The following is a 267,411-nucleotide window of genomic DNA, read 5'->3' on the forward strand; positions in this document are numbered from 1 at the left end:
GGTCCTGCAGGTTAAGCCTTTCTGGTCACATGTTAGCAGGCGTCATTCAAACTGTATCTGAGATCCTTCTAAATGTGTCCTCGAATCTGCCCGGAGGACTTCAACATCTCAACACGACATTTAACAGGCTTGTAATGGGCAAGCAAGCTCAGTCAGTCACAGAAATACTATCGCAAATAACTCACACTTTTCATCTTAGACAGTGCAGCTAAGAAGGAGAGACCTCCTTACTAATCAGGAATGAAAGCCACTCATCTAAAACTCTATTCTTTAAAATTATCTTTTGAAAATAAATTATATTTTCTCAGTACAGAAATAAATACATATCTTCTCTCAAACATAGGAATGGATCATCATCACAGATCTAAATGCTACACTGAATACATTACTCACCATCTCATCGGTGAAGAAACAAGAATATAGGTGACTAACTGATGCCATCTGCCACGAACAGACACTCATCCAGATATATAAATGCAAATATACAGTTAGCTGACAGTGGAGTCAAATCACACCTCTGGCAAACAGCTTTGAGAAAGTAAAATATTCCTCAGCATTGGCATAACAAACATCCCCTCACTGCTCGGCTCATTGGACGTCTTCACACTGCGAAATCAAACAAACTCAAGTGTGCTTTCTTTGTACAGTGCAGGTCTGTACTAAACTGTGAGAATCACCAGGGTTACAGATATGACATAAAACCTAGAATAGAGCCAAAACACCTCCACATGTCATTGTTTGCTGCGCATGGACTTAATCAGTGGTGATAAAGCTGACTTGGATTTAATCAAACCTTCTGATAAAGGACTTTCCTCACAGCTGTGATCAAAGTTTACTACGTAGACCACCAGGTCAATCATGATTACATCAGAATGGAAATGTTAAAGTTGCAATCTCAAAGATCTGTGTTTCATCCAATTTGGCGGCACCTATGGTGATTAGCTGTGATTGCAGTGTGTTTGCTGGCAGATTAAAGGTCCAGTGTGAAGGATTTAGTGGTGAGGCTGCAGACCTGAAACTTTTCCTGTGTGCCAGGCGTATAAACCCAGTTCAGACCAAAGATTTGCAATAAGATGAAACAGTTTTAGAACGCTGCAGAGAAAAGTTGAAGCAGTGTGAACTGGCTGCCGTTGAAGATGATGGTAGCACCTTGTCACCTGTTTCTACAGCCAATCGGCTTGTAGTAAAGTCCACTGGTCAAGTCAAAATGACTGCAAATGGCATGTTTGCTTGCTACGGCAGGTGCTATGTCCCTCCCGAGCCCTCTGTTTACCTCTTCATGGTGTTCTGGTGTCGGACGGTGGGTCTCTGCTGCTGCTCACTGTATGTGCTTATGTCTCCCCCACACATTCTCTTTGACTGATTAACTGGCACTGCTTACTTTTACTATTGTGGCGTAGTTATTATGAATAAAGTCCATCTGATGCTCTTTTTGTTTATGTTTCCTTACTACTATCCTTACTCATATTTTAAGAAGCTACAAATTATATTCAGCCACAAAATAAGCCTGAAAAGCTGGAAATCAGAACAAAAGTACAGAGAGTTGTTGCATAGAGATGATACACCATCTCACCTAGATGCACTGGCACAAGTAGTTGCCTCAACTTGTCTTTGGTCTGAACTGGGCTTAAGGGAACTATGATGTCTGACACAAAAATGTGAATGGCCCTATCTAGAGCCAGTGTTTGGTTTATCCATTCTGGGCTACTGCAGAAGTACATGGCAGACTCCTCGGAAGAGGACCTGCTCTGTGTATATATAAACGACTCATTCTAAGGAAACAAAAACATAACGATTCTTATTTCCAGGTGATTATATACTAATGAAAACATAGCTACGACTACAATAAACCATTTCTGCGAAGAGATGCCTCTGAATTCTACACACTGGACCTTTAAAGGCCTAGTCCACATGTACATGATGTATTGAAAATGTGGCTTTTTTCAAAGTATGTTTGTGTGCACACATGTATTTTTATTTTGGTGTGTGAGACCAGATTATGAATGACTGTGCACTGCTTGTGATTTTTCTTGGTAATGTCACCCTCAACATGCAGTTCATAATACTGTAAATGCGAGGGCTTCGTCAGTGGGTCATAGGCTCAATCACTACTGTGTTACTAGTTCAGATATAGATAGTGACTTATCAGACATAAATGAAAATCTTCGAGATTATTAATTTACATGATAGAACGGTAAAACAATTGGTAAAGCTAATTTGCTTTCTTGTCAAGAGTTATATGAGAATATTACTCTCGTGTTTGTCCGGGAAATGTGTAGCTGGAGCCAGCAGCCAGTTAGCCTAGCTTTGCTTAGCACAAAGACTGGAAACAGGAGGAAACAGCTAGCCTCGCTCTGTCCATAGTCAGGCTAGCTGTTTTCCTGTTTCCAGTATTCATGCTAAGCTAACAATGGATGTTTAAAGACAACTGGATACAGTGTTGGGGGCCGTTTCTTCCTATAAAAGTTGCTCAGTGGTGCATGAAGCCAAAACAGTTTAACTTTTGTGTGTAAAATTACCGGAATGTCCAACATCATTGGGCCCATAGAGCAAGTGCACTAGAGACTATGAGTGGCAAAGCGGCTAAAGTGGGACTTAAACTTATGCATCGAATCAACGCTTTACCTACAATGTAGCCTACGCCGTAGCCTGACGTGCACCTCCCCAAAAATGTAACCACATATTGCTGCGACGCAGACCTCCTGTCTATTTTTGTAAGCTGACACCATTTCCCTCAGTGAAAACTAAGCTTTTTTGTTAAGACAATAAAGCGTGTGATTTATCCTGGCTTCATATGAGCAGAGGAAATCTCAGCTAGTTGCTAGGTTAATTTATATAATGTAAAATGCTAAAGAATTGTGCTAATAATGTTAGAATTTTATATTTGTTTGGAAGACGTGTTCAGTATAAGACGGTTGTTTTGTTGGTGAACCTTGTGAGTTGTAATGGAGAAGAATTTAGTAATGTTACCTTTGTTAAATGTTGCTGTTGTCGCTATTTTTTATGAGTAGAGGAAATGTCTGCTAGACGCTAGGCTAATTTATACAATGTAAATTGCCGTAGGCTTGTGCTTATAATGTTAGCATGCTGTATTCGGGGGGAATGTGTTTGTCTGTGAAAGCTGCAAGTTACAGCGAAGCTGCTTTGTGTACTTGTGTTTGAGCTTGTCGCTACTTAAGCCATGTTTAATGTGCGTTTTGAATCAATTAAACTTTATAGCACTTCACAGAAACCCCAGCACCGACTAGTGTTTTGGAGGTGTAACTGCAGAGTGACACAGACAGACCACTGCACAAGTATAAATGCTCCCAATGGCGTAGGCTACGGCACAGGCTCTGCATGGAGCTGACGCACAAGTATAAATCAGCCTTAACTTCCAGTTTAGCGTTATGCTAACTTGAATGGGGATAAAATGATTTAATCGTGCAGCTCTTCTACACTTTCAAAATGTTACCGGAATGAATAGATCAAATCCTGATAGTGAAACGGGTCATGTCACAGTAGTTATGACGCTCAAAAAAAGGTATTCACTAATTTATAGTTGTCTCTTTCACATTGTAAGTCTATGAGAAAAACTCTTTTGGGCCCAACTGCATCCCGTGACAAACCCAGAAGTTGTAATTCCACTGTTCCTGGTGTCTTGAAGCCAACTGGCTGCAGGCATTAGGTTCATATTTACAGTACAGACATGAGAGCGGTATCGATCATCTCATCTAACTTTTGGAAAGACAGCAAATTTCCTCAAAACTATTCCTTAAGCACATCTTGAACACAGATGTTCACTCTGGAGCTTCTCTGTAAGACTGCAGTGCGTAACAGAGAAATCTGATGACAAATGTGATTAAACCTTCAGCCACTCTGTTTCTTCTCATGGGCCGATCTAAAACTGTATGCCTCCAATTTTCTTTAGATATGGCGTATCATTGAGATACACTGAGTGTCTGATATCTGTCAGGCAGACAGTAACATAATTCACATGTAACATCAACCTGTCTTCATATTTATCAAATGTCACATTTCTAAGAGCTACAGTAGCATTTTCTACAGCAGAGTACGTTCCAGGTTCTTCACACAGCTGCTACGACACCACAGAGCCATGTATGATAAAGACCATTACACTGCCATATTAACTCTTATACAATATGTCAAGCCATTACTCTCACTAAATAAATGTGTGGCATGTTAAGTATGAACAAGAGGTTTCAAAACAAAAGAAGCTCATGTCTCAGTCCTTCATCCTAAACTTCCAGTTCCTGTCACGCAGGCAGCAGGTAGGTATGGAGCTAATTAAAGTTGTGGAGGATGTACAGCGTTATCTCACGTCCCATATAGCATTATGTGTCATGCCCCGTCAGATGCTACTGCAGATTCTTGAGGAGGCGTCCGTAGCGGAAGTCATAGACGTGTCGACAGAAAAACACCAGCTCTGGGTCGACGTCATCGGGCACACAGTGGTGGGTGGGCATGGTGTTGCCGACAACAGGTGGCACCATGAGGGAGGCGGCACAGTCGCGCACACCCTCCCTACGGCGTTTTACCAAGGCACAAAATCTGGACGGAGCACAAATACAGGACATCAAACTCAATCGCCTTCAAAAAAGCAGTCAGAAAAACAATAACAGTGTTTCTTTGTAGCTTCAAACTCTCTGAGAACTGAGAAAAATTCGCCTGCTTTTTATGTTAAACATCGTGCACTGGTTTAAGCTTCAAAAACACAACACTGCAGGATTTTCTCAGCAGGTAATCTTTCCAATGTTTATAGCAAAAAATATACTTCAAAGACATACGCTGAAGCCACCAGAAAATGTTCTTTCTTACCGACAATACTGTGCCAATGTTAGGACATAGCATTTGTCTTCAATACAGGCCACACTGTTCACATCCTGGTGACGAGACGCAAAGATCTCATTCTGGGGAAAGAAAGTTTCAGTCATGGGTTAGTAGCCCCAAATAAAAATAAAAAGTAAATCATCTACCAAGACTGAGAATTAAACAAGTGATCCCTTAAATCTTCACAGTCTACACATGCACACAGGGACCTTAAAAGACAACTTCTCTCTCCTTCGTTGTTCATGAGCACGTCACCTTCACTTTCAGACGTAAAGACAGACTCACAGGAGAAAGATGTTTCTTCCTCTGAGCCAGAGCCCTGCTACTGTTCTCACACTGCCGCTCTGATGTGTTTGTTGTTTGTTAGTGCAGCCGAGAAATGACAGACTTCATGCGGTTTATTGTTTCCAGAGATTTAATAAAGTGCAGCTTGTTCCTCTGGGAGATTACTGACAACACGGAGCAAGCACAGCAGAAGCTGCTTTTCAACATGTGTGTCTGCTGGCGTTGTGTGTGTTTGTTCACTCACTCTCATCTCTTTTAGACACATTTTCAGGTGCTGAGTTGAGCCAAAATCTCTGAAGTCTTCCCTTGAATTGTAATGTTTTCATTTTGATGCAAATTCATAGTGTACAAACAGGAAGAAATGAAGGGAAAGAGTAATTGCTGAAAACATCAGTGTGGCAAACTAATCCTAAAATCCTACAGAAAAGTATTTTACTAGAAGCAGAATTAAGCAAGCAAAAACACCCTGGACATTTAAGTTAAAGAAAATAAATTCTATGTTTAAAATATAATGTTGGTGTCGCTGTATATTTGTCTAGTTGTCTACAAATCTCATGCAAAGTCCAAAACCAACAACACCTTAATGAGTTTACAGTACTTTCCAATTTCTCCAAATGCGTTTGTTTCTACTGAAGACGTAGAGCAGGGGTGCCAAACTCATTTAAGTCCACTTGATCTCAAGTGGGCCGAACCAGTAAAACCATTACATAATAACCTATAAATAACAGCACCTCCAAATTTCCCCCGTTCTCTTAGTGTAAAGACGCACATACTGAAAACACTCATCCATTTACAAAACAGATGATAAACAACTGGAGGCGTCGGAAGAAAAATAAGTACAATTTCAACAACATGTCTCAGTTTTTCCACATTCAGTCAGTCTACTACTCACTGGCGTTACATGTGCATTTTTCCATACATTTCCACTCCTGTGCAGTACTGCTGGCATCACCACACCAAACTAAAGTGGAGACTATTGAGGAAGCAGGTGAAGTTTTCCCCTGTCTTACAAACCATTTACAAATCTGAAGTTTTGGCAGTGCCTTGGCAATATGGTTCCACTAATACTGTTTTAACCCCAGTGAACTCTGCAGTGGAAATGGTCCAGCAGTGCTTACATGGGATTTTTGCTTATTGTGATGTCATTTTCTGGAGTGTCTTAAAATGCTTTGTATATCTAAAATCTGTACAACCAAAACTTAAAGGTTATGTAAGTCAATAAACTTAAGGAAATTGTGTCATGAATAAAACTACAATTGCTGCCTTGTGGTTGTATGGCTCCACACACCAGTTGAGTTGTGCAGTTAACGTCCAAATCTGTGAAACCACAAATGCTTGACACACATCATCACCCCGGCAGCACAGAAGATCGACACAATTGGCACAGTTTCAAGGTGGACACCCAAGATTAGTGTCACCAATTCAGTATCTGTCCAAATGTCTCCCCTTCTGTTCCTGAGATACGATGTTTAATGATGGACAGAAAAGTGTTTTTGCAGAACATTATGATACCACAGTTCAGGATATATAATTTCATCACTTCACCATTTTATCCTATTAGACATTTGTGTGAAATTTTGTTATAATTAGTATAGGAATGTTTTGTGAGGCCACAGTGACCTTGACCAAACCCCAAGAAATTCCCTCAGGGTGTTCTTGAGTTACCGCATTCACATAAATGCAATGGATGCAAGGTCACAGTGACCTTACCCTTTGAACTTTAGCCACCAAATTCTGTTCAGTTCACCCTTGACTCGAGGATGTTTGTGCCAAATTTAAAGAAATTCCCTCAAGATGTTCTTTAGATATCGTGTTCACAAGAATGAGACAGATGCAAGGGCACAGTGACCTTAACCTTTGACCAGCAAATCTTAATCAGTACATTGTTGAGTCCACGTGGACATTTGTGCCAAATCTGGAGAGATTCCCTCAAGGCATTCTTGAGATATCGTGTTCACGAGAATGGAGATTGACAAACGGTCAGACAACACGAAAACATAATGCCTACAGCTCCAGCTGTAACCCAGGCGGAGGCATAAAAATACAAAAATCATCATGTTTAAACATTGAATTTTACAAAATTAACACAAAACCTACTGATCCAACAGATTTCTAAATGTAGAAACATGAACGAAATATCTCTAAACACTCCGTAAGTTATTTGAACTATGTGCATGATTTAGTTTTTGAGATATGCTCATTTTTATGAGCAGAGTGCAAAGGCTTTTTTATACTGTAGTTCCAACAGTGGCACCTAAGCCATTGAATGTTTTCACACAGTTTTGCACCGCACATAACATAATGACATCATCTCCAGCGTACAACGTGATGACATGGAAGACAGAAGCTTTAGATTTCTGCTGCATAAAGAAGGAATGTTCAAGCTATTATGGTTTTTGTTGTAGACCGAAATATACAGGATTATGCATACAACGACCTCCTGTGGCCGTCTGCGGGACGTCTGTTTTTAAAGAGTAAAGATTGAAGTCTGATACAGATTCTTTTGCACAATATTCAATATCTTTAAATATGACCACAGTAAGTACTTATTGTTTCTTCAGAGGACTGTATTCTAGTCAGGGTGGGAAAACCTCTGAAGCAACATTTTATATGAAGTACACTACTCACTGTTTAACTTTGCTCCTGAAACCTGACACCTCTTGGCCTTTGCAAGTGCATCAATATTAGCTGTGCAAAGTAAACCAGCAGACCGGATTGGACTCTTTGGCGTTCTGGCCCGTTTGACACCCCTGATGTGGATCTTTAAAACCTGATCTTAAATATATAGTTTTTGAAAAAGAGATGAGTCATTTAGGAAGCTGGGGGCTTTTGAGTAAATACAGCACTTGTTGGGGACTATTTTCTACTGTGGATGAATATGTATAATAAAGAGCACTTATCACAGCAGGGCGGTTTGTGTAGGATTGACTCAAAATAAACTACAGGGGCAGAGTTTCTGATAATGAAGGGACGTGTGGCTCATTGTTGTGTTTTAAATAGTTTATCAAGCGACATCAGGCTTTGAATACACAGATAAAACTTGTGAGTCGGATCAATTCATTTTCAGTTTTGTTTCTTTTTTGTGAGCTTTATAAAGAATATAGAATATTATCAACCTTATCATTAAATTAAATATAAGTTTTAAACATCAGTTAAAATGGTAGCTAAGTTAATTCCACCTGAGAGACTTAAAAGCTAACACGGCCCAAAGCATAAATATTCTACCCATGCTTACATGCAGTTTAATATACACTGCATGCACACTGGTTTACAAGCTACTGCACAGAATGAACTGGAGCGTATATGATTTTAACAAACACCTGCCGACCACTCAGAAAACAGTATTTTAAAAAGGTATAAAAGGATTATCTTCTCACCTCACAATGTATACTAGGGTTGCGTCCCCCCTGTGTGTGTTCTGGACGGTAGTACCAAAACAAACTCATCATCAGCTCTCCTGTAGAAACACAAAACACACACAGTTCACGTCAGTGCTGGAGCCAGTTATTACCGCATTAATTCAGCTCCTCTTGTGCTGGAGTTAAACACTGTGTACAGTATGTGTCCTACCTGACTCCGGCTCTTCCCACAGAGATGAGATCTTGGCCACGTAAGGCAGAGACTTCTTTCTAGGTCCAGATTTCAGCAGAACAGTGTCTCTGACCCGAATCAGCTCCCCGTCCCTCTGGACTCCCTCGAAACACTTCCTCAGCACCAGCGTCTCCTCTCCCTGGAACACAGGCAGCAGCACACACTGATAAGCTGAGAGAGGTTGTGGAGTAAAAAGCTCCAGGATGTGATTTGTATTGAATGACTTGTGTATCTCGACAGAAATGTGGACGGTCAGGTGTTTGGACGAAACTCAGAAATCAGTGAATAAGCTCTAACGTGACAATATGTGATAAATCATCCTGTCTTAGAGCAGAAAGTAAAGTGACACCATCTTTAATTACAAGCGGCACCGCTATGGCTGCGTCAGAAACCACCAGCATGACTTCTTCTACGTACCACAGAGAAAACCTCCTTCTGAAAGGGCAGGCCAACTGGCCGCCAGCCGTTGGTGGATTTCTGGCGGCCGTTCTTCGGCTGCTTGGCAACCGTTCGCCCTGCATCACTGGCAGAGCCCAGCTTCTGCTTCTTGTCCCTGTTGAGAGGGCAGACAGCCGAGCTGATGCTGCCGGTGCCGCGTGCGCCAGACCTCGACCCGCTGGGCGACTTGGCACTCTGCGGGCACTCCTTCGCCACCTGCAGCGGAGGCTGCGGTTGGCTGGGGTCGGACAGCGGAGTCTGAACGTGGGGCACTGATTGGCCGGCTGGAGGCACAGTGGGAACGGGGCAGCCAGTGAGGGTTCTGGGGCTGGGACAGATGGGGATGGAGGAGGGACTGTGATGGTCATTGAGGGTGGATGAGTAGTCGTCTGAGGAAGTAACGGAAAAGGAAACATAATGAGTGACGGGCAGTCTTTTAAGGAGCGGCAACAGTGATCAACAACCTTTAACAAGGTTACATAATAGAGACCTGAATGATACTCAGTTGTTATTAGTTCCGCTGAAGCAGCAGAAATAACAAACAGAGCCTCAATTAAGGTCAATTACAGCCTTTAACAGAGCAGCCCCTCACACACACACACACACACACACACATACATACACACACACACACAGCTAAATAACACTAACACTAGCACTGACTGTGTGAAACAACAAGAGCAGCTTGTGCACACTCCCATGACAGTTGTGGTGAGGACATTAAGGTGGGTTAATGGTCAATTTATTTCAACGTGATCTCTCTACTCCCTCCATCTAAACTTCATCAGCAGTGTTCATTTCCTCCATGGAGAATACATTAAGATACTTTAACCAACTCAACCATTAGCAAACATATTTATTATTAGATATAGATCCACCATAGATCCATACATCTATGTCATGTAACGCTGTTATGTTTTATACATCCTGCATTACAGAGGCAAACACTGTACTTTTTACTCCCCTACGTTTATTTGACAGCCAGTGAATAGTGGCTGCAAATTAAGATTTTATGTGCAAAACCTTTGCTGTCTGACCATATAAATTCTGATGTATTGTTATAGATTCAATTATCCAACAGTGTGTACTCTCAAGTGGCTCAAAATAGCTCAACCACTAGCTACAACATTAAAAGTGCTGCTTACACAGTAGTGACTGCCCGGCAGGTAGTATCATTCCAAATGGTTTAAGACAGGAGTGTCAAACTTTTTTGAATGGAGGCCAGTATAGATAATATAAAAATACCTGGGGTCAGCTGCTTCTCCCATCATATGGGTTAGTGATAGCAAAAAATTACATGAAAATGAGACAAACGCAACTGTTTCATCTTCCATTGAAAAAGTTTTCAATTTTTTACTGCTCCAGTTTATGAAAACACACTAGTTCCACCTGCTTGGTTCCTACTTGGTCAGTGTCTTCAAACTATGATAGTCTTGATTTAATGAGTTGTATAGAAAAAGGCAAAGTGATCTTGCTTGATTAACCAATATTGGGTGAAGGGTGTTCAAAAAAGTCAGTGGGCTACAATTGGCCCCTGCACCGGACTTTGGACACACCTGCTTTAGGTATATTTAGCAACTAACTTTTTTACTTATGTAAAGGTTTATTGCCATTCCATACCTAGTGAGAATGTAACAGTGAAGCTCCTGGTTGTATTGACTTAACAAGGGTGCGTTTGATTGCTTCTGAACATTTGTTTTGTAAAAGGAAGACTGTGCTATCTGCTTTGTCAAAAGTTACACGGTCACTTTAGGATTTGAATATTTTTGCCAACACAATTACTATTTACTTTATCATCTTATTACAGCTGTAACTTAAAGGCCCTGCACACCCACACAGAGGTGTTATTACTTGGCTAATTAGACCACAGTTCAGGGGCACATTCAGCCCCGACAAAAAATGTCACAAAACATTAATAAAAGGTGCACTGCGCAGGTTTTAGTGGCATCTAGCAATAAGATTGAAGGACTGTTTGGTTTGTCTGTTCTGGGCTACTGAAGAAACATCATGGCAGACTCCATAGACGAGGACCCACTCCATACGTGGATATAAACAGCTCATTCTAAGGAAACGAAAACACAGCGATTCTTATTTTCAGGTGATCATAAAATTATGAAAACATAATTATGAATACTATCTGGCATTTCTGCCAACGGATGCCCCTAAATCCTACACGCTGGCAACCTCCGAAACTTAAAAGTGAAGCCAACACAAAATGCCAAAACCTGCAGTTCTTTGAACGGCCACTTGAGGCTGGCTCCAGTCAATCCCCAAAGACCCCCATGTTAAAATGCCCAACGTTACAGCAGAAATAAACATGTTAACAGCCTGGTACAAAAACAGCTTTGGTCTCTATAGCTAATTTCCCCTTTCACAACAATTGTGCGGGGGTGAATTATTACACAACTCACCAGTTTACATTTTCTTAAGGCTTAAGGCTCCACAGCTCCAGCCTCTCAACCAAATGTGGTCACTTCTGGCTCCAAAAATCCAAGATGGCTATGGCCTAAAAGCTGAATTTATGGCTTCAGAACAGGAGTCCACAAACTGATGGGTGACATCATGGTAGCTACGTCCATTATTTTTACAGTCGATGTCTGTTACACAAGGTGCTGTCTTTTAGTACTGCAGGTTTATACACCCATCACTGCTGATAGGGTAACACCTCTGACACACCCACTAAAGGAGATAAATACCTCAAAGCCTGTTTTACACCAATTTGGGGAAACATGTTGTTCAGACTATAAGCGGTGTACACCATTTTCAGACAGAACATGCCCCAGGTTGATGTTGGTCATGAGGTTACCACATGACGGGCCCACATGAGCGTAATTAACAAAGGCAAATATTTACCTCCCGTTCACTTCATTCTCTCCCGGTGGCAAAGCAAAATTGCATATTCCGATCGCACGGAGTTCAACTTTGGTAAACTTTGACAGGGAGGCTCGACCAATGGCAAGGAAGAATGTGTGAAAGGGGACATTGATTGCTACTGTGCTAAACCAAACTCTGCTCAGTCTTTACTTAGTGTACATACAGTTTTTGTTTTTATTTAATGCTGGCTTTGGCAGTATAAACGTATGCTTCCCATGCCAATAAAGGCCTTCTGAATTGAAATTAGTGAAATCCTGGTGTATTAAAAAGCAGTGCACCTGAGTAACACAACAGGGTGTTCAACGCACCACCATTTACGTTTAAATAAATGTTTTGCTGAATTTTGTCGCAGCTGAACGCAGCCCTGATCTGTACACATTCAGTACAGAGAGAAAGTCTAATCAGGCAGAGAAGTGGCAACACCTGTGTGGGCAGACCATCGGTCTCCTCACAGCAGACATTTTGACTTGTCATGGCAGGAAACCCACAGCTGTTACTAATAACATAAACGATGGCTCCATTCTATTCAAGTGTCCCAGTAAGCCATGACAGTGTGACAGCAGGCCAACGTGCACAATACCAGGAAAAGCAGCTGAGCGGAATTCAGCCATCATTAATTCTATTATTTACACCTGTGCTTTTCCTACTGTGACATGTCAAAATGTCCTCCATGAAATCTATGAGTAAGAAGAGACTTCGGCGCTCTTGTAGAGTCTCAACCCTCATAGCCTGACCTGCTTTCGGCTGCTGGAGACCACAGAGAGAGAGATAGAGCGCGAGCAGCTAAGGCGCAGCAGTACACTGGTGTGTGTTCACGTGTAATTAGTGTTGTTTTGAGGTCACACTCAGGTGTTTTTAACCATACACCCACACATTCAGCCAGTCACACAGCGTTTGTGTGTCACACCGCAGATATCACAGAGAGTTTTCCTGTTCTGGTTCACATCTCTGACTTGAGCACAGTAACTAACTGCTGACACTCGAGCTCGTACAATCAGCTCATTAGGTTTCAGCTGCACAGGCCTTGTATTCACTGTCCGGCTGCTTGTATTCAATCGGAGACAAAAGAGGTCTTGCCCTTTATCTGATATTTTTTTGTTACCTCCCACTCAAGTGACATTCCAAAATAGGAGATTAAAAATGCCTGACATAATAGCTATTCTCAGCGCATTGTACTGCTTTGGCAGCCGGATTAGGGGGGGCACTGCATACAAAATAACCTAATAACCGTAGTGTGCTCATGAACGTTTAATACTTAAACTACTGTCTTATTTAAAGGGTTCAATGATTTTACAAATGAAGCTTTGTTTCCTTGTCATTTGGAGCCTGTAAAAATTGTTTCATATCTTTTGTGGCTCTGCAGGGAGCTCTGTAAAGTCTAAGAACACACAAACTACAAATTTATAACAGAAAGTCTCAGTTACAAAGTGGGGGTGAAGAGTTTGAAAGATGTGGGCATTTATCGGGAAGGATTCAACTTTTTTTGGAACATGACAGGGACTAAAAAAAAAAAGGATATCTCAGCCTCTGCTGCTTCAATTCTGACCTTTCTCTTTTTTTAATCTGTCTTTTGCAAACCTCTTGACTTTGTGAAAGTGCAACACTAAATCGTTTGAGTAACCTTTCAAACAGCGCTCCATGATCACTGGTCTGCACCAACTTACATAGCTAGGCTTTAAAAAAAAAAATCAAACTGCTATTTCAAAGAACAGGAACGTACCTTCAAGCTTGAGATTTATGTTGTACTAATATGGTATTTTATTTATACTTTTTTCTTTCCTTTTTACTTATTATTATCATTGTGGCCTATTTTACTCAGGTTAACCACTACATTAGGCCACATTTGTTTAGTTCCATTTACTTTGTTATCTGAGGGGTTCAATATGGATCAAGTTTGACAGAGTCAGGCTTTCTTTGCGTAAGCCGGCTTGACAAAGCTTAAGATCCCAGTCGGAGATAATAGGTAACATAAACGTGATCGCCAACTTGCTTTGCTAGTCTTTCTTCTTCAGGCTCTGTGCATGTTCCCATAAGGAGGGGGCGTTTGTGTATAGCCTACTTCTGCCCATGAAGGATATGAAAAAACTATTACAGCAAAAAGCGACATTGTTGCTTCCATTAAAGCTACAGTTGTTAACTTAAATAACTAATAACTAACAAATAGTTTGTAAAAAAAAAAAAAAAAATATGAATCAACATTTTGTTACTGCATTGCATACTTCACCTCAGTTGTTTTAGAAACATATTTTCGTGTACTGTTTAGCTGCAAAATGAGAAAACTGGTCAGGCTGGTGGGTGATGCTTGGTACTCAAATGAATTGTACCCAACATAGCAGCTGGGTCACAAACTTTCTCATTTTACAGCTAAACAATTTGACTGCAGTTCATGAGCAGCGACAAGACATAATTTACAGCTGAAACTCCTCGGTTCTGATTGGTTGTTTTCGTTGTGCTGCGGTACATCTAGAAAATGCCTTTAGAGGCAGCAGGAAGTGGAGGGACATCATTTTATCGGTCTAATGTTTTTGTTTTTTAGACTATAGAAACAGTTGCGGCAAATATATATACCTCATAAAAGTTACCAGCTGTAGCTTGAAAGCGAGAGCAGGATACCGGCAGACAATGACCAATTGTGTAAATTCAGACGTTAATATATTTATTTTAGCAGTCTGTTTGTTTTCTACCATTACATCTGCCCATTCTACAGCTCTTAATCTTTAAACATGATGCAATGGATTTTAGTGTGATACTTACGAACTGTATGCACATGTACTGACACTGTCCCATAACAAAGGATTAGTGTTAATCTCTTATTGGCAAAATCAAAGTGATAAGAATTTTCTAGTATTGATTTAATATTATCTGCAATAAATATCAATAGATTAATTAATTCTTTAATCAGCACTCTGTTAGCAGACGTCATCCTGATTGATAATATAGTGAACAATTAATGTATAGTGCTACCTGGGTTTTTTTTTATACGGCTTATTTTAGAGACAGCATGGACAAACACATTAGGTAGTTCAGTGAGAGCAAGTTGTGAATAAAATAAAACAGCATCCTTGCTTAGATTTTCTTCAACACTGATATACTATGAGTTCTTATGGCTAAAATATGCAGCCCAAAGCATACAGCTTGTGCTACTGCACTTGCACTATTTTATTTGGCAGGAAGAGATTAACTATTGACTACAGGGTGATGCTATTTCAAAAGGAACTGATTAGTGAAAGGTGCTTTTTAGCCAATTTTAATGCAAAACTCTGAAGACAACCTGGTCTGGACCATTTTTGGCCTGCAGTAAAGTTACCATGGTGATCTAGCCAGAGTCACCTTTGTAACACTGAAAACTCAACATACCTCACTAACTGACTGATCTGGCTCCGTGGTACACCCCTCTGTTCTTTATTAATTTACTGTAAAATACTGGTTTGTGTTGTTTATCAGCTACAAAACTTAGTAAAAGAAAACTGAATTACAAAAAACATTTAAAGTAAGCTCATCTTCCTACACTGCCACACTTCACTTTGCAGCAGCGATAAATACACACATCCTATGAGGATTCAAAAATGAAAGAGATAATGGACACTCTGCTGTCCTTCTGCCTTTTATCTGAGGCACTTGGAGAAGTTGTCGGTGTCGTTACATAAGTGCCATCAAGACAGATACCAGTGCATTAACTCAGCTTGTTCAGTTCTGACACACTGCTGGGGGTTGATAAAAAGTAAACCTAATGTCAATCCTGTGTGTGCTCACCTCTTTTGATGCTGTGGTTACATTTGGTGCAGTCTGTGGTGCTGAAGGAGCACCCTCCTCTGGCGATGGCTGGAATCACACTGGTGTAGGAGGAGTAGCCGTTGATCCTGCAGGGCTCTCCATAGCACGCCTCCACTGAGGTGCAGCAGTACACTGGATGGGTAATCCCTGAGGGCTGCGGACCAGTGCTGGGGAGCAGCTTGGGTCTCTTGCCGCTCTTTGGGCACAAAGCGAGGGGCGGTATGGGGGAGGGGGAGGTGTCCGGGTGACTGAAGTGGACGTAGTAGCCGGGGAAACAGGTGTACGTGTGCGGGCTGATGGTTATGGATGCTGGGTGGGTTACGGAGTGAGGTGGCTGAAGATGATGGTGGTGATGGTGATGGTGGTGATGATGATGGTGGAACACCTCAGACAGTGAGCCGTCCTCTGGTTCCTTCAAGGTCTTGTCCTCCAGGAAGAGGGCCAGTCTGTGACAGTACTCGACACACCTCTCCTGGGAGCAGCAGTAGCAGGAAGACACCTCGGCCTCCACCTGCTCCTCTTTGATTGTTTTCAAGGAGAATCCGAGCGAAGAGCCGCGGTGAAGCTCCCGTTTGAGACACTCCTGTCCCCCTGCAGGGCCCGCCCACTCCGGATCCAAAGCCTCGCTTTTACACAAGCTACAGCAACCCTGGATGGTGGAGTCCAGCTGGGAATGAACCGGATCCTCTGTACCCTGTTTTATGTGCTTCAGTTGGTCCTCGTGTTTGGGATGTGTTGTTCTTTTGGTCAGCGTTGTTTCTCCCAACAGTTGCTTACCACTAATCTCATCCTGAGTCGTAGCTGCTGCTTCACACCCACTCCCCGCCTTGGACTCCGCCTTCTTTTGTCGTTTGCTTCCGTACTGGGCGCTGGTGAGTTTGAGCAGCGTTGCAGCAGTGAGGCCTGCCTGACGCCGAGGCGTAGGCGCAAACAAAGCCAACCAGTCAATGTTCTGAGCCTCCGCTGTTGACCGCCTCTGTTTTTTAGGTCTTTCTTTTGGGTCCGCTTTCCCTCCCGGAGGAACCTTTTTGGTTTTATGACCTTTATGTTCAGTTTTAGTGAGACTTTCTTTAGCTTTGTCTTCGTTAGAAGGCTGCCGTTTCTTTGCGAGATTTGACGCGACAGACTCATCTCTGAAGAGCAGCAAGCTGTTGACGGCCTCAGCATTGAGAGAGGCCATCCTCCGCCTGCGGGGCTCAAAGACATGTGCGGGAAACATGAGTAAGGCGTCAGATTGGTTGATTTTTGGTTCCAGTGCTTGCTGATTGGCTGCGTAAGTTTTCTTAAGTCCAGATTTGGTCCTTCTGTGACTGGAGCTGGAGTGCAGCTTCTTCTTGACTTTCCCCGCCTTTTGTTTCCCATTTTTTAGTGCATCCTTTGCTTTACCCACAACTCCTTTCTCCTCCAGACGGGTGAGCAGGACGCAACAGTCCAGCGCGTCTCCATCACCCACTGCCAGTGTCTTCTTTCTGTGTCGATGTAGCTCTTTCTTATCCTTCTTTTTCCTCCCTCTCAACTCGTTCTTTCTCTTTTTCACTTTTTTCACGCCACCTCCTTTCTCCTTGCTTCCTTTCTCCTTCCGCGGCTTCCCGCATTTCACAGGCTGGCTCCGCTGAGCTTTCACCATGGTCTCAGCGTCCGGGAGCAGATCCACCACGTCGTCTTCATCAATGGGATGCTACGATGGTGGGCTTCAGCTCAGACAGACCCTTCAGCGAGCATCGTCATGGATCATCACCTGGGTCCATACACTCTCTGGGGAGACACAGATCAGACATTTAACTGTAAAGTGTGTGCTACACACAGACAGAGAAGCTGAGAGTGACTTAATGTAACAGACAGGATCTTTTGATGCATTATTTAACAACCGGTTTTACTTAGTTTGCTGTCAATATCCAAGTCCCCAGAGAACATGACCACTTAGACAACCTTTCTGCCTGAAATGCAAATACAATGCACACACAAGATGGAGGAGAAACTGAGATAAAGAGCACATTATGTTCTGTTTAAGCCTCAGGCCAAATGTGCTCCAACCTCTTTCCCATTTGTCAGCACTGTTTAAGTTTAAAATGTGCTCTTTTTACACTTAGATTATGCCACATTAGGAATGGGCGATGTGGAGAAAATCTAATATCACAATATTTTTGACCAAATACCTTGATATAAATATTGCGACTAGGGCTGAGCGATATGGCCTAAAAAAAAAAAAATCCGATTCACGATTTAAATCAATTTTTTCCCCTCCTAGTTAAAAAATAAATAAATAAATAAATATTTGCGGCCTGGTAGCACATACCTGGGGTCCAACACTTTCAGCATGTGAATAAACCCTGGCTTTTCCACGGTAGCCTATATATGGGCACCACATCTCTTGCAATATACACGTCGACTGCATCTGTGATCGCTTTCCACTGGACCCCTTTCTGATCATACAGCAGTGTTTCCCCTACCATTATATTAGATCACAACAGAAGTCATTTAAGGTTACCTTTCCTATAGAACAGGTCTATACCTTGTCCTTTTATTAAACAAACTAAATAGCCTTATGTTACAGGCTGAGCCTGATGTGTGTGTGTGTGTGTGTGGAGCTGTGTATGTGTGTAGTTGATGTAGGAGGTATGAGACATTAGCGCGCCGGGTGTGGTGTGTGACATCAGACGGATGCGCCCCAGGAAGAAAGTGAGGCATGTGCTATGTTGTTTACATAGAGCAGCCACAGTGAAGAAGCCTACGCAGTTCTGCATGCTGTTTATGAGTTATTTCCCTCTATGTAAAAGTCAGACACTGATGACAGAGGCTGTGCATCATCCCTGCAGTGCTGAAAATAAAGTGCTGTTCTTTAACGCAGACGAAGTCCCGTTGTTTATGTGTTGTTGCCACAACAAGCTAACACAAGCTAAAGGAGCTAATGGTCTTCAGAGGTCCCTTTACTACGGTTCGGGGGTCTGCCAGCTTGGCGTTGGTAACACTTATGCATCTTATTTACACAACGGCATGGCATTTATGTCCCTACACGGTGCGCGTCGAAAATCCTCCTCTGCTCTCTGTGTCATGCACGGCAGAGTTCGGCCCTGATGAGCACACACACACACACACACACACACACGCACAGGTGAGCACACAAAAGCGCTTACGAACTCGTTCCCTTTCTTGAACGAGTTCTTCCCCACTCGCTGCCATGTTGTTTGTGTATTAAGCGCGGGGGGAGAATCGGCCATAATCTGTAATCACGTTCATTTCTCCCACTGAAGTCAATGGACTCAGGACCTGCTGTTAGTCTCCCAAACGGGCGTGGTGGTCGCGAACCCCACGTGACACTGATACAGGAAACTGACTCACAGTGGACCGTCTTGGTTTATCCACCGTCTTTGCTGTTAGTATCACAAGGCTAACTCTACCTAGCGATTATTAATGGGTTTAACATCAGAGTCAAGTCATTTATGCCGGGTCAAGACTAGATGCTTACAATATTACAATATCCAAAATCTAAGACAATATCTAGTTTCATAACATGTATGGATATTATATCGATATACTCCTCAGCCCTATGATACATTAATTGTTTTGTAGCTGTTACATGTTTTGATTTAGAATTCCTGCCGAATGAAAAAATAAAATAAAAAATTGCCTTTCCATCCTTTGTACCAATAAAGACCATTCTCAGCTCCTTGAACCCATGTTGAAGCACATTAATGACTCACACAATCCACCAGGAGCTCAGTATTACAAGCATTCACCCACTCAGAGCTACAACACACAAGCACAGCGCAGAAACAGATGAGGCGTTTAGGTGATGTATTTAGTGTTTGATATGATGGATGCTTTTAGTAGTGATCCGTAATTCACAATGCTGCACCGATTTAATTTTAGCCATGGCTACTGTCTGTAGCTGTTATCTCTGAGTGGCACTGTGGCTTACCAAAGAGGAGGTCATTAAATTAAACAAGAAAAGACTGCAAAGACTGTTTCACATCGAGACAGTGCATGTTTCAATTCCTGCAAGGTAAAAGGGACAGCGCATGCTTTTAAATCGCTGTGAGGGATGAAATAAAGGCATCACTCGCCAACATTGTCGAGCCACAAAAACAAACAGTATGATCAAATGACTCATGAATTGATCTTTATTTCATCAAAACTGGTGGCGGGAATACTCGTCGCACAATAGCCTCTTCAGTTTCCATGTCAACAGGCTGGTACAGAGTACATCAAAGCACCTCCAGCAACTTTATAGTAGAAGACGCATAATAAGCTTTACGATCCTCTGAAGCTCACACAAGTCTTACTGCTCTCTCAACACAGAAACACTTCACTTACTGTGGGAGAAAAACCTCTAAAGTTCCTGATGATTCAACTGCCAGTGACCTTTATGCAATGACACTCCTGCGTGCAGCATAAAGAGATGGATCAGCCCTCTTGCTGCAGCCCTGAAACACAATTATGCCACTTGACCTCCAGGAACCAAGTCAGCATGGGTCTCTCTTTTTATATTAAGTGACTCTTCAGCCAGAAAACCATTCAGCTTTCACAATCACACACTACTCTCGGAAATGATTAAGTCTAAATCTCAGCTTCCATTATCACCCGACACATATACGATCAATTAAGTTATTTCACAAGCTGCTACTTAGGATCGCACATCTGTCATTTGTTGGCTAGCATGTGATTGGCTGTCAGGCTCATTTGTCATGTCTCAAATCTTTCTACACATGCCAAAAAAGTGCTTAAAGGGACAGTTCACCCCCAAATCATAAGTACATATTTTTCCTGTTACCTGTAGTTCTATTTATTAATCTAGATTGTTTTGGTGGGAGTATCGGCCGTATCTGCCTTCTCTTGAATATAGTGCTAGATGGCACTTGGCTTGTAGTGCTCAAAGTGCCAAACAACAAATCATGACCCAGTTACTCAAAATAATCAACAGACCTTGTTGTGAGCAGTTTCATATAGGAACTATATCACTCAGAAGAAAGTATGCATCTGCTCATGGATGAGAGGCTAAAACACATGATTCCTTTCTATGCAACCAGTTGACAAATCTCATTCAGGGTGCCCTGATTAAACTGCTCTGGCCTGCCTACTGTTGCTGCTTCCTCTGCAAGCTGCTTTGCAACCAGCCTCCACCCCAGCTCCTCCTTTTCACGCTGTGTCTGACGTCTTAAGGTCATTGCTGTTCGTCATTGATACTGCTCTGTTCTGACCCCAGGGAGGTCTCTGCCGTTGCTCTCCCTGCCTTAGGCTTTCCATGTAGGCGCATGGAAGGGCAGGGAGGTGTGCTCTCTCTCTGCCTTAGGCTTTCCTCATCTGCACGTGGAAGGGGCAGAGAGATTTGCTCTCTCGGCCTTAGGCTTTCCATGTTGGCGCATGGAAGGGCAGAGAGGTGTGCTCTCTCTGCCTTAAGGCATTCCATGTCAGCGCCTGGAAGAGGCTTACTGCGTAGGCCTAGGAAAGGCAGAAAGGCCCCAGAACAGAGCCATACCACCAAATATAATACTGCAAATGGAATTAAAGTTTTCTTTGACTGAAGTGGTCCTGACTGAAATTTACTGTTTAAACATTTGCAGTCCAGTAACATGCGTCAAAAAGAGAACGATGATGGGATATGATTCCAAAATGCATGCAAATCCCACTAAAACCTGTTCCTGCACTGCATAATAACAACAGCTTCATTTAACCAGCAGGTTATTTATGCACTCGAGTCTTCAACACGACTTCATCTCATCACTAAGTGTCTGAAAAATCGTCGATTCTTTTACAACTTGCTATCATGTAACACCTAATGAGGGGTAGGGAAACCAAAACCAAGTGCTGAGTGGGGTAGGGTTGAGGAATTTGGGGAGGTTGGGGGGCTAAAAGTCTTGTTCTGTCCAACTAATGGTCCACAACCCAAAGACATTTAGCTTAAAGCACTATTAAACAGAGAAAAGCTGCAAACACTCACACTGAGCTGGAACTAGAGATTTTTTGCTTGAAAAATTACTTCCAAAAATGGATTTTAAATGTTAAAGTGTTGCTGATTAATTTTCTGCCGTTCAAATTACCCAATAATCTACTAACTGTTCCGACACTAACTAATTATTAAAGCATATGCATGCAAATTAATATGTGAGAAAAAGTTGGGATTTTCCGCTGATCCACATGTGCAGAGATGTCACGCTTGCTGTAAGAGAGCACAGAGACCTTGTCAACAAGTGTCTTTATTTTATTTTGAAAGAAAATGCATCGCCTCACAAATAAAATCCCAACTTCATGTTAAAGCAGGGTGTATCAGTAGTCATCCTCAGCACCTTTGGGCAGAAATGGGTCCCTGCTGTACCTCTATTATTGACAGTGACTAACTGGAGCTGATCGCAATGCGAGATGCTCTTACATGCCCATTAGTATATCATGTTTTTACCCTGATTTTTCTTTCTATGGATTAAAGTGCATCACATCATGTTTAAATGTCATTTTTGTGTCCTGTCTTTTTTTAAGTGAGCCATTTAAAGCCTAGTTGCTACAACTAGGCTTTAAACGACAGCACAAGTTGCCTTCGCTCAGAATACATTCAACACAGCTGATTCCTTCTGCTGCTGCTTCTCCACACACCCGTTCACCATATGCCATTTCCTGCTCCATCCCTACAGTATGATATTGGTAACAGTCATAAAAAATTAATTCTTCAACCATTTCCAGTCCAGTACCGTGCGTCAAAAAGAGAACGATGATGGGATATGACTCGAAAATGCATGCAAATCCCACTAAAACCTGTTTCTGCGCTGCATAATAACAACAGATTCATTTAACCAGCGGCTTATTGATGCACTCGAGTATTTAACACGACTTCATCTCATCACCAAGCGTGCGACAAATCGTCTATTCTTTTACAACTTGCTATCATGTAACACCTAATGAGAGGGTAGGGAAACCAAAACCAAGTGCGGTTCTTGTTGAAGTGCTTTAATTACAAGGAGCAGACAGCATGAGGAGTTCTATTCTGTTTTTTTTCTTCTCTTCTACACTAAAACCAGAACACACCTTGAGACTGATGCACGCTGGGATCTGTTGCATCACTTTGCGTCATCTTAAAATTATAGAGAACATACCCAGGGTTGAGTTGAACCACAATTGTAAACCCACTTTAACTCTGGAGTGGACACAACTCTCTGGACATGTTCAAAACCATCTCATAGCTCTGTCTGCCCTTATTGCTGAACGACTCGGTGAACCGTGAAATGCAATCCATGAGAGAGAAATTTAATTTCCAGATAACAAGAAGGCAGAAGGAGCCTCACATTGAGTTTCTGTCTGCGGATATCAAATCAAGTTGCTTCATTTGAATAAGACAAGCATGCACAATGGAAGGACAGAAGCTCTTTGAAGAGCATTGTTATTATTCCCTGCAAGACCTTCACCGCACGGACCACAGCAAATAAAACAACAGGTTCAAATTAATACTGAGGTCTGATATTTACCTGCTTTAACATACTGTTAAGAAAACCAACAACCGATAGCTGCACACACACACACACACACACACACACACACACACACACTGCACAGGCACTTAAAAACCTCAACATTTGTTCAGGACATTTTGTTTCTGATTAAATCTATAGTTGGTACCTTGAAAATATAAAATAACTTTATGTCATATTTGCTGAAACTCTCATCATAGTCTAAAAGAAGTACGAGACAAATAGTCTGTGAAAAAAAAATCATGCCCATCCTCTTCTTCTTGCAGTGCCTCTAATGGTATTTGCTAGAACTGACCACGGTGCACCATAAACTACCACTCAGAGTTGACGAGTCTCTAACGCAGCTGTCAATCATGTCAATCAAGGCTTGTGAACTGCAGTCAAACTCAGAAGTGCTGATCAAAGATGACTCAAGACTGTGGTACTGCAATTGTCTGTTTTTCATCTCAAATGTATTCTGAAACATTTTAGTGTACTGTTTAGCTGTAAAATGAGAAAGTTTGTGACCTAGCTGCCATATTGGGTACAGTCCAAGCAACCAGTGGACCAATTTGAGTACACAGTACACTAAAATATGTTTCTGGAAACATTTTAGGTGCCTATTTCTCACCTCAATGTTTTCATAAACATATTTTTGTAGGGCTGCCCCTGATAGTTGACCAATCGTTAGTGGACCAGAAAGGTCATTAGTTGGCAAGATTTCACTGGTCACTTAGTCGCAGAAAAAAAAAAAAAACGCAAACAAACCTGAAACTCCATTAGGAGCTGCACCTTGTCAAAATACATCAAAACCTATATGACCGGACCATGTGGGAATTTAATTTGAAAGGACACATACAGGAAGTGGCCATGCTCAGCATACAGACAGGAGTGAAGTTAATTTCCAGGGCTGGTACCTGCGGTTATTCCACAGGCTAGTTAATGACATGCTGGGCAGGAAATGCAAAGTGTGGAATCATTTTGAGAAGGTGAAGGATGAACCCAAGGGGCTATGTAAACTCATTTTCATTGGTCGACTACAAACATGACGTATCATCTGAAACATGGAAGTAGCTACATGCCCATTAGCCACATAGCACAATCATTACTGCTTTGCCCACAGCGTCATTAACAGGTGGCTCGCTCAGTGTGTGACGTGTACTTGTAGATAAAATATAGGTCTATATTAATGAAGGTTCATTAGTACGGTTTTGTACTTCTCTGTAATGTAGCACAGTGTTAACAATGTTACTGATACTATTCTTTCTCCCACCTTCAACTCAAACCATTGTGTTGCCCCGCCCAAAATAAATAATTTAACAATTAAATTAATATTGTAAACATGCGGGAGACTAGTCGACTAATGGCCCTAAATGACGACTGTTGGTTGACAAGGAAAATTCTTAGTCTGGGGCAGCCCGATATTTTAGTGGACTGTTCAGCTGTAAAATGAGAAAGGTTGTCACCCAGTTGCCATGTTGGAAACAGTACCAATGTACCGAGCAATGACCACCAGCCGAGTTTGACAGTTTGATCACAGTTCACAAGCAGTGATCGACATGATTGACAGCTGCATTAGAGACTCCTTGGCTCTGATTTGTTGTTTTTGTTCAGGTGAGGTAAGGCTATTATAAGTGCTGCAAAGCAACAGAGTGGGCAGAGGAATATGATTTTTTTTCACAGGTTATTTGTCTCATTACTCTCATTACTTCTGAAAACAAGTGGATTATTTCTACATTTTCCTTCTCTTTTTTTTTTTCTTTTTAAATCTAAAGTCCACCTACAGGTGTACCAAAATTACATTTCTTCAGCTTCATTTTGATATTTAGAGGGACCAGTGATGCTCAACTTGCAGCGTGTGGGCCAAATCAGGCCCGCAATAGGGTGCAGGGTGACCCACCACACAATGAAAATAAATTGATTCACACTGGGATTCGCTTTTTGTATCTTAAAACGTAAATAAGATATCAGCATGCACTAAAAAACATCAAACAGAGCTTGTTTATTAAAAAAAAGTGCCACAGGAGTAGACCCCAGATCCTGTGGCAGAGGTCTAAGCTAAGCTACAAATGTCCTAAAATCTCTTAACCGTCCCTGCATACACCTGACCTGCATGATTGTATTTGCCTCATTTCTTTATTTGTTCATCTGATAAATATTATTGATGTTTGTTTATTAACTGGCCCTTGGCCTCCTCTCATTTTGTTAAAATGGCCTCAGGCAAAGCTTAAATATCCCTGGTTCATGAGATGATTAACTGAAGAAGACAGAATCAAACAGACATAATATTTATCTTTAGTGTCAGACTTTTCTCTAACATGTCCCCTTTTCTTGCGGAAACACTGGACAGTTTCACCTTTTCAGGCGACACAAGCCACAAAGGTTGGACACCAGTTGTTTAGATCAGCGTTTTACCAACCTTTTTAGCTTGTAAATGTCAGTTTGTGACATTAGTGTGGATATGAGCTGTGAGCAGGTTCACTAAAGAGCGATTTTTTTTCCATTTGAAGGGCATTAAAGGAATACTGCCCCCAGGAAATTACCATTTGTATATCAGTTAGTTGTGCCAAGTTACCTTTAATGCATGAAGAAACCTCCTTTTTTTCCTTGCATGCCTTAACAAAAAAACAGCTGACATATTGATTTATTAATAATTGGGGACCATGTTTAACAACAGCAAATCAGAACACCCGTTTACAAACTCTCACACAACTTGTGCAGGATAATCCAAGCAATTTATCCAGTTGCTCAATATTTCCCAAACACATGAAGTTTTGGTAAAAAACAAAAAAAAAAAAAAACACATTTGGATTGGAGTATCAGTTTGAAGACAGCATAGATAACTTTAACTTTTAGTCCAATTTTAAATAGTGACATCTGGACAAAAATGCATGTGTTTAGGAAGTACTGAGCATATGACTGGATAAATGAGACTTGGACTACAATTACACTTAAATTAGTAGCCTGGGCTATCATTTGCTTAGATCACTTAAATCAACAGGCCTATATTTGGGACAGGCCTTTAATTCCTGTCAGACAAAACGGTTGCTCAGCAAAAATTGGGAAATACAATCAAATTGTTTATTTAAACCAGTATGAATATTACTTGTTTAAAATTAAGACTTCAGATAATATATCAACTATGAATCATTCATTTGATCTAGCTCCAAGTAACAACACATCAGAGAGAGAGTGAGTAACAGCACTCGAGGATTACGGCCCCCGGCATACCGGCACAACACCACTTTATCCTGTTAAAACAATACTCACAACTTGGATTACTTTTTATGAAAAACCCTTTTGATTCTTTTGACCTGAGGACCCTTACGGACTAAAGGAATATGAATAACTGACAGGGTAATCGAGGAATAGACACATAATTTGAGGTAGACAACAACCTGCTTTTACACATCCAAAGAACTTCTATAAAAAACAAACTGCTTGGCAACCAGACATCTAACTGAGACATTCAAAAAGTGTAGGATAGTAAATGGGACTATGCTTTTAATTTAAGTTTACAGTATACTGCGCGAGTTGTGTGAGAGTTTGTAAATGAATGCTGTTGCTGTTTAACGGTGGTCCCCAATCAATCAATTAATCAATATGTCCGCCATTTTCTGTGGAAGCATGCAAGAAGGAGAGGTTCCTGACTGGTCAAACCACTGGACCCAGATTTCTATCTAGTCATTAGTTCAAGATCCACACAATTCCACACATACTTGGCCATGTCGTCAAGCTAGTTTGCTGCCTCTGACAGGTAGATGTCCTTTATTCACTCACTCTACAGCAGGAAATAGCACTTTTAAAATAAAAACTCTGCCGGAAATTCACTGTACCTAAAAGTAAAGTGTGTTTTTAACAAACCTGACATGTTTGTGAGTCACTTGTGGTCAATTCAGAATGGATCCACAAGCCACCAGTTGAGAACCACATTTTTATGGGTGAAATATTCCTTTAAAAGCCTTCACAAGAAGATTTAACATGACTTTGTACAAGGAATGTGTGTGATCATCTTCCATCACCTTGTGACTTCTCAGATTCACCATTTGCAGTGTTTTAGAAGAAAAACAAGCCAAAATTAGAGAAAATTTTAAAAGAATTTTATCTTGTAACCCTTGATTTCTATCTAGCGACCCAGTCTGTGGGCTGTGAACTCCAGATTTAGCAGATCAAATGGAAAGACAGAAGTCTACCTCTGAAAATTACAGATATTAAACCCTTCCTTAAACATTACGCCGCTTCAAAGTAAATGGAGCATAATTGGCACCTAAAACCCAGTTAATCACAATTCCGTCTCTCCCGGTGATGGCATGTTAACTGGCTGTATAGTTTCATGTGTATGTGAAGACAGAGGAGGAGGTGGCGGAGCTGCCTGGCTGTCACACAGACTCATTCAGAGGACGGACATGGTGTAGAGCTGTCATCATGAGAGAAAAAGCCCCGAGGCAGGAGCTCTCAGGAATCTAAGCCGGCTGTGCTGTGCAGCTTCAGATAGTGCCGTATCACCACCAAGTCCACTTTCCTGGAGCAAATCCTACACCAACACTATAACCATCCTCCACCACCAACACCAACACCTCCCTTCACCTCCATGCAGGTTCAGGCACCAGCAGTTACAAACACACCCACATCCACTCGTGGATCTGGATCATATCAAGCAGAGAAATGCAATTAAGAGCAATGTAAATGCATGTATTGTGATCAGGCTGTGCACCACATAAAACACAGACTCGCCTAGTGGAGCTGGTAGTTGGCCATAGTGGTGGACGGTGTTAATCTGACAGCATGCCGTAGCAGGAGTGCAGGCTGTGATAGGAGAAGTGAAAAAAGCTCCTCAGCGGGGAAACCAGTCTAAAACACCCAAACATCCTCGATCAATCTGCGCTTTGAAGCGCTGCTAGTTAATATCAATATCATTAGGAGCTCGTGTTAGAAGCGAGCGACCCACCGATCCTATCATCTCCAACTGTGACGGGGAATTACAGCCGCGATTCATCATTACCTTGCGTGTCCCGTCGGGAAATGGAAAATCTCCCCCTAAAAACAATCCGGTCCGTCCTGCTTCTGCTGGTCAGTTTCTACCCGCTCGGGCTGTCGACCTGGGGAGCGATCCGCGGACCGAGCAGCCCACAGTAGCTGGAGACATGGTGAACAAATCGGTGAGCGGTGACCTACTTCCGAAGTGGCATGCTGGAGATAATATTCATGCGCTGCCTGCATTCACATTCGCCGTTGCACCGGGACATCCCTCTATAACGCTCATGTTGCTGTAATATTCCTGCAGGGACTAAACTGTGTCCGCAATCAGCGCTGGGGATTTTTTTCCTCCACCACTTCACGGTGTTTCTGATCCCTAAAGGAAATATGCACGTGGATTTTCCCCCGTCATTTTATTATAGCTCTATTTTAGTGTCTAGAGCAAAAAAAAAAATCCCACTGGAAATGACCAAACTTCCACCAAATCTAACATCACTTCTCAAAAATGATGCCAGCAAGATCAGAAATGGAGAAGTTTGCCACTAAAATGAGCTTTAACATGAGGGAGATAAGTAGAAATAAAGAAAAAACAGTAATAATACACAGACAGCTGACTACAAACTATAAACTAAAAGAAAAATAGGTCCTTATGGTGCTAAGCAACACCTTAACACATGTTTACAAAGTCAAGATACTAATAAAAATGTAGAAGTATAGCCTGTAAATTCTGGTTATATAGCCTATTAAAACTATAAACTGTCAGTATACACCCATACTAACTTAACACACCAGCCACCTTAAAAATAATGCCAGCAAGAGCAGAAATAGAGAAGTTTGCCACTAAAATGAGCTTTAACATGCAGGAAATACTACTACTATACTACTACTATACTAAAAACTAATACTAAAATATATAATATTAATAATACACAGACAGCTGACTACAAACTAAGAAAAATAGGTCCTTATAGTGCCAAACAAGTTAACACTACATGTTCACAAAGCCATGACACTAACAAAAATGTAGAAATAAAGACTGTAAATTATGGTTATATAGCCTATAAAAACTAGTATACACTCATGCTAACTTCACACAATAGCCACATAAACATCATTAAGAGTATTCCGGTCAATTTTCTCTTAATTAGGCTCATTTCCTGTATCATCTTATCTTAATAAGGAACATAAGAATTGGCCTTAATTAGCTGGAACATAATGAGTAAACTATCATACTAATGTCCACTTATAAAACACAGATATCAAAATTACCACTTTATATTGACAGCCCTAACAGACATATAAAGTAAAATACAGGCTATAACATCACTTTAAACTCACTGATGAATGCATTTTGAATTTTTACAGAAATCATATGAAACACTATTAGACAGCTACAAACTCACTGTATGTAAAACAGACCACATCCCTGTTTCCCCCATCATTTTATTATAGCTCTATTTTAGTGTCTAGGGCAAAAAAATCCCACTGGAAATGACCAAACTTCCACCAAATCTAATATCACTTCTTAAAAATGATGCAAGCAAGATCAGAAATGGAGAAGTGTGACAGACAGATGACCACAAACTGTAAGACAAATAGGTCCTTACAGTGCCAAACAAGTTAACACTACATTTTCACAAAGTCAAATCACTAATAAAAAAGCATAGACTGTAAATTATGGTTATATAGCCTATAAAAACTATAAACTATTAGTATACACTCATGCTGACTTCACACACCAGCCACATAAACATCATTATGATCTAATGAACGTCACATCCATAATATACAGTTAATCTTTAAAGGAGTATTCCAGTCATTTTTCTCTTAATTAGGCTCATTTCTTGTATCATCTTATCTTAATAAGGAACATGAGAATAGGCCTTAATTAGCTGGAACATAATGAGTAAACTATCATACTAATGTCTACTAATAATACACTGATACCTGACTATATCTGTCACATGCAAGCCCTACAGAAATACACTCATATGTAAAGTTAAGAATATAATATAATATATATATATATATATATATATATATATATATATATATATATATATATATACACATTAGTGTATAAACATCCCATTGGAAATGACCAAACTTCCACCAAATCAAACATCACTTCTTAAAAATGATGCCAGCATGATCAGACATACAGAGGTTTGCCACCAGAATGAGCTTAAACATGCAGGAAATACTTAGAAATTAAGAAAAATATATAACAGTAATAATATACAGTCAGCTGACTACAAACTACAAGAAAAATAGGTCCTTATAGTGCCACACAAGACTGTTAACACATGTTTACAAAGTCAAGATACTGATAAAAGTATATAAGTATGCACTGTAAATTATGGTTATATAGCCTATAAAAACGATAAACTATTAGTATAAACTCATGTTAACTTCATACACCAGCTACATAAAAATCATTAAGATCATTGTCACTAATGAACATTACATTCATACAGTTAATCCTTGTTTTCTGATGAATGTATTTTGAATTATTACAGAAATCATATAAATCACTATAAGACAACTACAACCTCACTGTACGTAAAACACACCACATCAGCAACATCAGACATAGAGAAGTTTGCCACTAAAATGAGCTTAAACATCCGGGAAATAAGTAGAAATTAAGAAAAAAAAATATAATAGTAATAATACACAGACAGCTGACTTCAAACTATAAGAAAAATAGGTCCTTATAGTGCCAAACAAAGTCAAATCACAATAATACACTAATGCCTGACTATATCTGTCACATGCGAGGAAACTATACATCCTACAGAAATACACTCATATGTAAAGCAAAGGATATAACATCACTGAAAACATTTTTGTTACAGCTCTATTTTAGTGTATAGAGCCAAAAATCCCAGTGGAAATGACCAAACTTCCACCAAAGCTAACATCACTTCTTAGAAATAATGTCAGCAAGATCAGAAATAGAGAAGTGTGCCATTTAAATGAGCTTTAACATGCAGGAAATACTTAGAAATTAAGAAAAATATATATCAGTAATAATACACAGACAACTGACTACAAACTACAAGAAAAATAGGTCCTTATACTGCCACACAAGACTGTTTACTGATACAAATGTATAAGTATAGCCTGTAAATTCTGGTTATATAGCCTATAAAAACTATAAACTATTAGTATAAACTCATGCTAACTTCACACAATAGCTACATAAACATCATTAAGATCATGTCACTAATGAACATTACATCAAAAACAGGGATGTGGTGTATTTAACATACAGTGTCTTGTGTTTCATGATTTCTGTAACAATTCAATATACATTCAGCAGTCAGTCTGAAGTGATGGTATAGCCTATATTTTACGTTATATAGTTTTCTTGCATGTGACAGATATAATCAGGTATCTGTGTTTTATAAGTAGACATCAGTATTATAGTTAACTCATTATGTTCCAGCTAATTAAGGCCTATTCTCATGTTCCTTATAAGATGATACAGGAAATGAGCCTAATTAAGAGACATGACTGGAATACTCCTTTAAAGATTAACTGTATATTATGGATGTGACGTTCATTAGATCTTAATGATGTTTGTGTGGCTGATGTGTGAAGTCAGCATGAGTGTATACTAATAGTTTATAGTTTTTATAGGCTATATAACCATAATTTACAGTCTATGCTTTTTTGTTAGTGATTTGACTTTGTGAAAATGTAGTGTTAACTTGTTTGGCACTGTAAGGACCTATTTGTCTTACAGTTTGTGGTCATCTGTCTGTCACACTTCTCCATTTCTGATCTTGCTGACACCATTTTTAAGAGGTTAGATTTGATGGAAGTTTGGTCATTTCCAGAGCCAAATTACCTGAAACATAAAAAGTAAACTATCACACATACATCTACTAATAATACACAGATACCTGAATATAACTGTGACATGCAAGAAAACTACAACTCCTAGAGAAATATAGTCATATATATAGTAAAGTATATAACACCATTTTAAACTCAGTGATTAGAACATATAGAATACTATAAGACAACTATTAACTCAGTGTATGTAAAATACACTGTATCCCTGTAGCTATAGTAACATTAACATTTACTGTCAACTCACTAATCAACCAGTTAAATTTTTCTCAGATTACCTCGGCCTCTTCTCTTTAGCTCATCTCTTAATAAGAAGAAATTAAGAAAAAAATAATCAGTAATCAATCGATCAGTAATACAGAGATACCTGACTACACACCTCACATGCAAGAAAGCTACAGACCCTCCAGCAGGGATACTTGGCTTGCTTTGCCTGGGGCCACTTCTGCAAGTTTCCAGGAACTGAGGAAAAGTCAGGGTTTAGTACAGACCTCTGTCAGGGTGAGGGGACGCTCCCCTGGCACTGGTTTTGATAAACAAGCTCCATTTTGATGCTTTTTTATGCACTCTGGCACCTTATTTACATTCAAGGTACAAAAAAATCCCAGTGTGAATTTCTATTGTGAGTTTGAAAATGGTTGGTGGGCCACCTGGCACCTGAATTGGCCCATGGGTTGTTAGCTGAGTATCACTGCCCTGTAGGAATATCAAAGTGAGGTTTAAGTATAAGGTCACTTTAAACAACCAGTGTCAAACTCATTTTGGTTCAGGGGCCACATACAGCAGGACCAGTAAAACCATACTATAACCTATATGTAACAACACCTCCATTTAAAAAAATAATAATAATAATAATACATATTTCTTATAGGGTGAAGACGTACTGGTACATTCTGAATATAAGTGCAATTCAATAATATGTCTCAGTTTTTCCACAGTCAGTCTATCATTACATGTCCACCCTCCCATACATTCCCACTCCTGTGCAGTAAGACTGTCATCACCACAGCAAGCCAAAGTGGAAGGTATTGAGGAAGCAGGCTAAGTTATCTCCTCCCTTACAAACCATTTACAAATCAAAAGTTTTGGTAGCACCTTAGCAGTAGTGTTCCACCAACACTGTTTGAAGATAGAAGTCTGATTCAGATTATTTTGTATTAAAGCACAATGTTCTTGTTTTCTTTTCCAGAGAACTGTATTGTGGTTAGGGTGGAAAAGTCTTTGAAGCAGCATGTTACATAAAGTAGGCTATTCACTGTTTAACTTGCTCCTGAAACCTGAAACCTCTTAGCCTTCACAAGTGCATCAATATTAGGTGTACAAAGTCATCCTGTGGGCCGGATTAGACCCTTAAACAGGCCGGTTCTGGCCCAGGGGCCCTAATGTGTGACACCCCTGCTTTAAACTGTATTGAACTCCATATATTGGAGCCTATCTCAGCTGACATTGGGCGAGAGGCAGGGTTCACCCTGAACAGGTCGCCAGACTATCGCAGGGCTGACACATAGAGACAGACGACCATTCACACTCACATTCACACCTACGGACAATTTAGAGTCACCAGTTAACCTGCATATCTTTGGATGGTGGGGGGAAGCCAGACTACCCTGAAAAAACCCATGTAGACATGGGGAGAACATGCAAACTCCCCCATCCCCCGCCATCTTCTATCATATTAAACTAAATATTTGGGGGTTTTGGTCTGTTAGGTTTGACAAAAAAAGACATTTGAAGACATCTTATTGGACTCTGAGACGCTGTGATGTGCATTTAGTTACTATTTGCTCATATTTCATAGACAATTAGAAGATAAATCAATACTTAAAACACTTGTTAGTTGGAGCTCTATAGAATAAACACCATACATATAATTATTATATAAGAAGATAATTGTAAGCTCCTTGTATATGGAGCACATTAAGTCTCTATACATCAACAAAAGCATCATTAAGAGCAACCCTCTAATGAGTGTTACATCCATAATATAAATCCCTAAAGGAGTATTCCAGGGATTTTATATCCGTCAGATTAATGATGGCAGAAAAGCACGCATTCCTCTTAATTAGTCTCATTGACTGTATGCTCTGCTCTTAATGATACATGGAATCTAATAATGATGATGAGTGATCAGCCGCCGCTTGTCATTTATTACCCTACTTCTTGAGAATACACAGATAACATCGGCCTATTACGGCGCAACACACACAATACACACACTCACAGACCGTCAATGATGATCACTCGGCTGCTGCACTCACTCAGTGGCTGTTCAATTACAGGAGAACTTCAATACCTGCACTGAACAGCAGGTTTAGTCTCTTAACAACAACCTGATTGGAAAGTCACTATGTTATCAAGTTAGCATGTAGTCAGAATTGAGCTTAATTGGGATAAATGCTGATTGTCCTCATCAATATCAGCTTTGCAGTGTGTAATTAACAGCTGTAAACAAGCTGAGTGTGTTGAGTTAATGAGGCGTGAGCACCGGGGGAAGCTGAGGGAGTATAGACTGCTGAGAGCTGACCTGCACTGCAATAAACACACTGCAACACACTGCAGAGAGATGCACGACACCGACCGGGACGACTAAATGCTTCCTACATGCAGGAAGCACTCACTCACTCACTCACTCACTGTGGTGATGATGCAGACAGAAAGGGGACGTCTAACTTATTGCTCAGAAGCATTTGTGATTTTAAATCCTCGGAAAATGAAATAAGATCAACTGAGATCAGCTCGTAGAACGTTTGGCCTAAATTTGGTTTGATGCCCAGATATATACGGGTTGTAATGTTAAGCTCTGTAGCCCTTTTCCAATCTAATAAAATTACAATTTACTACAGAATTCTGGTCCATATTTTAATGACAGTTAGGCCTCTGGAGGAGTACGCAGCCTCCAAGATGTGTAAGACAGAAATGCACTACTTTAATTCCAGAAGCTCAAAGAGTTAACGCTAGAACATCCTCCGCTGTGTGTGTTTGTGTGTCTCGTTTATAATGACTTAATCTATGAAACTGCCAAAACATGAGGAGTGACTGAGTCCTGGAATCGTCCCCCTGAGGGACAGGGCCTTGGACAAGACTGAGACAAAACCCAGCACATCAGCTGATTCACTTTAAGTTTGTGCATAAATTTAGGCAACACAAACAATACAAGAGCGTCAAAATAAAGCTCATAGGCTACATTCACATGACAAGCAAATGTGGCCCTGCTCTGATATAACACAGATCTAAATTTTTCAGAGTATTACAGGCACACAATTTTTTTTTCAATCAGAATTGGGCTACATATGTGGTCCTAAATCCGACATATAACCGATCACTGGCCATGCAACCGCTGTGAGAACAGTCATATCAGAATTCATGTGTGTTTTTCCCATACATCCATGGTTTGTTCGCGTCCATGCTTTCATGCTTAAATGCACAGACGCAGATCATTTACCAAACAGTGTCGGAATGGGCTGACGCTTTCTGAAATGAACAGCTTGCTGACATGCCATGATAGTGTTGTTGTGACGCGCCAATTGAGATATTGTAATGTAACCCTGGACACCCTAAAGTTTGGAAGAACAACTCCTGACTCCTCTCCAGGCCATACCCCCACCTCTCTCCTCACACAACTACAAGCAATGGCTGCTAGTAGAGATAGTGGACCAAAAGCCCATTTGTGCAACATCCTGTTTAGGGCTGCCCCCTAATAGTCGACCAAACGTTAGTTGACCAGAAAGGTCATTAGTCGGCAAGATTTCATTGGTTGCTTAGAACCAGAAAAAAAGTGAAACTCTATTAGGAGCTGCGCCTTGTCAAAATAAATCAAACCCTATATGACTGGACCATGTGGGAATTTAATTTGAAAGGATAGACACAGGAAGTGGCCACACTCAGCATACAGACAGGAGTCATGTTAATTTCCAGGGCTGGTACCTGCGGTTATTCCACAGGCTAGTTAATAACATGTCGGGCAGGAAATCCAAAGTATGGACTCATTTTGAGAAGGTGAAGGACGAACCCTCATCTTCATTGGTCGACTACAAACATGACGTATCATCTGAAACATGGAAGTAGCTACATGCCCATTAGCCACTTAACACAATCATTACTGCTTTGCCCACAGCGTCATTAACAGGCAGCTCGCTCAGTGTGTGACGTGCACTTGTAGATAAAATATAGGCCTATATTAATGAAGGTTCATTAGTATGGTTTTGTATTTCTCTGTAATGTAGCACAGTGTTAACAATATTACTGATACTATTCTTTCTCACACCTTCAACTCAAACCATTGTGTTGCTCCACCCAAAATATATAATTTATTAGTTAAATTAATATCGGAAACATGTGGGCAACTAATCAAATAATGGTTCTAAATGGCAACTACTGGCTGACTAAGAAAATTCATACTCGGGGGCAGCCCGAATCCTGTTATCCCGAAAACAAACGCCCATTGCTGCAAAAGGCCAGTCCTCCGTAAATAAGCTACATACTCCCAAACAGAAGCACATGGCTAATTATTCTGAAAAATGACGTGATCAGACCTTCCTACTATGGCGCTCATTCAGGAGATGAAGCACACACTGCTATGTAATTAATTTTTTCCCCAAATGTCTGTTTCCAAAATGTAATGTTACATTTGTTCTAACATGCATGTGGTTGACGTTATTGGCTGCATGTGAGACATGTAGGGGCAGATATCCATTCACACTAATGTCAAATATGGATCACTTCAAACATGAATGTGAACAGTCTGGCAGGAAGATGGGATCTTGTGAAATATGAGCATTGAGCCCAGAAATGTGAATGCAGCCAGAACACTGTTGGTACACACTTTCATGTGTTCTGGGATTATATCATTTACTGTAAAACTCCAATTTAAAGCATAGTCCCAATTAAACACCCAGTCCCTTTTACTAGCCCGGTGTGTCTACACATTTTGACAAATAAAGGCCTGTCTCAATTAGACATCTGGTCTGGTTGCCAAGCAGTTCATTTTTCAATAGAAGTTATAGATGTGTAACACCAGGTTGCTGGCTACCTTAAATGATGTGTTTATTCCTCTATTACCCTGTAAGTTATACATATGTCTTTAGTCTCTAAGGGTCCTCAGGTCAAAAGAATCAAAAGGGTTTTTCATAAAAAATAATCTAAGTTGTGAGAATTGTTTTAACAGGATAAAGTGGTGTTGAGTGGGTTTACTGGGTGCTGTAATCCTTGACTGCAGTAAATTACTCTCTATGATGCACTGTCTGTCAGAGCGAGATCAAATGAATGATTCATAATTGATATATTATCTGAAGCCTAATTTTTTAACAAGCGATATTCATACTGATTTAAATGAACAGTTTGACTGTATTACCCGATCTTGATTCAAACAGCTGACATCATTTCTAAGAACACCATAATACACTCATGGCTCTCCCCTGAGACTCCATCAATAACAGAATGAATGAATTATTACAGGGATATTGCTCTCATAGAAAGACCATTAGCTGTAATTCATAAAGCGTGGGTATCCATGGTAAAGGTTTAAGATATCCTCACTCGTTCTCTATTGAACACACATTTTATTTTCTTGCACAGATATAATGTGTAACCTTGACAGAACGTAAGAAGACCTACACACACAATTTATTTTTATGTATCTACTTATTTTAATCATTTTTTCTTTTTCTACACACAGCAAAGGTGATATGTAGTCTACACAGTTTGTGTAAAATGCTGTTTGTATGTGCAAGGATCGCTATCTTTTTTACCTCATGTGACAAACTCAATAACAGAACATTTATCTGACACAGTGGGCCAAGAGGCCAAAACAAGGAGCTGAATGACGCTTTGAAGATCCAAAGAGCTGAGGGGTGATAATTATCTGTAGGTTCATCGCTCAGAGCGACTCCTTTCATATTACACACACTCCGCCATTTGATCCATTGTTACTATACAAACATTGACTAGAGCTGCTTTAAAGACTCGTTTAAAGGCACAGTTCCCTTTGGTGTAACACGTATGGTTCTCAGTACTTTGATCACTACAGGAGTTTTGATCATGTCCCACTGACAGGTATTCAGTGTGACCCTGAAAATATGAATTTCAACATGTCAACTACTGTATGTTTCTGTGCTCTGGGCTGATTTTCAAAAAGAATTTCATTCAAGCAAATCCCAATAAAGACGTCTGTAAAGATCATCAATGACCATGGAAAGAATCAATACTGTGGGAGGCAGAATATATGGGAAATAATCAATAAAATAAAAATAGTCAGAGCAGTTACTGCAGCTCTCACAGACATATCACAGGTAAACATGTGAACATGATGTCTCTTTCACAAGCAAGTGAATAAGGTCATGGGACCCACTGGTCATGTCAGGAAAACATACACCGAGCTGTCCTTGAGAGAGACATGCAATAAATGTAAACTTAACAGTATCTCTTAAGAGTCGCACAGTCCTTTGTATTGTCTTAGTGCATCTCTGGGCAATTTTCTCCTCACATATCACCAAACTGATCTACATTTGGCCTTGTACCCCCGTTCAACAAGATCTTGCCCCAGAAACTCTCATCTCAGGAGATATTTACTGAAGATGATGTATCTTTCATTCTGAAGGTGGAGATACAGCATCGGGGGGAGAGAATGAAATAACACTGTAATACTTTATTGATCCATTTCTCCGCTTGCCCCTGCCTGAGCAGTCAGAGCTCAGATTCTGCACAGCCTCAGTGCACTGTAAACAAAAAGTTTAGAAAAATATCTACTGTGTTTTCTCGGACCGAGAGATTCTTCACACAAAGGCACAAGTTTTCAAAGCCTTCCTTTCACCTGTAAGAATTTCAATGTGAAGTTTCCCCTTCTGTTCGTCAGTTATGATGTTTAATAATGGACAAGAAAGTGTTTTCAGGGGCCGTACACATGCTGCGTTTTTTGCACCCTCAAAAATCCATTGTTTTCATTGCAGACATGCGGCAGGCATGCTCAAATGCCAGAGTGACACCGTTTACAGTGCTTCACGGCTGCGCCCTGAGATAAACAGAGTTCAACTTTTAGAACACAGCAGCACGCACCACATGTCATGTGACGAGGAACAACCAATCACAGCCGAAAGATATCGTTCCCTTTTTCCGTAAATATCAGTCTGTGGTTAACATCGGGGAGAAGTTGATCATTTTAGCACAGGGCTGTCAGAGCTTTACATCCGTCTCCTGGACAATATGTTAGGCCTACACATTTAAAAAACAGTGCCTGGGAGAAGATCAGCTCTGCACTCAGGATTCCTTGTGAGTAGGCTGGTGCTTGTTATGGTTGCTTAGCAACTTCAGATGCAACCTGCCTTCTCGCTCTCAAAAGTTCGCACACAATAGGAACAAGAGTCGCACACAGCGCCCGACCTCGCATTTTCCAGGCTGTCAAAGATGCGGCATGTGTATGGCCCCTTACAGAACATGATGATGTCACAGTGAAGTTGATCTTTGACCTTTTGGATATAAAATGTCATCATATCATCATTTTATTCAGTTAGACATTTGTGTGAAATTTTGTCATAAATAGAGTATGAATGCTTGAATTGTGGTCGAAAATGTGTTTTATGAGGTCACAGTGACCTTGACCTCCGACCACCAAAATCAACTCAGTTTATTCTTGAGTCCAAGTGAACGTTTGTGCCAAATTCGAAGAAATTCCCTCAAGGCCCTCCTGAGATATCGTGCTCATGACAATGGGACAAACTAACATCCCTCTGAATGTCTGAGCTCCTCACCCTCTCTAAGACTGAGCTCAGCCACCCTTTGGAGGAAACTCATTTTGGCCGCTTGTATTCATGACCTCATTCTTTCCATCACTACCCAGAGCTCATGACCACAGGTGAGGGTTGGGACGTAGATGGACCAATAAATCGAAAGCTTTGCCATCTGGCTCAGCTCTCTCTTCACCACAACAGTCCGGCACAGCGCCCGCATCACTGTAGACGTCGCGCCAAACCACCAATCCATCCCATGCTAATATCTGCAATATTAATAATTTATATAATAAAAAACGATACTTGGTGTCTGTGTATTGATTACAATACTGCCATGAAAAATATTGTGATACTATGCTGTATCGATTGCCTGCCTGGTCCGTAACTTTACTGCTTTAGTTCACTCTCACAGCTCTCATCGTCATTTTCAGCAGTAGTCAGCGGCTGTTTTAATTTTTCAAAAAGCTCTAAAAACCCACTGTACCACTCTACCTGCAAAGAGACACAGACAGCGACTAGGTGGTGAACACAGTGTAGCATTTAGAAACTAACGAGACAGAAATCGTCCTCAGGAGATGGTGGAGAACAAAACTGAGCTGACAGAGAGTAAATATTGGACTTATATTCATCAGGTGTTGAAAGCATGACTCCAAATAAATGCTAATGTTGGTGTGTAACTGCTGGATGTGTAACAGAACATGTCACTGCCACTCTGTCGCTAGGGCAACAGCTTTGGTTCCTGTTTACTTCCTGTCAGCTACCACAAACATTCCAACAGGAAATACACCTGGATCTGTTTATAATGTTGAGCAACTGTTTGCTAACAAGTTCACCAAATCAACTGATGATATGTCAATGTTGTGTTTACAACTTGCGCTGACCCAAAGTGCCCCAAAAAATCACTTATTGCTATATACTTGGCTGAACAGCATGAGTTGTGGGCAGTGGGGTGGTGTTGAAGAGGTTAATACTCATGCTGGTGATGTGACTGTGGTTACACACAGCGACGATGTGTGACTGCACCAAAGATGTAATCAACGTCCAATCCCTAAACCACCTGTGAGTGTGGTCTGTGTAGTCATATAAAGAAAAGCAGTTAGAAGCGGGGCAGCACCACACTTGCTGAAAATGTCCTGGCACTGCTTCTAAATGTGAGGCAACATGTTTACTGTCCTTTTCAAAGAGGACATGAGGCGTACAGCTATCTGCCATTAAAGCAAAACATGTTTGCAATGTGATGATTCATACAGCACACAAGTGTAATCAAGTGAAGTCATTCAGGAGGACTTATCCTTTCCAACTGCTGCAGCGACCGGCCATTGTTTGTCAACTGGCTGAATACTGTGTATGGTAACCAAGGTTTTCTAAAGAATGTGTCCATGAATGAGAGGTATTTGTGTTATGCATGGCTGGCAGCAACAATGTGACACACGAATGGTTTGTTGGTGTGATAACTTATTCACCAAGATATTGTTTGTGTGAGTTATTTCTGTTAGAATAATAATAATAAACAATAACAATTTTATTTACATAGAACCTTTAAAACAAGGTTCTAAAGTGCTTTACAGGTTACAAAATAGAATACATTGTCAACCCCCCACCATCCTCGTTAAAAAACAAAGAAACAAACAAAAAAACATGTCAAATAAAGCCCTCTCTACACTGCTTGCTTTAAGGTAGTAATGTCCATTACTCCAACTTTCTGTTCTGTATAAACGGTATGATCATGAAATGCAGGGGCACAGTTGTCTGGCCTTTAAGCCAGCAGCAGAGGTACAACACCAAATCAACATCTGTGTAAAATGGGTGGGATGGGTGTAGCATTTTGATGACATGTTAAATGTGCCACCCACTGACGAGAGATTTAAGAGCAGCTAGCAGCATTTAGCAGCTAAATCTGAGAGGAAGAACAGCGGCTGCAAATTAGAGAGACAAGGAGATCCAGGAGCTCCTTACTCTCCAAGCACAGGACAAGATCGACCACGACATAACGGGGACGGAAAAATGATTGTTACTTCCATGTTAATACAAATAATAGCTCTTTTTAAAACAAAGTTACAAAGTGATTTACAAAAATAAAAAACAGAGACAACAATAATTAAAAAAAACAAAAAAACAATAAAAGTGTTTTAAAGTCTGGGACAGGGGACAACAGAAGCTGCACATGAGAAAAACCAAAATAGATAAAATAAAATGAAATAAAATAAATGAAATGATCAGTAAAATAATAGTTAAGAGAATGTCCTTATATATAAAACGATTTTAAGATGCGTCTTACAGATAAAAGTGAGTTCAGGTCATTAACCCTGTGAAAGCACATCTATAAAAGTGTGTTTTTAAGAGGGATTTAAAAAAAGGATAAGGAACATGTCTGATCTCCTCAGAGAGGTTGTTCCACAGAGTGGGGGCCCAAACAGAAAAAACGCCCTCTCACCATTGGTTGGTTTTTAGCCTCGATTGCGGGATGGTCAGCAGAACCTTACGTTGGGCACATATAGAGTCAGAAGATCTGAGATGAAATTATTGTCTTCAAAGTGCTGCCGATGTGTATGTTATATGTCACACCGGAGGCCAAGGCTGTTGCTTTACACCTCATCCCTCTTTTATTCCAAATTGTCAGCATGCTTTCTTTAATTACGAGGGCTGACCTGAAAGCTTTAAAGCTTCGATCATTGCCATGGTAATCAACGTCCAAATCAGTATTTGAATGTTAACATTATAAATATATATTATTAGTTATTCTCAGACAAGGACATTTAAACTAGGTGATAGTTTGTGACTCTTCTGATTTCTGATCTCATCCAACATCAGTCACCAGCAGTTCAACACAACTGAAACTGACAGTTTGACCACAATCAACAGGCTTACAGACATGCTAGCCAAAAACATCAAGGAGTATTTTCAAAATTTGTGTAGGTGACCTCCCAAAAAGTGCCAGAAATTCCAAAAGAAATTCCAAACAAGCTCACTTGGAGACTGTAAAAGCTTACCTGTCTTGCAAATTATTCATTTTTTATTCGCTAATGCAACCCAGACCTGCGTGCTAAAAAGGCCTACCCTCTCAAAGCTTCAATTAAACGCAGATATTTCTCACTGGAGCTTCAATGTCCAAAAACTGACAATAGGGACAGCCCTATAAGGGTGTGCCATATCATCTTGTTCACGATAATATCGGTATACTTTTTAATATCATTGGAAAAATTCATCATGATCGTGATATTCGCGATATTTCAACTTGTTGACATATGACGTCATACCATTACACACGGCAACGACAAGTATGGCTGAAACTGAAAAGCAGCTTATAGTGTGGAATAAGCTGTGGTGTCGTTAGGCCTGGGCATCCTGAATGTTTCATGATCAGCCCTGGACTTCTCAGACTCTTTTAGTGCACAGTCTCTCCCTCTCCTCTCTCACCATGCGCACATGGTAGTCGGTGTCTTCAAGTGATTTTGTCACAAACCTTTGGTAACCTAAACCTATGTGACACTTCGGGCTCGACAAAAAACTACATATATGTAAGTAGCAAATTTAAAAAAGAAATGAGAAAATACAGGAATATATTATCTGTGGAAATTTAGAGACAACATGAATGAATAAATGATAAAAAACATGTGAGAAATGATGGGATGTAATGAGGAAGCATAGATTACACTTGACATGATGTGTTATAGTGTTTAAGATTTGACACAGCTGAGACATTGATGGTGCAGAAGTAGGTGAGAGTCTATGTTCTGAAGATGATTACTGTTAGCATACATCTATATGTAGCTGTTGGAAAGCATACGTTAGCTCCACATCAGAACAGGTAGTAAGCTGTTATTTCTCTGCCTCAGCGTGTAGCCTACAGATGTAAAGATGACAGTTCAGCACTACAGAGCAGATACGGGACGGGAAGTGTAATTATCTGCTTCTACTGTTCCTCTTCAAAGAGACGGGGCAAGATGCCAGACAGCCTGACTGGCAAAGAGGGAGAGGAGGAGAAAAAAAAAGTGAGACATAGAGAGAGAGGGAGAGATAGTGATGAAGACTGAATTCAAAAAGATCGAAGCAAAGCACCGGAGAGGAGTGGAGCAAGTGAAGAGGGAATCTCACACCTCACATCTCATCGAGCAGGAGAAAAGTCAAACTTAGTTGAAATCAGAAGGGCAATTTTTCACATCCACCCTGCTTTTCTTTGGCTGACAGCTCCTCGGAGACACATAGTTTGACACAGAGTTTCTGAGAGAACAAGGGAGAAGAAAAATTAAGAGAATGTGTGAGAGACAGCGACCGGGGGGGAGGGAGGGGAGGCAAAGACAAGAGAGTGATGGATTGAGATAGCACAGAGAATGGAGACAGAGAGAGATTGTCATCATCATCATCATGAACAATGACTCTCTGATAGAGGAGGCCTGTCGCTGGATTTTCAACCCAGCGGAGGAAGGAGCAAGGAGGGGGCGGCCGCCCGCCGGCCCACCTGCCAGGGCCTCAGTCATGCTTTTAGCATCTGCCAAACTGAAGGACGCTTGGTGCCATGTGCTTTTCACTGAAGGAGCCTGACGTTTGTCAGTCACAGTGAGGGCTTCTGTTCTGTTCGGCCTCAGCCAAACAGGGTTTAATATCTCCCCTCCACACACACACACATACATACACACACACACACACTCCCACCCCATGTAAACAATCCCAGTCTGTGGTGTGTGTGTGTGTGTGTGTGTGTGTGTGTGTGAGAAGTGAGCAAGACCCCGGCTCTGATAGCTCCACATCCACTGCAGCTGTGTGCCGGCCAACAGCTGACGCCGGGCTCTGGGTCTCTGCTCTGTTTCTGCTTCCCTCCCCACCAACCCTGCCTCCTCTTCTTCTATGTTTTCATGAAACAGACCTGTAATTTTCACAGCTGTGTCTCGGGCATCGTGCCAGGGTGAGTCAGGGAAAGAGAGGCTGGGAGAGAGGGAGAGAGAGACAGAGGGGCTGGCTAATGGCTTTTAGAGGAGCGCAGGCTACACGACAGCTCTGCTAATCCTGAGACACTCAAGATTCAGACCAGAGGAACACTCACACAACTCAACAAGATTAAAATCCAACTGCAAGACTCATTAGCATTTTAACATTACAGTATAAACTTGTGTGAATCATATTGTGGCCACAAAGCATAATTTTAACTTACAATTGAGTCTTTTTTCCACACCTATAGATCAGGATAACACCGAGCTGTGGCAAAGTAACTGCTGGAACATGGAAACACTTCACAACAACAGAGTCGGACTACCAGGTGGTAAAAAGGTCAACAGTTAGACTAGCGAGTGCACCCAAAATTACGGTAATAATCCCAAATTACAGGAAATCTTTTAGCACACACAGCCAGTGTTGGGAGAAGTACTCAGGTCCTTTACCTCAGTAAAAGAATAAATACTATAGTTTTTAAGGGCAACCACACCCATTTAAAAACTCATATGTTAAGGTCTAAGAAAGTCCAAAAATATTAGTAAACATGAACAGCTCCCTCCCAAATCCAAAAACTAGAGTGCAAAAACTCAAATTTGTGATGTCACAGAGTGTAAAGGCTGGAGCTGCTCCATAGACAGTCAATGGTAAAAGATGTTTCACCACCCCCAGCACCCAGGGGAATGTTCTGAGTATGTGGGCACATTTTCTGTTTTAGCTCTGAGAACACTACAACAGCATAAAGCTCATCTGGGTATGAAAAAGAAAACAAACATTCTGTGGGTCTACTAAATCAGGCTCCCATTCATTGTCTATGGAGCAGCTCCAGACTTTATACACTATGGCATCACAAGTCTGAGACTTACTCCTCTGATTTCTGGCATTAAAGGATAATGTTGGCATTTTTCAACCTAGACCCTATTTGCCTGAGCCAAATTTGAAATCAGGTAAATAATCATTCATGATGCTGAAAAGATAAAGTGGTGTTGTGTCGGTATGCTGGGTGCTGTAATCCTTGAGTGCAGTAACTCACTCTCTGATGCACTGTCTGTCAGAGCTGGATCAAATTAATGATTTGTAATTAACATGTCATTTGAAGCCTAATTTTCATACAAGTAATATTCATACTGGTTTAAAGGAATAATTTCATTGTATTTCCCATCTTTGGTGAGCAACAGTTTTGTGTGAAGGGAATTAAAGGCCTGTCCCAAATACAGGCCTGTTGATTTCAGTGATTTAAACAAATAATAGCCTGGGCTACTAATAGAAGTTTTACGGTAGTTCTGCATCATATCATGAAACCATAGCTTTTTTTAAACTGTAAAAAGTATCAAAAGCAATGCTTGAATAAATGTACTTAGTTACATTCCATTCGTTATAGCTCATTATAATGAACATCTGTATGAGAGGAGAATTCCAAGACAAAATTTTGGTCCTTGGACTGATGAAGGTCTACAGACTGAAACTTTCTGTACTTAAATAAAGTTTATTGCAAGTATTAGGACAGTGCGCAGATATTCTCCTCTCTTACCTATGGACACATTCCTCTTATGCACCTGTCTACAAGTTATTAAAGGTGTGTATGAGCCTCCACATTTGAATTAACAAATCATACCCAATAAATGACGTTAAGGGCCTTAAGAAGGGTCCTGGTTCATTACCTGGTTTTGAAAGGGCAAGAGTTTGGTCTAAGAAGTGAGAGGAACACTACATAAATAAATAGATTTCAGGGGAACATTAACTGTGAAAAGGAAAAGAGCTTTTTTAAGCACCAGTAGGTCTCCTCTTTAGGCTGTTTAAATCCCACTGTGTGCAGCCTGAGAGCCATTATTTCAGCTTTGTGCTTGTATGTTGCATATTCCTACATCAGTGTGGGTTTATTAAGGGCCCAGATGTTCATTTTTGCCTCTGGGCCCCCTTGCTGGTTAATCCGGCTATGATCTCAGCAAACAGCTTATTTGTATGGCACTTATTAGAAAAGCAAGATCCAAGTTGTCATAAAGGTGGATTATCCTTTGAGATTTCAGACCTGAACATTTAAGCACTTCATCTTTTCATCATGCTATGACTTATTTTTACCGAGTTCGCTTGGACATTTGAATCCTCTGCATTAAAAATAACCAAATGTCCCAGTGATCTGCAGCCCAGCAGCCACATGGTCATGCAAATCTCGCCCAAATGAAGAAATATTCAATGACTTGCAGCTGAACCAGCTAATAAACGCAGGGAGTAAAGTATCAGCAACTGGCAGCAATAGGTTAAGTTATTTTGTTTTCAACCCGCTTGTACTGAATGGCATCCAAAGAAATCATGCCCAACGAGCTGAGTTCCTGTTAGATAATATTTAACATCCCTCTGTGGGGCACAACAGTGTGACCATGACAAGTGTTTTGGAAAAAAAGGGGACGTGTCAGTGTACTTTTCCAATGCTACTTGAACAATAAAGGCATTCAGACTGGGTGGGATGTTGTTTTCACTTCCTAAAAATAGATTTTTATGCATCTGATTTGCAAGATGAACCACACATAATGTGGACAATGACAGTCTATTAAATTCTCCTCTGTCCTCTCCTCTTCTTCACGTAGGCTGTATCTGAGCAGGAAGTATCTGTCTCCTTTGGGACAGCAGGGAGAAAAGTGTGTTTGGGTAACAGGAGGCACGTTACCCTCCTCCTCCTCCTCCTCCTCCTCCGCTGCTCTCTCTCTCTCTCTCTCTGTGGCCACAACAGGACACTTCTTCAGAAATAATGGGATTATGTCCAGGATTGATATCCAGCTTTATGGCTCACGTGTGGGCACTGCACCTCTATTCAACATGCCGCTATGACAGGCCTGTCAAAGTAGGCTGCGGAGAACTGACTAGACACAAATCTACCACGACCTCCGGAACTGAAGCTCTATTGTCAGGCCTTTCTGTCCACAGGAGGCTTTACAAACACCATTATACCGAAGAACTCACTGGGCAACTTGCGCGTCATGCATTATAACCCCGGTGTCATGTCAGAGCATGTACTCTTCAGCGGCCTTTTGCAGCAGGAGGTGATCGGCTTTCCACAAATTAGATGGTTTTAAATCCAAACAGGGCCCCAGCTCACATAGCATTAGTGATTAATCTGCTAATTATTTCCAGGATTAAACACTTCATCGTGTAATCTATAAAATGTCACTAAACCTGAAAAATGTCCATAAAAAGGTCCAAGAGCCCAAACTGAAGTATTCATACTGCTTAGTTTGTTCATCCAACAGTGGTGGAAGAAGCATCTAGATGCTTTGCTAACATGTAAGTAAAGACACCAAGGTGTAAAACTACTTCTTTACAAGGAAAAGTACAGACAAATTGTTGAAAGAGGTGCATTCTCCAGCTGTATGTAGCTGAATCAGGTGGTTCTCAAACTAGAACAGGTGTAAAACTGAGAAGAGCTGACTTTCTGAAGTATATAAATTCCTCTATGATCTTTCAATAGAGACAGATAGATAGATAGATAGAAGGGGTGGGAATCACCAGAATGATCCTCGATACGATATTATCACGATACTTATTATTGCAATTTTAAATATGTTGCGTTGCGATATGCTGACTACTCTGATAAAATATATTGCGATATATTAACTTATTTTAACTGTAAACTATATCCCCAAAGGAAAATTTTGTCAACAAGTTTAATTTGTATTTGTAAAATTACTAAATTTTGTAATAAAAAAAAAAACAATACTTGGCACTGTGTGACGATCCAATATAGCCACACAAAAATATCGCGATACTATGCTGTATCAATTGTTTCCCTCAGATATAGATAGATAGATAGTAGGCATGGGAATCACCAGAATGATCCTCGATACGATATTATCACAATACTTAACCCTATGGGCCCGAACAACGCATAGTGCGTCCAAATTCACACCTGTTCTTCTCTATTGATTTTCTCCGCGACTGTGCGTCATAGCGAGAAGCCACACATATCACGTGAAACAGCGGAATCGTAGCTTTCCGACAAGGCCAAGCACTTGTCGGTAGTCCAGTGTTTTCACAGCAAAAAAAAAAAAAAGATAAATTTACACTAAAATCATGAATAACAGAGCTTTCATGCAGCTTTGCACACACATTACTGTTAGATGGATTACTCACGAACGCAGGCTCCCACAGAAATGCCACGCATATCACATGAAAGCGCAGGACTAGAGCTTTCCAGTGATACCACACACATCATTGTGCTGTCATCCCATCACGCTATAAATCCAGATTGATTGTCTACAAAATAAAAACCTGACAAATTTCTTTACAATCCATCTTGTTATCAGTCACTTCATATAGTGAGGAATATCGTATCTTACCACGTCTTAGGCTTGCGTGTGTTTCTCCCTTGTAGTCCACACTTGTAGTCCAGCTTTCAAGATGCAAATATCTCCATATTGTCCAGTTGACACTCCATCAAACTTTGTATGACCACTTCACAAAGTGGCAAATATTATCTTGGAGGACATCATTGCACTTGGTTGACTATTTTTCTATTATCTTGGATGTAAATATTGCATGTTTTTTCCAGATAAAACACATTTTTGACTTGTGAATGAGTCAATGTAATTTCTTGCAATAATGAAAAAATGCTGGCAATTATATCCGCCTGGCACAAACCACATGTTTTGGACAGCTGTGAAGTGACAGAATGTCCCAGCATCATGGTTCTTATATTGCCAGATTCCAGAGAGTCTCCCCTCTTCATATATGCCAGAATATGTCAACTTCCAACTTGCTATGGTGAGATACATGTAAAAATGTAAGAATTTAGTCACACGGATTTGTTTTTTTCATTGATATAAAAATTAATATAAAATACAGGCACATAGAAGGACATGAAATGATGGCAAATCTGGTTAGCCCAGATTGTCCTGAAAAAAGATATAGCATGTGTATGTAGCCTTTACAATGACTGTGATATGAGCTTAAAAGTAAAGGCAGTAAAAAATACCCCAAAAATGCCTAGGGCCCATAGGGTTAAGTCACGATACATTATTGCAATTTTAAATATGTTGCGATATGCTGAATACTGTGGGAAAATATATTGCGATACATTAGGATTTATTACCTTTTTTCATCTATAAATTTTGTCTCCAGAGGAAAACTTTGTCAACATCTGTTTTAATTTATAAGATTAAGTCTGTTCTATACTTGGCACTGTTTGACAATACAATATTTCCACACAAGAATATCACAATACGACGCTGTATTGATTTTCCCCCAAGATAGAGAGATAGATATATAGATAGTAGGGGTAGGAATCACCAGAGGATATGATATTATCACGATACAATATTTTTGCTATTCTAAATATGTTGCAATATGCTGAGTATTACAAGAAAATACATTGCAATTTATTACCTTTATTTTAACTGTAAATTGTGTCCCAAAGGAAAACTTTGTCAACATCTGTTTTATCTAATGAGATAATTTTTTCAGTCTGTTCATCAAACTTCAGCCATTTTTTAGTAGCAGCAAAATGCATCTAGTGGACTGAAAAAGCAAATGATTATATTATTGTAGTAGGCTACCTACAGTTTAATTTGTATTTGTTGAAATTACTAAAGTTTGTAATAAAAAAAAAATTGATACTTGGCACATATTGCCACACAAAAATATTGCTATACTATGCTGTATCGATTTATTTCCCCCACCCCTAGTAGGTAGGTAGGTAGGTAGGTAGGTACTTAGGTATGTAGGTATGTCGATAGACAGACAGGTAGACAGTATCGGTGGGAATCACCAGAATTATCCTCGATACGATATTATCACGATACTTAAGTCACAATACAATATCACTGCGATTTTTTAAATATGTTGCGATATTCTGAGTATTGCGGTAAAATATACTGGGATATATTGCGATTTATTACCTTCTGCCATCTATAAATTTTGTCCCCAGAGGGAAACTTTGTCAACATCTGTTTTATCTTATAAGATAAAGTCTGTTCTCTACTCGGCACTGTTTAGTGATACAATATTGCCACACAAAAATATCGCAATACTATGCTGTATCGATTTTCCTCCAAGATAGATAGATAGATAGACAGATACTTTATTAATCCTGAGGGAAATTTAGACATCCGGTAGCTTATATGACGCATTCAAAAAATCAGAAACACACTCCTAAAAGCTGAGATTAATCACCCAAAATGGAGTGTTTCCAGCCAAGGGGCAGCCCCACAGCATCCATCTTTCTGGCCTATCAGAGGGCCCTACACACAGATAGGGAATCCCCATTAGGAAAAACAACAGCTACTACAGACTACTTCCTCTATTGAGTATCCTCACTGTCTCCCCATTGTCTAATCAACACAAAGGCTTTTAACTCATCAGACACCAAACACGTCACACATTCACACACTGGAATAAAATACACCATGAAATCCTTCATAAATCACCTACAGTCTCAAGAATCATCTTTCCTGTCTGGTATGATAAAAGTATATGTAACACCGGGGACTTGTATATTGGGGACTGCCAGCTCTGAACAACTGTCCAAATAATTCAGGCTGACTAATACTCATTTTTTTCCATTATTTACAAATCAAGGACTTTGCACACAAAACATTTGCTAACTTTCCAACTACTCCCCCATCATCTCGCCTGGATTCTTTGCTAAAGGTCAATATGCTAAATAAAAGTCTCAATGATTTATACTCTGATCATGAATAGATACAATCCTTCTAAATCTCATATTTGACAACTACGGGAAAGTGATAGAGGGGTGCCCACTGTCACATGAGGAACAGGACTTGGCTCTTTGTAGGGTTAATTCATCTTCTACATGCTCCAGACATGCCTTGATACAGTTTGAAGTGCCACATCGGCAACACCTCTCTAAAGCTAAACTTGCAAGAATGGTCTCAAATGAAAGACCCTGTGTGTGACAGGTGTGTTTGTTGTTTAAAACTTGCCTTTTTCTGACAGATTACAGCTGTAATATAATGCATCTCCTACAACTGGTACTTTTTGGTGTATTCTCAGTTCCAGATGACTCCTATATCCTTGCTCACTTTCTGAAGGTCATTGCCTTTTCCTCTCTTTTAGCTTAACGCTCAGTTCTGTTTAAATGGAAGAATGTAACACCTCCACATCACACAGCCACTGGATTATAGATGTGATGCAGAACATAAAGCTTGAAAAAATCAGATACACCCTCTAGGGCTCCATTAAGACATTTTACAAAACCTGGGAGCCATTAATAAAATATGTGAACAGTCTAACTGACCTGGAACAATGAACTTTTACTTCTACAGGTGGTCTGTCCTTTAAGTAAGTAAATACACTACGATGCACTTTTTTCTGTTTCTCCTCCTTTTCTTTCCATTTCTCTCTTTTTTCTGTACATGTATGCACTTTGAGATTTTAGCTTATGTTAATGTCCTGTCTGATAAACAGAAAAATCTCTACAAATAAAGTGTTTAAAACCCCACACAGGTTGTCCACATGCTGAAATTACTTTAAAAAGTAATTACACCTGATGGATGCAGTAAATTTAGTTTTCTATCTTTGTGACTGTTGTTTTGCTCCTGGTATGATTTAAGTGTATAGGGTGTGGATAACTGTACACCAGTTTGCGGCCAGCTAAATACCATTTCTACCTTCTGTCTTTGTCCATTCTGACTATGATGAAGACACAGTAGTGTCCAAACCTTCTGTGCTAGCAAGTCAACCAGTTTGCTCCAGTCAAGGGTGTTTATACACTCTAAAACAGAGTCAACCGGTTAAACTTTTAACACAGGTAACAATATGCATGTGTCTTTTAAGTAGTCTCAACTCTGACATTATTAAATAAATCATTTTATAATCTAACAAACTCAGTTAGTTCAGTACAACCAATATGATTTGCTTTGACCTTGAAAAACTTAATTGAGTTGAACCAACTTAATATTTATCCAGAAGTTACGTTGATATTTAGTGGTCAAACTATTTAAATCTATTTATTTTAATTCCATCTTACTCAATCCTACATCTTGGTTGCCTCATCTATTTTCTGATGAAGGTCTAGTGGACTGAAAGCTCAACAATAAAGTGAAACACTGCATAGAGGTAAGTGTGCGGACATGCTGACATGTCCAGCACCTTGCCAAGACCAAGCCAGGTGGAGCGATGGTTGTTCTGCATTAGACTCACAAGTCAGTCTTTAGACGCTTTGCTTAACTAAAGACTGATGACTTTCTCCCTGATTTTGTGTTTAGATGGGCGGATACAATTTTAGAGTTTAAAAAAACTCCCTACATTGCAGAACCAATAGTAAATCCGCAGGGCGGTCCTTCGGTGGCTCGCTGAACTCTTGTGCTCGTAAACATAGTCCGACAGCATTAAAAGTTTCAAACAAAGTCGCTGTAAGTCCTTCATTTCCACAATCTCGTGGACTGAGCACACGTTTGATGAAATGGAGTTAAATCTCTCGGCATCCATTTTCAAGCTCTCTGTGTGTTTGTTTCCTTGCGGATGAGAAAAGGGGGAGTGCACATTTCTGGATATTTTTAACTTTGACCAACTTCTTAAAAGAAGTTTTCAGATTATTTAAACACTTAAATGACACAAACGTAATTTTTAATTCTGAAAAGCTTCTTTATTTTAAGAGTTATCTACTCACCCCATGAATCATTTTTTAGAGTGGGTTCAGTTTCAGTATTGGAGGGGTCCCATGAAATGGAGTTGTTGGGGTCCATCGCCAGAACATTTTGAGCATTTTACACTTAATTTCCTGAATTCTGGTGATTTTTTTTTGCATCATTTCATGGTGTAAATGTCATTACAAGTCTTCTGCTACGTTCTTATTCAGAGAGGCAAATGTACATTTTCTAAATATTGATGGGGACATATCCCCTTTTTCCCAGCTTAAGTATTATCTGAAAAATCTAAGCTACTTTAAGTGTCAAAAGTGCCCATTATGCAAGCATATCTTCCAACACTGTCCCTTACATTGTCATAGCCTACATTTTAGATTATGACTAAAGTATGACTTAAGTATTTATATGTAAGGAGCATTTTAATGTTGTATCTAGTTGACGAGGAGCGTATTCAATTTATTTAAAGCACTTTTAAGTGGTTAAATGTGCTGTATGTTAAATGGAGTTAGTGGACAATATTTCCCTCAGAGAAGTAGAAGTATTAAGAGGTATAAAATGGATAAACTAAAGTACAAGTATGTCAAACTTGTACTTAAGTAAACTACTTAAGTAAATGTACTCACAGTCCAAAAGCCAAAGCTATTCACTTGATTATAATAGAAAATTAGCAAATATCCACATTTGAATAACTGGCAGCAGTGAATTTTTGGTATTGATGACGACTCTGGCTCCAAAAGAAACAACTATTTAAACACCACCAGGACCTTTAAATGTCTCCATCACATTTCCTTGTGTTACTGGCAAGTTTAAAACACATTTCACCCACATTTAAGTAGGCTAAATTAAATGTGCCAGTGACCCCACCAGCAGCCTCGGCAGCAGGGTCGAGCCTCAGACATGACTCCAACAGGAGCTGCACGAGTGACATTTTCTGCGATCACGAGCTGCAGGAGTGTGTACTCACCGTTTGGGCGATAAAAGACGACTCAAGTGGAGGAAGAAGTCCCAGAGATCCCCGAAAGTTTCCTCTCAGGTTCACAGATCACCGCCACACAGAGGAAGGATCTGTTTGTGTGTCTATAGCTGACACATTACTTCAGCTCGCAGCTCGATCCCGTCCTGACACTTTCAGTTTAGCCCCAGAAGCGATCCGAGCTGAGGGCTATGGTGTCCTGTCGCCTAGCAGGCTGCAAAATAAACCCGATTGAAAAAGAGGGACGATCTATCACTTCCACAGGGCGAGAGGGTGATGCGTCAGGTGTACGCTTCCCGCAAGTGAAGGAGGAAAACAGAGTGGAGGGCGACTCATGTTGAGTTGATCGGGCTGAAGCCTTTTTCTTCTCCGCCTCCTCTCCAAACTGCACCGCTCCGTGCGCTACGCGTAAAAACCCCCACACTTGAAACCGCAATCCTGCTTTAGAAGACGAAGTGTGGCGTGCGAAGCTTTCACCGAGCTCCCTGCAAACTACGGCTCACTTCAGCGTGTTTTTACATAACAGCATCATCCGCTTTTTTTATGTTGACGCATCATGTAGCGAAAACATGGAGTTTCTTAAAGGGCCACGGACGTCCACATGTCACCGTCCCCCCGGCAGCAGCCCCGCTGTGGCTGACAGATGGCTTTCACCTAGTTAATGTCTTTAAGCCCTGTTCTTTTGACACTTGTATTAACCCTGGCAGCGGTGGCTGAGGGAGCTGGGCTCTCAATGAAGGATCTGTGGTGTGTCAGATCTGGCTCATGACCAAAACCTGCTCTGACATGTGACTGCACGGTGCCTCCTGGAGCACTGCTGGGAAGACTTTGTTGTCTCTTTATGTGACTTTAGGTTTTAATTTCATGCTGTGTTGTTTTATGAAATGCAACTGCACCATGAGGAAAATGTAACATGCAGTAAGGTTGCTGAATATTGTAAAACTATATTACTTGCGACAAATAAACAAATATTAAAGGGACAGTTTAGTTTTTTTGAAGTGGGGTTGTTTGGAGTACTTACACTATAGCCCTACTTGGACAGCATTAGTTTAACGTGGAGACGTGGGGTAAAGTAATTATTACTGATTTTAGTCCTGTCTGAATGCGTCATGTCTGTAATCATTACGTAAAAATTACGGTGACTTTTACCTTCTGTAAAACGGTCCAGAGAAAATAATCCCATGCAAACGCGATCCTCTGTATTTAATATTTCGTCACGTCCTGTTTACAACAATTTTTCCATGTTTACAACTAGTTTTCTACGTTTTTTCAATGATGGAGGCGCTTAAAGAAGCATTCGGTGTTGTCAACAGTCGTGATAGTGGACATTCTTCCAATGATCGCACAGCCCTACGTGGGAGATCAAACAAAAAGGTCGAGAAGAAAGCACTTTTCAGAGCCACAAGACTTTTGGTTGTGTTAGGTAGGCCTAATATAAATCCATATTGCTAATTGTTGTGTACACACAATCCTGATTATGGGCAATATTTCATATTGGGCTAATAAACGTAACACATACAGGAAGCAACACAGCACGCACATGCTGACAGGGAGGTGACACCAGGGCGCAAACAAAGTTACCACTCCCATCTTTGGTAGAATTAGGGAGATTTCTTGTCCCGTGCGAATCGGACATTTATATTACAGACACCCTGTGGTAAACTGACATTAGTCCACATCCCTATGTAAAACCAATCCCGTCCGAATAGTACTTAAGACAGTATATTACATACAGTAGATGGCGATCAGAGCACCCCCAGTTTGGAGAAGCAGGAGTCCAACATGGAAGCAAAGCAATCGACTGCTGTGGAGGGGGTCAGCAACAAAATGGCACAGTAGTGCAGTGGTTAGTGGTTCAAGCCCATGGTTGGGGGTTCGAACCCAGGGTGGGGGAGCCCTTCTGTGCAGAGTTTGCATGTTCTCCCTGTGTCAACGTGGGTTTTCTCCAGGTACTCCAGCTTCCTCCCACAGTCCAAAGACATGCAAACTTGGTGACAAATTGATGACTCTAAATTGTCTGTAGGTGTGAATGTGAGTGTGAATGGTTGTCTGTCTCTATGTGTCAGCCTTGCAAAAGTCTGGCGACCTGTCCAGGGTGTACCCCGCCTCTCGCCCAGTGACTGCTGGCATAGGCTCCAGCCCCCCTTCCCAACAGGATAAGCAATTATGAAAAATGAATGAATATGTTGAGAGTATTTTAATGGCTTTTTTTTTTTCGTCCAAAATTGACGACTTCACCTTGTCCGAAACTTTCATCCGTCATTACAATTTTCGGAACAGGTTCGACTTTCTACATTTTTCACGTCGCAGAAGCCTTTAGGGAGTTGTTTGACAGGACACAGCCGCGACAAGACAGAGGAACAGGGTGCACAGAATCATTCCCTAACTCAGATAGCTCGCCCTCAACAGGTCAAATAGAAATATTCAGGTAGATGGTGATGAGGAGGAGGAGGAGGATGTAGACCGTACACAGAATGTGGAGACAGAGAAGGAGGACAGCTCCGCCCCTTCATGCAGCTTCAGTAACTCCAGTAGAGAGGCAAAGGAGGAAATGTCTTTCCATTTTGTCAAGTATTGCATTTTTTTTTTACAATGAACAAAACAATAAAATGCATCAGAATCAGTGTGCAAGGTTTCTGGTTGAAACGTTTCATTGCGCTCTTCAAAACCAGACTCCATTGAGAGAAACAGTAATTTAACATTGCAGAACACAGGAGCTGTTGGTCTACTGCTGCTTTAAACCTTCATTTTAATTGTGTTTTTGTGTGACTTTGGTGTTTAAAATAGTTAGTTCATATTCACCAAAGTCACACAATAACATAAACTAGCTAACTGATGGAAGCAGCAGTAGACCAGCAGCTCTCATGTTCAACAAGGTAAAATTACTGTTTTTCTCAATGGAGTCTGGTGGCTTTGACGAGAGCACAGAGGGGGAACTGAAGCTGTTAACAGCTGCCCCGTTGGAATAGGCTGTCGCTGCAATGTCTCATTATAGCGTACATTAAAACTGATATTGATTTTTTTAGGTGGGACTTTTTTTTAGGTGGTTAAAAATCATTTTGTTGCTGACCCCCATCCACAGTATTAGATTGCTTAGCCTCTGTACTGGACTCCAGCCTGCTTCCCAAAACTGAGGGCATAACAACTGACATTTACTATATAGACTACTACCACTACCACTAGCTATGGATAAGTACCCCTTACAACCGCACTTAAAAAAAAACCCTGAACTATCCCTTTAAAGCAGTGGCTCCGAACTGATCCAATGAACTGAATTCACTGTACTTCAAAATGCAGTGTTTTTTTTTTTTAAATAAACTTGACACGTTTGCGAGTCACTTGCGGTCCATTCAGAATGGACCCATGACCGACTTTTGGCCCACGAGCCACCAGTTGGGAACCACTGCTTTAAAGTGTATTCAGCTCTGCCTTTCTGCTGATTTCAGTTTACTAATGAAATACAACAAAACTTGTTGAATTTAAAAAAAAAGAAATACAATTATTTCCAACATTCTTTTATTGAGCAAATTTACACTGAGCTGAACACAAAGGCACAGATAAATAAAAAGAAAGATAGGTACATATTAAAGGTGGGATTTAGTGACATCTAAATGTCACTAAATCCCACATGCAAGACCTACGCACTACCCACTTCCTCATCAGTAACCTACCCATCTACCTTGTGCTTCACCCACCTCATCAATTGCACTACACCACCGCGCACACTGAACGTTTAAAGTGCGGTTTCCTATTGATACTCTCTTTCAGTTAACTAAAAAAATCTCTGAGTGCAATGTCGCAGTCTTTCAGAATGTGTTTATAACACAAGTTGACATTGGGGTGAGTGGAACCTGTGATTCTGACTTTATCAGCCTGCTTTGTACAATGCTGAAGACAATGTATGTGCAGAAACTGGTCCTCAAATTTTGGTTTCTTGTCCTGATTTCTCCACAGTTTAATTCACCAAACTAAACCGGCATATAAACACCAAATGGCAAACATGCATTTCATACTGGAGATCAGTGCAACATATAAATAGTCATCTGACTGACATATTACATGATTGAAACCCACACTAATCTCAGACAGGTGGTGATATAACACATGTTTGCATACATTAACATTTACTCTGCAGACCGAGACACAAGAACTGCTGCGAGTTCCAAGAACCCTTCAACTGGCTGTACTGATAGGATGCATACTTTAAATTAACCATATTTTTAAAAGAGTTTTTAAGTTAAAACAAATTGTTTTAATGATGTTAATAAATGCTTAAATCATGCTTTATAGATCAGTTATGAGCTATCGGGTTGCCAGGTTGTGGAAAATCCTTTTGTCGTGTGTTTAACGTTTCTCTTTGGTAGCAATTGTTGGTGATCCATTATTATATGCATATGTGGTTCTCATCAAGTCTGCATTTATTGTGAAATGTTAAATAAGTTGTTAATAAATGGGTGGATGATCCAAGTGATCAAACACTCTGACAACTCAAAGTGATTTTTACAATTGAGGAACCCAAAAATTATTCCTAACAATAGCTTATGAGATCTGCAAAGCTTCATTAAATTATTTATTAACCATTAATAAAGTTATTGTAGTTACAATATATAAACTCTTTGTAAAGGATGCCTCAGTAGAAATGAGTACTGTGTACAGATATTCAGATTCAATGTGCCTTTTTTCCATTAGTTTTACATACAATGTTAATTTGTCTTTGGCACTGACATATAAAACAACACACAAAGCAAATCACAAAGCACAGCAATACATAACATCTGAATATGAATTTATTAATGGTTAATATTTCCAACAAACAAAGAGCCTCTGAGTTGTCTGATTTTTTAATTTTAGCTGGTTCTTTATTAATCAAGCACCCCTCCCATGGACATTAGTGAAAGAAGGTTACATAGCATCCAGCAAACATCTATCAGTGACTCACTTACATGAGCTCCTGCCTCGGTGCTTATTGCAAAGAGGAAAAACTTCACTTGACAATAAGGCATTCAGTTTGCACCTCTCCCCTGAAGGGAGGAGCCCTTCCTGCTTCATAAAGAGCCACACAGCTAAACAGACAAAGCACGTAGCGCTGACAGACACAAGTTACACAACGGCTCGCTTCTTAAAGATGTGGGCTCACAAACTGCATTACAACCATTTATTATATATCTGCAAAGCATTGCATGAACTATTAACCCTTTAGACAGTAGCCAGTGACAGCTTTATTAACATGCTTCACTCTAAAGTTAAGACCTAAGCTGAGAATAAGCCAGGCTCAGGGCCTGTCCCGGACTTTTGAGGGCCTTCGACAGAGTTTGGTTTGTGGGCCCCCCTCGATGGAACATGTTCACAGTGTGACTTGTAAATATTATTTTAAGCACACATAATGAAAAATAAGCATGTAAAGCAGCACTATCCAGTAACACTCTAAAGAGACTACAGTATGATGCATGAAATTTGATGCATATTTTAGTGTTATGTTTTCACTGGGAACAGCAAGATCTCACCTGTTTTCATGTGTAAGATGTCCGAATAAAGGATATGATATGAATAATATGAATATGAATAAAGGCTACGACTGAAAAGAGTTGGCTAGAAACCAGAGCATGTGTAATCTCTGTAGTGACACGCCTTTGGGGGAAAATGAGTATTATATTTTGTTTGAATGTCAGAATGTGAGCTTAATACATTTTAGAGAAAGGAACTTGCCAAAGTATTATACAAACTGCCTATCTATGTTTAAATTAATTTTGTTGTTACGATCAGATGAGCCAAATGTTTTTTGTAGGGATGTACAATATTGGATTTTTCGCAGATATCTGATATGCCGATATGTAAAAACTCATCTGACCGATAACTGATACTGATATTGATATATCCACTTTTTCCCTATCTAATTTTAATAATCATCAAGTCTCTTCTGTAGTGGAATTAACATCATATTATGCATGTGTACTCTTATCATTATGGCCAAACAGTAGATGGAGACATGAAATACAATACATTCATTCATTCATTTTCCATAACCGCTTATCCTGTTAGGAGTCACTGGAGCCTATCCCAGCTGACATTGGGTGAGAGGCGGGGTACACCCTGGACAGGTCACCAGACTATCACAGGGCTGACACATAGAGACAGACAACCATTCACACTCACATTCACACCTACGGACAATTTAGAGTCACCAGTTAACTTAGCCTGCATGTCTTTGGATTGTGGGAGGAAGCTGGAGTACCCGGAGAATACTCCACATAGAAGGGCTCCCCCATCCCTGAATTCAATCCCCCCACCCCGAGTTCTTGCTGTGAGGCAACAGTGCTAACCACTGCACCACCACACTGCCCACAATACTTTTCAGTGTATGTAATATTCATTCATTGTGCATTCATTCATTTGTTGAACTTAAGCCAGGTCGTGTTATATACAGTATATATATATTTTTGTATCTTGGCCACATAAAATAAATGAAATGTTGGTAAAAATGGCACAAAATGTTATCAGTTTTTGTTAAGGAAGTTCAATATTTTATTTTATTTTGTTAAGCTCCTGAGATGCGAACTTTTATTTGGTATGCATTTTAATTTCTCCTAGCTATTTGGGATTAGTAGGACCCCATAATTTAAAAAAAAAAAAAAGTAAACATGGTCAACTACGACAGAGTCACAGTGTCCTCAGATGAGTACTCCCTAATTAACAGTGTCTTATCTTGTTACTGTTGCTAAAATTGGTCACATTTGTTGCCATATCAAACTACATTGTCAATTACAAATAAACAAGTTTCAACAATAAAATGTGTTCAAGTTTTGGACCTTGTCCACTTTTGTGTCAGGATCAGCTGCAGACTAGTCTGAGTGGGCGGAAGTTCGCTGCATAGATCAGCCTCTCATTGGGCGGAACGAGCCACCCGCTGAAGTCCCGCCCTACCACCTCCGGTTGCAGTTTTCAACACGTCCATTACTAACTTTTGCGGTGTTTGATCTTGCGGGGATGTAGCCATTTTTCTGCCATGGTTCGCGTCCTGTAGGCGATATTTTTGTGGGGGTGTTACACCAAAACCGGTGTCCCCCCGGCAATATTTTTGCAAGTGCACCGTTGCTGTGGCACCGCCAAGAATGATTGTGATTGGTTGAAAGAAATACAAGCAGCCGGGGCGTTTTTTTCTCCAATCTTAAAGTGAGAGTCGGCCCAGCCAGACCTTTCTTTTCTTGAGAAAGGTCTGGTGAGCGAGACTAGCTGCAGACTGACTTGGCAGACATGGCAGCCATCTTGTTTTTACATGGATTAGTGTATTGTGCTCTTACCACCTCTAGATGGCACAAAAAAAGTGTCCACGAAAGAGGACAACAGGTCTAAGCTAAGTAGAATGAAGTATAGGGTCAAGTAAACCCGAAATGTGATGTCCTGATATGAGGACCCAGGGTCTCAGGAGGATATTGTCTCATGTTCTTAAAAAAAATCTCTTCTAGGTGGGCTCCAGAGACCAGGGGGGCTTAAACAACTCCTTATATTGCTTCATAGGTAGGGTCAGCTTTGGCCAGGCCCATCATATTTTTCAAAAATCAATAATACTAATATATCAGCAAAGCTATAGTCAGTAATGGATTATTTACTGCATATGTAAATGTGTATAACATTTTGATTAGAGACTTAAAAAACAAACAAATATGATTAGTCGTCTATAAACTGGCTGCTGTGCCACAGATGCACCATCGTCTCTGAAGTAAACCATCATCCTTCATCTTGTCACATTGCTTCTGAGAGGAGAATGGGCCACCTGCCATCTCAGGACAGGACACTGGTGGAAATAGTGTGATTGATTGTCTGTGAGAACAGCCCCAGTCCTCAGACGTGTAAACAGATACGTTTGGTATTTCACTTGAGATCAGTTTCAAAGAGACACCAGGTGAAAATGAGGAAAGTCAGTCTGCGTTGCATAATTTATTACATTTCTATTTTACACACACGGACATGGTTTGAATTCTGCACTCTAACTCTGCTCTTCGAGTACGATTTCGATTTTAAGCTACTTTATACGTCTACTCCAGGAAATTTCACATGAAAATCCTGTACTTTTATTTCAATACATCTCCGAATAGCTGAAGTTGCTTGCTTACTAGTTAGGTGCTCTGCAGATGAAAGATCCAGTGTGTAGGACAGGAATGCTCAACTTGGTTTGTCTGGGTGTCACTTTTGCAGTACGACAGGAGGCCAGGGGCCAGTTAATAAACAGACAAAATTAATAATATTTGTGAGGAAATAAGAGATGAACTGGTTGTTTTTAACCTTTCAGCATTTGGTGTCTTTACTCATCTTTGCCAGGAAGCAAATCCCTACTTAAGTAAGGGACTGTTTGTCACTTATGAGGGGGAGGGGTGGTGCAAAACAGGGGAGGCTTGTCAAATAATTTTTCAAGCACTGGGGAGGGACTTATGTTTTTTATTTTGGCTCAGGGAGGGACATATAACCTTTAAATTGTTGTATTTTTTATTCATTTTAAATAACCTCTGAAGCCCAGAAATCTACAAGTAAGTTTAAGAGGCGTGTTTTCTTTAAATATTGCTAATGATACATCATTTATCATAGACAGAAACTGTGACGACAGAAACTGTTATTTGATTTTCACATTTGTGACAGTCCTTGAACACATTGTGTGTTAAAATGCTCGTCAAAAAATAAATAAAAAATCATAATCAAATCTAAGCCTAAGATACTGATATTTCATCAAAAATAATTATATTCTACACATCTCCTTAAAAAATTGCACTAGTTTGTCAGAATACATGACAAGAGTGAAAAAAACAACTTTTTTTTGTTTGTTTTTCAGACTTCAGGGGCCCGAAGACTCTGAGAACACTCTCAGAGAGCTCCTAACATAGATAAAAAAAAAAATTAATAAGGAGTTCTAGCTTTGGAGTGATTTAGGAAAGTTCTCAGAGCAACTCTGAGCAAGGAAGGAACAGAAACTTTCACCTTAGTGAGGAGGTGTGGTTGACCGGTTGCTGGGTGTGACACACTCTTTTAACAGATGTGATTGGTTGTCACAGACACACTCTTTTGTGAGTCTACATGGTGTGGACACCCAGTGGAGATGAAGTGAACTGCATCACAATATGAGACTGGAAGTGTTGTCATTTCTGTGTGATCACTGCTGCATTGTTGCATTTTTCCTGTTTTCCAAATATCTTAGTGTTGTGATCATTTTGTTTCTGCCGTTACGGCGCTATTTCATTGGGTGGGAAATATGTGCATATCCCTAATGAGTTCGACCACAAACATAATTCCTGCATGATCTAATCTGTAGCATTTCATTTACTCACTGTCATCCAGAGTTTGGAGAATATTTCTCCAGCCTCTTTCTGTTTCCACCATTTTCTCCTCTTATTAAGAAACTCCTAAGCTTCTCAAAAGTCCTCCTCTCTGCTCTTAACAGTTTTCACCTTAGATGCTCTTTTAAGGCCTAAGATGCTCTGTGCATAACTGTTACCATTAATGAAGTTCATTTGTTAACTTAGGTTCGGGACCAGGGCCAAGCCTACTTGGCCCTGGCCCTACTCAACCCATCCTGCTTTCTCGACCCACCCTCCCTTTCCCTTCCCTTCATCCATCATCGTCCCTACCTCATCCCTACCAGCATTCCCTCATCCTCTCTTCCCTTCTCCCTGCATCTTTTCTTATTCAATCTGGTGCACACCTCTCCCATGTCTCATTCTAGGTACCATCTCGGGGGCCTGTAATCATCTCGGGCAGTAAAACGGCTGAGACAGAACCCCCACACTGAGTCTCCCTCTGCCTGATCTCCAGCACATCCTCCCAGATCAACCTAACAGAAGACATCACTCTTTCACCTTCACCCTCACTTAAATGCATTCACCATCCTCAACACCTCCTGAGTTACAATAAACATTTAAATGATATCATCATATTGTTGCGGCATGGTCCCTAAATGATCTCAATACTTCCTCCACCACTGAACATTGTTTCCTTAAATATTAGTCACTTCCTCAGTTGATTCAAGACAGTCTCTGTGCTCACATCACATATGAAAGGTTGTTTTTCACTCTAATATTTCCAACATCCATGTCTCATGGATTTTTAGGATATGTTCTTACAGGATAAATCTTTAATGTGATTTCTTACTAACATCATCTCATTCCAGTCCAGTTACCGCTCTGCGTTAGAGACAATAATGTTGTCTTATTTCCTGTGAAGGGAAAATCCGCCCTGAAACATGTATTATTCAAAAGCACTGGGATAGTTCAATCATTGTCTGACTACTGTCTCCCCTTTGGCTTCTCTGGGAAACAAGGCGCTCTGTGTTCAGCGGGTGCAGAGGGACTACAGAAACATGTATGTGTCCTTTACGGTGTTTTTCTAAATGCGATCCTTTAGTGAACTGACACAACTCAAGTCAAGACATAAAAAAAAGATTTTATTTATTCATGGCAAACAAAACTACATTATTTCATACATTGTCACACTGTACATCTACAATTAGAAGACAAATCTTTCGGAGGGTTTCTACAGTTGGACTGTACAAACAGTTTACAACAGTGGAATATGTTTGCTTTCCAAAGTGGACAAACTGTTTTCTAATGCTACACAACCCTGCCTATAACCCTGAAATACCAACATGGTTTACTGATGGAGAAACAGAAGCAGCAGCACTTTTGGAGTGTTAAAGACACCAAGTGTTCAACCTGCCGAGGGGGCTCAATAAACTATAACACAATGAACATACAACATTTTCACAAGGTTAAATACTTATAATTTTACTGCTTTTATTGGCATTTCAGTGGTTATACGGTCCAGAATCAACATTTTATTTGTCTCTTACCAGCCACCTTCCAACACATCACTGTCAACTCTGACTGATTTCATGTATGTTATACAAATATATCAATTAAAATCTGTTGTGACAACTACTCTGGACCTTGTCATGATCCAATAACATCTCTCAAACAGCAGCAACATGTCATATAGTAAGGCCCTGGGTGGTGTGAGTAACTGTGTTCATCCACGGCAAACCACTCGTACAGTCTTTTAGAGACTGCCATTCCTCACTTGTGTTCATTTGTACATGGCGTTGAAGGCTCGTCCGATAATGAGCCGGCGAACTTCACTTGTGCCTGCGCCGATTTCATACAGCTTAGCGTCACGCAAGTATCGGCCCATGGGGTAGTCGTTGATGTAGCCGTTTCCACCTGTTGACGAGTGGCACGTGAATTAAAGTTAGTGTGTGGTGATGGAGCATGTTGCTTTAGAGTGCAGAAATAAAATGCAAGCTGAACGAGTCCATGTTTAATCAAAGCTCAGCATGAGGTGAAAATGTCAACAGGTAATAGATCACATCAACACAAAGAGGCAGATTCTTTAAAAGCATGCAAATTGGAGGCTGAAAAAATGTAACGTGTCCAGAAAGCGATTCGTGTCTGTCAAACATTTTCATTAAAATAAAACATATAAGGAGTTACATCAGGAAAACTGCTCCATCCTTTCTCCTCTACACCTTAAAACTACAGTTCACCCCCAAATTGGAAATATGTATTGTTCCTCTTACTTGTAGTGATATTTATCAGTCTAGATTGTTTTGGTGTGAGTGTTGGAGATATCAGCTTCTCTCCAATATAATGACGCTAGATGACACTCAGCTTGTGGTGCTCAAAATTTTCTGTCTAACTAAACTACACCCACCAACTGCATCATTGCACAGGAGGATTATTTTACTATCCTCACTAAGCTGCAACTCTTGGCTTCAATCAATTCATACTACATATAGTTTATTACCACTTCTCTATAGAAAATAATAATGTATATGAACCTACAGGTTTATAATTGAAGAGGTAACTCCTTCTATGTTCATACTAAGCAGTCGCGTAACCCTCATCTCTTGTATCTTCACTGCAGCCACTCATAGTCAGTGTGCTATTTATTAAACAAATGAGCTGCACCTGTCAAGCCCTGCTTCCAGCTCCTCAATGTCAACATCAAACCAGCTTCACATCAGCAACAAGACTCCATCCAGAATCAAGTGATGACGGCGAAGCAGGGAGGTCATCACATCAACCACATAAGAGGTCAGTAGTCCTGATACATCTTAATCTGAATCTAATCTCTATATGTTGCATCAGTAATGTTTTTTGTCCATAAAATAAATTCTTGTGACTGAAATGAATAAATTCCTAGCTATACAGCTTTTATTTAAAGGTTTTGGTTTTCATTTGAGTCACTCAGTTTCTTGTCACTTACCCAAACACTGAATGCCATCCAGAGCAACCTGAGTTGCGTTTTCCGCACAATACAGGATCACTCCAGCACAGTCCTGCAATGACAACGCAAGTCAACACAGTCACTGTGTGCAGTGGAAGGAAAAACAACTTTCACAGTACAGTTTAAGAAAAACTTAAATAAGATGCTGACTTATGCTACTCTCACGCTAATATGTTTTCATTGTAAAAACAGGGTTGTAAAATAAAAACAATCTCCGCACACACAAGTGTTATGGCACTGTCTCACAAATTATCTCCGTCCATACTAACACACCTGAGTTTATGGCTTCACATATCGCAAATGATATGTAGTGTACTGTGTTGGCATTAAACCTGTTAAACACACCATTTCAAGATGTCCGGTCTATATGCACTGAATTTAACACCATTCAAGGAGATCCATTTAAATAAATTACAGATTCTAAATCAACAATGCAGTACAGGAAAAATCCTCATCAGAAGGTTTAAAAAAAGAAACATTTCCAGAGATGCATTGATGTCCACTCCAAACATATTTTAAATGTCCCCGATTTAAGTGCAACTTTTGTTGCAAAAAAATACACGTCCTCTTAACAGGGTGCTGCAGCACTACACAAAAACACCCTCTCACCATTCCACTGAAGTGTCCTTTGTCACAGGCCCGGGCGACGTTGTACACATACTGCCTACAGGAGCTCAGCCTGGTGTACATGTCAGCCATCTTGCCTTGCATCAGCTGCACACAGATTAACATAGAGCATTATGTTAATTTCACTCAAGTCACATCACAGTTTTAAATTCTATAGCTGCCGGCTTCACACCAGAGATATCACATTTTACAGAGAATATTTACTGCGATTTATTTATTTATTTATTTTTTAAAAAGTAGAGACTGAACCTGAAAGTGTCCGATCTTCTGTCCGAAAGCTTCTCTGACGTGCAGGTAGGGAATGGCGTAGTCCAAAACTGCCTGCATGATGCTGAAAAGTAATGATGATTTAGTAATGACAATTTGTGGTATGACAGCAAACAAACCAACCACAGGATTTCACAAAAGCAGATATGAGATTTGAGCATGATTTTAAAGCTAAACTACTAAAAAAAATCCATCTGCTGAGTGTGAAATGTGTTCAGGAAGCTAACTTAAAATTGATTTGTATTAAGTAAAGTATATGACCTATTTATGCAATTCATCCAGTGACCGTGGTAACACATGTGCATGTTAGCGTGGGTATTCTCCCTGATTAAAAAGCTGTTAAAACTTCTGTGTCTGTGTCCAACTCTGTTCTTTGTCAGTTCATTAAGTCCATTAAAAAGTGTGTGACAGTGTTCCCACAGTAATGAGCCTTGAATCATTTCCTGTCGCCCTGTCTCTACCTGTTAGTCATTATTCATAACATGCTGCCGGTTTGCAGTCTAATAATACTAATAATGAGCGAGCATAAATATGCACATCAGAAACATTAAGGAGCTGCTTAAACTTCTGTCAGTCACTGGAATTTTTGGAATTGATGTAGGATGACAATCTCAAAAACTGCCCAATCAATGAGTTACCTGTCAGTCTGTATAGCTTTATGTTAACGTTTAATTCTTTATTAATACAGACAAACACAAAGTGCAGTAAACACTGTTTACTTATACTGTGTCTATTAATCACATCACTGTCATTTTTACCTCATAATTTTTGTCTTTAATTGCTCGTGTAGTCACTACTTTTACTTCTATTCTAATTTTTGTTTTATATACCTCTTATTATTTATCTTTAATTTATTTATTATTCATTAATCTGTGTTTATTTGTGTCCTTGTGATGCTGCAAGAACTAAATTTACCCTCTGAGGATCAATATTTTATCTCATCTCATCTTATATTCAAATCCAAAGGTCAGACTGATAAGTGATTCAGGCAAATAACAGACAGCACTGAGCAAAACAGAAGCTTAATGTGTTACAAATATGCTGGAGAACACAAAGATGACGCCCATTTTGCAGTATACAATTACAGTTACATTACATTTCAATACAAGTCGCAAAGAATGACCCAAAAAAGCTGGGGACAGTTTAACTTTTAGTGGCACATTGTGGCCAGAGAATATCTGCAGCCAATCACTTAACAGAGTCCTGTGACATGTGTTACACAGAATTTCTTCCTGCCTGAAACACATGAACATGCACGAGCTGCACTTTGCTGCTGCTTGGTGTGTTTTCAGCATAAGTAACATTCCCGTTTTTCAAACAGTTCATAATATAAGCTTTTTTTTTCCTGGTATGAACTTACCCAATAGGTCCTGATGAAAGCACCAGCCTCTCCAAGTCTAAGCCGCTCATCATCACATAAACACCTTTGTTCAATGGACCAAGGACATTCTCAGCTGCAAACAAAAAAATTCCACAAATCAAAAACCAAATCAAATCAAAAATCTATACGATAAAGAGAGAATCAGACTGAAGGGTAACTCAGCACACACGCAAAAAATAAGCCAATAAAGAGAGGAAAAAAAGAACAGATCTGTAGTTCTCCTGTTTTAGACAGGTGAACATAAGCTTAAACACACACCTGGGATTTTGCAGTCTTCAAAGATCAGCTCGCAGGTGTTGGAGCCCCTCATGCCCAGTTTGTCGAGCTTCTGTGCTGTAGAGAATCCAGGCATGCCCTACAGAATACACACGTGCACAGACTTCTGTTAATTCTTTTACATCATTGTGTCGAATTTATATTATATATATATATATATATATATATATATATATATATATATATATATATATATATATATTCATTTGACAAAATAGAAGAACACAACTTCACTTGAGTAGATTTACCTTTTCGACAATGAAAGCTGTGATGCCTCTCTGATGGGCCTCTGGGTCTGTCTTTGCATAAACTATAAGGACATCTGCGTCTGGCCCGTTTGTGATCCAGAACTTGTTGCCATTCAGAACATAGTGGTCACCTGTGGAAAAAACACACAAACCCAAAATATAAATGAAGTGGAACTAAAACAGAATTTATATTTTACAGCTACTTGAAATCTTTAAATGTTTATAGGTTAACAGGGACGTGTGTGTGCAGCCCTGTGATTATGGTTAGTTAATAGTTACCTTCTCATAAAAACTCATAAGCCACAGCCCAACAATAAATTCTCTCATTATGGAAATATGTCCGTTTAAACCAGTACAAACATGCACAAATACTCCACCATTAAACCTACACTCAACAGTATAACTCAGGTTTTACAAGGCATGAAGGAAGGTGCAGCCACCTAACCATCACATCCTTCAGCTGATGGCACTCTGACAAGTCTCACTCACTCACACACTCACTTAGCGGTGCATCTGTGAAAGCACATAATTATATTTCCACCTCTGTGAACATGTGTAACTTTAAATTTTCTGCTTTTATATAATTGGTTATTTGAGAAACACTGCGTGCCTTCTCTCTTCACACCTTTTTGCCTCTTGAACTGAAGTGCGATAGTGTGAGTTTACACTATGCCGAATAAGCCTACCGCGGCCGGGGAAAGCTCTCTTTATTTTGCAGTATACCGGAGTTGTCTGTGGTGACTTTCCTGTGCTGGCTGGAAGTGACGTGTTTTTTGTGAGCCAGAGGAAAAGGGGAAAGGAAGGGGGAAAAGACCAGAGTATCGGTGCGGCAGCTAGGAGCATGGTGGAAGATTAAAAAAAAAAAAAGACTTAAAGAGAACGCTCCTGGGGGTGAGGGAAATGTGGCAAGCTCCTCTGCAGGCATAAATCATAAGCATGCGTCAATGGTGACTACGTTTACAAGGACAAAATATTCCAGTTTTTGCCCTTATTCCAAATAAGACAATATTCCTACTAAGCTGTTAACATGGCGAATGAAAATGAATTTTCCACTGATATTCCTGCTAACATGCAGCTGTGCATTCTCCAATTAACATGACCTAACATGTTGTTGTTTACAGTGGAACCGCTGGAGCTGCTGGTAATTTTGCTTCTTTGCATCATAACAGGATTTTTGGACATGTTGAACCATGCAAAAACAGCCTCCCTCTTGGGTTACTTTTGAAAAGTCAGTGTTGTGATATTTACACACATCCAAAAACCTGTTAACGTCCAAGTCTTTCATCATGTTTAAAAGTAGGTGTTTTTTCTTCTTCCAATCAGAAATGTGGGCTTGTCTTTTGGGCATGTATCTCTACTCCAGGCTTGCAAATAGCTGGCCAACTGGTTTGTGTAGAACACATCTATGACAACGCACAGAGCTGACAGTTAACAGGAAAGAGGCTGCGTGTTGCAAGCTACAATAAAAACCCCAAATGAGATGCATATTCCAAATGCGCTGTATACATGTATAAAGAATGCTCATAAAACCTGAATAATATCGACACATCCCACGTCTTTATAGGAATGCTAAGGTCAGAAAGAAGCCTAATTCGGAAAATCTACACAGAATAAGATGTTTACATGACCCACATCAGATTCACAATATCGTTCTATTCAGAATAATAGTGGAATATTAGCCTACATGTAAACATAGCCAGTGTCTGTGAAACTACTCTCACTGCCAGAGGGGGTGACTGGCAGTAACAGATTTTTTGGCCACTTGGGGGCAGCAGAAACAAGTCATGAACACAATACTGACATATCATCATCTCTTAAAGGAAATGACCACTTTAGAATGAAAATACAGACAGTACTTACTAACCCTCATGCCGACAAGAAGTCCAGTGTAGTTTCTAGTCCACAAAACTCGTTCAGGGTATCGGAGGATAACAGCTAGCCAGATTTTTCCATATACTTGAAGTGCATGGAACTGCAGGCGTGCTGTGTTTACATGGCAACTCGCGCGAAACTCGAGAAAGTTCAGAGACGTTCTTGTTCTCAAGTCTCGCAAGTTGCAGGCTAACTGACCACGGTGAGAAATGATGCTATAAAAGTGGAGTACATTATGTCTTTTCAAGTCAATTTTGCATGCTGTGGCTTCAGGGCACTTGGATTACGACGGACAAGCCGTTCTGACGTTTTTGAAATGCATTAGCAGAGTTTTATTACATATTCAAAATGATTTTGGACGTGGGTTCCATGCACTTCAAGTGTATGGAAAAATTCGGCTAGCTGTTATCCTCGGATACCCCGAACGAGTTTTGTGGATTAAAAAACTACACTGGACTTCTTGTCGGCATGAGAGTGAGTTAGTACTGTCTGTATTTTCATTCTAAAGTGGCCATTTCCTTTAAGTCAACACTTACTTATTTATACATCCAGTAGTTACAGAGCATTTTAAGCATTCATTTGAAGTTGTATTTTGACCACATGGTGAACATATGACCAATAATACTGACTCTTTCAGCTCTGTTTTAAGTCTCTATCAACTGGAAACATCTGGCTCTATAGCTGATAAATACTCCACTGGGTTCACCAGCGAGTCTCTAACGGTGTGTGTCTGTTGTTTGGTGCCGAGCAAGGAGTGTAAACTGCTGTAAACTGTAAGAGTGAACCAAAACAGTAAAGCTGTGGATCCCACAGATAAACAATGAGCTGTAACTCACTGTAAAGCTCCATAAACCCGAGGAGAGCAGCAGATTCAGATGGTAATTCTCTGTAGGCTCATCAGTGAGTGACCTCTTTCACATTGTCACTTTAATGTGTCTGAAGTGTTTGTTTAGTGGCTTTGATTGTTTTTTTGGGTGCTTTAAGCCATTTTTACCCTTTGCTGGTTTGGCTCATGGTCGGTGTACTCCTAGTACAGCAGTGTGTGGAAATCACTGAACCTTTGGAAAAAATAAAAGTGCTGATCTCTTCTGAGCACAATCAGCCAAAACTACTTCTTATCCTTTTGCCACTGTGCAGTTCAAAAACCTGTAAAATGTTTAAACCCACCACTAGAGATCTTACTGTAGCTGTGTACAGGCACTACACTTTACTACACTGCAGTTTATTAACTGAGAAAATAATGCTCCAAACAACAGAGTAAAAGCCAATGAAAGAAAAAAGAGGAAATAATCAAAATGTGGCAACTCTAAAGGTATTAACTCTATGCATGCTGTGTAAGAGGCGAAGTTTTTCCTCTGTCTCTGAACCCTCTATCAAGCTGCCAAATGAGCACCCTACATAGTTCTCTTATCAGGCTACATAGCTTGATAGAGAAGTGATGTGACATGAGATGGTGTTAAAGGAACAGTGTGTAACAACCAGGGGATTTAGTGGTGTCTAGCAGTAAGGATCGCAACCAGTTGAAACTTCTCAAGTTAGAACTACTTCAATGTTCATTGTTCAGGAGGTTTTTACCAGGACCTGAACTATCTGCAGAGGTTTTAGTGTTTCTCCAATGCTGTTTGGCAATTTGAAGACAGGCAACAGCCCCGGATTAAGACATCCAGGAAGTTTTTTAATGTGAGCAAATTATCCGCAGAACTTTCCTCCTCTCCAAAACAAACTCACACACCAATAAAAACACTGAATAAAGCAGTTTCACGTTACAAATCAGTGTTTCTTCTACACTATTTGGCACATCACAGATGGGCCGTTAGCCCAGCACCTGCTAATGTGTGCTCACCTTTTGTCTCTTAAAACTTAAGATCCAGAAGGTTCAGGAGATTTTTACTGGGAGATGAATTATCCACAGAGGTCTATTCCTCTCCAAAACAAATGGACCAGGTGATTGAAACCAGTAAAAACACAGAATACAGCAGTTTCATGTTAAAAAAAATCTGTGTTTTTCCCATGCTGCTTGTCGCAGAGGAGCTTCGAACTGCTGTGGCTGATGCAAAAACATTAATAGCACAACCTTGAGCCAGTGTTTCGTTTGTATTTTGGGCTACTGTAGTAACATGGTGGTGCAACATGGCAATCTCCATAAACAAGGACTTGCTCATGTAGATATTGACAGCTTAATCAAAGGTAACGAAAACACAATGATTCTTATTTTCAGGTGAATATACACTAAAGAAAACATACTTATTATATTCAATTTCTGCCAACATATCCCCCTGCTTCCTACACACTGGACCTGTAAATTAAATACACACACAACACACAACACTCTATCTGTCAGAGATTAAGTCTGTGGCCTCACAGAACTAAATCATTAACAGGTTGTAACTTTTTTCTTTGCTGCCGTCTTGAAAATTGCAGATCTCTCTCCATATAGTCACTGGCCATCCACCACACACACCACCCTGCTGAGCTGGAGTCACTTTAAGTGTAATATTCAATGTGGAAAGGGCTAAAAACCAACACCGTTTTTGTCAAACCCTGAGTCAGTATAAAGCCCGAGAAATGACTAATTCATGATCTGCAACAAAACAGCATATCTAGCAATATTTGATGGTGATATACTTTAGAAGGTAGTCCTGTAGTGTATCTATGTATGAGTATAAATATATGAACTAAAAGACAAGATAGGCATCAGGTGCTGCAGCTGCACAAAGGCATGAATACGTACTGATAAAAAGGAAAAAAGTATAAACTACTAATATAAACTAGTATAAACTACTAATATCAATAGAAGTAAAGACAACAAGCAAAATACAGGATAACTTAAAACTAATGCAGAGGGTGTCCCACCTTCCTTCTTGGCTCTGAGTTTCATTGATACGACATCAGAGCCAGCATTGGGTTCACTCATGGCCAGGGCTCCTACGTGCTCTCCTGTCATCAACTGGCAACAGGAAAAACCAAGATGAGAATAAAGAATTGAATCTATTTTAGTTTTGTATTTTTCAGACAGTTTATAATGCAGAGCATGAGCTGTTTTGGTCCTGACCTTTGGCAAGTACTTCTCCTTCTGTTTTTCGTTGCCGTGGCGTACCATCTGGTTGACGCATAGGTTAGAGTGGGCGCCGTAACTGAGAGCAATGGCTGCAGACACCCGTGACATTTCCTCCATTACAATGACATGGTCAAGGTAGCCCAATCCTGTGCCCCCATACTCCTCTGGAAAGACATGTACAGAGTAAATCAACTTTAAAACACTAAGAGGACCAGTTTCCTATGAGAAGATGTGATGCAGCTACCAGAGGTGTGAACTTGAGTCACATGACTTGGACTTGTGTCAGACTCAATGCACAGGTTTGATGACTTTAAGTTGGACTTGAGAAAATCAAAAAGGCTTGCAACCCAACTTGTGACTTCAATTGGACTTGAAAAAACTGACCTGGTCTCACCTCTGGCAGCTACTTCTTAACTTTACTCCAGTGGTCTTACCTGGAGCAGTCATCCCAAGGAATCCCATCTCCCCCATTTCTTTCCAAAAAGTCTGATGGAGAGAAAACACAAGAACTTACCAAGGCAGAAATCCTGCACTAGATATGGTGCACCGTTGCATTACGTTCATGACAATACCACAACTTTATGAACTATTCAACTCAAGAAACTACAGGCACTGTGTGCAATGGAGTGTTTTAACTCACCCGCATTCCTGGGAATTCATTTGTCTTGTCAATCTCGTCAGCGTAAGGCGCAAGCTTCTCTGCACAGAACTTACGAATCGTCTGTCTGAGCTGTGCAAAAGAGACAACATGAACAATAAATGTCATTATTTTATCATAACCTTGATTCCAAAGAAGTTTAGGTGCTGTGTGAAACACAAATAAAAACAGAAATCTTTTTCGACACCATAAAATCTGGGTGTTCTTCTGGACAGTAATTTGATCCTGGGGCATCATATAAAGAATGTAGTCCAGTCTTGTTTCTACCAGCTGAGGAATATCTTCAAATGTAGGTCATTTCTGTCCTTCAATAACACAGAGACAATAATACATGCTCTTATGTCCTCCTGTCTTGATTACTGTAATGCCTTGTTGACCTGCCTATGCACTTGAGCTATACATCAGGTCCAAATCGTTCAGAATTCAGCAGCTAGACTTCCCTACATTGGCTTCCTGTCTCTTTCAGAATCCATTTTATAGTTATTTTATCACAAGGCTCTCAATGATCTGGCACTGGAGTATATAACTGAGCTTCTCACACTGATGATTCAGATCATGAAAACACATTGTCATGATCGTTTTCTCACTGTATGTTAAGGCTTATGTGCTTTTGAATGGTACCTTAATGTGCTTTGGTTTTATGGTGATGTCACTGTCTTGCTAATTGTACTCGTGCGCTGTCGTCCTTGCTTATGTGCTTTGCTTTGTGCTCCTGTGTGTTTGTTTGTGGTTTGTGGTTGTGCTTTGGTCTATGTTGTGTTTCATGTAGTACGTTCTTAATGTGTGTGGTTATATGGTTATGGTCATTGTTTTATTAACAGTGCTTATGTCTTGTTTTTGCTCATGTGCCTTGCTATGTGCTTTGTCTATGGTTGCATGCTTGCTCTGTGGTCATGTGCCCTTCTATGGACATGTCATCAATCCACTTTCATCTGTGCTTATGTGCGTCTGTGCTTTTGTATGTTATTTTAAAGTCTCTTATATACACATACCATCAACCTGCCAGAGACTGCAGGTGAAAATTAGCCTGCATGACTAAATCTGGCACAAACATAAACTGTACTGTCCAAACAGGCCCCTCAGGTCTGCTAGTCTGGGTCTTGTAACTGTTCCAGAGTCCAGGTTAAAGACAAAGGGTGATCGAGCCTTTTCAGTTCTTGCTCCTCGGCTTTGGAACAGCCTCCCACTGAGCATTGGATCAGCTGACTCTGTTCACGTTTTTAAAACTCATCTAAAAACTTACTTTTACTGGCTGGCCTTTGCTGACAGTTGATAGACGTATTGTGTGTATGGGAGTGTGTGTATTTGCAGCCATGTGTATATGTATGCATGCTTACAGGTATACATGTGTTTAAGTGTATATGTAGGTGTAGGTGTACACAGATGCTTGTGTTTTATTAGTATCACTTTTGTTTTGTATTTTCTGCCCCTTGGAACGCACTTCAGCTCGGAAAGTGCTCTACAAATAAAGTTATTATCATTATATTCAGTTGAATACAGTACTGATAGAAGATATTCAATGTTGTTTATTGTAAATGCTCACTCATTCTGAATTTGATGCCTGCAACATGTTCCAAAAAAGTTGGGACAGGGGCAATGAAAGACTGAGAAAGTTGTGGGATGCTCAAAAACCCCCGTTTGGCTCGTTCCAGAGGTAAACAGGTTAATGGTAACAGATAAAAGTATCATTATTGGGTGTGAAAGGGACATCCTCGAAAGGCCAGATGTTCACAAGCACGGACGGTCGCTTTATGAAAAACTGTGTAGGGCAAACAGTCCAGGATCTCAAAGTCCAGGAGTTTCGGGATTTCACCATCTACAATCCTTATGATCCTCAAAAGATTCAGAAAATGTGGATAAATCTCTGCACATAAAGGGCAAGATTAACCAACATTAATTGCCTGAGAATCTTCGACCCCCTCAGGCGACACTGCATTAAACTGACATGATTGTATAAAAGGATATCACTACATAGGCTTGAGAACACTCTGGAAAACCATAGTCGGTAAACACAGTACACTATTGCATCTACAAATACAAGTTAAGACTCAACCATGCAAAGTGAAAGCTATATATCAACAACATCCTGAAATGCTGCCGACTTCTCAGGGCCTGAGCTCATCTGAGAAATGTTTGCTTGAATCTTGAGACCTTAGGCTTCAAACTCGTCGGTGGTTTAATGCAAGTAGCCGAGTTTTGAATACAGGATTTTTAGCTCAATTCATGTGCATTCATTCCTGCTCCACACATGAGCGCCTGAAGTTCATTTATATTCTTTCATCTGAGATGGACTGATACAAAGTGGGAAGTGTGCTGTGGTCTGACAGGTCCACATTTCAAATTGTTTTTGGAAATCAAAGACGTCATGTACTCCAAGCTACAGAGGAATACGACCATCTAGACCAGTGGTTCCCAACTGGTGGATCGTGGTCCAAAAGTGACTCACAATTGTGTCAAGTCTGTAAAAAAATACACACTTTATTTTGAAGTACAGTACATTTTCTGCACAGAGGTTTTATTTTGAAGTGCCATTTCCTGCTGTAAAATGAATGACAAACAGACAGGTACTTATCAGAGACAGCAAACTACTTTGACAACATAGACAAATACAAGTATGTTGCGTAATATATTAAACTGTGTGGAACTTGAACTAATGACTAAAGAGAAATCTTGACCCCGTGGCTGGACCAGTTGGGAACCACTGATCTAGACCGTTACCAGCACAAAGTTTAAAAGCCAGCACTTGTGATGGGGGTGTGTCAGTGCCCGTGGCATCATAGGTTGGTGTATTTGTTAAGTCACCATAAACACTTAAGGTACACACAGGTTTTAGAGCAACATATGCTGCCATCCAGACGAGGTCTTTTACAGGGACGTGCCTGCGTAGTCAAGCAAGATAATGCCAAGCAGCGTTCTGCATGTGTTACAACAGTGTGGCTTTGAAGTAAAGGAGTGTGGGTGCTAGACTGGCAGCCTGCAGTCCAAACCTCTCTCCTATTGAAAATGTTTAGTGCACTGTGCAGCACAACATATGGCAATGGAGACCCCAGACTGTTGAGCAACTGCAGTCACATAGCAAAAGCAAAACTTCAACAATTAGTGTCCTCCATTACCAAAGTGTGTAAAAGAAAAGGTGATGTAACACAGTGGTAGACATGCCCCTGTACCAACTTTGAAGGAAGTGTGTTGCAGGCATTAAATTCAGAGCATTTTGACAACATGGCAAGTGAGCCTGACGAACCTGAAGACCCACCCGCAAACCTTAAGTCCTCCGTTTGGGAACACTTTGGTTTCAGGGTAAAATACGAAGATGGAAATAAACAAGTTGACAAGACAAAAGCAGCGTGCCGACACTGCAGAACAGCGGTCGGGTATGTACTTGGAAACACGTCTAACATGCTAACGCATCTAAAGCGACACCACCCGAGTTTGAACGTGATGATATTGTCGTCGTTTAAAAAGAAAGAGCGTTTTCCTGACCATCGCGCTAAAGAAATAACCAACGCCATTGGAGTTGACTAAAACTGTTTAAGCTGCACTTTAGATATAAGCATGTTTTGTTTACTGCACTTTAACAAAGTGGGAAAGCTAAGTAAGTTCCTAGTAAAACTGACTCTGAGCAGGCTTTAAAGCTGACCAGCTGCACTATACTTTTTATTTTAACTGAGTAAAACTGTTAAAGCAGAAATGTATATTTATATTTTTCATTCAAAAAATGTGTTAAAAAAAACAGCAGGATTTTATTTTTCACTTTTATATTTCTATTTTCATTCAAACAATGTGAAAAAGCAGGATTTTATATATATTTGTTTCATTCAAAAATTGTGTAAAAAGAGTTAACTGCTGTGGTGGTATGTTTTAATAAGGTTACCAATAAGTAAAAGATATGTAATAGTTGTCTATTTTTTTTATTACTGTACCGAAAAAAACCGAACCGTGACTTGTGTACCGCGGTACGTACTGAACCGAGTTTTTTGTGTACCGTTACACCCCTAATATATATATATATATATATATATATATATGTATGTATATGTATGCATATCTCGTGTTTCAGCTGAATACAGGTTAAAGGGGATTTGCAAATCACTGCCTTCTGTTTTTATTTACACAACATCCCAACCTTTTTCCCCAGGGTTATAACAGGACTGACAGCTGAACAGGAAAGCTTTAGTTCCCATGTCCCTTCTTCATCTGGCTGCATGGAAGACTGAGTGCTGTTTACGTTACAGGTAAATATGCTAAGATGTATTTCACAGTCATGCAAAAAAACTCACTTTACAGTATTCAGCTTCATAACAACCAGGGCAGGAGGACAGCCACTTTCACCCAATCAAATCCTGTATATGATCTCCACCCTCTGCCCTCCTCCGCCCAGCCAGTGTCCAGTCTCTTTGACTTGGTGCCAAGTATCACTGACTTGGTGTCACCTTGTGTTGAGTTGATAAATCTCGATTCAATGAGCCTTTTTTCAACACTTAATAACTTTTTATTACGATGAATTAGCTGGTAGCAGTAGAGCTAGCTAGCACGGCTAACAGTGCTAAATCAAGCTGTTCAAGCCCAAAACGCTGCTCATTGAGAAGTTATTACTGTTAGTTGCTTTAGTAATTAAATATGTGTAAACTAGATTGTTCTGGACTGACATTATGTAGATGCAGAGTGCGAAACATCTATTAGCAGAGTGGTTAGCTTAGCTTCGTCGGCTAACACCAAGGTCTCCTGTTAGCCGTTATGTCATCACGTCAAGCGCACCTTAAATAACCACACCGCACTTTACCTTTGCTTCATGGGACTGTGAGCCTTTATTTTTTAAATCATTTTCTGCTTATGTGCGCAGATAGGTGAACTTTGAGCTGCTCGTTAGCTAACCTGTATCTGGTCCTCGGTGAGTCCATTCACCACGTCGTCCACTGGGATGGCAGCCCCGGCGCATCCTCTCCTCGCCACCGTGGGGATGGACAGCCTGGAGCCGAGGCGAAGAGCGTTTCTGACGGCAAACATGGTGCTGCTTGCAGACTGACAGGTTATAAGAGGGAAATAAAACAAAAGTTGTCACCCTGTCAGACTCTGGGTTAGCTGCCCCTTAGCAGAAACAAAGTCAGAGGTCTCACTCTGCTACTATTTACCAGGACCATAAACGTCACTCACACAGGCGGTGCTTCCTCTTCTTCTGTCTGCTTATTGGCGCTTTGTAAACTAGTGTATTGGAGCATTACCGCCACCTGCTGGACTGAGAGGGCATGTCAGAAGATCTGCTAACTGGCAGCAAGGCAGTTGAAAATACAACCACACCAGTTAATATTTAAAGTTAATTTCACATTTGATTGAGACATAAAATGTTTTGTGTCTCTTAGTGCATGTGTGGATTATAGACCGGGCCAAGTGGGCACAGGTCCAGGGGCCCAAAGTGTCAGGGGGCCCTGTGGCCCTCACTTGCAAAAAGTCAAATGTCAAATTAACTCATACTGTTGAGGATGGCACTCAATATGACCACAAAAAGACACAAGACAACAAAAAAAGACAAAAATATTAAGTCAAAGAGACACAAACCCACAAAAGAATGCATAACTACAAAGAAATGCAAAACCACCAACAGTCTGTGTGTCTTGCTTCGTTGTGAGAGAGGTGGTGGGGTCACCGCTGTCTTGTAGTCTGCCCATGAGTGCATGGCATGAATAACCTGCCTGGTGTCCCCCAGTGTCCTGCTGGCCCCTCAGTTCTTCCCATTTACTGTGTAAAACTGTACACCTGGCCCCAGACTTGATGTGTGCCAATTTGACCAAATTAATTTCTAAATATGCAACACGTAAGTACAAAACTGAAACAAAAAGGCCTAAACTATTTTTTCTTTTTCATGTTTTTTTTTAAATTAGATTAAAACACACCTGCTAAATCAGTTGTAAATAGTCACAGTCTCTGTTACCTTAAATTTGTAAAGAAAACTTTGGGTTTTTTTTTTTTGCATGCCACCACAAAAAATAGCAAACATTTTAATTTATTGATTAATTGCAGCAACAGCAAAACTTTATCAAAACAAATATTTACAAACTCTAAGTCTCATTTGTCTGCTCATACTTCCCAAACATGTCTTCTCACAAAAAAACCTTAGTATTAGGGTCTGGCTTTGAAGAGAGCATAGAAGAGTTTAACCTTCAGCTGAGTTTTAAATGTGTGAGAATTTGTAAAAGGATGATGTGTTTAAGTTTTGCTGTTGTTAAACGTGGTCCCCCAGTAATCAGTAAATTAAAATGTTTGCCTTTTTTTTTTTTTTTTTGGAGGCGTGCAAAAACAAAAAAATTCCTCACAAAGTCACAGTAACACAGCATGACTAACCAAAACACCAATGATGATTTTGTGGGTGAAGTCTTGCTTTAAGATTAAGCCTGAGCGTTTGTGACCCCTGGAGTTTTGAGGCCCCTAAGGCAGCATTACCTGACTGTTAATTCAGCACACCTTAGAGTTGTTATTACTTGATGTAGCTCATTAATTTACCTCAGTCATTAAAATACATATCCTCTTTCACAGGCTGTATTATCAGTGTTTTTATTCTTCCTTTAATGTGTCAGTCATTGTGCCTCTGTTCTTGATTTATTTGCTCATATTTAAGTATGACAGCAGCAGCTTCAGCTTACAACAGAGAGGAAGAAGAGGCCAGAGGGCAAGGGAAAGGGAAGAAGAACTACGTCACTGATGGAGATAGAGAAGAAAAAAAATGCTCATGCACTCATTATGTACATGTGTGTCTGTGTATGTACAGTATGTGGGCCTGGATGTGTGCATGCAGGTGAGATAAATGTAAAAAAAGAGGATGGAGGTGGAAAAGGTCAGATCATGAATGAAGAGATGAGGAATGATAAGGAAAACTTTTGAGGTGAGACTTGAAGAGAAGACTGCCTTTTGATCCATCAAAGTATCAAAGACTAAATTTCTCTCTGTATCATTTTGAAGAAGAAAGTGTGTGTGTGTGTATTTGGGATGACATATCTGGAACTCTTCCTCCACTGAAAGCGTGTTCGCTTGTTCATATTGGAGAAGACATGAATGATATTCTGTCTTGGCTGCGGATAAATCTTTAGTGAGCTGCTGGTATTTTTGTGATTCTGTGTTTGTGGGCGATTAAGTCTTTTTGTACAAGTGCAGACTGTTCCCGTTTGTTTCCTTGATTTGGGAACTGAAAAGTAAAAAGTAACTATTAGAAACCGAATAAGATTTCCAGCGTGGGTACACATGGAAACTACTGACATGAAGTGAGACTTGAAACACGAGAGAACGGACAGTGAAGACATTATTGTGAGGACACTAAGGACGTTACTTGGACTTTCAAAGATTTAAAACTGCAAAAAAATTATTACTTTATCTTAATGATTTCGTAGATTTGTTTAAGATTAGATACTAAAATCATTCATCTACCAACATTTAACAACACTATCCATGCAGAAGCAGGACATCAGGCAGTCGGCCCCTGCTGAGGGAAGGGCACTGGGGGCCAGTGGCTGAGGGTGGTGCACATCAACAGGGAGAATGTCAGAGACAACTGTATGAAGCCGAGCAGCTTTCTCCTTCCACGCTGAGGGGCTAATTGAGACAAAACCACCAAATCAAAAAAAGGAGAAAAGGAATGATACTGAATGAATATCCTATCATGTACTGCACATAAGCTAGAGCAGTTAAAACTGATGTGATCATATTGCAAAACACACAGATTTGAGTAACATAAAATGACCAGATAAGACAGTTGCACACAGACAGCCTGGCCTCAACAGATTTCACTGTGGTTTTAAACTCATTCAGGGTCACCATGTCTTGAAGCTTAAGAGCAGATTGTCCAAGGCTGTGGGTGCAGACAACCTAAAAGCTTTAACCTTTAATAACGGCAAATTTAACAGAGATAAACCAAAATGATTCAGACACCAAATGTGGTGAAAGAGTTTCGGTCCCAAAAGAAGAAGAATATCTAAATGATCAAAACTTCAGTTTAGTCGATATCCCCACAGTGGTGCATGCCAGGGGAGAACACTGTCTGAAGCATCTTTCCCGAATTATCCTTCGATTTTGAAGCCTAAGTGACCCTCAACCATTACTGAACTATAACAGTGATAATGGGCTGTAAATATGTTGGGGATCTCTTTGTCTTTGGGCCATCTGCAGTCTCTTAGTGGATATATTGAATTGGTTCAGACTGTGAATTTTACAGTCTGTGGTCATCTGATGTTCCCGTATCCAATTCCAACAGTGCAACCCCAAGACTAACCTTCTGTTTCTACTGTAAAGTTTGAAGAACAGCTAAAGCAACACGTCTATTCATTCCAGCTCGTTCTAAGTATTATTGTGCACTTGACCCCGAAACAGGAAGTTCCCACGTTCTTTTACAGTGACTGGTGATTTCTTTAATTCTAGCCATATAGTTTCGTTCTGACCTTTCTGTTGTCGGTCTAGTTGAACCAGTGGTGTTAGGTAGTTACCACGGGCCCCAGCGCACGCTATTGTGATGGACCCTAGTGCATGCAAGTTACTAGTTGTAAGGCGCATACACATACCAATGGCAACTGCTTATAAAAAGCCATAAAATGTGTTCCGCTTGTCGGTCTTGACAGATTTTGCACCTAAACTAGCTCCTGTGTCGTATCGTCTTGTCACATGATCAAATAGAGACTTGATGTTAGACAACATCAACATACATGTCACCCAACAATCATCTTTGCATACCCTGTATATGATAAAAATATCAAGGGAAATGAGAACCCCCCCCCCCACATGGGTTATGCTACAGCTACCTGGGTACCAAGTGGGTGAGCCGAAAATGGTCTCACCCATGTGGGCAATTGGCATGGGGCCATTATGGAACCCACTGACAATCCCTTAAAGGCCCAATTTTCAGCCCATTTACTACCCACATGGGCCCCACAGACAAATGTTGGCTGGGTTACAGATTACAGACTATTTTACCAAAAACAGAAAAGACGAAAGAGACGAGACGAGACGAACGAGACAAGACGAGACGAGACGAGACAAGAAAACCATGTTGAAGATAGGTTTGCATTTTTCGTGGCATCTAGCCTATAGTAAATGGGACCATTTTTTTATTTAGTATGAGTTCTTCTTTGAACACAGTGCAACCACACTGCCCCTGAGTTGAGCCACTGTAGTGTACTGCATTTGGTTCGCACGCTTAAGCCATCTGAGGTGCAGAAGCCTACACACACCAACAAGGAAAAAGTTGAAGTTCGCAAATTTGCACATATCATATTCTTTTATTCAGTCAGGACAAATCTCGTCTCGCACGTGGTTGGTGCTTGAGGTGCTCCCTGGATAGACAAACAGCATGCTGTGCCAAAACACGGGCCCCCCCCCACCAGATATATAAGAGTGAGCCCAAGCAAGACATTAAATCCTTATGACTTCCTGCCTGAACTAAGGCAAAGCTTCATTTGTTTGATATTTGATATTATTGTTTGTTGGCTAAATTGTTTATTTTATAGTGGAGGGTGTCAGGGGAAGCTTGCCAAGGGCGCCAAATGAGCTGGGTCCGTCACTGTCCTTGTGCAAAACACTGCTGCTTATTCTTATTTGTCTAAACCCTTCACACAAACATAACATCTATATTTAAAGAGAACTTTTTACAACCTAATTTTTTATACTAAAAGCACTGAAGACCATTCAAGACTATTGAATCGTCGTCCTCTCAGACATCTGATCAGCGATTCCAAACTTTTGATTGGTTGTGTATCCATAAACATGATACAGATGGTAGTGGAAGTATTAACTTGTAAATGTATTAATTTCATAATGGCTGAGTCACTACGGTGGCTGTTAGTGTGATTCATCATCCAGTTTCACACCATCTGTCCTCTCAGTGCTGATTGTTTCCTCTCACATCAACAGCTGTCAGGTGAAAAATCCGCACAGGAGCGTCCCCTCCTGGATGACAATGGCACGACAATATAACTTCAAATACTCTTAACTTCCTCTTATGCCGCCAGATTTCACAAGTAGTCTTTTGAATATCCAGATTCCGCATTTTATTTTGAAATTCCGCGCACTGTCAGAGTTTATTAGAGATAAAAGTTATTTTAATTAAATGCCAACATATGTGTAATTTCGAAGGCTTGAAGACTGAAGCTTTAAAGGGAGGTTTCTGCAGGTGTGCATGTTTTTCAGTGCAGCAACTAAAACATGTTTTATTTCATGTGTGTTGAGCACATATTGATTTAAAGGTGCAGTCACACTTTATTTTAGGGTTAATGTCGGAGATGAGCGCGAGACAGAGGAGAGTCTATCACAAAACTGAACCCGTCAACTGGTTTAAATTTCAGTCAGGAAGCGAGAGAGGCAATGCGGAAGATGACAAGCCATGTAGGCTACACTTGTGTAAGTGAATGCGCCGGCGCGCGCGTGTAACCGCGTCGAAGCGCGAGCTACGCCACCACCACAGAGGGGTTCCCCTTTCCAACAGTGCGCACAGAGCACAGAGGCTGACAGAGGCTTTTTATGTGTGAAAACTCGGACAACAAACAACGAGGAAGTACCGCAGGGGACCGACTGAACACCTAAACTCACTCTGAACTTTCTGAAAGTGAAATTACCAGATTTGGAAGATTAAAGAGATCCGTCTTTGCGCCTCTCCTCGTGCGCTCTCACGACGGATTCAGCTCTCCAATGCCCAAAGAGTGCAGGAGAAAGACCTCCAAAGACTTCGGACTCTCTGGGACTGGAATAAACGACGGGGCCCGTACAGAGAGGAGAACAGCCGGAGTGAAAGCATCCCAAATCTGCGATGATCTCATTCAGAAAGCCGCTCAAATCGCCCCGTCGTCCGCAACCGGAGCGCCGACTGTGATGGATGCGCGCCGGGTACCGCAGGTCACCATCACCCCCGAGGGAGGCGGCTCCTCCCGGGAGATGCAGCAGGAGGATTGGGATGATGCTGTGGACGGTACCCTGCGCAGGAAACTGTCCAACTCCTCCATCTCTTCCACAGGCTCCTCTGCTGTGGAGTCCGAGGATGATTTACTGAGCGACAACGAGAGCAAAAGCAAAGGCATCATCACTTTGGAGCATCTGGTGGACACTGGAGAGGTGAGTGAACTGCACGGGAATGAAGATCCAGTGAAGAGGGCCATTAAAGTGGTTCCCTTGTTTGAGGTTTCATGAGTCAGAGGCAGGTTTACAAGCAAATTATGCCACTTATGTCTCCGTTACACCGTTATCCGTTATCTGTTGCCTCCCTGTATGAATTACTGTTATATATTATATGACTAAACCAACTACAGCAAAGATTTGCCTGCATGAGGCATCCTAGGACAAGTTTAAATCCTTCAATGCCATGTGCACAAACACAGTGACGCTACAATGCTCACACAAATATGTTTTAAAAGAAAATCACACATGTAAAAATGAGAATCAAAGACAAAAAACACTACAGAGTTTATAATGTAGGAATACAATATAATGTATTTGAAATAAAGTGATATAAATAGGTGTACAGTAAGTTGTCTCTGAGGCTGGTGGTGCAGCACCGGATGTTTACTGACAAAAACCTTTCAAATTATCCTCTGTGACCTCGTGTATCTTTTCTAATCTGCACCCTCTATAATTACCCAGTTACAGTAAAGACCTGATGTTTTGCAAACAAGAAATGGTGAAGCAGAGCCGCACATAAACAGCAGCCAGCAAACTACTTCCTCACAGAGGACCACTGGGATCTGTGGCCGCAGAGAGCAGCTGATAACAGTGTTAGCATTTGTTCTGTTTGGCTGATCTTGAGTCCATGAAATGTTTAAGAAGTGAGTTCTGCAGAAATCAGTCACTTCTACCTTTGCAGAAGTTATTTCTGTATCTGTTCTGGTTTGGAGATCTGGGAAATGTCAGTTGTCAGATGCAGCGGTCAGCCACACTACTTTTCTCTTGCTGTTGCAGATCATGTGAAAAGGAAGATTAAACAAGTTCAAGATCGCTGCCAGAGAGCGCAGGATAATCTCTGAGGAAATTTGATTGTCCCCATTGAAATCACATTATCTTCCCTTATGTTTAATGACTTATCAGAGCCTCTCACATCACTGTAATGATCCCAGGCGCTGCGAGAACTTAAACCAACACGAAGACGCTGCTGAAAGCTTGATAACCTTTATAGTGCAGCAAAATGACACATCATGTTTACTGTGAAGTATCTTAAAGGCCATGCTGTACACATCGATAAAACCACAGGTTGATGATTCAGTGGCTCAAAAACAGTCACACGAGTGGATAACTTGTTAATAATAATGCATCTGTTGCATGTTAAATGTCAGATCATATTTTGGAACGTATGTAAGCCCTGACCTTTATCACTGTGCCTCCCTCCTTCTGCACACAGACTGGTGTTGAGGGATCGGCCTTTAGTTCAATAGACGCTTAGGGTGGAAATTTGTTTGACATTCTTGGCTGATAAAGCTTTGTAGCTGACAAGTCTCGCTCTTATGAGCACGCCTGCATGCAAATAATGCAGTTTAAGATCTTCGAGAAGCTCAAACTCAGCTCATCCACGATGTGTATTTTTGCAGCTTTGGCTCAATCACTGTCCCTTCGTGTGATTCGTTGGGAAGTGTGACCGTTGTGAGTCACGTCCTGGTTTCTGCACAGCATAATCTGCTTTGTGTCTACACTATCACCACATTAGACTCAGACTTTCAATGTGTGTGTGTGTGTGTGTTTTTATGGTGCCACCACTTCTCATCACCTTCTCCATACAAGGCCTGGAGCTGTCACTTTCCTTTAAACAGACTGAATACACATTGCCTGTTAAGCCTCCGAATGTGTGCGAGAGACAGTGTACAGTAACATTCTTCAAACAAGTGAGGCTCAACGTGAAGTCTTTCCCAAATAAAAGTCCATTCTACCTCTTTAGAGGCTTTTAAAGGCATCACAGCGCAGAATGGAAACACACTGGTTGTGTTGTCTCTGAATATAGTCACACTTATGCATCTACCCCTTCAGCCCACACATCAGCCCACGCACACACACACAGCACACACAGCACACACTAACATGTCATTGTGTAATGATGTGTTTCTGTGGTCAGTAATGTAAGCCTTGGCCTTTGACATTTAACAAATAACCACTTCAGGAAGTCAAAAACACCATCTATCAGTCGTCAGCTTTTTCCAGTTCAGTGTGTGTGTACAGATGAATTCCTAAAAGTGAGCAGCAAAGTGTTTTTTAATGGAAACACAGCAGGGTAGAGAACAGACAGACAAACAGGCTCATCATTACAGGATTCACTCGTTCATCTTGCAGCAGTTCACATCCCATTAGCACTTGCAGAAGACAATACAGCGCGACATGGAAGGCATGAGTGATAATGATGGTTGGCTGAGTGAGTCACGTTGTCTGATTGTTGTTCTCCTCGGTGAAATGAATTGTTGGAAAATGGTGAAGCTCGCCGTCGGTGTGTTTGCTGTGTTGCTAACGACTGCTCTGACTGTTCAGATCAGCAGTGGTGTGTCAGTTAGTAGCACACACAACAGACCTGGTCTGACAGAGCAGAAGGCGAGTGTGTAAAGGGCTGGAAAAAGCAAACATGAGGCTAATCCTAGAAACAAGCTCCTTTACATTTGGGAGAGTAAATAAAACATCTTTGTTTTAAGCCGTGGCGGACAGTAACAGTTTACATTTACTCAAGTTATGTACCTAAATGTATATGTAATATTTCTTCATTGAAAGGTCTAAAAATGACCTCAACAGTATTATACATTTTCTTGAGTTGTGTACTGACACTATCTCAAATGTTTCCAACAATCTTCCAACCGTCTCATTTGGTCGCCTGTCAATGGCATCATATCCCCTTTACCCCCTCTAGTTGCTCTAATTTAACTAACTCTAACTAAGGAGTGTGAGGAAAGAATCATACAGTGTGACAGAATAATACCCAGTAATGGTACTACAGCATTTTCTCTGCCACACAGCATCATTTTAAAATGAATTTAAAGCCATTTTCAGCAGAGACCTAATTTACTGATATCGATCTAGCTCACTCTGACAATTACTATGTCACCAAACATGCTAGTTACTAAACTAATGCATGTCGTAACATTCTAATGTTATCAGTGGCGATCTTAGGGGTGGTGGTGGGTGGGTGACAATGTCCATGGTGGTTGTGCTGCCACCTCATAGTAGTGTAACAATACATTAATCCATATTGATATATCGATTCAACGATCAACGTTCCAATATCATCGATGCAACGTGAAAACATTGATGCGGAACATCTGCCTTAGGACACTCCTTTATTTTGAAATTCCCATGGCATGTCTATGTTGCCATATCTGTCTGAGCACACCTCCCTTCTCAACATTCAAACAGTGCTGGTGGCCTTGTGTCGTGCAGACGATGGCAAGCAGCCAAGAAAGTATGAGCGTATTTTCTGATATCGTCTCATATCGATCACAGACCCCTGAATTACATCGAATTGAAATCGTATCATGGCAGACTAGATATCAGCAAATATAGTATTGTTGCCCAAACAATTGATATAATATTGTATCATGATGAAACTCGTGATTTACACCCCTTACACCTAACATATGTACACATAGTTAGCTGACTGTCCTAACAATTGTATCCAGCTGTCATCAGTCGCTAGAAAGGGCCCCACTTTTGTGGTTTTTGGAGCAACAATGGAGCACTGTAGAGTGCCGTTTTGGGGGTTTATAGATGTCATTACAGAGTGTGCCAATAACGTGGCCATCAGTGGCTCCTTTTCCCAAGTTATTTTGTGGCGCCCAAAACATTTGCCTGGTGTGCGTCTCCTGACAGTGTGTCCCTGGACGTTACAGCAATGTAACACGCTCATGAAGCTTTTAGCATGATTGTTTTGACCACAGACCACCACATAACGGTGACCACAGACCACCACATAACGTTAGCTTAGTGATGGCTAAAGTACAGCCCGCGAGCCAATTGTGTTCTGCTGCTGGTTTTTAAATGGCCCGTGACCAATTTTTAGAAATAAACTAGAATATGGCGTGAGCATATTTCTAATAAATTGTAAGCACATTGCACAGCCTAGTTTAAACACAATTTGACTGTCATCTTCAACAACTAGCCTACTGCTAGCAAGCCCTGCCGATGCACTTCTTCACTTGCTTCACCGACAATAATTGATTACCAGTCAATAAGAGCATTTACCTCAGTAAACATGGCGACTGACCTGAAAAGATGGAAGATATAGACATTTTTGTAATATGTGGGCACACTAATTGCAATGTCAAATGTTGAACTTTTTAGTAGTGTTGTGTAGAATTTTCTACAGCAAATGGGCTTTCATGATATAGAAACAGTGATTGATGATAACATTTAGCCTACTACTGTTTGGCCCATGACTCCTTCTAGTTTTCTGTACATAGTCCACGATGAAGAAAGTCTGGCTAACCCTGCATTAGCTACAGTGGCTGTATGGGTGGTAGACTCATGCTAATGCTAATGGAAAGTTAGCAAGTTAATGCTAAGTCAGCTAACATTAGCAGCCATTTCATTAGAATGAAATAACGTAGCGTGACTAAATGAATAAAAGTGAACGTGGTTTCTGCCTGAGTCACGTCAGATAGATTTTAATCTGCAAAGGTGGTTTTTTAAACAGTAAAGACGACTCCCATGATCCCACGCTAATTGACAACCTCTTCAAAGTCTATCTTTTGTTATTGTTTTGATTGAGGGGACCCTAGCGACAAATTATTGCTGTGAGTTTAAGTAAAATTTGGAGGTACTTGTACTTTATTTGGGTATTTCTAGTCTCCAACATTTTTTACTTGTGCATCAGCAGCAGAATTGAATACTGTACTGTACATTTTACTCCTAAACATTTATCCAGCAGGTGCAGTTACTTTTAAAATTAGGATTATGCATAAAAACATAATAAGTTTACACATTTATAAGGATTAAATCTGTTTTCCGACCTCTTTTTCTTGTAATGCCTCATAAAAAACTGTTTATTTTAAGGCTCCATGTCAAATTTCAGCTGTCAATGAGTTGTTAGCAGTTCAGTTTCTTCTCTGTTATTCAGGCAGCTTTTGATGCAGTGTGCAAACCTTTTATTTCAACTTCTAAGAGAGTGAAACCAGCATTATTCTGAGTGTTATCAGTACAAACTCTTGTGGTTTCTGTCATCAAGGCCAGCCGGGACAGCGTGGTGCGAATAACACGTTAACAGCTTCAATGTCAGACTGTGTGTCAAACATAAATATTAGCGATAGAGCTGCAGGGTCGTCGTGTTTACATCAAAACTCGCATCTAAGTTTCCATTCCCTGGCAGTCTGAGGATAACACATTACACCTCATGAATCCAGACGTCTTCAGTACAGTCACAGCCTTGCAGCTTTAAAACACATGCTCACCTTCACAATGCGATATTATCAGTAAACAAGAAGCACTATGGTAAGTCAAGCATATCACCTGACATTTAAGAGACTTGGCTGGCTGCATGCAGGGCTTTGCGTTTCACTAACTCGAGAGTCCCTGTTTCATTTCCTGTTTTCAATCAGAACACACAGAATAAAATGACCTCTCCAGAGCATAAAAACAGGATCCAACAGCATGTACTAGTTTTCCTCTGCAGTGCCGGGGAATTTGTTTATTCAGTGTATTTTCCTTGTAATTAAATTTGAGTTGACTGGATGGAAAAACGAAAAAAACCTCTTGGTGTTTAAGTTTATTTGAGATATGGTCAGTTTTCTAGGAGGGAATGAAACAAGCAGTTCTCCACAAGTGTGAAACACCACCGTGTCTCTGTGAAATTCGCAAGCTGTTGCTGTGTTTTCTTTGTGTGAGTGCGCACGCTTGTGTGTGTGTGTGTGCGTGCGTGTGTGCATAGTGAGAGACAGAGAAAGAGAAAGCGAGGGAGGCATGAAGAGTCCTTAAACAAACAACCATGAAAAACTTACCACCTCTGCCAAGAAAAATTAATTCACCCGTCAGTCATCTTTTTTCTTCTTTGTTCAGGATTCAGTGCACACTTTGATTTGCAAACGCTCGTGTGACACTAAAAAATTCAGACATTGCTAACAAGCGAGTGGGAGCTGAGAGGCCAGCAGCGAGGGCAGTGTCACCCTCTGATATTCGGTGTTCACTTTCCCCTTGAGATACGGCCATTTGACCAAAGATGACAAATTATTCATCCAGTGTGACGTTCTAAATCCTCCTTGAATATAAAGCAGAAAATGTCTTAAGCTGTAAGCTGATATTAGATAGTAGATTTTCCTCTGTCACCACACCAAGCTGGAGGTGCTGAATAAGAGATGCTGAGTACGATATAAGGTTCCACAGATATGGCATTTAGCTGACCTAGATTGGAGGTTTCACACAGTGGAAAACCAAAAGCTTGGCATCAGATTTACTGAGTTGACTCGCTTATTCGATCAGATTTCCAGCGTAGGTCAGACTTCTTTCTGTTCTCAGATTATTTGTGGGAACAAGGGCACACAGACAGACACAAAAACTTGACTCAATGCTTGTTTTCTTGCATGTTTTCTACAGAGTAAGCCATGGTGGAAGTTGAAGACGATTGTCCACTGGCCCTTCAGCGCTACACAGAGGAGAAAACTGAACTGGGTTCAGCTGGCCGGGCATAAAGGTATTACCTGTTCAGATCATTGTTGTGTCTGTGTGCTTGGTCAGGCACTCTCACCTCACTGACAGGCACTGAAACACTACTGTCATGGATGACTGACGTTAGATCTGTTGCTTCCTTTAACACCGTCTCCATGCAACACAAACAAACAATAAATTCAAGAGCATTACAGCTACAGTTGGTAACTTTTAGAAAAATTATTTAGCGTTATATTGCTGAAACTGTCACTGTATACCGGCAGATAATCTGTGATAAAAATCATGTTCCTCCCCTCATAGAGCTGCCATTAGCATTTGCAAGAATCCACCATACATGAATAAAAACAGCCAATCAGAGCTGAGGAGTCTCTAATGCCGTTTAGGCCGGCTGTGGCTCAGTAGGTAGAGTGGGTCATCCACTAATTGGTAGATTGGCAGTTTGATCCCTAACTCTACAGTCAGAATACTGAACCCTAAATCGCGTTTAATGGCTGTTCTGTCAGTGTGTAAGTGAGTGGCAACATGTATGGTAGCCTCTGCCACCAGTGTGTGAATGTCACATGTAGTGTAAAAAGCACTTTGAGTGGTTGGAAGACTGGAAAGGTGCGATGCAAATGCAGTCCATTTACTGTGAGCAAAAGGCTACAGGTCATTTTCAATGAAAGCTGGTGACATGAAGCTGCAAACAATGGCGAAGGTGTGGGGTGGCAGGGGGTGGCTGTGGCCACCTCACGTTGAATCCTGGCCACCCTATTGGCCACCCTGGCCTGACCCCAACCACCACATCACAGCCGACGTGCGGAACTTTTCCTGCACTACCGGACACTTTAGATGCATGCACATCCTACGTTTTGGATATTTGGTGTGAAGGTGCGACCAGACAAAGATGGTACTGCCATTAAACAAAAAGAAGAGAAGACAAAGACGGTGGATAACATGGGATTATTTGCCATATTTATTCGTGTTTGTTTTCCTCGTCTCTCTCCACCAAAGAGACTGGACGACAAGAGCGTTCACTGCCGTGCATCGTCTGGCAGCCAGGTGAGTTGGTTCATTAGCGTAATGAACGGAGGGAAAGCTCTTGTCATCGAGTGTCTTTGTCTCTGTGGGGGAGGCAGGGCTATGGGCTACACACACACACACACACACACACACACACACAGACACACACAGTGCGATCTTCGTGAGGGGGAGACGAGGCGAGGCGAGGGAGCGGAGCGCAGAGTTGAGCGTAAGAGAAAGACAGGGAACTTGTTCCTAAACCAAATGCCACGGCCCCTGTGTGGGAGTGTTTTGGATTTAAACCAAATGACAGAGGGGAGCCCAGTAATTTGGATGAGCTGGTGTGCCGGGTTTGTTCTAAAAAACATCTCAACAAAAAGAGCTAATACGACCAACTTAACTGCACACCTGAGATTGAGAGACTGACATTCTATTTCTTTGTATTTATTTATTTCGATATTTTTACGTGTTATTTTGGATATTTAAATTTTATTTTTTGCAGTCGTAAATATTCTTGTTAAATAAATGTTTATTTCTCTTTAAAAGGGTGTACTTGCATCATTATGCATTTATTATCATTATATAAGTTTAAAAAATGGGCTAAAAACAGCAAAATTACAACCGTAATAAAAATGGTCTTAAAAGCACAATATTACGCAATATTATCGCTTATTGCAATAATTTCTGATGCAATTAATTGCCCAGCAAAATTTGTTATCATGACAGGCCTATCATAATAACAATAGTCAAGTAGTTGAAACTAGCTCCACCTCCAGCAGCTACAACAGTAACATGCTGCTCTAACACTGATGCTTCAGTATTAATAATCTAATGATCTCATATATAATAATATCAGTCAGAGGAACCAAACACTACTTTTACTGCAATACTTTAACTACATTTTTCTCTCTCAGAAATGGTTCTTATGACGTGTTGTCTGACCACATCAGAAATCAAATGTGTTTATCATTCTGAACAGCTTCAAGGTGGAGTGAATGTAAACATAATTAGGCAATAAACATCAAAACACAACATTAGATGTCATATTTGGGTTTATATTCAACTAAGGTAGGCATTGTGTGATCCATGTACTGTTTTTTTTTTTTTTTTTTTTACTGTAACTGAAACACAACATGGGAGCGGGATGGGACAGGAGTCATTCTTGTGGGATTGGGACGGGATGGGATTTTTTTTTTGTTTTCATGGGATTGGGACGGGATGGGATTATTATTGTGGGAGTGGGATGGGACAGGACTGAAAATCCTGTGCTACATTTGTATAGTGTAAGCATTTTTGTTACTTTACTTGCAGGCATAAGAAAAAAAGTTAGATACACTGAATATTATTTGATCTTTTCCACCATTACCTGTAATCCAAATATTGTGGAGGTGTGTGGTTTAGGTGCCCTAAATACCTCTATATTTTCTAGTGAGACATTGCCAAGCCAAAATGATCACATAACCATCCTGGCCACCCCACAGAAAAATTTCTGGCTCCGCCACTGGCTACAAACTGATCTCCAACACTTGCACACATGTGTGACACACTACAAATCAAAGCTGAGCTGACCTTAACTTTTCTAGTGCTCCAATGACATGGTGAAGCTTCAACCAATCGTATGTAGTTGTTTCTAGCTGTGCTGTGCTATGGTGTTATTTAGCTAAGTTAGCTTATGCTACCTTTATGTGCAAAGTGGGGCGGCAGAATATGATGTTAAGATAGTGCTCGGACATTGATCATAAGCAAACTTTAGATGACATTCAGTTGAGTTGCTTCACGAAAAGTACCAGACACACACAAGCCCATGACGATGTTACTAGCTTAACAAAGCTTAAGCAACTTTGAATCAATTTATGAATCAAGATTCTGTCACTGCATTGCCTATTTCTCACTTAAGTGTTCTTAGAAACATATTTTAGTGTACTGTTTAGTTGTAAAATGAGAATGTTTGTGACCCAGCTGCCGTGTTGGGAATATTTGAGCCAAAACTAAGCCCCACCTACAGTGCAGTAACAGAATCTTGATTCATATTTGATCATTGCTGCCTAGTTTACGTGCAGTGATTGACAGCTGAGTTAGAGACTCCTTGGCTCTGATTGGTTGTTTTCATTCAGCCACGGTGGATTGATGCAAATGCCATCAGAAAAACCGGGAGGAGGCAGAGGAACATGATCTTTCTCACAGATCATCTGCCTCATGTACTACTGTCAGGATACAGTGACACTCATCACAAAGTTACCTACTGCTTTAACTTGCGCAAGCTTCATGTCACTAGAAATTAAAATAATTTCCGTCACACAGGCACAGTACAGGACGGTCTAACAAAATCAGGGCATGTTTCTTTAAATGTCTACACATTTTCTTATCTGTCCTGTTTGTGAATGCCTGAAATCCAAAGCCTTGTCTCATCTCAGGTAACTTCAAAGCAGCAGATGAGGGAAACATCCTGAAGAAGTTCTCAGAAAACGAGATGTGGTGCTTTGAGAAGCTGAGGGATGATGCACTGCTCCCATTTGTGCCCGGTTACCACGGCACCGTGGAGAAAGATGGAGAGTCTTTCCTTCATATGACTGACCTGCTGGCGAGCTTTGAACTTCCCAATGTCATGGACTGCAAGATGGGAGTGAGGTAAGGGAGTAAGATATTTATTTATCACTCAGAATAGATATTCAGATATTTATTGATCATTTTTTTTAAAGGGACATTGTGTAACATTTTCAGTTGTTTATTGGCAAAAATTGATGTCTGCATTCATAAATATGTCATCACTGGTGTACTATTACCTCCACCAATAATCTGACTTATTCTCGTAAAAGGAGAATTTGGGATTTGTTTGTACATTGTGCGGGTAAGTCGTCTGTGGGGTTCCATTACTTTTCGCCATCTTGAGAATACACCCGCCAGCAAGGGACATACAGCACCGCCATCGGCGTTTTCGTTGAGAGCCAGGCCAGCACTGCGTGACTGAGGAGCTGAAGGAGAGGAGCAAGAGGCGCTTCGCTACTACCCTGGCAAATTTGAAACAAAGTCCCACTCTTTGAGCATAATGCAGGATCATGGATATGCAGCATCATGGGAGACGGAATCCTTGTCGCCAAGAAAGCGCAAAAGGGAATAGAAAAGGCAGCGTGACAGACGAATTTAAAAAACGAAGGCCCACATCAGGGTAGCCTTTCCTAGGTAGAGAGAGCTGCTGAGGGAGAATGGTAATGCAATCACAGGCCAGCGCCGCTGTTGGCTGTTAGCCGCTGTTAGCGGCCAGTCGCTAACAGCCTCATCCCTCTCCTCGCATCACTGCGCCGCTGTTAGCTGTTAGCCAGGACTCATAGTTTAGGACTCAGAACTCAAAGTTTAGGACTCAGGACTCAAAGTTTAGGACTCAGGACTCATAGTTTAGGACTCGGGACTCAAAGTTTAGGACTCAGGACTCAAAGTTTAGGACTCAGGACTCAAAGTTTAGGACTCAGGACTCATAGTTTAGAACTCAAGACTCATAGTTTAGGACTCGGGACTCAAAGTTTAGACTCGGGACTCATAGTTTAGGACTCGGGACTCAAAGTTTAGGACTCAGAACTCAAATTTTAGGACTCATGACTCATAGTTTAGAACTCAAGACTCATAGTTTAGGACTCGGGACTCAAAGTGTAGGACTCGGGACTCAAAGTTTAGGACTCAGAACTCAAAGTTTAGGACTCAGGACTCATAGTTTAGAACTCAAGACTCATAGTTTAGGACTCGGGACTCAAAGTTTAGACTCAGGACTCATAGTTTAGGACTCAGGACTCATAGTTTAGGACTCGGGACTCATAGTTTAGGACTCAGGACTCATAGTTTAGGACTCGGGACTCAAAGTTTAGGACTCAGAACTCAAATTTTAGGACTCAGGACTCATAGTTTAGAACTCAAGACTCATAGTTTAGGACTCAGAACTCAAAGTTTAGGACTCGGGACTTGTAGGACTCGGGACTCAAAGTTTAGGACTCAGAACTCAAAGTTTAGGACTCAGAACTCAAAGTTTAGGACTCGGGACTTGTAGGACTCGGGACTCAAAGTTTAGACTCAGGACTCATAGTTTAGGACTCAGGACTCATAGTTTAGGACTCGGGACTCATAGTTTAGGACTCGGGACTCAAAGTTTAGGACTCAGAACTCAAATTTTAGGACTCAGGACTCATAGTTTAGAACTCAAGACTCATAGTTTAGGACTCAGAACTCAAAGTTTAGGACTCGGGACTTGTAGGACTCGGGACTCAAAGTTTAGGACTCAGAACTCAAAGTTTAGGACTCGGGACTCAAAGTGTAGGACTCGGGACTCAAAGTTTAGGACTCAGAACTCAAAGTTTAGGACTCAGGACTCATAGTTAAGAACTCAAGGCTCATAGTTTAGGACTCAGGACTCAGAGTTTAGCCATCAGGACCACCTCTTATTTCTGCTACACTTATTTGAAATGCTGTCAGATCATTTCCTTGTTTATCCATGTATTTAACGCTCCTGTTCTGTTGAAGAGGATTAATGAGACGTGTGCAGCCTGGAGACAGTACATGCCGCCTAAAGGGTTTTTTGCTCTACAAGGGAACACCTGTTATAACTGCAGGCTATATGCTTGGCTTCCTGCCACAGCGGGCGGGGTGCCTCACTGCATCATGTGCACACACACACACACACACACACATTCATACAGTATATGCATGAATGCGCACTTGAATGTATACATACAAATGTTGGTGCAGGTCTCTGAGAACTTTGTTTCCGGGCCAACATACAAATGTGCACACACACACACACACACACTTGAACAAAACATTTATTGCTTACTAAGTGTCTGTGCGTGTCTTAATTTGTCAGGCTACACACACACACACACACACACACACACACACACACTCAGGGTGTCCCTGGAGACTCCCCTTTGTCAAAAACACTCACAACCACAAAGTTGCAAAACCACTAACTTGCACTAACACTAACACACACTCAGACTTTCACATAGTTGAGCGCTGGAGTCTCCTCTCAGCTTCCCTCTTCTGCACAGAGGAAGTGTGGCTCACAAACTGAAACTGAAATTCACATCTGTTTCCACGTAACTGTCTCCTACGAACACCACACTTGTGAGTGTGCTGCTGTGCTGTTCACCAGCAGACTTTTAATACTCCTACAGCTGAGCGGTACAGAAATGACTGGTCACCTGTTCTGCACGAGTGAACACTGTTAACGAGGAGCTCTGAGAAGAGGCCTCTGTTATGAAACTTCCCTTCTAAGTAAATAATGTATCTTGCATCTTAATAACTAAGGGTGTGAATGCAGAACAAACCCTGAAAGTAAACAACCATTGCTATTTACCTACATGCTGAGATCATGTTTAAAATTGCAAGGAGTCTGTAAACATGCAGTACCTGAAGGCCTCATTCCTCCTGCTGTTTCAGGACATACCTGGAGGAGGAGCTTGTTCGGGCGCGGGAGAGGCCGAAGCCGAGGGAAGACCTGTACAAGAAAATGGTGGAGGTGGACAGCGAAGGGCCGACTCCCCAGGAGCATTCCCAACGAGGGGTCACCAAGCCTCGCTACATGCAGTGGAGGGAGACCATGAGCTCCACCCACACCCTGGGCTTCAGGATAGAAGGGATCAAGGTAGACAGAGCAAAGTCTGACCATAAAACATGGTTGGAAATAGTGTTGCACGGTATACCGGTACTAAAATAGTACCGCGGTACTAGAGTATTCCAAATGGTACTATACTGCATTTGGAAAATACCGGTACTTTGAAATTGATTCAATTCATTAATTTAGTTAATTTATTTTACTCATTTATGCACTCAAACGCCTTTCTTGTTCCTATTGGAGCACAGATTGCGCAAGTGGTGTGTATGACAACACCTGTATCAACATTCGCAGCTGGCCCAAGAGAAAGTCTGCCTCGCAAAGGGAGACAACACGAGACAACATCAACTTAGTGAAACATTTGAGCAACCAAACCGTGACGTCCGTACCGAGGTACTTACCGAACCATGATTTTTTTGGTACCGTTACACCCTTACTATTTATTGTTCTAAAGGTTTGTATCCAAAAGGACTTTTCCTTAGGAAAAGTAATGAAGAGTATCAAAAAGTATCGAAATTCATATTGGTACTGGTACCGAAACAAAGATTTTGGTATCGTGACAACACCAGTTGGAAATGTAAAAATGCCATTTCAACTATATGACGAGATACCAAGGTATCACCATGATGCTTAACAACCCATGCTTTGATATAGATCACACTCCAACCTTGACAGACAGAAACCTCACATCACAGCACAAATGTTTTCCACGAACAAAAGCAAGAGTGTTTTTGAAGCAAACACTGATTAATTCCACTGATATGCCACAACATAACTCCCACCTTAGTTTAACCACCACTGCCAACTCTAATAAGTTTGCACATAAGACGTTTACAAAAATCTATGTAAGAAACTGTGGCAGCTACACCACTGGACTCACTGTGAGAGGAGCTGCAGGCAATTTCAGTGAGGTATCTCTGGAGGACCCGCTGCTTTCATCCAGCCAGGCATTTGTGTGAGGTCTCTCTCGAAGGCCAGATGCTGCGCATGAACCGACTGTGGTCTGGAGGCTGAAGTCGTGGTCCACTGACAGTCACTCCGGATCACCTCCAGCCTCAGGCCTCATACTAGCTTAGCTCTCTTTTGTGATTTCGTCCCCTCATCCTCCTACAACTTGTTTTCTCTTGAATCCAAGCTGGACATATCTTTATTTTTGCCAGTTTAATTTCTTTTTACACTAAGTCATTCTTTTACGTCCATGATCACCAGCTATATGTTACTATTTGCTAATGTTTACTCCCAGAATTCTTTGTGTGGTTGCAGTTATGTGCAAGATTTGATAGTTGACTGCCTTGTTCCTAAATTAGGCTGCTAAATCCACAATTAATTCATACCCCAAAATAGTTTTTATATAATCTATAGGCAAGAAAAGAAAGAAGTCCTACACGCTGTTCTTTTGCTCATAATAAATCCCACCATGTGATGTGCCCTCTGATTGGCTAAATGCATACAGCCTGTGGGACTGATTGCTTGACAGCTCCTGGTTCCTGATTGGCCTCACCTGAGGAGGTGTTGGCTTTATGTCTAGAACAGTATTTGTCACTAATGCCTATCATAATCTAGGGGACTTTAAAAATACTTTTAAAAGTGATGATGAAGATGTGACTTTTTTGGTTTCACACTATAAGATTTGGCAAAGACTAGGGATTCTGCAGGGTTACTATCTGAAAACTACAACTAGATACTTTTCAAAACATTCCCATCCTGCTCTCAGTGGAGAATAAGGCATATTAACAGTTCCTTTCGTGTCTGCAAAAACACACAGCTGTAGAAACATGAGATAAAAGGTGTGGTATGCCCTCATTACCCCAAACCACATGTTTTTCTGCTGTCGTTCAGTTGCCCCATTTTGGTCATCTATATTTGAAACACTGTACGATGTACGGTCATAATATACCACCGAAACCTGTAGCTGCTGTGTTTGGAGTGGCTCCAGAAGTCCATTTCAAGCAGCAAATCAAACTCCATGGCTTTTGTGTCCCTTCTGGCCGACCATGGAAGGACAGGGCTCCACCTTCACATGCCCGTTGAGTCATAGAGGTGATGGCACACCTAAAGCTAGAAGAGCTGAGATATCACCGTCAAGGCTCTATTAAAAATACTCCAAGGCGGGGCAGCCCTTCCTGGACGACATTAACAACCTTCCATGTGCCAGGTGGACTGAGTAAGGTGTTCAACCCCACAGACATACATACAGTTTTGATTTTGTTGCCTCAACTCACTACCAGCCTCTGTTGGTTAGTTGCGTTATAAGGCTGAGGGAATGAGAGGGGAACCATTCAAAAATTAAGATTTCTCACTAAAATAAGTGCTGGTTGGTGGATCAGATATACGCTGAATTAAACACCAACTCTTGTTCACTCCACGAGTTTCTCCTCCTTTTCCACAGTCCAAGAGAACCGAGACTTGTTCATGTTCTTGCCTCCCCGGAGTCCCCTCCATGTTTACGGTCTACCCAGTTTTCTACTTCCTGTTTGGCGCTGTAGAGAGTGTATATTTTCTTGGCCATTTGCATGAGACAAGACTAAAAACTTATGACAAAATTAAACGTTTGATTTTGTCAGAGCGTCAAGACGTAAAAAGTACTGACTTTAGACAGCTCAGACAGACCAGGGGTGTCCAGACTTTTTTGAATGGGGGGCAGGTAAAACAACGTGATAACACCTGGGGGCCAACTGATTCTCGCATCAGAAGTTTTTTTTTTTTTTTTTTTTTTAAAGTTTTAATGAACTATTACTACTTGATGCCTGTCTCTACAACGTAGTGTATGATAGTCCTATCATTGTGAGGTGAAGGGTAAAAATGCCAAGTAATCTTGCTCGATTAATCATTATTGTGTAAAGGACCACATATGGTATATTTATAGGGCCAATTAAAATTAGTCTGCGGGCCACATTTGAATTGAAAGCTGAACCAAACCCTTCCCCTAACTACTGAGAGGGGTGCTACGCAATAACAGGAGGGAAGTACTGTTTGACCAGGTAACAGTCCTTTGATAGAACACCTGCATTGGTTGTACATGATGGTCCGAGGCCCTAAGGAGCCACAAACACGACTCCAAAGAAGTGCTTATGCTACTTCGTGTCTGCTGGACGTGTAAATAGACAAGTGTTTGCTAACACATTCCCTATGTCATCTTTATCAGGTGATGTTTTGCTTCTGCTGCCTCCGATTGTCCAAAAATAACTGAATTAAATTAGATTATTGCAAAAGAATGCACATAAATTCTGTCCAATCACAGGTCAATAGTCATGTTATCGTGTAATATTTCCTCTCTTTCAGAAATGTGACGGTACGTGTCGGACTGACTTCAAGAAAACCAGGTCGAAGCAGGATGTCATCCAGGTGTTCAAGGACTTTGTCGAAGGGAACGTCAGCATCATAGTACGTGACAATCACTTCACCTCTGCACACAAACAGTATACGTTGTGTGTTCATGCATGTAAGGACAAGCACAAAACATACTTTACCGTGCATGTACTGTACACAAGGCGGTGTTGTAGGCATGACCTAAAAGACGTCGTCAGCTACAAAGCCGGCGGCTGAGTAAGCTCTCACATCCTTGTCCAGTGTTTGGACACATATAAATGATTTTGTATGTTCAGTCTTTACATTTAAAACAGGCTGGGGACAGTCTGATGAAATAAAACAACTTTGAAGTGTTTGATCTGCACAGAGCAAATATTCACCGCAAATAATGCTGTTTGACTTTTTTATTACAGTGGGAGGTTCCCAAACAGACGCTGTGTCAACACCCTTTAATGTTTTTACCGTAGCTGCTAATTTATAGATTCAGATTAAAATATATCTGATGTTAAATCATTGGGCTTCAGGTAGTGTTTGGATTTTATGATACATCTGTTACTGTTTTTTTCTTGAAACGCAGAAGTCCTACCTGAGGAGACTGACGGAGATCCGGCAGGCCCTGAAGATGTCGGAGTTCTTCAAGCAGCACGAGGTGACGAGTGATCGTAACACGTTACAAGAAAAACAAACATACAGCGCTGTAAAATAGTGTCGCAAAAGCAGGAACTTCATCTGAAAGTCTACCTGAGGGGTTGAACACTGTTTTTCTAAAAGATATTCTTGAATTTACTAAGAACACATTGGCCAAAGATTTTTTTTTTGTTTGTTTTTTTAATATTTTTATTGGCTTGTCAGGGTTTCTATAGCTTAGTGTAGGTTAAATTTAAAACTTTTTGAGACTTTTTAATGCCACTTTTTTAAATTAAATTAAAGACCAATTTCACAATAATCCAACTTGGAGAAGAAAAAAAAACCTTGCTGCTCTGTGCATCCCGGCTGGAAGCTAAATATGAGCGTTGATGGTTCAACTATCCTGATTTCTGTAACATTAATGTGAGAGGCATTCTGTAAATAACTTAACGAAAAATAGATTTTAACAAAAAATTTTTTTAGATTTTACCTGGCAACATCAGTAAAAGCAATAAATAAAATTGTACTTTCAGTGTCATATAATTTTTAAGATTGATTTAAGACGTTTTAAAACTGATTAAGGCCTTATTTTTAGATAAAATAATTCAATGCCTTCGTAGGACTTTTAAAGGATTAATGGGAACACTGCTTTTGTATACAGTGCAGCAGCACAACAATGATAAAAAGAAAAACATACACGCAAAAACAGGCAGGCTTATCTCATAGTGATGGGCTACAAAGACAGAAGAAGATACAAGACAGGCTGATAAATGTGACATTGTGTTATCTGTTATAATGTGAGTTACATTTAGAAAGATGGGAGGTTAAATTGTAGCTCTAATTGAATCCATAAATGGTTTCCAGATTATCTTAAAATTATGAAAGGAGCCACCTAAAGTGACTCAATTTCTCAAATTTGAGATGGTGCATCACCTCCCTGAGCCAGTGTGTCCAGCTCGGAGGACGTCCAAAAATTACTTGTAGCTATTTAAACTGTTTATCCTTTGAGCTGTTCCGACTCTGTTTGCTCACTAACCAGTTTGACAAATTCTAACTTTTGTCACCCATCTGTGTCCTGAGACCTGAGTCTATTTCAGTAGGACATGAGTATAAAAAAAACTGAGCATCGTCTTTAAACAGGAAGTAGATTCTGAAGATGTCCTCATGTGGGCACAGTGGACTTATTTATAACAGTCTAGTCACCAGTGTCTTATAAAGTGTACAACTGTTAATTTTGATGCCTGAACATGGCTGTGCAAAAACAAAAGTGCAAACGGTGCAACACATATAAAAGCCTTGTGATTTATGTCTTGTAAGAAATGTCCTTTTTGTCTGTAGGAATAGTCTGTAACACCTAATGGGCCTGTGTGAAACACTGTGATAATACAATACTAAAGTCTAAATGTCCTCAAACGAGTACTTTCTAATTATCAGAGTCTTAGCCAGCTTAGTTACTGTTGCTAAAATGTGTCTACCATATCAAACTAGAAACATTATTAAGCATAAATGAACAAGTTTTAATGATATAATTCGATCAGGTTTTGTGCCTTGTCCACTTTTGTGTCAGGATCAGCTGTTGAATGATTTGGCCGCCATCTTGTTTTTACACTGACCAGTTTATTGTGCTTTATCTCAAATAAGGACAACTGGTCTGAGTTAAGCAGAATAAAGCACGAGTTGCAGCAAACCCAAAGTGTGATGTCCTTAAATAAGGTCGCAGGGATGTAGGCGTGATTGGATGAAGCAGAGGAAGGAAAAGCAAACGCTCATTGGAAACCCTTCTTGTTTCCGTAGGTCATTGGCAGCTCTCTCCTCTTTATCCACGACCACACGAGCAACGCACAGGTCTGGATCATTGACTTTGGCAAGACCACAGCGCTACCAGAGGGCCAGACATTAAAACATGACATTCCCTGGCAGGAAGGCAACCGAGAAGACGGATACCTGTGGGGGCTGGAGAACCTCATCCACACTCTGGAGTCTGTGAGCGATGAAGGGACGAGCGGAGAAACGTTTTGCTCTGTGACCAAAGAAAACAGCCAAACTACAGAAACAGATGGTCAGTGACCTTTGACCTGTAGGTGGGTAAGAGGAAGTCAAACTATTTTTAATGGACACCACAGAGAGAGCCTGAGGGGGGTTTCAGATATGTTGTTTTGGGTGCTGGATGATGATAAATGTTGAAAAGATTGCAGAGATGCGACAATAAAGAACATTTCAAAGATGAGCCTTATAAACGCCACTGACAGAAAATACTCGCTGGACACTGAGCAGAGAGGAGCAGAGGATTTGTCACTAGTTACTGAACGGTTGAGCAAATGAATTGACACTAATTCAACTTCCTGCAAAATGAACAGAAGTGAAAGTGTATGGATTCTGCATTTCAGTTTCAGGGACAGGGTGTTACGCGTGACGGAAATGCTCATGAAACACGAATCAAAACAAAGTGAGCAATCACAAGTCCTCAGTTCTCCTTGTTACCATGTTACCCTCAGCCCTGATGTTACATCTCTGCCCAGCTGCCAGGAGAAAGTGTTGGCAGTGTACGTTCATGCAAACCAAGATATATTACATTTGTATGTTTTATGTGTATCATATTGATGTGGGTGGATTATGAGACAATGGGCCACTGGGCACAGATATGCAAAGGGCCCCACCACCTACCCTAAACAGGAAACACAGACTTTGTGTCTTTTTGAAGTTGTTACGTGTCTTTTTGTGTCTCTTTGTGGTCATTCTGAGTCTTCTTCTGGTTGTTTTGTCTTTTTGTAGTTGTTTGGGCTCTTTGAGGTAATATGGTGTCTTGATGTAATTTTGTGTCTTTTTTGGTCATTTTTTGTCTCTTTGTGGTTGTTTCGTCCATTTCTGTAGTTATTTTGTGTTTCTTTGCATCTGTTTTTGTGCTCATTTTGAGTCTCTTCTTGGTCAGTATGTGTTAATTTGAGTGACATTTTGCAAGTGAAGGTCACAGGGCCCCGGTATGGTACCTTTGGAACCAAAAGTAACCCTTCAGACCTAGACCCTAGCGTTTCCACCGTTAACAGTACTCTTAAATGTGGGCGAGATTGTTGTCACTCACTGCTCCATCCAGCACTCACTGTATTTCCTTATAGATGGAAGTCTGCACCTCCTTTATCGTCCACAGAACGAGGTTGAATGTCAGCATATTCAGAACAAAATACAACCGGCTGCAGTGAGAGTCTCTCTCCATGGGATATTTAAAAATAGTAGGTTTGTGCATTTAGTCCTTCTCAGGCAAGCTCAGCTGGCCGGAGCCCACAGGAACAACGCTCCACGATGCTTTTTTTTCTCCAAGTGAGGATTAGAATATATGTAGTTCACATAATTTGGTTGAAATGAATATATATATTTAAAACATTTGAAGATCCACTCATTACTAAAAGTCTGTGTCAACTAATGGAATGGTCAAAGTTTTCATATTGAAATTTAAGGTGTGTTGATTGATTCCCGTCGTCAACTCATGCATTGAGTAACATTACAAGAAAAGGTTCCACCTTAAAAGTCGCCAGCAGTCGGCCCAGTGAATTAAGTTATTTTTTCTCAGACTACAGCGGCTGTAAGGAGAGCAAAACATCCTTTATTTTTATAGTTATAGTTTACTAATGTAAAACTTGCCATGGTATGAACAGTGGTCACAAAACCAGCCAAAACTCAGCCCTGAGCAGAGTGACCGTTTACTATTGACCAATGCATGCAGTGTTCACAGCTCCACCTTTTAGTACCAGATCTGTGTGCTAGGTACCCCAACAGAGGGGGGACCAAAAATGGGGATCCATTGGTACCATCCACAACATTTCACAGTGGAAACGGAAAAAAAGCGCACCAAAATCAACTGTACCGTAGTTCTGGGCGGAAACGGGGCTCTTGTGATTGTTCTGTCTTTTTGTAGATGTTTGGGCTCTTAGAGGCAATTTTGTGTATTTTTTGGGCCATTTTGTTTTTGCTTTGTAGTCATTTTGTGTATCCTTGTAGTTGTTTTTTGTCTCTTTGTAGTAATTTTCTGTCTCTTTGCAGTTCCTTTTGGTCTTTATGTGCTCATTTTGAGTCTCTTCTTGGTCAGTATGTGTACATTTGAGTAACATTTTGCAAGTGAAGGCCAGGGCCCCCCTGACACTTTGGACCCCTGGGCCTGGGTCCAGTAGGCCTGTTTAGTAATCCATTCATACATATCAATGGCATTTGACCAAGGTGAGATGGCTGCCAAGCTGCAGACCACTGTTTGAGACCGACAAACAACAAAGCTGATTGTTTTTAGAGACACTGCGACACTTCCAGAGGTGATTGTGACACCAAAACCAGACATTTTAAGCCCAAACATGACCACACATTAATAAACCACAAGGCTATTGAAATGTAAACAAACTCGTGGTTTGCAGAAACATACAATGCCAACATTTCCTCTGGCGACCGGGCGTCACATCTGTAAGTGTTATATTAAAGGAGAGATTCTGTGCAGTATGAAACTCACAGTCATATGACTACAACACATAACACACTGTCAATATGTTACTGCATACTGTGTAATGATCAGAGTGCATTACCTGTGTCACTGTTCTGACAAACTCTTGTTTATTGTATATCGATTTATATTTCTTTCACTGATTTTATTCCTGTAATCAAACTTGTAATTATTTTCATTTGTCACAGCACATTTCTTGGTTTTTGGTCAGAGATGTGCAAATGAGTGAAACTGTATATGGAATTAAAAAGGGCAAATACTGTTATTTTTTTTAACAGTAAAAACACTATTGTGGTATCTTAATAATGGGTTAGAGTTCAGGCTGTGTAACTGATCAAACTCACACAAATACGATCAATATATGAGGATTTATTTGGGGCACGGGTAGGTTAGATCAAAGTGTGAAGGACAGTATATTGCATAGAATGTCTTTGCATTTTTGGTTGAGGCATAAACACCCTCAGCTACATAAAGAAAACAAGAAACTTTTTAATGAGTGTGAAATAAAATACACCAGGCCGTAAAAAATATACACTGTGAGCAAGACGAGGATGATTGTTTTTCTTTCTCTGTGAAATAAATCCCACAGTAAATGGCACTAATCTGTTGCTAAAAATCTTTAGAAAACGACATGAGCCGTTTGGTGAAACAGCTTCTCTAAAACATGTTGAGCAACCAAGACGACACTCACTAACATCCGCAGGCCTGAGCATTAAAACAAAATGTCATTCAGCATACTAAAAAATAAACTATCAGCATGTTCAGGCTCAAAATAACAACACACATCAAATACAACTACTGAATCGATTAAATAAGAATAAACTGAAAACATAAATACTGAATAAACATTTGAACTGTATGAACTGAGATACCTGCAGCAGCATGTTTGGTATATCAAAGCTGAATACCTCCCCCTGCTGAGTAAACATGGGTACTACCGGCACCACATCAGCAGATGCAGCGCGGTGGTATTTAATGGCAGTGATCGACTACAAATACAGATCCAACAGTAACATAAATTAATACAAGTAAATGATAAAACCGCTACATATGCTATGGGTTAGTCCAGTGTACAAGGTGAGTACAAAAATATCTTTTTTTTTTTTTTTTACATCTGCATGGTTATCAAATTCATCACGCTTACACATCAATGAGACCTCCTGCAGTTGAAGTAAATATTTGGGAAACGAGGGAAGGTAGTAGTCAAAAATAATCAAGATCTATGTGGTTTGGCAAAAAAATATCTCAGCACAAATTCCACGCATTTAAAGAACATACAGGAAGTGATTTTCACAAGGAGTCGGTGATCACCTCAAACTATTTAACACCTTAAGGGAATCGTTTCTTGCAGAGTTGGATGGGAAAATCGATACCACTCTCACGACTGTACAGTGAATCTGAAGCTACTTCCAGCAGTCAGTTAGCGTAGCTTAGCATAAAGACTGGAAACAGTGGGAAGTAGTTAGCCTGGCTCTGTCCACAGGTAAATCACACAGGTATCTGCCTGCTTGCACCTGTAAACACATTGTATCTTTTTTTTCTTTAACCACACAAAAACTCAATTAATAAACTGGGAATAACTTGAAGGGTAACTTTGGTATTTTTCAACCTTGACCCTATTTTCTCATATTTTTATGTCTAATTGTTGAATGAGAACAATTTTTGAAATTGTTCTAATATTGAGCGTCAGTTTATGTCCACTTGAAGTGCTTGTTTTTGCTGCTGACAGGCCCAGTTTATTTTAAGTGCCTGACATCATTATGGAGAAGGGTCCCTAGAGATAGACTTTTTCGTTAAATATTAACATTCTCTGTATTTAACCAGGAATAGATCCGAAATTGTCGTCGCCAAACTCACTAGACTTCATTTAAATAAACAAGTCATTTCAGCGTGTACAGAGCAGCATGTTTTCACTTTTGACTGATTTATTTAAGGGCGAATTTCAATCAAACCAGAGCTGGCGACTGTTGGAATAGTGGGAGGATTAACCAGGACAGCTTTTGTGAGTTTTATTTAGTGTCTGTCACCTGTCAACAAACAAAGTGTGTTTTACAGAGATAAAATTACTGTTTATTTAAATGTAGTCCGGAGCGTCTGATGTCAGCGATTTCGGGGCTGTTTCTGGTTAAAAAGAATTTTACTTTCAACATACAGGTTGACCTTTGGAGGGATGCTTTCCATGATGTTGTCAGACACTTAAAATACCAATCTGGACCTGTCAGTGGCAAAAACAAGCACTTTTAGTGGACGTAAATTGATGGAGCGGTTATATCACAGCCTGTTTCGTGGTTGCTTGCTGCAGCAATCTCTCAATACTACACCCATTCCGAAAATGAATGTTCCCATTAGTCACTTGGACAGAAAAAAGGGGGAAAAGAGGGTTCAAGGTTAAAAAAATACCAAAGTTATCCTTTACGTTTCCAGGAAACCAGATGTAACTCTGCCAGGCTGTCTGTAAGCACCAGACCGAAACCAGCAGCTTAAATTAGGAAGGGGTCAGAGTCACTGACCAGGAATCAGTGGACGGCAAGAGAAAGCTTCACTACTTGTTATCACAAGACCGAAATCCCACACTTAACTACACCATAGAAATAGAATGAGAGTCGTCTAAATGAGCTACAGCATGTCCATGATCAACTGAGCAAACTCCACCTGCTGGGGAAGTGATGGAAACACACATACTTTTTGTTGGGACAAATCAAAGACGTGTTATTGCAGTATGTTAGGTGTTTGTGTTTTCACATTACTTAGGGTGAAAGCAAATCGGAATCACAGATGTGTATCATGTTGTACTGTAAGTTCCTAAAGTATGTACAGGTATACAATTATAAATGAAATTGTTTTAGTAACATCTGAAATTAAAAATTACAAAAAAAGAAATGGATAAAATGCTTGGAGATTCTCTTGGGGCTCAGTATTTTTTGGTTTGTTATGGTCGTACTGTACACGGAATACTACAAACTCCAGCTACACTATAATGCAACATAAAGAACTACCAAAGCTTTTATGAAAGAACAAAAACAAATCGGTAGAAAAGGAGTCCAGCTACAGCAGTAACTTATGACAGCCGTCACCAGCAGTGTGGACCTTGAGAGAGTGCTGGGCTGCGTGTCGTCCAGTGTTTCAGCTTCAGTGTTTCAGCTTCAGTGTTTCAGCTACCATCGACCCGAGGCCCAGGAAAGAGCTTTGAGTCCAGCGTTGGCTCTCTGTATCACAGGGCAGAGGAGTGTTTGTGTTTTCCAGCATTCCAGGAGCTAAGATAATTTGATGTTATGGCTCTCGGACTGGTGGAGCCCTCACGGTCATGTTTTTTGTTCCAGAAGTTCTCATGTTGTGAGAAAAGGAGCTCCGGGTGACGTTTCACATCAATCCAAATCCCTGTTACAGTAAGCCGTTTCTTAGATGGGGGTAACGCTGAGATCCTCAGACAGAGAAAAGCCTGAGTCTCGGTCACGTGTGGGTTTCTCAGCTTTGGTGTGTCTCCTCACGTCTTCGTGTCCGTAGCTGGCGTGGCGCTTGAGCAGCAGCTTTGGCATACAAGATGAGGAGGTATGGAGGCCTAACACCAGTCCCAGGCTGGTCCCTGAGGAGACACTGGGAGCAGAGCTGGTGTTTGTGATGGCTTCTGGGGCTTTGGGTATAACCAAGGGCAGGCTCTCTGCCTCGTAGCTTTGCTCGTCGTAGGCATAGTTGACGTTGCCACAGGGGAAGCTCTGGAGCTTAGCCAGGTCTATACCAGCTTTTGTGCCGCCACTTGTTGCGGTCTTGTGGGAGGATGTGCTCTGGGCAGCTTGAGCCTGACATGACGGGGATGAGGTTGAGGAAGTGCAGAGGCTGGAAGGGCTGAGATGAGTGCTGGTGGCGCTGTCACACCCAGCCTGGTTGCTGTCTGAGGCTGTGTTGCAGGTCTGAGGAGCCTGTGTGTTGGAAGTGGAGGAAGCGGAGCTTGAGAGCGGCATGGATTGAGTGTGAGCGAGTGTTTTCTTCCCTCGGAAGTTTTCCAAAACCCAAGAACCGTATGTGGGGTTCCACAGGTTCTTTGTCTTGTTCTTCAGCTTCTGGCTCCCTGAGGAGGAGCTGTTTCTGGAGCACGGCTGGTGATGAGGAGGCTCAGGGTGGAGCCAGTGGCCCCCTGCTGACAAACCAGGAACGGGAACAGGCTCGGCCCAGGACGGCTCCAGAGCCTCGCGGCATGATGTCACTTCGTGGTGGACAGGCTGGGTCCTCTGGAGGAGTAGGCGAGGTTTGGTAGGCTGTGGGGGAAGAGGAGTCGGACCCAGGCCCAGAGAGGAGAGACCCAGCTGGGGGGAGGAAGCCTGGGAGACAGCATGGGACACCAGGAGTGGAGTGAGGCTGGTGGAGGTGTGGTCAGAGGGACGGATTATTGTTCCGCCATCATCCTCTGAGGAGGGGGCGTATTCTACAGGTAGGGGTGTGTTGATCACATCTGGGTCCTGATGGAGAGCAGTGGAGCCGAAAAGTTATTAAAAACAGAATGAAGAAAATAAACATCACATTTACTTCACACTGAGGTCATTTTAATGTATGTACAGACAGGTGTGATGTGGAGCGTACCTGAGAGCAGTAGTTGATTCTCTCCAGGATAGTAGAGAAGTTGGGTCGGTGCTCGGGACAGTGCTGCCAACACTGGGTCATAATCCGATAGCTACACACATAGTAACAGACATATTGTTTAAGATGTATGCAGTGTAGAGGTCCTCACGTGTCTACCAGTAACCTGTAACTGAGATCTGCTCTGTGACCCTTATGGATTCAAGTCCACGTTTTAACATAGTCAACAGGGACTGGGTCTGGTCTTATTCTATTACCGCAGGTCCTGGGTCTGTTTATCATTATGTGTAATACCTGAGTGGATCTGTATCAGTGCTTATGAAGATAGAAATCCAGAAGCTGTGTGTGTAATCTGTTAAGGATTAGCCTGATTTAGGATCAAATAACTAGAGTGACAGTAAAGTGAGAGGCAGTGCCAGCAAGTTGGAGTGACGGACAAGGAAACATTGCTTGTGAGTACGACAATATCTATAACTTAGATTCATTTGATAAAAAAAAGTGAAGGACTTGTGCTTTACTTCAGTATTTCCCTTTTATGCGACTTTATATTTCTACTCTACGACATCTCAGGGGCAACTCTTGTACTTTTCACTGCACTACATTTGTCTGACAGCTTCAGTCACTTTGCAAATTACAATTCTTCATACACTTCCTGTCCAGTGGAAATGATGTATCTTAAGATTCTAAATGACTGTGATAAACTAAAGGAGGAAATGTTTCTTTACTTCTTAAGCTAAATAAACTCTTTAAAAACCTCTTGGATCAGCTGGAAAATGCATCGTCACAAAGCTGAAGACAGAGCTGTTTTTCTGACACCATGACAGGCTGACTTTGAGATTTGTAGTTTTGACAGGACAGTGACGCTACAAACATATGATCTTATACAATATGAGGCATTGCTGTAGATTCATCTACGTGACACTTGAGTTAAAAGTGGGCATAACCTTAAACATCTACAGCTGTAAAATGCAACAAAAACACATTAATGCAGCAGTAAAATTAATCTAACACTGACAGGAATATTTTACTGCACAGTGAGTACTTTTACTTTAAGTGCTTTAAGTTTATTTTTGCTAAATACTTAGAAACTTTTACTTGAGTAAGGCTTTGACTGCAAGACTTTTACTTGTAGTGGAGCATTTTCTCAATGGGGTATTGGTACTTTTACTTCAGTTAAGGATCTGAGTACTTCTTCCGCCACTGGCTTTACGTTACATGAGCTATCTTGTGAAATAAGAAAATGTCATAGTATTACAAATGGTAATATCTTAACACTTTATACAGAGCCTCTGAGGGGACATAGGGAGAGATGAGAGAAAAATAGATGGGTGAAAAGAAGATAAATACCTTCTAGTGCAAACGCTGTTGTGCAACACTAATTACAGAACAATCTGACCATGTACGAGGTGAGATACTTTAGAATCAATGCTATCATTCTCCATCTGTCATTGTGTGCAGGTTTGTGATGATGTGTGTTGAGTCGTGATGCTCTAAACCGCTCAGACATTTCCTGAGGTGGGCTGAAGCTTTCTGTTTGCTCGGCTCATTATCATGTTCAGGTGATAACTTAAGCACAGCTGTTTCAGAGCTGTGAAACCAGTGATGTCACTGGCTGAGAGTGTTTAATAATCACACCTGCTGATTTTGGATATATTCACCTTCATGAAGCCCTTTGCTTGTTGCATGAGCTGTGCATTGAGACTCAACACAAAAGTGACACACGCCGAGGCCGTGCCTCATCAGTTCTCTGTGTTTCTTGTGCTTACCACTCCCTCATGTCTCCAGCTTCTTCTTGTCTCTCCCTCGCTGTCCGTCTGTGTTTAATTTTTGGCGTGGGTGTGGTTCTCCTGGCTCTCTTGATCCTGATGCCTGGTTCCTCTTACTTCATAGACTTGTCGCTAATCAACTCATCATCCTCCTCTGCCTACCTTCCTGCCAACCATCAGTCATGAGTTTCTTCAACCTTTGCCAGATTGTTGTTTCTGAAGTTGTGGTAGTGTACCTGTCAGGCTGCTCCTAACTCTTCTAGTGAAGCTTCTGTTGCTGTGTTTCGTGCCTGTCACTCACTTTGTTCTGCTGCGTTGCAGGATTTCTACCGCCCTATACGCCAGTTCACCAGCCTGCCCTCTCCTGCTGCTCTCCAGTGAACCTACATTTTCCTCTTTCCCCTTTCATCATCAGTCTCACCAGAGAAATTCCCTGGACCAACTCTCATCTCCACCATTCATGTTTTCTTAATAAACCTCATCCTCTTTGACAAAGTTACACCTGTGTCCTGCGTCCACTGCGCTTGAGCCAAACTCTCCACTCGCAAGAAAAAGTTTCTGAGGAATAGGCAAAAGTAATCATCTTTTCTCTCCCCATCTATTTTTTCCTCCTTCGTGTCCCCTCTGGGTCTCAGAGAAGAGAAGCAGAGAAAACTTTCAGAAAGTTCAATCACATCCACATCAAAGTTGGTGGACAAAGCAGAACCTGTGCCATTATCTCCAAAGTCATACCAACTGTGTCCTGCCTCTCCCTCACATCCGAGCTCGTCTCTTTTGATGTATCTTGTGTCAGTACTCACACAGGCCCCGGACAGCCCTTGGGGGGATCCATCCTGCCTCCGCTGGTGACAAACTCCAGCACCTCTTGGTTGGTTTTGCAGGGATACGGCATGTAACCCAGAGAGAGGATCTCCCACAGCAGCACTCCAAATGACCTGCAGGGGGAGAGACAGACCAGTAACTGAGCTGACTCTGTCATGAGTATCACATGTTGGAACTTGCCTGTTGTCATGTCCCTCAGACTGAGGACACCAGAATGTAATCATGCACTTTTTATTACTTTATCATTTCTTTGATACCCATTTATTTATTGTATATTTATTTCTTCAAGATTTTTTGGGGGCGGATTTGTTGGCCTTTATTGACACGACAGTTGAAGATGGACAGGAAAGGTTAGAGAGAGAAGGGCAATGACATGCATCAAGGTTCCACAGGTTGAAATCGAACCCGTACCGCTGCAAGGGACTTGGCCTTCATGGTGCGCACACACTACCAGGTGAGTCAGAGGTATGTATTTATTCTTTCACTTTTTTCTTATCTCTTCTGGTTTCCTAATTTCATTGTACTTTGCTTCTGAGTGCGATCTTGGTCTCAAAGAAGGTACAAAGGGGTGGGTACAGTGCAGGGTAATATGTGTACAAGTTCAATATGTTTGTACATGTGTGTATATAGATTAGGGGTGTGCCATATCATCTTGTTCACAATAATACTGGTATAATTTTTAACATCATATGAAAAATTCATTTTGTGATACTCACGATATTTCGGCTTGTTGACACACTGATGTCATACTGTTACCCATGGCGACAACAAGCATGGCTGAAAGTGAAATTATTACAGACTCCACGGTGGTGCCAAAAACAGGAGCAGCTTCAGTAGTGTGGAATAAACTGTGGCATCCTGAATGTTTTATGAACAGCCCCGGACTTCTCAGACTCTTTTAGAGAGTTACCGCTCAGAGGGAACTCATTCAGCGGCTCCTCTGGCAGCAGCACAGCGTCTCTCCTTCTCCTCTCTCACCATGTCTGTGCCTTCAAGTGATTTTGTCATAAACTTTTGGTAATGTAAACCTACGTGACGCTTGCGGCTCGACATGAACTACATATATGTGAATGTGCGATAGTTGTGGTATCATAACAGCCTGTCACAGGTTACAGCGTGATGATTAGAGGAGAAATGGCAGAGCATAAAGGTCCAGGTGGGAAAAACTCAGTCATTCAGGATTTTGCTAAAAGAAGGAAATCACCTGTTGATCTACATATATAGATCCCAGGGGACATTTTTTGCATTTGGGAGCTGTTTAAATATGTAATTTGTGGTAGATTTTATTTTGTTGAACTATTAATATTTTATACAGAATCTGAATCTCACTCTGAGTTACTGTTGTTGTTCACAAACTAAAGAAATGAGAGATAATTTTAGTTTAGTTTTTACTAAATATTTGAAGGCAAATTGTAAAACTATGTCACTTATTTTGTTGCAATTCTATGTTCTTAAATTAATAATAAAACGGACATATGGTGATATTATTGTAGGGCCATATCGCCCACCCCTTATATAAATGCAAAACGACTTAAATATTTTTTTTAAAATCAATCAATCAATCAATTTTATTTATAAAGCCCAATATCACAAATCACAATTTGCCTCACAGGGCTTTACAGCATACAACATCCCTCTGTCCTTTGGACCCTCACAGCAGATAAGGAAAAACTCCCCAAAAAAAACCCTTTAACGGGGGAAAAAAAATGGTAGAAACCTCAGGAAGAGCAACTGAGGAGGGATCCCTCTTCTAGGACGGACAGACGTGCCATAGATGACGTACAGAACAGATCAACATAATAAATTAACAGTAATCCGTATGACACAATGAGACAGAAAGAGAGACAGAGACAGAGAGAGATGCAGGACAAACGGTAGTGACAGTAGCTTACAATAAGAAGGTGTTGAATCAGAAAAAGCTGAAATCTACCTCTATAGCAACCATCTACCTGCTTCTCTAGTGATGATATTTTAGACAAGCTGCCTGGTAAAATGGAGGGTCAGAAGAAAAGGAAAGGTGGAGAAGAGAGGGAGAGAATAATGCTGCAAAATAAGCCACATGTTTGTGAGAGCCAGGTCAGTCATAAACACACTTCCCTTTTTTAAAAACTAGTAGTTAAAGTTGAATTTAAATGACTCAGTGTTTATAGTGTGGGCAATGCTTAATAGACACTGGTGAATAAACAGTTATACTTACGTTGTCGAGCTTAGGTTCTGTTTCACTCAATATGTGTGTAAACATGAAAACCGAACTATGGAAACAGGTAACACAAAGAAAACGAGAAAGCCGTTGCACTGACTGCATCAACAAGTGAGGTTAGCCTATGAAATTAGTGGTTTGTGTGGACAGGGTGGGCTGGGATGGAGTCAAATTCCTGGCCTGAATGATTGTTCCAGTCTGCCCCTGCATTTGTTCACTGAGGTTAAGCTCCGGTAACTGGATGGAAAGCCACACAAGCCACCACTCTTGTTTTCCTGTTTGATCTATGTCACTGTCAATGCTGGTAAATGACTCGTCTTCTTAATGACTTTAAGCTGGAGGGAAAAATGCGCCCCATCAGAGTACTTCTAGTTGTCAAATTGTATCATGAGCATATTCCCACCACCAAGTTGGTGGTGAGTTTTATGGACAGCTGTATAAATCCCCTGCCTCCTCAGTTCATATAAAATTCAGACTTGATCTGCAAATAAATATTTGTCCCAGTCTGCAAAGTGAAATTCTGACCTCTTTTGGCCCACGCTACAAATTCTGCATCGTTTGTCATTCAAAAAGTGGTTTGGACGTTGCTGCTCTCTGTGTTCTTTGTTCACTTGGCTCACTGTCTTGGATATAGACTCTGCTCTGCCTTGTGAAGTTGTTCACTTGATACGCTGCTCTTTAGATGTTGAGTCCCCGTAGAGCTGTGTGGTTTTGTTTACAAGTCATATTACTTGGTTTGGATGCAAATTCGCCTTCCACTTCTGGTCTTAGTTGTTTATTGTCCAGAAAATGTGTACTGATGGGCAATGTCTATTACGATGTATGAATAATGCTTGTGTTGTGACAACAATCAGCGAGAACACATGATGTTCAGCATTTGCCAAAGACTAACATATTAGTGTCAGTTTAAAGTAATGTCCTCTAATAAGATGCCTCAAACTGATTAAAAGCAAACTGTGGTTGAGCAGTTCCTCTCTGTGGATTCATTCTAACTACTGTATATATCAGTGGTTTCACATTTGCTGTGCCCAAGGCACATCAACGGGCACCAAAATCTCTCTCATATCTGTGTACAAAAGCTTCTATAACGTGTGTCTTATCAACACATAAGACAATAAAAATACGGAAAAATAAGACAGGTAGCTTTCATGATACTGTCTACTGTCCTCTTTTCTTTTGGCGTTCGGTCGTCCTCACTGGTGCTTTTTTGTAATTTGCTCTGAAAAATAAAGTGATCCATTGTCACACTCATGTCTTTCTCCTTTTAAATGTTATCATCCCTCACACTGGCTGCCAATCGGGGATTTGGATGTGTCACACACTTGTAATTCCCACATGTGAATGGTGACAAATAGGTTAATTGTCTGTGCTAAACTTAATTGCGGTGCTCTCACTGCTGAGCTGCTGCCACTGCTATTAGGGAATGTGTGCACACAACATACTGATACAGTCAATTAAAAATTCAATCATAACTTTTTGTACAGGTCCAGCTGAATATTGCAATAATAATGCGTGGTTATCACAAAATCCCATGGCACACCTGGATTGACACATCATTTGAGAACCACTGGTATATATAATGTGTTTAGTATTCATACCATGTATCAGTCTTGCAGGTGAAGATTCCCTCCATGAAGGCCTCCGGTGGCATCCATTTCACTGGCAGCATGGCCCGACCTCCTTTCCTGTAATAGCTGGCTCTAAAAACAGAACAAAAAATCTGATTTAGGGAAGTCCATTTATCATCAGTTTAGACGAGGAGGCAAAACACCACAAGGCCATGAACTCTGTAAGTAAGTTTTGAATCTGGCCCCGTCAAGGATAATCAGATCGCTTTTCAACTGGTCCCCCATTTACTGCAGCAACACAATGCTGCCAGAACAGTGCTGCTCCTATGAGAGACATCCTGTGTGCTTCGCTATGTGAACCGCCCAGCAGTGTGTGATGATGCAGTATTACCAGACAAACCTGTATATGTCTCGTGCCATCCCAAAGTCCCCGATTTTGGCCACTCGGTCTGGTCCTGGGCAAGTGAGCAGGCAATTTCTAGCAGCAATGTCTCTGAAAAACAAAAAATCTTTTACTGAATGTAGCAGCAGTACATTCCTGGAATCATGAAAAATAATGAGGCCTAATACTTTAATACACATTCACATGTTTTTGTTGGACTAGAGAGGGCATTCCCCCAGCCCACAACATCTTGTTTTTGTGCTGCTGATCCCCGTATCCAGCTTGTATTTAAACTGAGCTCTCTGCAGTACAGTGGATCTGAACCTGTGTATGAAGTGATTCTCCTCCAGGTAGCGACAGCCGAAGGCGATGTCTCTGGCCATCTGCAGCAGCTCCCGCATGGTGAGAGAAGAGGGCTGGCCCTGGATGCAGCACAGCTCAGGTTAGAGTTCCACACAAAAATAAACAAGCACACACACATGCACACACACACACACACACACACAGAGAAAAGTGTAGTAGAGACGTACAGCTCGTGGCCTGTTCTGTCTCAGGAAGCTCTTCATGTCCCCTCCGGTCATCAGCTCCAGCAGGATGAAACGTGGCAGGATGTTCAGACTGACGCCGATACAGCGCACAATGTTGTCATGGTTGAACTTGCTGCAAAGTTAGACATTAAAAACACTTGGGTTAGTGGACGTGCACTTGTGTTTGTTAGTTATATAAAATGTTCTGTGTGTTTGATACAAGTGGGCAGGAGCGAGAAAAAAGACATGACAAATCAAGTTTGACCTGAATTAAATATTAATTATATTAATATTTGTACTCAATTGAACACAATTCAAAGACAGGACATTTAATGTTCAAACTGATAAATATTATTTGTTGTAAATATACACTTGAATTTGTTGCCTGCAACACATCACAAAAGTTTATTTTATTCGGATTTATGTAGTAAAATGTTACAATAAAATGAACAAATCCTCAGCACCCACTTTGGGAACCACTGCCATAGGAGACTACAAACAGTGTCATATGTGTCCCTGATCTTCTTTAAACTTTCATTTTATTGTATTAATGACAAAACTCTTGAGCCACTACAAAAAAAATTAAAGCTTTAACCAGTCTGCAGTGAAGATTTACGAGTGCACAGGGCCTGAACTGCCAACGCAGACCAAGTTTTGAGTGAAAATCCTGATTGGGTGCATGCTCAGTTTGAAATGTTCTCTCCAATTGCTTCAGCAGATTTGAAGCAGTGTGATAATTTGAAAAGGGACTTATCAACTTTTTTTGCTGACAGGATTTATCAGTATCTCAGTTGTGAGGGCGATATCTTTTTCACGGTTGAAACTTTTGGACCACACATGGAAGTTTAATAGGGTCTGAAAATATGATGCTTCACTTCCAGGTCAGATCTAAGGGGTTTTACTCTGCTCTTACTTCGATGTGAGGGATACACACTACATACATAATGACGCACGGATTTGAAGATAGCAAAAAAAGGAACCTCCCTCAAATCTACAGTCATGACATGTTGAATTTGCTCCTGATTCTACATTTGCGCACTCTCAAAATATCCTGAGCTAACAGATTTGATGTGTGCACTCAAATCCAGACTGATTTTGCTCTGGCTTTGTATTTTTGTTGCTCATTAGTGGCTCTATCTCAGTGTATGATCTCAGCTCTATTATTCAAAGTCTTCTTTGATCTGGATCAAATCTTGTTTTTGTAAAAACATATTTAAAAAAGCAAAAATGCCCAACAGATGTTTGGGAAGAAGACTCACTACTGATATTAACCAATCAGTCCCCACAGGATTTTGCAGGATTTTGTGGGACGGTAAGATGTGGTCTGAAATGCCTGGTTTCAATTTTTCTAAAAAAATTGCAATGTTTTTAGGCATTTTTTGCAATGAAACAGCAGGAGCAAACAGAAATTGCAAAAACCAATAGTGACACTGTCCACACTGTTCTGACTTTGTAAATTATACTACATGAATGTCACCACTAACCATGCGTATTCAATCTGACTTCTTTTTTCTTGCAGCATGTGCAATAGATCTGCATGCAACAGGCTCTGTCATGACAATTTGTCTTGTCTGGTTCTTTCAGCCTGATGTGTTTTGCACTACAAAAGGGTGTGTGTTCCACCACAACGTTACATGCGGTGCAGACAGTTAATCCCCGCTTTTGTGCAGAACATCAGGGAGTTGCCCTGCACTGTCTTTAGCAGTCACTTTTGTTGGTAAATGTAAGATGTGTGTGTCACACATGTGCGCATCTTCACAACCAAAAACAAAGAATTGAGTTTGGTGACATTAAACAGAGGACTGCTATGACTGGTAAAACTATGATGATTGGTCAAATTTGTTAAAAAGAGACAGTAATCGGAGGAAGTTGCAAAGTCGTTCAAAATGCAGAAAGAATGGTTAAGATAATTGTATTATAGTTATTTACCTGAGATCAAAAAATATTCCCAGACAGGGTTGTCTTTGACTAATTGTTCTGTCGAATAAATAGCTGTAACAACCAGCTACTTGCAAAACAGGCCAACATATGGGCTTTATTTCAGTCGCGGCTTGATTTCTAGAGAATAAAGTTTCACATCTGGCTCCAGTAGTTATGTCCTCTAACTCAGAGGCCAGTTGTTGCCTCATGATGTAAGCACGCGGCTGCTTCACACATGTCAAGTGTGCTAGAAGAAGAATGCATCGGGTGAATCAATGTGTGAACTGCAGTATGGTGCACCTCATAATCAGGGCCTCCATCAGGAAATCCATTTCATCCTGTTCGGAGCAGATTTCTGGAAGAGTCTGTGGAGCAGAAAGAATCAGAGAGGCAGTATGAGGTGTGTGTGTGTGTGTGTGTGTGTGTGTGTGTGTGTGTGAGCCATTGTCAAGAGGGAAGATATCATTAGACCTAATCAGCAGACTATTGAAAAGGCAAACCCATGTGGAGCTCACTCAGCTTTTTCTTTTTTAACCTTGTGCAGTTTTGAAGCCAAGTCATCAGGGCGTTGACTTCTTTAATTCACAGCCACCAATCATTCTGTGCAGTCATAATGATTCTGCAATATGGGATTTCATTTTTGCACTATGCAGATTTTTTACATAACAAACCACCTTACTGCATGTTCACAGTATGTACAGTGCTTTAAATAAACACATGGCAACACCCTTGTCTATTCAAATCCCTCATGCATGTGTGACCTTTACATTCAAGAGTAGGAGCACCTCTGTGGGATGTTGTTGAGTTGATCATATGTAGTGAACATAACTGAACCTAACTCCTGGTGAGGACCTTCCATCTGACATTTAGGTGCAACATGTGCCTCACAGAGTGCAAGCTCACCTTTATGGCCACCTGCATCGGGCTGTTATCACTGCTCATACCCAGAACTTGACCTTCATAGACTTCACCAAATGCACCGTGGCCGAGAGCCCTGGGAGAAAGAACACAAGCAAATAAAAAAAACCAACAAGGTGAAAAACACAACAACTGAAGTGACAACTTCTTTAAAAAAGGCACTGTGCACTGCGTCCAAGTGTGTACAAGGGCAAATGCACAACAACTGCCTAAAACATTTCCATTAGGAGAAGCTTTCTACAGCTTTAAAAACACACACGGGAATCCAAAACAAATAAAACAGTGAAAATGTGCCGCTGAGAGCCAAAACAAACACTAACAGCAAACACACTGCAAACAAATAAATAAGCAAAGTCAAAAACACACTAATGAATGAAAACAAATACAAATACAAAAAAAGCTGCATATTAAGTCAACAAAGACAAATCTTCTCCGGGCCTCTAGGGCACCAAATGTTAAAAAAAAAAAAAAGTTGTTGTTGTTAATGTCGCCTCGTCTTACTCCACTTTTCTTCCTGCTTCAAAATACCTATACTACTGTAATATATAGCATGCCAGAAAAAGATTTCATATGTCTCAATACATAGTATGTCAAATGCCAAAAATACCAGGCTGTTCTACTACATCTGGTCCAATTTTGCAGTATGCAAGCCAGCATGCTTTTCTGCCTATTCTGACCCACAATCCTCTGCGCAGCAGACAATATGTCACATTGACTGAGCCGCAAACAGATGACAGCTTGTGAAGCTGCAGCACGTTTCTCCTAATGAAAACATTTTGGATTGTTGTAGCACATTTGCCCTTGTCAGCCACTGTACATCAGAACCTCAAACTGACATTTTAACATCGGGTCCAAGAGTGCTGTACCTGCTGTGGTGGTAGAAGCATTTAGTACTAATACTAAGCAGAAAAAAATACTGTTACTGTTACTAGTCCTGCATTAAAAGTGTTAAAGGGATAGTGCACCCAAAACTGAAAATTTACCCATTATCTACTCACCCATATGCCGTTGGAGGCTCAGGTGAAGTTTTAGAGTCCTCACAACACTTGCGGAGGTCCAAGGGGAGAGGAGGTAGCAACACAACCCAGAGAAGCAGTCAGAGCTACAGACTACAATGAGGCTAAAAACAGAGTTTAAATGACGTTTTTCCAAACAACTTTTTATGTCAGGGCTTCATGACACTTGGATCACTACGGATGAGCAATATGGAGATATTTTGTGGTTTCAATTATGTGTTTTTGGACGTTTGAATCTGGGGCGCTGTAAGCCTCCATTAGGTGGAGTTTTGTTGCTATCTCCTCTCCCCTGGGATCTCCGCAATGATGTGAGGACTCTAAAACTTCACCTGAGCCTCCATCGGCATATGGGTGAGTAGATAATGGCTGAATTTTCATTTTTGGGTGCACTATCCCTTTAAGTAAGTAAAAGTATGTAAGAATAAACAAGAAAGTATATAAGTATTAAAAGTAAACATTCTCAACACAAAAAAACATTCAATTAAAGAAATCAAATAATAAAAATATTTAAAAGGAAAAGCAAGTCCTCATATTTGAGAAGCTGGAAGCATGAAGTGTTTTTGGGTGAAAAATGACTTAAATGATTATCAATCAACAAATCGTTTCAGCTGCACTTGTGTATTTTCATATGGTTTGCATGCAAATATCTTAATTTGTAAAGTAACTGCTAACTTAGGTCATCACATAATTGTAGTGGAGTAAAAATAAAAATATTTCCCTCTGAACTGTAGAGAAGAAGAAGTAAAGAGTGGCATGAGATTAAAATACTCAAGCGAAGTAAAAATACCTCAGTACTTGAGTAAATGCACTTAGTTACAATCCACCACCGTGTACCTGAGAAGTGTTATGTTCTTGCGCGGTACTTCCTTCAGTTCATTCAGCGAGGCGGCCTTCCCTGCAAAGCAGTAGTTGGGGTTGTAGTCCGTCATGATGGTGGAGGAGCGGATCTTGCTCAGCTTGTACTCTGGACTCTGCAGACGCCCCCTGACTGCGTGCAGGTTGTTCTTCCTGCGGTACCACACTAAAGACAAAGACAAGAAGAGACAAGCTCGCTTTACTTCAAAGTCTTAAGTTTTTTTTTAAAAATCACAACACCAACTGGACCCCAACTTCCTGTCTATCTGCTGACTGTAGGAGCAGTAACACAAGGAGGGGTCAAGCTGCATCTCAGAGGTCGATGCTCATCAATGTAAAAACCCAATTCTGTTTCTTCCACACATAAAACACCATGTTGCAGGATGCATGTGGGATGTCCTCTTCTTGGTTACTGCTCCTAGACTGTCTGTGCAAGTGAGTTTGGACTCACCCGCCGTGGAGGCAGCCCACGTCCCCGATGCAGGTTAGTAGTCTGCCAGGGAGGGGGCGTTGCGTGCAGGTAAGAGGTGCCGTCGAGCCATCGCCCGGTGCAGATGCTAGGGACCCGGGGGGGGGGATGGGATGAGGGGTGGGAGAAGGAGGAGGAGGAGGAGGAGGAGGAGGAGGAGGAGGAGGAGGAGGAGGAGGGGAAGGAGGAGCAGATGGGGTGCCCAGGGAACAGACTACCTCCCTGCATGGGGGAGAGCTCAGGTGAAGAGACACTGTTAACCTGAAGGGTGTGTGCAGGTGTGCTTTTTGCAGCGGTAAGCAACATGTATGTAACTGCACAAATGTCACGGTTTTCTTTTAGTATCTGATTTATTCACTTGCAAATTCACACAATTACACACAGTGCAGTTAGTGAGGACGTCACACTAAATAGCTTATCCATTTTCATAAGGAAGTGATTTGCCCGATTATGGTGTGCAGAGAAGTCAGCTCGTGTTGCACTTTGTCTGATAATTATAGGAGGACGATGTCATGCAGTTAGGACTCCGCAGCTGTTTGTTAATGACTGCTTATAATTAGCTTAACAACTATCTCATCTGCAATTAATATTTGTCTGATGACACAGCGTGCATCTATGTTTAGCTTGCACTAACCAAACTCAAACTTTTTAAATGTTTGTTTCACCTGCTGACATTTTCATTTGTTTTCTGTCTTTTCTGTTCAGAGCATGTCATATATCTGATGACTTGTACTTGCCAGCCTGGCTGATTTTAACTCTAACTCCTCTTAATGTATGTCCCATTTTTCGAAAATATTAGTGCCATATACTGCACACGTTGTTGTCCATTTCCTCATATCTCCTGGGAGGACAGCGCACCTATAGCTGTTTTGATTTTCTGCATCACATACCCTCAACACTACTCTGGTATTCCTGTATTCTGTTGTTGTACAGAAACCAATAGTTTTCTCTCATTGTGTATTTCACACATTGACATTAACATCAATCACTGACACAGTGCTCCAAGAATGAGTCCTTGAACCTGGAAATGAGTTAGCATTTTTCCACTCCCTGTGGACAAAGTCATGCAACCCTGGTGTAGTTTGTTTATCGACTAATGTTAGCTTTTTACTTCTGGTGACTACATTTAGGCTAAAATCACGGCTGGATTATCTTGCTAAACAAAACTTCTAAGTTCCCACAGATCTTATTTCTGCAATAATCCAAAATCCAGTGGAAAAATCCCATTAGCCTTTTGATAAGGGAACCAGGGCAAGTCTAACTTTGGTGTCAGCCTACAGAAAAACGTTATCACTGGAGCACTATATACATATTATATAAGGGTATGCTACTAGTACGTATTATCATAAAGTAATGGAGAGCTGATCTATCTGATCTAAAGAAGTTGTTCTGTCTCTTCCTCAAGGGTTCAGTTACAATTTCACTCCACATTACATAAGTGTTTGAGCAAACAGCACTCTGATGATGGTCAATGGTGATCATGACATATCTTTTATGCAAAGTGGAGGAGTATCCTCTGGGGAGCATGAAAGTGGAGTCAGAGGATGTCATGTCTGTCTAATCTGCTGATTTAATTGCCTTTGTACAAGGGGGAATTATGGTCCAACAGTGGTGCTAGATTTAAATGGAAACTTTGGCTGTATTTTCCTTTGTTTTTCTGTCAATTATGCACTGTGAATATACGTCCACTAAAGACTGTGGTTGACTCTGATTGTTATCTGAAAAGATTTTCTATGTCATGGCTGAATGTTTAGCTGATTTAGCTTTCTGTGCTACTGTCAGACGCTTATAATAACATTCTGAGCCTGTCGGTTGTTGTGGATGTAAATTACTGGTGCCTAACTGCTTGCAGGGATTACATTGCAACCTTTTTTTGCCAGTGCTGCTAAAGCAGTCACCCTCAATATAGAGCCAATTTCAAAACTCTATTCATCACTTAGACACAAAAACATGGGAAATAGGGTCCAGGTTCAAAATGACCAAAGTTGCCCTTAAAGTTCATCAGGATGGGTCTTACTTTATTTATTAGTAATGTTTCTCTAATGTCCAAGAAAATAATACAAAATCTTTTCATTGCCCCAAAGTTATCATGATATTTTGTTTTAGGGTTGACTGTAAAACTGACATCATCTTGCTCAGATCACTGCCACAGGGGGAAAAAAAAATCTCAGTATTCTTCTATCTGTCAGAGTTATTTATCACTTTCCTTACAGGAGTTTTATCGTGTGTATTACTTCAGTCAAATCCCCAGGCTGCTGTTGCAACACCTGGTTGTCCTGTCAGGCAGCAAACAAGCCCAGAAAACTGAAAATGTAATTGATATTTTACAGGAAGATAGTGCTGCGCAGATTTCTCCAGAGGCCCTTACACAAAGTTTAGAGTTGTGGGAAAGGACTGTTGAGCTTCACTTAATATTCAGCACATTCACTTGAGGTTACCGCAAGGCCGAGAGATGGAGAATCTGCTATATTTTATACAGCATTGGTGGAGGAATAGTGAGTCTATCAAAATGTCAGGATTCCCTTCCTAATTATCTGCAGCGCATGGTCATCAAAAAGGTGACAAAGGTGCAATAAAAAAGTGTTATTAGCGGTATAATCCCTCACTGTCCTATATTACTGCAGAATGACTGCGTATGTTGTTGTTACAACCACATAGAAACTGTAGTTATATAAAGTGTCTGTTGTTAATAAAGCTAGATTTAGTATATTAGTCAACGTTAGGGCTGGGCGATAAGGAGAAAGCCAAATATCATGATATTTTTGGACGACTAGATGTCAAAAGTGTGACAATATTGTAGGGTTGACTATTGGTGCTTTAACAAAATATTTACAAAACGAGATTTTTGATAAATTAGCAATGTGTATAGAATGACTAGGTGGATAAAGGCAAATAAAAACTGAATCATTTTACTGAAATGCAGCCTTTAAAGTCAGAAAAAGACAACACTTATGCTGTATTACCATTATAAATATCCAAAATCGAAGACAATATAGTCTCATCAGGGCTGTCACCATGAAGGAATTTCTCCTGTGGTGATTAAGGGTGGCGCATAGAGCTATTATTAGGTATACTCTTGCTTTTTAAATGACAAAGATAACAGTTTTAAAACAACTGGAATACTTGCTCACTGTTAAATGCAGAACACAGAAGGGCAATGAGGTCAGCCGAGATGCTTTGGTTGTGTTTGGTTGCTATGATACAGAATATCCGCATTAGAGAAAATGTTGGCACAAGGTAGAGCACTTGCTACAGATGAAGGGAAGGGCTGAATTACATAGGCAGAGAGGACGGACCTGCTGGTCTCTCTGGGTTAAGTATCAACTTTTCAATCATTATTGTTGTAACTGATTTCATGATCTTTTTGGTAACTGTCCCGCACCTCCTCCACTGTGGGTAAAAAGTGATGAGCAGCTGCACATTTAGCTAAATAATTGAATATTTTCCAACTCTTGGCAAACAGCAAACATGCAACTCTCAGAATAGAGGCTCAGAGCCTTGTCATTCTTGTCAATATTATGGTTATCGCAACAGCCCTAAATCTCCTATCATGATATGAATATAATGTCAATATATCGCCCAGCCCTCGTCAACATTAAACAGTATATGTTGCATAGCAGCTTTTGAGACCAAGATAAATACTAATGCACACATTAGGTAATGTTATAATCATAATTCATATGAAATATTAGATTGTGGTTGTCTTTTAATTCCTCAGTTGTTTTTCCTTTCTCCTTCCCAGTGTGTTTTTGTCACTGTGTAGTAGAATTCAAACTGGTTAATTCCCTAATTATTCCTACTTTAAGCAGTTTATGTGTGCAAGAATCATCAGTAAAGCATAAAGCGTTTTACAGCTTGTCTGATTGCCAGATTGTCTCAGATTACAGATATCAAACAAATCTTCATTCAAAACCAAATCACAGTGCTTTGTGTAAATCGCCTTTTGCCGCATCACAGCTCAAGTCTCAATGCCCATGGCTTCAGATAAACTGTGTGCTTCCCAAAGTGACTGAGAGGCTTATCTTTTATCACAGCTCTCTTTTGTCCCCATAATGTTCTAATCTTTATGGCTACGTAATCATGATTGTTTAAGGGTTATTTTTCAGTTACTGAATCATAACGCCTGACATTTACTGCTGTCTAATCTCATTCATCAGCACACAATCTCCGGCTGAGAGAAACTTCCTTGTTAAATGCCAAACCTTCCTTCTTGTCCTTTTCATAGTCAATGATGTATTCTTGCTCACAGTACATCTCTACTGCTTCCATTAGAGCAATCATACTGTATATACAACAGATTGTATAAACAATGTGGTACTTAACCGCAATCACTTCAATCATCTCACCTCTCATTTGCAGGATAATCTTGTTTCACACTCTTTTAGCACAAAAAAAATCGGATCCACGTACAGAAAGCAAAAGGTGAGTCACCTGAAATAAGTGCTTATTATAAGTGTCCATATGTGCTCACTTTATATTGTGTCAGGAACGTTTCATTCAGAGCCCTATCAGCTTTGTTAATCATCCGGCGCACAGCCAGAGGAGGGTATTCAAACCAACACTTATCAAAAGGTGTTCCTGTTTCTGTTCAGCAACATCTTGAAAGCATCTGTATGTCCAGCTGCACTCACAGCCGGGTGAAGGTGGAGGGCACTGACTGCCCACAGAGCTCGAGGAGTCTCTTACTGAGGATGACGCCAGTGCAGATCAGCGCGATGCCGCTCGCGATGGTGGAGACCACGACTGCCAGGATCAAAGATGTCGACATCGGGCCCTGCAGAGCCGGACTCTGAGGAGCTGCTGGGAGACAGGGGAGAAGAGGCTCCAATAAAGGAATACTTCACCCACAAAATGATGATTTGCATATCAATTACCCATCCTGTGTTACAGTAAAGTGGCAAAGAAAACTTTATTTAACCAATGATGAACAAAGGATTAAAAAACAGAGACAAATTATTTATTGTTTATCAATAGAAAAACTATCAAAAACAGCCGTCTTATTTTCCCAGTCATATGCTAAGTTCTTCCCAAACACATGCATTATCACTAAAACAGTCACCTTAAAACACGTGGGCATAAACAGTCTCACGCACAGACAAGTAGTGGCCTGGGCAACTTAACAGAATGCACCAGCAGAGTTCAGTCAAACATGTGCCCATGCCCATGTGTGCTTCTCATGGGCAGAAGTGTTTTAAATAGTAAGGTTTTGGCGAAAATACGACTTGTGTGAGAGTTAATAAAATGGATGTTTTGTTGTAGTGTTGTTGCGAAACACGGCCCCTATAACCTCAATGTATCAAGAATTTGCTCTGTTTTTAGATTCCTTGTTCACCACTGAGGCATGTGAGGAAAAACAAAGTTTTGTAACACTAATGATAATTTTGTGGGTGAATTTTTCCTTTAATAGACTTTAAAAAATAATTAAGTTGAGATGCATTATGTGTTTTGATGGGAAAGAATTTTGAGGGATTTATCATCATTAAAATGAGCTGTTTACACCAACAGAAAAAGGCAGTGTTTGTTGGGGTTAATTACGTACCTATGATGCCGACACATGTGACGTTATCGCTGGCCAGGACTTCATCGTCGTCGCAGAGACAGAGGATGTGGTGAGTGTCTTCATCTCGTTTGCAGCTCTGCGTTTGACAGTGGCTGCAGTTCAGCTGCACCTTGATCTCACACTCGCCGTGACTCTCCATGGCTACAGGGGACAATATCCACACACATAAACACATGGATGCAAAAAAAAAACAACAACCCACAAACACCAGGATTTGTTACAGAGGGAGTTCTTTAACTTTGCAGGATACTCAAACAAGGCCGGGCGATATGTTTTTTGTTTCTTTTTGTCAGCAAATCCAATGAAAGGATCAAACCCAATAATAAATTGATATGATATATATATACACTTTCCATGCTTTAAGTTTCTTTCTCACCGTGCCATTCACTCCTTGCACGTATGCTCACTCACTGTCTCTAGGTGTCATTGCCTGGGTCTGTCAACTGAGTTGAGCTGATTCACACTCAACCAATAGCACAACGACACACCTTCTCTGTCAGCCTATCATCTTACTGCTCCTCATTTTAAATATGGTTCTTTCTCTGCCGTAGTTCTGTCTTGCTGCCGTCTTGTACGCCCTCCACCTACCCATCACCACCTAGTCTTCACGGATTCATCGGCCTCATCAGCCTCAGAGTCATCAGCAGCCACCACCACCATCAGTGTCTGGACTCTATGGGGGATTTATCCTGCTGCCACACAGACAACCCTCAATCACAAAATATCACCCTCTGATGCCCAAGCTCCAAAGACTTCCGTAAAACCTCAATCAGCACAAATTATCTGTTAATCTGTACACTCATGTATTAAACATTATCTTTTGTCTTCACCATTCTTCTTTTTCTCCTGATTGAAATATTGTTTCTGGAGCCAAAGACAGATGGTTTATCGCGTATTCCTCTGTGTCGTAGGGGCTTAAACACACACACACACACACACACACACACAAAAACAAACATGAATGAGCCACACAGTAACCCTAGTTGACATGTTCCTTTCTTACAATGCACCTGGGGGCTGTTCTTTATTTTGAGTCAATTATGCATTCACCATTTTGATGCTGTGAGTACTTTTTGTGCCACATCCGTGGCTGAAAATAGCCCCAAATAAATGACTATATTTATACATGTTGAGTAATGGTGAGTAACTACAAGGTCCAGCTGTTTTAGAAAATTAGTTCGCCTTTTATGAAACATTCAAGTATGTTGTACGTTTTGAGCAGAAGCACATGCTATTACGGCTGAGAGACACACACAGGGTGTGGAAGTCAGGAAGAGATGGACTAACACACTGTTGAATTTGGGTGTTTTCATGAGAGTTGTTGACAGTAAGAAAAATACAGAACATTGTAGCCTTGCTCTGGAGTGTATGTGATCAGTCATGTCTGTATTTGTGTAAACCGCAATATGTGCTTGTAATAAAAATGTCACATTATCAAAATATTCACTCTAATCTGTGACCTTAACAGTGTTCCACTGTTTCTTGTTAGAATTTCTGAATGTTATGTGTCATATTAAACCTCATCCTTCACTTACAAACAATGATTTAACTCAATTACAGAAAAAACTTGTAAAATCTTAATAATGCAATAATAATAATAACCATTTAAGTTAATCTCTTTCTTTGGGTCGCTCTTTGAATGCATGTCATGTTTGAACACTGCAGAGGCAGTCACTGTGACGACTGGCTGCACACACTTTAACAACAGCGTCTTTCACATGAGAATGGAGGGCTGTCTGTTGGCGCCGAGGGCAACAAGCAACATGAGGCTGTGAATTAGCCTGCCTTCCTCTTCCGTCCACTAAATAATGAGAATCAGATGGTAGTCTCGCAAAAAAAACAACAAAAAAACACCACTACATAAACCATGCACATGTATTAGGAAAAATAGTTTGGCACAAACAGGTTCACACACACACAAACACACACACACACACACACACACACACACATACACACTGAAGCTTTGACTGGATCAGTCGCTTGGAGAACTAAGTGCAAAGACACCCAGGAGCTCAGGATTTAATCTTCACAGCAACACTGTGTCTTTGCTTTAATGTTATCTATTCTTGGAGTGACTCTAAGCAGCGACGCAACTATATGTTATATAACTAGAAAGATGTCCTTGTCATATTATAACTGCAAAAATAAAATCCAGGGTGAATATTAACTGGCATTTGAGTCATTTTTCTGCCTTCCTGTATGTTTAAAAGTGTATAGAGCACAGCTCTTCATTGGCGTCACCCTAACATCACTAACAGGACCTTCTTTGTCACTGTTAACAATTCATCCTCTAACCCCATGTATCTCCCATTTGGAGTCCCTCAAGGCACAGTCTTTGGTCCCTTCCTAATTTCCATCTCTATGCTTATGCTAGGCAAAATTATCCAGAACCACAGCATCTCTTTTCACTGCTGCGCAGAGGACAGGCAGCTGTACCTTCCCATTCAACCCAATGAACCGACTAAACTCTCTGAATGTCTGCATGGTATTAAGGGACAGATGACTAATAACTTTCAACAAATAAATGAAAACAAAGCAGAGATCCTATTGTCCTCCTTGGAATAATATTCAACAATACTCTGGAATCTAATAGACAGGTTTACACAGTTTTCAAATCTAGCTTCTTTCAGCTCAGAATCAGGACCTCCTAATTTAAAGATTTATAAAGTAATCCATGCTAAAATTTCCCAAGGACTCAATTATTATAGCTCCCTATATTTTGGTTTCTACTGGGCCTCTTTTAACTGCTTGCAACTAGTACAGAACACCGTGGCCCAACATATTACACCTGTACTAGCATCGCTGCACTTGGTCTCTGTTTGGTATTGAATTCCTTCAAGATTCTGCTGTTTGTGTGTAAAGCATGGTCTCGCCCCGAGCTATATTCCAGGACACAGTACAGCTAAGCCCCTCAGAGCTGTGGCTCAAGGATTGTTAACCACTACGCAACCACGTCAAACACATTTGGGAGTCAGGGCCTTCTCAGTCGCTGGGTCAAGACTCTGAAACAGTCTCCTTGAAAACATAAGAACAGCAGTTTGTCTTGACTCTTTTAAAAGGTGTCTTATGACCCACTTTCACTCTCTTGCCTGACTGGTTTATTCTTGTTCGTCTTCTTCTTATTATTTATATCTGCACTCTTTCTTCTATTCTACTCTAGTTGAATTAAGACATACATCTAAGTGTCGACCAAGGTGGGTTTGTTTCGGGCTTTGAATCACGTCTCACAGTCTTCATTAGAGGATGAGGTTAGCTCTGTTCTTTTCTACTCCACTCAAGTTTGACACCCTTAACTCAATGTACACTTAAAAGCTTTTTCATCCACATCTCACCATCATCATCTGCAAATGGTGTTTTCTTTCTTAACCCTTCCACCCAGAGGTGGAGATTGGGATAAAATCCTTTTACAAAAGGAATGTTTCTGGATTCATTTCCTTGACACTTTAGAGCCAAAGGGACTTAATGAGGAGTTGGTGCTAACTTGTTTCTTGTAAAAATGTTCTTTACCAGCAGGCCTTCAGATTAAAAATTAATTAGAAACAATTAAACACATTCGCCTGTACAGTTAAACTTTAAAAACGTGAAAAAATGTTAAGTGTGGGATTCTTTGGAGACTGGGATGCATTTCATTGTTAAATAACTGTTAGAATTGTTTGTTGATATAAGAAGGGATGTATTGTTTGTGCCCTTCTGTCTTTTTCTTTTTCTCTTGCTATTACCTGCAGCTGCTGCATCAGCCTGATTATTGATTACTGACACCTGTGTGTGATACATTCAGTTTGTTGCCTTTGCAAGCTGAGAAAGGGTTTCACCCGAAACGTTCATGTGGCAATAAATATTGTAATTGGTGTGCTGTCCTGTACCCTTTGTACACATTTGTTTGACATTTTCATTGAGGACTCAGCACCCATTTATACTTCTGAGGGTTGAGCAGGACTTCTGGCTTCTGTCCTTACCCCAATTCTGTTACTGTTTACTTCACTCTATTCTACTATTTCAGCTGCATCTCATGGCCTTCATCAGTGGATAGCATTTGCACTCTTCTCCTCTGCAATACATCTAGTCTGACAAAAAAAAAGTTTCACTTAGTGTCCACTTACTCACCTTTTCCGAAGCTTTCAAATGCATCTTGAAGTTGTCATCAGCAGATTGAGTTTGCTCTCTCCTCTACTCTATCCTGGTCAATTCTATTCTATCTATTCTAGTTTGACCAAAAACATCTTCACTCAATGTCCACTTACTAGCTTTTTTCAGGGCTCTCAATTAGGCCTGTTACGATATGCGATAAGTCAGTTAATTGCACGGTAAATTAAAAGGGAATAATTGCCATATTCATGCGTGTTTGTTTTCCTCGTCTCTCTCCACCAAAGAGACTGGACGACAAGAGAGTTTACTGCCGTGCATCGTCTGGCAGCCAGGTGAGTTGGTTCATTAGCGTATTGAACGGAGGGAAAGCTCTTGTCATCGAGTGTCTTTGTCTCTGTGGGGGAGGCAGGGCTATGGGCTACACACACAGACACAGTGCGATCTTCGTGAGGGGGAGACGGGGCGGAGAAAAAAACAAACAGTTGAGCATAGAGAAAGACATGGAGCTTGTTCCTAAACCAAATGCCACGGCCCCTGTGTGGGAGTGTTTTGGATTTAAACCAAATGACAGAGGGGAGCCCAGTAATTTGGACGAGCCAGTGTGCTGGATTTGTTCTAAAACCATCTCAACAAAAGGAGCGAATACGACCAACTTAACTGCACACCTGAGAGTGAGAGACTGAGAGTCTATTTTTTGTATTTATTTCGATATTTTTACGTGTTATTTTGGATATTTACATTTTCTTTTTTCGCATTCGTAAATATTCTTGTTAAATAAATGTTTATTTCTCTTTAAAAGGGTGTACTTGCATCATTATTATCATTATTTAAGTTTAAAAAATGGTCTAAAAACAGCAAAATTACAATAATAAAAATGGTCTTAAAAGTAAAATATTACGCAATATTATTGCTTATCGCAATGACCAAAAACATCTAAACTTAATGTCCACTTACTCGCTTTTTCAAGGGCTTTCAACTGAACCTCACTTTTTTATCAGCAGCTGGAGTTTCCTCTATTATTTTCCATTCCACTTTATTCCTTTGTACTCAATTTCATTTTACACTATTTTATTAAAGTTTGACCCCCAAATAATCTAAATTCAAAGTCCCCTTACTAGCTTTTTCCCAGGCTTCCAGCTGCATCAAATGGTCATTAGCAGAAGGATTTCACTCTCTTGATTCTGTTCCTTCTTCTCAACTCTGATCTAGTCTACTTTATTCAAGTCTAGTCAATTCTAGTTTGACAAAACCAAAGTTTAATAGCTTAAGAGCACTTAATAGCTTTTTTTTAATGTGTTCACAGCATCTCAGTCTTCATCAGGGGATGATATTTGATCTCTTTGCTCTTCTCTTCTTTATTTTCATATTCCTGCCCTATTTTTACTACTTCGGTCTGGCAGAGTCATAATCAGATTCATCAGCATCGGTATCTTCATAACATTATCATATGATAGCAGTCTCACCTGCCAGAGGCTGAAGGAAAATCTCTCCCATCGGGTGAATAAATGAGATTCCATTCTGGCCGTCGGCAGTGATCTCATCTGTCAGTGCAGCATCTCCTCCTGCCACAAAATGTACATTGCAAACTCTCACATCAGTCAGTATTAAAAAAAAAACGTCAAAACCATTCTGACCCACTTATGACAGCGTATGCTTGTCAGTTTGACACTACTTCTGACCTTCATCTGAATGTGACAGACACTTAAATGTTGCAAAACTTTTTTTTCCCCAGTTGAAATTGTGTCATTTCTATAAAGAGTCAAGTGTCGAGAGCAGCCAGACAAGCATACATTACGCTCAAGAATCAAATCAAGTCTTTTAAAAGAGGCTCCTGTGCCACAGAAATGATAAAAAAAAATTCTTATTGAAGGAGGTTGGTGGCATGTCTCAGAAGAAATGGCAAGAGGGAGCGAGACAGAAGAACAGACATAAAAGTGATATGGGATTTTAGTGCAGGGGTTAGAGACAGCATTTAAGGGTCGGTGACAGAAAATACTGTTACCTCTGTAACCTCCTCCACCCCCTCCAGCTGTGCAGGCCCCACCTCCACCTCCAAATCCCCCAAATGTGGACCAGCTGAGCTTGGACTGGGCCAGGGGACATGAAGACCCCCCCTCAGCACCCTCCACTAGAGACTTTCCAGCCCCTTGGTGAGGACTGGGACTGTCTTTCCAGCCTCCGCCTCCACCTTCAGGAACACAAACAAGCACAAAATTAAACACTACTATATCAAACATATCATGTAACGCCACAAAAACTAAGAGAAAGGAACAGAAATGTTTAGACAGCAGGCACTGCATTACATGTTAATACAGGCCAAGATGTGCTAACTTTTAGCCCCTAGCATGGACTCAAAAACACTTCCCATAATACAACTGGCAGTAGACCCTCCCTCCCTGGTCCTGGTCCTCCCTGTGTCTTTCAAACTCCGTGCTATTAGTCTGGGACCCAGATGGCGTGAAATTAATGTCCTTAGGAAAATAAAAGAGGTTTTCTGGATTTATAACCTCAGATGCTCCAGTCCAAACATGATTAATGAAGATGTTAGAACTAGAGGGCTTTTGGGGTAGTTTTTACAAATCTTTATTGATGGTTTTGTCGTTTTTAACTGTGTTATATGTTTTAAATACTAAACCGGGTTTTAAATTCTATCATTATAACCACAGCTAGGGAGGTTTTTTCAGCATTACTGAAAAACTACTGACCTGATTTTCATAAAACTTGGTTGAAAGGTATAGCATGAATCAAGACAGAACCCAATAAAGTTGAAGTGGATTCAAATCACAGGGCGGATACAGAGGCTATTTTTAACTTTCCTTAACATTGTGAGCTGTGAGGCCTTTGTAGAATAAATAAATACCATATGTTTCATGCCAGGCAGGGGAAAATGCATTATTGTGCTGTGTTTTCTTCCTCCCTGTTTTTCTCTCGCTCTCCCTCGCCTGTTTTCTCTCCATGTGCCAAAAGCTGATTAGTTCCCACCTTGTGCAGTTCTATCAGTCTGCTAATTGGTTACCTCATGCTTTCAGCCTGCCCATCATCATAACAGGTCCTCAATAAAAGGAGCTCGCCTGAGGAGTTCTGCCCATCTCTTTGATCCTCTGCACTGAGACTGCCTGGGCTGCTGCTGCTCTGTTTGATAAAGTTGTTAAAATCAAAGGTATGTGGTGGGAGGTTGAGGACAGTAGGTGAGTGCGTACCGTATACATTTCCCTCATGTGGTTATTTTGTGTTTAGAAATACTAGGTTTATTGGTTGTTGCCACCCTTGTATTTGTTTGGTGAAGCTGCATCCTTTTTCTTTTGGTAAGAAAGTTAGATTTTTGGTTTGCATTTTATCTTAAGAGGTAGAAGTTAGCTGGGGCCTGGTTTTGTTATATTGGTTTCTTTTACTTGGCACAAACACTTTGTCCCTTCCTCCTCCACATTTGGAGAACCTTGTAGTAAGTTTGTAAATAAATAAGTTTTCGTGTCATCTTTAAATACAGTTAGATAGCAGTTATATTCGATAGTGACAAAGCATAGACAATTGTAGGAAAACAATGGCTCCATATAGCAATCCATATTCACGGGTACTGGTAATCTCCTGGGGTAGACTACACAAGGAGTTGCTCAAACTTTACAGAAAGCAGTTGTTATGGAGCACTCGTTTCACATATTTCTAATAGTTTATGGAAAGATATTCAGGCATATAAAGTGGTTGTGCTTGCAGATTTTCATATCATAGAAGACTGGACGATTAGCCTTTGGTCTTTGCCCTCTGAGTGCCTGTAACTGCAACTGTGAGATGGCTTTTGCTGTTTCATTTTGTTGTGTACTTTGATTTGAAACTTTCTACGCTGGAGATTAAGGCTGGCCATCTATGCGTCTAGCTAAGATAAAGCTAGCTGTACATAAGCTGTGCTTTTGACACATTCTCTAAATGACCCTGATGAAGGCCCCGCACATGAACACATTGGTGAAATAAACTCTTCTTGTCTTACTTGAGCACCTGGTTGGCTGGTGAAGTAGAGACAGCACTGTCCTCCAATAAATTTGTAGACGGCAAGAAAAGCCGAAATACCTGGGTGATATCGCCTCAGTAATTTTCTAAGACATTATCTTGCAGAAATGGAAGAAGTCTGTCTGTCTGTCTGTCCTTTGATTTTCTCGACAACTGCTCATCCCATTAACTTCACATTTAGCAGGTGTACTGCTTAAGACTCAAGAACGCGCAGTGTTGAGTGTGAAGCTGTTTGGGTAAGGGGTCCTCGCCAAGGCTGCAAGCAGCAATACAGACGGCCAAGCAACTGGGCTGTTCAAAACAGGCATGTTTTTAACAGGCACCGCACAGCTGTACAGCTAATAGGTAAACTGCCTCTGGAGTAACCCTTCAAGTTACAGAGCGATTCTTGGCAGTCTGGGCAGTAGTGTTCACGGTGGCTTTAGTCAGCTTTTACTGGAGACTGTTGATCTGACTGAGCAAACAGCAGCAGAGGGATTCTGTGAGAGAGAGAGAGCAGTTTGACTGGGTGTCCAATCAGCAAAGTGGGCTCTGCTCGCTGCTTTACAGGCTATCAAGAAGTTTCAAGAAGACAATATTCTTTGAGGAAAGAGGTCGGTCTTGTTAAGTCTAAGTTTGACAAAGTGGGACGATCTCCACCTGGAGATCTGAGTTAAACATTAGCGACGCAAAGCGCAGAAACAAGAGTATAGAGTCGGCAAAAAGCTCTTGTTCTGTCTGCCAGTTTTTGTTGTGTTGTTGTGATTTTATTTCTTTTTGTTTGCAGGCAGCTGGTGGGTGGATATGAGAGGGTCCTCAGCGAGGCTTCTTTGTTTCCCAAAAAAAAAAACCAAAAAGACCAAGAACACAGGACTTTGTGGCTTTTGCCTTTTATCACTTTACACCCATCCACACGGGCATCACTGACAGCCACGTTCTTTTTTTGTATTTATATATAAAGTTGGAGTTTAACTGTTGCCACAGTGCAGTGATGGAGACCCTTGAGTAATGAATAATCATGCAAAGAGTCGACAGGTTCAACCACCAGCCAATCACGGCCTCTAATCTACGCTGATGAACAGAAAGTCACATGTCCAGTTAGAGTCCCTAAGCCTTATCAAATGTTGCTAAATCTTGAAAGCCCACCCTGTCATCCATGATAATGACATACATACTGTATCTATTGCAGCTCTAGTCTCATGTGACAACACCGCCACACACATACACCCACACGCACACAATATCCTTACACATCTCATCTACACACTACTAAGAGCTACATATTTCCCCTGACACTCAGATCTTTATCTAAACAAACGTGCAGAGGTTTCAGTGAGATGAGCCGATAGATGCTCTGTGTTGAGACTCGGTTGGTTGGGGGGATTTACTGTGAACGTTCCAGCAGGCATTTCCAAGAGCAAGGAGAGACCTTTCTCTGCCATATATGTCTTGCTCCGAAGGTCAAGACCTGTCGAGAAACTAAAAATAAAATCCAGATAGATCCCATTATCCACAGGGCAAACACATCCTGCTAAGTGAGAGTGTGCGTGCATGCCAACGTGTGCTGCTTTGTGTGTGTGTTTACAAAACAAATAAATCCTCACATGGCCTTCAACCAACACATCTCTATGGGGAGGTTTTAATGCTACCTTTTGGAGAGATTAACCTGTTGTTGTTGGAAATCGCAGCATGTCAGCAGTTGATGAAAAAAAAAACAGGAGCACATTCTTAACTAGGATTTCTAACCCTTTGCTGTGAAAAGCACACACCTGAGTCTGCAGCCAAACTTTAGTGTCATAAAGAATATTTTTTGTACACATAAGTTATACTACATGTACTGGTAATGTTTTATTCTGTTCTTCCTTTGGTGTTGTCCTTATACCATAATATGTCAGTAAAAGAGTTCAGCTAGTTGGGAAGTTTTTCTATCGTTTTGTAACATAATATAACCTGTCATTCTACTCTTCGCAAGTTTTCATATAAAACTGTCCCTGTCAACCTCGAACCCTTTGTCAAGTCACAGTGATACTGGGGGACTTACACATTTGTCAGAACCTTTGTAAAACATTTTTTAAATAAAATGTCAGATTCTTGCAGATCTCAAGGCATATTCTATTACAAAGCACATTAAAGGAAATGGCCACTTTAGAATAAAAATACAGACAGTACTTACTCACCCTCATGCCGACAAGAAGTGTCCAGTGTAGTTTTTTAATCCCCAAAACTCGGGGTATCGGAGGATAACAGCTAGCCGGAATAACAGCTACACTTGAAGTGCATGGAACCCACATTTTGAAAATGTAATAAAACTCTGCCAATGCATTTCAAAAACATCAGAACCACTCATCCGTCGTAATCCAAGTGCCCTGAAGCTGTGGCATGCAAAATTGACTTGAAAAGACGTAATTTACTCCACTTTTATAGCATCATTTCTCACTGTGGTCAGTTAGCCTGCCTTGCAGGCGTGCTGTGTTTACATGGCAACTCACGCGAGACTAGCTGATGGCTAGTAGTGGTGCTAGTTCTCAAGTCTCGCGCTATAATAATAATACTATAATTAGTATAAATTAGTATGAATTCTTGAGTTGCGGCCAAAAATGTGTTTTGTGAGGTCACAGTGACCTTTGACCACCAAAGTCTGATCAGTTTGTCCTTAAGTCCAAGTTTGTGCCAAATTAAAAAAAAAAAAAAAAACATTTGTAAGGGGTTCCTGACATATCAGGCTCACGAGAATGGGACATACAGACAACCCGAAAACATAATCCCTTCAGCCACGGCTGTCAACAGCACAAAAGCATACAAACAGGAACCACAACATCTCAGGACCTTAACTGCACGTTCACTATCTCTCTGCCTTAATTTTTCTGTCATCTCTCCACTGTTCACATTCTATTTAAGGCATCAAATGCCCCCTTAAGCCAAGAATTGACCCAAACTGTGATCTTGTCACTCTAAATTACTTACAGACCTCACTGCCAAAACTTTTCTGAGAACAGTTTACTGCATGTTTTATTTATCCAGAGTAACAGAAAAATGCTATGACAACCACAAATAAAATTCCATTCACCCTCATTATATCGGGGTGGAGAGAGAAATCTCAAAGTCCAGTATCTCAAAAACATAACTGATAAATCTTTGTAGGTTTAGTTGAGTGAACTCCTTAAACAACAGTACATTTGCATTAGCAGTCGTATGGCCTATTATTTAGTACCTGCAGCACCAGTTTGACCGTTGGTACCAGGAGCTGTGGTGCTGTTTTCATACTGCTCTAGTGGTATCTGGTCCAGACTGGACTCGGGGTCCTCCATGTAGGCATTTCCTCCTCCGCCAGCCGCAATCAGCAAGGGAACCAGCTCAGCTCCCTCCATCTGACAAGACAGCATCACTGTAAATCTCACTTATCTGAGCCATCTTCAACTACGTTTGTGCCACAGTAAGTGTGCATCTCTACATTTCACTGCAAATGAAAAAGGACTTTTGACAAAGCATCAGTCTTAGTGCCAAAGCAAATTGAACGTGACCCAGGAAACTCACATTTTTTTTACAGATGGGAGATCATAATAAAGGGGCCAGTGAATATTTTTCCTGTGCTAATGTTATGATGAAAAAAAACTTTCCAACTTGTAGTGAGTCCAATTTATATCTAAACCCGTGGATTATAGTGTGAGACACTGCTAAATCCTTTCACTATGCCTACAGACATGTTGATGCCTATCAGTATGTGCACTTAATCTGCACAAGGTATCAAACGACCCACAGAAAGAGCCCACGCTGTTGAAACAACACAGAGTATCATCTGTCACCTTAAAGATGTAGGTGGCTCCACCTCCTCCGCCTCCTCCTCCTGCCCACTCTGCACCAGCCTCCCCCCTGAGGTTGTCTTCAATGACTGATGACTCTCCCAGGCAGATCCTCTGGGTATGGGGATTTCTCTACACCACAGGGGAGAAGGAAATTTGATTTTCAGAGAGAGAAGCTGTATTCACTTATGTATGAATCCAGCAGGCAAGAACTTTTTTATCTAGGTCACATTCTTGTCTCTACTTTCCCTGCCAAAAGACATCCCAGCGGGACATCACACACTTCAGGAAATCCTTTCAGCTGGTCCTGAAGTCCACCCAACTCACCCCTGGGCATGCATCCTCTCCCTGGTGTCCCACCAAGATGTAAAGGGTATCTCCTTTCTCCAGAGGAAATATGGCAGATATAAAGACCCCATGGTTGCGCTTGTTGTGGTTTTTGGCTCCTTTCCCTCCTGCAGCCCCGTAAGCAGAGATCCTGAGGGAGATGAATGCACCACAAGGGGTTTAAATACTGTGACTGAAAGAAATTGCTTTCTGGCTCAGGCTCCACAGCATATCACACACTTGATAGATAAGACTGCAGTGCACTTGAGCAAACAGCTACAGATGTCTATCATAACACACAAATTAGGAGACACAGTCACCTGCAGTTCTGTAAAGGGTTCCTCTTACAAACACACGCTTTACGCTGACACTGGCAAGAAGTACAGCTGTGTGTAACTTAGCCGTAGTCATTCAATGCCATGGAAATCCTACGAGTAATCCTGACACTTTTGTGTTGCATCATTTCATGTCGTGAGTGTGATAATGAGGTCCCATGACTGGCTGTGCAAAGACAATCAACTTGCTTTCAAGTCTTGATCTGGCAGGCCAATAATCAGTTACACTGAGTATGGCTAGAACAGTTTACACCCCAAGCACACAGACACACCACTAAATTGCTGCTGAGCCCAGCTTGTCTCTTCAGTGACTAAATGAACTATGGATGACATTCAGAGAAAAAAAAGCAACGGTGAGTCTCTGATCTTACAGGAAGAGACTATTTTTGTTATTGTAGAAACTCCTTCAAAAAACAAAAAGTGACAAAAGATAAGAAAAACATTAAAAAAAAAGACAATTACCAGATTTACACTGGAACAAATAACCGACCAGCCCTGAGAGAAGAGTGTTAAAGCCATCCCCTCCATCACTTACAGGTATCTGTTAGTCGCAGGTACCCTCCACATTTGGACTCCTTTAAAGGGCTCTTCCTTCCTAACAGTAACACTGACATTTTTGTTCCTGTAGGTACTGTCACACTGGGCCTGGGTTGGGCCATGGGGACCACTGGCACCACATGAGTTAAACCACCATGTCATCAAAGAAACCTCTGGAAAAATGGAGATAAAGAGAAAAAAACACTGACATGAGCTGGTGGGAAATTTTAGAAGTGTTGAGTGAGTCTTTAAAATGAAGGTACTGTGTATTCACTTGGATAAAAATAACAAGAAATCTGTGAGACCAAGATAAACAACTAAACACTGAAGAACAGAAGCAAACATATGGCGCAGCATCTCAGAGAATCACTGGATATTGCATTAACCACCTGGTACACGAGCGCTGAATGCAGGACGTATTGAAAGCCCCTGGTCAGCTGCTAGATAAAGCTTCAAGCATCAAGAGAGATTGCGAGTGTACAATCCACCACCTGGTATGTAAATTCTGCACGCAAAATGTATTCAAAATGACATGGTAGGCTTTGCAAAATCCACAAGTACCTGAGGCTGAAGGCTCTGGAAGGGGGCTTAAGAAATCCTCCAAGTCCGCCATGGGCAGGAGAGAGTTCTCATCTGAGCAGAGGCAGCAAGCCAAGGTAGAGGAAGGTGAGGAGAAAGAGGGACATGGAGTCACAGTAACCCATCTGCATATCACTTAAGCATAAATCATATTCAGACAGAAAGCAACACCCGTCAAAGGAAATGAGAACAGTTCAAGGATGAGTATTCTGGATGAACAAGGACACATGTCCTGAGACTGATTCCTAAGTAGAACATCATAAATGTATTTCCTACTAAGCCCTCTTTGTCCATTATGTAGCAAACAGACATGATAAATTTTGTTCATTTCTATGGTTTCACTTGAAGGTCCAGTAAGTTGGATTTTGGGGGCTCTATTGGCAGAAATGGAATACATATTCATAACTATGTTTTCATTAGCGTATAGTCACCTGTAACTAAGAGTTGTGTTTTGTCATCTTAGGGCGCATTCACACCAGGATAGTCCAGGGGATTTGGTTCGATTGTGCGGGGAATGCCGAAAAATGTCACACCTTCATATGGTTCAGTTCACTTTCACACTGCACTTTGTAAAGCGGACCAAACGGTCATGCTCCTGTTCTATCCAGTAAAAATCTCCAAATGGCATGTCTCAAAAACAGTACTCATAAAATGGAGTATATTCATTGTGACATATGTTAAATCCAGATGTCTAGGAAAAAAAAAATTGCAAAGCAGAATGTTTTGAAAAGGAATTTTAATCTTGAAAACTGCATTGTCCATGGAACCTACTCACTCACGTCATCTGTTAAGTTAAAGTCCCACTGATTGTCACACAGTGTGTGAAATTCATTCTCCGCATTTGACCCATCTCCTGAGGGAGTGGTGAGCAGCAGCGGTGCTGCGCTTGGGAATCATGTGGTAATCTAAATCTAAATCTTTCACATAATCTATGTAGGGTCCCCATATAAAACACATGCTGTTTGGCCTTTAATATCTAAGTTATTCTCTCTAATGGGAGACTTGATAACATCTGTCTTGTCCACTGAGTAATACTTGGTCTATAAATCCCTTTCCATAATAATGCAATACATTTTTTTGCATTGAGCAAGCTGAGATCTATAAATGCTCGTTCATATTTACTGTAATTATGTTTCTTTGGATATAAGCCCAAGAGAAAAAGTTTAGGATCCAGTAAAATTTATTTTGAAATTACCTTCTCTATCACAACTCTTACCTCTTACCAGAACATGTTAACCTTTGTACATTGCGAAATACAATGGAACAAGGTCCCTCTGTTTTCTGTACATTTTGTACATATATCCAGTATATTTTGGTCAAACCGGTTTAAGTCCACTGGTGTCAAATAAATCAGCATTAACCATTTATATTGTATTAATTCACAAAGCATATTTATAGATTTGATATGAGTGCCAGTGCAAGCTGCTTCAACTTTTTCTTTTTTTTACCTCTGCTTCTCCCGGGTTGGTGCTGCTGGCTTTGTTTTTTTTCCTACCCAAAATGCACTGCGCTCTACGTCACCTCCTCTCTATGGTACACTTCCTCACTTTGGTTTGCCGGATAGTCTGTTTGCATTTCCCACTGTAAGCGAATCGCACCAGATTACACTTGCATGTGAACCGAGACCTCCAGTTTTAAAGTGGAACAGGGTTCGCTTGTTTGGTCCGCACCAGAGTTAGAATGAGCGAACCAAACCAAACTATCCGTGGAAGCGGACCAGGGTTCGTTTGAAGTGGACCAAATAGCCCCAGGGTGAATGCATCCTTAGAATGAGCCCTTCATATCTACATAGGGAGTGGGTCCTCTTCCACAGAGACCGTCATGTTTCTACAGTAGCCCTGAACGGACAAACCAAACACTGGCACTGAGAGGGCCTTTCACGTTTTTTGAGAGGGCCTTGCGTGCAGGTTCTCTAGATGCATGGAAAGGGGAGGTAGAGGGGAGAGGTATTTGGTTGGTTGCAATCTGCAACCTCACCACTAGATGCACTAAATCTTAGATACCAGACCTCTAATGTGGTTTCTGTTAAAGTTAAAGGTTTTACAGCATAGCAAGGTTTGCATTTACTTCAACCTAAGATGCAAGGTCCACCGAGCTGCCCTTTGCCAGCACGGTATGGCTGAACTTACTTCAAGGTAACAGGCAATGCAACATTTTTGGCTACTATTTGTAAACAGTAACACTGTGGTGCTGTGTCCACAATTTTTGTAGCTCCCTCTTCGATGCGTGTTGCTTACAGTCTGGCACTTGACCGCTACCTTTTTATAAAGTCTCAACCTCACCTGCATGATGTATCCAGGAGTGTCCTTGAACACAGCGGGATAAGAAGAGAATGAGAATATACAGGCAGAAAGCAGAGTCCCTGTAGATAAATACACTGCCACACACTTCTAGTGGGTCATAAGTGATGACTATGAGGGATTATTTTTTTTGTGTGAGTCTACACAGTATTTTTTAGAAAAATCCTGCATAGTACCTTTGAGCATTGAGAGCCTCCATGGTCTAGATTCAACACCAGAAATGCATGCAAGCCACCACAGCACAAAAGAATCCCAGCACAGGGAGGTCAAAAATATCATAGGGACAAACATTAAGTAATGTTATGGCTCACTAAAGCTACTCTGGGATCTTGAATTGATGCCAGTTAGAAATTGCTCAAGTCTTGTCCAGCTGGAACTGAACAACAGCATTATACCACCAACACTGTGTCTCCCTGCAGGTTTTAAACCACCCTTCTCTTAAATCAAACCCAAAGAAAAACAGACGTATCTCGTTAATAAAATATAACAAAGTCAAATTTCACATCTGTGTTTAACTCTATTGTCATGCTTATTAATAAATTCACCCCGGGACATTTGAATAGAGCATGAAGAGGTTTTTAAAGCGTCCTTTTACGTGATTGTGAGAATAAAAAACTGAATCTTATGGCTCAAACACAGGAATGTTGGTACAAATTTTTACTGCCATACTGCAGTTATGCATTTGCAGCAAACCATAAAATGTTGGCTAGCCTCATGTCAAAAACAATCATTGAAACAAGGCTTAAAATAAATGACTGAGGAAAGCTGCAGGACCAAGCGTGATGCCAGTCTCAACAACAGTCTTGGAGTCATATTGTGCACAAACAATTTTAGATGTAATGAGGAGAGACACAGAGTAACCATTGTAAAACAAATGGTCTCACTGGGCATAGTTAGCCTCATGCTGTGTTCACACAGCAACAGGCTACAAGTAATTTTCAATGGAAACTGGTGACATGAAGCCACAAACTGGCGCCTGACACAAATCAAAGTTGAGCTGACCTCAACTTCTTTCAGCACTCAACTAATCATACATTTTTGTTTCTAGCTGTGGTATTGTGTTTTTAGCTAAAACAGCTGATGCTATGCTAGTTCTTTGTGTATTGTAGGGCGCACGGGAATGTGATGTGGCAGCAAAACGCGATGCCAAAATGGGGCTCAGACATTGATAAATATTATAGATCTTTTTTTTTTTTACCAAATACAAACTTTAGAAGACGTTCAGTGGATGAGCAACTGTGTAACACTTCAACAGTGACTCAGCAATAATAGAGCCGGCCATGCTGCTGCATTGTTTCTCCTTGTGTGAACACAGCATTACAGTTTAATAAGATTTAAAGCAAAACATTTGCTGAACAGTGGTCTCTGTGGTCTCAAGTGCTTGTTAAGGATGCCCTGAAAGAAATGTCTTATTAACAAACAAGATTCATATTTTAGATATACATCTAGAGTAAGATACATGTCACACATGACTCAGCAACAACATGGAGAGTAAAATATTCAAACTAAGCACAAAAAGTAAAGAAAATCTGGTAGATTGTAGATTATTTCTTTGTTGTATAACAATGCTTCTTGGCAATAAATCTTATACCGTTAGAAAGCCTGTTTATTTCCCTTTTAAATAATGCCACATTTGTAAGGAACATGCATTTGTGGGATGAGTAGCAGAGCTGAGTATGTGAGTTGCACCCATGAAAAATTTGTCAAATCTTCTCTGCCAATGACAAACAGGTTTTTTTTTTTGCTGTTGACTCTTGTTTGGTGTTGCTTGGTGGATTGGATGACTGACGTCTGAAGAAACAAGACATACTGGCAATTTAACATTTTATTCATTTAACAAATAGGAGCCTCAGTAGCGTGTGGAAGAACCAATACACAGCCACAACAGCCTGGCACCTCCTCCTCACGCTGGTCATCAGTCTGATCACACAGTGCTATGGGATGGCATCCCATTCTTCAACCAGCATTTGTCGGCCAACATGGTTGTGCTGGTCACTCTGGCACGAACAGCACGCCCAAGCTTATCCCACAACTTTTCGATGGGGATGAGGTCAGGACTGCTGGCAGGCCATTCCATCCTCTCCGCCACCAAATTTTGGAGGTAGTCTCTGATAAACCCCGCTCTGTGGGGGCGAGTATTGTCATCTTGGAGGATAGAGTTCGGTCCCAGACTGTGGAGATATGGGATTGCTCTGGTTGCAGAATTTCATCTCGATATCTCTCTGCATTGAGATTGCCTCCAATTATGACAAGCCTCGTTTTTCCAGTGAGGGAGATGCCACCCCACACCATCACCAAAAGATGTTACTCTATCGGTGCAGCAATCAGCAAAGTGTTCTCCACGTCTTCTCCACACTTTGACCCTACGATTTAACTGCGTAGGAATCTGGACTCATCGCTGAACATAACGTTCCTCCACATGTTCCTCCAACCAGGTACCAGGAGCTCAAAACAACTTTTTGTGCTTAGTTTAGATAAAAGTTACCATATACAAGCCAACAAAAAAAACAAAGCCAACACAAAGTGCCAAAAACTGCAGGTCCTTAACTTTATGGAGAAAAAAAAAAAAAAAAGTTTATAGCCTGGTGCAAAAAACAGGCCTGGTTTCTGTCGCTAATTTTCCCCTTCTAGACAAGAATTTTGGGGAGGATGAACTCCGCTGTTTAAATTTTATTAGGGCTTGAAGTTCTGCATAAATATGGGCGTAGTTGCTTTGAGTGACGGGCTGTCCTCAGGTTCTCAGTCAGATCCACCCTTCGCTCCTCCAAAGCCACACTCTTGTCTAAATATGCTCATTTTTTGCTCCAAAAAAATTCAAGATAGCAACAGCCACAATGCCAAACTTGGGAGTCCACATACCAATGGGTGACATTACTGTGGCTTTGTCCATTATTTTTGAACAGTCTTTGGTCATAGACACCAAGTCAGACTGTAGCAGCCAAACTTTTAAACTTTTAAGCATTTTATTCTTCATGAAATCAACCTCCCATTTGCGCAACATGTGAAATGATATTTCTTTATTCAAATGTCACACAGACTCTTTATGAAAGAGAAACTAGTGTGACCAGTAACTTACATGTTTGCTTCCCCTGGTAAAGTCAACTATTGACTCAAATGATACACATTCTTTATTTGCGTTGGTTTTACATATTATTAACACAAATATGTTGAACAATAATTAAATGGTGGCATGTTAGGATGGCTTACCTGTGCCGAAGCAGGCTGCACCAATTGCAATGTCATCAAGAGCAACGTCAGCATTGGAGCCTTGTCCCCACACAGCTGTCACTTTAACGTGGAACCTGGAGCAAAGCGCATGACATTGTTTTATTTACAGAATTAGAGTTTTTGTCTTTATGTGAAAGGCAGCAGGAATTCAACCCCAATATGTGTAAAACACAGCTTGTAGTAAAGAACAAGTCAAACCTTAACAATGATTACAAATTCTTTGGATGAAAGCAGCAATTTTTTCTCCTCGTCACCAGTCTAAAGTACTCATTTTGTTCTGACATGGGACATAAAGTAAATCTTAGTACCACAGAGTCTGGGAAAAGGGTCTGTTTTTCAACGAGAACCATGAAAAAGAGTAGTAATAAAAGGGTACAGTTAAATGATAGAGCTAACATTCATACACATGTCTGATTCTTTTGCTGAAACACGTCAGTGTTACATAATCATCCACTCCTCTACCCTTTTCATTTATACGCACTCATGATGAAGGCCAGTCAGCTGCAGGGCAACATCTTCCCAGTCGTCTGTCCACTGATCATTTCTCTCCCAGACCAGTGGTGCTGTGCTGGTCCCATTCTCCTCTATAGCCACCAGCAATGAACCATTGAAGTGTCCATACAGGTACAGGGAGAAACGCATCTGAATAGAAAAACAGACACAATTTCAGCAAGGAATAAACATATTAATAAAATATTCTGTTGACAAAGAGCAGCCTCATAAGGAGAAAATAACATAAAATATATAAACAAATTGATTTAATAATTGTGTCTGTCTAAATAACTGACCTGACAGGCAGTGGTAGAGACTGGGGGAGGGAAAGAGGAGCTCTGAATGGACGCCTCTCGAACAGAATTACTCTCTCTTACCTGCAGAAACAGGAAGTGCCCTGAGGGCGCACAATAAATATGACACAGCAGTACACCAACCAGCTCATGAAACAATCTGTTATCAAAATAATGGATATGAGAGATGCAGTAATAGTTTGAAAAGTTCATGCTGTACTCTTTAAAGCCACACATTTTGAGGATGTCTTATTCAGAGAACCAGCAGCCGGTAAAACTAAAACTCAGATGATTGAAAGCAGTTGTAAGATTGGGTTAAATATAAAGCTATATTAAACTTTTTTAGGACAAATATGTTCTGCAGCTGGATTTAAACGATCCATATGAACTCTTTATGGTCATGCAGTGTAACTTCATATGGTAGTAATCTAACAAAGCATTCCTACCCCTATCTGGGTCTAGAAAAGCCTGTTTGTGACAGAGTCTAACTTTAAGCACAAACCACAGTAATATACCCATAGAAATTAAACTAGGATACAAGGTGTTAATATGGCCCATTTCAAACATAATGGCACACACTGCTAACCTGGTGTACTCTGCAGAGCGACACCCTGCATGTCCTCCCTCTCCAGAAGTTCATTTCCAGCGACCCTTCTCCAGGCCGAGTGCTGGTTGGACACGGACCAACCGCATGCATCCTGTTCAAATGAACAGTGGGAGCCAAACGGAAGAGTACCTGGGAAGGAGGAAGATTATCATATTTCATTAAAACAGAGATCACAGCTGCTTAAAGGTCCACCTTTCCCAATTGATTCCTCCTCTCTCAAAGCAAGATTTACATTTTTTGGAGAAATCAGTTAAGAACTTCAAGGGGTGCCATAATTTAATGTCTTAAAATGCAAGTTAGAGAACCTTGATGTCTCCCAGACTAGGAAATGTGCTTGTTTGGCAGCTTACAGTCACATGAGATAATAAATAACAATTTCATCTATTTGCATCTGGCACAAGGAAAGCAGGTATGTTTAGCCTGATTACAGCAGGGTAAAGAAATTAGTCAACTTCAAAGTGAAAAGATTCCTTCCCACAAATCCAGAATTGTCTTGTTTACATGCTGAATCACATTAGCTGGCGGCTGGATTCCAATACATCCAAGAGATACTAGGTGAACATATTTTAAGTTCCAACATCACCATAGAGGTAGGACTTTTGAGCCAAAACATGTAGCTGCTGCAGAAATCTAGACGTTAATATTAAAGAAATAGTTTTGGGAACTACTTCCTTACTTTCCAAGAATGAGATGAAAGGACGGACAGTTTTCTTATGTGATAAGTGCAGATGGTGTCAGGATGTGGTTAGCCTAGCTAGCTTAAACACCTGATCTACACCTCTATAGCTCTGTTATTTATATGTTGCATCTTGATTTTTTTAAATCTGAAAACAAAAAAAAATGGACAAATGACAATTTATGTAGGTGGGGATGCAATGCCGGCAATTAGTGCTATCAGCACGCAGTACTGCCTACTGTCAGTGGACCTGCCCATTGCTGCTAACAAGCAATTACAGCACATAACTCCCTTTAAAAATTACAAGCTAAACATGTTAGTGAAACAACATGTTAAATAATGAGCTTTCAAGGGGTTGGTAGGCATATTTTTTAACTTTATTGAGCACCTAGCTGGTTTCCACTGCTAGCTGTTTTTATGCTAAGTCATCTTAACCCTGATTTACAGTAGGATACTTGACACTTTCACACAGTGTCTCTGTCCACAGAAGCAGCCATCTATCAGCAGCAGCTTCTGGGGAGCTGTGTGGACAGTGGCCTGTCAAACTGCCCTCACCAGGGTGAATGACACCAAAATGTTTTCATGTCAGCTCAACAGGAGGAAATCAACAGTGTTTGATTTATTGATTCTGATTTTTTTCGAAGCACATCATAGCGAGTGAGGGGAATCTGCCACTCACAGAGAGACTAGGAGATGATCAATCAATAAATATAGCCTACAGCTCATAAACTAAATTAAACACATATACACCAGGATATTTGTGTGATTTAAACAGCTGTTTGTGCAGATTATGCTTCACTGAATGCAACAAAAATACACTGGGACTGTAAGAAAAAGCAGGGGATCTCTGGTTATCATGGAGACAACTTAAAACCTTTTGAGTGACAGCTATCAAGTGTTGAGCGCCCTACAATAATCAGGCTTTACCCGACTCAAGCTCCATTCTTACTGATGACTGGTATCAATCTCCTTTGCTCACTCTTCGCTAGGCACATTTTCCAAAATGACCATTTCCTTTATTCATACAGTGTACATGTATGACAGATGTTGGGAGGCACATTCTCAGAGCTGAGCCTGTTCCTTCTTCAGCTGAACTAAACACATCATATTTTTTATACTGGAAACAGATATAAAAAACGACATCAATCCTTTAGACCCTTCTTGGATGAGATGACAAAAACAGCCATGTCAAGGGTCCATTTAACAGAGTACTTTATGAACACACATGCAGGATTGATTTTACTGGCGGTCCACTGAAAAAAATTACACCACCACTGTGAACCAGCTCTTCTCCCCCAGCAATCCATGACTCAAGGACTCTAAATAGCCCTGACTACCATTGAGTTCATTAATGACTGAAGCGAGGCCTTTTGATTGAGTGGTGAAGAGGGTTTTTCTTTTCGTGCTGGATGATTGATGTTTTCAAAGATAATGATGAAGCTTGTTATATTTCAGACTGTGAAGTGGGAGGAAGTTAAAGGCATTAACTGACTCTCTGAAAACACTTTTCTGCAGCATTTTTTTTTTTTTTTAAGATTATTTCTTATTTTGGCTCCAAAGAGGTTCTGGCAAACCGTCCGGCGCCTCAGGGGGGGAAGGCGGCAACTTGCTCACACTGTTTACAGTGGGGGCGGGGAGCTGCTGACGTCAACTGGGGACATTGTCGAGTGGTGGAAGGAATACTTTGAGGAGCTCCTCAATCCCACCAACACGTATCCCAGTGAGGAAACAGAGCTGGGGGCCTCGGGGGCGGGTCGTCCAATTTCTGGGGCAGAAATTGCCGAGGTAGCGAAGGAACTACGTGGCGGCAGAGCCCCGGGGGTGGACGAGATTCGCCCTGGATACCTCAAGGCTCTGGATGTTGTAGGGCTGTCCTGGCTGACACGCCTCTGCAACATTGCGTGGACATCGGGGGCAGTGCCTCTGGAGTGGCAGACCGGGGTGATGGTCCCCATCTTCAAGAAAGGGGACCAGAGGGTGTGTTCCAACTACAGGGGGATCACACTCCTCAGCCTACCCGGTAAGGTCTACGCCAGGGTGCTGGAGAAGAGGGTTCGGTCGATAGTTGAACCAATGGATTGAGGAGGAGCAATGTGGTTTTCGTCGCGGATGCGGAACCGTGGACCAGCTCTTTACCCTCGCCAGGGTGCTGGAGGGGGCATGGGAGTTCGCCCAACCAGTCCACATGTGTTTTGTGGATTTGGAGAAGGCTTACGACCGTGTCCCCAGGGGCATCCTGTGGGGGGTGCTCCGGGAGTATGGGGTTGGTGGCCCTTTGCTAGGGGCCATCCAGTCCCTGTACCGAAGGAGCACGAGTCTGGTTCGCGTGGCTGGCAGTAAGTCGGACCTGTTCCCAGTGAGGGTTGGACTCCGCCAGGGCTGCCCTTTGTCACCGGTTCTGTTCATAACTTTTATGGACAGAATTTCTAGGCGCAGCCGAGTGGTGGAGAGTGTCAGGTTTGGTGACGGGAGGATCTCGTCCCTGCTCTTTGCGGATGACGTGGTCCTCCTAGCTCCATCGAACAGTGACCTCCAGCTCTCACTGGGACGGTTGGCAGCCGAGTGTGAAGCAGCTGGGATGAGAATCAGCACCTCCAAGGGTGGATTGCCTACTCCAGGTCGGGGGGGGGGTCCTGCCTCAGGTGGAGGAGTTTAAGTATCTCGGGATCTTGTTCACGAGTGGGGGTAGGATGGAGCGGGAGATTGACAGGCGGATTGGGGCGGCGTCAGCAGTGATGCGGGCGCTTAACCGGTCCGTTGTGGTGAAAAGGGAGCTTAGCCAGAAAGTGAAGCTCTCGATTTACCGGTCGATCTACATTCCAACCCTCACCTATGGTCACGAACTCTGGGTAGTGACCGAAAGAACGAGAGTACAAGCGGCCTCTACATCGAGAGGAGCCAGTTGAGGTGGTTCGGGCATCTGGTAAGGATGCCTTCCGGACACCTCCCTTGGGAGGTGTTTCGGGCATGTCCAACCGGGAGGAAACCTCGGGGCCGCCCCAGGACACGCTGGAGGGATTCCATCGCCCGGCTGGCCTGGGCACGCCTCGGGGTTCCCTTGGAAGAGCTGACGGAGGTGGCTGGGGAGAGGACTGTCTGGGCTTCTTTGCTGAGGCTGCTGCCCCCGCGACCCGGACCCGGATAAGTGGAGGACAATGAGATGAGACGAGACAAGATTATTTTTGTTGGCTTTTTTTGCCTTTTATGACAGGACAGAAGGTGAAATGGGGAGACAGAGAGAGAGAGAGTGGGGACTGGCATGCAGCAAAGGGCCGCGAGCCAGATTCAAACCCACAGCCGCTGCAGCGAAGCAATGCCTCTGCAGCATATTTCTGGATTTATAATGTATCAGTATACTGAATCAGCGTCAGACCTGTCAGTGCCCATTGGTGAGAGAAATCACTATGATTGACAGTTAAACTCAGTGCAGGAGAAGAGAAGTGAAGTAGGCAAACAAACAACTTAAGTCAAGATGGTGTGAGATCGAAATAATATATACGAGGTAAGATTGTTTTTAGCCAGAGCTCTCAAGCAAAAATGGTTTGAGATTGTTTGTGTTATTGTTGGTAAATGGTAAATATCCTTTGTTTTTTCAGCATCAGGTCAGTTGTTAATGCTAACTGGCTAGCAAGCATCCTGAATCCATCCTGTAGGTCTTTCGGTTTCCCTTTTTGAATGGCAAATACAGACAATTGCTGCCTACTGCTATGGAGAGTAATTTCCTCTCACAAAGGCGCTGAACATACGTGCTTGTTCGCAGTTGACTGCGGTGACTTGCGGTGTGTTCAAGTGCAATTTTTTGGCCGAGACACAAGCAATGTAGGGCAACTCAACAGGTGGCATTCGTCGGCAGTATTTCTTGGTTGTCGGTTTGGTGTGTCTGGGCCTTTAAAAAGGCAAAGCGTGTCAAATTCCTGAAAATACAACAAAATGATTTCCAGCTACTAAAAACTTTTAAGCAAATTAACCGAGGACATAAGCTGCACTCAGGCTTCACACTCTAAATGTCCATATAATAGTAATTCTTTAAATGTACTGTGTAAAGGCCCTTGGCATGGAATAATCTGGAACCTTCAGTCAAAAACACTTTTTATGAATTTAAAACTTTAATACAGATGCAAATAGATTACAACCTGTCAGTAGCCCCATATTCAGCTGTAGGAGTCCAGTACTATATGTTGGCCTGACTTATCTGCCCACCCACAATTACACAAACCGAAGCCCTTACACAGACACATCTTTGGCTTTTCATGTTGTTTTCACACTCCCACTCTCAGAATCAGTCCAATGGAGCAGATCAAATCAAATTAATCATGATTCATCATCATACAAGGGAAAACCTCTCAAGCCAACTGCATACAAGCAGTTTCAAGTGTTACTAATAAAAAACAGCATCCTTTCTGCATGTTGTAATCTTATTCAGGAAATATATAAAAGCTCACCACAGATGAAGCCCTCGTCCTCTCCTAAAGCACAGTCGGTGTGGAAGTTGCACACTTGGCTCTGGTCGATGCAGCCTCCTGAGTTTATACAGTAGAAAGATTCTCCACAATCCGCATCCAACGCGATTTCCTCGTGTTCTGCATTCCAGCAACAACACAATAATTATACAATACTACACATCCGCTACATTATGGAGAACTAATCCTGACATACTGTAAAGATTACTACATTTAGAAGTCATTTAACCCTGAAGTTGGGAATGTACTGTATGTTTCTTTAACGGAACAGTAGGACATTTGGGTCAACATGCTTATTTGCTTCATTGCTGAGTGTTCGAAGAGAGGGATGGAGAATGGAGATCAACACCACTTTAATATCCGAACTTTAAATATGAGCTACAGCTGGCTGCCAGTTAGCTTAGTTTAGCACAAAGACTGGGATCAAGAGGAAACAGCTAGCCTGGCTCTGGTCCAGAGGTAACAAAATCTCAGACTACAAGCACCTCTTAAGTTCACTAATTACCTCATTTGTTTATTGGTTCAAAAAAAGTGTAAAAATGACAAAATGTTGTTCAATTCAATTTAACAGAAATTAGGGTTGTCACGATACTAAAATTTCAAACTCGTTATCGATACCCAGGAAAATATTCAACACTCGATACCATTTTCGATACAGCAGCAAAAAATTAAGAGGCATGTCATTTTTTAAATAAAGATCAGAACAGTAACATCAATGATAACAACAAAAAATCCCCCCAAAATAAATAACAACCAGAAACAAGATCTGTCCATACAAATGTATTTATCTACAGCCCTGTTTATTTTCTGTGCTTCTGGTGAATTGGCACCATATTTTCATTGCTGATCAAATAGAAATGGTAGTTTAGGCTCAGGATGCTCCTGTTTCTACCTCATTATATGATCAGAGAACCAGGGCTTACGGGAGAAACCAAGCGTTTTTTCAGCTTCAATCTGTGACTTTACAGTTAACATAACTTTTCAGACACACATAATTGTGTTGTCTTGTTAAACTAACATTGTCTATTAATGATACAGACGGGCATGACTGATGAAGTTTTCTGCTTAGCTCCCACATTAACGTTAGAAGTTATATATTAGTTTGATGCTGGCAACACCAGCTGCTCAGCTGCTAGTGAGGGCAGGGGCTGTACCCGCCGTCTGCAGCGTGCTGTGTTCACTTCACTAAATATTTCCAAAGAACGCTTTTTCCTTTATCATTTTTGACCAAAACTGGCTGCTGGCCGCGCTGGCCATATTACAGCAACAGAAATGTGTGCATGCATGCATAGCGACGACAACATGTTGGGTTGCAGCGAGGGCTCTGTGCCTGCCAGAAGCTGCCTGCACAGCTCGTGTCTGTCGGACCCGTCGTGTGCACCCGACAGGCACTGAGGTGGCGTGCACTGTTAGTATCGATACTTTTGTAAATTAGTATTGAATCCAGATACAGCGTTTGAGTATCGATACTTTTGACAACCCTAATAGAAATCTATTTATCCCAATGTGAATTCTTGTGCCAGAGAATGCTCCAAATTAACATTTACAGGAGGTTATGTGCTAGACTTTCTTGGCCAGGAGCAGGAACGTTCTGGAGTCTACGCTGGTTGCCTGGCAATGTCTCCAAGCCAAGAACCAGTCAGCCAAAAGCATATTTCTATACCTGCCTAATTTATTTACAGGGCCTGGAGTATGAAGGCTTTTACATGCCTAAGTAATTACCAGTGTTCGTATGCTTTCCTCTTAATGCATAAAAAAATGCAATATAAATAATGTGTATTGTATTTCACTTTATATCTTTGTTTGGTTTGTTTAAATTTAGGCATTAAAAATGTTACATTTTCAGAATCTGAAAGTGGAAAGAGACAACTTTCCCCGCCTTGCATTTCAAAGTGGTGTTATTGTTGATGGCATCACTGTCCCAAAGAGAACTAGATCACTGTCGGTTGCCTCAGAGCCTAGCAAGAACCAGCAACACAGAACATACTGGATTTTGTTTTCTAAAGTTATTTTGGTTATTTCACTGTCCTCAATTTCTGCTACTGCGGATACAGTAATGGCAAAAAACATAATGATACTCCTTGGTAACTGGGGTATAGTCTATCCAGAGCTACTGGGGGAAACAAAAGCACCATCCTTCTATCTGTTTAGGTTGTGCAATGGTTGATGCACCACCTTTGTGCTGTACATCAAGCCTTCTTTTTCCCAGGTGATCTTACCCGGTGGAAGAAAGAGAAGCAGAGCGAAAGTGAGACACATAAGGAGCAAATTTTAACACTGATGGTGTCATTATTTTATAGCCATTATAAAAAACTTGTCTATATCCACTTCATAATTAACTTATTAACTTATTGCTGTGTTTGGTCAAGGGTGCTTATCAGAGAAAAAATACTGCCTTAGTGATTGGTTTGAACAGAAATCAGTAAATCACAGCTCTATAGAACATGATGAACTCACCTGATTCAGCGTCTATGAGCTCCAGATTGTCCAGAGCCACAGTGGCTCCATCTTCCCCCAAACAGGAAGTGTAGAGCAGGATCACCTGAAAGGGCTCGTGCACAATACCAATCGCCGTCTCCAGAATTTCCCACTCAGCCCTGCATAAACCAATCAGAGAAATGCCTTTTAACGTCAGCTGTAGGAATTCACAACTTCCTTCTTTAGTTGTTGACTTCTATGGAATAATTCCAAGACACTGCATTTAACACTAACAACAAAAACAATCATTGCAATCAGTAATAAGAAAGGCTTGAAAAGTTAGGGACGCTATCATTTTTGTAAAAGTCTGGGTGGTCAGATGTACTGGCAGCATCCCTTTGATGTCACAAAGCAACCACAGTCACCTGCTGTCAATCACTGAGCTAACATAGTTAAGAAAATTAGCTAATGGCATTAGCAAACTGAAAAAATAGGTTATGATGATCAGCTGCGGTTCTTCAAACCGGATGTTGATATCTTTGGTGAAGCATGCCTTAGCAGAAGCAGCCAATATTAAAATATTTTTCATGTTATAATAGATCTCAAAGAAAAAAACTGAACGTCTGTTTCTAGCTGTTTGGACAACTAACAAAAAGCAGGGTGACTTAGGGCTGTTTCCTTCATATCCATTGAAATAGATTACAAAAGCACACCTCTCGGGCCAAAGCAAAATTAAACCATCATGACAAGAGTCCATAAATAGTTTTTGTTACATTTAAGCCCTCTGTTGTTTTCAAGGTAAAAACTTTTACTTCTTGAGAAACATTTGCAATCTACTTCAACTTAAAGCCTGCATCTTCTATCAGTTGCGACCTTCATATTTTGCTCTTTTACCGGCACATTGTTACCTTTTCTGGCACAGTACTGACACCACTGTCCATATGCAGTCAGCAGAAATGCCTATCACAACACTCCCACAGTTGTGGCATGTACATCATCCACATCATACATACAATACAGCTCATGGAAAAATCTATCTATTGGTCAAAACCCTACAGGGCACCTGTACACAGTATAATCCATCTGTCACCTTGCTATATTATTTTTCTGTCCTATCTGACACATAGCTTGCACAAAGCTGGGCTGCGTTGAGCTGTTATTGCAACAGTCGTACTACAGTGATATCACAGAGCATGGCCCCACATTATTTTCTTTTCATATCAAAGTGCCACCCACAGAAATGCCACTGTGTAATGCCGCCTTTACTGAACTTTACTTCCCCTATTACAAATCCACCTCTCAGAGTCCATTTCTAAAAACACCCATGCTGTCACGGCTCCAAACACACTGTACATTAAATTGAGTGGGTGAGTAATGTTTCACTACCGGGAACATACAGTAAAATGAAGATAATGCACAACATCTAGGGGCAATTTCCAGGGCCATTAAGTCTCTGTTTTGCTTGAAAAATGTCCAATTAGGATAGCTGCTTACTTCTGAAAACACTCAGTGCAGGTAAACGTCGGCACACGCAGCACCACAAAGATGTGTCGCAACGCACGGGAACTGTGGTTTAAATAGAGAACGCATCTAGAGGCTACATGTGCAGGTTAGCATGCGATTAATAGTGGGTTGACTAAATGAAACCACTGTCTGTGTGTGTCTCATAATGGAATTGCTCAGTCCATTACTGTAGAGACACTAACAAAGCCAATGTACAAACTTATTGCATATGCCTATCCATCCCTCTTCTGTCCTAACCAATTATATATAAATTCATTTCCAGAGTCTGCATCTAGACACATGAATGCTTTTAGCTGCTCTGAAGATGAGTGTGCTTCAGCATTAGATCAATAGGAAATACCTGTCCCCTTTCCCCAAACAATACACAGGGGACCGCTGTTCCCACACAGCCACAACTCTACAGTTTGTTCCACATGACAGCTAAGAAACATTTTCTTTATTCAACTTTAGAACCACAGAGGAAAACAGTATTAGTTTCTGTGCCCTTGCTCCGTCTGAGGGCCTGTGTCACATTTCATTGCAGTGTATCTAAACTCCCTTTTATTTATTTCATAGGCTGGACCTCAACTTGACAAGCACTTCAATCAGTAAAGATGCAGGGCTGTGCTTTCTGACACTAATTAAATGGACATGTTGTGCAGCAAAAAAAAAAAAACAACAACAACGAATAACTATCCTGCACAAATCGCAGAGGCATGGAGAGCCTGTTTCTGAGTGTGCTTGCTGACCTGCGGTCATCACGTCTCCTGTGTTTGAGAGCCACAGAGCGAACCGCTGAACCTGAGCGCACTGGTTTAATCAGGAGCATGAGGTTCTCCACTACTGAGCTGGGGTCATACAGAGCCACCTGGAAGATGCAGTTCTCATGGGTTGCTGGTAAGACCGGGCTGGTTAAGTGGTACTCGCATCTCCCAGAGGCCTCGGCAGCAGGAGAGGGGCTTAGGAGAAGGAAGTGCCCTTGGGTAATAAAACAGAGGAGAAATTTCATGCATGACTGTTTCAATGTAACCTCAGAATACTGTCACTTCTGTAAATCACTTGAAGAATGCTTTAACATTAGAACAAATCTAAGACTAGGCATAAGATATACTAAGGACAAAATCAAAATAAAAGTCAAGGCAGATGCACCAATAGATTCAACAGAGTTTTGAGTAAGTCCAAATATCCCCTACTGGGTTTTCTAACCTGTAGATACATTTCAAAGAAGAGAAAGGCATGAGCAGTATCCCGAAGCACTCATTTAGTTTCTCCCCAGTGAGTTTCTGCTCTCTTACCATTAGAGCCTCTCCGTGAGTTGTCGGTCATTGGCATCATCCCCGCCAGAGTGCTCTCTGGTTGCTGTGGTGACACCACTGACCAGTCACTTTGGTCGCTGTGATTTGATAAAGTCCAGAGGCACAGTGATTCAAAATCACAGCTAGCATCTGAAAGACAGGGAGATGAAAGTGTAGCTTGTAATTAGATGGGTAAACATTCAAAGATTGACTAAACACTGGAAGGAAATCAGAAAAAAACACAGTGGTTAATGTAATGTCACAGTGGCATTTCATTATCAGATATGTTGTCCTGGTATAGGGACATGTTAATGCTCTACTTCTCTGTCTGTTTGTTTTTCATATTTTGTGGGTTGAATGTGTTGAGTGCCAAATTTTGAGGACACAGTAAATCATTGGATCTTTCTGTTTCATGCAAACAAGTGTTCAAAAAGAAAAAAAGGAGGACACATCTCATGTCTGCTAAAACAATGCTTATATATTACTTATTTTTTATATTTAGACAAATTCGACATAGTATTTTTGACCTAATATGCGCATTGTATGATTTCTTGCACAAAAACACGATTCAACAGACTAAATATTGAATTTCCAAAAGCCAGCTGATCAACAATAAATTGCAGAGAACAAACAGAATCTGAGATTCCCCCCAGAAATGAGCCAGAGGGGAGATCAAAAAAGATGTTTTTAGTTTGTTTTCTAGGGATCACAAGGAATGTATGCAATGATCTCAACATAAAAAATTGTTTTTCTGAGGGTATGAAATCCTTAAAAAAATAAACACATGACGCCATTCACCAAGACTACTGTACAAAACCAGCTCAATGTTTCATTTAAATACCAAAAAAAAATGTTTACATTTCAAGTTTTCTGGCTCCAGAACTGCCTCAAAATACACACAGTGATACAAGTACCAGATGCTTTCCATTAGAGCAGTCACTGTGGTTCATAAAAAACAGCAAAGTTGTGTTAAATAATGGTGTCCCGGAGACACACCTGGATCATGACCTCCACATGGACTAATTACTTCCTTGGCTCATGGCCCATATTTCCTCTAAATTTGATTGAATTCCCAAATCTGCTTAAAAGCCAAACAGACAGACCCTTTGTGAAATTTTGAGTGATTGTGCGTCTCTGTGCTGGGGGAGTTGGTGGGGGTTGATGAACAGGAAACACAAAGGCGTACAAGGCGTACGAGACATCATGTGATAGTTGGAGAGGAAACTGCCACTACAGCTAATATGGCAAACAACCATAGGAATCCCTCTGGGGACAAAGGACAGAAATATGAGGAGTATTATTAAGTTCTATTTTCATTGAAAGCCACTTTAATTTCTTTCTGTCATACATCGGCCTAAAAATAAGCTTCCTTTGATCAAAAATAATCTAAAAAATGGTTTCCTGGTGTCAGCATGCTGCGTGTGTGGCTTTGTTATTTAAATTTCACCATCTAACAAAGCAGCGTGCTTACACCTCGAGTCACATCATCATGAGTAGTTTCCTATTCCTAAAGTTTCTCCTGGTGAGTAATAGTCTTTGGAAATGTAGGATTTCCACATCTTCACAGAAGTCTCCCAGTGCTGGATGTGAACTAAACACTGTTAAAGTTTCCTCGCTTAACTTTGCTTTCCAGTCAAGCCAATCAGATAACTGTTATCACATTATATTTGTCTGTAACACAGTAATGTAATGTGTTACTATTCCTAATAGTAACACAGTAATGTGTTACTATTCCTAATAGTAATCCTAATCACATTACAGTTACTAATCAAACTATTATATCGTTACTGTGTTTCAGGTTTTTCTTCTTGAAATGCCTGTGTGTCCCTTTGTATTATTCTGTGCCCCGTCTCCAAATTCAAAGGTTTTTGTGGGTCTGTGAACACATCTTTTAATGAGTTCTGATTTTTCTCCTCGACACTTGTGGGCTATGTACAGAACAGCTAAATGTTCCTTTTGTTCAGCTTAGTTGTCCTTGTTTTTTTAGCTGTATTTCTATTTCTGTGTAACTGTGAGAAAAACAAACAAAAAATATTCTTTGTGTATACATACCTGACCAAAAAAACTGATCCAGAAATCTGTCCAAAAGAGCGTGACAGGTACTACTAACTGAGGAGAGACAGACAAACAGAGAGAGTGGTTGGTTACATTTGTTGTTATGCTTCTGTAGGGAAGACATACACACATACAGCACTTCAAGCTGCTATACAATGCATTTCAATCAGTGAAATTAGTTTGAAAATCGCTGAGGAAACAAACAGATGCCTGGCAGCCAGAGCAACTCAGTTCCAGTGTGTATTTGAGGACATGGCTGTAAACCCTGCCCAGAGGACGTTAATAACAACAACAACAACAACAACAACAACAACATCACAGTCTGCAGTTGACAGAGAATTTCCCAAACTTAGAAAATGAAAAGATGTGTCAATGTCATGCATTTTAATTAAGCTGAGACTCTAAATTGCCTGCCGGTGTGGTGGTGAGTGTGGACTCTATGTGTCAGCCCTGTTATGGACTGGCAACCTGTCCAGGATGTACTCTGTCTTCTTAATGAATAAATAAAAACAAATTAAAAAAAAGAAATAAAGTAAATTAAAATACACATTGTTGATTCTATTTCCTTTCAATGCAGGCATTCACTGTCTCTTACATTAAAGCTCCTTTCCCTATAGACAAAAAAAAAATCTATTCACACCCACAACTGGCATTTGATTTTCATGGTAAAGGTCACAATCATTATTCATTCTCAGAGCAAATGACTCTGCATTAGTCATGGGTAATCATCAGCGTAAGCTTTGACCAGCTTCAGTTGTGACTGACGAAAATACAACACCCAGGTGGACACGCTACTTTTTGCCCCTTTGCCAGTGCAATGCAGCGACGCGCTGCCACAAAATCCCATCGGTTTCCGTCCAAACAGCGCTTGAGCATCATTCAAAATTTAGTTGAAACTGAGTTTGAGAGACAGACTGAATAAGTATGAGATATAGAAAAGAAGAAACCATTGAAGCAGTTTTCATTGGCTTCCATGCTGCTTTCTACTGTTTACTAACCTGTTTTCTGGCCCATCTGTGACGACAAACATGACACACAGAAAGGCATACTTGGTCACATGGCTCTGGTCTACTGGCAAGGAGTCTAGCGCCTATTTTTAATGCGTTTTTGCACATTTAAAAACCAGCAAATGTGATAACTCTGGTGCGAATAGGTTATGATCAAGCTAAGTGAGGTTCTGGCACCATTTCACCTACTAGTGAGTTGCATCAAAGGGACGAAATGGCAGCAAAGGAAGATATTGTTGTATAAACCAACACATTTATTTACACTGTGCCTGAAACAACAGTTATTTCTGTTATGCAAGATGCTCAACATGATTAAATTTCCTTTCACATCTTTGCCTGATGGCACTTGAGGGACATTTGTGTGACCAACCTCTCAGTGCATTAGCTGTAGATGAGGCAATATGGAGGCAATTTACCAGTTCTGAACTCTGGATCATTTGACGCCATTCCCCATGAGAGCCCTTTTCTTGCCTTACTCTGTAGCTTGTTACTTACAAATGACCTGATCAGATATGCTGATGGATTTCTGATTACTCTAACTCTCTTGCAGTTTAGAAAACTCACTTGTCATGAACCCATGTGTAGGGAAGCTGTTTTGTTGTGATAACAAAGTATCTTGAGGAAACAAAAGGCCTCATTATAGATAAAGATAATGGAGATGATTTCCAGATAAAGGGATTAACAAAATAGTATTGAAGGTTAGGTGAATTCGCCCTTGGATGTTAATGTACCTCTTATCCTGCAGTTTTATTTACACACTAAAATCTCTCTAAACAACGTCAACCTTCTGCCCAGATGAACGATGCTCTGACTTAATAAAAGTCCTGATACTTCCTCACCTTGGTACAGGTCAGCATCAGTTTGTGATCTCACAGCAATGAGCTTCATGAGCAGTACTTTAGAGACTTTTTTTGCCTGCGGTTTGACTTCTCATGCTGCCCTAATGGAATCAGAATGGTCTAACCAAAGTCAGATGGTTAAACAACATCTGAGACCTCTTACCCCAACACCTACGTCTGACATTTTTATAATGTTACTCGGTCTGACATTCACAACGGTGGGACAGTAAGCAGGGCTTGAACTTTGCTCTCAAGCACGTGAGCCCTTTGGGGGATACATCATGCAAACAAGGGTACCCCCATCGAAACCTTTTATTGGTCCTGGCTGTTTGGGAACTGAGAAGTATTCGCAGACACTGTTCAAGGCTTTAAAAACATCTGGAATGAACAACGGATATTTTTCCAGGGGTAAAAATATCTATATTTTGATTTAAAGTTGACAATGTGTAATTGTGTCCTTCTAAAATAGACCAAAGTTGAACATAGAGAGGACAGTTCTCAATTAGTAAGTCTCTATCTATAAAAGTAAATGTGATTTAAATTCAGGTTAACGTACCTACACCAGTCTTTTCTCAGGCCAGTGCATGCTGGGAACAGCCTCAGTCCCTACAACCCTGAACATGACAAGCTGAGAAAGGGCCGATGAGTTGATCCGAAAATAGGGCCCCTGCAGACTGACCAAACACTCAGAACAAATGACCCACAGACATGGTCTTGTTCTAAAGGATGACTGAGAGGCAGGGGACTTTACACGTGATATGACATTGAACAAACTAACCAGCATGACCAGTGGACAGTGAGAGAGTTGATCATGTCTGAGTGGGTCAATGCAACTTAACTTGTGTAATGGCCTCTGAACAGTGACATTACTGTTCTCTGGAGCCTGAAAGGTCACACATGTCAAGCAGGACAAATTAGAGATAATAAGAAGACAGTTTATAAAAAGCAGTCAGTAATATGAATGATTAAGGGTTAATGGGTCATGTATTTAAAAGGCAGGCTGGCTATTCATCTGTAATTATGGTGTAAAAGCAGCTATGGATAGATGTCCGAGTATGGAAACCGGGAAATTTTAATAGTTCTCAAAACAGGGGGATTCAGTCAAATAACAAACATTAGCATGCTATTATTAACATAAAACAGCAAACGGTTGCTTTGGGAATCCCCCTAGAAGTCAAACCTCAATTCATTTCCGTTCACTTGTTCCCTTTTTACCGTTTCAACTTTGGATTTTAAAAATTAAGGGGAGAAAATGAAATGAACATGATGTTATTCTCTTTTATGAAAAAGAGCATGATTGAACTGCCTCATCTTCAGTCAGCAGAGCAGCTACTTGCTTTGATGACAATCCAGGATGCTGGCTGCTGGTATGGGCTTTGAACAGAGTGTGACTTTGAACTTTGTCAGTTCTTTGGAAAGCAGTGTCAGAGCAGGGGGCCCCGAATGTTTTAGGTTTTTAAAATACCTTCAACTTTGTGTCACTCAAATAATATCATATGCCCATGTTGTGTATTCCATTATGTTATTCCCCATAGAAACCTAATACAATTGAGTAGACCTTGCTTTTGTTGGCCTAAAATTCAATTGAAAGTACTGACGAACACATTTAGCCTCTGTGCATTGTTTGGGATCTAGGGCTGTACCCAAATATTTGGATATTTGAATATTCGTTTCCATGGGTAAGTATTTGTTATGAAAATTTGGTATTCGATGTTCGTTTTTTTTATTTACCTTTTTTTTTAACTTTTTTTTGGCGCTAAATGTAGTCTTTTTGTTGTTGGTAAATGTAGGTTATCAATAAAAATCAACACTTTTAAATTGCATTGTTAAAAATGTGAAAATATAGTATAGCCTAACAACGGAGCTTGTGCGCACGGCACGCTTGAGCGCATCCGTCTGAGGCTGTGGATCAATGCCAAGTTTTACCACTTTATCATTATTCCCTCTAACTTGTAGCTGTTTTTTCGGTATTTTTTGAATTTGACATGAATTATGGAACCGTTTTTGTCAACGTTTGTTTCCCCCGTTTTGTACAATAAATTATTGTTTAAAGTTTCAACAAGTTTCTTTTGGAGTGCGTGACACAAGTGTGTTTTGAAAACGACCGCGGACTGTCACCTGTTCAATGCATCAGTACCTTCGGATGCCATGACAGTAATAGATTATAGATTAATAGATTATAATAATAATGTCAAAATATCATTTACAGACCGATTTAACAGATGATCACTGCTGCCCGACCCACAGGTCCATTTACAGGTCCCGCGGGTTACGGGTTGACCCGCGCATCACTACTCAGTCTATAAATGCTGTACACAACAGTAAGGCTATAGACATTATATTCTATTCAGGTCGGCAGAACCAGCAGCGCATCAGCTCTACAGTGCACAGCACTGCTAATTAATCATTTTATTGCAGCACAGAGTGTCTGCCAGCAACCAATTACTTGCAGAGGCTTCCTACAACTTGTTTCAACGGTTCCGATTTAATCAGAAGACAAATTAAACAAGATGACTAGCCAATGTGAAAATCAAAAGAAAGCACAGAATAATGTACTGAAGGAGACTGTTGTGCCATCACATTTTTTTGTGGTTTGAGAGAAAAGATCCGGTCACCACTGTGCAAAACTCTGCAATACAATTAGGTCCGAAAACCCCCCGGAGTCCCCAGCCCTATTGGGATCATTGATTTGTAATTAGAGCAGAGCCCAATTACAATTTTTTCTTGCAACTATCATGTTTTTCCATAATTATGTACAGATTTTAGGCATTATCTTCAATGGACTGAGATAAGGTGCATACAGCTGCTGTAAATGGGGAAAAACATCTCTGAGGGACCATGCCAGACCCCGCATAGGTCTGGACTGAGCCCTGAAAGCCTGCACTGTCTGGCCCCGCCCCTGGTAGAAAGCACACACTTTCTCAGTTTAAGACTAAAGGCTTTGGACAAAGGCTGTATCAAAGTCTAAACAGCTCCCTGAACTCAAAGCTGCTGGTGGCTGTTGTTTAGTTTAATTTCAAGGTTGGGAAGCTGCAGATCCCGAAAAGTTCAAGACAGTCATCTCATCTAATGTTCTCTGACAGAAATGCCACTTATGGACCTGACCGCCAGTAAAACGCCCATGTTCCAGCTGTCTCCCACAGTCTCATCTTTCATTTCTCCCTCAGAGGATTGAGTTCACCCCACAGTAAAATGTGTGACAATGAAGATATCTGGGCTTGTTTACGGAGCTTTCTGGACAATGTTTGTGTCAGTAGTGGCTGCCTGTCGGGTCAAATAAACCTAAAACACAGCAGCACCAGCAGGTCTCAGATCAATAACCTGATGATAAGGCCGTTCTTGGATGCATGGTGTTTTTCCATCTGTTTCAGCACTTCACACATCCCCTGCATAGCAGGTAGAGTGTTCACCAAGTTCACCATTGTAATTTAGTGTTTTAAAATGCTAACATTTGCTACTTACATGGATGTATTCTAAGATCTGAATGCTGGTCCCTAAGACAGCGCCTATTCAGTTCAATGAGAATTGCTAGCCTGGCACAGACACCAAAAAAGTTTTTAGCTTCCAGGTTTATTTTTGCAATATGGGGCCCACTGAATATGCACAGTAGTGATTAGTAGAGTTCCCGCTCAGTCGCTTTTCTTGGCTGGAGGAAAGATTTGCAAATATAAAACACCACAGATTGAGAATTCACAAAAGAAAGAGTCATAACTGTCCTTGCTTGCCATTTGAGGTCTCCTGTCAACAGTTTTACAGACCTCTCTTTTATAATAGTGGTCTATGGGAAAAATGCCTTTTGGCCACTGGGAAAAATCAAAGCAAGGCCGAGTGGTGTTACTGGGGGCCTGGCTAATGAGCAGTAAACACAAAATAAAGCATAGGCTGTTGGGAATTTCATTAGTTTCACAATTAAAATTAGGACAACTTGGCTATTAAAATAAAATTAATTCCACTTATTCTTCTTTCTTGTCAAACCCCGGTACCTACATTACCCATAATGCAACTTGGGCTACCAACAGCTCATTTCGAGATTCAGGTGTGTTATGCTAGCAGTGTCTAATGTAGACTTGAGCCACCAGCCTCAAATGGAGATGAGGAGTGGGCTATAAAAGTCTAGGAAGCTCACACTCCTTTCTAACTCCGCACACAGATTTTTTTTTTTTTTTGGTTGTCTCAAAACATCAAGTCTTGACCTCAGTTACAGCACTTGCAAGTATATATCAGACTTTAAACAGCTCCTCCTGGAGTCACAAAATACTTTTTGAGGATATTTCACACATGTAATCCTCCCCAAGACCTGCTACAACTCACCACCATTAACAGTTGAGCACGATAAAGAATGCTGCATGAGTTTTTTACCTGGTGAAAGTGCAGAAATGAGACATGTTTCCAAAGAGAACATTTCTAACAAATGGAGGGCTGCCCCCTGAAAGTCAGAAATTTTAATCATCAGAGGCCCCCCAGTTGACTAAGATTATTTCAAGTTGAACAGTCATTTTTTGTTTGTTTTTTTGCTGTGCGGTATACTCCTGGGGATGTTTTGGACCCTGGAATTTGCTGCAGAGTAAGCGCTCCTAAATTTCACAATACCCGTTGGTACAATCAGCTGCGTCCACAATGCAGCGGCACAGAGGGGGAGAGTCTTTGCACTGTACGGCTCCGAAATAACGTTATCATCCCTCTCCTGCTTAGAAGTGGTGAAAATACAGCTCACAGCAACTTAATACAAAACAGTCTCTTGCTTTTTTATGTCTGGTGACAGAAAAATATGTTTTTGTACATTCCCAATCCATTGTTAGCGCAGTTAGCTTGTTTACAAAATCACATGAATAATGCTGTCCCACTGAACATCCCACTGAGCCTCGTTCAAACTTTACAACTTCTTATGAAAAAGAAAAAAATGTATCATTGAATATTTATATTAAAAAAAACAAATCTGATTCAAATGACATTATTCTAAATCGGGTACCGCCTTAGACAAATGTATAAGTGCAATATGGAAGTCTAAAATCCCAAGAATCCATCTCTATATAGTTTGTGCTTAGTCATCATCAGCCGAGACAGAGAAGCTTCATCTCTCTGGAGCCGCCTGCTTAACAAAGTCTTGATCCCCTCAAATCCCTCATCCCTTATTCCCCCTCTGGGGTGACATATGACAGCTCAATTGACTACAGAGCGAGCCGCGATCTCATCATTAAGTGTGAAGACAAATGGAGGCTTACTGTAGAAGAGGAGTCAGTGACATAGCAACAGACACAAACAGCACTGACACACAAACAGAGCGCACGTACATTATACATGTGTACCTGCAAAGGCATGGACACAGACACATAAAAGAAAAAAAATTAATAGTTTCCAACTGTGCACTCATGAGCACATTTAAATCTGTCTCAGCACTCTGACAAAACTCTCACTCACAAACATTTGCTCTCCACTGAGAGGAGTCAACACAGCAAGATCAAAGCGCCCTCCCTCAGACATAAAAGGTGGGTCTTTATGTTGTGTCAGTCACTAAACCAAATCCTCAGCGGAAAAGCTTTCTCAATGAGGTGTCTTAAAACCGGCTGGGGAAGCCTCTAAATGAACAACAACTGGTGGCAAAGGATAAGAGCAGTGCTTTTTTGGGAAACAGATGGTGCAACAGTGATACTGAGGTGACGTAAAACGGACTATAAAATTACAGCATTAGCCAGCGCTCACATTATTGTTGCCATTTACAAGAGCTACTGAGGCCAGAGTGCGCACATGGGTGGATGCTGCACTTTTATATGCAGTGAATCATTCACAAATTGTTTTCAGTGGAGCTCGTGGTAAAGAGAGGAAGACACAGGTTCACACAGTAACAAACAGGTTCACAGAAACCTGTTATGTTTGTACAGAAACAGAGGACGCCCATTAGCCGAGCAGGCCACAGAAAAACACACAATAATTTGTGCACAGTTATCCAGGTGGAATACTTACAGTAGTTCTGACAATGTTCGCAGTATATCAGATTAGCTGTGACTCACGCTGCAGTTATTTGTCTGGTGCTTTGACAGGAAATTACAGAGTCTACAGGAGGGTATCATTAAGGAGTCTGAGAAAAGGCAGTGCCTTTCATAAATCAGTAAAAAGTATGATCAATATCAACCCGCCAAGGAGCAGCACAAAATTCCATTACTTTTACAAACTTTCAAATGTTACTAATTCCATGACTTTTCCAGGTTTTCCTTGACTGCAGTTACATTTTTAAAATAAGGCACAAAAATGATGCAAGCTCGTGTTTTATTTGCTCTGGCAGATGAGCTTGGTCCTTCTCCCGCTAAGAAAGTGTGTGGCCCAGCTAATCTGGTCCTGGTCAGCTCAATCACAACCATTTATCTAACATGGAGTAAGTCTGATATGATATCTGACAACTTGCAGAGCCATCACACTTAATGCAAAGTCTGTGATGACATCATGTTTGTCTCACGCACCCTTACACTGGGGACACTATGGTGAGCATTAAACTATAGCTTATTAAACAGGAGTGCCATTATTTAAAAAAAAAAAAAAAAAGCTCTACGACATGTTTCACTGCTCTGTTTGGCTGCAGGTCTTTGTTAAAATTAGGGGACCCTCATTGTCACGGTTACAATAATAACCACATGGTTAAGGTTAAAGGGAAGGACAGTGTGCTCTGAAAATTAACATCAGCCTCACGTAATAAATCTGACATTTTGCCGACCCATCTATTCACACCAACTTCCTCCCTGTACAGACTTTGTGGCTCTGTAGATACAGTTGGTATTTTTAGAAATGCCTACAAAATGTCACATCTTTTTACACCATGGGAGGAAAACAAAGCATTCTCGACAATGCGGAGGACTTGCTGTGTGGCTCTTTGTACATCAAACAAACTTAAAAATCCAGAGTTAAAGTGTATTTTTCAACCTGGGCCACATTTTCCTGTGTTTTTGTGTCTTACTGACTAAAGGGAACAATGTTTTTTTATACTGGTCCAATATTGAGAGAGAGCAACTGCTGGGCTGCAATATGGGGCCTGTTCGCATCATCTATTTACATCTACTGAAAGTGCTTGTTTTTGCCAATGACAGGCTCAGACTGTTAGTGTCTGACAAGATTATTGTCCTACCTCTACAGAGGTAGGTAGGTTTGGTTTAAGAGTAAGATCCTTTTTGTTTGAGCAGAAACAGCCCCAAAATCACTACCATCAAACCACCAGACAGTGATTTTAAATATCGTAATACACACTTTATTCGAAGTCAACAGAAACACAGTGACACTAATAGACACCATCTTGGTTCGTCTATCAGTTTTTTTTTAACCATCACCAACTCTGGTTTGGTTAAAGGTGCTGTATGTAAGAATGTGGCCAAAACGGTTACTGCACTCAAATCCAAAATACTGCCGCGAGTCGTGTCCGTCCCCCCTCCCCTACAGATTCGAGGTTACTGGACAGCGGCACGCTGGAGACTGATTTGTTTGCCCACGGGCGGCTGCCGTGGCAGGGCAGTGTTGCCGCGTCCTTGATCTTCGGTTTTCCAGCGGACTGTTCGAGCAAGCCCGACTTCTCTGCTGCTAACGCTGCTGCCGGGATACAGCTGAGGAGGAGCCGGCTGCTAATGCTGTGTACCGAGACACTGCTAATGCTGCTTGCCGTGCTGCTGTAGCTAAGTCATAACTGTAACTGATGCTGAGACTCTACTGACTGTGTGACTGGTAGACAGCGGTGGGTGGCGCAACAGGCCAAAACACAAATTCAAAACATAAACATGATTTGCAGACTGTAAAAATGTTTTTTAAATGCGAATATTCTGGCTCTACTATTGTTGTCCTTGAGATCATTATGTTATATTAACATTATTCCTTAGTCTCTGTGACATATTAGGAGGATTTTACGACTATTTGCTGTAGATTTCTTACATATAGCTCCTTTAAAATAAACTCTTAATTCATGTGAAAGCATTCTGGCTCTATACACTGTTTATTCAAATGCAATCTAATGGGTTTGGATTTCATGGTCGTTTCTGGTAAAACAAAAAAAAACTGGATCTGATGCTTTATCCAAACAGCGTTAGATTGTTTAGCCACTGGTGAATACATTGTGGGCCTCCAAGGACCTGTAATTCTTGAGGCTGCAAACCCCTGCGTGATAATGTTTAAGCACATTGTCAAAACATTGGCTAATAGCGTTGAGTCACGTAAGCGCTACTGTATTGTCTCAAATCGTGCATGGAATTTGAGAAAACATGCTGGTCTACTGCATGATGGCCTTAATGGCTGTAGGGTTCTGACATTATGCTAAGTTCAGTTAGTTATAGCTGTAGTGAATCTATTACAGGGCTCAACAATAAGGATTGCCCGATTGCCCGGGGCAAGTAAAACTCACGGTCGGGCATGTAAACTAACAACTCACTTGCCCGATCAGGCAAGTTGCTAAAAATAGTAAAAGTTAATAACTAATTGATAAAATAAATGTATTTTAAAACGTGCTCTTCTGCTCTGATGCAGCGGTCTCTCTGCCTGAAGTCACAGGCACAGCTGTGTAACAATGTCATGCCCACAGCCCCCCATTGATATTATTTTGCGCGACGGACGCTTCATATAATAACATAACAACATACTATTTATGGTGTTATGTCATCGTGTCATTTCTGTCTCTACTTGGTCACACGTTAACAATTCTCCTCTGCTCTCTGTATGGCGCACGGCGGAGTTCCGCCACACACACAGGTGAGCACGCTAGAGCGGCTCGGGCCGCATTTTCCTGACCAAACCTGACCCCGAGCCCGGTGCAGTTTGTCAGCTGACAAAGTTATTGAAATGGACAGTGTGTAAATAACCAGCAGACTGCTGTTACGCACAGACAAACACGCTGCTCGCACAGCAGCGTAGCACGGCACTCATGCTGAGCTTGTGTTACGTTCAGGCGTTGTCACGTAAAAAACAACTTCCAACACTTAAATAGATCATAGCACAAAACAGCAGCATGTCAAGTGACTTTTTACTTTATTATATTCAATACAACTGTATGTTCCTAAATCTTGAGACACCTCATATGTAAGCTAGACAGACATTTCACCTGCTCATTACTGTGCACAAATGTACTGTATGTACTTAGTCCTAAAGAGCCCTTCTGGTGCCAGTAGATACATAGAAACATCCCAGGAGGCTGTGCTTTGCAAGCATACAAAAAAGTTTCACGCATGTGAAAATTATTTTTCATGCGTGTGCTTCACCTCCGCTGCTACAACTCCATCCTAGGGGAAACACTGCTGTGTGCGTTTTGTGCAACAGGTGGATGTGGTAGTCTACTGGTAGAGTAGAGAGAGAGCTAAGTAGCGTTGAAGTAGAGTAGAGCAGGGCAGAAAGATGAAAGCAAAATATATTAAACCCAGTGTTAATACAGCAGAACTGGAGAGAGGGGTGAAAAATAAATAGAGGTGGGCATGGCTCAAGTAGGGCGCAAAATTATAGACGGAGAACAATTGACAAATTTTTCACTTTAAGCCCTGACACTGTCATTTTTGTGTAGGAATTAAGCTACAATGCATGACGTATGTTGTTTTAATTAATAAATACAGTGTGAATAAAGATTACATAACATGAACATAACTGCAGTCTTTGTTATTTGATAGCCGCTTAAATTAAACAATTTTTATAGGGCAAGTAAAAACTGACTTCGGGCAAGTGCAAAAAAAACCTTAGCGTTGAACCCTGTATATACACACACATACACACACATACATATATATATATATATATATATATATATATATATATATATATATATATACACATACACATACACATTTCACCTGACTTCCACCTTTGCTCCCACCTGACTATGAATATGATAGAGAAATGACAAACTATTTCTTTAGGAATCAACCCTGTTTTGAGCATGTCTGCATGCGCTTTTACAGCGTTCTAAATCAGTGCACATGGATCCTGTTAAAAATCAAAGACTATCATCACCCAGATACCATTTAGCAGAGGGAAGAAAATTAATTAAAAAAAAAAAAAAGAAACCCAGCAGATCTCCACAAAGAAAGCTCTGGCAGTGACAGAGCCTGGATAATTGCACCTAACAAATGACTCTGCTGGTCACAAACTGAAGAGCTTCACTTAATCTGTCACTGGAAAAACAATTTCAAATTTATGTCTGTTTCCATGTCCCTTAAACAGGAATGTAATCTTAGGCTTTGAAACAAGGCTCACATGGGATGTTTTTTAAAAACAGCTGGGTTCATTTCATGCTAGCCCAAATGTAACTAATGCTGTTTCAACATCTAAATGCCTGAAGCAGTAGTTTAAGTTTAATGAAAATCAGAGTATAATGTTTCAGTTCTTTGGAAAGAAAGATAAAATAAATACCTTCTGAAAAAATACATTTAAGAAAGAGAGAACGAGGCTTAAAGGAGGTGCAACTTCAGCTCTCTTTAAGTCTTTTTACCCCAAATCTGCTCTTCACCAAACTACTTTCACTGGCTGAGACACAGGTCATACAGACTTTTTTACAGACATTTATTTTCATTATCAATTTATGCGGCAATAATTTCAGCAGTTAATTAATTTATCATATGATAAATAATAATAATATAATTTATCTGGGAATGAAAATAGTGAAAATTAATATAATATAGCCCAGAGCCCAAAGTGATGTCTGACCAACACTCTAAATTCCAAAGATATTCAGATATTATACATAACAAAGAAAAGCATCACTGTTTTTTGATTTGAGAAGCTGTGATCTGAGAAAACTTGATATATGTCCAATAATAAATTCTAAATGCTGATTTACTTTTTGCCGAATGACCAGTCAATTAACTGACTGGTCGTTTCATCTCTGATATTGTTTTAGGTCAAACTGATGGTAAGTCAATGGTTAATACAGGCATCTCTTTCCTTTGTGTATAAATATATTAAATAAGAATGTGAATGCCAGTACTGCAACATCTGGGTCATGATGCTTACGTAACTAACAATAACAAAAAAGCACCCAAACCATGATGGTTCCAAAAAGTGCTTTGGCGCAAATCACATTAACAATTAAGTTAATGGAGAAATAACATATTTCCAGGAACATATTTTTCAGTTACTAGTTGTAAGCTCAATTACATGTCTCTGCTCCCCTGTTTGACCTCAAACCATATGTCTTTTATGACAAAATAATAATATAGTCTAAATTAAATTTCCTCTCTGGGATCGATGTGGTTCAAAATTATCTAATTGAATTCCCGTACATGCTTACTGCAAGTTATTTGTTATAAATGAATTAGGTCTGAGGGTCAATACCGGATGTTACACAAGACAAAAGTATGGAAAATAAGCCAGTCATAATTTTGAGCTGTTTTCCTTTTGTCTATTTCTGTTTTGCTTATGTCACAAAATGTACTGGTTTGAAAATGAGTAACAATTTAGAGGACTTAGTCAAGCGTAGCATTTGGAAAAAGAAAACCTTCATTCAAGTCAGTTTTGTTTGTATAACCGTAAACCCAACCCTGTCTACTTGAAATAATGTTCAGATATTACTCTTCTGTTTTCCCAGTTACACTGTGGTGAAAAACGTAATTGCTGCCTGCCTTAGTTTTGATAAAGTGCTCAGTGTTTCGCACAGAATTAGAAACTACATGTGGTGTTAGTTGGGGGTTGGAGCACCTCCTTGTATATCAGTCTGTGTCCCCTCTCTAAATTTTGAGGTTTTTGTGGGTCTGTGAGTGCAGCACAGGGGGAACTCTTTATGAGTTCATTTCTCCTCAACAGTAGCTTGTGGAGTTTGAGCAATGGGTGGGTATTTGATAAGTCGATCAGATCAAAGCCGATCAGATTAGATAGATGAGAGGAGCAGCTGCTGCAGAGGCAAACTTTTAGATCCAGCGCAATGAATGGTTAAAGGGGAAGTAATGTTTTTTTCAACCTGGGCCCTATTTTCCGATCTACTTTTGTCTAAATGAGTGATAGGATGTTCAATATTTGACATTTCTCCAGTACGAAGCTAGGGCTGACCTGCCTGCAGCCTGTGAGCGTTTGCTATATTAAATAACAGGGCACTCAGACAGCGTCAAACAACGTCAAAATACGTCCACAAAAATGCATTTTTTTTCCACACAGATAGGCTCGGATTGTAGTATAATTATCCGACAACATAACAGAAAGGAGAAATGAACGTCTGTGTTTACCTTTAGCTGGATTTGGACATGTTCCTCTGCCTGTTGCTGCTCCCTCTCTCTCCTTGTCCGCTCTTCAGTTTCAATGAGCTCTGCATCCGTGTACATCTGTGTACTCCGTGTTCAAACAAATACAGGCGGTCATCAAATTTAAATGGTTAATCCAGATCCAGTTGGTCAAAATCGGGTAAAAATTCGGACATGTTTGTTGTGGCAAGTCATAACACTCACTCAGACAGTGAAAGTCTGGCTCTGCAATCTCACATCTCGCGAGATTTGAGTTGTTGCAGGAGTGACCTTACAAACAAACGCAAATTTGATGACCACCCGTATTTATTTAGGCACGGAGTACACGGACATACACGGATACAGAGCTCATTGAAATTGAAGGGCGGATGAGGAGAGAGAGGGAGTAGTGTTACTTATATAGCATATATACTAAAATTGCAACAGGCAGAGGAATCCAGCTAAAGGTAAACACAGACATTCATGTCGCCTTTCCGTTATGTTGTCGGATAATTATACTAACAATCCGAGCCTATCTGTGTGAAAAAAATGCCCTTTAGTGGACGTATTTTAGTGGACGCACCTGTGCTCTCTCATTGGCTGGGGAAATGTCTGCCCAGAAGCGGTCCAAGCTCACAAAAACATCAAAATACAGTTAAGGGGCAGGACCTCTGCAAACAGAGTCACCACCACACATGAGTAGAAGCCCATAGGTGATGATTAAGCAGGATTTCATTTGTATATGTCTATATTTTGTTTTGTTTGAAAATCCTCCAGATCCTACCTTTAAGTTGCACTTTCACTGTGCCTGACGTTCTGCTGCTCCGTCTGTGCCAAGAGTACACTTGCAAGTAACGGAACGGTATATATATTCCAACAGCACTGCTAATGGACAATCCAGCTCCAAAAATAGAAAATCAAAACTTGGCGGCAACTGTTTTTATCATGATGGGCCACCATAAATATATGAATGTGTGAGAAACCTTGGTTTCTGCTGAAAGTATCCATGGAGGTTGCTGTGGGGTGGATGATGGATGTACAAAGCTTCTTGAAACCAATGATTTTTTAGTGTGCACCCTCTGTCCTTGGGTTTCCAGTTCTTGGGGTCTGAACCCCGTGGGGTCACGAATAAGCCAGTGGGGTCCTGGAAGACACCTTATACACTGGTAAAATGGAAAACTGTGAGGCAAATTGTGATTTGTGATATTGGGCTTTATAAATAAAATTGATTGATTGAAAAATATGTATTTCCATTTAACGTGTAACAGCACAGATCTCCCTTCATGTCACAAAATAGTAATGTAAATGATAGTCATGATGCTTTGGGGACCTAAAAATAAGGTTGCAGTTCAGAACATTTGTCAGAAATGATTTATATGAGGAAACTGTAACTGTATATTACAATCATCATTTCAGTTCACAATTCATTTATTCAATTACATCACTCAACCTGTCAAAAACCGCAAAATACGTTTGTGCTCCTGTGTGCGTGTAGAGGCCCGTCCAAAAGAAGCAAACACTGCTCTGACTTCCCAAAATATGATTTGTTAGGCTCCAGATACACACACACACACACATTTGGAAACTGTTTGTACATACCAGCACGACTTGGAACTTACTACTGTACATTTCAGCAGCTTGGGAACAATTGTTGACAGCCTTCATCAGTAATGGAAATTGAAGCAAAATACTCTGCCTTTGCTCAGGGTCATGTTCACAGTTACAGTATTCAATCGTCTGGCTTTCACTGAACCTGTGTGTTTCCTCTAAACTTTTACCGAAGCATGAACAGTGTTAGATGAGAGCTGAATTATTATAGATATAACCAAAGCCTATAATTTATGAGATTAAAAAGTACAGAAAAGAATTAGATTACATTCTCTAAAAGGTGAAAACTGGATGTAGACTGTGACTATAAGTCTTGCATTGGTTGGCTAATTTAGATGTTCTCCCTCCTCTTCACAGTGTTTATGTTACTATTTCCAAACCCCCTGTGCTAGGGGAAACAACTTCCTACAGGCTGAAAATGCCATGTTTTGATGAAGACTCATGCACTAACGTATGCCTGCTTTGTTGTTTGGGTGAATTGTTGTAAGGCTCTACATCAAACAAAAAAACCTTTGCATGCATCTCAAAAAAGCCCAGAGTTTGCCTCACAGGACTCTGCACCCGATGTTGATCCATTTTCTGACAAGGCTAGTTAGAGTTGATATGCCACATCTTTTTACCCTGGCAGCAGCATGCACCAGTAACACTGACTTCACCACACGAGCTTGTGTGAAATTGTCGTAATAATGTCCTGCAAGAGCAACATACAGCCAGCCAATCGTCACACGTCCAGTGAGCTTCTCCAGAGCTTAGCTACAGTCTTCACCTCAAGGGCACCGATTGTCATATCATGTTTTTATCAGTAAAAGTTGAATCACACAGACGTACATCTGTTACAGTTTTTTTTTTGTGGTGAGGTGAGAACCACCATTTTAGTAACAGTGCTCACCTCGCCACATGCAAATGTTCCAACAAAATCAGAGTCTTATCAGTGAAAATGTGAACACCAAAAAATCCAGAGCACCTCTATCTGTCCTCACAAAGAGAAGCTTGTGACAATCAAAGGACTCAAGACATCATTTTAAAAGTTCTGTCAGTTTTTATGTTATAAGTCACGTAATAAAAGCATTTTATGAGCAAAACAACAGCAAAAAGTTTCACTTAGAAACAACTGAGCTTTCTTATTCTGAAGTTTTATGTTCCTTTTGCTCATTTCACACAGGGCTGCTCTTATACAACTCCTACATTTATATCCCGCAGACAGGCTGGTTTAGGAAAGCGCAGAACTTTACATTAAAGTCTGTAAAAATTCTTCAAGTGAAGACAAATGACAATTTTAAGACTCAAAACACTTCAGAGCCATGGTTTTTAAACTAAAAAATGAAGTGGAAAAAATCTGTTTGCACGAACCAAGTCAGCTCCAACATGCAGAAAAAGGTAATGGATTAAACTGGTGATAAATGGAGCAGCTAAAGAAACACAGTAGAAAAGCAAATTACACTATTCAAGGAAAATAAAATTCATCTTCTTTCTGGACATTTCAAAACAGTTTTTTCTCAAAACATTCCCCTGTTCTTAGACAATGACTTTAAATAGAATTTCTGATGGGAATCATTTTTGCACAGTTTTCAGTAGGGTGCCTTCTTACTCTGACATCCAAGAATGAAACTGTGGGGAAAAAAAAACAAAAAACAAAACTAAAGCTACTTCTTCATACGCACTCAGCTCTGTCTAGACAAACTGATCTTCATTTCCCAACAGAGACAAAGGTCCATTATATCAGACCTTTGATTAGAACTACATTACGACTGTGCACGTCCACCTCGCACTATGCGCATCTTTGCAGAGACCCTTGAACGTCTGCCTGCATCACAGACACTCTTCTGATGACCCATTCATGTGCAGTGAATCAGGCTGTTGGTATTTCCAAAAGAATTAAGTCCCATAACTCAATTTATGATTTAATTGGTTACAGCTTGGCTTCAGTTAACTAGTATATCCTATCGGTATGCAGTTTCTTCTCAGACGGTCCTTTATCAAAGATAACCAGACTTTCAGACACACCACGTCTGTTTTCACCGACAACCAGTTACAAATATGAAGATAAAACGCCACATACACATAAGCCAATAAGCATTTTAATTCAAGGTGACTTGGAACGAGGTAGCTGACATGCTAACAGAACATGTGACTGCGATGAGTGCCGCACTGCCTAAAAGCTTGATGGTGATGGTGAAAAGCTTTCACTACATTAATGTGATGTGTTTTGGCATTTGTCATGTTTGTGTGGAACATCCTTGTCATAAATCAAGCTGATACAACTTGAGTCACAAGAATGTGCATGTTACTATCCACGCAGGAACAAGTTCGCCTTTTGCTCCACATAATTTTACAATCCACAAAATAAAATGAACAAATTCAAGCAACAATCAAGACTGTTATCTGGTATCACTGTCAAATTGATTGGCCAGTTATTTAATACCGGAACCAGCACTAGACAGCAACAACTTCAAAGTTATCATTGTTTTCAGATGTTATGTTTTGCTGTCATGAATTCATTTAATGCTAATTTTGGAGTAAAACACTGTTCTGTTGCAGGATGTGGGTTTATTGAGTTATCTGGTGTAACCTGAAACAGCAACAAAAACCTGTTCTGGGTTTGAAACGGCAAAACTGTCCAGAAAACGTACTTAATCATCCTCTTGGAACAGCTACAGTACAGCTGTCTTTATTTATAAAAAATGGTGATTTGTTGAACCACTTAAAAAGTTTTCCTGACAAGAACCTCTAGCCATGCAAGTATTGATGGCTGTCAGGCTGGATCATTGGTGGAAGAAGCATTACCTTATGATAGCTTTAAAAGAAGACGAGAAACCAAAACCAAACATGAAAGAAAAAGGTGGACATTTTTAGATCTACACTTATTTTTTTGCTGTGATTGATATGAGAAGATTAATAGCATTTTCAGGTCTGTTTGTTAAATATGAAACGATAACTCGACTAATCGAAGAAATAATTGACAGATTAGTCGACAATGAAAATAATCGTTAGTTGCAGCCCTACTGCCCCTGCTCTATGGGCCCATTGATGTGGAAGATATGGGTACTTTTAAACGCAGAAATCAAACTTTTTTGGCTTCATGCACCACTGAGCGACTTTCATAGGAATGAACGGGGCCCTGCCTCCAACGCTGTATCAAGCTCGCTATATACATTGATACTCTGTAATTCCCATTCCCTTTAGTGGAAGAAGATCAGAAAAGGATGTATGGCAATATTTGCAACACTATTTGTAATGGCTCTGGGGCCCGAAATTAAAGAAAGCTAGGCTAATGTTTGTCATGTTGGAAGGCAAAGAGAACCAACTTATTTTGTCGTTTGTTATCCACGTAGGGCTAGACGATATCTCTCCTCTCTCAACCTCTCTCGACATTGGTCTATATGCTACACGTGCTACGCTAAATCAGCCTGTGAGATAAAATTACTGCAGTAGCACACGTGCAATCCAGCGCTGTGCTGCATGTGTGGGAGACAGAGCTGCGAGATTGTGTCAGGTGAGCGTTTGTTTGTGTGTAAGGTGGATCATGGTGCCGTGCCATTCTTCTCAGTAGCTGTAGTCTATTTTGTGACATAGAGACAGTGCGTGGATGCAGGCGACAGATCTCTTTTAATAAATGCGGCAACAACATAGATGTTTCATATACAAGACATACATAATTCGGACAAAGTGTCTCTATACTCCTACATAAACAAGAATATTTAAATCCTTTTCTAGTACTAGATTCATTTGAAAGGCCACGGAAAACTACTTTTGAATTCCCCCCACAAAGATTTTTTATTGTTTCAAACTACATGGATTTAGACCTACTTGATACATTTATACTCATGTGATAGTTTTGTGTCTTCAGCCTGAAAATACTGAGATATGAATTTTTGTCCATATCACCCAGCCCTACATCCACGGCTTCAAATTCTCCAGATACTACGTGAATGTAGCCTCAAGTGTACGGTAGATGTTTAAAAAAATACTGACTCTGCCTTCAATGAAAATTAAAATTTATGTGAATTGCATTTACTTGACACAGCGAGACCATACATGAATAAACATTTGTATTACGCAAAGCATTTTTGATGTACAAATTATTGCTGTGCTCTCAAGCACTTAATTAATTCTAACGGTGTCAGTACTCTCGTTAACATACTGACAAGGCGGGGGACTGAAGGGACTGAGGGGACTGAAGGGACTGAGGCAACCCTTCTCATCTGTAACCACAAAGTCCAACTCCCACTCAGTCCAAATGTGCTGGTGTGCTGACCCTCCTTCACAGAGATCAAACAGCAGTGCACACACTTCACTCATAATCTGTCTTTCGCTTCAGCATCAAGGCATAAATTAGGCCAAAAAATTACAGTGACGGACCAGAGTCAGCGCCATCTCCTGCATGACTCACTCGCTGTGTTCTAGCGGACTTGAATGAATATCTGCTGCCTAGCAATTTAAGACAGATTCTCTCTGACAGTGTGCTAGTAGTGTGTTCAAAGCAATATGCAGAGAATTTAAAACACAAGGCCAAATATATTTAAATGCTTCCTAGTAAAATGTTTGTCTGTTGGAGCGAAAATTTGCCAAATGAGCACTAAGAGTGTCACTCTGTTTCTGACTTCCTTGATAAAGTGACACAGAGAATAATAGCTGGTTGGGTTTTTCGCTGTCTCGGTTGCTGCCTGTTAATCATTATCTACCACAGACTTAAAGATACTTTATTATTCTTGCTAAATCTTTACTTTAGCCATGAGTCAGGATGCTGCTGCGTAAGAGTCTAAACCCGGTCACCAAACCGACCAGAATGCAGCAAAACATCAAAGTGTTGTGATAAATTAACATGTGACCTCGAGTCCATGAAGCTCTGATGCTGTTGTTCTGTTTTGTCCTTTTACTTCCTCAGACAGCGGCCTGTTTTCATTCAACAAAGTCGAGTCACTCCAAAGTTATCCGCCACCAACGCTTACAGGGCTTGACGCTAACTTTTTTCCCAAGGAGCACATGTGCTCCTAAGTTGAAAAAGTAAGGAGCGCACAAAGAACTTTAGGGGCACAAAGTAAATTAATCAAATAATGTGTTTTCCGTAATAAACGTGATGCAAATACACATTTACAAGCAAAATTATTTAATGAATTTGTATACAAAATGTACAGAAAGGTAAAATCATCAAGTTTTGAAAAAATATTGCAATTTAATTTTGACTTTAATGTGATCTTATATATATTATCTTTGCAATATGATTATCTTATAGCCTATAATGTTCAGTGTTTCCTCATCCCTCAACTGGGACCCATAGTACAATACCAGTGAAAGTATCATGGTTCTGAGGCAGATGTGCCTTTTGTCATTTATGAAAAGATAAATCACTTTTCTATAATACATCACTGATATTTCAATGGAATAAATTACTTATTGACTTATTCACACTTCAAAAACAGCATCAATAAGTGATTAACATAGGGGGGATCAAAATAAAATAAATAAATGAAATAAAAATCAACCAGCCACCCTCCTCCCCTGACGGTCCCTTCATAAGTAACGAACAGTCCCTAAAGTTTCTCCTCTGATACGCCACATGCCATCATGGCTCAGCTGTTCAGGTACTTTTGGGCAGTCATGACAACAAGTTATTCACCTGGAGCCGGACTTCTTCGCCGGTAAGCCGTTAGACCTCCTCCGCTGACAGATGTCTCAGAGTGGTAGTGCATTTGCAAAAATGTTTTGAAGGAGCAGCAGTGACGGCAATAATTGAATGAATGTAGCGGAAACACTGATGTTATTACTATCCTAAAACATTCTCCAGGTCCTCTGAAACTCTGCAGGACTTATTTCCACCCTGCCCAGCAGCGGTACCGTGGTGAACGGTCCCTAACTGCGGGGAGAACGAAGCAGGCCTCACCGGAGGCCCGCCGCTTTTCCCGGTCCGTCTCCTCCACACTTTGACTTATTTCCACGCTGCCGACAGTGGGACTATAGGCCTATTCACTGTGCCGACAGTGGCTTGGAAAACCGGCCATAACGCCAGGGCCTGCCCTGCCTGCGAAGCGCAGCGCACCAAAATTCTCCAGTGAGCCAGAGCACTTCCGTTCACATTAGACATGCATTTCCGCCGCTGCAGGGCTGGCGGCGGAGCTGTGCGGTGCGGCCGGTGTGGATGACACAATCGGTTAACATGGGTACCAAAAGGAAACTGGCTTCACTTCTCGGCACTTTGAGGCTATTCGCGGCGCTTCCGCGGGCGGTGTGTTTCTTAACCGTGTAACATGGGGAAGAGGGAAGGCAGCTGGAGTTCCTCCAACATTTGCGGTTAGATTATCATATTTTTTTATTGACAAAAATACAGGCTGCTTCGGCTGATTTTTTTTATGCGCACACGTGCCCCTAAATATTTTTTACAGTTCGCACACGTCTATTTTTGGTCGCAAATGCAAGTGAAACGCTCGCACTGTCGAGCCCTGGCTTAGTTTGTGGTCTGTATAATGGACAACATTCCTGTCCCCAGCTGTTTCCGTACGCATAAATAACACATCATTAACTATTGACACTTATGTAATACATACTATCTATCTGAGCATGAGACTGATTTTCTTAACAGGAAATAATTTAACACTTTCCTTTCACCACCCTACTTAACATTTTTAAGCAGTGCATGAACATTTATGACACACTATAATGTGGTTGTGCAGTCAGCACATATAAGTATTTGTTAAAAGATTTATCAGCGACTGTAAACTATGAAAATTGCATAACAGTTATACAAATTAGGCCAATTATTAATTAATAATTTCTTAAAGTCTAAGGTAATGTCTTCAATAGTTGAAGAATAGTTAACTGTTGATAACCCATTTATTTATTATTGAAAAATGACAAAAATTTAGAGCTGATTATAGAAAAAAGGCGGCAGATTTTTGTTTCTGTTAATCAACTAATCGATTAATCAACAATCATTTCAACTCTACTTGACATATTTTTGTTTCTACAAACAGATCCAGGGTCAGAGCAACAGGTCATCCATTAGCATCTGTACAGCTGTCAGCTGGGCTGTGAAGAGGATTGTCATCATCAACCTTCATGTTAAATTATACTGGAAAACACTAAATGTGTTTGACATTAATAGCCACCTGTGGTTACACATTTTTTCCACACGCTAACTGCTTGTTTATAGAAATAAGCACATCATTCTCGAGTACTATCTCACTAAGTGCATCCACAGAGACAGATTCTGGGAGGGAAAATCACTTGCCATCTGATTTTGTCTTTGAATCGCTGTTTACAATTAGGGGGTGTAAGAAAATACCAATACACCTGAGCATCGCATTATTATGTTTTGTGCAACCGTATCCTCAAAAACGATTTTAAATGCTTACAAATTTCATTATTTTTAATTTGTTTATCTAAAGAATCCGGCAAATACTTTTATTTTTTTCAACGTAAATGTTATTTGCTTTGCTCAGATTGCACATAAAGTAGTGCTACGATGCTGGATATTACAAGGAGTGCAAATATGAGATGTACGACTGCAGGTCCCTCTGTTCTTGATGCATAAAAAGATAGTGTTTTCACGTTTACACAGTTTTCCTAAAATGTCAGGGAAAAGAAAATTGCAATATATATCGCCTCGCTACCAGTATCACAATATACAGAATCTTAAACCCTTTATCGTGATATGTTTTGCATCGCCAGATTCTTGCCAATACACAGCCCTATCGCAATACAGTACTGTTTATAAGATAATTGTGATCTGCCCTGTGTCTGAAGCTTATTATCTGTAAGGTGCTTAAGAATCAAAAACACGATCTGTGTTTTTAACCCTGCTGCTTTATGAGCAGATGGAAGTGGGTGTACACAGATCTCCACTAATGGCAGGCGGCTTTTTGTATTTAATGTTGTTTTGTTTTTGGTATTTGAACTAGGGATGACTTTTTATGAGTTAATCACTGAGAATATTTTTGACTGGTTACACATGTAAGTCTATGGGTTTGTTTTGCTACTCTTCAGTTCACTGCAGTGGTCACCACACTGGGTCTGGTGGGAGTTAGCTAGTGGCGCCGCTCATTCGACAAGTGCTGCTAGTAACATTGCCCGGCCCAACGGCATTGTTGTGGAAGCAGTTTGCTCAACCTCGGTCTACAAGGTTTGCTCAATTTTGAGCCACATAATCCATTTAGCATTGTTAATTATGTTATCACTGTTAGCACCGTTATCAGTGTCAGCATTGCTAGTGATGTCAACATAGCTAACAATGCTCAAGGGGTTTTGTAGCTCCACAGGGTGGCAACCATGTTTCTATTGCAACACCATCCAGCCACTGGGACAGCAAAACCAGTGTACTTGCCGGATAAGCTGTGCTGCTATCTAACTCTGTTGGAGAAAAAATCTTTCAGGTCCAATTCTGTGGCTGGTCCAGATGAGTTTTATTCACTGTGCAGTAGAGACAGAAGTTTTCAACGAGGGTGTAGAATTCCATCTGAAGATGAACACTAAGAACAAGGTTTTTATAGTATTACTTTCAAAGGCTTGGCTAAAACACTGGGTTGTGGGTTGGGCTCATCAACAGGTCTGGACAGGATAATTAACAATGCTGTGTGATTCAGTCTGCCCTAATCCTCTCAGCATCTCTGCTATTGTAATATCTCTGTCTGCAGTGGAGGAGGTTTCTGGATAATCAAATTCACATGTGGGGTCAATGAATCTTCTTTGCGATTGTCTTCTTGGATGAGTAGCTCCAACAATTACACAAAGGGATCTTTAATCAATGTTAAATAGTTTGTAACTTAATCAGAAGAACAAGATCAAGCTAAAAATATAAGGTAAAACATTTTCTTACATAACTCCTACCTGAGTGCTGCACTGTGCACATTGGTAAAGGCTACCTATCCAAAGGAGACCGCAGGGTGGGCTGTGGGCACTATGTTTCCACGCATTAATGAAGCATCACAAAATTTCACCACCTCTAAACGGATAGGGACACTAAACCACACAGAGTCAATGGAGCGCTGGATTAAAAAAAGGTCTCGTATTGGATGTCATGTTGTGTTTTTTTCTTAAATTGACCGATAAGTTAGCGGTTAATGGGTGTCGGGCTATTGAAAGCAAAATTAACCAAATCTAATACCCCTAATTTGAACTAACCCTTTAAGAAAGAGAAGCGCAATCATTCGACCGATAAAATCTTCAAATATGCATGACAAAGGAGAATGGATATAGCTTTAATGCCACATGTAATTGTTATATCAATGAACTGTGATAACCTGACACTTTAATTCCTTTACACAAAGCAGAATCAGTGACACCATTGTTCCTTTTCTGCTCCGGTTTCGTCTCAGCATTGCTTCTGGGGGGGGAAGTGCAGCTTTAACATTTCATGCCAACTCTAACATCTCATTCTTGCCAACGGTCAACTTGATGTTGCATTTTATCTCTAAGTGTTACTCCCTGACTTTGCCTCTCTTGCCTATCATTATCTATCTGTTTTTCTTTCCCTGTTGTTTTTGGTGAGTGGATTAAAAAATAATGAAAAGCATCTGACTGGCTTTGCCCCGACCAATGGTCGCCCTTGAACATGAGAGACACACAGCTGGCTGTTGTCTGTTATCCAGGCAGCAGAGTGACGCCCCTAAGGCCCAGCTTTGATCTGCTGTCTCTCTTTTAGTCGACTGCGGATACATGATCATACTGTAACTAACACCTGAGCAACAGACATGAGACTCTAATCCGGCAGCTTTATTACATGGACACAGGAGGAAACAGTACTGTATGTCTCTTTGTGTTATCGACTGTTGCTGGTTTCGAAGGTGAAAAACAATCGCACAAAGAGCTAAAAAGCAAGACAGTCTCAAAAGATGAAGTCTGCCCTGAAAGCCTGCCAAAGAAATCCTGAGACAGACCATGAAAATGAGACGTGTTGCAGGAAAAAGAAAAATGAATGAATGCAAAAGTGATGAAGTTTGCACCTCTGAGGAAAAGCTGAAATGAGGGATCATATTCAAACTAGCACGATATGTGACTGCTGAGATAGCGCCTAATTCCCGACCATGTTGGAGGCTCGGACTAATCAATTTACGTCTTCACCCATCTACTCTTGGGTCAACCTTTAATGTTTCGTTTGATCTCAAAAAAAAGGATCAAGTTGCACACATTACCGTTTATGCTTCTTAACGTCAGGGTGAATTTCATACTTATATTAAACCAACGGTATTACACTGATCTAAACGACATTAAGCAGCACATACATGTTGAGGTGAGTTTATATTAACCCTAAAGGTCCACGCTGGTTTAAATAAAATCGCTAAAGTGGCAAGCTGACTCTGACTGCCTACACTAATGAGATTCAAACTCTGCTGATTAAGTGCAGATCAGACTTTTTTTCCATTTACAGAGCCACATGGGAACTGAGAGGTACAAAATAAACACAAATGATTAGTTTCCATTAACACTGCATGCACATAAACACACACAGTTAATGCTGTTTGAGTCACAGCTGATCAGTCAACAATCAAAACAAAATCATCTGCAGTTATTGCCTGTGCCAGAATGACTTCTAAAGCGTACATTATCATTGCAGTCATACCTCTACAGTCATTAACTAAGAGCCTTGTTGGTTTCAGCATGAATTAGTAATAAAGTACTGAAGTAACCCCAAATCCGTTTATGTAAGTCTCTGTTGCAGTCTGCCAATATCTTCAATAACATTAAAAGCTGAAGTCAAATCACAACAGGGGCCTAAACGGAAATCTAAGGATGTAATTCATCTGTTTTTTGTTACAGACAGGAAGCAGGGTAGTAAAATGTAAACGTATATAGCACAGACAGAATGACAGGGTGGATTTGGTGTCTTTGTACTCTATCCTTTTGCATATTTAAAATTGTTTCATCATATCAAAAGCATTATTTCAAAATCCTTTTTTGAATTAGCAGAGGCGTCTGATTGTGAAAAAAGCACTTTCTCTTGAAGTTAGACGCTCAAAGATCTCAGTTTCCGTGTGTTTGTTGGCAGAGGCCTTTACACACCAGGGGCATTATTTATTTATTTTCATGCAGTTAATGTGAACGTCAATATATTTCTCAAATTTTGTTTTACCATGGATACTTTTTCATTTGGAATTAGTCTTTTTTTTTGCTTTTGGAGTGGAGGAGGGGACAAAAGCTTGGAACAAGGGCTGATTTTCAATAGATCACAGCGAGGGAGCTGCTCTGTTACAAATGAAACCCTGACCTAAAATCAGGTCCGCACGTGATTTAGCACCAGGTTCCTCACAAGCGACATCATTTGTTTTTTTGTTTTTTTTTCTCAGAATAAGGTAGGGGTGCATCAGTTTACTGGCTGAACATTGCTATCAGCCCATATTCGCCTTGTTGACTGCCATCGGCCTATTGCAAATAAGATTTACCGATGGCAACGGCCAATTTTTTTGTTCTATCATATCAATTTTACGCAGGTTAAAAAAGCAGGGCTTGAGATTAACTGCCACAAATTTAAATAAATGAGCCGGTACAAGAAGACTACAGTGACTGTTTGGCAAATGGGCTCTGTGATCTCACTGTGTGACGAGATGGCTGGTAGCAGCCGGCAACACACAATGTTTGTGACGAAAATAGATCTTCCCATTCAAGACGAAAGGATGCGGTAAACTCACTATAGTTGCATCAGAGGACATTCCCTATTGTTTCTCTGGTAATGCTAATTTGTGAACGAATCCATGTTAAAATTGGCATGAGGAGAGCTAGTTCACGATAGCTTTAAGCAGCCAGTGGACGCAACTAAGAGCACACAGAGGTTGCATAGAGTGCCGAAGTTACGCCCCTTCCGGTAGAGCTCATGGGACCTTAGATTGGAAAAAATATGAATGGCAGTGAATGGGGAGAGCAGTATTATCTTTTGTTCCCGTTTGAGTTCCCATTTAAAACATAAATTTTAAGGTCAAGAAAGTCATACTTTGTGGTAAAACTGTTGAGATATAAGCTTTTTAATTAGAAAGACTCAAGAGTACACAAGAGTAGGTCGCGTATATGACGTCATAGCTTTCGCTCGCTTCCTGCAGCTTGGCCTCCCCGCTGAAATTCCACTGTTTTATGATTAATCGATTTCTGATTGAAGATGTCTGTGTGTTTTGTGCCAGGTTGCAGTCACTCCAAGCTGCAGGAAGCGAGCGAAAGCTATGACGTCACATACGCGACCGCCTCCTGCGTAGTTTTTCTAATTACGTTTTTTTTCAAAAGCTTATATCTCAACAGTTTTACCACAAAGTATGACTTTCTTGACCTTAAAATTTATGTTTTAAATTCATTAACGACAGCTGTTTCATACATTTTTGTGATTGAATTTGTGCTCATTCAAAGGTAGTGTAATGAAGGGTTTAATTACTTTAAAACAGTTGTAGTGTCGATTTCTTTGTTTACCTGGCACAAAAGGGGGTATAAATAAAAAATAAACAACATAAAAACATCAGTATCGGTATCAGCTTCCAGATTTTTATTTTAAACATTGTCATTGGCCCAGAATTTCAAAGTTGGTACATCCCTAGAACAAGTTCAATTGTTCTGAGCTGTCACACTACATAGAGGCACTGACCAGCTACATTGTGGAAAATGGATGTCACATCACAACATCATCACAAGGGCAGACCTGTTGCTGCCGGTATGACTAGTTTTGATGCAGGCAAGTATTCTGCATTTTCATGTTGTGTCGTTTGCCCCGCCTCTGTAAATAAAGGTCTTGAGACCTAAAACGAGGCTGGTGAATTTATTCATTTCAACTCCTTTTATAAGCCCTGCAGCTGGCAATATGAAAAGGTTACCACAGCATAGACATTGGGTATGTGTGTATGTATGAGAGCAGAATATTGATGACTGTGCACTGCTTGTTATTTTTCTCGGGAATGTCGCCACGAGACACCCAGTTAATAAAACTGCAAATGCAAGGGCTTCATCAGTGGGCCTTAAGCTCAGTCACCATTGTGTTACCTCATTCTGCTAGAAAATAGTGACCTAACGTACATTTATTCAAATAAAAATCTTTGATATTATTACTTTAATGATTAATAGCATAGCTGTGTTCTGGCTGTGCTCCCATCTGTGCCATTTTGAAAGATGCTATTTGGCATTTGGCAAAGCTGCGAGGGGAGGAGGGACGAAGGGAACAGTTAACAGAGTCTAAAACAGCAATGGTAACACCGCCAGTGTTTCTACCGTACAACATCAGACTCCAAAATGTAAACAACAGGCCAAAGTCTTGCATTGCATTTATGTTTTGTTTTTTTGTACCACGCAAAGAGTGCTATCAGCGAGCAAGCACTAAATAGTGCTGAAAGTGCTTCAGTCCAAAAGGACTGAAATGAACCACAAAAGGAGCCACATGCTCTCTTCTTTCGGAATAAAGCAAAGCTATCCCACTTGCTGCTAAACTAGGCTGCATGCTGAAGACGACTCAGGATCAGAGAGGGAGGGGGGTCTGACATAATACTGTGAGTTTTGGCAAAGCTCACGCTGGGTTTTCTCCTGTCACAGAGATTGACTGCAGTAAGAGCCACTTAAACTGGTGCAGCCTCCGTGGCTGCTGAAGCCAAAGAGGGGACAAGCCAAGATACGCACTGCTCCTTTCTCCTTAATACAAGAAAAGGTGGTGTTGCTGAAGATATGTGAGATAAGGAATTTACTGCCACCTTGTTAGGAAAGCCTCTGGTATGAAGCACATATTCCACAGATACAAGACCATGGGTGCAAAGCAGGTGGTACCACATTAGAAGGGAGAAGCCTGTATGTAACAGCACATACTACATACATTTACCAGGCAGTTTCTTGAAGGAAAAAAAAGCACTGGCATGAGGCATGATCCAAATCAGGCCTTAACATGTAAAAGGTGAACTAATGTGCTCCATGGGAACATTTAAAGCCAGATGAAGTCACAGTGATGCCAATGAGCCAGCTCATTGAGTCCGAGTGAGCTCATCATAATTTTTATGCCCTTGTGCCTCTGCCGGTCATATAAACACTCACTCCGTTCATATAACATTAACCCTGGCAGGATGTGGCAAGCAGGAAGCATAAATAAACATTTTCTTTCGGCAAACGACGTAATATGCATTCAATGGAAAATGTGTGATAACTGTTCATGCATGTGTTTTTCTGTCACAAGCTGACTACAATACATCTGACTATTAAACCTGCTTCACTGCTACATTGACGTATGTAGTGAAAGGTTATGGTTTCCTCTATAAAAACTAAAACAATTGTACAACATTCTTTTCCTGCAAACCCCACTAACTCTTATGAGAACAGTTGCAAAGCCTGTATCTTGCCAAGCCTTGTGGTCGTGCTGCAGTGTAAATGAATGTAAATCAAATTCCATCAAGTGTGCCTCAAGAGAATATGACTGATGCCGTTTTTCAAAGTGGATGTGAAAACACCTCTGGATGTGTGCTTGGGAATGAGAGAGTCGCTGTGTACTCACAGGCACTCAGAGAGATGAAATCAAACTGCAACAGAATCAGAGTAATTAGCTGACTACATACTCAACTAGTGGTCCCTTTTCACTGGAGTGACACAGGGAGCAGTAAGGGAGTTGCAGCAGAGCAGCAGCAGCTCGCCTAATTAATTTGTGTTTGCATCAAGCAAACCATGCTTTCATGCCCATTTCAGTTTGTGCATAGAAAAAAGAGGAGATGCCATAAAAATGAGTAGAAGATATTTCAAAAGAGGATTTTTACACTTGGCTGAGGTTATTGTATCGATAAAAGCAAAATGCCAAAAAGTTAGCCAACCGAAGTAAGTGACTTAACGGCTGACCACATATACAGCAGTAATTTGACAGTTAAAATAAGAACCAAATACCTCTCTTTGTCAATTCCACCAGAGGCTAAAAGACGTTCACTTTAAAATACTGACATTTACACATGCAATGACTTCTGACGCGAAAGGTTTAATTTGGATTTGGGTATTTGTACATTCTGTAACTCACACATTACAGCCTTAGAGCATCTTTTCCTCTCTTGTAATTTAACTAGGACTTTATGGGACTTTTTTCAATACTGGTTGACATATTGTGCTTCTGAATCATGAAAATATAAACTGGAGGAGAAAATAGCAGAGTTTGGGATTAATTATTTAGGCAAAATGTTTTATGCATAAATGTCTCTTTTTGAATACTAGCCCAATATTTCTTGCATTTCTAAATGAGATAATTCCATATGAAAAAATATGTTAAAGTTATTAAATTGGAAAGACCAAATGTCTATGAATATTTGTTCTTTTTTTTTTGTCTTTTATTATGTATTTTGTCATTTGCTCAGTTATATTAATACTGTAGTCTGTATTCCAATGTCATATGTGGTTGCCTTTGTGACTGTGGATAAAATTAATAAATTGAAAAAAATAAATAAATAAATAAACAAATAAAACTTAATGGCTAACTGTCCACGGCAACTTCCGGTTCACTGAAGAGATGAAAAATGGCGGCAGACGAAAACATTAAATATATGTGAAGCGATGAGGAGACATTAACTCTCCTCAAATTAATAATAAAACAAACATAAATGCCACAATTTTTTATTTCCACAATTTAATTTAGCTGGAGCGGTGTCTTCTTCTGCAATTATATAATGGCGTCTGACGGGAGAATCTGCGCCACCTACTGATTATGTTACATCACTGCTACATTAACCAATTCCGACCGTTAGCATACTGTAAGCTAACGGCCGGAAACTAACCCATATTTCTGGGAAGTCGGTTAAATTTTGCGCTGCATTGTAATAGAGACCTGTGTATGGTTGGCAAATTGGTTTAATTAATCGTTTAAAGAGAAAATAAAGTATAAAGGACTGAAAAAGGGAAAAGTTTTAGTGTGGTTTCGCATTTCATCCTGCCTTAGCTACAGAAACAAGTAGGGTAACAATGGTGAAAGTGGATTACAGTACTTACTTATCAACATGAAGATGGAGAGAAAAGTGTTGTAGATTTTTATATAATCCATGGCTCCCCGTTTTTTCGGCAGGTCCACAGAGAGTCCGTGTAGTTTTTGGCACCTTTACCTCCTCATGAATACGGTCACACACAGGCTCGTGAAGCTCACAGTAAACGGACACAGACGCGCGCGCTCCTACGGACAGTGTTGTTGTTTCTCCAAGTTGCGCACTGTTACTCATTCCGGTGATGCTGATGCTGCTGCAGCTCCCAGTGACGACAACCCCACCACACTCTTTCTCCCTCCCTTTACTCTCTCTCTCTCTCTCTCTCTCTCTCTCTCTCTCTCTCTCCTCTCTCTCTCTCTCTCTCTCTCTCTCTCTCTCTCTCTCTCTCTCTCTCTCTCTCTCTCTCTCTCTCTCTCTCTCTCTCTCTCTCTCTCTCTCTCTCTCTCTCTCTCTCTCTCTCTCTCTCTCTCTCTCTCTCTCTCTCTCTCTCTCTCTCTCTCTCTCTCTGTGTTAGTCACTACTCATAAAGGCTCCTGGTCCTAAAGACATTCATTTTCTTAGGTTGCACTCTCCACTTTTTGCTCTCAAAAGAGTTTTGTCTTTATGCTCCGGCTGCACATGCAGACTCCAGCTTGTCCATGAAGATTAAAGTTGAATCATTACAACAAAGAGCAGAGGCCAGAGATAATTATTATACAGTGGTGAAGGGATTATTCAAATCTTTGAGTGAAGTAAAAGTGGCAGGGTGTAGATTTCGAGGGGGATGCAGGGGACATGTTCCCCTCAATAAAAACTTTACAGTTACAGGTTTTAATTTCTACAAAATTTAGTACACTTCAACCATAAACTGACGCAAATTGGTGCAGAAAAAGTAAGTTTGATGCATAAAATATTCTAGTGGAGAAGCCCTAAATTCCCTGGGTGTTTCTCAAGGTCAAGGAACGATCCTAAAATGGCTGAATTTCAAGGACGCTACGTCATCAAATCCTGCCTCCTTCAAATTCTACCAAGGACAGAGCCCTTCCTTCAGAGAATTATCATGGATGCATGTGTGCAGGCATAAAGTTTCCAAAATTGAAGTGAAGGCAGGGCTTCTTCAATGAAATCTGTGCCTCAGCAGAATTTAGATAAATATGTCATTTATTTGGATTAATATCTCCAGGACTTATCATAAAAGCATAAAAAATACTGACAGAAACCTCACATTTTATGCTTTGGTACATTTCTTAACTTCTACCACTCAATACCAACACATTATTATCATTACCAGTCCTCATTTTTGCTGCATTTAATCGTAGGTCACTGTTTATGTTGTTAGGTAGGAGTTAGCTGACATTTTTTCTAGCTAGGAAACGTTACAGGTGGTCAGTACCACTGTCCTCTGTTTGAATTGGAATGAGAGAAGCTAGCTGTTGTGTCATGTGCATGTGTTACTATTAAAGCCAAGGTGCTACTGACTAGCTAACTGACTGGATGCCCATTAACATTATAACTCCTATTGTGTGAATTTATTATTATTTTGTAGATTTCAAGCACTTTTCTTTTTTTGAAGTGTATTTTTATTTATGTATTTGTATTATATAATACAGACAAGGAAAAAGGCAGAGACAAACATTGAAAAAGTCAATTACTGTAAATGTGTTAATGTCACATGTTGTGCATTGCATTTCAAATAAAAGTCCAAAAAATAAGCCCAAGGTCCATTTTTGGTATTTTTGGTACTCACTATAGGGGGCTGGCTTACTCCAGAAACATACATACTGTTTATGTGTATGTTGAGGAGCTGCTGTATCAAAATGAGTTATCCTCCCCCAGAAATTAGGGTTACGATATGTTTCTTTTATGATTCCAATCCATTCCTCTTTTGCTGTGGCTCAGCATTTAAATAACCTTTATCAGATCTGATGGTTTAGTCACAGACTTTCCCAGAAAGTGTTGTGCTTTTCTTTCACAAATGTGGGAATGAAATTGAGTTAAAATGTACAAAACAGTAAAATTTATCTTGCCTCGCCGGGCAGCTCTCTGGGTGCTCAGCACCCCTAAACCTCTGATCCTAGAATCGCCCATGCTGTGATTAAGATAAAACATAAAAGTTTTTAAATGAATCATTTATAGCAGTGATGGAGCTCTAAGTGCCACACTAAGTGCCTACCTGTTTCTTTTTTTATAAGTAAAATCCAGAAATATATTCTTTAAAGTCATGTGACTCTGAAAATACTGCCTACATTTGTTCAAATTGTACAACGAAATTAGAGAGTGCCAAAATTATCACACTAACTGAGACCCCCTCAGTCTGCCGAGAGTTAATGACACTCCTTAGCCTGTTCCAATGTGTGAATGACTCTTGCCTTGCCTGTAGGATTCTTCCACACCCTTGAAAAGCAGCGCACACTGGGGCACCTGGTGGCTCAGTGGATAGAGCAGGCACCCACATGCAGTATGAAGGCAATGTCCCAGCAGCAGCAGCTGCGGGCTTGATTGCAGCATGTGGCCATTTGCTGCATGTCATACATTTCAAATATGTTCTTTTACTTTTAAGTATAAAGGTAAAAGAACATATCATTTTAAAGGGCCTTTTCAGAGTGTTAAATCCTTATTTAATAAGTACTCAGTTGCCATTTTATTAGGTAACTATTAGTTTAATGAGGTAAGCGTTGTTAAAACTAATTCAGTCTGATACAACAGTGCTGCAAGCAATCCCACCTTCTTTTAGGTTTTGATGTTCAGTTTTTGTCCAAAGTGTTTGGGAGATTGATGATTGAACTGTATGATCATTGTTGATTAATCTGTCAATTATTTTCTTGATTAATTGATTAGTTGTTTGGTGTATAAAATGTCAGAAAATCAGTGTTCAAAAACAGTCCTAGACTCTTATCGGAGCACAGATGATAGTCAAGGACTCAAAAGTTTGCTGCTGTTTTTATTAACGGTTTTATTCTTTTTTTGCACATTGAGCGCCCTTCTTTTTTGTGCACAGATGTCCCTGAATAAATTGACTTTTCTTTTGCATTGAACTTTGAGCTTTCTGTGGCTGTCCAGCCCAGCTGTATTGGTGTGTGGGTCTCCTCTCTGCTGTCCTTTCTTGTTTGTCTATTGTACCCACACACCCAAGACAAACTTTTTTGTTGCCATGGGTTGACCCAGTTTCACAGCAGCCCTGAGAAAAATCAATGTTTCCCAAAGCCCAAGATGGCGTCCTCAAATGTCATGTTTGCCCACCATCCAAAGATATTCAGTTTACAGTCACAGAGGAGCAGAGAAACCAGAAAATATTCACATTTAAGAGGCTGAAATCTGAGAATTAAAAAAAAAAAAGACTCAAATTGATTGATTATTAATTTAATAGATGACATCTAATGCTATCATAATGATATTATTATACAGAGATGTGTTTCTGTTAATTTGTCCAAACCTTTCTATCAGTGAGGGTATGCTAAATAACAGATTGCAGGAATGTTATATTAGACTGTATTCATTTTAGCTAGGTGTACCTAATAAACTGGCAACAAAGTGTGTTATTGTTATCATTAATTATGTGTGCATGTAATAAACATTTTAGTGTTTTAGCTGGTCAAGGTAGAGTAGTTTTAAGGACTTTAATGGTTGGTTAGTACAATACATCCTATTTTATATAAAATCTTTGTCCACACACACAGTAACTGTAGCTGTCAAATTCATGTTGTGAAGTAAAAAAAAAAGTGCGATATCTGCATCTAAAATGTAGAGATGTAAAAAAGCATAAAAGGAAAATACTTCAAAGCATAGATTGCAGTCATACTTGGGTTACTTTGCTATGCTGCTCTTTCATATCAACATTTCAATTCATAGGACATAAAACTGTCAATATACAAAAAGAAGTCCAGGTACACATTTTTAATGGTTCAAGGCTGAATTGCCAGAGTGCCAAACTCCAAACATAAAAGACCTGATCTAGATTTCTTTCCCCATTTACTTCTGTATGTACGGCCGTGTGTTTCTGATGAACTGAACTAGATGCACGTAAACACACATCGCCTCTGTGTTGAGATCAAAGTGGACTACTGCAGTGTTATGCTCATGACGACTAAATACATGTGCAAGTAAAAATGTTGCACTTATATTGTTGATGAATCACTGGTGAGTGTGGAAAACTGTGGATTTCTGGGATTACACACAGCACACTGCAGATGTTGATGCGGATACATTGTAATAAAATAAATAATCAGTCTTTATCCTTTTCATTTTGTGGAGTCTAAACACACAGCAGTATTTGTGCTTTCTTACTGATTGAATAATTGAATGTGTGAATGCACATCAAGCGGAATTTCAGAAGCTTTTTCATGACTTTTTCATTTTGTTTTAAGTGTAAGTAAGACATTCAGTCCTGAAACCTGAAAAAAAAGTTAAACTCACAGCCAAAGTTGCCTTAAACACACCAAAGGTCTAAATATAACTTTGGCTCTTTGTGTGTTTTCTTGATTGCATTTCTCTCAACATAAGGATGAACCTTTATGATACTTCAGTCATTCAAGACCAGCTACATCAGCCCACTGGAGAAAGAGTACCTTGTGTTCAGCTGTGAACCACTGAAGCAGTCTGAATAACATGTGTGTCACCCCTCAAAGCGTTTCACACCACTGATTTACAGAGCGACAACAAAAGTGAGTGTGGAGTGGGAGGAAAAGAGCTTCAGGATAAAGAAACAAGGAAGGATCTGAGGAGGATTGTAACTTCTTCTTTCAAGGGTGTAAATTGTCTCTGTGGTTACGCAGCCAGGAGGTATTCTTGATTTTGAAGGGTCATTGTCTCAAGAGCCCGTCCGATTCATCAGGGGAGGTTTAACTTTGATGAACGATGGAGACAGTACTGAAAGAAGAGGCAACAGAAGGTGTGATCTCATCCAAGTACAACAACTCATTAACAGAAACGTGCTAGCGAGTCATGGACGACGATTTTCTCTTGGCTCTTTAATGACTGTTTTAACTTTTGGTTATTAAGAGTCCTTTATGCCGAATTACCTTGTCATACTATGCCTATTTGCATGTGAAGCACTCATGTATGTAATGCCCTGCTGTATTTCTTGTATAAGAGGTGCTTCACAAATCAAGTTTTTTGTTGTTGTCATTAATAAGAGGAATACATTTCCACAATTGACCTATGGCTAAGCCACGCCCCCCTCCACTCACTCGGACAGACTATCAATATTCAGTGACCGGCGCTATGGCAGGTGTCACAGTACACAGCATTTTGCAGGAGGCAATTGATGATTTTTGGGGACATAAGGATCAGATGTCATTGAGAAGTAACCAAAAGGGCCTAAACTACACATTGGAGGGATATATTCGTAATTTTATTGTTGATAAGGTTGATGAAAAGCTTAAATTACAACCCAAAATTTACAGGTCACAGTGTACGCTTGTGAACCGCATCTCGTTGCCGTCGCCATCAAACACAACAAGATAAAGTGTCACTGAAGTTAAGGTTTTTGGCTCAGAATATGAGAAAAGGATAATGGCCTTTTTACCATCTTTACCAACAGTGTCTCTCCGTTAGTTTGGTGCTACAGTATTTACACTGAATCATTCAGCATAACGTTTGCCAACCTTTGTTATCTCTGCAATTACAGATAAGTTAATGAAGTTAATCTACAGATGTTAACGTTAACTTAACTAGAGCCCTTTGGACAACAGCTAACAATGATGCACGATCACCAAAGTACAAAAACTAGAACAAAATAGGCTAACTCCCAGCAAACAAGGTGACATGATGAATAACGCAGCTAGGAGCTAACATTAGGCTAACTTTAGCTAACGTTAGCGAGAAATGTTAAAGAAAACTTTATATTTCTTTCCAGCAAAGTGACAATATGTTGCCTCAAACACAATGTTGACTTACCTTAGAACAGATGTAGACATCATTGTTAATCTTATTCACGTTGAGTTGATGTTGTGGTTTAATGTTACCGCACAACTTTAGCCAAAGGAGACACTTTTCTCGGTTGAGATGTGGTTTAAAGTGTAAAAAATACACCCTGTCACCCAGCCTCTCATACCTTGTGTCGGAGTTGCATGTACCCCATGCACACCGTTTGACCATTTTGAAACTTCAAATTTCCAAAAAAGCTCATAAAACCGAACAAAACTGACTTTCTGTAATGCGTTTGAGGGCGGGACTAAGCCATAGATCAACTGACCTATGGCTTAGTCCCGCCCTCAAACGCGATGAGCCAATCACAGTGCGTATAGCCATTCTCATACACTCAGACATTCTCTGCCTGGACGTTCATTGAAATGCATTACAGAAAGTCAGTTTTGTTTGGTTTTATGAGCTTTTTCTGAGATTTGAAGTTTAAAAATGGTCAAACGGTGTGCATGGAGTACATGCAACTCCGACACAAGGTATCCTGAGAGGCTGGGCGACGAGGTGTAATTTTTACACTTTAAACCACATCTCAACCGAGAAAAGTGTCTCCTGTGAATAAAGTTGTGCAATAACTTTAGACCACAACATCAACTCAACGTGAATAAGATTAACAAGGATGTCTAAGGTAAGTCAACATTATGTTTGAGGCAGCATTATTGTCACTTTGCTGGAAAGAAATATAAAGTTATCTTTAACATCTCTAGCTAACGTTAGCTAAAGTTAGCCTAACGTTAGCTCCTAGCTGCGTTGTTCATCATGTCACCTTGTTTGCTGGGAGTTCATTAGCCTATTTTATTCTATTGTTTGTATTTTGGTGATCGTACATCGGACACTCTTGGTAAAGATGATAAAAAGATTATCCTTTTCTCATATTGTGAGCCAAAAACCTTAACTTTAGTGGCACTTTGATGCACCAAAAATCATTATGGCTGCAAAAATCATCAATTGCCTCCTGCAAAATGCCGTGTACTGTGACACCTGCCATGGCGCCGGTCACTGAATGTTGATATTTTTATGTTGAGTGAGTGGAGGGGGGCGTGGCTTAGCCATAGGTCAATTGAAGCCTCCATGTGGACCTAATCTAATAGTTAAACTACATATATCATGAAGTAACAACAGGAGAGCTCTCTGGGGTGACCTCTGTCTCTGGCGTACTCAGCTAATTATGTTTTGTTTTATCTCCAAGCTAACAGATATATGAGAAAGAGGGTCAGAGTTCAGGGAGTAATGTTACTTTAACATAAAGAAGTATGTCCTGATAGTGTGCATACTGCATGCAACAGTGTGTACTTTTAAGGGCAGCTACAGTTCCTACTATAAGTCAAAAGAAAAAGTATGTGATTCAAAACGCATCATCAGTCCATACCGGGGACCAAAGACAACCTGACATTCAAACTGGCGTTGTCATTATAGTGTCAGTTCAACTTAGACCCCAAATGCATACACAACCAGGAAACTGAATGGTTAGAGGCAGTTCATTGTAGTTTGAAGAAGTGGAGCAGAAGGCTTGAAAGGTGGGCAGGGAACGGGGCAGAAGACAAGAATGAGGCTGGACGTGACGGATTATGGTTCAGGCTGGCGTGGTGAACCTGAGACAAAGTGTAAAAAAAAAACAAAAAAACAAACCTAGAAGTTGTCCTTGATGTCTGTACTGCAGACGAGGCTGAGCGATCTAGCGGAGTCTGGAGGTCTGAGCCGAGGTTTTACTGCAGTGGATTGACTGTTGATGAGACTCACGTGTGCGGGTTCAGCAACTGCTGGCAACCAGAGAACTGGCAGGAGGAGGATAACAGGAGGCCAGGAGGGGAAACGAGAAGCACATGTGAGAGGCAAAGCCGAAACCCTAACAGTGATATGTTTCATATTCCCAGTGAAAAAAACAGTGAAGTGAAAAAATCAAATCACCAGTATTTTCCTCAGAATCAGGCACCAAACCAGATGAGCTCAGTATCCACAGATGTTTCTTCTCATCAACCTTGGAGAGACAAAATGCAGTCGTTTTCGGAAGTCCAAGTCATTGACCCATCTAGTCATCTTCACCTGGATTTATGCACCTGTGATCATGGGCCACCTGTGGCCCACAAATCGGAAGATCGGTGGTTCGAAAGTATCCTCGGACCCCAAATTGCTGCCAATGACTGTGCCATTAATGTGTGAGTGCGTACGATTGGTTAACTGAGTAGCAGGTGGAACCTTGTCTCATAGCCACAGCCACCAGTGTCTGAATGTGAATGTGAATCCAACTTTGACATGTGGTGTAAAAGCCTTCGTCAGCCCCATTGTCTCCAGCCCTGCACGGCAGAGCCTCACTGACCACACAGAGTCACCTGACTGCTGCCGTCTATCCTGCCCTGCTGGGTGCAGGACGCCTTGGGCTACCCAGTGTCCTCTCATCAGAAATCAGTCTTGTGGAAAGGGCAGCAAGAGAAAGCAGGATGAGTTGGATGAGGATGAAGAGGAAGAGGAGAATCAGACCTGGGTGGAGGCGCTCACTCAGGAGCTTGCTGAAGACAATTGCCCAGAGATGGATCCTGACTTTGAGCCCAGCACTACAGAGACTGAGAGTGAAGAGTACCGCTCACACAGCAGCACAGAAAGGGACACTGACGTTCAGGGAAAAGGTGTCGTCATTGAGGATGTGAACATGGAAATTGATCGTTTTAATCCATTTGAAGTCTCTTGCCCTGCTTTGAGCGGTAGGAAGATTAGAAGGGCTCTATACAGCATTATACATCTTATCATATGTCAGCCATGAGATGTTCTTGATAAACATTCTGGTTTAAGTCAGAGACGCTTACCTCAACAAATTAACAGTTCGTAGCAACTGGCACATGCTTATTTCAGGGAGGCCACAAAGAAACCCTCAAGCTTAAAAAACACACATGAACATTAATGCTGCGCTCCGACTTGCATACTTATTTTACCATCAGTACATACTGCAGCTGCCTTCTATGTTGCATGGAGTACGCATATGATTGAGACATTCTACTTCATCATAACACTGTGCCTTGACCCTCTTGCTCATGTCTCCATTGTTGTCTGTAGCGCAAAATTCTAAGTGCAGAGAAGAAGTACGTGATACAGAATGCGTCAAATCTTGGCATTGTCAGTTAATGTTGCCTTTGAGATACAACAAAACAGCTTTTACCGAGCTCGCCAGAGACGGAGGTCGACCCAGACAGCTCTACGATCTTTACTTTGAAATATATGTTAACCTTTAAGTTATAACTGCATACATTGTAGATTGTTTGCTTCTCTCTTGTCCTTTCTTATTGCTGCTTTTAAGTTAAAAAGACATGACTGCTTGCTGGATTTGATGTGCTCAGCTTGTCAGTCTTGACAGAATTTGCACCGAAACTGGCTACTGTATCATATTGCCTTGACACATGACGAAACAGAGACATGACATTAGGCAACATCAACTTGCATGTTACCTAACAACCATCATTGCATACCTGTGTATGACAAAAACATCAAAGGAAATACGAAATGACTCATTTAGTTGAATAGCTGTTACATATATAGTTCATTCATAGATTTCTAGTTCATTTAGAATAAGCATATAATTTTCTTTGTTATAGATTGCCACTGACTACTTTACAAAAAAAGAATGTCTAAGAAAAGAAGATGTCTATATTCACGCCCCTGGATTATAGTTATCACGGCTTCAGTCAGCTGTCAATAAGCTGTCTTCTGCCTGTGGCTCAGTCGATGTGGCATATCTTGTGCTGCACAGAAGATTGTGGGTCAGAAGAGCCAGAAAAGCATGCTGGCTTGCATACTGCAAAATGCGACCAGATGCAGCAGGACATCCTGATATTTTAGGCATTTTGCATTCGACATACTGAATCTTTTTCTGACATACTAAATAGTATGGCATTATGGGTGCTGGAACACTCAGATCAGTTTCATCAGAGAGATGTCAGGTTATAGTTGCCGTCTTGCACGCCTGCAGGAATATAATTGGCCATCATGAGTCAACAGGTGAATGAGCCAATGATTGTAAAGCAAAGAGGAAATAGCCCAGCATGACCGAGGAGCTCTGACTGACCTGCAATTCATTTAACATACAAACAAAGAAATAAAAAAAACACTAACAAGTTACAAGCCAGAGCAAATGGCTTTGCTCGGCCCAGCTACTTGCTGCTGCCTTAAATGAACTCCCTTGACATTTCCTTTATCTAATCCTCTTACGTGACATTGTGAAGGCGAGACTCCTTTTCACCCCCAGATGCTGAGGTTAGTGAGTTCAAACCAGAGGTGTTTCACAGAACAGGGGCTGAACAAGGCCACTCTCTGACTCAAATGTGCCTAAACAACATTTCAACTGGGCATATTAAAATAATTATTACCTCCCCATACAGCATGTATTATAAATGAATTAATAGATATTGCTTGTGCTTTTGTACGGACATTTTTTTTGACTGCTGACCATTTTGGATATTATATTAAAAATGTCTTTATGTATGTATTACCAATTTCATATATAGTTTTAAGCTTATAGCATTTAATAGTTTTGAGATCAACAGTACAGTATAGTGTTTATCCTCCTATCTAATGGGTGTCTATCGATCAAGGTGGCAAGCTGCTGTGTTCAGCTGATATAAATAAAGTTGAACTGAAATGAAATAACACACAGACTCCTCAATAATAACAACAGCAATATGAAAGCTTTTTAAAATATTGTAATCCTATCACAAATCAGCTCAGTATGGACCCAAATGCAGAGCAGGAAGCAGGTTGAAGGTAAAACAGAACATCCTTGAAACAGACAGGCAACAAAACACAAAGTCCAAAAGAAAGTAGAGCCAAAACTAAACTGAAAAAAAAACCAAGGACGCACGATGAACACAAAGGAGAACTTTGTGAGACCAGGAAGAAGCAGCACCAGGAACACTGGGATTCACACATGATTGAACGCAGATGAACTGACAAGGAACAAAGGGAAACACACGGGTATAGATGCACAGAAAACTAATCAAAAGAACAAGACAGAGCTGGAGAAGGTGGAGGTGGGCAAAAGGAAGGAAATAGAAATTGGCTAACCACAAGGGTGTGGTTGGGGAACACTAGGGTGGAGCAAACAAGACTAACACAGAACAGGTGCAAAGGGAAGACTCTGGGAATAGGGAAGGACTAACGAGACGGGTAAAATACAGGTGTGACAGAAAACAGGAGAGAAAACACACAAAGACAGGAAGTAACATGCATTGTCTTCTCTCAAGATACAATTGCATTTTCGCCGAAAATTTTACGTTTACATACAGTCTCTTTCATAATAAATGCACTATGTTAAGGCTTTAGGTTTGGGTAACAAAGGCACATGGTTAGGTTTAGGAAAAAAGAATAGGGTTTGGCTTTAGAAACTTACGGGATGCGAACACGCTCTCTTGGGTGAAATTCATGGTTTGTTGGACCATCTACCAACACTCCATCTCACCCTACTTGGTCTTACCATGGCTAAACTTTCTCTTTGTCCCGCTGTGTTTCCTCCTGATACCGCTGCACTCCATTAACTTATAACAGCAACAAGCCACATATCATGCCGACGTTTAAGGACACCTTTTTTCGTTGGTTTCTGACACCGCAAGTCACTGCCCAATCGCCATATTTCGACGACTTCGGAGTAAGACCAGGCTCGCTGCAGCTCCAGCAAACAAACCACATGTTTGGTTGTGATGGAGGACTTAGAGGTTTAAACCAATCAGACCACCACAGTGTCTGCTTCCTTTCCCCCTTGGGGTGGCTGTGGCTTAGAGGTAGAGTGGAATTGTCCACCAAGTGGAAGATCAGCGTTTCAATCCCCAGCTCCTTAGGCAAGATACTGAACCCCAAATTGCGTGTGTGAATGCTTAATGAGTAGCAGGTGGCACCATGTGTGGTCGAGCCGAGGCGCTATACAAGTGTAATCCATTTACCATTTAGCATTACATCCCCCTGGCACTTCGCAGACTCCCAAACATGAGGATGCGACAACTGGAAAGCATTTTTCCTGTCACTGGTCATATTGTTACCACATCTGTGATATTTGTGGTCAACAAACAGTTAATCTTCGAGTCTTTGTGGTTGGTAGCAGAGTTGCCAAGACACTTCAGAAATCGTTGCAGTCTCTTAGCTCAACATCCGGGCATCTTGTTTTCAGCACAAATCTGCCAGCAGAAGAGATTTCCACAGGGTGATCTGGCCGCAGCGGTTTCTAAAGGGCTGATTAAGTGCAAACCACTGATTGTGATTGTCGTCTTATATTCCCCAGAGAGGTCTCTACCAAACTGGCTGCCAAAGTCTTCACAGAATCTAACCAATGAATCACCTCAAATTGCCTGTCTGCTACATCTGCTGTTGTGAAAGAGAATTCCTGATGCTTGAATTATAAGACAACCATGGCTGCCTTTCAGCATCCAGTATCTCTACAACCTTTTTCTTTACATTTAAATCAAAAATAAATATGACTGCACATGTTCTCATGCTGCTACAGCTACACAGTATGGTTTTCTTACAGGTGTGTCAGCAGTAACAAGGCTAATATACAAACTGCCACCTCTGCTCACCAGTGAGCTGAGTCATATATAGTATAGATTTAAGGGTCCAATACAAGAAAATGGCATCAGATTTTGCCAAAAAAGTAGGATTTCTGCAGCAGTCCAGGGAGATATAAGTTGGCATTTCAAGACGGTAGAAACTACATACATACAGTAAATCAGTTGAGATCAACATTATGTTTGTACCTGTGGTTTTCAGCTCTCCCCTTATGCCAAAAACATTTTGCAGCTATTTTTGGTGAAGTGAAAATTTCTTCTGCCAGGGAAGTTGTAACCCTGCTGTGGGAACCATGCACAAGTTCAAGATGCTGATGTGAACGAAAACAATTTCAGGTAGAGAAGAAAAGACAAAAGATTTATATGTTATCCGGTCTTTTTCTTGTCGGGATGCTACACTTCGACGCTGTTAAAAATGTACCATCTTGTTGTTAGAGTTAAGGTTTGTCTTGTTTCTGTGGCAACTTTGGAAACAGAGAAGACAGATGACTTTACTTCAGCGCAGCTTTGATAGGAGGTCTGGAGATCAGGAGGTTTTTACCAGGAGCCGAATCATGCGCAGAGGTCTACTCCTCTCCAAAACAAACGGACCAGGTGATTAGAATCGGTAAAAACACTGAATAAAGCAGTTTCATGTAATGAATCAGTGTTTCTTTTGCACAGTTCAGCAAAACACATTCTCATTCTGACCTCGTCACATATTGTCATTTGGTCATGGATCTTCCACTACCAGATATGACATGAAAGGTACCCTGGGTGTGTTGGTTGTTGACGTTCTGGGACACTGTGTCAAGTTCTGCCTGTTACATTTTCTTCTTTCAAAATGTAACAACTAACATACATGGTTAGGTTAAGGCAACAAATAGACGTGGTTAGGTTTAGGAAAAAAACAGGGTTTGGCTTTGTAATCTTACAGATGTTAAAAAAATTCTCGTATGAAAGCTGGTGTTTTTTGGACCCATCCACCAATCATCCCACCTCCTGTCTTTCCCCCTGTCGCTGCCAAGCGCCATTAAAGTGTACCGGCAACCATCGGTTTATCATGCTGATGTTAAAGGATGACCTCTTTTGTCGCAAGTCACTACCCAAGTGCTGGATTTCGACGAGTTCAGAGTGCGACCAGGTTGTTCAGCACTTAGCAGACAGGCCAATGCTCATCTATTTTCTTTCATAACTTAAAGTGTCCTCATCTTATTTCTGATTCAGACGTTAAGGGAATTTTTACCCTGAGCCGAACTGTCCGCAGAGTTTTCCTCCTATCCAAAACAAATAGACTCAATGATTGTAACTAGTAAAAACACTGACTAAAGCAGTTTCATGTTACACATCAGTGTTTCCCCAACTCTGTTTTTATGTTGAAGCCGAGCCGCTAACCCAGCATCTGCAATTTGTGCTCACTTTTTTATCCGATAACTTAAAGGGAAATTTTGGTTTATTTCAACCTGTCTCCTATCGTCCTAAATTTGTTTCACGTGACTAGTGACATAACAATAATAGTTAGCATGTTAGCCGTTAGCCTAGATACAGCCGGGGCGCATAGTAGCATCAGACCTGTTAAAACGTAAGTGAACGGGCAACATTCAAGTGCAAAGTTAGTCCACTAAACAAGCTTTTTTTCCACAAAGACCGCCTCATATCGTTAGGATAAATGTCAGAGAACATATAGAAAACGACATGTAAACATGTTGTCTTACCTTACCGGTGTGCTGCCATGTTTGTTTACCATCTAGCTCTGCTTTCCAAAGCGCGGCCGAAATATATCTCACGAACTCTAGATAAAGCCCAGTTGGATACTACTCCAGGTGGAGGTGTCTCGTGCTCGGTCACATCCAGACCTTGAAAATAAGGCTGCAACCAGTCCCATTCCTTGCAACAGAGGCATTCCTCTTCTGTGGGCACTGGGGCACAGCATTCATAGGTACACCACCAATCTCCAGAGCTACGCAGCCTTGCAGCAGCCATTCCTCCTCTCTCGTCCTCTACCTGTTGTGCCTCTCTCTCTCTCCTCCTCTGTTCTTCAATTTTACGAAGCTCTTCGTCAGTGTATTCTGGCTCAAATAAATAAGGGCGGCCATCAAACTCTGCAAAATCAAATTCCTCCTTCACAAAGTCGAAGTCTGGCAAAAAGTCAGCCATTATTCTACAAATCTTTCAGGCACGGTATGAGATTGCTGCTTGTTCTCGTGATATTTCGGCCGCGCTTTGGAAAGCAGAGCTAGATGGTAAACAAACATGGCAGCACACCGGTAAGGTAAGACAACATGTTTACATGTCGTTTTCTATATGTTCTCTGACATTTATCCTAACAATATGAGGAGGTCTTTGTGGAAAAAAAGCTTGTTTAGTGGACTAACTTTGCATTTGAAGATTGCCCGTTCACTTACGTTTTAACAGGTCTGACACTACTATGCACCCCGGCTGTATCTAAGCTAACGGCTAACATGCTAACTATTACTTTTATGTCACTAGTCACTTGAAACAAATTTAGGACGATAGGAGACAGGTTGAAATAAACCGAAATTTCCCTTTAAGATCCAGACATTCAGGAGGTTTTTAGCAGGAGCCAAATTATCCACAGAGGTCTCTTCCTCTCCCAAACAAACAGACCTGGTGATTTACACCCCTAAAAACACTAAATAAAACTGTTTCAGATAAAAAAAAATATCTGTGGTTTCCTGACTCTCTTCATGGAGGGGCTACTGACTAGGATGCTGTAGTGTATTATCATTCACTCTGAAGGTTTGGAACAGATGACCAGTAAGGGGCTCAGGGTCAAAAACATGTATGGTCAGGGTCAAAGAAGATATTTATAGCGTAGGTGTAGGGTTGGAAAAATCCAACAAGAATGTCTCTTTGTCATCTGTTTGACTTTGTCTCACATTTCACAAACACCACCAGGTCTATATAAGCAGGGTATTTGGGGCTGTTTTTCAGAGCAGTTCACATTGGCGGAGAACCCTCTCCAAGCATTCTAGATGCTTGATAGATGCTGTACTTCTTGTAATAAACCTTTTTTTATGCAAGCAAGATGGTGTCATTGGAGACTTCTTCATCACCTTCACATCATCGCTATTTAAGAAACAACAATTTCAAACACAAAAATGGGAATGACTGGAGCCAGTGTTTAGTTTGTCTGTTTTGGGATACTGTAAAAACCTGGTGGTGCAATATGGCGAGGGCCTGCTCCCTGTGTAGATACAAGTGGCACATTCTAAGGTGACGAAAACACAATTTTTATTTTCAGGTGATTATACACTAAAAGAAAACCTACTGATTATATTTCATTTCTGCCAGTTCTACACACTGAGCCTTTAAGAAGTCTTCCCTAGCTCAGTAGACCAGAATGAAGCTGAAGCCTGCAGGTTATTGTGTTTGTTCTCCACATCTACATGTGCTTTCTAAGTTTCTGTGAAACACAGGAAATCACAAGCTAAAACAGGAGAGAGGCAGAGAGTAACAGCTGGAATGCACATGAACAAACAGATTTTATCAAACTGTGTAAAATTATGCGGGGGTGGGAAAGTGTCAAGTCCACTGACAAAACTGTATTAAGGTATTGCTGATACGATCATGAAAAACAAATGGAACACAGCGTCTACATTTGTTGGGGTTACTAACAGGCCACCACATGTCAGTCAGCAGCAACTCACAGTATTCAGCTCAAGCTCAATAAGTTAAGGTGTTATATCCATATCTTTATAAATTGGTAGCTGGCATAGAACAGGCAAAAAGCCAAGAAATGGGGAATGCTGGAAAGCTTAGGGTAACACATAAAGACAATATGGCAAATGATAAGTGGAGGCGGTCTGGTATATTTACAACTGAGGTAATCAGGGCAATAGGAAGTCGGTGAGCTAGTGGGAGGAGCAGGTCAGGGGCTGAATCTGGCCGGAAAAAGGTTTCAAAGAGCAGATGTGTGTGAGAGTCCCTACATACAATGTCAAAGGGGTTGTTGGTAATGACAAACTGGTGAAAAACTGACAATAGCACCAGCATTACAGAGCTTTTTAGCATCTTTCAGCTCATTGTTTTGGTTTTATGGCCTTCATCTACATGATATTACATAGTATCTGTCATTTCAGGTAGATCTTATCACACTGAAATGTGTTTAAGTTTTAATTTTTCTGATAAATCTGGTTCTAATTAGTTATTTGATGCTATAAAAAGATGGGTATGGTGTCATGATTGACAGCTGTGTGTGCCAATCAGTGTGCTGCAATCACTTGCTTTGCTCACGACTGTTACGGACAGGTGTATAGGTGTGAACTAAATACCATGGTTCCACTTCATGATCGCTACTCTGCAGACTCTGGCTCCAAATGACAGAGATGCAACCCATTCTCATTCCCAGGTCTGCAAATACCGACGCTTCGTCCTTGTCTCATACTTAAGCGACACACAGGGCACCCTTTCGCCTATCTATGTGGCACACAACTAAAACACATTGTGCCACTTGGTTAATGTTATGAGACAGTCGTGGTTAGAGTTAGACATTAAAACTGTTTGGTTAGGTGTAGAAAAAAGATCACATTTTGGCTTAAAAGAAGTACGTTGTTACAGAAAATAACGTGACGTAAATATGTCACTTGCGCAACATCAGTGCACAACAACCATACGTAAATTGCAAAATGTTATGTTAAAACAGTGCTGACCTTTGGTTTTATGTAGCACATAATCTGTGGTCTCCTGGATGAAAGTCCACTTTTATTTGACCACCTATCTATAAAGTGTCTTACTCTTTACACTATGTCAGTTGCTCTCAGCATCATGTATAACCGTGGGTGGATTAACACAGCTTGAAAGCCCCAAGTCAGATGGCAAAGGCTGCCTTTGATGTTGATATCATGCGCCAGGGTCGTGACAAAGCGTTGGTAGTTGATGCCCTGGGATTATGAGCGGGCCACAGAATGGCAGCGTCCATATCCTGGAGATTTTGGCTTCATTTTTGTACAGTGGGAGAAAGTCGAGACGTGTCATCCGTCTTTATATACAGCCAATGGTGGAGCCCAAAACTGAGCTAATATTCGAGTGAATTTTAGAGTGATTTACATGGCGACAGGGCTCCAAAGGAATGTTTGTGTAAATGTGCAACTGTTTGTTAACAAGTTGGCCAACGAAAAAGTTGATGATATATCAATATTGTGTTGACCAAAAAATGTTTTTTGGAGTTTTACTTCAACACTGTGGAGTGTTTATTTGAGGTTTTCTAGACTGTGCTGCCCAATAAACTGGAGTCCTATGGAATTTCTGGAACTTTTTATGAATGACTGTACTTTGTTTCCCTCCAACATCCTCCAGGTCACTTCTTACACTGTGAGGCCCATCTGAAGGCCTTCTGCTCAGGTCAATGTAGTTGGTTGGTTTCATGTCTTTATTATGGGCGTTTCATGGTATTACTCAAACATTATGAGGCTGTCCAGGTATTCTGACTACCGTAAGCAGTGGCCTGAGCTGGAGTCGACCAGTATCAAGGCACCTATCTGTCGTCTCTCTCTCACCACGCTCCATCCTGACCTTTGTTTGACTACATATCCCATCTCTCAGGATGATCTCAAATCTAATCATGTAATTAAATTAGAGGAACCTCATTACTTTGAATCGCCTGCAGAAGTAAGGCTTTGTCTCAGGTCTCATTACATGACATTTCTTCTTCCGCGAACAGAGTCTGGTTTGTTGAGTGATGGAGGACAAGGTGGAGAGAGAAGTACAAATAAGGGGTGGGGAGAGCAGGGGATTGTCGTCATTTCTCAAGCCCAAAAATCTTTCTTCTTTTAAGAGGAGGGTGATCCATCTCACAGCTGCTCATAACTTAAAATATAGAATTTCTAAAGGCTTCCCTTTAAATAATGTCTTTGTTCTATTCCTGATGAGTGTCAGTGAAGGATTGATCTGAATGCTGCCGTTACTTTGTGTCTACATGTGTTAGTTTGAGTTGCATGTTACCCACTGAGCATTTGGTTTTAAACGTTTCTGCAAGTCACATTGAATTCACCTGAAGAACCATCATGAGACATGTTTTTCTCGTCATCGTGTTTAGCATTGTTTGGACAAAATTTCTGGAAACACGGCTTGTCTTTTGGGAAAGATTCAGACCATTTGTGCATTTGAAAGAAATGATCACTTTGCCAAGATAGAAACATTGATTGAAGCAGGCTGTTTTTCTTGACATCACATTGTCCATTTTTGTTTGTGATTTTTACATAATACAAAAATTACCATGAATCTTGACAGTGTATTCTTTGGTGTATGTCATTTTATACCGGTAAGAGACTAAAAGAACTACAGAGAAAAAAAGACCACAAAGAAACACAAACAAAAAAGGACTACAAAAAATGATGACAAGAAACAAAATGAAACAAAGAGACACAAAAGGATCACAAACAGGCAAAAAACAACCACAAAGAGACACACTACAACTACAAAAAGACAGAAAACAACCACAAAGAGACACAAAATAACTCAAGAGATACAAAATTAATCACAAAGAGACACAAAATGACCACAAAGAGACAGGAGATGACTACAAGGAGACACAAAACAACCACAAAGAGACACAAAGCAACTCAAGAGATACAAAACAATCACAAAGAGATACAAAATGACGTCAAAAAGACAAAACTACCACAAAGAGATACAAAACAAACACAAAGAGAAACAAAACAACCACAAAGAGACACAAAGGAACCACAAGGAGACACAAAGGAACCACAAGGAGACACAAAACGAGTACTAGAGACACACAATGACTACAAAAAGACACAGAACAACCACAAAGAAACACAAAAGATCTCAAAAGACACACACACACAAAAAAAATTACAAAGAGACACGAAATGACCACAAAGAGACAAGAAATGACTACAAGGAGACACAAAACAACCACAAAGAGACACATAGGAACTCAGAGATACAAAACTACCACAAAGAGACACAAAATGACTACAAAAAGACACAGAACAACCACAAAGAAACACAAAAGATCTCAAAAGACACAGAAAAAAAAAATCACAAAGAGACATGAAATGACCACAAAGAGACAAGAAATGACTACAAAGAGACACAAAACAACCACAAAGAGACACAGGAACTCAGAGATAGCTACAAAATAACCACAAAGAGATACAAAAAAACTACAAAAAGACACAAAGCGACAACAAAGAGACACAAAATGACTACAAAAAGACACAGAACAACCACAAAGAAACACAAAAGATCTCAAAAGACTAAGAAAAAAAACCACAGAGACACGAAATGACCACAAAGAGACAAGAAATGACTACAAGGAGACACAAAACAACCACAAAGAGACACAAAATGACTACAAAGAGGCAAAAACAACCACAAAAAGACACAAAACAACAACAAAGAGACACACAAAGACTACAAAAAGATACAGACCAACCACAAAGAAACACAAAAGATCTCAAAAGACACATGAAAAAAATCACGAAGACACACGAAATGACCACAAAGAGACAAGAAATGACTACAAGGACAACCTACAACCACAAAGAGACACAAAGGAACTCAGAGATACAAAACAACCACAAAAAGACACAAAACTACCAACAGAGATACAAACCTACAACAAAGATACACAAAACAACCACAAAGAGACACAAAGGAACCCAAGAGATACAAAACAACTACAAAGAGACACAATAACCACAAATAGACACAAAACAACCACAAAGAGACACAAAGGAACTCAAGAGATACAAAACAACCACAAAGAGACCCAAAAGAACCACACAAAATTTTCATGGAGACAAGAAAAACGAACTCCGTGCCCAGGGGACCATCATGTCATAATCCACCCATGGTTCTGGGTCAACTGAACCTTTTGTGGAGCGGCTCAAGGGAACTTCAGACATGGTGGATGCCTGCACATGCAACACCTTGGTCCTGTGATTGTAGGGCTGCAGCTCACTAAATGCACAATCCAGTACATCTGGTATGTGGCTTCAAGTGGAATTTCAGTGCCAGACATTAAATGTGACTTGAGCCATTCAGAAATATTTTCCACTTGTGCTGCACATCATGCTGATTGCTTGAACATCTAATATTCATGAAGTTATTTACACTCAACATTTGTGCAGCTGACTTCATGAGCAGAGCTGCTGTAGAGAGGCTTTGAATGTGGGCAGTCCATTATTGTCATGACACATTATTGCCCACATATTGAAAAGGTCACTTAAAATGATATTTATATTTTTGTTAGGTACAGTTGAGATACTGCATTTACCTAAAACCATAATAAATAGAAACAGAGGGCAAAATAAATGGGCTCAAACTAATGACAATGACCTCTCGAGCTGCAGTAAATTCTTTGTTTTATTGATACATGTGTTTCTAATTCACTCACCACATTAAATCCCTTTAAAAATTTACAATATGCTAAGCTTTTCTTTTTATAACCTAACATATGTATTGACAGATGTCATCATGCAACAGTGAACATGTTGTTTACTTCCAAAGTCAGCAGGAAATGACTTGCTCTTGATGTTTAATCTAATAAATGTGAAATAGAAAGCTGTCTGGTTCTGTTGGTAGGCGTTTCCTCCATCTTGTTTGTCGGTGTGTATGAGACAGACTTATCAGGGCACATTAGGAAGGCTTTACCCATTTATTGCAACTATAAACAAGTCTCTCTATACCTCGCAGAGCTGTGCCTCTGCAGCGGTTTGCCATGACAGATTGTTGACTAAAATTCCAAATAAGCTCTGACTCATCTCTTTTTTCTCTCTTTTCCACTTTCTGTCTCATGGGTCCTAACTGTTGGATGTGTCGACAGAACAGTTAATACCAAGCAGATCAGATTCTCTGCCATGCAAGTTTGCACAGGAACCACATCTAAGGCAATAAATATTGGATTTTCTGGTTGATTTTGTGCACTGCAGCTCTAAGCCGGTGGATTTAAACTCTTGCAGGGACATGAAAATAGGTTTGGGCGCAGATTTTTCTGAATTTTTTAGTGCAGTCCAGTTGCCAGAATAACATGTTCGCATTGTACATTTATGTAAACTACAGATATTGAGCATAGCGTTAGTTCAGGCAGGACATGATGTCCAGCTCAGCTCACATCCCAGCTACATCAGCTGATCTCAAACAGCCCAATCAACTGATGGAGCAGCTGATTGATGGAAGGGAGTCAGCTGATAGATCACATGATTACTTTCTATGAAACCAATTAGTGAATGTCATTCAGGGCGCCCTATTTAAACTGCTCTGGCCTGCCTACTGTTGCTGCTTCCTCTGCAAGCCGCTTTACAACCGGCCTCCACCCCAGCTCCTTTTCATGCTGTGTCTGACTTATCAATGTCATTTCTGTTTGTCACTGATGCTGCTCTGTTCTGTTCCCGGGGGGTCTTTGCTGCTGCCCTTCCATGTAGGCACATGGCAGGGAGGTTTGCCTGTCTGCCTCAGGCTTTCCTCATTTGCACATGGAAGGGCAGGGAGGTGTGCTCTCTCCGCCTTGTGCTTCCCCCGTAGGCACATAGAAGAGGCTTTCTGCGAGGGGCCCCAGAACAGAGCCATACAGCCAAATATATTACTGCAAATGGAAATAAAGTTTGTTTGACCAAAGTGTTCCTGACTGAAATGTTACAGTTGTGCGTTTCATACATATGATGTAGTTCAGATTACATGTGCATGAGCTGAATTTCTTAGGACGAGGAGGCCTAGGTGAGACAGCTGCCATGCAGGCTGCTGAGCAGTGGACAACTGTTCGAGACCACTGTATTTCCAGCTGTGTTTGTGGTGACCATACTGGGTGTTTTTAAGGAGACACTGGGGCATTTCAAGCCATGTTTGTAGCAACAAAACCAGGCAATTAAACCAAAACCTGATCTTTCCCTAACCCTAACCAAATAGTTTTTGTGCCTTTATGTACCTGCATGTTAACTACCATGGTTTTGCAGCATGAAATATAAAACTGAAACATTAACAAAAATGCATCATATGTGCTACATATAAAAATTTACAAAATTAACATATCTGTGGTTTGCAGAAATGGACAAAGCCAACATTTGGTCTGACAATTGGGTTGTTAAATGAAAACCAGTCGTTTTCCAAAACTGTGGTTTGTTTAGCTGATCTTGACATGAGTCACACCTCTGACTGAATTTGTTTTATTCCTTCAAGCAAAACATCAAATGCTGGAGCAGACTTTCAAGGCTATTGGAGGCATTGATGAGGACCTTGACACAAAGTAAACATTGAGATGCTCTCACACACATGGAATATTCCTGGACAGTCTAAACCAACAAGTCTTTTAACCAAGATCAGAGGAAATGATAAAAAGAGTAAGAGACAGAAGAATATTGTCCTGAAGTTAACTCTGAAATAAAAAAGACAGCATCATAAAATGAAAATATACAAGGGGAATATATTGTAATAAATGTCATAACATTAGGTGAAATTGGCATGAAAAGAGCAGAGCAAGTGACGTGGGAGCAAATAAAGAGACAGATATTAAAGTACAGAGGAAAACAGAAGGACTTTGTCTGGAGACATGAATGAAGAACTGTGAGCCAAGTGAAAAGAGAGACAGAGTGACAGTAAAAGTATACTGACACATTTTGGAGAATGCTATCATTTGTTATGTTGTTGAGGGTTAGATGAGGAGATAAAAGCTGCTTTCATATCTGTGTGCTAAACATGAAGTTGGTGCCAACTAGCGTAGTTCAGCATAAAGACTAGAAACAGCCTGGCTCTATACAAAGTTTAACTAATTTGCCTTCTATCCCCTCTGAAGATAAGGTATTAGATGTTGTTTTTATATTGTATTTTACAATACAATACATTTAAAAATTTTTTTTTACAAAGTTGGGATGACAGAAACCAGGACAGTGATCAGATCTTTCTTAAGCCCCTTTTACACTGCACAAAAATCATCTGGCTTATATATGTAATAGCAAAGGTTATGATGGGTATTCATACCCGGGTCAAACGACTCTGCAGTAGTCACAGGTTTTTATCCGCTCTGGTTCTGATTGGCAATGATGGAAATACTACACTCGGGTGAACACGCTAATTTTAGCCCCTTTACTGGCATGATGCAATGATGTGTCACCACAAAATACCACCCTTCTCCGCCCAAGAGTGCTCAAACATTGTTTCAAATGAGTCTCTTTGAAAGAGAGACTGAATAAGTAACAGGTTTGTTAGAAGTAGTAACCACCATGAAGTTTTCACAAGCCTCCATGCTGTTTTCTACTGTTTACTAACCTGTTTTCCAGCCTGTGACACTGAATGGGACACTACAGAAGTCGACTGGCAATGGGAAACGAGTTTACAGCCTATTTAAGCCTATTTTACAGCCTATTTAGCTGTGGTTAAAAAAGTTGCATACGTTTGCTAATTTTGGTGGAAAAGGTGTATAAATTATTTCTAGCTCAGCCCAGTCACCAGAAGAAAAAGCTGGCATTGAACATTCCTATAAATCACGATTAAGTTTGTACATGTCATTGTATCTTGTCAACATTTCCTGCCTGCCTAGCTTTACCACTGTTCAGACCAACAAACAACAAAACAAGTTGTTTTTTAGCAAGTTATTAAAGTGTTTCCTGCCACTAAGCGTGGTTGTTTTTTACAGAGACATCACTGCCATGAAAACAAACAAGACATGATCGTTTCCTGACTATAACCAAGTGGTAATTTTGTCTTAACCTGACCGCATGGTTACCACAGAGTTGTTAAAGTTTTAACATATCCACTGCATAATAACACACAATGAAAAGGTATCTGCGGTATTCAGAAATGTATGATGGCAACTTTTATTCTGGCGTTTGGGTTGTCAAGCTCCTATGTAGCGCTGCCACACTACCAGAGTGCAGATTACAAAATGGCAATCGGCGGAAGTGTCAACTTTTTCTCCACAAAAAGAACCCAGTACAGTGCAGGTGCATGCTTGCTTGTTTAACATCCTGTCTGTAGTCTGTAGGTAATGATAAATCAAATCCATGACACCAGCTCACAGAGCTCGTACCACACAACAACATTTATAGTCAGGGGTCACCAACAAAATATTCTCAAACAAAACTGCCAGTGAGTCACAAATACACACAAACACAATGGGAGACCATCATTTCTGCTCAAACACAGGCCCCCACAACCAAAACCAAAGACACAGCATGCCAGTGAGGAAGGCAGATGTGTTGCTACCAACAGCATGTAGGCCTGGGTCTAATCAAAATTTGCCAGCTGTGTTTTTACTTTAAAAATAATCTAAAAGAAATAAACATTCAACATTGTTGATCCTGTACTGGTCCCTGAACCAAGCTTAATGGATAAGATATGACTTTATAGGCTCAAAGCTAAGGTTAGACTGACTACCATATTTTCTATTTATTCAGGAGTCAGAAACACACCACTAGAGAACATCCTGCAGAACATAGATTTATTTTTCTCCTAGACTAGTTTTGCGACGTATGTGGGCATAGACTGAGGCAGGCAAATGAGATGTTCAGCTAATGTTTGAATGTTTCACAGAAATGAAGCCCAGCGTGCTCATCTATTCACAGCTGTCTCCATCCTGCTGCTTCTTCTAATTAGCTGACAATGGGTGTTTACTGTTTTAGTTATTCAATCAAACTTTGCCACGATCTCTCTCAGCCAATCAGGAAGCTACTGCAAAATTTTAAATCTGCTCTCTCCTCTGCTGCTGTCAGTCATCATTTTAGGCATAACTGTCAGACCCTCCTCCCCCATGTTCCCCTCCAGCCATTGTATCCTATCATCAAGTCCAGGACCGGCTCAACAAAGGCTCATTCCTCTACTCATCCAGATCATCAGCACTTCTCCATCTCTGGTACATCTGGTCGACGTTGGCCTGAGGACGACACATCGGCCCTGAATTTATAACGTCTGACAAGCGTCGGCCGCATGGGCGGATATCTTTAAATTTAATACTCTTTTGTCCCAGCTCATCAAATGTCTCTGTTACGTAGGCTTTGGGTCAGCCCAGTGCCGTAGAATGTCTGCCCACATACGAAAGTCACCACAGAGGCGGAATTTCATCTCTGCTGTCTTTGTTTGGAACTGAGCTCGCAGGACACAGCATCTCATTGCAGTTGGTTTCAGGTAAGCTAACTGGAATAAATTGGCAGAAAATAGCTATGTTGTTTCTTCTGTGACTGTTAAAAGAGGTTCCTGTTGAGTGGCGAGGCACGACTGGGTGTATATAGCTTAACACGGGTCCCCACCAGCTAACGTTATCTTTCGTTAGCTGTTAGCTAGTTTAGCGGTTTAGCTCATGTTAGTTAACAGGCTACAGCTGTGGTGTTTTCATTTTATTTTCCCTAGTTGACGTTATCTGCTCATCTGGTTATCGTGAGCACTCGTTTTGGGTTAAAGTGGAAGTGCCCGGAGCTGCCACCCGTGGTCCCGTGGTCCCGCGGCCCCCCAGCCTGACCTCCAGGGCCCCTGACAGATGCTCAAGTGCGGCAGAGGAGCGGAGAGGAGCGCGGAGGTAAGGCGGGGCGGGGCGGGCCAACACTGTGTATCCCAGAACGGGTGCTCAAGTGTGGGTGACAGGCGCAGAGAGGAGCGCGGAGGTCAAATAGTGAAGTTTAAGGATGCCTTCGGTATGTTGTTAATGTGATTTTATGGGCAGTTTATCAGTTGAGGTCTCCTCCTCTGCAAAGCAAACTGACCCGGTGGCTACAGGTAATAGCTCAGTTTTGAAACCACTATTTTTATGACATTAAGGACTGATTGTTGAGCTGCTGTTAACAGTTAACAGAGTTAACGCCGGATCCCATTATTTAACAGTTTCAACACTAAATTAAGCAGAGTGACGGACCCAAAGCTTTCAATCTGGCTAAAAGACAGCTGAAATGCTAAAAACAAAAATACAGTGGTGAAGTTGGGATTTGTTTCTTGAAGTTACGTGCTCATCGTCGGACTGGCCATCAGATATTGTTTGTGGAAATTTGAAAATAAAGTTTCTCACATTAAATGGTGAAATATTTGTAATTTGAAAGGGCCGACCTAAATGAATAAAGGTCTTAGTTAAAGAAGCATATGAATATTAATGAATATTAATGAAGGAGCAGCCACTGAGCACAGCTTCTTTTATTGATCGTTTGAACATCGCGTGGTGGTCATTTTCGATTAAAGGCCGACGTCTCAGCAACGTCTTGGCAATGAGCAAACGCTCTCTCTGCTACGTCTTAATGATATAAACTTGATAGATCGGGCCGATGTCGGCCAGATGTATGTGTGCTATCTGGGCTTCTTCTCGTCTCATCTCATCACCTGGGGGGGTTCCTTACTCGACTATGGAATTCATCAACTTCCTTAAATCATACCATCTCCATGGGGTCTGATTGCCAAAGACTTTCCACACTTTTCATTCTCATGTGCGCATGTTAAGAAATATTCTTTCTACTATAAAAAAAACAAGTCTCTCATTCACAAAGTGCTTCACAAAATACAATCAAGCAATCAAACAATGAAACGTGCAATCAATTAAAACAAAGGCAATAACAAGACAGGCAAGGCAACAAAGAGAATGTAAAACAGAGCAAATACAGGCTACTGAGCCCCCAAACAGAAACATACCAGGCAACAAGAGGTGAACAATTTAGGGTGGGACACCAGCCATTTCGAAGAGATGAGTCTTCCGTTGTTTTTTATGAATTCCTAAAGAGAGCGCAGACCGTAAACTTAATGGAAAAGAGCTACATAGTGTTGGAGCCACTACTTCAAAGGCTCGATCACCTTTAGGGCCTGTCCCAATACCCCCCCCCTTAGCCCTTCCCCTAGGCCCTACCCCTACATTTGTGCGTTCCCATGAGGGGTAGTGGTGTCCCAATTCCTTTTTGCGTGTAGGGGTAGGGGGCATAACGAGGGGTAGTGGGTATGAAACTAGCCCTTCGGAGCGAGGGATTTCAGACTTGCCAGCTAGGGGTAGACGTCGCCATGGCTACCACAGAGCAAAAGACAGGGAAAAAAGTTCATACATAGCTAATGTTACTGTCGTCAGGTTGCTTGTTAGCTAGCTCGGGAACTGCCCATTGGTCCAGCAGCCCATTGGTTCGGCATCCCATTGTTCAGACCATATTAAACCCATTGTTCCGAAGTCCGTTCCGAAATCATCATGATGCCCTGTGGTTAAGGTCTGGTTAGGTTTAGGCACAAAAACCACTTGGTTAGGGTCAGGAAAAGATCATGGTGTGGGTTAAAATGAAAAAGAAAGTGACAAACACATAAGCCGTGAGCCTGCTCCGCCTCAAGCCTTTCCCAGCTGACCCAGAGCCGGTCGCGGCGCACCATACGTCCGCCGTGAGCCGTTCAGCAGCGCGGACAGTCGGACTAATGGGATGTCGAACCAATGGGCTGTCGGACCAATGACATGGACCCGCTAGCTCGCACTATCTGCCATCTGTCCTGTTCTGCAAAATTGTCGGACTTTTCACATTACAATAACACGCCAGCTAGTATAACTATGCTGCCTCATCAAACGAAGCATGATGAATAATGCAAAGGCAATCGATAGGATGAATGAGACTCCATTGTAGATGTCGGTTGGAAATGTAGGTGGTTCGCAGCTTCCTGTTTAAAATAGTTATGTATGCGTGAATGTAACCGACGTAGTGACATAGTGAGTGGTGTCCCAATTCCTAGGGAAAGATTTCTACATCTACCCCTCGTTGCTTCGTTTTGAGGGCTAAGGGGTAGTGGACAAGGGGGGTATTGGGATTGGGCCTTAGTCTTCAGTCTGGAGCGGGAGACAGCCGGCAGGTCCTGTTCAGAAGACCTAAGGGAGCTATTGACAATATAATGTAATATCTACGATTACGGGTAAGAAATTCCAGGTGTAATTAGTGGAGGTTAAGGACAGGGCAACCCATAATTTGAAACCTGCGTGCTGTTAACCACAACTTTCAGAGGAAGGAGACCAAGAATTTTGAGCTCAGCAGGGAACATTTCCTCAAGGCTTTCAAAAGGTTTAATGTCAGAAAGAAAAAAAATGAGAAAAATATCAGTTCCTTTGCAGAGAGCCACACAGATCAGTCAGAAACACACTCCTATGGTTCTTTCTTAAATTATTTAAAAGACATATCAACTGTCTATGCATTTACAGAGACAGAAACAGTAACAGTCCTAGACTTTAAGTAATATTCCTGTCTGCCATCCTGCCAAATGTTAATCTCAGCTCATCTCTCCATTTCCAGTAGATATTACAGGAGATGGTCTTGGCACAGATATGTGAGCTGTAAAAGTAATCCAGCAGTGAGCATGAAGGAGTGCATTATGCAGCCTGTGCATCTGTGTGTTTGCCGTTACCTGTGCTCACAGTCTCTGCGCACTAAATTGTCTTTCCCCGAATGTCATCCTCTACAGTAATCCACATAATAACAGACGCTGTACTCTCTCTGACCCTTGTGCTCACTGAAAGAGCATCTCTTATCCTCACATCAGACACTGTATATCTGATGTATGACCACATACCATTTAAATATCTAATATATTGGCCTTGTTATTGTGTCTGTTGATTTTCCAACAATAACATTCCACATGAAGCACTGCGGCCTCTGAAGAGATAAAAACCCTCTCTCTCCGAAAATCAAATATTTTCGGTCATCCAGTTCATCTGAATATTTATTGTTTCAGCTCGGAACAATGTCGAACTGTGCGATTAACAAAACAATGATAAAATGTTTTCATTGTTAACTTAATAATGTAACTAACTGGTCCAAAGCTGAGACTCACACAAAGCACACAGACATGTACGTAAGACTGTGTGCATGACTCCAAAGCCTACAGATCAAACAGTAACTCACCATAAAGCAGCGTCTGTACAAGGTTTTTATGTGCACAACTAATATTTAATGACCAAATGAGTCAGTTTCTTAACGCTGAAAGCAATTACTGACTATTCAAACCATGTCCTGCTAAATATATACCAACAGCACTGAAACAAAACTCTGCAACATGGCAGCTTGAATTAAAAGCAGATTTGAAGGACACAATTGACGTCATGGTCACCTCACTGGATTGAAATAAGCTCTCAAGACCTATCACACTGTGCACTCTTGATCCTGTGTTGATTGTTACATAGACCGCGGAACCGGGGGGGGCCAGGGGGGGCCATGGCCCGGGTAACTTTTGTACTCTGACATAGAGGGCTGCACTGGGATTGGGTCCCGCGGGACCCAACACAAATATCACGGGAGCGGGCGGTTTGAACTTTGCTGCGGGCGGGAAGGGGCGGCTAAAAAAACCACTGCGGGATCAGGATGTAGGCTATTTTTATTTTTTTATTTTTTATTTTTTTAAAGGTGTAATAGTCATTTTGATCCACACTTGGTGGCGGTAATGGACCAATTCGCTGTTTGCCAACCGCCAATGAACAGTAGAAGGAGAAGAAAAAGAAGAAGAAGAAGAAGATGTAGCCTAGCAACAGGATGTCAACACAGGAACTTGGTGCACATGCATGAGCGTTTCCACTCCATATTTATTCATAAATGGACAAATATGCCCGGAACCAGCTTTCATACCAATTTGCCGCTTGCTCCGTCTGTCCGTCCGTCCATCCGTCAGCTCCATCTGTCATGAGACAAACATGAAAGAAGACGTGCAGTTTATTGTGTTTCACCGGCGACGAGCTGTCATTACGCGCGACTATTACGCACGTCTGCGCGCTCTTTATAACTCACTGTGTGAACTTATGTTGCATAGTAAAGATTTGCCCCCTCGTAATTTTTAACCGCCCCCTCAGTAACTTCATCCTGGCGCTGGGCTTGCCTTAACCTCAATCACTGTGTGATTATATAAAGGTAGAAAAATAAATAAATACAGAGGAGGAGGAGAATAGAATATGAAACAGCCTTTATTTCATTAAAAACTAAATGAAAACAACGAAATAGGAGCGCTATTCCTGACCAGTGCGTCAAAAGACATGCAGACCAGGGAAACGAAACAAACAACCCCATGAATCTCTTTTTTAATAGCCTATAAAATGATGTATTTTCTCCTGCGGGACGGGAGAAGACACAAAATCAGTGCATCTCTATTATTGTGCGGGCATAAATTCTCATGAGTTTTGCGGGGGCGGGTGGGAGTGTAACGCACACATTGCGGTTGCGGGCGGTAATGGTCAGAAATTCAGTGTTCTATGCCTGTTGTGTTGGTTACTTTTCAGTAACTGCGCAGCTGCGCTTGTTTTGTTGTTGGGTGTGTGTGGGTGTGTGTGTGTGTGTGTGTGTGTGTGCAGCTCTGCACATCAGTCTGATATGAGTGCTGACTTGTGATGATAATGAATATGATGTTGATTTAGATTCAAGGCAGCAAGATGAGTTTCATATATATAGATTCTATACTTTCATCTGTGTGTTTATGTGTAAATAGGCTTGGCCTGTTGTGCGTGAATGTTAGAGTGGGATCAGAGGGGTTAATCTGAGCAAGCATGTGTTTGTGTTCATGCGTGTACTGTAGATGTGACTGTGTGGCGTCGGAATAAAAAAAGTGCTCCGCAACGTTATTTAATACATCAGTAATATTGTCTGTTTCAATGCATATGCCCCCCCCACCCCCTCCGTGTGACTTGAAATTATGGCCCCCCCTTGTTCAGATGCATTCCGCGGTCCATGGATTGTTACCATCTTGCCTTTGTGGAGCCAGTACACTTTGTAGTTCTCCATTTAAAAGCTATTCAGCAATGTCATCTTTGGTACAACAATGGAAGATAAAGGTTTCCCAACTTTTTCAGCACTTTTCTTTTATTCTGTGGGGACAAGCATCTTAATCCTGGGCCTAAAGGTTGCTAGCAAACAGAAGATGATGGCGCCTAGAGTCAACCGGCTGCACATGGATCCACTGTGTCCAAAGCAGTGACTTATATTCATTCACTTGTGTACATTTGGTATGTTGGTTTGCTCATGATGCAAATATGCTACACATAAGCACAAACACCACAACAATTAAAAAACAGAACTAAACTGTTTCTGACTAAATCATGTCAAAGTACTCCAAGACACAAAATTATAAAGATAATCTTTGGTGAAGGCTTCAATATAAAGAGCAATGCGTCTTATCATGAGATCTGCACATAAAAGACCTTGGTACTAAAAACCTACACTGGATTCATAACCAGCGGGAAACTCCAATTTAATCGTAGGTACATGTGAAAAAACTTCACCGTTACAGAAACAACAACAATGAGCAAATCTATTGACATCAAGCCCATAGTAGACCCGAGTCACCCAAACTATTTGGGTGACAGTATGACCACCACAGGTGAAAGCCGAAAGGAAGCCAGTAGTGCGAAAGAGGGTCTACTGGGGCCTAAAACCAATCAACCAACCACATGTGTATGTTCATGAATGCCAATCAATTGTAAACTGACAGCGTGCTCCCGCTAGTCAGCAATTAGCAAACATCCCCGCCCATGAATAGCCAGTGACCACCATATATGGAGGTGATAACTACTACAGATAGGTACATCCTATCGGCCTGTGAACATGGAGCAAACAAAGAAAGAGAGAGAAAAAGAAAAACTTTCCCAACACTAAGACTGAAGTTATTTTAGGTAAAGTGGCGTTAAGAAAAACATTTTATTTTCTTCTGTTAGTAGTGGTGTGACAGGGACAGGTAAATCAGAGGCCTGGAAGGAGGTAACAGGTGCTGTTAACTCTGTTGTAAGAACCATCCAATGAAAATGGTTCGATATAAAACTTGCAACATGGAGGTCACGTGATGCATTCAGACTGAGAGGATCGCTTTTGCCGACTTCCCACTTCCTCAGCTGATAAATTTCATTTTTGACGGACTAAACTTGAATTATTTTGGCTACTTTTGCTGGGGAACATGTCTGGCACTAAAGGGAATACTAATCCACAAGAGACATCGCGTAGAGCTCGCCCCGAAGCAAAAAAGCCGCTCGCAGCTAACACAGAGGCTAGCATGGATGATGGCGACAGCATGTCGTTTGAGGAAAGCGTGGCTGACACGGTTTCCAAAACTGTTACTGAAAAGATTGGCGCTCTCATGGAGCAGAAGTTTTCCGAGCTGCACTCTATTCTGGACAAACTAAGCAGCCGCGTCGAAGACAACACAAAGCGAATTACTGAGACCGAGAACCGCATCTCTGATGGCGAGGACCGCACAACCACTCTGGAACACAAGCTGGCTGAACTTGAACAGAGAGTGAAGATTTTAACCAACTGAGCCGAGGACAGCGGGAACAGGAGCCGCAGAGATAACATACGAATCATCGGCCTCGAGGAAGGAGCAGAGGGGAATCAGGCTGTCAGGTTTTTTGGGACCTGGCTTCCAGACACGCTGGGTCTGGAGACGAAGCGAGGCTCGATTAAAATTGACTGGGCACACAGAGCCTTAGGCCCGCCGAAGAAAAATTATAACCGACCTGTTATAATCAAGTTGCACAATTTTAGTGACAAACAACGGATCTTTGCCGCTGTCCGAGAGAAAGGCGAGGTCACCTACCAGGGCGACAAGATTTACATCCGACAGGACCTGTCAGCCCAGATGAGGGAAGCCCGGCGTCAGTTCAACGGGGTATGTGAACGCCTCATCCAGAGAGGACTACGGTTCCAGATGCGCTACCCGGCCAGCTTGTGCTTCACCTTCAACGGGGAGGAACGCTCCTTCGAAAGCCCACGGGAAGCGGAGGACTTTCTGAGCAAGAACGGTTAATATCGAGTGCGGAATAAGGATAACTTAAAGTGTTTGTTTTTTTTTTCTTTTTCTTCTCTTTCTTCTTTACACGGTTCACACAGCAGACACAGTGACTGAACTTTTGCCGAATGGAAGATGAGGAATAGAGGACTGCAGTCTGTTTTGACACGGGGACAGCACCACAGGAGATGGGTACTGGGCGATTATTTTTCGTATTGTAACTGGACTGATACCCTGGCCCCTTATATGGACCAGTCAGTGATGGACCTCATTTCTTGGGAGTTTACTTTCATAGCTACAAGAAGATCTGGTACAGGTATCTGTCGTTAATTGTTAACGTTTAAATTTCTGGATCTTCCCCTAATCTTATTTTGATTTTGATATTCTGGATCTACACAGTTTACTGATATTTTTGCTCTGATTGGCACCTACTACGGCTGCCAGTGCAGTGTTTGCTCTCTTTTTTAAATCTGTTTACATGCTTACTTTTTTATTTTTCTGTGATAGACACATGCTGAGGTAATATGCCTACATTTTTTTTCTCTCTCAATGATACTTAATTACCTAGAGACAATGGTTTAATAATCACATCGGCTGTTTGGCTGGGGAGCGGGAGGTTTGTGGAGAACGGGCATCAGCATCAGCTCACAGGTGGGAGGATACCTCTCTGCCTCACCTGCCCTAAGACTCTTAACACCTTTATAAGGTTGTTCTTTGTTCTTGTTTTCTCATTTGGGGGGCTCTGTGCCACCGTTTGGGGAGGAGTTTTCACAGACAGCCTTGTTCATTGTGTTATTTTCATTTTTACAGTGTATCTTTAGCTCCAGTCTTTTATTGATTACCAGATCAGATGCTGCCTTTTCTCTTCTGTGTTTCACTAGTGGCTGCATAGAATACCTCCAACTATATGAAGGGCTTAGTTTTGCATGAGTGACCTTAAGGTTGTTTCACTTAATGTGAAGGGCATTAACCATGTCATCACACGCCAGAAAATCTTGTCCTTCCTTAAAAAAGAGAGATGCCAAATTGCCTTTCTCCAAGAAACCCACATTTTAGACCTGGAACATAAAAAACTGAGGAGATACTGGGTGGGCCAGGTATTCTACTCTTCTTATAATTCGAAAAGTAGAGGGGTTGCAATTCTCCTACATCGCTCCCTGCCTTTTACCCTTGATAAAACAATATCAGATAAGGAGGGACATTATGTACTTCTGTCTGGCTACCTTTACGGAGAACATGTCGTATTTGGGTGTATATATGCCCCAACAATATATGAAGCCTCTTTTATTCCACAGCTTATTTCAGATTTGGCAACATTTTCTTCTCCATATTTACTTCTAGGAGGTGACTTTAATTGTATATCTGACTCGAATATTGATATGTCTCCCCCCCAATCTACTCTCTCCAAGAAAAGTGCAAAAATGGGCGAATTTTGTAAAGATTTAGATTTATATGATGTCTGGAGGGTGCTACACCCCCTGCATAAAGACTACACATTTTTCTCAATCCCCCACCAGGTTTTTTCCAGAATAAACTACTTTTTGTCTTCAAGGACAGTTCTGGGCAGAATACTGAACTGTACAATTGGTACTAAGTTTCTTTCTGATCACTCACCTATCAGTGTAACTGTCTCTCCCCCTTATAGAGATCCAGACTGCAGGCACTGGAGGCTTGACCCTACCCTACTAAGTAACCGCTCTTTTACTGAGTATATTACATCGGAGTGGCGGCAGTTCATTTCTATAAATAAAACCCCAGATATTAGTCCTTCTACACTGTGGGAAGCCGGCAAAGCCTATATACGTGGGGCTATTATATCTTACACGTCTGCACAGAGGAAAGATGCCCTTAAAAGACAGTTGGATTTAGAGAAGACAATAGATCATTTGGAAGCTTAGTTTAAGAAATCTCACAGCAGCTTTCTGGAGAAACAGCTAGATGCAGCTTGCTCTGCCTTAAATCAGCTCCTAACCAGGAAAGCGGAGACACAGATTTTTTTTGCTAAACATAGACTATTTGAATCAGGCAATAAACCTGGCCGGTTACTAGCTCGCCTTGCTCGTGGTAAAACTGAGCCCAATGTAATCCCTTCTCTCATAGACAGAAATGGAGGGAGGCACCTCACTTCATCTGATATAAATGAAGTAATGAAATTGTTTTATAAAGACCTCTATAGCTCTCAATGCACATCTTCTTCCGAGACTAGAGCAAAATTTCTTAACAAGATAAAATTACCATCTCTTTCAGATGTACAAAAAGCAGATTTATGCAAGCCAATTAGTAAAGAGGAAGTCTTACAAGCCATACGCACTCTTAAGGGAGGTAAGGCTCCAGGACCTGACAGTTTTGGCCCTGAATTTTATAAAACTCTCAGTCAGGAACTAGTTGGTCCCCTTACAGACATGTATTTAGACTCCTTTAATAGGGGTTTCCTCCCCCCTACACTAAGTACTGCTAATATCTCGGTTATTCTGAAGAGGGATAAACCTCCTGACACGTGTGGTTCCTATAGACCGATCAGTCTGATTTCTGTTGACAGCAAACTGCTGTCAAAACTCCTGGCCAGGCGCCTGGAGAAATTGCTTCCCACACTTATAAATTCAGATCAGACAGGCTTTGTTTATGGACGCTATTCAACCAGTAATGTGAGAAGGCTCTTGAATATTACACAATTTACCTCACAATGCAAACAGAAGGCACTGACCATCTCTCTAGATGCAGAAAAGGCCTTCGATAGGGTTGAGTGGGGCTATCTGTTTGATGTTTTGGGGAGATTTGGCTTAGGGGGGACTTCCTTAAATCTATTAAATGCAGTACTATTCGACTGCATGCCGATGTAAAGGGAATAACAATAGGACATAAGGAACACAAAATTGCCTTGTACGCGGATGATATCCTTGTGTTTTTGTCCTCCCCTCAGCTATCAATCTCTGCCATTATGGATGTTTTCAATAAGTTTAGTAACATATCAGGCTATAAAATAAATTTTAATAAATCTGAAGCTATGCCACTGGGGACCCTAAATACTACGGATGTTCGGGGAGGTTCCCTTTTAGATGGTCGAGATCTGGCTTTACTTATTTGGGGATAAAAGTGTCCCCAGACCTGAGGGATCTGCGAAAATTAAATTTTGCCCCAATCTGTACTTCAGTCAAAAGAGACCTGGAGCGATGGCAGAACTTACCCCTTTCTCTGTTTGGTCGAATTAGTCTCATTGAGATGAATGTGCTCCCTCGACTCTTATACCCTTTGCAAATGCTCCCTTTATATTTATCCAAGAAAATCAACCTAGACTTAGAGAGGGCATTTTCCAAATTTATCTGGCAAGGCAGAAAACCTAGGCAGAGGCTTAAGATTTTACAATTACCTACAGACATGGGTGGTCTTTCTATGCCTAATATGTTGTTTTATAACTGGGCCTGTCATGCACGCCACTTCTGGCTTTGGTTACATTCATATGTTAAGAAAGAGACCTGTATTGATTCCTGGGCCTGCCACCCTTATTCCCCATGGAGCTTAATCACATGTGAGGCAAAGAAGATAAATCTGGAAGTAAAACGTAGTCCTATCATGTATAACAGTATCAGGATATGGCATGATATATCTAAATACCTGGGAAGAAAAAATGTGAAGTCTTTACTACCTCCCATAACCCAAAATCCTGATTTTCCTGCAGGTGTTAGCTCACCCACATTCCGTGCTTGGAGGGACATGGGAATTCATGTAATCGGCGATTTATTGAGAGATAGTACCTTACTGTCCTTCCAACAGTTACAGGAGACATTCAATATTCCCAAGCACCATTTTTTTGGGTATTTACAGATTAGACATTTTGTGTCTTCACAGACCACCTCTTTCTCTACTAACATCTCTTACAGTGGGGCTGAGAGATTTCTTCTAGAGCGCAAAAACAGAAAACATTTTATATCATCATTTTACTCACTTCTTGGTTCTTCTGTCACATACCACTTACCAGACATCTCTCATAGATGGGAAAAAGACCTGACCTGAATATATTGAGGATAATTGGCAGGCAACTATACGCCTGATCAGGTCCACATCTACCTGTAACCGGTTGAGAGAAACTCAGTACAAGATACTTCACAGGCTACATATTACTCCAACAAATTCGATCACTCCATCTCTCCTCTGTGTACCAAGTGCAACTTACAAAGGGGGACGTATTTCCATTACTTTTGGGAATGTAAACCGATTTCCAGATTTTGGTCACTTATCTCAAAGGTGGTCAGTGGGATATTTAAAATAAAAATTAAGAAAGACCCTGGAGTTTTCCTCCTAGGCCTTCCCTCTAGGGACTTACATCTCACTACATCACATTATAAGCTTTTTGATAAACTCCTTCTAGTTGCTCGAAAGTGCATACTGCAAAACTGGATCAAAACTCTTCCTCCTAGTGTCACCCTTTGGTACAGGGAGATCTTTAATACCCTCCCTCATGAAAGGTTACAAGCTGTTGTAATGGGTAAGGACGAGTTATTTTTAAAAGTTTGGACACCCTTCCTAGATTATATACCTGCAGATCTGAAAAATCTGCTATTGATGGGCAGACAGTTTTCTGAATGGAAGATGACCTCCCCTTGCAACCCTCAAATTGTGGGACACAGGGTATAATGGGCTGCTGATGACTGGTTACCCTCAACACGTGATTACATACATTGTATGTATTACGTATAGACTGGAAACAAACTAGAACTGTTTTTTTTATTTTTTTTATTATTATTATTATTTTATTAATCATGCATCATTATGTCATTATTATTATTGTATTGTATGTCATTACTATTATTATATTGTCATTATGACTACTTTCACCTTTTATTTGTCTGTATAAACCTGTAACTTGCATGTGCTGTCTGACGGGTCGGGGTGGGGGGTTTTGTTTCTGTATTTTGTATTGTCTATGTTTAAAAGCAATAAAATGTGTTAAAAAAAAACTTGCAACATGCAAATAAACGCTAAGTACACACACACACAAAAAAAAAGAGCTACAGGAGGCTCTTCCTAGTCTCTGTGACGAGACGAGTGCATTACTTGCATCGCTGGAAACCACTATGTCAGGGGAGACAGTAACATGCCTCCACTGGAGCATACAGTGATGTTTGTCTTGTATTATATGTTTGATCGCTATACATTGATCCATCACTGATAGCTTAGTGTTTGGTATGTGACGTGGTTCTCACCACTCAAACAGAAGATACATTTGTAGAGTTCTCTCTCCTGAAATGTAGAAAACACATGCACTGAGTTGATTTAAATAACTCATTCACATTTTTAAGAAACCTAATCTGAAGCTTAAATCTGCTTAATGCCGACTAATTTAGCTAAATGTGTCATATTTCAAATATCTTGCCATGTTTTAGAAGCTGTGTAGATTTTGTTAGTACTTAAGAAAAGATCAGAGCCACTAACATCGTGATGAATGCCGAAATACATGTAAATTTCCTACTGCAAAGACTTTACACACAAATTCAGTCTGCTCATGTTTCATGAATGAGACCCAGTGTGTGAAAGACTGAACAACTTGAGCAATTGTTAACAATCTGTAATCTTAAATAAGCAAACTGTATAAGCAAGTGTAAGCAAAGTGAAATCCCTGGAGATATGCTGGAGTGTGTTAGAGTTACTGCCACACTTCCTCCTGAAATGTCCTTTAGTTGTAATTGAACTCTACAGACCACCAAAGCCAAAGGATTTTTTCTTTATTTATCTGTTGTTCTTAAAATGTCTGATGCAAAAGAAGGGGGGGGGGGTTAACCTAAATGACAAAAAGTAAGAATATCAGCAGTAATCGCTGTATAAGTGCAGTGCAGAGCAGCGGCGATGAGCTAGCCAGTGTGGACACACCCACAGGGACTCACAGGCACTAACACGCACAAGAGGCTGACACTGCTACCACAGCAACCCACAGACAAACTCACAGAGGGAGCATGACTTCATTCTCTGTTTGGGACCCCACTACTCCATCTTTACATAGCAAATGACAGCTTTGTGCTTTATTAAGGCCTGAATGTCGCATACAGAGCCTTTAATGTGGCTAGCTTAATTTAGCAAACAGCTGTAAACACTGACCATTATTATGGAGGAACTCAACAGATCATGCATAACTGCTACTACTCTTGGCACCACTGGTGTTAGGGTGACATTATTGATATAAAACATAATAGAATGCAAAAATACTGTGCTCCAACTGCTGCAACTGAAGTGGATGTGTTTTAAATTGGAAAAATATATGACCTGACTAGGAGTTTTTCTTTTAACTGAAAGTGATATGAGTTGATCAGAAGTTCCTGTATTTATCATTTATTAGCTAACATTTTACAGATCAGTCTCAGAATTGAGCTTCAGATCATTTTGATAACATTAGTTAGAGACTGAGCACAGCTGCCCAAAGGAAGATTTTCCTTCATTAATGCCAACGGTTATTGACGCATTTTACTCAAATGATACCGGACTCATTAAAAGTACATTATCCATACTTGTTTCATCTGAGTATTCGACTCAACCCTAATAACCATAAAACATGATATAACACAAAGATGCTCAAATATCAGAATATACTTAATATGAGGCCCATAAATGTTTCTCTACTTCTTGATCTGACACGCTCCTGGTAATACACATTATTCCGTCTGTCACACATGCACAATCCCCAGCTAGAGGTTTGAATGAGTGTCCTGCAAAAGACAACATCTCGATCCCTGTTGCAACCAGACGGTACACAGTAATCTCACACTCCTCAGAGTCAGGAGACTTAAGGTGTTTCCACACTTGGTCCTTTTCAGCCCTCTAAGACCTTGAGAGGTGGCCTGAGTTCGGTTCAGTTCAAGTCCTGTGCACTGTGAATGCACTTGAGGTTTGCTTTGCTCTTTACCATTGTATTTAGCCCTCTAGATCATGTGCTTTTGCACTGGGACACTTGAAAAAACAGACGAAACCATGTCCGTCTGTGGCGCTTACAAGGGCGCAGGACGAGGAGTATTTTGGTCCACGGAAGATACTGCATGTCTCCAGATGTGGAATGTAGAATTCATCAAATGTCAACAGTCTACAGCATAGAAATGCTTAAAAGACATATTTTCCTCCTCTTGATCTTCAGTTCATCTGAAAGCGAGGGGCTTTATAATCACACTGCAGTGCCACGTCAATGTAAAAGATAAATTACATATATATGTGAACAGAAAGAGAACTGAGTCCTCTTTGAAATGAACTGGCAATGTGAATATACACTGAACAAAAATATAAACGCAACACTTTTGTTTTTGCTCCCATTTTTCTTGAGCTGAACTCAAAGATCTAAAATATTTTCTATACACACAAAAGACCATTTCTCACAAATATTGTTCACAAATCTGTCTAAAATCTGTGTTAGTGAGCACTTCTCCTTTGCCGAGATAATCCATCCCACCTCACAGGTGTGGCATATCATGATGCTGATTTGACAGCATGAATATTGCACAATACCACAGATGTCGCAAGTTTTGAGGGAGCGTGCAATTGGCATGCTGACTGCAGGAATGTCCACCAGAGCTGTTGCCCGTGAATTGAATGTTCATTTCTCTACCATAAGCCGTCTCCAAAGGCGTTTCAGACAATTTGGCAGTACATCCAACCGGCCTCACAACCACAGACCACGTGTAACCACACCGGCCCAGGACCTCAACATTCAGCATGTTCACCTCCAAGATCATCTGAGACCAGCCACCCGGACAGCTGCTGCAACAATCGGTTTGCATAACCAAAGAATTTCTGCACGAACTGTCAGAAACCATCTCAGGGAAGCTCATCTGCATGCTCGTCGTCCTCATCGGGGTCTCGACCTGACTGCAGTTCGTCGTCATAACCGACTTGAGTGGGCAAATGCTCACATTCGATTGCGTCTGGCACGTTGGAGAGGTGTTCTCTTCACGGATGAATCATGGTTTTCACTGTTCAGGGCAGATGGCAGACAGCATGTGTGGCGTCGTGTGGGTGAGCGGTTTGCTGATGTCAACATTGTGGATCGAGTGGCCCATGGTGGCGGTGGGGTTATGGCATGGGCAGGCGTATGTTATGGATAACGAACACAGGTGCATTTTATTGATGGCATTTTGAAAGCACAGAGATACTGTGACGAGAGCCTGAGGCCCATTGTTGTGCCATTCATCCACGACCCTCACCTCATGTTGCAGCATGATAATGCACGGCCCCATGTTGCAAGGATCTGTACACAATTCCTGGAAGCTGAAAACATCCCAGTTCTTGCATGGCCAACATACTCACCGGACATGTCACCCATTGAGCATGCTTGGGATGCTCTGGATCGGCGTATACGACAGCGTGTTCCAGTTCCTGCCAATATCCAGCAACTTCGCACAGCCATTGAAGAGGAGTGGCCCAACATTCCACAGGCCACAATCAACAACCTGATCAACTCTATGCGAAGGAGATGTGTTGCACTGCGTGAGGCAAATGGTGGTCACACCAGATACTGACTGGTTTTCTGACCCCCCCAGACCCCCCCAATAAAGCAAAACTGCACATTTCAGAGTAGCCTTTTATTGTGGCCAGCCTAAGGCACACCTGTGCAATATTCATGCTGTCTAATCAGCATCTTGATATGTCACACCTGTGAGGTGGGATGGACTATCTCAGCAAAGGAGAAGTGCTCACTAACACAGATTTAGACAGATTTGTGAACAATATTTGAGGGAACTGTTTTTTTGTGTGTATAGAAAATATTTTAGATCTTTGAGTTGAGCTCATGAAAAATGGGAGCAAAAACAAAAGTGTTGCGTTTATATTTTTGTTCAGTGTAAAAAGAACTGAGTCCCTTTTATGTTGGTCCACATTTTGGTGCACTTTCAGAGGACTGAGTCTGGTTTGTTCAAAGAGGACTCTATGTGAAAACACCCTTAGAAGACAGAAAGTTATCTTTCCATTTCTGACACTCACCAAGAGCAGGAAAGAATAAACAGACCCCAGATTCAGTGTCCAGCTGCTCAAACAGAGTTACCGTGGCTAACCGATCTGAGGGGCTCGGGCAGGGACATGTGCCGCAGACATAGTCCAAACCAGCAACTTTACTGATCTCAAACTAGGCTTCACTTCAAACTCCTGAGTGGCCCACTTAAATACAGCGTGGCTGAGATAAAGTAGACTGCAGACTGATAATGAAGGAGCTGATGAATAATGAGACAGAGAAACTGAGGTGATGCAGACAGACTGCTGAGTGTTGTATAACTTGAGTGTTTTGTTAATACTCACCAGAGGGCCCCTCTGTGACTCTCTTCAGTAATCACGGAGCAGTCATCTGTGGCATAAATCTCCCAGCCCATGAATAGGAATTTAACCACAGCTTTATTGACACTTAAGAACAATTAAAGAGCTATTTTTATGCTTTTAATTGTATTTGTTTTGGTATTACATGTTAAAGGTGGCATTATGGATCATAACTTTATGAACTGAGACAGATGAGCTGAGTTAACACAGCTCACTCTGATTGTGTTTTGTCTCAGCAGATTTTGCCGACGTTATCTTTGTCTCAGGTGATGTTTTTTTTTTCCCCATCATGCCCTGCGAAATATGTCAAAGTAGGTGTGAGACACAGCGATTTACTGCTGTACAGTATAAAACCACTGTGCTCACAGCCCAACTGGGTCACTTCTACATCTACCACCCACTGAGCATTAAATTTTAATAATTTGTAGGTAAGCCGTCTAGACAGACTAAATATGGTTGAAAAGTGTTTGGACAAAAGACAATTTTGACGCTGATGGTGTACTGATTTTTATGCCATGTCTAGTTTAACATTTAATGCTGAAAAACAAGTTAATTTATTTATTTTACTGTTGTTAAAATCCCCCTCCACACAAAAATGTGTTTTTCTTCTGTTTATGTCCCCTTAACCTCTCAGACCTTGACTATACTGACTTGTATCTGTTCAAGGTTTGTCACTAAAGTCATGTTTTTACATTCCTCAACTGAAGGGGCCAATGTTCGTGCACTTCCCTAAAATCTGAGATTCAAACGTACCCCGGGCAACCTAGATTAGGTACGTCATTACCCAGGTAGCCAAAATGACCTGGCGCAGAATCGGCCTGAACTCGGCATGCCAGATGAAAATAGCCGAGCAGGGTGCCGGTAGCCAACTCAGCTGGGACTTGATATGAATGACACCCTAGAATCAGGTCAAATCAGCTGCCCTGATTCTGCTTTCCGACGCTGCCATCACTGAGCCATTATCGGAAATGACCTGGCCCAGTATCGGCCCAAACTTGGCATTAGCCAGGCCGCATCCGAATGCTTGATTCGGCTGAGACTCGGTATGAATGACACCCCAGAATCAGGCCAAATCAGCTGGCCTGATTCTGCTTGCTGACACTGCCATCACTGAGCTGTTATCAGAAACGACCTGGCCCAGCGTCGATCCAAACTCGGCATGCCAGATGAACTTAGCCAGACAGGGCTCAGTTGCCCAACTCGGCTGAAACTCAGTACGAATGACCCCCCAGAATCGGGCCAAATCAGCTGGCTGGATTCTGCTTGCTGATGCTGCCATCACTGAGCTGTTATCAGAAATGACCTGGCCCAGCATCGGCCCAAACTTGGCACGATGGATGAAATTAGCCAGGTCACATCCGAATGCCTGATTCGGCTGAGACTCTGTATGAATGATGCCCCAGAATCAGGCAAATCAGCCGGCCTGATTCTGTTTGCTAACACTGCCATCACTGAGCTGTTATCAGAAATGACCTGGCCCAGTATCGGCTCAAACTTGGCATGCCCGATGAAATTAGCTGGGTCCCATCTGGTTGCCTGGCTTGGGACTTGAGACTTGGTATGAATGACACTCCAGAATCAGGTCAAATCAGCTAGCCCGATTCTGGCTACCAACACTGCCATGCCAATTGCTGTCTACTATGCAAAACAGATAAGCGGGGTAACAGACTTCGCACGCACACATCGGCAACGACATCTGAAACATCTAGCGCAGGGTGGACCAATTTCCTCACTTCAATTTAGCGCCATGTCAGAGCTGGAAAAAGTGGAGAAAACAAGTATAATCTAGCGTAAGTGGTAGAGTATTTTTTACATACTTAAGAGGGGAACTTTAAACTTTAAGACAATAAGAGGGTTAAATATCATTGAAACAATGGTTAGGTGTAGTCAACTTTGACAGCTACATATCATCTGAACTTGAAATCAGAAACAATTATGCATGCTACAGTTTGTGTAAGTAACTTGATTTGAAGGGTTTTTTGAAGGGCGCAGCAGACAAACAGCTGAATACACTATAGTAAGACTAGGTGTACTAGTAGGGTCTAAACACTTGTCGTTGAGGTTTCTGGTTACGGCTTGGATTTCTTTTAATTTGTTTTGTTTTAATCTTTGACTCCTGCTTTAGCCTCACTGCAGACCTCACACCAGTACCTCCTGTTTACCAGACTCACAAACGAACAAAGTGCTTCATGGTCAATAGCAAACTCACTGCTGTTCACAGCCAGCCTTTCACATAATTGCCATAATTAAAAACAGGTCAAATAAGCCCACTGACCTGTTAGAGACAGTTTGCAACAAACAGCTCCATTAAAACATCAATGGAAAGCCATGCAGGCGCTTGACTACCTCATTTAAGGTTCTCCTAACCATATAAGTGTGGCTTTGACTCAACGGTACTTTTCTAACACAGAGACAGGAGATCTAATGCATAAAAAGGACATAAATAGAATAAAGGATCAGGGCTGTGAAGCCAGGATTTTAATTTGAAATGAGCAAAATGTATCAGTGCATATTTAACGCTCTGTCTGGTACAGACATACTTGTTAATCTCAGGATGAACTACAGTAACTTTGATGACCGCTTACCTTTAATCTAGCACCATCATCAGGTAAAAAAAAAGTGCAATACTTTGGTTTAAGACTCAAAAGCATGTTAGCATGCTAGCATACAAAACTAAGATGATGAACATAGTAATGCTTAGCATCAGCATGTTAGCATTAGTAGTGTTATCATGCTGACATTAGCATTTAGCCCAAACCTGCTGTGGCAATTGTAGCTGCCATTGTAGTGTTAGACTCTTCACTTTTATTCTTGTTTCCTTATGTAAACATGTATGAATAATGAATATATTTTATTAGCAATTACTTCAGTCCAACAGCCTAAAAAGGGAGAAATACAAAGGGTCATGTTGTGCCAAAGCAAAGGACCATTTTTGCAAGGGGAGGCCAGCAAGAGTTTCACATTGGCTGACACACTTACAATAAAATCATAGACTGTAAAGTACAGCTACCATAATGTCATGCATTGGTTTGTGAACCTGTTTTGAAGCCTCAAATTCGGCATTTCAGCCAATGTTATCTTGTTTTTTTGAAGCCAGAAGGCTGGCGCTGTAAGGGAGCAAGGGGTGGACCTGACTGAGAAGCCGAGGACACTAACGGCAGATAGCCTGTCACTCAAAGCAGCCTGCCCTTAATTATGAGTTACTTTAAGCTTTAATAAAATATGAACGAGTGAGTTATATAAAAAGTTCTGTTCCCAGGGGGCCTTTGCTGCTGCTCTTCCTGACTTAGGCTTTGCATGTAGGTGCATGGAAGGGCAGAGATGTTTTGCTCTGTCTGCCTCTGGCTTTCATTGTTTGCTCATGGAAGTGCAGGGAGGTTTTCTCTCTCTGCCTTAGGCTTTCCATGTAGGCACATGGAAGGGCAGAGAGGTGTGCTCTCTCTGCCGTAGGCGCATGGAAGAGGCTTTCTGCATAGGCCAGAGGAAAGGCAGAGAGGCCCCAGAACAGAGCCGTACTGCCAAATATACTATTGCAAATGGAAATAAAGTTTTCTTTGACTAAAATGGTCCTGACTGAACTGCAGTTTTTGGTGCTTCCATGTTAGCTTCATTTTTCAGGCCTGGAGGTTGCTGCTTCAATAAAATGTGAAACATCCAAGGCATACATACTCCTCAAATTGATATAAAAGATCCACAATTCCATAAAACATGCACAGAAAACAAATAAAGATTCCTCTTTATTCACCTCTCTTATTATCATACTGTATGTATGTAGAAAAATGTACCACAAGAAATGTCTTGATAAATAATCATCTGCAAAGGGGAATTTTATGTTTCCTTTGTTTCCTGTGAGGAAACAAATACATACTGACACTAAATAACTGAAATCAATCCAGCCATTTTCAACAATCACTTGCACAAGCAATTTAGTGATATCCCTGCAGTGGTGGTCTTGACCTGTCATGAAATAGAATTCCAAGTCCTCTCCCAGACTGAGACGAGACCCAGCAGAAACGCAGTCAAGACACAAGAGTGAGACCAATGTCGAGCAGGCTACTAGAGGGGCCAAAATGTTAGAAACTTAAGAGCTGCTCAGGGCGTCGGTGGCTTAGTGGTAGAGCAGGTGCCCCATGTACAAGGCTGTTGCCGCAGCGGCCCGGGTTCGAATGAAGCCTGTGGCCCTTTGCTGCATGTCATCCCCTCTCTCTCTCCCCCTTTCACGCTTACCTGTCCTGTCCATTAAAGGCAAAATGGCCCAAAAGAATATCTTAAAAAAAAAAAAAAAACTTAAGAGCTGCTCTGTTAAGGATCAGTGCAATAGTGTGATGCAAAACAGACTCAAATTAATCATTTCAACAGAAAATATTTACATCATAAATATCCCAACAGCTGCAGCATAAAAACATCGGGGAAAACAGGGCTGCACTGTGAGCCTAATGTTTCCTCACAAGGGACGCTGGTGATTTATTAGCAGTCCTTAAACTGTAGTCACCCAATGCATTTTAACGATGACAACAAACAGCTGAAATATGTTAAAGATTAGGCCACTCATGTTCAAACTAACACATTATTCATAAACATGTAATAAGAGCATCAGAGTCCAGCTGTAAAAAAACATCTGTGTGTGGACAAGTCTGTTGAATCTGTACAACCTCCACATGTTTACTCATTCGTAAAAGATGGTCTGTCTTTAAAGGAATAGTTAGACATTTGGGGATATATGCTTTGCTTTCTTGCAGAGAGTTGTGGTAAAGACAGGCGAATAACTTCACAAGGCATTGTGGGATTTCAGGAGACGTGGGACTGACCAGTGATGTGGAAATGTATGCAAATGAGGGAGAAATCGCATGGTAACTCTATGATGATTCACCAAAGAAACTGCAGGGGCAGATGTGTTAACCTGTAGTGGATGGATCTCTGTACAGGAGAAGATCTTTAACTTTCTGGGATCCATCTTTTCTGTGTCCCTGCGCAGTAGAGTTGCAGATACAGACAAAACCAAGTGCTGTTTGGTAAGACATCACATATAATTGGCGGTTTCATAATAAACCAGGATCCAGATGCTTAGTATCATCCTGTCAAATTTCAATTATCATTAAAAATGTGTTTGATTACAACGCTTTGAAAAACTCATGGGAAATATGGTCCAGCATCAACCAAAGTTAGCAACAGTCTCCCAGACGCAGGTGCATGCAAGCAACGTGGGTTTGTTTTGTGTCAATAAAAACATGGCAGAAGGCAGTGATGGTGCTCCAGAGATTTTTCAGCCTCAGATTTACTTTATTTATTAATCTCAGAGGAGAAATTCAATTTTTTTTCACTCTGTTGTCATATGCACACAGCCCCAGAACCAACACATGCACAAATAGGTCCTATACATGCATTAAATGGAGAGATGTCAGGAGGCAAACTGGCACCTCTCCAGCTACCAGTCTACACTCCATACTTGGTCTATGTGGGGACTTGAGCCAGCGACCCTCCACTTCCTAAGCCAAGTCCCTATGGACTGAGCTACTGACTGATCTGCCTCCTTAATGTTACAAGAGTGGGCGTGTAGGCAAACCCAGTGATGCTACTGGCTGTATTGAGGAGTATTTAATTACATGTGTGTATTTACAAGTTCAACTGCGATTTGCAGAAGTTGAGTGGCAGTTTAACTACATTCAAAGGTCAGTAGCTTCTTCAGTAGTTACCTACTTTTGGTCATGTAGTTTATGTAGTTAATGATAAACTACATGTTCATTGTATTTTTACAGCGTTTTTATGCCTCTCTGATGGCCATAGCTGTGGCCTGAAGTATTATTTTTTGGGGGGTTGTCCATCAGTCCTTCTGTCTCAGTCTTGTGAACATGATATCTCAAGAACGCCTTGAGGGAATTATTCAGATTGGCACAAACATCCACTTGGACTTAAAGATGAACTGATTAGATTTTGGTTGTCAAAGGTCAATGTTATTGTGTCCTTGTGTCTGTCTCATTCTTGTGAATGCAATATCTCAAGAACGCCTTGAGGATTTTTTTTTTTTTTAAATTTGGCACACACGTCCACTTGGACTGAACAGTGAACTGATGAGATTTTGATGGTCAAAGGTCAAGGTTACTGTGACCTAGCATCTGTCACATTCTCATTAACATGATATCTGAGGAACACCTTGAGGGAATTATTCAGATTGGTACAAACATCCACATGGACTTAAGGATGAACTGATGAGATTTTGGTTGTTAAAGGTCAACGTTATTGACGTAAAATATCTCAAGAACGTCTTGAGGGGACTTTTTTTTTTAATTTGTCACAAACGTCAACTTGGACTGAACAGTGAACTGATGAGATTTTGGTGTTCAAATGTCAAGGTCACTGTGACCTTGTATCTGTCACATTCTCCTGAACATGATATCTCAAAAACACCTTGAGGGAATTTCTTTTAAGTTGGCACAAACGTCCACTTGGAATCAATGATGAAAGCATTATATTTTGGTGGTCAAACGTGAAGGTCACTGTGACCTGTTTTTAGCCATTACTCAACAATCCAGAAGCTAATTATGACAAAGTTTCACACAAATGTCTCATAGTATATAATGTTAAAGTAATTCCATTTTATATTCACAAGGTTAAAGGTCATCTTAAATGTCACATTATAATGTTCTACAAAAACAATTTTCTTTCCATTACTCAACATCATATCTGAGGAATAGAAGGAGAGACATTTGGACAGATACTAAATTGGTGACACTAATCTTGGGTGTCCACATTGAAACTGATTGTATAGATCTTCTCGGGGGAAAATGCGTCCATGTTTTCATAGACATGAATGTAAACTGTAAGGGTAACTTGACTGGTTTGCGGAAGGGGGAGGGGCTAAGATAAGCTAACAGCCTGCTGCTGGCTTTTCAACCACATCAAACTAGTCTTTCAATTTTTTTTTTCTATTCCAAGTGCTCAGTGTAAAAAATATATCTATTATTTAAGAGAGTAGACTTGAAGTATCCTGCTTTTAGTAACAGGGGAGCCAAGAGAGAGCAGTGCAGCTACTTCAAAAATGCTGATGCAGTCTATTTCCTATCCATTAAAGGAAGCAATTAGGGAATGGGAATGATAATGACAGCTCTGAATAAAGTCTGAAAGAGCGACCTGTTTGTCCTTCACCTCACAATCCTTTCACTCTTCTCCAGGATGTTGCTTTTGAGTGAGGCAGAAGCAGCAAAAATCAGAATTAAGTGATCAAAGACGCTGCTGCTTCTGATTCTCCTGAGTCGACACAAACTCTACTGTGTGTGTGTGTGTGAGTCTGTGTATATACCGCAGGGCATGTATACTTCATGCTTGAAATCTGTTTTGCACAGCATGTGTTCAGATCCAGTTGTATGCATTTCCCATGGATTTGCTCTCCCTCTGTTTATATCGGACCAATCAGTCCCTCCAGCACCAAACTGGTGCCATGTTCACTGCCCTTCAAATCATTCATACAGGATAGTTGTAAGTTAATTGTTTGTTTGGTTTTGGGCTATCATGCGCAGTTTGTATTTGATGTGGTCTAATTATGGGATTACAGAAAAGCAGATGCTGGAAATTTGACATTAAACTGGTTTGAATGTTGTTTTCCACATTTTGTTCACATTGCTGAAGCTGATGTTCAAGCTCACACAGATAATGGGCATGAGAAACTCTGCCTTTGTCTCTTATCTTACAGCAAACTATTATATGTCCAGCCAATAAGAGTGCTAACTTATTACAAACCTTTTAGATTTAACGTCTTTCTGCTTCAGTGCAAAAGTTGCTCTTTCATTGTTACTTTACAGACTCTGTTATCTTCTTTCATTTTGATTTGACAGCAACAAAAGACCTGAAGCCACTTGGCCTGCTTTACTCTCTAAGCATGGGTTTAATAACTACTCAGTATTTACTGATAAACAGCCCACAGCGACAGTTGACCATCACACACTGCAACTGTGTGTTATCCAAATAACAAAGGACCTTTGATTGAAAATTGACAAAGCTTAGACAATAACAAAAGATTAAATTGTTGAGGAGAAATATATTCCCACCTTTATTTTCTTGTGTGCCCCATTGCCCTCTTAAGAGCTTCATCATGATCCATGTGCTTATTTAAACTGATTTTAAACTGGGTGTAATTTAACACTGTTTGTTGTATAATTATTGTTTCTCAGTGGACAGCAATGATCACAGAATTAAATCACGTTCAGGTTTAAAGGAGCAGAAGCAGGATGTTTGTGCATTGATTTCTCTTTTTGTGTTCTGACTAGTTTTCATAAATTCTCAAATATCTTCAGGTGTGATATCTAATGTTACACCTGACTCATCTCAGTGGACTGGTAGCAGTGATTTGGACCCTCTTTACATCTTGCATTAAAATGTATTTTGGGTGATTCATTTGCAGTTAGAAAGTGCTTGACCACATGAAGCTACAGGTGTAAATGCACCTATCATGCACTGAGGACGGACTGTGATCTGATGAGCCGAATCCCCTCTGGAGGTGGTCAGGGAAGCACATTGTGACCAACACATTCTCACTCTGACCTTGTCACATATTGATGTTTGGTCATGCACTTTCCACGTCCACATACGACGTGAAAGGTACCCTGGATGTGTTGGTTGTTGATGATCTGGGACATCGTGCAAAGTTCTGCCTGTTACATGCATTGTCTTCTTTCAAAATACACAGGTTTTCACAGGAAATTTACGTTTACATACAGTCTCTTTCAAAGTAAACACACTATGTTGGTAAAATGCCGTGAATTGACATTTGTTTTCCTTCAACAACAAACACACGTGGTTAGATTTAGGAAAAAAGAACAGGGCTTGGCTTTAGAATCACCGCTCTCTCGGGTGAAAGTCGGTGTTTCTTGGACCCATCCACCACCCCTCCGGCCTGCCCACAGACAGGCCTTCGCCGTCTTAACTTTCGTCCTTCTCCCGCTGCATTTCCCCCTGACGCCACAAGGTGCCATTAAACTATAACAACTACCGGCCGTGTATCATGCTGACATTAAAAGATGCTTTTTTTCCGTTGGTTTCTGATGCTGCAAGTCACTGCCCAAGCGCCGGATTTCATCAACTTTGGAGTGAGACTGGGGTCTTGTGACAAGTGCATTTTCAATCCACATGCAACAATCACGTGGGCAGTGTAACAGGGTTTTAATCGCTAAATATCTAAGGTAAAGTTGGATGCCAGAAAGGAGAACATTCAAAATCCTACTCTGTCACTTTATATATATATATATATAAAAAAAAAAAAAAGGAAACCAATCGTAGAGATAGCCTGTAAAGCTACCCTGGCTAAAAAAATGTACAAGGAAACAAAATATGATCCATTAATTCATTTTAATTAATTAAATCTCAATGTATTGAACTCAAATAATAATCAATCAAATGGTTGTAGATCACACTGTGAGATCAGATCAGAGGCACAGTTCAATAGTTCAATGCAATTAAGTTCAGCAATCAAGTTCAGTTTAGTGTGTGTGTGTGTGTTGGGAGGGGTTAAGGGGCTCCTAGAAGATGACAAGTGCAGTAACTGAGGGCACAGGGTAATATAAATTATCCTGGAGAGAAGTCTGGAGAGAGCAGTGCAGGAAAAGGAGACTTATCTTAGTGCCAAGGCAATGAAGTCCACAGCTGCATCAGGGCAGGTCCAAGGGGTAGTTGAAGAAGATTCAATGGCTCCCGTCTGCTCCAGGGATCAACACACCTCCAGCAACAACTTGTTGTCCAGAAAGTCACCAAATTCAGACGCTTCTGGGATCAAATGCTCTTATCGCGTGTATACACATTACTGTTCTCTTGGTGGAGCAAAGGTGGCCAGAAACTGATTAAAACTTCACATTGTCTCTTCATGTTGTTACTTTTTATCCTCTCTGATCTCCTCCATACTGCCTTTGTGAGTTGAGTGTTCATCACCCAGGTGCCAGCAATTATCACCTTCTCCTCTGCTCTGCCACACCCACTCTCTCAGAGTATCAGCAATCCTCTGCTGTGCAGTAAAGGAGCAGTCTGCTCTTTTTTGTCTGGCTGCTACAGCTGAAGTAATCATGAGTTACTGATCCATCCAGCGAGGTAGCAGCCATTAATCAGCCAGCTAGCCAAGCTACTACCAAAAAGCATCAAGAAGGGTTATGGATAGTCAAGATGAGACCAAGCGTCTGCTTTCAGCTTGGTCCAGCAGAAAGTATAAAAGTGAAACTTGGCAATTAATAGCCAAACTGAGGTATTTATGAGGCATTGGCTGAGGAAATGATAGAAAACAGCTACAACAGCTGAGTTGTTTGAACCTGACAGAGCAATCGGATCTAAATGTGGACCCTGGAGACACATTAAAACCAGGTGTAACTGTAATCAGGTTAAATCATCTCCTGACACAATCTGTAAAGGGAGATGCATTTTAATGTGAGGTGAAAGGGGGGAATTTAGTTAACTGGTTATTTGACAACAAATGTGACAATAGATGTCACATTAAATGTATAACATATACATGTAATCTTGCACAAGTTTCTTCAACTTTTCACGAATTCGATTTGGCATGTGCCCTATATTTAGCTCTGCCAGCTTGTTGGCTATTCTTCCACAGACTTGGTTGTTTCAAGTCGCCGACTTGAAGTCTCGCTGAATTTCTTCTTCGGTAAATACGCTCAAAAGAGCCTGGACCTCGTCATCTGTCCACTTCTCGTAGCTTCTATTCTTTTGCTCCATCTTCCAAATAACCAATACACAAACGAAGTGAAGCTTGTTGAAATGAAATAAAGTTTTCAGCCACACTGGCACAGGAAGTGTAGAATGCTGCAAGTGTGTGCTCCACCAGCAGTCTTCAGCAAACAGCCCCGCCCCTCAAGAATTGTGGGGAATCTGAAATGTCCTACCCCCCTACTAGGTACATTTGTCAGGGGAAGTTTGGTGTTGAGGGAAAGTTTTTTTCCCCAGGTAATTTCTGTGGAAACGCACCAAGGTTTTTCAAAATCCCAGGTAAATGATAAAAGTTCCTACGGTGGAAAAGGGTCTAATGACTGTCACTGGATGAGCATCACACCGATTTGTATTCTTATTTGTGTTATTTTTTCAGTGTTGGGCAAGTTAAATTTATCTTTTAGAATTTATTTCAACGATTACCCATTGACAAAAAAATCTTTATGGATTACTAAAAAGGAGGTATTTGCTAACAACAGGGGAGCGTATCTATGATCCAGTGTCCTATGTGCCCCAGTTCAATACCCTCTTAATATGACACATTAAGACCTTACACATGGTTTTTGTTCTCAGCAATATTTTAGCCCAAATGCCCAAAGAATGTTTCCATGGGTCAATATGTTGAAATCACCCACCTACAGCTAATAGCCTATGTTATACTCTTTAAAACTTGCGCCCTCAGATTTGCAGGTAAGAAAGTTCTCTTAACTTTAGACACTGGCCCCTTTTACACTACCTGTTAAAGGTAGAAATGATGAATTGTTATTCCATCTTGTCTTTCTGTATAAAAAGTACAATCGAGGAATGGGGATGGCAGAGTTGTCTTGCCTCTAAGCTGGCAAAGAAGGTAGTAACAGTGCCAAATTGATGTCTGTGCAAAAGGGAAAGCTGTTGGACTCCACAGGTGTAACGTTTTGAACATATGTTATGCGTGTAACCCAGGGAGATTTTAAAAAGCAGCTAATAGCAGTTAGCGGCTAACTCAAGGAAGAAAAACAGCAACTTAAAATGTCTGCAGATTGAGGAGACAGTGAGTCGAAGACAAGATCAAGTGCCACATAACAAGGACAGGATATGTGTCAAGACAAGTGATTCAGAAACGTAGGCTTACCAGTGGCTAATGTTAGCATACATACAAAAGACATATAACAATATTTTTGTATTGCAGGGAGTAACATTTCTCCTCTTTTAGTATAAACTAATGTGTTCACTCACTAATAAAAGAATTCCTGCAAGTGAATTACATGTAAAGTTAATGTAAAGACATGATTAGACACAAATTCCTGCCGGGCGGCATGATGACGCACACAAATTAAGGGCCGCGAATTAAGTCAGTACCACGATTTTGCGTCATTTGCATACTGGCAAGAGTTAAGAAATCTGAATTTAAGGGACTTAAGCAAATCAGCAGTGAGATCCTCCGGTGATGTATGACACTGAGGTACCAGCGGAAGTTCATTCATCAGTTCACTGATTTCACGCACGCATGACATGAGTTAGTCGCACGTATGATCATCCTGGGCTACCCTCATCTATGACTACAGCACTCCGTTCTTCACTCTGTTTGGTTAAATAGTGTTTCCTGTGAAAATCCTTGGGGAAACATAAGATAACATTTTGACTTTTCCTTTAAGGCTATTTTGGGACTATTGAATCATAAAGTGAAATACGGGGTGCTGAGGTCATAAGTGGGGACAATCCCAGACTTATCTGTCCATTAAACAAAACCCTGCATCCAACTGTCAGTATAATAGAGAACAAGTGGACCCACAAATATCAAAGTTCCTGGAGCCTAATGTAATCACTGGACTTCAATTTGTAATTGTAAATTATGAGTTACTAGCCAGTGTTGTTTCTTCAAATTAGCTGAGTTACTCATCAATTTTCCCCCCTGGGAACAGCAGAAGTACCTGCAGTTGGGAAAATCACTGTGATAGAAGACTAGAAACACTCTTGGTTGGTCAAACATACCCACAAATACACACACACACTCCAGTCACCCATCAAACTTTTAGTCACAGTCTCAAACCCAGTTTTTACAGCATTAAAAAGTGGGACACTTTTGATGAAATTCCACAACAAATTCACTCTCTGAGCTGGAGCAAAGAAAGGCCACCAGATCTCAGGGTTTCCTCCATGTGTGCTGTACACATGCAGCGGATTTTGGGAATAACTTGTTCCAGCCTGAGCTCCATTTATAACCGATGTCTCCTCCCATGGACTCCAGATTTACAGTATTTGCATCACCATACAGAGGATAGAAGTCCTAGAAACTGTATAGCCAGTACTGTCTACTGAAGGTGGTTAATCTGACAGGGTGGGCCTCCATCCAGCCTGGAGGAACCATGCCTCACTGTGTCAGCTTCATGTCAGGAGGTATGGGGGGAGGAAAAAGAGGATTTCGGTCCAAGAGGAAACAAAGACTCGCCAGCTCCCCTGAAATGAGAGCCTGCACTCTGAGGGATTTATTGAAGGAAAATCATTGGCTCCATTTTTAACATGTACCAGACAGTAATATTACAGCCAGTGTTATTAATGACTGTGTAGCTCTCTTTTATTCACATTTCATTGTCTAATGTGTACTGGAGGATGATGGATGGGTGCATTGATAAATAAGCACACTGTGGTTCTTCTTCAGGTCTGAAGAGATCACTCAAAGATAATTCATGATCTTTCAGTTTCTGGCAATGTCATAAGCGATGAATGTAAAATGATGTAGACATTCCTCTCGAGTAGAATTCACGCCAAACACTGCTGGACATGCATCCATCAGTGTCTTCTCTCGTCCTTAAATGACCTGGTATTCTAATCTGCTTTAAGTCAACTTTAAATTTAGTTCTGCAGCTCGATATTTAACCTCTATGGACTTTGAAGGCTGATGACAGGGAGCACAGGCTATTTAAAAAAGATACACAAACACACACTTAAACTTTGTTGCCAAATTTCAGTTTTTTTGAGGATCGACGACCTATAGAGCTGCTGGTTTCAATTGAAAATAGAGAATGAGTATGAGCGTGATGATTGTTTCAACTAAATGTTAACATCAGTTCTTTCACATGCTAACAATCACAAGCTGATATGCTTGTGTTGAGCAGCTACAATGTTTACCCAAGCAGCAACTTCCAAGACTGAAAGATGAAGCCAGCCCAGACATGCTGCTTTGAGTGTCATGCTGCTTTGAGTCAGATTCATTCTTCACTCCTCCATAGCGCCAGTCTCTCGCTCAAATATGGTCACTTCTGGGTCCAAAAACCAAGATGCTGAAGTTGTGGCTTCAAACCAATGGGTGACGTCACAGAAGCTATGTCCGTTAGTTTATACAGTCTTTGTATTTACCATGTTCACCATCTTCATTTAGCACGTAAGCAAGCAAAATTTTCAAGTAAGCTCCAAGCCAACATATCCCTCTACAACAGTTTGTATGATATCTAAGGAATTAGCATTGCACGTGTCACGTTACATTCTTGACATAAAGTTACGTACATAATGTAAAGTTACATAGGTTAGATTTAAAAAGAAAAGAAACATGGTGATGATGTACCTTAAAACAACTAAAAGTTCACTTGGTTTATTGTGGGACACAAGGACCAGTCTCCTGGGGGAAAGTCCTGTGTTTGTTTGACCCATCCACCACCTTTACTGCCATTAGCGCACTGGTCACATGATTGTAGCCCTCCCGATAACATGAGTTGAAAGCAAAATACTGGCTCATGGCTATGTGAGTTATGTACGAATTCTGTTACATTATTATGTACAAACAGTGCATGAGAACATCCTGCACTGAACACAGGGCTGATAGGAATGTCATGAGTTACACAGGTGTTTGGTCATAAACCAAAGTATCGCGCAAATTCAAATTTTGGCCTGATGATGGAACAACATAAAAAAGTCAGACGGTTCATTCAAGTTTTTGCAGTTCATCTTTGGAGGAACATGAATGTCTGACCAGTGAAGTGTAGTGGGAATCCAATATTTGTTGAGATATTTCACTCAAAAACACAACTATAAATCTCATGGTGGCGCTAGAGGATAGGTCAGGGGATCAACAAAATCAGCAGGAGCCATCATCTGGGAAGCATTATGTACAAATTCACACAGCAATCCAGTCAATAGTTACTGAGATATTTCAGAGTGAACCAAAGTGGAGGGCCTACAGTCAACAGAAGGTTGTACAATTTGAAACTAGATGCCTCCGTACACCAGTCAAGTTTCTCCTACAGTTTACATCCATGTCTATGAAAACATCTTCCCCCCAGCAGCACAGAAGATCTATACAATCAGCACAGTTTCAAGGTGGACACCCAAGATTGGTGTCACCAATTCAGTATTGGACCAAAAGTGTCTCCTCCAAGGTGTTCTTGAGATATCACATTCACGAGAATGAGATGGATGCAAGGTCACACTGACATTTGACCTTCGAACACCCAATTCTAATCAGTTTATTCTTCAGTCCGGGTGGACTAAAAAAAATCCCTCAGTATTTTTATTTTATTCATTTGCTTGTTTATTTGACGAGGACAAACGCATATGACATCAATTCATATGTAAAATACAAAGCAGATGTAATGCATACAGGTTCCAAGCAAAGGTGCATTTGCAACCCCTGTCCCTGGTTAGGCTTTTAGAATTAAAACAGGAAGTCTGAGATTACAGAGCATGGAGTAATTCAATACATTAATACAGCACAGCATATACAGTAAAAAATGGTCAAAGACTATGTCACAGAGAAGACGTTGAGTCCGAGTGAATGTTTGTTCCAGATTTGAAGAAATTCCCTAAAGGCGTTCTTGAGACATTGTGTTCGCAAGAATCGGACAGACAACCTGGAAACATAATGCCTCTGGCTACGGCTGTCACTGGCACAGAGGCGTAGAAACAGCAATAAGATTATAATGAGTCCAGTGTGACAGGAAACAGAGCAGCAGCAGATATTCCCCATGATCCCACAACTTCACCTTTTACATTTCCATCCTATTCACCAACGGCATCCTCATTTTCCATACACAATATATACACAATTCAGAATAACACACAAACACACTTGAATCTGTTCTGAGAATTGTTTATTCTGACCGATGTGACGAGCATTTCTCTGACAAAACCTGTAAAGATTATGTACAGGATAGAAATGATGCGGTCCTCACATAGCCAGGAATGTCACGGACGTCTGCACATATGGAATGTCAACACAGCAGCACACACATACTCACACTCACACACACACATCACCAGAGCGAATGTGGCTCGTCCTGCCAGCTGGATGTGAACAGGTAGCAGAGAGAGCGCCAAAGCAGCAGGAGGGGAAGACCGCCTGTCCAAAACATTTACATGTCTGGAATATGGCACAGTCTATGCGAGCCTGAACGGTGTGAGAGCCTCTAAATTAACACTAAACTAAATTCTCATAACTGATCACATCAAACAATGTGACAGTTAAACAGCTGGATCGGGTGGATGGGAGTTCAATTCCAGATCTTCTAGCAGCGTGAGCCGCGTGCAGCAGCCAAGCTGGAGAGTCATGCAAAGCATGTGTCAACAAAGCAGGGATATAGTGCCTGTTTGTGCGTGTGTGTGTTGTCATACCTCCATACATACATGTGCCCACCAAATGTGCTCAAAAAGGCAGATATATGGAGAAAATCTCTTGGTCGGTATACACTAGGACATTGTTTGAGATTATTTAAAGGTCCAGTGTGTATGATTTAGGGGGATTTAGTGTTACCTAGCAGTAAGGATTGCAGGCTGCAACCAGCTGACGCTTCTCCAGTTAGGATTCTTTCAGTGTTCATTGTTTTTACTGGGAGCTGAATTATCCGCAGAGGTCTCCTCCTCTCCAAAGCAAATGGACCAGGTGATTCAAGCCGGTAAAAACACTGAATGAAGCAGCTTCACATTACAAGTCAGTGTTTCTCTCATGCTATTTGGCATGTTGCAGAAAGGCTGCTAGCCCAGCACCTGCTAATGTGCGCTCATCTGTTTTCCCTAATAACTTCCAGACATTCAGGGAGTTTTTATCAGGAGCCGGATCATCCACGTGGTTCTCTTCCTTTCCAAAACAAATGGCGATTATACACAAAAGACAACATATTTATTATATCACATTCCACTTCTGCCAATATGTGCCCCTAAATCCTACACACTGGACCTTTAATTACAGATCACATGACTATTTAACAGGATCACTTGTAGCAAGTAGCAACTTGTAGCGAGGTTTATAGCTCCATGTGGCATCATCTCTCTCAATGAGCAAGAACAAAGTACTCACTCAGTCAACTGTGTCTTTTGGATGTTTCCAAAAGTCTGCCTCCATGACCAGACACACACACACACACACACACACACGCACATACAGCTGCAGGGCTCGGCTGGGTCATTAACAGGGCTGACTATATTTGAAAGTATGATCATCCTGCACATCCTGCACACTCTAATGCAATCAATATATCCTTTTGTTTAAGAGTGTGTGTGTTTGTGTGCACATTTGTGTCACATCACATTGAGGGGGTTTAAGAGAAAGTGATTAAAACAAAGCTCTTATTCAAAGTGATCACTTTAGTATTGATAGTTTTAATGGGTTTATAAGCACTTTCACACACCCACTGCCTCTCTCTCTCTCTCTCTCTCTCTCTCTCTCTCTCTCTCTCACACACACACACACACACACACACAGCTGTCTAATTGATTGGTGTGTACCGACTCACTCTCAGCTCCTGTGTTATCAGAGTATTGTTGTCCTTATTGTGGGTTAATGGCTTTAATGGAAAAGCTTTATTTACATTTCCACTTTTCCATTTACGCAGATGCTAATCAGCCTCTAACACTCTCATGTAAACAGAGATTAACTGTCTGTTGTGCCAATTTTACAGACTCAGGGGTCAGGATGTTTGACATGTTGCATCAGTGTGAGAAAAAGTGCAGTCTGGTTAACATGATGGCAAAAAGCCTAAGGGAGGATCTTCTCCCTGATGCCATGAGCAAACCATCTATAATATTTTCACAGTGCTGATTTCATTATGACGTAGTCTATAGATTATTTTTAGGCTTTTTGTCTTGTAATGACAGGACAGTTTTAAGCATGAAAGGGGCAGAGATAGTGGGGACAACATGCAGCAAGGGGCTGTGGAATCTGGAGTCGAGCCTGTGGCTGCTGCGGCAAGGACATTGTCTTTGTATATGGGGCGCCCACTCTACCCACTGGGCGTCCATATTTTAGAGCAATTTGTTAAACACTAACAGCTCAGTCAAAAAAAAAAAAAAAACATTGTATGTTTCTGCAATTCATGGATGTGTTGCGTTTGTATGTTCCATACTTATGATGTAGCTCAGATTACATGTATATGAGCTGAGTGTCCTCTCAGGAAGAGGAGGGGATGGTGACAGCGTAACACCTTGGCTAGATGACTGCCAAGTAGCAGAAAGCAGAGGTCCAACATTCAAGACTAACAACAGCAGGTGTTTTTTGACAGGAGTTTGGGACATGTCCTGCTGTGTTTGTAGCAACCATACTGACTTGCTTTTTTTTTTTTTTAAGGAGAGTAATTTCTTAAAGGAGCTATATGTAAGAAATATAAAGCAAATAGTCGTAAAATCCTCCTAATATGTCACAGAGACTAAGGAATAATGTTCATATAACATACTGATCTCACTGACAACAATAGTACAGCCAGAATATTCGCATTTAAAAAAAATTTTTATGGTCCGCAAATCATGTTTATGTTTTGAATTTGTATTTTGGCCTGTTGCGCCACCCACCGCCGTCTACCAGTCACACAGTCAGTAGAGTCTCAGCATCAGTTACAGTTACGACTGAGCTACAGCAGCACGGCAAGCAGCATTAGCAGTGTCTCGGTACACAGCATGAGCAGCCGGCTCCTCCTCAGCTGTATCCCGGCAGCAGCCGCCCGTGGGCAAACGAATCAGTCTCCAGCGTGCTGTTGTCCAGCAACCTCGAATCTGTAGGGGAGGGGGGGCGGACACGACTCGCGGCAGTATTTTGAATTTGAGTGCAGTAACCGTTTTGGCCACATTCTTACATACAGCACCTTTAACAGACAGGTGTAAATGTCCCATTTGAATGTTAAGCCAAACCATGATGTTTCTCTCTAAAGCTAACCACATGCATGCGTTGCACAGGGAAATAAACATAAATATGAGGTGTTTTACCAGCCTTGTTATGTTTGGTATTTAACACCTGGTATTTTCTAAGGACAGATATGGACATATCCCACCATGTTTGAAGCGATAAAAGTGGGAATATTGAAAGTAGAGTTTGGGACATGTCCTGCAATGTTTGTAGCAACCATACCCGATATTGAAAGCCAAAACATAATCTATTCCTAACACTAACCAGGGGTTTTTGGGCCTAGACCTAACCACAGCACTGTCGCAACATAAAACTGAAATGTAAAATTGCAACATTTCAGTGGTTTGCCAAAACATACAATGCCAACATTTATTGAGACACTTGGGTTAAATATAACCGAAAACAAAAGACTTTTAGTCGTCAGTTTTTTAAGAGACACCACAGGGTTGATGCACAACATTCCCGCAGTCTTTAGAGGCTTCACAAAGCTTCATGTATGTGGCCGTATTAAATCCAAAGACAGCTCTGTTAAGCCACTCTCTTGAAGCATGAAGGACTGAGTCAAATTCACACAGAAGGAATCCATAAGCTGCTTTGGATCCACCCTGTTTAACAGGAAGTGTCATCAAAAAGAAAATGAAAACATTTGGGGTGTTGATGGAAGATCCAGCTGTGTTTTTGTAGTTACAGAGACTTTATGAGGATAATTTATTTGTTGTGCTGAATTTGTGTCCTGTGGTTAAAATCTGGCCTGCACCAGGTTGCCAGGTGGTGCGCCTTTTTCCAACTCACAATCAGTTGATTCACACTGGGATCATTTTTTTGTCCTCAAATGTCTTCAAATCTTACAAACAAGGGCGTAGATTTTGATTTAACATTTGGGGGAAACTTATAAAACAAAAGGGTTTGGCGTCATCCTTCAGGAAATTTTGGGTGTCAAACACTTAATTTTCTGCATTTTGGCGGATTTTGTGCATCAATTGCTTTGTGAAAATGTCCTCTGCTACTTTCATGCTTTTACTGGGGAGTACGTATCCCCTGCATCCTGCCTAAAATCTGCGCCTATGCCTACAATCGGCCCTTTATACATCTGACCTGTGCAGAGCTGCTGTAACTTTATTTGCCTCATCACAAAGTTGAGTGAAGACAGCAAACATCAAAAGGCTGAAAACAGGCAATTCATTTATTATTTACACTGATAAATATTATTAATGTTTGTTTATCAACCCGCCTCTGGCCTCCTGTTTTTTTGCAAAAGTGGCCCATGGGCAAAGCAAGTTGAGTATCCCTGTTTTAGAGTCTGACTCGGTGTGCAAACATATCAATATTACGGGCGGTAATTATTAAAGTTAAATGCTGAAAACTGGGAATATGACAATAGTATTTAAGGCTGCAATAAACAATATTTTTTTTATCTTAACAACAAATGCTCCGTTTCTGCTGAAAGTGTGATATGGAAATGTTTTAAAGATGTTCACATCAATCAATCAATGAATCACTTATCTGTCACATGTAATTATACAAAGTACAACTCCAGAGAAATGTGATCCCATCAGCCCCCTTACTTGCACACTGTAATTTAGTCCTTTTGTGTCTTCTTACATTGTTGGCTGCTGCTTTACATCTGTCCTTGTTTCCAGGTGGTTCTGATAATCCATGGTTTCTGGTTGTGGAATGACTTAATTGTCAACATATCCTAACCTCAACAAGGTGGCCACATGGCTGCTCCGACCAAAGTACCCACACTCCGGACCAACACTTTCACGTTACAGCTAAACACTACCAGACACTTTATTAGGTTACATTACACCTGTTCAACTGCTTGTTAACGCAAATAGTTAATCGACCTGCTAAAGTTAAAAACGAGCATCAGAATGGGGAAGAAAGGTGATTTAAATTACCTTGAACGTGGCATGGTTGTTGGTGCCAGACGGGCTGGTCTTAATATTTCAGACACTGCTGATCTACTGGGATTTTCACACACAGCCATCTCTAGGGTTTACAGAGGATGGTCCGCACAAGAGGAAACATCCAGTGAGCAGCAGTTCTTGTTGATGCCAGAGGTCAGAGGAGAATGGCCAGACTGGTTCAAGATGATAGAAAGGCAACAGTAACTCAAATAACCACTTGTTATAATCAAGGTCTGCAGAAGACCATCTCTGAATGAACAACACGTCAAACCTTGAAGCAGATGGGCTACAGCAGCAGAAGACCACACCAGGTGCCACTCCTGTCAGCTAACAACAGGAAACTGAGGCTACAGTTCACACAGGCTCACCAAAACTGGACAATAGAAGATTGGAAAAATGTTGCCTGGTCTGATGAGTCTGGATTTCTGCTGCAACATTCAGATGGTAGGGTCAGAATTTGGTGTAAACAACATGAAAGCATGGATCCATCCTGCCTTGTATCTACGGCTCAGGCTGGTGGTGGTGGTGTAATGGTGTGGGGATATTTTCTTGGCACACTTTGGGCCCCTTAGTACCAACTGAGCATGGTTTAAACACCACAGCCTACCTGAGTATTGTTGCTGACCGTGTCCATCCCTTTATGACCACAGTGTACCCATCTTCTGATGGCTACTTCCAACAGGATAACGCACCATGTCACAAAGCTCAAATCATCTCAAACTGGTTTCTTGAACATGACAATGAGCTCACTGTACTCCAATGGCCTCCACAGTCACCAGATCTCAATCCAATAGAGCACCTTTGGGATGTGGATAGATGTGCAGACGACAAATCTGCAGCTACTGCGTGATGCTATCATGTCAATATGGACCAAAATCTCTGAATGTTTCCAGCACCTTGTTGAATCTATGCCACCAAGAATTGAGGCAGCTCTGAAGGCAAAAGTGGATCCAATCCAGTACTAGCAAGGTGTACCTAATAAAGTGGCTTGTGAGTGTATGTCTCTGAAAACAACTGAGGTGAAAAAAGGCAATGCATTAACAGAATTATAATTTCATAGTTGATCAGCACTGCCTAATTTCACAGTTTTACCGCACTTTTTTTTTAAGATTATTTTTTTGGGCTTTTGCCTTTAATGAACAGGACAGAGTGAAATGGGGTGAGAGAGAGAGCGGGGGGTGACACGCAGCAAATGGTTGCAAGCTGGAATTGAACCTGCGACCGCTGCAACGAGGCGTCGCCTCTGTACGTGGGGCGCCGGCACTATCCACTACGCTACCGACACCCCAGTTTTACTGCATTTAACGCAGTGTTGTCACGATTAACACCACATGCAGTTAGGCCATCAGAAGTGCTACAAGGCAACAGAGCTGGCAAAGGAACATGGTTTTTGCCACTGATTATGTGTCTTATATCTAGTGACAGTTTCAGCAAATATGAAAGAAGTTACCTCATAAGAGTTACCATCTGTAGCTTTAAAAGAGATCACACTTGGGAGGAAGATTAGTGGTTTGGCAGTCATGGATTGATAGACTTTATTGTCTGTCCCAGCAGTGACAGATATTCTCCTTTGACAACGCTCAAGGTTACACATGTTTCACATTCAAAAAACATTTAGAACTAAAACATACATGTTCTGAACAGACCTCCAGATTGGGGATGGAAATACAGTGAAATCATACCCTACGTATCAGCACAATTTCACAGATTCCCGAGTTCAACTTTGACTTTAAGTACTTAAATTTTTGTCGCTCGTTTTTTGAGATCTCAGAAAGTGTTTAAGCATGCACTTAAAGTCTTTTTTTTGCCACATGGCGGCAGTACAACAAGCTGGAAACACAACGTTGACATAATAAAATCTTAAAAAGTTGCTACGGCAAGACTGTTAGCTAACAGTTGGTCATTTACACATCCTGCAGGCATGAGTAAATCAATATTACAACTCTGGATGGTGCTAAAACGCTCCGTAGAACTGAAGAGTCTGGTGGTCACGCTCCGCAGGGTTCTCACGAGGTGGTTGCTGGTATACATGCGCAAGTTACAAAACCCAGATTGTGGCAACAATATTCTCCGCTCTGTTCTGCTTCTCCATCTGTTAGTGTTTTTTCCTTCTTTCTGGTGACGGTTCTGAACTGAATTTGCGCAAAAGAACAATAACACAGACGTCATACGCAGCACGCTGTCGACTGCAACATGGGGGCTTCTGAAGTCACTGTTTACTGTTTCATTTATAAGCTGATATCACAGACTGTATAAAAATAATGGACGTAGCCACCATGACGTCACCCACTGGTTTGTGGACTCCTGCTCTGAAGCTTTGAATTGTGCATTTCCCTTGTCGTCATCTTGGACTTTTGGAGCCAGGAGTGACCATATTTAGATGAGAGATTGGAGCCGTGAAGGAGTGAGGGATGTATTTGACTGAGCACCCCAGGTGACGTCTCGCAGACGGCCTGTAATGCTGTGTTCACTCTATGAGCAACACAGCAACAGGCTACAAGTCATTTTTAATGGAAGCAGTGACTTGACGCTCCAAACTGACCACAACACTTGTTGCTGTAGATGGGCATGACATGCTATAAATTAAAGTTGAGCTGGCCTATCCCAACAGGCATTGGGTGAGAGGCGGGGTACACCCTGGACAGGTCGCGAGACTATCACAGGGCTGACACATAGAGACAGACAAACATTCACACTCACATTCACACCTACGGACAATTCAGAGTCACCAATTAACCTGCATGTCTTTGGACTGTGGGAGGAAGCTGGAGTACCTGGAGAAAACCCACACTGACACAGGGAGAAACAGGGGGTAAACTCTGCACAGAAGGGCTCCCCCACCCTGGGGTTCAAACCCACTACCCTGGATGTGTATAAAATTAAAAATTACGTATAAAATTTTGTTTGATTATTTAGTATATGTAATCATATGTGACTTTATATAGTTCATATCTACATATAGTAGTGGTATAATATTGTAGTTTTAACAGCTTGTCAGCATTAGTAGCTAGCTAGCAATCATTAGCATTGCTAACTATCTCAGACTCCGGAGGAAGAGCCATGGGCTCAAAATGTAACTCTGCATTAAAATCCTTCTAAACGGGAGCTGCTTGGGTGCAGACTTATTTGTTTCTACTCTGCCAGATGTTTCTTTGGTCCAGCAACCACTCCATTGGACTTTGGGATGTGCGTGTCTTTTGTACTGTTTAAGCTATCTAGAACTGGCCAACATTTTTAGCAAGCTTGCTGGAGGAAGACATCCTGAAATAAAAATGCCTAAAGGAAAGGCTACAAGGCTTCTATATGATCAGGGGTTGGGATTTGCAATTATTTTATTTGGTTAGATAGCTCATTCTAAGCTTGGGGGCATCTTGACCCAAAAGCGAGACGAGATGTGCCTTTACAAGACTTTCATTTTTGTGCTCTAACAACAAAATTGGCTACTGTACCAATTCATTTCTCCTAACAGTGTGTTGATTTATCCATCATCACCCTGCACGTGCTAAAATCATATCAAAGTATTTTTTTTTTAAATTTTACAGTAAATTGACTTCATTCTTGGGTTATTTAGCTTAGTTAGCTGAGGCTATGCTAGCTTTCTGTTTATTGCGGTGTATGCAGATGCAATGGGACAGCAGAATGTTGTTTTTCTACCAGACACAAAGTTAACGTTAAACTGAAGTGCTTAGTTGCAAGTAGCAGACACACACACAAGCCGGTGACGACATGCTAATGAGCGCGTCAACAGCAACTCTGTGATAATACAGCTGGTCACACTGTTACGTTGATGCTCATAGTGTAAACACAGGTAACGCAGCATAACTCAACCCCCCTCCCCAGGCTGTCAGCATGTTTAATTGTGCTGTAAAGTTGGGCATTTTAACATGGTTGTCTATGGGGATTGACTCGCCTCTGGAGCCAGCCTCTAGTGGCTGTTAAAGAAACTGCAGTTTTTTGCACTATGCCTTGGCTTCACTTTTCAGGCACAGAGGTAACCATTTGGTTCCTGCGCAGTGAAGCAAGTGAATTTGTGAGCAGATGATAACAAGGACAAGGAGAAAGAGAGCTAACTTTTTAAGTATGGCTTTATGTGGAGCAATGGCTGCTACATCTGTATGGAGGTGTGTGTGGATGCAGAGTTGGAGCCAGTAGTGGGGATTGTGACATGATTAGCTTCACTGAAACAGAGTTTATCTAAAATTTTAGGATGTCCAAGGTAACTTTAAACCACATAAGTCCATTGCAGCTGTTTGTATTCGCAGAGTGAGTCCCAGCGACACTGAATTGTGACACATGTTGATCTAGAGTGACATAAAAGTCCCATGAATACGATTTAGGACCACATACAAGAGTGTCCTAAATCTGAATTGCAAGGATCGCATTGTGTGCAATTAGTGCTGTTTACACTGTTAAGAAAAAAAACTGTAAATCACATAAAAGCAAAAAATCAGATTTTGGCCAGTTGTGCCTGCAGTCTGAGCGTCAGCTGGCTTTTTGGGGGGAAATAAAGCATTATGTGTGTAAAAGCAGTCAGTGGTGAATATTCTCTGTCCTTTTTCTGTCTGGTTTGTTTCATGCTTAATGAATGGCCCAGGGAAGAAAGCATGTTTGCAAGTTTGTAACACACACACAGACACACACTGTTGAAGCAGCTCCTCAACATTAAGATTAATGTATTCAGTGTGTTCTTTTTCAAGGGCTGAATTCAGCAAGGCTCTGTGGTAGGCATTAATTTATACTCACTGATAAATATTTTGTGGGATGTATTTTAATGCATTTAATTACACACTACAAATGAACATGCATTAGCAAAGTCAAACACATGCCTGCTGAGCTGTTTATCGACACCCCTTTCAGAAAAGTTTCACACCAGCCGCCACATTTGCATTTCCCTCTTACTCTCTCTCTTCTTGTTTTTCATTCCGCCATCAGAGTCGCCATGGCCTGAAGGCGGGCTTTGTTAGCGGGACATCGTGAGAGCATCATGTCCCCCCTCTAATAAAATCAGTTTCAGTGAATTACAACAGCGCCTAATGGCATTAGGATCTGGTGACACTCATTTGGTCCACTTAAGCCCCTGCATGTCACTTTGGAAAGTTGGAGCTGGGAGAGTGACAGCTGTCCTAACAGCATCTCTTCCTGGTGAGACAGGAGAATTACAATGAGGATTTCTTTCATGCTGAAGAACTTCTCAGCATAAAAGTCTCACTACAAAGCTGTCAAATTCTTCAAAGAGGATCTCTTATCTTGACTTGAGGTGCTCTCTGAATCTTAAAATACCCTAATCTGTCTGAAGGGGGGTGTTCAAGATAGTTGAGCTCAATTTGGTCACATTAAAAATTAAATATATTCGTCCAAAAATGCAAATCACAAACCTCGGAGAAAGAGGAATGTTTGTCAAAACTCTGAACCAAGAAATAAAGAGAGCTAAAAAGAGACTGCTGCTTGGGTCTAACATAATCCCCACGCCAAAGTCTTCATACCTGCATTGCGCCTCTGTCACAGCCCTCTGATAACGTGCACAGTGCTTGCTCTTTGCATGTTTAACACAGCGTTCATGACCCTCATACCTTTGAAGGCGCACTGCATGTGATTCTGTAACTAATGAGACTGAGCTACACACAACATCAGAAACAGTTAATAATCATCTTCAAAGCTCACTTCTTCTGGCTTCAAAAGTGAAAAGAATACAGTTAATGACGATGAGCTCATGGGTCGTATTATTATTCTATTTGTGCATCACTTAGGGAGCAACACAGTGGGATGCCTCCTGTGTCAGACACTGCTGTACGGCTATGTGTTTTTTAATTATCACAGAGGCCTCATTAGCCACTTTCTTGGACATGGTCTCTCATTTTTCCAGCAGGAATGAACATCTAACATTTGTTGCATTGCAGTCACTTAAAACCAAATCTAATCCCGCTTTTTGATCCGGGTCGAATATTTAATGAAGCCTTTAATATGTGAAAAAGTGGGCAGTTTTCTTTGACTCAGCATGTTCATGGACAAACCCCTCAGGGAGCAGCAGTCATGTATTCATTTTTTATGATGTGAATGCTCTCATAGGCTACTTCACAACATGCATTAAAGGACCTGATGAAAAATCATTGGTTGGGTATCCACTCAAATGTAGCTCAAGTTTTAACTGAAAATCTGCACAAGAAAATGCTAATTTATGCGCTATCCTATCCACTACTGTTGTGCAAATATCCAGGAATGAGTGCTAAAACCTGGAGATGAGTTAGCATCTTAGCAGTCCCGGGTCCCCCGTCTCAAAGTCAACAGGTGTTTGGTTAGATGTCTGAAATAAGGTCTGTGGTTAACACAAGCTTAAAGGGATAGTGCACCCAAAAATGAAAATTCAGCCATTATCTACTCACCCATATGCCGATGGAGGCTCAGGTGAAGTTTTAGAGTCCTCACATCACTTGCGGAGATCCAAGGGGAGAGGGGGTAGCAACACAACTCCACCTAATGGAGGCTTACGGCGCCCCAGATTCAAACATCCAAAAGCACATAATTGAAACCACAAAATATCTCCATACTGCTCGTCCGTAGTGATCCAAGTGTCCTGAAGCCCCGACATAAAAAGTTGTTTGGAAAAACGTCATTTGAACTCTGTTTTTAGCCTCCATAAGGTGGAGTTTTGTTGCTACCCCCTCTCCCCTGGGATCTATGCAAGTGTTGTGAGGACTCTAAAACTTTTTCTGAAACAATTTTTGGGTGCACTATCCCTTTAAGATGTTTTCACATTTTGTTCTATGACATAAAATACGTCAGCAAATACTCCACCCGTGAAATGCACATCAGTGGAGGAAGCACTCACATCTTTTAGTGAAGTAAAAGTATCAGTAGTACAGTGTTACAAGTTATAAAGTAATGGCATCACAATGTATTTAAAGTGCTCATGATGCAAATCGCTGCATTTCAGAATAAGGTACATTATATTATTGGTTTGAGTTACTGATGCATTAAAGCTCAGGTAGGCTGTGTAATTCTAAGATAAGATAAGATAATATCTTTATTGTCTTCCTTAGAAGAAATTTGTTTTGGACCTGCGAGAGACCGTCCACTGTCACACAGCCGCCACATATACAGACAACATATAAATTAAGAAGACAAATATATACCCCCCGCCCCAACATCCCCAAGTATTGCACATTGCAAGTTTAAAAGTTGACCTTCATTTCTTGCTGTTAAGTTGCTTAATTTTGGCTTCACTGGGTAAAAACCTCATATTAAATTTTGAGCAGTTTGTAATTCAAGTAGTCTGAGAGAAAACTTGACTTCTGCACATTCTCAGATAGATAGATAGATAGATAGATAGATAGATAGATAGATAGATACTTTATTGTCCCCGAAGGGAAATTTGTCTTGGACTCCATGAGCTGAGACAAGCTGCCGCCATAGTTAAAATTACAGAATAAGACAGGTAAGTTGCACAGTTGCACAACAGAATAACAACAGAGTTGCACATTTGCGCAACAAACACACAGATAAACAAAAGTTGCACGTATGCACAACAATAAATACAATGCTACCTATACTGCTCATACACACAGCAATAAATACATGAAATGTGCGAATGTAACATATTTGTGGTTTGCAGAAATGTGCAGTTCTTTCTTGGCAATTAGGCTGAGCACAAACTACTGTACTTCCCAAAATGTCAAACTGTTCCTTTAATCGGGGTTTTTACAGTTAAAAGAACTAACTCTTGATTTTGCATGCCAACACACCAATCACTTAATTTCCTTTCCTCTAATCAGCGCTAAGGTCTGTTCTCTTTCAACACTGACCCATGTTTGAGGGTCACATTCATAAATCATCCAGTGTAATCAAAACAGAAGGATATAAGATCCCACTGGGCTGCACTGTCATGGCAGCAGTTGGAGATCTAAAGAAATGGAGGTCATGTAAAAGTTCACTGACAATGTTTTTTTTTTCTACAGAGAAAAACAGTTTATTGTCTCCAAAACTGTGTGTAGATAATTTGTTTGGTCTTGTAGAAATGGAAATGGCAGCTGTATGTTACAAAAAGCAGGTTGGACATTTTAGAATCAAGTGTAGATGTCCTGTAGAAATTGTACTTTTAAATCACACTAGGCAATTTCACAAACAGTGGAGCTGTTTGCAGATTCCTCACTTTAGCAACAGAACAACTCTGCACATTTCCTCGTGAATGAGACCAAATAAAGACCAGATGTGGAGCGAGCCGTGTGACCAGTATTAGTACCCACAGGAGATGCCATTGTCTCTCACCGGCTAATGAGCATGCCGAGGAATCTCACTGGGGAGCAGGAATCTCGCCAATAAATCAATGGACGTTTTGTCTTCAAACTAAAAGCACAGTCAGGTCAGTGCGGTTTATCAGACAGAGACGGACACAGGAAGAAATAAACAACGAGACTTCAAGCTGTCTGGTGCTCTGACAGGCGGTGTAAAAACCTAGACGACAGTCAAACTTAAAAACATGAGAGGAAGCCACATAATTGCACAGCAGGCGTAAAGACAAATATTTCATTTTGAGTTTATGTTTGGGGTTGTGACGTTGGCGTGGGGCCTGAAGTATCAGGTTGCTGTTATTCTATACGTAGCACACAAAGGAATTTGTTTTCGGAGTTGAACTTAAAAACATCCTGCTTACTTTGACTCCACTTGTTTCAGCAGAAGCTTCACGGGACATCGAGACGTGTACAGTGTGTTGTGAAATTCCTGGAATAAACTATCTCAGTCTGAAAGCATCTCTCAATATGACACAAGGAAGGTAGAGAGTGGGTTTTATAGCTGCAGTTAAATCATGAGATGTGTTGCAAGCATTGGAAGGTTATCATCCTGAAATTATTTCCTGTGTATTATGATCATCATCTCATAGGCAGTAGCATTAATTTAATGGGTGAAAACACTCCAGAAGAATGCAGGCCTCCTGTCCAGCAGCAGCCCGCTTTGGTTGCGCAAGTTGTGCAAACCCGGAGGAGTTTTTACTTGTGAATCCGCCCCTGTTCGGGGATTAGATGGTGTTGTGAAATTCAAGCTGCTGCACAACAGTCACTTGTTACACAGATGGAAATACTGTGGATAAAAAGTTTTTTGTTTTATCATGTTATCATGTTAGTATTTTTATTTGCACTTCCATCTGTGTATTTTATAGTTTTGTTTTAAATTCTTCTCTATATCTGCTTTATGTTGCTATTATGCTACTTTCAATGGTGATTTTTTAAATTGTAAATAATTTTGTGATTAATTTTACCTTTTGAATATTTTTTTCTCTACTCTTTTCTGTATCCTTTATTATGTTTTATATTGTATTGCTCTGTAAAGCACTTTGGATTTGGACTTTATATAAACTTGTTTCTCTTATTCTTATTTTTACTTATTTATATGCGAATTTGTTTATTTTATTTTACACTTGCACCTCCAGTTGTTTATGTATGTGCTCCTATGTTCCTGTTTTTTTTTTTAAATCTCATACAAATGGGTTTCTGATCTATGTAAATTTTCATTCAGTAAATCTTTTAATCTGAAAAGCACTTTGTTCTTAATCTTAAAGAGTGCTTTACAAAAATTCACATCATTATTTAACTGACATTTGCAGCACATTTGCAATTAGTGACGTCCATTTGAAGCAATTTCCATATTCAAGTACTCGCATTAACATTAACTAACATATGAATAGGATGAAAATTGGCCAACGACAGAAAGCAAGTGCAATCTGAAATTCATGTATTGAACAAGTGTGTTTTAATCAGCCTACTTCATAGTTAATCAGCAAACAGCTGAGAGC

General features: G+C 40.9%; 4 protein-coding genes across 5 annotated transcripts; 1 reads left to right on the plus strand and 3 right to left on the minus strand.

Moving 5' to 3' along the window:
* Window positions 1-2,435: 2,435 nt before the first annotated feature.
* Window positions 2,436-54,828, minus strand: bahd1 (bromo adjacent homology domain containing 1). Its single transcript, XM_033641891.2, has 7 exons — window positions 54,272-54,828; window positions 15,772-17,547; window positions 9,124-9,533; window positions 8,686-8,845; window positions 8,493-8,572; window positions 4,819-4,910; window positions 2,436-4,551 (listed from the first exon to the last, which is right to left on the minus strand). Exons 2-7 carry the CDS (start codon window positions 17,417-17,419, stop codon window positions 4,359-4,361), a joined length of 2,583 nt encoding a protein of 860 aa, XP_033497782.1. The 5' UTR covers window positions 17,420-17,547; window positions 54,272-54,828; the 3' UTR covers window positions 2,436-4,358.
* A 9,857-nt stretch (window positions 54,829-64,685) lies between these two features.
* Window positions 64,686-80,074, minus strand: ivd (isovaleryl-CoA dehydrogenase). Its single transcript, XM_033641912.2, has 12 exons — window positions 79,804-80,074; window positions 74,914-75,003; window positions 74,708-74,759; window positions 74,268-74,437; window positions 74,069-74,162; window positions 69,344-69,474; window positions 69,078-69,174; window positions 68,799-68,892; window positions 67,421-67,502; window positions 67,154-67,258; window positions 66,524-66,596; window positions 64,686-65,478 (listed from the first exon to the last, which is right to left on the minus strand). The coding sequence occupies exons 1-12, from the start codon at window positions 79,933-79,935 to the stop codon at window positions 65,345-65,347; spliced, it is 1,254 nt and encodes a 417-aa protein (XP_033497803.1). The 5' UTR covers window positions 79,936-80,074; the 3' UTR covers window positions 64,686-65,344.
* Window positions 80,075-85,251: 5,177 nt separating this feature from the next.
* On the plus strand, window positions 85,252-107,814 carry itpka (inositol-trisphosphate 3-kinase A). Its single transcript, XM_033642142.2, has 7 exons — window positions 85,252-86,010; window positions 92,440-92,536; window positions 95,928-96,141; window positions 98,938-99,142; window positions 102,395-102,496; window positions 102,999-103,070; window positions 104,843-107,814. Exons 1-7 carry the CDS (start codon window positions 85,591-85,593, stop codon window positions 105,113-105,115), a joined length of 1,383 nt encoding a protein of 460 aa, XP_033498033.1. The 5' UTR covers window positions 85,252-85,590; the 3' UTR covers window positions 105,116-107,814.
* Window positions 107,815-107,877: 63 nt separating this feature from the next.
* Window positions 107,878-194,837, minus strand: ltk (leukocyte receptor tyrosine kinase). Of its 2 annotated transcripts, none has more exons than XM_078175064.1 (29): window positions 194,588-194,837; window positions 163,076-163,132; window positions 161,024-161,173; window positions 160,478-160,706; window positions 158,265-158,404; window positions 155,790-155,927; window positions 150,651-150,800; window positions 150,068-150,168; window positions 149,761-149,921; window positions 149,259-149,353; window positions 143,734-143,805; window positions 143,171-143,345; window positions 142,301-142,451; window positions 141,977-142,105; window positions 141,385-141,541; window positions 136,195-136,380; window positions 135,656-135,754; window positions 130,083-130,244; window positions 129,230-129,340; window positions 124,054-124,240; window positions 122,189-122,279; window positions 121,586-121,650; window positions 119,369-119,498; window positions 119,163-119,260; window positions 118,857-118,949; window positions 118,487-118,588; window positions 114,667-114,801; window positions 112,104-112,194; window positions 107,878-111,982 (listed from the first exon to the last, which is right to left on the minus strand). In XM_078175064.1, exons 1-29 carry the CDS (start codon window positions 194,637-194,639, stop codon window positions 110,927-110,929), a joined length of 4,563 nt encoding a protein of 1,520 aa, XP_078031190.1. In that variant the 5' UTR covers window positions 194,640-194,837; the 3' UTR covers window positions 107,878-110,926. The 2 variants fall into 2 exon arrangements, with proteins under 2 accessions (XP_078031190.1, XP_078031189.1); XM_078175063.1 differs by having other exon boundaries at window positions 129,230-129,343.
* Window positions 194,838-267,411: the final 72,574 nt, after the last annotated feature.

This window comes from Epinephelus lanceolatus, chromosome 15, assembly GCF_041903045.1.
Source record: "Epinephelus lanceolatus isolate andai-2023 chromosome 15, ASM4190304v1, whole genome shotgun sequence".
Taxonomy (NCBI): domain Eukaryota; kingdom Metazoa; phylum Chordata; class Actinopteri; order Perciformes; family Serranidae; genus Epinephelus; species Epinephelus lanceolatus.

Excerpts from the sequence above, each read along its gene's own strand:
- bahd1 (XM_033641891.2), bottom strand. The coding sequence starts at position 17,419 with ATGGTGAAAGCTCAGCGGAGCCAGCCTGTGAAATGCGGGAAGCCGCGG. Across the intron at positions 8,846-9,123 it reads AGAAGGAGGTTTTCTCTGTG|GGAGAGGAGACGCTGGTGCT; the intron begins GTACGTAGAAGA and ends CCTGTGTTCCAG. Across the intron at positions 4,552-4,818 it reads ACATTGGCACAGTATTGTCG|ATTTTGTGCCTTGGTAAAAC; the intron begins GTAAGAAAGAAC and ends TGCTCCGTCCAG.
- ivd (XM_033641912.2), bottom strand. The coding sequence starts at position 79,935 with ATGTTTGCCGTCAGAAACGCTCTTCGCCTCGGCTCCAGGCTGTCCATC. Across the intron at positions 75,004-79,803 it reads TCACCGAGGACCAGATACAG|CTCAGACAGACGATTCGTAA; the intron begins GTTAGCTAACGA and ends TCTTTTGCACAG. Across the intron at positions 74,760-74,913 it reads ATGAATTCCCAGGAATGCGG|ACTTTTTGGAAAGAAATGGG; the intron begins GTGAGTTAAAAC and ends TCTCTCCATCAG.
- itpka (XM_033642142.2), top strand. The coding sequence starts at position 85,591 with ATGCCCAAAGAGTGCAGGAGAAAGACCTCCAAAGACTTCGGACTCTCT. Across the intron at positions 99,143-102,394 it reads TCAGGATAGAAGGGATCAAG|AAATGTGACGGTACGTGTCG; the intron begins GTAGACAGAGCA and ends CCTCTCTTTCAG. Across the intron at positions 103,071-104,842 it reads AGTTCTTCAAGCAGCACGAG|GTCATTGGCAGCTCTCTCCT; the intron begins GTGACGAGTGAT and ends TTGTTTCCGTAG.
- ltk (XM_078175063.1), bottom strand. The coding sequence starts at position 194,639 with ATGGATTATATAAAAATCTACAACACTTTTCTCTCCATCTTCATGTTG. Across the intron at positions 161,174-163,075 it reads GGATCAGTTTTTTTGGTCAG|ATGCTAGCTGTGATTTTGAA; the intron begins GTATGTATACAC and ends CCTGTCTTTCAG. Across the intron at positions 124,241-129,229 it reads CTGCACTGGCGTCATCCTCA|TGTGGTACCGCAGGAAGAAC; the intron begins GTAAGAGACTCC and ends CTTTGTCTTTAG.